This window comes from Rhinolophus sinicus, chromosome 1 (genome assembly GCF_057876585.1).
Source record: "Rhinolophus sinicus isolate RSI-liver-muscle chromosome 1, RSI-T2T, whole genome shotgun sequence".
Lineage (NCBI taxonomy): Eukaryota > Metazoa > Chordata > Mammalia > Chiroptera > Rhinolophidae > Rhinolophus > Rhinolophus sinicus.
Window position 1 is genome coordinate 131,014,777 of NC_142501.1, and position 265,919 is coordinate 131,280,695.

The 265,919-nt window shown below is 34.9% G+C and overlaps 1 protein-coding gene across 1 annotated transcript; it reads left to right on the forward strand.

Moving 5' to 3' along the window:
- Positions 1-33,882: 33,882 nt before the first annotated feature.
- On the forward strand, positions 33,883-186,235 carry CCDC7 (coiled-coil domain containing 7). Its single transcript, XM_088794113.1, has 24 exons — positions 33,883-34,161; positions 35,317-35,409; positions 41,651-41,734; positions 53,201-53,221; positions 53,550-53,582; positions 58,154-58,320; positions 61,480-61,541; positions 62,798-62,854; positions 65,793-65,868; positions 75,590-75,620; positions 76,030-76,119; positions 104,572-104,657; positions 106,411-106,465; positions 110,006-110,227; positions 117,830-117,867; positions 133,118-133,412; positions 142,000-142,093; positions 150,409-150,555; positions 150,998-151,126; positions 155,997-156,126; positions 159,934-160,058; positions 160,790-160,900; positions 162,884-162,991; positions 186,132-186,235. The coding sequence occupies exons 1-24, from the start codon at positions 33,883-33,885 to the stop codon at positions 186,233-186,235; spliced, it is 2,637 nt and encodes an 878-aa protein (XP_088650239.1).
- The last annotated feature ends 79,684 nt before the right edge of the window (positions 186,236-265,919 follow it).

Genomic DNA, 265,919 nt, shown 5'->3' on the forward strand with positions numbered 1-265,919 from the left:
TACCATGTTCATCACGCGCCACTGTCGGTGAGGAAAAGAGGATAGGTTTCCTGTGCCAATTGCAGGAAGTAACTGGAGAATCTAAGGCATTAGGTTATGGAATGAAGGTACTAATAGAGGTTAGAAACTACAAATAAAGAGAGTCAGCAATGATATTGCGCTGAAACCAGAGGGTACCAAATTCAGCAAGATTCTGTCCCTTGGTTACACCTAGAAAGTTCGATGAGCCCTACTTGCGGGTTTTGAGTAGTATGATGAGTAAAGGAAAGCAAAAAGCATGGTAAATCTTAGAATAAAGGGCTTCGAATGAGGGAGAATATCACGACACTGGAGTTGAAGAAAAAAGGATAATAAGTGTTTTCAGTGGTAAAAATTGTAAGTCCTGACTTCTAAACAAAATTCTGCTTCTGATGATCATTCCAAATTAATCTATTGACTTTGGAAATATACATACTGCACATCCTGAAACGTTCCTTTATATTTTACGGGCTTATAAAATAATGCGTAAGTTGCTTAGGTGGTAGCGACACTCAGGGATATTGCTGGTCACTGAATGAGCAAGGGAAGGCCTAGAGGAAGTCTCTTAGGAAAAGAACACAGATCACGGAGCCGTTCTAAATATAATGCATCATTCAAGAAAATTCAAATAAATCATCTATTGACCAAATATAGGGATTATTTTGTGAGAGTCCTGATTAAAATGCCATTGGGAACAATTATCAGATACAATTTTTTCAATGATTCAGCTGCCAAGAATGAACATATATAACTTGCCTAAGCCTTGGATGAGAGGCACACTTTGATTTATTCTGGAAGAAACATATGGAGAAAAAATGAGAATTGCTAGATATTGTAACAAATCTATGAGTTGGGCTGAGAATAAGGAATGATTACATGTAAATATAAAAAGAAAAAAGCTGCAAATATTACATTGGAGCAATAAAAAAATTAGAAAGTTTCTTTAAATCAGTTGAGCAAGATTTGTGGTGTGAGTGTGGTGACAACAATGGTAGGAATACGTGGAACAAGCCATCAACCTTGAACTCTGTATTACAGGAAAATGCTGTTGTGAATATATTCAGTAGCCCAGTACCTCCATTAAGTGTAGCTCTAGAGACTAGTTAAGTATACGTTACCTGAAGCTTAAATTGCTTTCTAGAAAGCCAAATGAGAATGTAAAAACTTTTACGTGATTAACAGTTTTTGAGTCCTGTGGAAAAGGAAGAGATAAATTTCATTTCTCTTTCTCTTCGTCAAAGCAGCAAAAAGCCAAGTTTCCTTACTGATTTAGGTCTCATAGCAATAAATGTGGTTGTAGGCTCACATCATTTTGAAGGGGCAAAGTATCTCTTGGGGTGTGCAGGGCTTTCAAAAATATCTGCTACTTAAGACTGAAAGATGGGATATGAACTCAAGATTTATATAGAACTGAATTTAATCTTAAATTTAATCTTGATAGTTGAATTTTCCTATCTTCTGGAAGTGTTCACCTGTCATGGTTGGATTTTACCACCTCCAAAGGAGGAGTAGTCTCCAGATCTTGAAGGTGCCTTGATGTTGAGTAGGCTCTGAAACATATATTAGCAAGTTTGACTTGGGTAGAGTCAGTTTTCTAAAAAATATAGGTATAAACATGGAGGGTCCCTCACTTCCAAAAGTCCTCTAGCTACAGAAGGGTACCCACATAATCTTAGAGATATCTGATTCAAACATATAGGGCTCAGACTAGTCAGAGTAAGCTGGTCTTGGGACAGAGGAAAAGACCACTGCCATAGCCAGGGGACATGAAGAATCCTGCCCTTTCTTGGATATGTTAGACAGTGACCTATGAATGTTCTTTTGTCCCTGAAAACTTCTAAATGTCCTTAAGGATCAATGGTATTTCACTGAAGGAGTCTTTTGAGGCATACCTACTTTATTGAATTTAACATACATACTAAAAAATATACAAATTGTAAGTATATAGCTTGATGAAATTTTAAAAAATGAATAGGACCCAGAACAAGAAACAGAATAATATTAGAACCCTGGAAACCCCCTTTATACCCTCTTCCTATTACTACGCTCCAAATAACTACTATCCTTACTTCCAACACTATAGACTATTTTTGTCTATGTTTGAACCTTATATAAACAGACTCATATGACATATACTTTCCTGTTTGGCTATGTTTGTGAGATTCATTCTTTTTGTTGTGTAGTTATAATGCACTCATTGCTGTATAATATTCCACTTTTGAATATACCTTCCTTACTACTTCCTTTCCTTCCTTACAAGTATTGGCCATCTGTATGTCCTCTCCATATAGTTTTTTTAAAAAATTGATATTTATGTTACCATACAGATGTCTCCAAACCTCACAAGCCTGTGACCACAAAATGAGGTCTCATTCTTTTCTATATTTAAAATATAATGACTTAGAGCCTCCATACAACTAGTGTAGTGAAGTCCAATCTTTCACTCATATCACATAGGTAATGTTGTTTTTTAGTGTTCTTTTTCTGTTTCCATTTTTACCTGCCTTCCCTGTTTTTGCTTTTCTCCTTACCACAAGAATACCTCATGTTCAAAATCTGGTGTATAGCCTAATGTAATTTTTCTATATTCAAATAGTCATTTATAAGCATATTTATACACATATTTTTATTTTTTTAATACACAATGGGATAATATTATACACACTTCTGTGCATCTTACATTTTTCATTCAATAATACCACCTGGAAATCTCTTAGCACTGACTAATTTCACCCATTCCTCCCTTGAAAGCAAACAAAAACAAAATAAAACAAAACTCTTGTCCATGCTGCCACAGAACAAGCCACAAAACAATTGGGAGAAATATAACTAACGGGTTCCTTCTTGTAATTTTCCCATAACAAAGGAAATCTGTTCCAGGGAATAATTGATGTTGCTACTGGTTATGACAACTTTTAAATGAAAATTTTCAGATTCAAACCAAAACACAAAACAAGAAAGCAAAAATGGGGCCCTGCTTTCACCAGGCATCCTGTACCCATTTGATATATTGATTAGTTTTGGGGAAAAGACCCAAGAGAGATAGTGTTAATGTAGGATATTGGAAGTGCTAGGATGCACCTGAATGTTTGCAATCCTCATACGTGGGCAATGTCTGCCATAGGAAGCCAGAAATTTACCAGAAGAAAAGTCATCTTTACCACCAATAAACGAAAATCAAGAGGACAACAATTACAAATATGTAGTAAATGTTGGGTGGTGCACTTATGTCAGTAGTCAATTTCACAAGTTTTATTAGCATAGAAATGGGAGAACTGGTGGTAGAAGTTGATATAAAAGATGGCTGGGCAGTTTTAGCAAATTTCAGGTTTAATATGAGCAAACAGTGTTAAGTAGTTATTAAAGAAGCCATGGTATCTTAGGCTCTATTAATAAAACTGTACTGTCCAGGTCCCAGTGAGTCATAAATTCTCTATATTTACTCATGGTCAGTCCTTATTTGGAGTTCAGCTGTAGGAGCCATATTTTGAGAAGCATATTTTGAAAAACCTCCTCCAAGGAGGATAATTATAGGGGATTGTAATTTTATTTATAAAGTGGTAATTCTTTTTAAAAAAGGGAAATAAAACTGAAGTAAATTCCATAATGCTAACATTTATTCATTTTTGGAAGTTTAATAATATATTATAATTTATACTTTATAATAACCCCAAATACTTTCCAAAATTGGTTACCACTGCTAATTTCTCATTGGTCTTTTTTTAAATTTAATTTATTTTATTTTTCAGAAGATTTTAATTAAAATATAGCTAACATACAACATTATATTAGTTTCAGGTATATACAATAGTTATTCAATATTTATATACCAAAACAAGTAATCACTATGATAAGTCCAGCAACCATCTGACACTGTACCACGCTATCACAATATTATTGACTATATTCCCTATGCTGTGTATTACAAGCCTATGACTTGTTTTATACCTGGAGTTTGGAACCTCTTATTCTCCTTCACCTTACCCCCTTTTTAATTTTTCAATTACAGTTGAAATTCAGTATTATTTTATATTAATTTCAGATGTACAGCATAGTGGTTAGACAGTTGTATAATTTAAGATGTGATCCCCCTGTCTAGTTTAGTACCCACCTGGCACTATACATAATAGTTATTACTGTGTTATTGACTATATTCCCTATGCTTTACTTTACATCCCCATGACTATTTTGTAACTATCAATTTGTACTTCTTACTCCCTTCACTTTTTATACCCTGCCTCCCAGCACCCTGTCATCTATCACCCCAAAAATTCTAGTACCCATCTGACACCATACATAGTTATTACAATACTGTTGACTATATATTCTTAATGAAATACCCTACATCCACATGACTACTGTGTAACAACAAATTTGTACTTCTTAATCCCTTCACCATTTTTCACCCTGTTCCCAACCCCTTCCCATCTATCAAATCCAGTACCAATATAACACCTTACGTAGTTATTGAAATAGTATTGACTATATTCCTTATGCTATAAACTACATCCCCATGATTACTGTGTAACAACCAATTTGTACTTCTTAATCCCTTTCCCCTATTCACTCATTCCCAAACCTGTTCCCAATGGCAACCACTAAAATGTTCTCTGTATCTATAAGTTTGTTTCTGTTTTGTTTGTTTATTTTGTCCTTTAGATTCCACATATAAGTGAAATCACATTGCATCTGTCTTTCTCTGTCTGACATACTCCACTCAGCACAATACCCTCCTGGTCCATTCATGTCGCCGCAAATGGCAAGAACCCATTCTCTTCCCTGGCCAAGCAATAGTCCATTGTATATATGTACCACCTCCTCTTTATCCAGTCTTCCATCAACAGCCACCCAGGCTGCCTCATCTTGGCTGTTGTAAACAATGCAGCAATGAACATATGGATGCATTTGTCCCCTCAAAGTAGTGTTTTGGGTTTCTTCAGATAAATACCCAGAATTGGGATTACTGGGTCCTTCTTTGTGTCTCATTATAGCCTTTGTTTTAAAGTCTGTTTTGTCTGGTATATGCATTGTTACACCAGCTTTTTTTGTTTCCATTTTCATGAAATATCTTTTTCCATCCCTTTACTTTTAGTTTGTGCGTGTCTTTGATCTAAAGTGCATCTCTTGTAGCAGCATATATAAGGGTCTTGTTTTCTTGTTCATTCAGCCCTCCTATGTCTTTTGAATGGAGCATTTAATTCATTTACATTGAAAGTAATTGTTGGATGATATGTAGCTATTGCCATTTTATTTTCATAATTTTGATTTTTTTCCATCTTAAAGAAGTCCCTTTAAGATTCCTTGTAATACTGGTTTGGTGGTGATGAACTCCTTTAGCTATTTCTGGCCTGGGAAGCTCTTTATCTGTCCTCCAATTCTAAATGACAGCTTTGCTGGGTAGAGTAATCTTGGTTGTAGGTCCTTGCTTTTCATCACTTCGAATATTTCCTGCCAGTCCCTTATGGCCTGCAAAGTTTCAGTTGAGATATCAGCTGACACTCTTATGGGGGCTCCCTTATAAGTTACTTGTTGCCTTTCTCTTGCTGCTTTTAGGATTTTCTCATTGTCTTTAACCTTTGACATTCTAATTACAATGTTTCTTTGTGTGGGCCTGGTTAGATTCATCTTATTGGGGATTCTCTGCACTTCCTGGACTTACATGTCTATAGGTTAGGGAAGTTTTCAGTCATTATTTCTTCAAATAGATTCTCAATCCTTTGCTTTCTCTCTTCTTCTGGTACCCCTATGATGCAGATGTTGTTATGCTTGATGTTGTTTCAGAGGTCTCTTTACTATCCTCATTTTTTTGGATTCTTTTTTCTTTTTGCTGTTTCAATTGGGTGTTTTCTGCTACCTTAGTCTCCTAATTGCTGATTTGATTCTCTGCTTCATCTAGTCCACTGGGATTCCATCTCATGCATTCTTCTTTTCAGTTATTGCATTCTTCACTTCTGACTGATTCTTTTTTATGGTTTATATTTCTTTTTTTATGCTTGCTATCTCTTTGTTGAAATTCTCACTAAGTTCCTTGAGCATCCATTGTTTTGAACTCTGTCTCTAGTAGGTTGCTTGCCTCCATTTTGTTTAGTTCTTTTTTTGGTGTTTTTCCTGTTTTTTCATTTGGGATATATTTCTTTGTTTTGTCATTTTGGCTGCCTTTCTGTGTTTGTTTATATATTAGGTAGATCTACTATGTCTTCTAGTCTTGGCCATGTGGCTTTATGTAGTAGGTGTCATGTGGGGCCCAGTGGCACACTCTGCCTGGTCACCTGCACCAGGTGCTCCAGGAGTGTCCCTGTGTGTGCCCTCCTATTATAATTGAGCCTTGGTTGCTATTGGCATATCATTGGATGGAACTGACCCTCAGGCTGATTGGCTGTGGGGTTTGGCCATGTCCACAGCTTACAGGCTGCTGTGCAGGGGGCTTACCCTCCTGAGTTGGATTTACCCCAATGGGATCTAGTACTTGTTGAGACTGCCCTGTAGGTGTGCCACTTGTGGGGCTATTTGGACAGTGCTCTGCTGTGATCTGAAGCCAACCTCCAAGTATGTTGGTTCTGGTGCAGTCCCAGGTCACCCACTGCCTGTGAGTAGCTGGGGACTACCTGGTAATAGCTACAACGCGATCCATGGTTGTTCACTGCCTGTGCTAACCCTGGAGGTGTGTGGGAGAGGCCATGTATGAACCGGGGATACCTGCCACCAATACCAGGACTGGGGTAGCCCCGCATAATGGCAGGACACCCCAAGGCCTGCTGCCACCTGCCAGCTCCTTTAAGGATTAGCCACGATAAAACCTTTTGTGGCATGCAAGTTGGGTGAGGAAGAGTCTCAGGGACTAACTAGAGTGGGAGGAGTTGTAGTTACCAGGTTAATGTAAATTCTGGTTTGGTGTCATTGCTGAGACTTAAGTTTCTCAGCAAAAGTTCAGAGCACACTGAGGCCAGTCCCCCACTGCCTGGGGTCTGTGGGACTCTGATAGTTTTCCAAGAAAAGGGTGCAGTAAGGGCATGGCTGATTCCTCTTGGAGAAAGTGCCTCTTGCACTGGGGGAGTTGGGGGTAGGGGTGGTGTCCCCGTGAGTTAGCAGGGAGGAGCTGTGAAGCTCACCAGACCAATCAGATTCAGATTTGGCTCCACCACAAGTGGAGGTATAGGTCACTTGTAGCCTTACTGTTATCTGCATTGTTGAGCCTGGATCACTATGCTATCTGGGGTCTACTCAGTGGGAAAAGAGAAAAGGGCAAGGAAGAAATACAACCACTATCCCCACTCTCTTTTGGTTTCCACTTGCATAGAATATCTTTTTCTACCCTTTCACTTTGAGCCTATACATTTCCTTAAAGCTGAAATGAAGTCTCTTGTAAGCAAAATATAGTTGGGTCTTTAAAAAAAATCCATCCAGCCACTCTGTGCCTTTTAATTGAAGAATCCAATTGATTACATTTAGAATAATTATCGATATGTAAGGACTTACTAATGCCATCTTATTAATTATTTTCTTTTTTTTTTTGGTCGTTTTCTTGTTCCCTTTTCCCTATGTTGCTGCCTTCCTTTGTGAACTGGTGATCTTCTGTGGTAGTATGCTCTGAGTCACTTCTCTTTATCTTTTGGGAATAATCTAACTTTATACCTCAAGGAAATAGAAAAAAGAATAAACTAAGCCCAAAGTTTCAGATGGAAGGAAATATTAGGTTGGTGCAAAAGTAATTGCAGCTTAAAAGGTAAAAAACAATCGCAAAAACCACAATCACTTTTGCACTAACCTAAAAACAAACATTAGAGCAGAAATAAATGAAGCACAGACCAGAAAATCAATAGAAAAGATTTACAATAAAACCTGCTTTTTCTGAAAAGATAAACAAAACTGAAAACCTTTAGCTAGGCTAACTAAAAAAAAAAAAAAAAAGATAGAAGACTCAAATTCATAAAATAAAAAAATGAAAGAGGATATGTTACAACTGAAATACATAAAAATCATAAGAAAAATAGTATGAAATACATAGGATCATCAGGGACTACTATAAAGAATGATATTCCAACAAATTAGATAACCTATAAAATGAGTAAATTCAAAACATAAAATTTATCAAGACTAAATCATGAAGAAGAAGAACATATGAACAGACCAATAATGAGTAAGGAGATTGAATCAGTAATCAAAAACCTCCTAAGAAAGAAAAGCCCAGGACCAGATGGCTTCACTGATGAATTCTACCAAACATTTAAAGAATTAACAATCTTTCTCAAACTCTTCCAAAATATTGAAGAGGGGGAACACTTCCAAAATCATTTTATGAGGCCAGCATTATTCTATACCAAAACCAGATAAGGGCACTATAAGAAAAGAATAGTACAGATCAATATCACTGATGAAATATAGATGCAAAAATTCTCAACAAAACATTAGCAAACAATTCAACAGCACACTGAAAGGATCGATCATACACCATGATCAAGTGGGATTTATCCTTAGGACACAAAGAAATGTGAGGAAAACCCCCAATCAGAACAACAAAAAGAAAAAAGAACCCCCCAAAATGAGGATAGTTTAAAGGGTCTCTGGGACAACACCAAGCATAGCAAAATTCCCATCATAGGGGTACCGGAAGGAGAAGAGAAAGAGCAAGGAATTGAAAACCTATTTGAAGAAAGAATGACTGAAAACTTCCCTAACGTAGGAAGGAAAGTAGACATGCAAGCCCAGGAAGCACGGAGAGTTTCAAACAAGATGAACCCAAAGAGGTCCACACCAAGACACATTATAATTAAAATGCCAAAGTTTAAGGACAAAGAGGGAATCTTAAAAACAGCAAGAGAAAAGTGGTTAATTACCTATAAGGGAGTTCCCATAGGACTATCAGCTAATGGCACCAAAAACTTTGCAGGCAGAAGGGATTGGTACAACATATTCAGAGTGATGAAGAGCAAGTACGTACAACCAAGACTACTCAACCCAGCAAGGCTGTCATTTAAAATTGAAGGAGAGATAAAGAGCTTCCCAGAGAAGAAAAAGTTAAAGGAGTTCATCATGATCAAACCAGTATTACAAGAAAAATTAAAGGGACTTCTTTAAAAAGAAGGAAAAGAAAAAGATTAAAAATATGAATAATGAAATGGCAATACTATGTATCTATCAATAATCACTTTAAATGTAAATGGATTAAACGCTCCAATCAAGATATAGGGTGGCTGAAAGGATAAGAAAACAAGACTTTTACATATGCTGCTTACAAGAGACTCATTTCAGATCAAATGACACACAGACTGAAAGTAAAGGGGTGAAAAAAACATTTCATGAAAATGGGAATGAAAAATAAAGCTGAGGTAGCAATATGTATACCAGACAAAACAGACTGTAAAACAAAGGCTATAACAACAGACAAAGAAGGACCCAGTAATCCCACTTCGGGTATTTATCTGCAGAAACCCAAACCACTACTTCGAATGGACATGTGCATCCATATGTTCATTGCAGCTTTATTTACAACAGCCAAGATATGGAAGCAACCTAAGTGTCTATCAATAGATGAATGGATAAAGAAGAAGTGGCACATATATACATTGGAATATTACTCAGCCATAAAAAAGAATGAAATCTTGCCATCTGCAACAACATGGATGGACCTAGAGGGTATTATGCTAAGTGAAATAAATCAGGCAGAGAAAGACAAATACTATAAGATTTTACTTATTATGGAGTCTAAATAACAAAATAAATGAACAAACAGAAACAGACTCACAGATACAGAGAACATTTTGATGGTTGCCGAATGGAAGGGGTTTTGGGGGGTGGGTGAAAATAGGGAAGGGATTGAGAAGCACAAATTACAAAATAATTATGGGGATGTAAACTATAACATAGGGAATATAGTCAATAATATTGTAATAACTATGTATGGTGTCATATGGGTAGTAGACTTGTTGGGGTGATCACTTCATGAGTTATATAAATGTCTAATGTTTAGTATATAAATGTGCTATGTTGTACACCTGAAACTAATACAATATATGTCAACTGTAATTGAAAAATAAAAAATATTTTAGAAAATGAAAGAGGTTAGATAAAAATTTTTTAAATTATGGGAAAATATACATAACATAAAATTTACCATCTTAACCATTTGTATATGTACGGTTCAATACTGTAAAGTATATTCGCATTGTTGTGCAATGAATCTCCAGAACTTTTTCTTCTTTGAAGACCAAAACTCTATATCCATTAAACAACTATTCCCCATTTCCCGTCTCTCCACCTCCTGGCAACCACCATTCTACTTTCCATTTCTATAAATTTGACAACTCTAGGTACCTTATATAAGTGGAATCATAGAGTGTTTCTCTTTTTGTGACTGGTTTATTTCACTTAGCATACTGTCCTTAAGGTTCACCTATGTTGTAGCATGTGTTAGAATTTCTTTTGGTAGACTTACTTTTAAAAATAAGTTTTCTAAGATGTACTTGCCAAAATTCCTAGATTTCATTTAAAATCACATTTTTCCATGTGTTGAAAGATAAAGATGACTCTAACACTGCAGATTATTATTGTGGAATTATAAACAGTGAGCTTCATGCTTAGAAAGCATCCTGTAATCACCAGTATGCGCCTCATGAATATCCCACTTTGTTTGGTATAGGTACACATGGGAATATTTATTACCCTGAATCAGCCAGTGTTCTCTTCAACAGGCTATTCTCTGTCATCACTCTTGTTCAGAGTTCTGTTAAGAAGTTAAATGAACAAAAAGGAATGCTGTAAAAGAGCATATTTAAAACCTTAAGTATATGGACTACCGTGTTTCCCGGAAAATAAGACCTAGCCGGACCATCAACTCTAATGCGTCTTTTGGAGCAAAAGTTAATATAAGACCCAGTCTTATATTAAAATAAGACCAATCCTTATATTATTTTTTGCTGCAAAAGATGCATTAGAGCTGATGGTCGGGCTAGGTCTTATTTTCCGGGAAACACGGTTTCTATTGATGGTGAGAATTTCTGAGCAACTTTAATTTAAATGCTAATTTTCCACACTCACGTCTCTTACTAGATACCCTTTTGAGCTCCACTAGGCTTTGCTTTCTGTATTCTTTCTCTCTGCTTGGAACATACAGTCTCCCAGAGTTCCTGGAACTCTTCTGAATGTGTTGAATTGGGTCTCCTCCAAGCCCTTCACTGAAGCACTGCTAATTTACCCAGAGTTGGCCCCTTGATAACAGGCAGAAGGCAGTCTTGATTGTTAGTAGAAAATACTCGCTCAGATTCATCCCATTGTAACTATTATTCACCCTTGGTAGCTGTTGGAACTCTTTCTTTTCTCCCTCTGTTTCATAAGGAAATGCTGCTGGGGTGTGCTTGGAGAAGGACAGTCCAGCTGTGGAGAATTCCCCAAATGGGGGTCAACATTTGTTTTTCCTCCAGTTTTGAGATTTAATTGACTTATAACATTGTATTAGTTTCAGGTGTTCAACATAAAGATTTGAAATACCGTGTTTCCCTGAAAATAAGACCAGGTCTTATACCGTATTGCCACGAAAATAAGACCAGGTCTTGTATTAATTTTTGCTCCAAAAGATAAATTAGGGAGTATTTTCAGGGGCTATGTTATTTTTCATGTAGAACAATCTACATTTATTCAAATACCGTCATGTCATCTTCTTCTGGAACATCGTCATACAGTACCTAAATGCATCGTCTGGCTGATTTAACTGGGGCTTATTTTTGGAGTAAATCTTATTTTTGGGGAGACACACTATGTATATGTATATTGTGAAATGATTACCACAGTAGGTTTAGTTAATATTCATCATCTGACATAGTTACATTTCTCCCGCTTAGGATTAGAAGTTTTAAGATCTCCTCTCTTAGCAACTTTCAAATATGCAATACAGTATTGTTAATTATAGTCACCATGCTGTGCATTAGAATAGAACTTATTTATCCTATAACTGGAAGTTTGTACCTTTTGACTACCTTCACTCAGCCCGACCCACCCCTGTGGCTCTAATCACCTCTGTTTTGTTTCTGAGTTTGTTTTTTTTTTTTTAGATTTCACATATAAGTGAGCTCATACAGTATTTGTCTTTCTATGACTTATTTCACTTGTCACAGTGCCTTCAAGGTCCATCCATGTTATTGCAAATGGCAGGATTTCCTTCTTTTTATGGATAAATAATATTGCATTTTGTGTGAATGTGTGTGTGTGTGTATGTGTGTATATAACATTTTCCTATCCATTCATCTGTCATTGGACACCTAGGTTGTTTTCATATCTTGGCTATTGTGAATTATGCTGCACTAATGTGGGGGTGCATGTATCTCTTCAATATAGTGACTTTTATTTTCTTCAGATATATGCCAAGAAGCAAGATTGCTGGATCATATTGTAGTTCTATTTATAATTTTTTAATGAACCCTCATACTATTTTTCATAGTGGATGAACCAATTACAGTCCCACAAACAGTACACAAGTCTTTTTTTTCTCCACATCCTCACTAACACTTGTTATCTTTTATCTTTTTTATGATAGCCATTCTAAAAGGTGGAACTGACATAGAACATTATATGAATTTCATGTGTGCAACGTAATAATTTGATGTTTGTATATATTGCAAAATAATCATCACCATGCAATAACTCTAGTTAACATACATCACCACACATACTTACAAAATTTAAAAAAATTGAAATAATATAAAAAATTTTGAGATTTCTTTAAGGTACATAATATGGCCTATTTTGGTAAATGTTACATGTGGAGGGATATGATTATGTATTCCAGTCCTTTTCTTTTTTCCAGTGTTCTATAAATATCAATCACTTCAAGTTGGTGGATAAGGCTGTTAGTGTTGAAAGTGTTACTTAAGTTTCTATATTATAATGGGTTTTCTGTATTTATTTTATCAATTATGGAGGGAGAAGCAATGAAATCTCTGACTCTAATTGTGAATTTGTCTGTTTCTGCTTGGAATCCTACTTGTTTTTGCTTTATGTATTTTGAATCTCTCTTGTTAGTTTCTTAAGTGTTTAGGATTGTTATGTCTTCTTAGTGAATGACTTCTTTATCATTATGAAATAACCCACTTTATGCCTGGTAGTAGTCTTTATTCAAAAACTACTTTTTCTGTAATATAAGAACTATAATTTTCTTTTCATTAGTGTTAGCATGAAATCTCTTTTTCCGTCTATTGGGAGGCAATTTTCTATGGATCTCTTACTTTTTTTTGTACTTCTGTTTCAGCTTTTGTCCTGTACTATTTTTAAAGGATATTCATATAACAAACAGCCTTGAAAGATAGGGATGGTGTCTCCAACCTGGTCTGAAGGCATATTTTGTTTCCGACCAGAATAATAAAGAGAATTTCTCCTTTTAGGGCAATAATTGGGTAGGTTTGATTATTGATATGGTTGAACTTCATGCAATTATTTTGCTATCTATTTTCTATTTGTCTCATCTGTCCTTTGTTCCTTTGTTCTCTTTTTCTGCCACCTTTTAGACTGGGTATTTTTAAAATTCTATTTTATCTTCTTTTAATTTTTGAGTAATTAGCTATAACTTTTCTGTGTTATTTTATTGCTTGCTTTAGGTTTTATAGTATACATCTTTAACTTATCACGTGTATTAGTTTCCTATGGCTGCTATTACAAATTACTACAAACTTGGTGGCTTAGATAAAAGAAAACTATTCTGTCATGAAATCTGAAATAAATTTAATTGGGCTAAAGTCAAGGTGTTGGCAGGGTCACACTCCCTTCAGAAGCTCTACCTGGGAATTTGTTACTTGCCTTTTCCAGTTTTTGGTGGATGCTGGCATTCTTTGACTTGTGACCACATCACTCCAATCTTTCCCCTCATGGTTACATTGCATTCTCCTCTTTTTGTCGGTGTCAAGTCTCCTTCTACCTCTCTCTTATAAGGACACTTGTGATTACATTTAGGGATTAATAATATCCAGGATAATCTCCCTATATCAAAATCCTTAAATTAATTTCATCTACAAAGTCTTTGCCATATAAGTTAACATTCACAGACTCCAGAAGTTAGGACCTAATATTTTTGGGGCCATTATCCAGAATACATCCTAGTCTACTTTCAAATGGTATTATAACACTCCACATATAAAATAAGGACCTTACAGCAATATATTTCCACTTCTTTCAATTGGCTTTTGTGCTATTATTTCATGCATTTTACTTTAACATATGTTCTGAATTCTTCACTACATTGTTACTGATTTTCTTTAAACAGTCAATTATCTTGGAAGATTTAAATTAGAAAAATAGTTTTATATATTCCCCTGTAGTTACCATTTTTGGTGCTCTTTAATCCTTTGACAGATCTGGATTTCCAACTGGTATCATTTTCCTTCTGGTTGAAAGACTACCTTCAAAATTTATTGTAGTGTAGGAATGCTTTTGATTAATTATTTCAGCTTTTGTGTGTCGAAAATTTTATATTTCACCTTGTTTTTAAAAAGATAATTATTGTATGTAAAGAATTCTGGATTGACCATTTTTTTCTTTCAGTACTTTAATTATGTTGCTTTACTATCTCCAGTCTTGCATTGTTTTTGACAAAATATCTGTTGTCACCCTTACCTTTGTTACTCTGTATATAATGTGCGTTGTTTTTTTTTCTGATTTATTTTAAGATTTTCTCTTTTTCACTGCTTTTAAGCAGTTTCATTACAATTTGTCTCATTTCCATCATGTTCCTCACACATGGTGTTCATTGTACTTCTTGGATCTTTGAGGTTATACTTTTCATAAAACTTAGGGAAATATTTAGGATTCCACATACATGTATATTAAGTCATTTGAAGTTTTCCCACAGAAATCCAGATAATTTTCCCCCAGAAATCTTTTCTGTAGCTTTCTTTCTGGATATTTTATCCTGCTATGACATCAAGTTCATGGATCTTTTCTTCTATAATTTCTAATTTACTGTTTCTCTTATCCAGTGCATTTTTTATCTCAGACATTGTAATTTTCATTTCTGGAAAGTTGATTTGAGTGCTTTCATGTCTTCTATATCTCTGCTTAACATGTTCAGTATTTCCTTTAAATTATTGACTATATGGAATACAGTTGTCATCACTTTTATTGTCCTTGTCTGCTAAGACTATCATCTGCTTTATCTGGGACCATTTTAGCTAATTACATGTTATATAACTTTTGACTGGATACTGGACATTGTGATTCTTACCTTCTTGGGTTCTAGATTTTTTTGTATGCCTATAAATGTTTTTGAGATTTTGTTCAGGATCTCAGTCAAATTATTGGAAACATTTGCTCTTTCCAGGTCCTATTTTAAAGATATGTTTGGCAGGTCCAGAGGAGTGTGTAGTACAAGACTAGTTTTGACTCCCTCTTGATTTGGGTCTGGTTGGTGGGAACATAAAATATTCCCAGCTTTTTGTGAGATCTGAGTATTATACTCCATGATTCTTTCAGGTGGTTCTTTCCGTAGCCTTGGGTAGTTTCCATACATGTGTACAGTGACCATTAATCAGTGAGTCCCTCTAAAGATTTATGGAGCTCGCTCTGTTCTTCAATATCTTCTCCAGTATCCTCTTCTCTTAACTTTAGCTTCCTTGGCCTTCCTGGACAGATTCTCCTCAACTTAGGCTGATTTCTGGGATCTGCCTGTTTTCTTTTCTCTTTGTATTATGACTTGGAAACGCTTCTCATTAGGAAGTAAGCTTAGGAAATCATAGGGCTCATCCTGTTTTTTTCCTGTTACACAGGGATCACTGTCATTCATTGCCTGGTAGCCATCTTGAAATTCATTGTTTCATACATTTTATCTAATTTTTCAGTTTTTTCAGCTGGGAGCATAAACCCAGTTCCTTGTTACTCTGTCTTGGCTAGAAGCAGACCTCTTCATGTTATCTTTTGAAGAATGATAAAATAGTACATGTCTATGGTACAAAGTCTATTATCCAATTCTGAATAATTTTCAGGTATGGCATTAGCCAGGACTCATGGGAAAATTATTTTCCATAATGATATCACCTGTTCTGTTTCTATTTGTTGGGGTTTTCTGTCCCCATTGAAGTTGGCATTGTTGAACATCAATTGAAGGTATAGATGTATCTTGTCTCATGTTGGGCTTATATTTCATGAATCCATCATAAACAGAAAATATTATAAGCTGAAAATGCATTTAATACACCTAACCTATTGAACATCATAGCTTAGCCTAGCCTTAAATGTGCTCAGAATACTTACACTAGCCTACAGTTGGGCACAGTCATCTAGCACAATAAATACACTGTAGAGTATCTTTTGTTTGTCCTTGTGATCACATGGCGAACTGGGAGCTGTGGCTTGCTGCTCCTGCCCAGCATCGTGAGAGACTATTGTGCTGCATATCATTAGCTCAGGAAAGGATTAAAATTCAAAATTTAAAGTACTATTTCTATTTATGCCTATCACTTCCACATGATCGTAAAGTTGAAACATCATAAGTCAAATAATCATAACTTGGGACTGTCTGTATGAGTGGGTGTATTTCTGAACTCTTAATTTTGTTCCATTAATCTATTTGTCTATCTTTGTGCAATACTGTACTGACTTTCTTACTATAGCTTTATTATAACTCTTGAAACCACATCGAATAAGTTATTTAAATATTTGCTCATTTTAAAAGATCATTGTGGCTATTGTAGATATTTGCATTTCCATATAAATTGAAAAAATATTTTGTAAATTTTTACCGAATAGTCTGCTTGGATTTTGATTTCATTTAGTTTATAAATGTAATATTAATAAACATAGATTAATTTAAAGACTGCTGACATTTTATCAATGTTGAATTTTCCAATCCATGGAACATGGTGTCCATTTCCATTTATTTAGGTCTTTTAAAACTTCTCTCAGTAATGTTTTATAGTTTTATTTGTATATGTTTTGCATATTTCATATTAAAATTGTTCCTAAATATTTGATTTTTTGGGTCATAGTATAAATGATTTTTAATAAATCTTATATTCTGTCGGTGAAGGAATTCAATTGTTTGTTGCTGGTATGTAGGAATACAATTGATTTTTGTATCTTGACCTTCAACTCATGACCTTGATACTTTTAATTATTAGTTTTAGTAGTTTGTTTATATATTACTTTGGATTTTCTTTGAACACAATCGTGTTGTCTAGGGATTAAGACAGTTATATTTCTTTCATTACTTTCCTTATTGCACTGGCTAAGACCTCCAGAACATGTAATAGACATGGTAAGGGCAAATATCCTTGCCTTGTTTCCAATCTTAAGGGAAAATTACTCAATTTTTCACCATTAAATATGATATTAGCTATAGAATTTTCATAGATGTTCTTCATCAGATGATAACGTTTCTATTCCTAGATATTGCTTGTCTGTTTGCTAAGAATAAAGGACTCATTCATGTCATAGATTTGAACAACTGCCAAGTTTGACATTCTATGATTAAATTTATTCATCTTGCAGGCTTCTTCATTTTTACTTTATCAGCATTGATACTTGTCTTTATTTCCCAGCTATGTTGAATATTAAAGACATAGAGAGATAACGATGCTAGATTTTTGAGTTGACTAATGCTGAGTGGTTTGCTCATGTAATTTGACAGCTTGACCATTCAGATTTTGCCAGTAAAATTAAAAAGAACTAGATATTATCAATTTTAAGATTCTGGAAAATAGTAGAAATCTGCTGTCAAATCTAGAAAGTTTGAGGATCTCTTTTAATTTTAATGTCTCTTTTCTGATTTTTGGTTCCATCTTTCCTATCCCTTCCATTTATAATGGTTTTCAGAGATTTTGAATTTAGCGATTCAATTATTTGTAAACAATTTCTTCAGATTAAATTTATTGCCAACATTTTTTATGTTAGTGTAGTTTTTAATGTGTTTGATCACTATATGCATATTTTCTCTTTATTATTGACATAATACATACTGAAAAATGCACAAATAATAATTGTAAACCTTCATGATATTTTGAACACACCCAGAAAGTCAGAGAAGGAAACATTTCACTGCAGAAGACTTCTTGGTGTCCCTTTCCAATCCCAACACTACCAATATTACACTGGAGGTTGAAATTTTCAGGAATTTGGTGAGGCAGTTATTAAACATAGCCATTGTTAACAATTAAATTATATCAAGTTAATATTTTTTTATATAAAGCATTTTACTCTGGTCAACAAAGCTTTATTTAGAGAGAGTTTTTAATTAAATGAATAATCTTCAATTTCTTACAGACAAAATATTATTTTCCTAAAATCAAACTATGGAAAAAAACTCTGCCTTGGAAAAATGCATATGAAAATGCATGGAAACTTATGGCAAAAGAGACAATACATCTGTCTAGTCCACTTTATTTTTAAAACCTCAAAAATGCGACACAATTCCGTGGGAGTATAGAGTCGGATAAACGGACTCCACAGAAGGTCTCACTGAAAAGAGCTTTATTTTGGACAATGGCAGATGAGGGCCCGTGGCTCAGGTTTTGCTGGTGACGCCCAAGTTCTCAATGGGCCCGTATTTTATTTCTTTACGTCAGATGCCTGAAAAAATCTGTACTTGTGAAGTGTCCTGGAAAGAGTTATATAGTAGAGAGAGCAAGAAAGAAAGAGTCTGGACGTTATTCTTGAGGACTCCATAGTTGCCGAAATTCCTCAACGTCTTCTGCGCCAGGAAAGCCGCAGATCCGCCCCTCTCCATATGCAGCTCGCGCCCATGCGCGGCAGGCGTTGGACATCCGCAACGTGTCAACGGCTCAGCCCAGCTGCTGGCACCCTGAGGTCGTTGCTGCCACCCAGGGGGCCGCAAAGGCTGGGCCTTTCCTTTCAGCACAAATGTCAGTTTGTAAAATAGCAAGGCTGGAGTCCGGAGAGTTTGCAGACTTCCATCTTGAAGGAAGTCTGGGAGGCTCAGAATTTCCATCTTGGTCACCTCAGAGCCAGCCTGGTCAAGGCAGAACCACCCTGTGACCTGACTTCGAACAGCCACAGCAGGTATACTCCTGGGAGGGGAGACCAGTGCGCTACCACCCTCACCAAGTTGTGAGAATTTTCATTAGATTCTCTAACAAACGCGTGCTTATTTTTCTCTTAATTTTTCTGCTGTATGACCTCAGTAGTATGCGTGCTTCTTTTGATGCATAATCTCAGGCAAATCATACTTTTCTACCCCAACACCTCCCCAATTTTGCATACTGTATCATTACAGGTTTGAAATTGATATCACGTTAATCCTTGAAGGAAAACCAGAAAACATTTGTCTTTGTGGTGAAAAGTGACTGATCAACGTGGGCCAATTTATGGTGATATAATATCAATCTCCTAGGATTCTTAGGAGGGTTTTAAATGAAGTAAATATGTAAATATAAGTATTCACTGCATGTAACTTTTATTTTTGTATTTATGTGAACTTCATGGTTGCTTTCTAGCACGTGGGGAGTGTCCCATTTTTTTCTTACTGGTTTCTTGAAGTTGCCCACATCTCTGCCTTCCTGTTTGTTACTATAGGTAAACATTCCCTGTGCTTCATCTAAAGTTCATTGGCCCATTTGTGCATTAAAACCCATTTCTTCTTGTTTACTCAAGGATATCAGCCCAGCAGTTTTCCTCTCTACCACTGATACATTTTTACTTTTTATTGAATCATTTCCATCAGACTATGTATTAGTTTCCTAGGCCTGCTGTGACAAAGTACCACAAACTGAGTGGCTTAAAACAATAGAAATTTCTTCTCTCACAGTTCTGGAGTCTAGGAGTCTGAAATCAAGGTATTAACAGTGCTGTGCTCCCCCTGATGGTTCTAGGGAAGAATCTCCTCTTGCTTCTTCCTAGCTTCTGGTGGATGCTGGCAATCCTTCACATTGCTTGGCTTGCAGCTGCCTCCAATCTCTACCTCTGTCATCACAGGGCCTTCTTCCCTGTATGTCTATGCACATGTGTCTTCACATGCCTTCCTTACAATTACAGCAGTCATTGGATTTAGGGCCCACCCTAATCCAGTATGACCTCATCTTAACTTGATTACATCTGCAAAGAGTATTTTCAAATACGGCCATAGTCATAGGTGATAAGGGTTAGGACTTGAACATATCTTTTTGGGGTACACAGTTCAACCCACAACAGGACTAGTTTAGGTGTGAAGAGTTTCAGACTACAGAGAACCAATGCTGTTCTATCTTAATTTTGCCAGTCCATCCAATAACTCCTATGGTCAGGTAGCTACTTTAAAACTCTTTGGGAGGAGGCATTGTCTTGAATCTTAATCAATCAGCTTTGGAGAGAGAGAGAGACAGAGAGAGAGAGACAGAGAGAGAGAGACAGAGAAAGACTTAAGTCCTGTCCAGTTAATACTTCCTTATCCCAGCATGATTTTGGTGCTGCCTTGATATTACTCTGCACATACCCTGAGCCTAGGATATTATTTCTATGGTAATAAACATATATATATATATACATATATATATATATATATATATATATATATATATATATGTGTGTGTGTGTGTGTGTGTGTGTGTGTGTATATACACACACACATATATATATATATATATATATATATATATATATATATATAGCCCCCCAAAAAGTATACACATTTTAAGAAAGGAAAAAACTGTATTAAAATTGTAATACTCAATATATACCGATAACAAAAGATGAACATATTTGACTTCTGCACTTATGGGAAGTGCTCAAAGTGGTTACCATCAGTGTCCAGACACTTCTTTTTTATTTTTCATAATTAAAGATTCAATTTTACTAATGTAGTAAAATTACATTACTAAAAATTTGTTTCATTTTATCTAGCTCTCTTTTTTATTGAAGTATAATTAACATAACATTATATTAGTTTCAGATGTACAACATAACAATTCAATATTTGTATACATTGCAAAATGATCACCACAATAAGTCTAGTTACCATCCATCACCTTCCAAATTTACTAAAATATTCTTTCTTATGCTGAGCACCTTCAAAAGCCACTCTCCTAGCAACTCTCAAATATGGAATACAATGTTACTGACCATAATCACCATGCTATGTATTATATCCCCATGGTTATTTCCTTTATAACTGGAAATTTGCACGTTTTGATCCCCTTTACCCATTTTACCCACCCCCCAACCCTATTCCTTTCCTTTCCTTTTTTAAATTTTTTTAATTAAAGTTTGTTGGGGTGACAATTGTTAGTAAAGTTACATAGATTTCAGGTGTACAATTTTGTATTACATCATCTATAAATCCTGTTGTGTGTTCACCAACCAGAGTCCATCACCATATATTTGATCCCCTTTACCCTCCTCTACCACCCTCCTCCCCCCTTACCCTCTGGTAACCACTAAACTATTGTCTGTGTCTATGAGATTTTGTTTCTCATTTGTTTGTCTTCTTCTTTTGTTGTTTTTGGTTCATATATCACATATCAGTGAAATCAGATGGTTCTCTGCTTTTTCTGTTTGACTTATTTCACTTAGTATTATAATCTCAAGATCCATCCATGTTGACACAAATGGTCCTATTTCATCTATTCTTACTGCCTAATAGTATTCCATTGTGTATATATACCACAACTTCCTTATCCATTCATCTATTGGACACTTTGGTTGTATCCATGTCTTGGCCACCGTAAATAAAGCTGCAATGAACACTGTAGCACACTTGTCTTTTTGTATAAATGTTTTCAGATTTTTTGGGTAGATACCCAGGAGAGGGATTGCTGGGTCATATGGTAATTCTATTCATAAATTTTTGAGGAACCTCCATAGCAGCTGCACCAATCTGCATTCCCACCAACAGTGGATGAGGGTTCCTTTTTCTCCACAGCCTCTCTAACACTTGCTACTATTTGTCTTGTTGATGATAGCCATTCTAACTGGGGTGAGGTGATATCTCATTGTGGTTTTTGTTTGCATTTCTCTGATTATTAGTGATGTAGAGCATTTTTTCATATGTCTATTTGCCATTTGTATGTCCTTTTTGGAGAAATGTCTCTTCAGGTCCTCTGCCCATTTTTCAATTTGTTTGTTTGTTTTTTTTGTTGTTGAGTTCCATGAGTTCCTTGAATATTTTGCATATTAACCCTTATTGGAGGCACTGTTTGCAAAAATCTTCTCCCATTCAGTTGGTTGTCTCTTTATTTTGTCGATGGTTTCTTTTGCTGTGCAAAAGCTTTTAAGTTTAATATAGTCCCATTCATTTATTTTAGCTTTTACTTCCCTTGCCTTTGGAGTCAAATTCATCAAATGCTCTTTGAACCCAAGGTCCATAAGTTTAGTACTTATGTTTTCTTCTATGCAGTTTATTGCTTCAGGTCTTATGCTTAAGTCTTTGATCCATTTTAAATTAATTTTGGTGCATGATGACAGACAGCAGTCCAGTTTCATTCTTTTGCATGGGGCCATCCAGTTCTTCCAGCACCATTTATTGAAGAGGCTGTCTTTTCTCCATTGTATGTTTTTTGCTTCTTTGTCAAAAATTATCTGTCCATATTTATGTGGTTTTATTTCTGGGTTCTCAATTCTATTCCATTGGTCTACGTGTCTGTTTTTCTGCCAATACCATGCTGTTTGATTATTGTTGCCCTGTAGTACAATCTAAAGTCGGGGAGTGTGATACCTCCAGTATTGTTCTTTTTTCTTAAGATTGCTTTGGCTACTCGGGGTCTTTTGTGGTCCCAAACAAATCTGATGTTCTATTTCTTTAAAAAAATGCCAGTGGGATTTTGATGGGACCATCAAAATCTGTATATTGCTTTGGGTAATATGGCCATTTTAACTATGTTGATTCTTCCAATCCATGAGCACAGAATGTCTTTCCATTTCTTTGTGTCTTCTTCAATTTCTTTTAAAAATGTTTTATAGTTTTCAGCATATAGATATTTCACATCCTTGGTTAAGTTTATTCCTAGGTATTTTATTCTTTTTGCTGCAATTGCAAAAGGAATTGTTTTTTTATTTCTTTTTCTGAGATTTCATTGTTAGTGTATAGGAATGCAGTGGACTTCTGTATGTTGATTTTGTAGCGGCAACTTTACTGTATTCGTTGATTGTTTCCAATAGCTTTTTGGTGGAGTCTTTAGGGTTTTCTATATATAGCATCATGTATACCATTGGCTTGGAGTGTCAATTTCCACCCTTTCACTTTGAGTCTATGCTTGTCCTTGTAGCTGAGATGTGTCTCTTGGAGACAGCATACGGTTGGGTTTAGTTTTTTGATTCAATCTGCTACTCTGTGCCTTTTTATTGGTGAGTTCAGTCCATTTACATTTAGGGTGATTATTGATATGTGAGGATTTCCTATCATTCTATCTTTAGTTTTCTGGTAAGACTGTGTCTCCATTGTTTCTTTGCCTTTTTGTTGTTGTCTATTATTTCTGTGTGGTGGTATTCTCTGATGTTTCCCTCTGTTTCTTTTTTTATTACAGTATATATTTCAGTTCTGGATTGTTTTTGAGTGGTTACCCTTAAGTTTATGTAAAAGAAAGATTGATATTTAGAGTATTCCATTTTTTTCAGCATGCTTGCTTTTTCCTTCCCATATTCCGGGTTAGGCCTTTACTCTCCCCCTTTTTATGTTTTGGTTGCCACAAATTGTCCCTGTTGATGGTGGTCGAACAGCCTCTGTTAGTATTTCTTATAGTGCAGGTCGTGTATTAGAAAATTCCCTCAGCTTCTGTATGTCTGGAAAGGTCTTTATTCCTCCTTCATATCTAAAGGATATCTTTGCTGGATATATTATTCTTGGCTCATAATTTCTCTCTTTCAATAGTTTGAATATTTGGTTCCACTCCCTCCTGGCTTGTAGAGTTTCTGCTGAAAAATCTGATGATAATCTAATGGGCTTTCCTTTGTAGGTTACCGTCTTCTTTTCCCTGGCTGCCTTGAGGAGTCTTTCTTTGTCATTGATTTTAGACAGCTTCAATACAGTGTGCCTTGGAGAAGGCCTGTTGGGGGTTGAGGTAATTAGGTATTCTATTTGCTTCTTGGATTCGAGGATCCATTTTTTTCCACAAGTTTGGGAAGTTCTCATTGACTATTTGTTTGAATATACTCTCTGTTCCCTTCTCTCTTTTTTCTCCTTCTGGTATGCCCATTCTTCTTCTTCTTCTTTTTTTTTTAAGAAATATTAATTTTTAATGAACTGTTCCTTTTTTTCAATTAGCCTGCTTCTCTTTGCTTCTGTATGCATCATAATTTATAGAATATAAAGAAGAGGGTAAGGAGTTAGCAACCATGTCTAAAAAACTCCAAAATGATGGATAAATTTCTAATTATGAAAGAAGCCAACATATCCTCAGTAAAAGAAGCAACAGTAATTTTTAAAAATGCTTTATTAATCTCCATTTCCAAATTCCCCTTCTAGAGGCAGCCACAGTTAAACTTGTTAGGTATGCTTTCAAATGTTTTTGTGTTTATATCCAAATGCACTTTTTTATACAAATAAAATAACATTATAATGTATAATTTTTTAAAACCTATTATATAGTAGATATTTTCCCAAGTCAGTACTTATTAGCCAGATCCATTTGATGAATGTTTAGGCTACTTCCAATTTTCTAGTAAAATTAATGCTTCATTGAACATTTTTATTGATATATCTTTGCATTCTTGTGTAAATACTTTTTTGGGGGAGGGTTTACTGTTTTTTTAATTGTCATTATTTTTATTAGTTTCAGGTGTGCAAGACAAAGCAATACTTAGACGTTTATCATTTATATCCCTCACACTGTGTGAACCCACCTCCCCCCATCCACTATCCCTCTGACATCGCACAGAGCCATTACATTTCCACTGTCTCTATTCCTAATGCTGTACTCCGCTTCCTGTAACCATATACATACAAATATATACGTATACATATATATATGTATAAAATTATAGTTGGCATTCAGTATTGTTCAGCTTCAGGTGTACCGTGCAGAGATCAGGCATCTACATCATCCCTGAGGTGGTCTCCCAAATGGGACACATGTCCATCGGATACCCTACAAAATTTTTACATTATTGATTACGTTCCCCAAATTAATTTTCAAAACCCTGTGGCCATCTTGTGGTTACCGACTATTTTCTAATCCCCTCACCTTCACCCTTATCCCCACCCCCCGCCCTTCTGGCAACCCTCAGTTTTTCCTCTATGTCTCCAAAACTGTTTCTGATTAGTTCATTCACTTATTCTTTTCTTTAGATTCCATATATAAGTGAGATCATATGGTATTTGTCTTTCTCTGTCTGACTTATTTCACTTAACATAATGTTCTCTAGGTCTATCCATGTTGTTGCAAATGGTAAGATTTCTTTCTTCTTTATGGCTGCGTAATACTCCATTGTATAAATGTACCACAATTTCTTAATCCAGTCATCTACTGATGGGCATTTTGGTTGTTTCCATGTCTTGGCTATTGTGTATAGTGCTGCAATAAACATAGGAGTGCATAAAGATTTTTGAATTGGAGTTTTGGATTTCTCCAGATAGATACCTAGGAGTGGAATTGCTGGATCATAAGGTAGTTCCATTTACAGAGTTTTGAGATACCTCCATACTGTTTTCCATAGTGGCTGCACCAATCTGTAATCCCACAAACAGTGCATAAGCGTTCCCTTTTCTCCACATCCGCAGCAGCACTTGTTGTTTGTTGATTTATTGATGATGGCCATTTTGACTGGGGTGAGGTGGTATCTCATTGTGGTTTTTATTTGCATTTCTCTGATGGTTAGTGAGGTTGAGCATTTCTTCATATGTCTGTTTGCCATCTGTATTTCCTTTTTAGAAAAATGTCTCTTCATGTCCTCTGCCCATTTTTTAGTTGGGTTGTTTGTTTTTTGCAGTTGAGTTGAGTGAGTTTTAATAAATTTGTGATAGTAACCCCTTATCAGATATATCATTAGCAAATATCTTTTCCCATTCAGTAGGATCCCTTTTTGTTTTATTGATGGTTTCCTTTGCTGTGAAAAAACTTTTTAGTTTGATGTAATCCCACATGTTTATGTTTTCTCTTCCCTCACGTGAGGGGATGTATCAGTAAAAATCTTACTCCAGGTAATGTCTGTGAAGTTTCTTCCTATATTTTCTTCTAGGAATTTTATGGTGTCAGATCTTACATTTAAGTCTTTAAGCCATTTTGAATTTATTTTTGTGTATGGTGTAAGGAGGTGGTCCAGCTTCATTTTTTTGCATGTGTTTGTCCAGGTTTCCCAGCACCATTTATTGAATAGACTGTCTTTACCCCAGCGTGCATTCTTGCCTCCATTATCGTAGATTAAATGGCCATATAGGCATGGATTTATTTCTGGACTCTCTATTCTGTTCCATTGATCTATGTGTCTGTTTTTATGCCAGTACCATAATGTTTTGATTACTGTAGCCTTGTAGTATAATTTGATGTCGGGTATTGTTATACCTCCCACTTTGTTCTTATTTCTCAAGATTGCTGAGGCTATCCAGGGTCTTTTATGGTCCCATATAAATTTTAGCATTATATGTTCTAGTTCTGTGAAAAACATTGTTGGTAGTTTGATAGGAATTGCATTGAATATGTATATTGCCTTAGGCAGTATGGACATTTTAACTATATTAATTCTTCCTATCCATGAACATGGTATGTGTTTCCATCTATTTGTATCTTCTTTCATTTCTTTCTTCAGTGTCTTATAATTTTCTGAGTACAGATCTTTTACTTCTTTGGTTAAATTTATTCCCAGGTATTTTATAGCCTTTGGAGCAATTGTAAATGGGATTGCTTTTTAAATTTCTCCTTCTGATGTTTTACTATTGGTATATACAAATGCAACTGACTTCTGAATACTAATTTTGTATCCTGCTACTTTACTAAATTCATCTATCAGCTCTAATAGTTTCTTGGTGGAGTCTTTAGGGTTCTCTATATATAGTATCATATCATCTGCATATAATGACAATTTTACTTCCTCCTTACCAATTTGGATGCTTTTTGTTTCTTTTTCTTGTCTGATTGCTGTGGCTAGAACTTCCAGCACTATGTTGAATAGAAGTGGAAAAAGTGGGCAAGCTTGCCTTGTTCCTGATCTTAAGGGGAATGGTTTTAGCTTTTCCCCATTGAGTATGATGTTAGCTGTGGGTTTATCATATATGGCCTTTATTATGTTGAGATATGATCCCTCTATTCCCACTTTCTTAACGGTTTTTATCATAAATGGCTGCTGGATTTTAGCAAATGCTTTTTCTGCATCTATTGATATGATCATGTGATGTTTATTTTTCATTTTATTAATGTGGTGTATCACATTAATTGATTTGCAGATGTTGAACCACCCTTGCATACCAGAGATGAATCCCACTTGATCATGGTGTATGATCTTTTTAATGTAGTGCTGAATTCTCTTTGCTAATATTTTGTTGAGGATTTTTGCATCTATGTTCATTAGCGATATCGGCCTGTAGTTTTCTTTTTTTTGTGGTGTCTTTGTCTGATTTTGGGATCAGGGTGATAGTGGCTTCGTAAAAAGTGTTTGGGAGTCTTCCCTCCCTCTGGATTTTTTGGAAGAGCTTGAGGAGAATAGGTGATAATTCTTTTTTGAACGTTGTAAAATTCACCTGTAAAGCCATCTGGTCCAGGGCTTTTGTTTGTTGGTAGATTGTTGATTACTGATTCAATTTCCCTGGTGGTAATCAGTCTATTCAGGTTTTCTGTTTCTCCTTGAGTTAGCTTTGGAATGTTGTACGCCTCTAGAAAATAGTCCATTTCTTCCAGATTGTCAAATTTGTTGGCATACAGTTGTTCATAGTAATTTCTTAAAATTTTTTGTATTTCTGCGGTGTCTGTTGTCACTTCTCCTTTTTCATTACTGATTTTATTAATTTGGGTCCTCTCTCTCTCTCTTTTTTAATGAGTCTGGCTAAAGGTTTGTCAATTTTGTTTATCTTCTCTAAGAACCAACACTTGGATTCATTGATCTTTTGTATTTTTTTCTGGTTTCTATTTCATTTATTTCTGCTCTGATCTTTATTATCTCCTTCCTTGTACTCCCTTTGGGCTTATTTTGTTGTTCTTTTTCCAGATCCCTTAAGTGTGAAGATAAACTTGATTACTGATGTTTCTTGTTTCTTTAGGTAGGCCTGCAATGCTATGAACTTCCCTCTTAGGGACTGCCTTCGTGGCATCCCGTAGATTTTGGGTCGTCATGTTTTCATTTTCGTTTGTCTCGAGATATCTTTTGATTTCTTCCTTGATCTCCTGCTTGATTATTTAGTAACATGTTATTCAGCCTCCATGAATTGGTGTGTCTTCCAGTTTTTTTCCTGTAGTTCATTTCTAATTTCATAGCACTGTGGTCAGAGAAGACAATCGGTATGATTTCAATTTTCTTAAATTTATCAAGACTTGTTTTTTGGCCTTACATATGGTCTATCTTGGAAAATGTTCCATGTGCGCTTGAGAAGAACGTGTATTCTGCAGCATTGGGGTGGAATGCTCTAAAAATATCGGTTAAATCCAAGTGGTCCAATGTGTCATTTAAGGCTGTTGTTTCCGTATTGATTTTCTGTCTGGAAGACCTGTCCCTTGTTGTCAGAGGTGTGTTGAAGTCCCCTACTATGATAGTGTTACTGTTGATCTCTGTCTTTATGTCAGTCAATATCTGTTTTATATATTTAGGTGCTCCTATGTTGGGTGCATAGATGTTTACTAGGGTTATGTCCTCTTGTCGGATCAATCCCTTTATTATTATATAGTGCCCATCTTTGTCTTTTAATATTTTCTTTATTTTAAAGTCTATTTTGTCAGAAATAAATATTGCAACTCCAGCTTTTTTATCATTTCCATTTGCATGAAATATCTTACTCCAACCCTTCACTTTCAGCCTGTGTGTGTCTTTTGATCTGAGGTGAGTCTCTTGTATACAGCATATACAAGGGTCTTGCTTTCTTATCCACTCAGCCACCCTGTGTCTCTTGATTGGAGCATTTAATCCGTTTACATTTAAAGTGATTATTGATAGGTACATAGTTATTGCCGTTTTTAAATTTGTAGTTAGATTGTTTTCATCTTTCTTCTATTTACAGAAGTCCTTTCAGTATTTCTTGCAATGCTGGCTTGGTAGTAATAAATTCCTTTAGCTTATTCTTTTCTGGGAAGCTCTTTATCTCTCCATCAACTTTAAATGATAGCCTTGCTGGATAAAGCAACCTAGGTTGTAGGCCTTTGTTTTCCATCACTTTGAGCATCTTCTGACACTCCCTCCTGGCCTTCAATGTTTCTGCAGAAAAGTCATTTGATAGTCTTATGGGAGTTCCCTGTGTGTAACCCGCTGTCTTTCTCTTGCTGCTTTTAGGATTCTCTCTTTGTCTTTGACCTTTGCCATTTTAACTATAATGTGTCTTGGTGTGGACCTGTTTGGGTTTATCCTGGTTGGAACTCTCTGCACTTCCTGGGCTTGTATGTTGGTTTCCTTCATCAGGTTAGGGAAGTTTTTGGACATTATTACTTCAAATATGTTCTCAATCCCTTGCTTCCTCTCTTCACCTTCTGGTATTCCTATGATACACATGTTGTTGCGCTTGATGTTATCCCAGAGGTCTCTTAAACCATCTTCATTGTTTTTAATTCTTTTTTCTTTCTGTTGTCCTGTTTGGGTGATCTCTGCTAACTTGTCTTCTAAGTCGCTGATTCGATCCTCTGCTTCATGTAACCTGCTGTTAATTCCTTCAAGTGAGTTCTTTATTTCAGTAATTGTGTTCTTTAATTCTAATTGGTTGTTCGTTATGATTTCTACATCCTTCTTTATGTCGTCTCTAAGCTCCTTAAACATTCTTAACATCAGTTTTCTGAACTCTGTCTCTGATAGGTTGGTTGCCTCTGTTTCATTTGGTTCCATCTCTGGAGATTTCTTCTGTTCTTTTATTTGGGACATGTTTCTTTGTTTCCCCATTCTGGCTGACTCTCTGTGTTTGCTTTGATGTATTAGGTAGATCCCCTAGAGTTCTTAGTTCTTGCTGGGTTATCTTATGTAGTATGTGTCCTTTATATTTGACTTGCACTACTTCATTCTTCTCCTCTGCATGTGCTCCAAAGGTGACTCTTGTGTTGTGTATATTGTCCTGTTAAAGAAGATCTTTAATTGCTTTTCGCTTTTGAGTAAGTGGGGTTAACTCCTAGGCTGACTAGTTGTGATACTTGGCTCTGCCCACTGCAGGGTGTTCTGCTGCGTGAGGGTTGACCGCTTAAATGTGGTTTGGCCTCTATGGGCTCTTGTGCCTGTAGAGAATTCCCTCTGGGTGTGTCACTTGTGGGTCAAACCCCAGTAGTAATCTGGTTTGGTCTGGAGTTGGCCTCCGGGTATGTTGAATCTTGTGCCTCTTAAGCTGGGCCCTGGTAGGGCAATTTCAGAACAAAGCAAATCACCAAGCACAATAACAACAACAACATCAAAGAAAAAATCAAATACATTCACATGTAAAAACAACCGACAACCCCCACTCAACACAGGCAAAGATATCAAAGATATAAAGACAAAACAAAACAAAACAAAACAAAAAAGCAGCACCAGTCTTGGCTTAAGCCCACCAAGTAATCTCCAGGTTGTCCTCTGCTGTACCAAAGAGTCCCCTGCCTATTGTGCAGGCAGAGCCGGTCATCTGGTGCCCAGAGTGACGTTGGGACTGCAGATTTAGATGCGTGGGGCTGAGGGTCTGGATGGTAGTTTTTATAAAGCCAGTGCAGTTTCTGCCTTGCCTGCACATATGCACACTGAGGGTAGCACCACCAGCCCTGTGTCCAGTTCTCCTGAGTTTTAGGGCACTTCTTCCATGTGCGTGTGTGTGGTCGGCGGGAGATTTCTGAGCTGCTGAAAGCTGGGAGCTGCAACTGTCACTTACTGCTGATCCCTGGGAGTGCCTCCGCAGTTATAAGTGTCCCGCCCTAGGCAGGCCAGAAAGGGTGGGGGCTGGGGATGGAGGGGTCTTCTCTTTCCCAGCCCAGCCGTGTCACACTCTTCCCACAGGCCAGAAAAGGTGGTGGCTGGGGGTGGAGGAGTCTCTTCTCTCCTAGCCCAGCAAAAATCACACTCTTCCCAGCCTCTTCCCTGGGTCAGAGCAGCCCACCAGTGTTTCCAGAGCCTGACCACTAAGACTCCTCTGTAATCTGACACTACTCCTCAGTTCAGGGGCCAGTTTAAGTCTCTGGAATGGCGGGGGTAGGATTGGAAGAGCGGGGGGAGGGGCCCCGGTATGGAGTTTGTGTCCTTTGTCCAGCCTAGGGCCCAACTGGAGGTATCAGCTGAGGTTATTGCCTCAAATGCTGGATATGTTCCCCCTCAGCGGGAGAGATCAGCTGTGGGATGCAGGGAAAGAGCCCACCTCCTGGCTTTTGTGTTCTCTGTTCCATCCTGGGATCCCCTGCGTCTCTGCAGCTGTGGATGTCGGCCTTGTTTCCACCACCGCAGATGTAGGCCACGTCTCCACTCCGCTCCCTTCCCTCTTCCCCTGCTCGCTCACTTTGCCCACCTGCAAGTAATCCTTGCACGAGTCTCTTAGCTGTTCTGCGTGATGAGCAGAGAGTCCTTTGATGGGTTATAAATAAGGTTATATCCTTCTGATAAGATCCGGAGGAGAACTCAGAAAGTGCTCCCCGCTGCCGCCATTCCTATGATGTCACTCCATTATTCTTATATCACTCTTTCTGATGGAGTCAGAAAGTTCTTGTAGAGTTCTTTCATTTCTTTTAAGTCTCAAGTGTCTTTATTCTTCCAGCCGTGTCATTTCCAGGTTTCAGTCTTCGATGTCACTGATTCTTTCCGCCATCTGGTCAACTCTACTAACCTAAGCTGGCTATTTCATTCTTCATTTCTTCTATTGAGTTCTTAGTCTTCAGAAATTCTATTTTGTTCTTTGTTAAAATTTCAGTCTTTTTGGTAAAATGTTCATGTTGTTCTTTGATTGTGTTTCTGAGTTCATTGAACTGCCTTTCTGTGTTTTCTTGCATCTCATTGAGTTTTTTCAGAACTGCAATCTTGAATTCTCTGTTATCTAAGTCACATATTTCCATATATTTAAGTTCATTTTCTGGAGACTTTTCACTTTCTTTCTGAGCTGTCTTGTTGCCTGGGTTATTCATAGCAATTAATGATTTATATTTCTCTTCCTAGACATCTACAAGAGTGGGTTCTGCAACAGGTTGATAGGAAGAGGTCTTTCTTTTGTTTTCCAGTACTTTTTGGTAGAATGTTTTATTTTCTCTCCGACTGCAGCCTATTTTTTCTCTCTCACATTTAGTGCTATGTTTTCTCTGCACTATTCCGGCTTCTCACACAATGGGGGGATTCCCTGTAAGCTGGGCTTCTCCTCTGTTAACAGTTCACCTGGGTCATAGGGCGCCACCTCTGTGGGGGGATGCGGAGAGCTTTTGAAGTTACAAAGTTCTTCCTGCACCAGATTCAGAGCCCATGTGTTTCAGCAATTCTGTTTACTCCTGCAGGGATCACCCAGATAGGTGGGGACAGGGGCGGGGTGAGTTGTGAGAGGTGGCCCAGAGCAATGGCGGTGACCACCACCACAGCCAGTCCTGCTTCCGCAGCTCCCTCCCCTTTGCCAGAACTAGTTGGGTTGCGAATCTGTGTCTGCGGACCACAGTTCTCAGTATTGCAAATATTCTGTTCTTTTGATCTGACACTGCTACTGTTCTGTTTCTAGCACTGGGCAGGTGGGGTGGGACGAGCTCTGGGAGGGTAGGGAGGGGTCAGCTAATCTCAGTACCTAAGGCTTCCATTCTCTGCGACAGTGAGGGCTTAAACCACCGTTTTCAGCCTCTGTCCCTCAGTCTTTGCTTCGAGGTCTCTGCCATGACCATTGAGTTCAGCTGTTATATGCTGTCCCCTCAGCCCTGTGGGCCATAAATGGAGCCCTAGGTCTGAGTTCTTCCCTCTCCCGCAGCTGCGGTAGTTCCGGGATGCAGCGAGCTCGGAGGACTGAGCTAGGTCTGCGTCCTGCGCCCGGGCAGCTCCGTCTCCGCACTTCTCTCTTCCCTCCTCCCCTGCTCACGCGTTTGGTACACCTTTAGGTGAATTCAATAGTGGGCCTCTTCATCTTGCCTGTCTGCTGTGCAGGGAGTCCTTTGTGGAGTTATAGTTCTATTTATTGTAAATTCCAGGGAAGATTTCCAGAGGCTCACCTCACACTGCCATTTTGATGACATCTCCCTCAGACACTTCTGATTACGGTGTACTACTGCTTGAGCAACGTTGACCAGTCCACTTGTATACATTTTTTTTGGCACTCCTGGTATATATATCGTGTGTGTGTGTGTGTGTGTGTGTGTGTGTATAGAGCGAGAGCGAGCCCAAAAAATGTGTACACATTTTAAGGAAAAAACTGTATTAAAATATGCTGATGGTAACCACTTTGAGTACCTCTTATAATTGCAGAAGTCAAATGTGACTTGTGTTCATCTTTTGTTATTGGTATATATTGAGTATTTCAATTTTACTATATATATATATATATATATATATATATATATATATATATATATATATTACATATTAGCTTAAAAATGGCAGAAAGCTAAGAATAAAATTTTAAAGTTTTCTAAATATATTCTCTTACTGTTGCCACTCTCTTCTTCTCTCCTGTCAGCTCCCATCCTAAATGCCCTTATATAAATCAGTCTTCAGCCACCTCTAGGGGTTTCTTACAGTTCTTAAGAATTTGTTGTTATTATGTTGTTAGGAATGTTTCTTTTTTCATTTTGTAATTTCTCTAGACTTGATTTTGGGATTCACTATCTTTATGTCAACTGATAATCCTGCTATCATATAAAATCTGAAATCTTAATGTTTTATTCACAGGGAGAAGTAAAATTTTTTCACCTGTAATTTGGAAGCTAAGTAAATAACAAAATGAAGCCAGTAAAGCATCTGTCAGCCTATAGTAATAAATTGACAAGTGTTCCAGAACTAAGTTACAAAAAAAGATTGTTTAATTCACCATTGTCACCTAAGCCAAAGGAAAAACATAGTGTAAAAGTAGTACGTGATAAACTTGAACCCATGGTCTTAAGATCTCCACCAACAGGAGAATCCGTTGTGAGGTTTGCTTTGCCCATTCCATCAAGTAAGACAAAGGAGTTAATAGCAGAAGATGAATTGCTCAGGAAGATTACCAAACATCTGAAGATGGTAAGACACTTGTTGGTCCCTGTGTTTGGGGGTCCCCATCCAATTCCCCGGGTTTAGTGATTTGCTAGGAGGAATCACTAGATTCAGCATATAGTCGTAGTAATGAGTAATATTTATTGTAATGAAAGGATACAAAACAAAATCAGCAAAAGGAAAAGGCTCATGGGTGAAATCTAGAGGAAACCAGGTCCAAGCTTCAAAGATTTCTCTTCCTGTGGAGTCACACTGGATATGCTTGATTCTTCCAACAACAAATTGTGACAACACATGTCAAATGTCTACCAGGGAAGTTTATTAGAGACGCAGTTCCCTGGGTTTTATTGGAGATTGGTCACATACTTGGTCTATCATATATCAAAATTCCAGACTCCCTGAAGGAGAGTAGGTGTTTGGCATAAATCATTGTTTGTACAAACAGTTTAGGGGCAGTGAATCACTGTAATTAGTTACTGATTAGTGGGGACTCTTAAAATTTTAAGTTCTGAGATGCACACAGATCTTTCTAAGGATAGGCTTTTCTAAGTCTCATGCCTGCTCTGTTAACGCTTCACTACAGTTTAGAAAGTTTAGCTCTTAGTTTTGGGAAAGAAATATCCCTTTCTGTGGGTTTCTTTTTGCACAGTGATCCAGAATTGAATTGTAAAGGTACCAAATGCCAAGTGAAAACAATGAGGAATAGCATAAATATAAAAAGAATATAGTTTGTCAAACTTCCAAAATAAAGGGTTTCTCAAAGTTTGAGGGGTTCAGAGAATTTTCTTTAAAAATGTATTACTTTCTGGTCTCCATCTCTCTAGTTTCCCCACTCTCTTCAAAGAACAAAGTCGGGTCAGTTAGATTTTGAGGAATACTTTGGTGGTAAGTCGAGACGATGCTTCAGTTATTCATAGGCAGACCCTCTCCTTGTCAACACAGAAATGGACGTGTTATAGGGCCTCTCTTCACGATTAGGAAGTAGGTTCAAGGACTGCTGCTCATCACTTCTTCATGATGATATGAGATGCAGAGTAAGATGGAAAACTTAAGTTTATGGCACTGGCAGAAATAAGTCTTACTGCCAAAAAAGTCCTGACGTGGTTTATTTGACATCTTTTTACATTTAATATAATAATTTTAAACTATCAAAGTATTGAATTTGCTTTGATTTTCTCTTAGGTGGTTTCTTCTTTGGAAGAAACCTATGGAGTTAGTACTGAAAATGCGGAAAAACCAGTTGTGAAACCTGAACATGAAAAGTTATCTTTCTCTGTAAGTATATATAACCCTAATGCAGAGACATCAACAGTGAAAAGAGCTAAGATTTCCTTTTGGAGTCCACATATGTTCACTGAATGAATTCCCCATCCAGGAGAATGATCCTCTTAGGAAACTTGAAAATAGTGTACTGATTTTTCCATCCTCTGCCAACACTTAAAGTTTAATTAAGGTGCATGTGTGTTTGTGTGCGTGTGTGTGTATGTGTAAATATACATGTATATCTTGAGCCTATTTGTAATGCTAATGTTTCTCCTGTTTAATTTTTAAACATGTAGTTGATTGTTAGTTTTAGATGTATATGAGTATTCTTTATCACGTTAACAAAGTTTTCTTCGATTTCTAGTTTTCTGAATAAAAAAACAATAAAGAGGTTATTGAATTTTAACAAATGTCTTTGTTGTATATAATTGAAATAACTATTAAAGTCATTATTTGGTTCTCCTTTAATCCATTAATGAATTATTTTACATACTTTAAAAATATTCAACTGTACTTTAATACACTTACTCATAGAGTATTTTTTGTCTATTTTATAATTAGTTTTGTTAGTTAGGGATTGAGTTTGACTCCTGGTAATAAAACACCTATATTGAGTCTTTCAATCCATGAACATGGTGTGTCTTTCTCCATTTATTTAGGTCTTATTTGATTTCTTTTATCAGCATTTTATAATTTTCAGCGTACAAATCCTGCGTGTGATTTGTTAGATTTATACATTAATATTTCATTTTTTGGGGAATGATTTTCAATGGCATTATGTTTTAAATTTTAGTTTCCACATGTTTGTTACTGGTATATAGAAATATGATTAATTTTTGTTTGTTGATCTTATATCTTGCAACCTTGCTCAGTGTACTTTTTAGCTCTAGGAGTTTTTCTGTAGATTCCTTGGGATTTTCTACATAGGCAATTATGTCACCTTCAAATAGGGACAATTTTACTTCTCCTGTCCAATAGGAATGTTTTTTATTTTCTTTCTGTTGACTTGTGCTGCCTCTGGCTCCCAGTATTATATTTAATAATAGTGATGAGTATGGACATCCTTGACTCATTCTGATTGTTACTTCCAGACAAGGGTGGAAGTTCAGTTCTCTGCTTGGCTCCACCAACACTATTGTGGTAGGTGAGTTGGAGTGCTACCTACTACTGCTATTTGGTGGAAATTCACTCTCCAGCCCCACTGACACCACCCTGGTGGGGAATAAGGAAAGCCAACTTTCACGGCCACATTATTTTGCAGTCCTAGTCACACAGGTGGGGCGGTGGTACAGTTGTTTTCTTGGTGTTTGGCTCAAGTAGGATAAGTATTGTCAAAAAATTTTGTTTTATGACAGAGATCCCCTTTCACCGTTCTCTGGCTTTTCTTAGGGTTTTTGTTTGTTTGTTTGTTTTTTGGTCTGTGCTTACTGGCAGTTCCAGGTTGCAGTTTTTTCCAGGGCTCCATTCATTTTGTGTATGTAAAATGAAAACCTAAGGAACTCACTATTCCTAAGGTCCTGAGAGCCCTGCTTTCTCTTTTCACCTTTCAGAATTTTCCAGTGTTTGTTTGTTGTGTTACGTCTAGGGTATTTTAGTTGTAGGAGGGAAGATTAGAGGAACGGGCCTAGTCTATCATAGCCAGAACTGGAAATCCAAAATTGTTTTTTATCTTTGATATAGTTCCATGTTCTGATGTCTGCTTTGTCTGATACCAGCTTTCTGATGATTAGTCATTGCATATTATACCTTCTTTCAAATTGTTACTTGCAAACTATCTATGACTGAGTATTTACTGTGTCTCTTTGAAACATATAGTTGAGTCTTGCTTTTTTATAACAGTGTCAATCTCTGTCTTTTAATTGGTGTGTTTAGTTCATTTACAGTTAATTATACAATTAAATATCATATAATTAATTTATTATAATGAAATGTTAATGACATAATGTGAAGTCAGTTTACTATCCTGCTATTTGCTTTCTTTTTGTCCCGTATGTTCTTTGTTCCTTTACTCTTTGTCCCATATGTTCTTTGTTCTATGTGGGTAAATTATGTATTTTTTAGTATTTCATTGTATTTCTTTTCTCGGCTTTTTAGCTATGTCTTTTTTGTGCTTTCTCTAGGGAATTCAGTATGTATCTGAAACGTTACAAGCTATCTTGAATAAATAGTATACAGCTTCATTTCTAATGTGAAAAGTGTATAGCAGTATAATTCTATTTATCTTACTTCTGTTTTTGTGCTATTGTTGTTATATTATTGTTTCCCCTTTTTTCTGACTGCTTTAGATTTTCTATTTTTTGGGTTTCAGCAGTTTAAGTATGCCTAAGTGAGGTCTTCAGTGTATTTGTTCTGTTGGAGTCCATCAAGCTTTGAGTTGATGTTTTTTATCAGATTTGGAAAATTTTGTTCATTATTTCTTCAGATATATTACTGCCTCCCTTCCCTATTTTTATGACATTTCAATTACACATATATTAGACTGCTTGATACTGTGTAAAAAGTCACACACTATTCACTTATTTCAACGTTTCCTCTTTCCGTGCTGCAGTTTGAACAATATATATTACCCTGTCTTCAAGTTCACCAATACCTTCTGTGATGTCTGATGTGTTGTTAAGCTGTATCCAATGAACATGTTATTTCAAATATTGTAATTTTCACCTTTAGGATTATCTTTTGGTTTCTTTTTAGGGGTTTTCATATCTTGCCTTCTGTTATCCACCTCTTCACCTAGTCTGTCTTTTCCTGTAAGTTCTTTTATTAAAAATTGAGTTTTAAATATTTCTTATCTGCTAATTACAATGTCAGGGTCATCGGTGTGTTTGCTTCTGCTATTTTTCTTTTGATTATGGCTCATATTTTTTGTTATTCATTTTATAATTTTTTTTAGTGGATCCCAAGCATTGTATTTAGTAGAACATTGGAAATTGTGGTACAATATTTTGTTTTCTTGAGAATGCTTGCCCTTTCCCATCAGGCATTTAGGGTGAAGGCCTAATCATTCTCATTTCTCTAAGAACTGAGTTGAGCAGGAACTGATCCATATGTTCAATTAGGTTGCGTTCTTGTTTGATTTGTCTAATCCATAGTATCTCCTATTGCTGCTTCCCCTGAAGGGCTGATTTCTTTGATCTTGTCAGTATTTTAGCTGGCAGGAGTTTGGGCTTCAAATTTAAATAGTTTTGGTTCACAATTTCGTTCAATCCTGGCAGAGTTTCAAAATACAATTACTACAAGAACACGCAGAATGAGATTTTTCTGCTTTTTAGCTCCTCCTTTTATGTAGTCGTGTAATTGCCACCACAGTGAAACAGTAAAACATTTTTATTATCCCAAAAATCTCCTTTGCAGTCAATTTTCTTCTACCCTGGCTCCAGATAACCACTGATCTGTCACTATAGTATTGCCTTTTTTAGAATTTCATATAAATAAAATCACACAGTATGTAGCCTTATTTATCTAGCTTCCCCTTTCACCATAATGGTTTTGAGATTCACGTTGTTCTAGATGTCAGTGTTTTATTCCTTTTATTGTGAAGAGTATTCCATTTCATGGCTAAAGCACAATTTGTTTATCCTTTCACCAGTTAATAAACATTTGGGTTGTTGGATCCAGTAGGTAATTTGGCTATTATAAATGAAGATTTTATGAACATTTGTGCACAAGTCTTTGTGAAGACATATGTGCTCATTAATCTTGGATAATTATTTAGGAGTAGAGCTGGTGGGTTATATTTTAAGTATGTGTTTAACTTTATGAGAAATTGCCAACCTGTTTCCCAACATGGCAGTACCCTACCAGCTCTGTATAAAAGTTCCAGTGGCCCCACATCCTTACCAAAATTAGTGTGGTCAGTCTTTCTAATTGTGACCTTTCCTAATGGGTATGCAGTCTTCATTTTCTGCCACTTTCTTAGCAAAATTCAGATGAGGGGTGTTTGGTGAGAGAAACAACTAACTTTTTCATAATTAAAATTTTAAATATCCTTATCTCTGGCTACTACCTCCTCTTATACTTCCCGTTTAGTCTACCTAATATTCTGACTCCCAAATCCTTTGATTCTACTGGGTACTATAATCCAGTGGTTCTGCTACTTTTTACTGTCCCAAATCCTCCTTGTGTTTTTATTTACCTAGATCAGACTCCATGGTCCATTGTTATTGCTCCCTTGCATATGTAGTTAATGCTTTTGCCCTGTCCTTTATTGACCTTATTTTGTTAAACTGCAACCCTGATCTAATTAATCTCTCTCTATCATCTCTATATTTGTGACATGTGAATGTGGGTGAAAGAAAATCCCCAAGTATGCTAATGGTCTCATTTTACCTTTGTGGTTAGTAACTCTAGTTTATTCATCTTCCCACTCTCTTAAATGCCTATTGTGATTTCCCCCCTCTGGTATAGGTCTTTACTGTGATAAAAAAATATATGAACCTATGACTATGTTTAAAATGCAGCATTGAGGGAACATATTCCTCAGGGAGAACATTATATGAGAACCCTAACTGTATATAAGCATCTGAGATTTGTTTATCATGGGTCAATTCTATGATTTACAAATCACTGGTCTTCTAGAAGAGCTTCAATTATTGTGACACTTTAATTTGTAGCTATTTTTTCCTTAAAGTTTTCTCTTAACTATTAAGTGGCAAGTATAATCAGAAGTCATAATTAGCATTCACTTTTTTAACACAGAGATATTTGTAAAGTATACACACAGTGGTTACCTTTTTTTGGCCACCCATTATATTTCAGGAGTCTAAGGCTGAGATGCTTGATTTTTTTCAACTGTGTAGAGGACAATAAAAGACATAACTGGACCTATGTCATTAATGGGCCATTCCTCAGAATATACTTTCTTTCACACTTTCAGGAAGAATTTGCTAGTATAGCATTTGGAGCATGGTTTCTTTTCTTATATGTTTGAAGGAACATAATTTACATGCATAAAATTATTTTCAAAGGTAGTTAAGTATGCTAAAATATATGAGGTCAGACAATTAAGTTCGTGAACTCATCCTAGAAAAAGTGCTACATACCTCATTGCTGAATATCACTAAGGTCACCCCTGAAATACTCCCCTTGGGAAGCTATGCACCAATGCCAGCACTTAATCCACCCTTCAAAGCAATTTTGGAACTCTTTTTCTGGAATGACCACCAGAACTGTCATCGTTTTACCCTTGATTTCCTGAAAGTTATCAAAATGTCTTTCTTTCAATATTTCCTTTATCTTCAGGTAAAGAAAGAAGTCACTGGGGGCCAGATCAGGTGAGTAGGGAGGGTGTTCCAATACAGTTATTTGTTTACTGGCTAAAAATTCCCTCACAGACAGTGCCGTGTGAGCTGGTGCATTGTCGTGATGCAAGAGCCATGAATTTTTGCAGACAAGTTCAGGTCATTTTCGTCTAACTTTTTCATGCAGCCTTTTTAGCACTTCCAAATAGTAAACTTGATTAACTGTTCATCTAGTTGGTACAAATTCATAATGAATAATCTGATATCAAATAATCTGATACACCCATGTGTCATCACCAGTGGTAATAATACAGTTCAGAACATCGTCTTGCCTCTCCAAAAGTTCTTGGCAAACTTTGATTCTCCTTTGCTTTTGTTCATCAGTGAGCTCCTTTGGAACCATTTTTGCACATACCTTTCTCACGCCAAGATTTTTAGTTAAGATTTTCCTGTTTCTCTATTGATGTTTACTTGGTCTGCTATGCTTCTCACAGTCAGCCGATGATTTTGATGCACAATTCGATGAATTTTTGCAATGTTTTTGTCAGTTCTGCTCGTTACGGGCCGCCCTGAACTCTCTTCATCAGTGATGCATTCTCTCCCCCTCAGAAAAATGTTTAATCCATTTGTATACTGCCATTTTCTTCATGGTATTATCCCCATAAACCTGGACTAACGTGTTCCTGATTTCACTTCCACCCTTGCCAAGTTTACAAGGTATTTAATGGTTGTTCGTTGCTCTAATTCAAGCTTAGACATTTTTACCATGGAACACAAAAACACCCAACAACAGTAATGAACGCCACTCGGCAAGATAACCACCACACGTCAACAGGAACACAGCTGTGAGACACTGATATACCAAGGTTATGAAACCTTATTGAGCTGTTTGTACAGTGCTGCCAATGAAAGCGCATGGTGGCAAATTCGCGAACTTAATTGTCAGAACTTGTAGATGACTGTGCATATAAATTCTGAAATAAAAGTAACTTTTTATTTTGTTATTCTTTTCAAAGGTTGGGGATGATCTGCATTCATTTTTGTTATGTTGTTCACAATTTGCTGCTCAATTAGAAGAAGCAGTTGAGGAGGAACATCATGTATGTATTTTGTGTAAACTGCCCAGTATAAAATGTTACTTAATATTTTAATAATTTTAATTATTAGTAATCAATATTAATCAATAAAACAACAATATTAATTATATATAGTAAAATTAAATGTTATTAACAATAATTTTAATAATAAAATATTTAAAGTTATATTGGTTTTTTGACTTGAATGTGATAATAGTCAGTATTATTAGTCTAGATACAATGCCTTAAGTAATTATAAAGGACATTAGAAAGCATTATTTATTTTTCTTTCTTTTTTTGTAGTTGTTATTTTATTTTATTTTATTTTTAACACTTTATTTTGACATTCAATATTATTTTAATTTCAGTTGTACAGCATAGTAGTTAGACATTTATATAATTTAAGAAGTGAACCCCCTGACTAGTCTAGTATACACATGACACTATGCATAGTTATTACCATATTATTAAGTATATTCTTAATGCTTTACTTTATATCCCCATGACTATTTTGTAACTACCAATTAGTACTTCTTAATCTCTTCTTTTTTCATTCTGCCACCCAACCCCCTTTCCATCTGTTAACCCAATAAATCTAATACCCATTTGACACCATACATAGTTATTACAATATTATTGACTATATTCCTTGTGCTATATCCTATATCCCCATGACTACTGTGTAACAACCAATTTGTACTTCTTAATCTCTTCCCCTTTTTCACTCACTCCCAAACCCCCTCCTATCTGGGAATCATCAAAATGTTCTCTGTATCTATGAGTTTCTTTGTTTTGTTTGTTTGTTTCTTAGATTCCACATATAAGTGAAATCACATTGTATGTTTCTTTCTCTGTCTGACATACTTCACTCAGCAAAACCCCTCCAGATCCAGCCATTCAGATGCAAAAACCCATTCCCTTCTATGGTTGAGCAATATTCCATTCTATATATGTACCACCTCCTCTTTATCTACTCATCCATCAATGGATACCCAGGCTGCCTCATCTTGGCCATTGTAAACAATGCAGCAATGAACATATGCGTGCATTTGTCCCCTTGAAGTAGCATTTTGGGTTTCTATGGGTGAATAACCAGAAGTGGGATTACTGGGTCCTTCTTTGTCTCTTGTTATAGGCTTTGTTTTGAAGTCTATTTTATCTGGTATACGTGTTGCTACCCCAGCTTTTTTTTTTTTTTTTTTTTCTATTTTCATGAAATACCTTTTTCCATCCCTTTACTTTCAGTCTCTCTGTGTCTTTTGATCTGAATTGAATCTCTTGTAGGCAGCATATGTAAGGTCTTGTTTTCTTATCCATTCAGCCACCTTGTTTTTTGATTGGAGTTTTTCATCCATTTACATTGAAAGTAATCGTTGATAGATATGCATTTACTGCCATTTTATTATTTATATTTTTGATCTTTTTTTTCTTTTCTTTTCTTTTTATCTTAAGTCCCTCTAAGATTCCTTGTAATACTGGTTTGGTAATGATTAAACTCCTTCAGCTTTTTCTTGTCTGGGAAGCTCTTTACCTGTCCTTTGATTTTAAATCATAGGTTTGCTGGGTAGAACAATCTTGGTTGTAGATTCTTACTTTTCATCACTTTGAATATTTCCTGCCAGTCCCTACTGGCAAAGTTTCTGTTGAAAATCAGCTGACCATCTTTTGGGGGCTCCCTTATAGGTAACTAACTGGTTTTCTCTTGCTGTTTTTAATATTTTCTCTGTTTTTAACTTTTGGCTTTTCTCTTGCTGCTTTTAAGATTCTCTCTTTGTCTTTAACCTTTGGCATTTTAGTTATGATGTGTCTGGGTGTGGGCGTCTTTGGATTCATCTTGTTTGGGACTCTCTGTGCTTCCTGGGCTTGTATATCTATTTCCTTTGCTATGTTAGGGAAGTTTTCAGTCATTATTTTTTCAAATAGGTTTTCAATTCCTAATTCTGTCTCTTCTCTTTCTGGTACCCCTATGATACAGATGTTGTTATGCTTGATGTTGTCCCAGAGGCCCCTTAAATTATCCTCATATTTTTGGATTCTTTTACTTTTTGCTGTTTTGATTGGGTGTTTTCTGCTACCTTATCTTCTAAATTGCCGAGTTGATCCTCTGCTTCACCTAATCTACTGTTGAGTCCCTCTAATGTAGTCTTCATTTCAGTTATTGTATTCTTTATTTCTGATTGGTTCTTTTTTATGTTTTCTATCTCTGTTTTTATGTTACTTGTTTCTTTGTTGAAGTTCTCTGTGAGATCATTGAGCATCCTTATAACCAGTGTTTGGAACTATGCACTTCTGATAGATTGCATGTCTCTTTTGTTTAGTTCTTTTTCTGGAGCTTTGTTCTGTTTTTATGTTTGGGACATGTTTCTTTTTCTCTTCATTTTGGCCTCCCTGTGTTTGTTTCTATGTATTAGGTAGGGCTGCTGTGTCTCCCCATCTTAGTAGAGTGGCTTTATGTAGTAAGTGTCCTGTGGGACCCAGTGGTGCCATCTATCTGGTCACCAGGGCTGGGTACATCTGGTGTTTCCCTTGTGTGGGTTGTATGTACCCTCCTGTTGTAGTTGAGCCTTGGTTGCTGTTTGCATGTCAATAGGAGGGATTGACCCTCAAACTGATTAGTTGTGAGAACTGCCCATGTCTACAGTGGGGGAGTTGTGGTGCAAGGGCTGACCTTAAAGTGTAGCATTCACTTTAGCAGGGTTCTGGTGCCTGGCCAGTCTGCCCTTTGGGTGTGTCATCTGTGGAGGTGGCCTAGTGATGCTCCTGCTTGGTCCAAAGCTGGCCACCAGGCATGCCAAACCTGGGGCCTCCTGGGAGGGGATCTGTTGCACTCCAAATTTAGTTGCAGCCTGCTCCTTACCTGGGGCCACCTGGTATGAGCCACAAAGCAATTCACATATGGCTGCAACTCACACTGGGCTTGGAAGTGCCTTAAGAGGGCAGTCTGCAAACTGAGGTTGGCTGTTGTAAGTGCTGGGCTTATGGCTGCTCAGCCAGAGGTATGGGACACGCTGAAGCCAGATGCTGCTTGTTTGGGTTTTGTGAACATTTGAGAGATTTTATGAAAGTTCGAAGCATGAGCAAAGACAAATTGTTTGTCCAGAAAAGCCACTGGAAGGGGCTTGGGTGTGCCTGAATGTTGGGTGGGTGGGGTCTCAGGGAATCACTAGGGTGGGGCAGATGAAAAGTGATAGCCAGTTTGATGGAGACTCAGATATGTGTCTGCCTGCATCTGCATGTAGGGCTGGGGAGGGCTCAACATAGAATCAATGGCTTCTGGCCCTACCTCCTGGAGAAAGCTGCCCCTCTAGCCCTCACCTTGAAACTAGTCAATTCAGTTCTTCCCTGTATGTCTCTGGTGCCTTTTGAGCTGCTGCCTCCGTGCTGGATCTCAAAGTGAGTGAGTACATCAGTAAGTCTGTGCGCCCACCAGTGAGTAAGTCTGTGCACCTAGCCCTGCAGCAGCCCTCCGTTTCATTCACTCACTTTCTCTGCTGGTTTTCACAGCCAGAAGTTATGGGAACTTCTCTTCCTGGCACCGGAACCCTGGGCTTGGGATCCTGGTGTGAGGCTGGGAACCCTCATTCCTCTGGGGTGTGGGGGAATCTCTACAGATGAGATACCTCTCCTGATTTTTAATGTTCACATACGGGTGTGGGACCAGCCCATTCTGTGTCTCTGTTCCTCCTACCAGTCTCGAGGTGGCTTCTTCTGTATGTCCTTAATTGTATGGCTTTGGTTAAGCTAGACTTCAGCTGATTCTCAATGATGATTGTTCTGTAGTTTAGCTGTAATTGATGTGGTTCTGAGAGGAGATGAGCACACCATTTACTTACTCCACCATCTTGTCCGGAAATCTCTATTTTCTTTATTCTTAACATAGTCATTTAGATCAGTGAATTTTCCTTTAAGTGTAGCATTTATTGGGTCATAAGTATTTACATATGTAGTGTTTTATATTTTATATGCTTTAATAAGTAAATTTGTATTATAAAAGTAATATGTCACAATGAAAATTAAAAATATAAACACATGCAAAAAGAAGAAAATAAAATTATTATAATTATATTTCCCCAAGAACCAACTATTGTAAACATTTTTGTTTACCTTCCTGTTCTTCCAGTTATATATCTATATATATCTATATCTATATCTATATATATCTTTAAAAATGAAATTACATTTTACATACTCTTTAGTAATGCAGTTTACTATTTTTTGAGTTTTGAAAAGTAATGTGTGTTGTGTTTTATTTGATTATAAAGGTATTCTTGTGGAACATTTGAAAAAATGAGAAAAATGTATAGGAAAATAAGTTATGTGTAATCTAATTTTAATAGATAAGCATCATTAACATTTTAGAATATTTTGGGTGATTCTCAATGATGGTTCTGTAGTTTATTTGTAGTTTTTATGTGGTTGTGAGAGCAGGTAAACACAGCATTTACCTACTACACCGTCGTTGCCAGAAATGGTCTGAGTTAGTTTTGTTTTTTATTGATTTTACAGTGTTCTGCAGGTATATCAATGTATCCTTATAAATTTAATGCAATCCCAATAGATAGCTTTTATCTTCTTTTCCAAGTTTCATGGGAAGCTAAGTGTTTTCTCTAGCCTGATTGGATTGTGTAATACCTCCAGAACAATGTTAAATATATTGAAAATAGGCAGGAGTGAAATCAGCATCTTGGCAGTATAAGATATTCATCATTTGTCTGCTCCCCCAACAACAAAAATTCAGTATCCATCCACAGACAAAAGTGCTTTGGAGGAGCTGTGGGATTCAGCACCGTATGGCAAGGGACCAGGGAGAAGCTCATCTACCTGGGAATTGGGTGATAGGCAGACAGTGATCAGTCCCAGCTGTGGACTGTGCAGTGATCCATGAAGTGGCTCCATGCCCTTTATCATGGTTCAAGGGCTCCTGGGAAACACTGACTTAGGTAATTACTCACAAGAGAGAACATTTGTGGAAATCCAAAGAAGGTCATTATATAATGATAAAGGTCTCAATTCATCAAGTAGATAGAACAGTGATAAGTATATATGCACGCAATATCAGAGCACCTAAATATATTTAGCACTTACTAACAGAAATGAACAAAGAAATGAACAATACCATAGTAGTAGGGACTTTAACACTGCACTTTCTACAATGGATAGGTCATCCAGACAAAATAAACAAGAAAATGTTGAAATTGAACCAAATTTTAGACCAATAGTACTAGCAGACTTGTACAGAACAATTGATCCAACAGCAGCAGAATAAATTTTCTTCTCAAGCTTACACAGAATATTTTCCAGGATAGATCATAGGATAAGTAATAAAATAAGTGTGGCAAATTTAAGAAGACTGAAATCATACCAAGTATTTTTTTATAACCACAATGGTGTGAAACTAGAAATCTATAACAGCAGAAAGCTGAAAAATATAAGAATATGTAGAACTTAATGCACTCCTGCATAACCTGGTCAAAAAAGAAAGAAAAGATTATCTTCAAGCAAACAGAAATGGAAGCACTATAGACCAAAACCTGGCAGTTCTAAGAGGGAAATTTATAGAAATAACACCTACATTAAGACAAAAGAATGATCTTAAATAAACAACTCAACTTTATACCTCAAAGAGTTACAAAAAGAAGACCAACTAAACCCATAGTTAGCAGAAGGAAGGAAATAACACAAATTAGATTAGAAATAAGTGAAATAGACACAGAAAAATAGAAAAGATCAATAAAACTAAGCCTGCTTTTTTGAAAAGATAAAAAAAATTTTTTTTTGCTAGTTTAGGAAAAAGAGAGAGAAGACTCAAAATCAGGAATGAATGAGGAAACTCTACAACTGATACCACAGAATATGAAGGATCACAAGAGACTATTATGAACTATTACATGCCAAACCTAGATAACCTAGAAGACATGGATAAATTTCTAGAAATGTACTACTTAGAAAGACTGAATCATGAAATAGAAATTGTAAACTAATAATGAGTAAGGAAATTGAGTCATTAATGAAAAATCACACCTCACCTGCCCCCTGACATAATACCAGATGCTTTCATGGGTGAAGTCTACCAAACATTTAAAGAAAAATTAGTGCCAGTTCTTCTCAAACTCTTCCAAAAAAATTGAAGAGGAAAAAACACTTCCAAACTCATTTTATGAGGCCAGCAATACCCTATACCAAAGTCAGATGAGGACACTAAAAGAAACACTACAGACCAATATCATTGATTGATATAGGTGCAAAAATTCTCATGAATATATTAGCAAACAAAATTCAACAGCACATTGAAAGGATCATATACTATGATCAAGCAAGACTTACCTCTGTGATGCAGGATGGTTTAACATATGGAAATCAATAAATGTGATACACCACACAAATAGTATGAAAGATAAAAATCATATAATCATTTCAATAGATGCAGAAAAAGCATTTGACAAATGCAACACTCTTTAAAAACTCTCAACAAATTGGGTTTAGAAGGAACATACCTCAAATAATAAATGCCATATATGACAAACCTACAGCTAGCATCATACTCAGTGGTGAAAGGTTGAATACTTTTCCTCTAAGATCAGGAACAAAACAAGGGTATCCACTCACATCACTGTTCTGAACATAGTACTGGAAGTCTTAGTCAAGTGGAGCATTTAACAGGAACACCAATGTTATCTAAGTTTTGGGCTGCTGATATTGCACCCAGCACATGAGTGTCTTCACGTTGGGTCTAGAAACGAAAATGATTTGTACCTCTGGGTATGCAGCCAAACAGGATCTTGAAGAAATATCTGCACTCTCATGTTCTTTGCAGCATTATTCACAATAGCCAAGATATGGAAACAAGCTAAGTGCACAGAAGAAGGTAAGGAAATTGTACACACATACACAATGGGATACAATTCAACCATGAAAAAGAAGGAAATTTGCCATATGACAAATGGACGGACATTGAGGTCATTATGCTAAGTGAAATAAGTGAGACACAGTAAGATCAGTAATGTACAATATCACTTATATGTGGAATCTAAAAAAAGCCAAATTCATAGAAACAGAGTAGAATAATGATTACAAGGACTGGGGTGGGGGAAATGGGGAGTTGTTAGTCAAAGGGTACGAACTTCCAGTTAGAAGATGAGTAAGTTCTGAGGATCAAATGTGCATCATGGTGCTTATGCAGTCAGCCCTCCATTTCCATAGGTTTCACATCTGCAGATTCAACTAACTGTGGATCAAAAATGTTCAAAAAAATAAAAATCTCAGAAAATTCCAAAAGGCAAAACTTGAATTTGCCATGTGCCGCGCACTATGCTGAATCCATGTGAATAAAGTGACATGTAGGCATACCCTGCTGTACTATGCAAATATGATGACATTTTATATAAGGGACTTGAGCATCTGCAGATTTTCGTATCTGAGGGGGTCCTGGAACCAATCCCTGGTGGATATGATGGGATGAGAGATGACTGTAGTTAATGAACTGTATTATGTATTTGGAGTTGCTAAAAGAGTAGATCTTAAATGTTCTCACCAAAAAAAGAAATGGTAATTACGGGACATGATGGAGTTGTTAGCTATTGCTATGGTGGTAATCATTTTACAATATATAAGTATCAAATCAATACATTGTACACCTGAAAGTTACACAATATTCTATGTCAATTTATCTCAATAAAGCTAGAAAAAAATAATGGTGGAAGTAGACATTTTTGTCTTGTTTCTTTCTAGTAAAAGTGCTTATAGTGATTCTCCATTAAGTAAAATCCTATGGAGTTTGATCATCTATCTATCTAATCCTCACACAAATATATTATCATGTTAAAAACTTTACCCTTCTTATTTTCTCATGTTTTTATTAGACTTGGTGTTAAATTCTGTCAGACTTTTTCAACATTTATGGAGATAATCATACTGGTTTTTTCTCTGGACTTAATACTATGGTGAATTATACTAATAGTTTTTCTAGTATTCAGTCATTCTTGCATTTCTTGTTACCAACTTCTCTTGGTCATTCTGTATTATTTTCTTAATATGTTGGAGTTAGCTAATATTTCATTTATGATTTTTGTATTGATATTCATAAGTAACATCAGGTTATGATATTTTTTTGTGCTATCATTATCAGTATTAAGTATCAGTATTTTCAGTTTTCCATGAAATAAATTTAGAAGTGTTCCTTTAATTTCTAGACTCTGAAACAATTACAGCATTTTGATTAGGTTCTAAAGATTTGCTAGAGTTTTCCATGAACCCATCTGGGCCTGGTGGTTTTTTGATGGAGTAGTTTATACATAATTTTCTGTAATAATTTTCTTATTTTATGGAAACTTGTCAGTTTAAGCTTTCGCTCTCTGTTAAGGTCAATTTTGGTAAATTGTTTTTCTTAGAAGTTACTCATTTTATTGAGGTTTTGAAGCTTATTTGCATGGTGGTATACAACGTAGTGTCTTATTAACATTTTTTTTCTTCTACCAATAGTTACATTTTCCTTTTCCATTTATTCTTTTAATGTATTTGTGCTTTTATTAATTTCTTGATTAACTAGCTAGTCATTTTTTGTTCATTTTTTCAAGGAACATGATTTTGTTTTATTAATATCATTTAATTTTTTTCATTTCCTCATTAATTTCTGCCCTTTTTCTTTAGTATTTCCTTTCTTATATTATCTTTTGGTTTACTTTTTTTTAAAATTAAAGTTTATTAGGGTGACAATGGTTAGTAAAATTACATAGATTTCAAGTGTACAATTCTGTAATATATCATCTATATATCACATTGTGTGTTCACCATCCAGAATCAGTTCTCCTTCCATCCATCACCATATATTTAACCCCATTTACACCTCATTTACCAGCCCCTTTCCCTCTTCCCCTCTGGTAACCACTAAACTATTGTCTGTGTCTATGAGTTTTTCTTTCTTTGTTTGTCTTGTTCCTTTGTTGCTTTCATTTTTATATACCACATATCAGTGAAACCATATGGTTCTTGAATTTTTCTGTGTGACTTCTTTCGCATAGCATAGTAATAATCTCAAGATCCATCTATGTTGCCGCAAATGGCACTATTTCATCTTTTCTTATGACTGAATAGTATTCCACTGTGTATACATACCACATCTTCTTTATCCAGTCATTTATCGAAGGGAAGTTTGGTTGTTTCCATGTCTTGGTCACTGTAAATAAAGCTGCAGTGAACATTGGAGCACATATATCTTTACAGATAAATGTTTTCACTTTTTTTTTTTTTTTTTTTTGGTATATACACAGGAGAGTGATTGCTGGGTCATATGGTAATTCTATTCTTAATTTTTTGAGGAATCTCCACACTGCCTTCCATAGCGGCTGCACCAATCTGCATTCCCACCAACAGTGTATGAGGGTTCCTTTTTCTCCACAGCCTCTCCAACACTTGTTATTATTTGTCTTGTTGATGACAACCATTCTAACTGGTGTGAGGTGGTATCTTTTTGTGGTTTTTATTTGCATTTCTCTGATGATCTGATGATTAGTGATGTTGAGCATCTTTTCATATGTCTATTGGCCATCTGTATATCCTCTTTGGAGAAATGTCTATTCAGGTCCTCTGCCCATTTTTAAATTGGATTGTTTGTTTTTTTGTTGTGAGTTGTATGATTATATATATGTAATATATATGTGCTTGGTTTACTTTTTTTCCTAGTGTTTTGAGTTAGAATTTATTTGTGTTTCTTAGGGCTGTGAGTTTTCCACTGATCAGTGCTATAAATGTCTCCTATACATTATGATATACATTGTTCTCATTATCATTACTTTTTAGAAATTCTGTAATTTCTTTTGGTTCTCTATTCACTCAAGAATTATTGAGTAATATCGCAATGAAAGATGCTTTTTGGATTTTGCTTTTACAGTCCAATTTGGCATTGTGATCAAAGAGTGTTGTTTGTTTGTAATATTTCCACTTTTGCAAGCTACTGGTTTTCTCTATGTCTTAATATATAATCTATTTTTTCCACGTGCACTTGAAAAGTAAGTATGTTTTCTATTGTGTGAGTGTAATCAGTGTTAGTCAGGGTGTATTTCATATATAACCAAAGGTTCTACTTTATTAAGTTATTTGATTTTATTAATGTCATCATTTATTTTTGGTTCACTTGACTTGTCAAACTGTTTTATATCAGTGATTATTATGTTACTTGTTACATAGATATTCCTAAATATTATATCTTCATTGTGGAATGTATGTTTTAACATTATAAAGTGTACTTCTTTGTCTAGTTTAGTGGTGTTGTGGCTCAATATTTATTTTGGTTTTAGGGTTGCAACTTCTACTTTTTTATTGTTTCTATTTTTACAGTAAATATCCATCATTTTATTTTTAACCTTTTTGAATCACTACATTACGATGTGTCTGTTGTATATAGCATCATGTTCATTGCTTTACCAGTCAATTTGAAAATTTATTTATTTTAATATGCAAGTGATGCCTATTTTGATATGCTTGATTCTCAAACTTTAGCGTACAAAGGAATCAACTGGAGGGCTAGTTAAAACACATATTGCTGGCCCTACTCCCAAAGTTTTTGATTCAGTAGGCTGGAGTGGGACCTGAGAATTTGCATTACTAACAAATCTGATTGTTTAGGTAGTTCTGATGCTGTTGGTCCTGGGACCACACTTTTTGAACCATTGATCTAGAGTTAGTGTTGCCAAAGACAAAATTTGGACTAGCTTGAATTTTTTGCTAATTAACTCTTTTCTGATGGAATACATATAGTAATATTTTTCTTTAATAATGCAATTCAAAACTTTTATCCATATGTGACAGTTTTTTTTTTTTTTTGGTGGCAGGTGTAATCATATTAACATTAAATTTTCTAAGTGGTAAATATTAGTACCTTTTGGACTTAGTGATTGGTTTTGTATATTTAGTTTCTCACAATTTTCCATACCAGATATTTGCATTTTCTATTTAAAATATCAAGTCGTAGTATAATACTTTATTTCTTGATTTTTAGGCCTATTAGCAGAGCAAAGTTATATTGAAAAGGTAATATCGGGTAAAATAATGCTTTTCATTATTTTACTCTTTCTGTATGAAAATAAAATAATACTCTTCTGAGAGTAATTTGAATTTTATCCCTTTACTATATTAAGAAAATATACGAAATCATTTATGTGAATTATTTTGGGGTCTTCTAGTATAAAGATGTAAAATTCTTTTTTTCTGGAACTTTAGGTTGGTGCAAAAGTATTTGCAATTTTTGCAATTTTTAACCCTTTAAACCGCAGTTATTTTTGCACCAACCTAATAAGTTGTCTGTGCAAGATGTACTAAAACTTATCTGCAAATATAAAAATACTTTGAGTTTTGGATTATAGATTTATAATTTCATTTTAGTAATTTGTACATTTTTGTGATTGAAAATTGTAAGAGACTTGAATTCAATATTTTATCATATGCATTGTGAATAATTTTATTTTAAAACATATTAATTAAAACTTTATTTTATAGATTTTGGAATCTCTTTTTAAGGTATGTTCAATATATTTCACTTTAAGCCTACTAAAATTTAATACAGAAATACATTTAAGTTTTGAGAAAGTAAAAAAGTAGTCACAAACTTGCTACTATATGTATTTTAAAAATTTATGTTCCAGTTGTATGTTACATTAGCCCTATTATGAACCCTAGGATAAATGATATTTGATTCAGTACTAATAGTTGATATGTGAAAGTTCTCTCTCTCTCTCTCTCTCTCTCTCTCTCTCACAAACACACATATGCATACCCATTTATTTCACTGTAGAAATTTAACTTGTCAATAACTATTTCTTTTTTGTTCCTGTTTTTTTTTTTAAAGTGGTTTCAGCAGCAAGTCAATCAGGTGGAAGAGGTAAATATAACATTTCGTAAATGTTAATTAGATTAATATTTTGTCTCATTTGCAAACCAATTTGAAGTATAATTTAAAAAATTTTGAATAGCCATGGTTATAATCTTGATTTAGATAGAAAAGAATGAGTGGGTAGAATAAAAGTGTCTCAGTGATTTACATACTACATTCCTGAAGATATCTGGCATGCTCTGAATTTGGCACATTCTTTCTCCTAGAATTGAACAATAGAAATTGAATTGTTATTTCCCTAATTTACATACAAGAGCAAGTGACAAGATAAAACTTATCAACTTAAAAATTCCCCTATATTTAAAAAAATCTTGTGTCATATTATATATGCTTACTCATAAAATTATATACTGGTATTCTTCAAAATTAATGTTATTTCAATGATTTTGTTTTGCGCTTTTTTATTTTCATGTGCTTTACAACCAGTTTGAAAAACTACTGGTCTCTATCCTTATGGGCTTTTAATTTTATTTTGGAAAAGTCTTTATGGATGGTGTTAATATAGCAGAATGATTTTCAGGGTAGCTTCTGTGAGTCATAGAATTATTTAATTTTCCTTTGGCTGTGTTTGTGGTTTTGTTCAATTAAACACTCTGGAAGCCCAGACACTTTAAATTAAGTAGGTTTATTTATTTCGGATATAAATTAAAGAGTAAAGATAGAAATGGTAACTGTATCCTAGCACCTTCTTATTATTTTACCTCTGGCCCCAGAATAGACTTTCATGGTCTTACACCATGAGAGAAAAACCTTGCAGATAGTTTAGGAATGATGGAAGTAGTTGAATTTTTCTTAAAAACTGTTAACTGATAAACTGGCACCTAGTGTAGAGGTTAATCTGGGCATTCTCTCCTTGAAAGAGCCAACTAGGGGTATCAAATAAAATTGGAGTTGTTTTGATTGTCTACAAAACCTTAACAGTTTAGGTGAGGACCATACTTTACAGGTTCAGAGCTTTTTTAAAAAAAATAAATTTATTATATACTACTGAAGCATTTCTCAGCCTACCCAGACTGGATTCTGTCCCTATAACAAAGAAAACATTCTGTATGGCTTTCTGCGATTTATATGTTGTTAAATTCAACAGGCATTTTTTTTTTAACTTTAGCCATAGTTAACATTTATTAATAACTTCCTTATTTTTAAAACACTATTTCTTTGTTTTTTGTGAATTACCCTCTCCTGGCTATTGTTTTTCCTCTTTGGCGGTCTCCTGTTTGGAGTTACCTTCTTTGTATAACAGTTAAATATGTTGGATTGCCTCAAGATTTCATCCTATGTCTTCCTTTTTTTTCTTTTTTTTTTTACTTCAAACTTTTCCCCTAAGCAGTCTCATCCAGTTTTTTCACTCAAGTATTACCTTTATACTGGTGATTTAGAGATAAACACCTCTTGCTCAAAACCATACCTCTGAACTCCAGACATGTGTATAATTACCTACTAGATTATTCTGTCTCAAACACAGTGGGTCCAAATCAATTTTTTACTGCTAAACTCATACCTCTTCCAGGGTTCCCTCTCTCAGTGAGTGGTAATGCTAGCATCTATCCTTTTGGGTAAACCAGAAATGTGGTAATTTACCTTGACAACTCGATTCCATCTATCCCTGGTATCCAATCCATCCCTGAATCCTTTTGATTTTATTTCCTAAATAGCTGCCAAATGTGTCTACTATACTCTGTATCTACTGCTTATACCTTGGTGCCAGTATTATCTCTAATATAAATCCTGATTTTCATATTCACCAGGAGTAATCTTGCATATACCACTAAACTTCTGATCTGAAATTCCAAGTTTTTCAGTGTTTAAACCCATAATTGATATTTTCTTAATTTGGTGTACCTGGTACATTGTCCAAGTGTTATATTATCTCCTGCCTTTCAGGGAGTGTTTCTTAAAGCATAATTGATAGAACGTGTTTACATATCACCTAAGATATCTGTTACAGATGCACATTTCAGACCTCCAAATCAGATGTACTGAATTAAAGTTGTTTGTGTGTGTGTGTGTGTGGGGGGGGGGGATAAGGAATCTTCCGCTTTAAGCGGCTCCCTTAGAGGATTATTATGCACTCTAACATTTGAGAATCTTGGAATACTACTGTGTTTATTGCTGACATATTTTATTGTCACTACATGCTGATGAGGTAAACGCCTGTGGTCCTGTTGCATTAACAGAGTTGAGGCCTTCAGAATATACAGTGACTGGCACTAGATAAATGCAGGATAAGCAAGCAGCCTAAATGCTTCAGAGTTGTGCTGAAACCTGTACTAGTAGGTCTCTTTAATGAAATCTTACAGCTGATAATCCCACTGTTTTGCCCGTATTTCCTTAGTTCTATGACATTACCTCTTCTCCTAGAAAGGACTTATGTTCACATTGAATCCATACTGGGAAATATAATGTATCAGTTGGGGTCTAATAGAAAGGCAAAAATGACAGTAATCTGACTAGGGAAAGTTTAACATAGAGAATTATTATAATAGAAGAATACCTACTACAGAAGTGGAGATATGCAAGGATAGAAGATACAGGGAGCAGCCTCTACCTCTATGATTGAAGTAGAGCACTGAAGGAGGGACCAAATCTGAATACCCACATCTTTCCCCTCCCCCTAACCAATGGCTAAGATTCAGATCTTGTGAAGAAGAAACAGCTGTCATCCTCAGATGGCAAAAAGTTTGCTGGAGTGCCATGATGATGGCATTAGAACTCACTGGGCAGCTGCCCATGGGGGTGGTACACTGGGAAGCCATCCTCTGTGGTGCTGGGAAAAGCTATCTTCCAGGGATGTGCCGGACTTCTTGCTGGGAAGCTGTCCACAAGGGTGATTTGCTGGTAATCTTCCCAAAGAGAGGTTTTACACTGGTAGATTTTGGTAAGAAGTTCTGCGAGAAGCTGCCCTTAGGAATGAGCCATGCCGGGGACCTTGCTAGGAAGCCATCATGGGGTTGGTGCTGTTGAAACTTGCTGGAGGTGAACACTACTAGGTATATACTGTGCACTCCCCTAGGATTACACACACACACACACACACACACACACACACACACACCACACACACACACAACAGAGCTAGGAAGAGAAGCTCCTTTTTCTTCTAGTGTCTAGGACCCTCCACTGACAAAGGTTAACATCATGCCACCTGTCAAGAGAGAAATGTTCCATTATTATAAGCAGGACTTCGAAGAATGGATTTTGGATGAGAGACAATAAATTGATAACTGTAGCTGATTGCTACACCACTTTTTAGACTCAATTTATGATTGGTGTCCTCTTCTTTGGGCTCATATCTTTGTCCATAGAGTTTCCATACATTTCCTTCGACCCTTCCACCTGTTCTGCATCTCCTAATCTCAGGCTTGTAGTACATTGCCCAGTATTTACTTGTGCTGTTATATCCTAATCCCAGTCCAAATGCCCATTGCTAAAATGAAAACTCTGTTCTAATGCAATGGGATTTATAGATGATGTAATACAGAATTGTACACCTGAAATCTATGTAATTTTACTAACAATTGTCACCCCAATAAATTTAATAAAATTAAAAAAAAAAGATAAGGTAGCAGAAAACAATCAGAACAGCAAAAAGTATATAAAAAAAATGAGGACAGTTTAAGGGACCTCTGGGACAACATCAAAAACAAAACAAAATAAAACAAAACAAACAAACAAAAAAAACTCTGTTCTAAATTCCCAGGGCTAGAATTTCTCTTTGCTGGGTCTGGGGACTATGCCTTGACTACTACTTCCCTCTCCGCCCCCTCCCACGGCTATCCCTCCTATCATAAGGATTAAAGATATCTGTATGGATAGATTTCTATTATTCTCCTGTTAAAATTTTCTTACCTCAGTTGTTATTCTGTTTGCTTGTGTATCCATGTATTGGCTGTTTCTGGGTTTCCTTTATTGTGTTTTTTTGGGCACTCATTCTTGCTGAACTTTGTTTAAATAGTCTTATTGCCTAAAGTACCAATTATTGTCTGTTATCTTATTCAGTGGCTCTTACTTATTCTTCCGGCAGCTCATTACTCTGTAGCTTGATATATTCCAAAAGGCTTGAGACACCCAAATGGATTTCAGTCTTCCCCATACAGACTGAGGGATACCAGCTCCATAGACCTTTATATATTGACTTTTGGGAGTTAGTAGTAGAAGATATTAGTCTTTGAGGGCAAATTACTGTCTTTCCATAATTTATCACAATAAGAGTATTCTTGTAAAGGATTTTGGGAACAGTTTAAATTCTCTTGTAAATATTTTGAATTTCCTTTAATTGGTTCTGCTACAATTGTTACTGCACTTGCTTAAAATTGTTATATATTAAAATAGAGGATTGGATTTGAGTTTTGACATGTAAAGGTCAACACTTGGCTATAATTCTGTTGCAAAGTAATTGCTCATATCAATGTATTTGTAAAATATTAGTACTTGATTATAGCTATGGATAAAAATAATATAAAATTATTTAGATAAGATAAATGAAACAATGAAATTGCTTTGAGGTAAAGAAACGAAATGGGTATTTCCTAAGTAACTGGCTAATTTTATTATTTTAGCTAAGTAAAGGTCAAAGTTTTTTAGAAGTAGAGTATCCAACATCTGATAAAGAAGTCACTTTAAACATTGCACAAGTAGGAAAGCATGCTAAAAAGCTTGAAGAACTGAAAGATCGCCTTAGAGAAGGATCCAGATTCTCCTTGAAATCCCTGATGTCTAGCTCCATGTAAGTTAAATATGAGTTAGTAGAATTAAAACAGTACGAGTAAGTATATAATTAGTAATGAATGTAAGATAGTGGTTCAAATATTATACTACATACATAGAGCTTCTAAATCAAATCAGAAGGTCTAGTCAGCTTGTTCTTATTTGAAATTTTAAATAGCTTGAAATGGCGCTGTCAATACAGTAGACACCATATGTGGTATTAAAATTAAAATTCAATTAATTTAAAAAAACAATTTCTTTGTCATACTATCCACATTTCAAGTGCTTTGTAACCACCTGTGGCTATTGTTACAAAGTTTTATTGGACATTGCTAACTTTGAAATATCTGGCTTATAAAATCTTCTCTCAGTATGATTAGGTAGTGTTCATAATAAAAAGGAAACTAAGGTATGATTAAATATTTCGTTGTTCATGAATATCATTATTTAAAGTTGCATAGGGTTATATTCCAAAGAATAAATTCCTACTTTTTAGTTGAGAAAAGCCTTCTTTTCTTTTTGTGGATGGGAGGAGGATTCAAATGAATGATTATGGTTATACTCCCATTATCTGTTGATGTTCATTTTTAATATTTGTGGTTTATCTGTCTTGAAATTAAGTAGATGAATAAATCATCATCATAGAATATCTTTAGTGATTTTTTTCCACTTCACATAGTTACTTTTTTGTGTGTGTTGAGAACACTTCAGATTCACTCTCTTAGCAAATTTCAAGTCTACAATAGTATTATTAACTGTAAATACCATGATGTATATAAGATCTCCAGAACTTATTCAACTTATAACTGAGAGTTTGTACCCTTTGACCAACATCTCCCCATTTCCCCAACTCCCCAGCCCTGGAAACCACTATTCTACTCCCTGGTTATAAGTTTTGACTTTTTCAGATTGCACATATAAGTGAGGTTGTACAGTATTTGTCTTTCTCTTTCACTTAGCATAATGTCCTCAAGGTTCATCAATGTTGTCACAAATGGCAATATTTACTATTTATTTATGGCTGAATAATATTCCGTTGTATATATTTACCATGATTTCTTTATCCATTCATCCATTGACTGAAAGTTAGATTGTTTCCATATCTTGGCAGTTGTGAATAATATTGCCATATACATGGGAGTGCAGATATCCTTTCAAAGATACAGATTTTATTTTCTTTGGATACAGACCCAGAAGTGGGATTGGTGGTCATATGGTAGTTTTATTTTTAATTTTTTGAGGACTCTTCATATGGTTATCCATAAAGGTTGTATCAATTTATATTGCTAACAGCAGTATACAAGTGTTCCCTCTCTCCATATCCTTGCCAGCACTTACCTCTTGTCTTTTTTGATAATAGCCATTTTACCAGTGTGAGATGATATCTCATTGTGGTTTTGATTTATGTTTCTCTGATGATTGTGACATTAAGCACCTTTTTCATGTACCAGTTGGCCATTTGTATGTCTTTTTTAGAAAAAAATGTCTATTCATTTGTCTGTTTCTTTGTCCATTTTTGATTGGGTTATTTTTCTTTTTGCTATTGATTTGTATAAGTTCTTTATAAATTTTGGATATTAACCCCTAATCAGATATTTCCTTCCATTTTGTAGGTTGCCTTTTCATTTTGTTGATATTTCTTTCACTGTACAGAAACTTTACATTTGATGCAATCCCATTTGTTTATTTTTGCTTTTGTTGGCTGTGCTTTTGGTGTAATATCCAAAATATAAGTGCCAAGACCAATGTCAAGGAGTTTTTCCCCATGTTTTCTTTTAGGAGTTTTATGGGTTCAGGTCTTTACTTAAGTCCTTAACCGTTTTTGAGTTTTTTTTGTGTACGGTATAAGATAATGGTCCTATTTCATCCTTTTACATGTAGACATCCTGTTTTCCCAGCTCTGTTTATTGAAGAGGCTATCCTTTCCTCATTGTGTATTCTTGGCATCATTGTCAAAGATTAGTTGACCACATGTATGAGTTTATTTCTGGGCTCTCTGTTCTGTTCCACTGGTCTATGTGTCTATTTTTATGCCAGTACCTTACTGTTTAGATTACTATAGTTTGAAATCAGGAACTATGATTCATCCAGCTTTTTGCTTTTTTCTCAAGATTTCATTGGCTAGTTAATATCTTTTCTGGTTCCATATGAATTTTAGGATTGTTTTTCTATTTCTCTGAAAAGTGTCATTGGAATTTTGATAGGGACTTCCTTGAATCTGTAGATCACTTGGGGTAGTATAATTATTCCAATCCGTGAACACAGAATATCTTTTTGTTTGTTCCTCTATTATTCTGTTATCTTCAATCATATCTGGTATGGTAACTTATCTAAATAAAAATTTATATTCATAAACAACCTTTTATTTGCATTAAACTTAAACTAGCCCTTTTTATTTTATAGTGTTAAAATAGAAAGTACCCATAATTGGGATAGATTACTATTTATTATGCAATTATTTTATTGATCTCTCCATCTGTCAATGACCAGATTTAGAGGAATGAAGGGAGTGGTACTTGAGTTGGCTCCAATGGGGGTTGCATAATAGATGCTTAGTTCAGTGGTTCAGATATATTCCCTTGAGCTATCTATTGTGAGGAATGAAATTAGTTTCTAATCACATATTAATATTGATACTTGAAATTCAAGTGTCTGATGTTTGCTGGGTATTTTCCTAGTAAGTTTATACATATTCTTTGATCCTTACAAGTGCTTTATGAGATAGGTACTCTAATACCTCAGTTTTAAAAGATGAAACTGAAGCTCAGAGAGGTTAAGTAACTTAAGTACACAAGGTCAAATAATTAGTAAGTGGGGAAAAAAGGTTTTGAGCCAAATAGTTTGACTCTAAAACTTGTGCTCTTTATAATTATACCATTAATAATACATTAGTAAAAAGAAATCTCATGCTTCTACCTAATTTACTCTTGCTATTTTTGTTGTTAATGTTGTTGGTATATCTAATTATAGTTATGGAATACATAGAATTACATGGTTTGACTTTTATGCTTATTTGCTTGCTAATAATTAATTTACTGTGTTATTTGTGAATAAAGAGTAAAGAATATGTTAAATTTTATTTTACAAACTATATAGGTCTAGAGCATACATTCTAGTTCTTATTTAAGAATCTTATTCTTTGACAATAAATATGTTTTATGTTTTGACATTTGAACAGGGATAGTAAAAATGCACCAGAAGCAATGCAAGGTTGTGAAAATATACAGCAGAAAATTGAAGGTGATATTTTATATCTGTTTAGCTTTTATAAAGTTTCCTAAATACATTAACATTTTGGGACTGATAGTTAAAATGTTTATAGCCATAAAATTATACATTTGTAAATTTAAAAAGATATTCAATAGTGAATTTGATATCTTCAGTAAAGGTTCTTATTATATTCCAGATTCTGGGAATACACAAAATGAATAAAATTTGCTTGTTACCCCCATAAAACCCACAACTTACTAAGGACACAAGCACATTTTCATTTTATTATATATCATTTTATTATAGTGTAATGCATGATAAATATTTGTGTAATTTGAAAATAGTCTACAGAAATGAGCCAATTTGTTCAACTTGAGAGAGTTAGGAAGATTTTATGCAGCCTTAAAACATGAATAGAACTTAGATAAGTGAGGAAGGGAGATATTTGGTATATTTAAAATATAATATATGGTGATGAAAGGAAAACTGACTCTGGGTGGTGAACACACAGTGTGATATATAGATGATGTATTGCCGAATTGTACACCTGAAACTTTACTAACAATTGTCAGCCCAATAAAATTTAACTAAAAAAAAGAAGAAGATATAGTATGAACAAACAGCATGAATTGGGAATTATAACCAGAATGGTACTAGAGTGTAAAGCAATAAGTAGGGATAAGGTAGGAGAGAGCCTCGTCAGAGGGATTGGATGCTGTGCTAAGGAGCTTTTAATTAATTAATTAATTCTACATATAATAGGGAATCACTGAAGATTCTTTTTGTAGAGAAGTGACGTTGTTGGATTTTAATTTTAGAGAGATTATTCTAGCCATACTGTAGAAGCTAGATTTGGGGACTGGGAGTAGAAAAGGGAAGTTATTGCTGTATCTTAGATGTGTAATAAGTGCCTATGTTAGAGCACAAGTTAAAAACAAAGGGGGGCAGATTTGAGAAATGGTTATCTGGTAAAATTGGCAAAACTTGGTGACTGGGTATGAAAGGAAGGGAGATTAAATGATGATAATATTAACCAAGAGTATATCAGAGGAAAAACAAGTTTCGTTGACAATATGATGAGTTCACATCACTCAGACACATTCTTTCAGATATTACCATTTGTTGCCTGGTTGGGAGGACGTGTAGTGTTGGCAGCTCCTTAGCATTTTCCTTAGCATTTTCTTTCTCTTGAATGAGTTATTAAAATAAATATGAAATTCATGAAATTTAAACTCAATACATAGAATTTATATTTGAAACTTATGACAAATTGACTATCATTTCAGAATTCATAAAAACCCACTCAACTGAAGAATTTAGAGATGTTTTTGCACCTGAGCCACGTAAGTTTCCACTCATGTAAGCATCCTTGTGTTAATAACCTCTGTTGAATGCATTAATTTCTATAATTTTCTATAATTTAAATTATTAAGTTACAACATTGATTCCCTGAAGTTTGGAGTCAACGAGCTGGCTATCAAGCAAGTCTTGAAATTCCTAGTTAAGGCTACATGTTACCAAAAACAGACTCATTTTTGAGGAGGGCCATGTTATTACTTGGAATGGAGGAATTGTAGTTGTGATTAGAATATGCTACTGAACTGTTGCAGGGGTAGCAGACCTTTAAGGTAGAGCAGTGATTAATTTAAGAAATCGTTTGTACATTTTGTTACGAATTGCAGATTATCTTCCATACACTAATGCTGCTGATAGGTATGTAGGTACTCGGCTGCATCAAAGCTACTAGAATTAATATGTTAAACTTCTGACTACTTGTCAATAAAAAGGAGAAATTACCTTGCTTAAGTCTTAATACTGGAGAGAATTTTGTAACAGTCACGTAATGTATGCTGTGGAATACAGTTTTGATGTGAAAAATAAGATTTAGTTTGAAAAAAATTGAAGGGAATCTGGTCCTCTTTCAACATCAGCTTTAAACCCTAATGTTACCATGTTTAAACCAAGGACAGCAAGGACAGCTACAGTACTCCCAAGTTCTATAGAGAATTCTGATCCAAGACAGCCCAGACAAGGTAGGGTAGAAAGGTATCCAGAGCTTTGGCATGGATAGTGAAAGCCTTCCCTCTACATGAAACCCTCTGCACATCTATGGAGCTCGCTGTCTCTCAGTCTGTGCTGCTATCTTCTCTCTAGTCCTGTGTCCTGTGAATTCTAGCTGCTTTGGCCTCCCCAAACTCTAAACTTGGTCTCTGAACTCAGGGAGACCAGTAAAGTCTGTTTGGCTTCCTCTTCCTATGCCCTGGCCTGGAAACTCCAGGCAATAAACTGCGGTCACCACAGGGTTTTGCTCCTTTGTTTTCCTTCTGTCAGGGATTACTGCCTTGCACTATCTGTTGTGCAGTTAGTGCAAAATTGCAGTTTCTGAATATTGCAGTTTCATTTATTTTTGTCCAGTTTTTAATTAGTTTAAGGTGAAAAGGTAATTCTGGTCTCAGTGTTCCATCTTGGACAAAAGCAGAAGTCTCTGTGTCTACTTATAGGCCAGTGGAACACATCCTCCAAACACGAAACTAAGTTCTAAATAAATAAAATTTAATAGTAGAAATTTTATGCATGATTTTTACAGCTACATTGTACAATATGGAGTAAAATCTTTTGCAAATTCCTAAGTATCTTTTCCCATGTCAGCTACTTCAGTCCCTGAGCTCCACTGGTATAGATCTACTTTCAACATCACTCTGTTTCACTTGTATACTCCCTTTGTCTCTTAACAGTACCCACTTTCATCTTCTCCAGCAAAACTTCATTCTGTTCTTCTTTTCCCATTCTCTGAATTGTATTAGATTCCATAGCCGAGTCAAAAAGACAAAAGCTACTGTTGTATTTCATTCTGTTTTCTTTGTTTTTTAGACTATCACTTAATGTCGAGGTTGCTTCATTTCATCATTAATGGACTTTGTTTTTTAGAGCAGTTTTAGGTTTATAGAAAAATTGAGCAGAAAGTACAGAGTTCCCATATACTGTTCTGCCTCCAATACCCCAGAACAAAGTTTCCTCTATTATTAACATTTTGCATTGGTATAGTAAGCACATTGTTAAAATTGATAAATCAATATTGCTACATTATTATTAACTATTTGTTTATTCTTTTGCCAATATATACTGTTTTTATTATTATAACTCTATAGTAAGTCTTAAATTTGGTTAGTGTCAGTCCTCCAACTTTATTCTGCTTCAATATTATATTGCCTTTCCATATGAAGTTTAGAATCAGATTGTTGATGTCCAGAGAATAACTTACTGGGATTTTGATTGGGATCACATTGAATCTAAAGATTAAATTGGCAAGAACTGACATCTTAACAATATTGAGTTTTCCTATTGCAATTGCTTCCCTATGTACAAGCAGTGAACAAGTAGGATTTGAAATTACAAACACACCATTTAGATTAGCACCAACACATTCAATACTTAGGTATTAATCTAAATATGTGCAGGATCTTTATGAGGACAAGTACATTCTGGTGAAATAAATCAAAGGAGATATAAATAAATGGAGAGGTATTTCATGTCAGTGGATAAGAAGGAACTGTGGTACGCTTCCATGTTATTTAACATTTTCTCTGTGCTTGTCATGTTTTGTTTATCTAGGAGCAAACATAGTGCAGGGACTGTCTTATGTCATATAATTCTTGTGTTATAAGATTGAAGAGTCTTGTGTTACTGCCCTAAGAGTTAACTGACTATTATGGATCCTCATTACATTGATTCCCTTTTAAGTATCATCTTGAGTAACCTCTTGAGTTATTTGACTCAGTTGAAAATTTAAACAGGGTTGTTAGATTCTTCCCATAGACCTTATTGACTTTAGCAGCAACAACCAAAGCAGTTTTCTCTCTTAGCATCCTATAGTCCTCTTATATGTAGTATCATAAGGAGGTTACAGACACTGGACCTCAGTCCAGTTTTGTCACTTACTAGATGCATAATTTTGATCATATAGATAACCCCTCTGAGCCTCAATTTCTTTATTTGAAAATGGTGATAGTATCTTTTTTTGGGGTTTATTTTGAGGATTAAGAGAATGTAAAGTAGCATAGGGTCATGCACGTAGTAGACATTTAATAAAATGGCAACTGTTTTTATCCTAAGCATTTTGTTCCTTGAGTACTTACATGGTCCTGCTCTCCCCTGGTTATGCTTGTCTAGTTCTCACACACAGAGCAGTGAATTATATCAGCATAGAGGTATAACTTCAGCCATTTGTAATACCTTAAATGTTTTCTTTCTTTCCTTTTTTTTTTTTTTTTTTTACAATAGAAACTGCTTATTCAGTATCTAATCAGTTGACTGCCATGTTAAAAATATTTGAAAAACAGTCAAATATGTTAAACAGGTAAGCTGTTAAAATGATTCCTTTTCTTAATTATAAAACTGAGTACATATTTATTTTAGAAAAATTGGAAATATAAAGAAGAAAATAAGACCATTGTTAAAAATATTTCTGTTCTTACATCAATTTTTATGATATATATATATATATATATATATATATATATACTTTTAAAACTTAAAACTATAATCATATAAAATATAAAACTTGATAGTCCCAATGGAAAAACCGTATGTCAATTCTTCAAAAAAATATAATTACTATATGATTCAGCAATTCCATTTCTGGGGATATTCCCCCCAAATTTAAATAATCTCAAAGAAATATTTGTACACCCATGTTCAGTGTAGCATTATTCACAATAGCAAAAAGGTGGAAGTAACACAAATGTCTAACAATGAATGAATGGATAAAGAAAATATAATATATACATACAATGGAATATTATTCAGTCTTAAAAAGAAAAGAAATTTTAAGACATGGTACAGCATGAATGAACCATGAGAACATTATGTTAAGTAAAATAAGCCAGTCACAAAAAGACAAAAAAATTATTATTTCACTTACATGAGGTAACTTGTAGTCAAATTCACAGACAGGGAAAGTAGAATGGTGGTTTTCAGGGGCTGTGGGGAGTGGGGTTAGGGAGTTGTTGTTTAATGAGTACAGGATTTCAGTTTTGCAAGATGAAAAGAATTCTGGAGATTGGTTGCACAACAGTGTGAATATACTTTATTGAATTGTACACTTAAAAACGGTTAAAATGGTAAATTTTATGTTATGTATGTTTTACCACAATTTTAGAAAACTAAAAAAATTGCAATCATAAAAAATGTCATTTGTGTATATATTTTTCACTTAGTGATATTTCTTTGCAAACTTATATAATTATTTTTTAAGTAAATGTTTTAAAGTAAAACATATTCAGAAAATTCACATCATACAGTTTTCAAAAAAATTTCTTTAGATTTAACATTGAAAAATTGGAAAATTTTACATGATCAGATTTTCTAGTTATCAAATCCAATGATCAAGACTTAATAGGAAAAAAAATGACTTAAAAGTATAACAGCTCAAATGTAAAGAAAATGATATTTAGGACAGCTGCTAAAAATGAAACTAAAGTACTTATGACTCATATTGATTGATGTTCAAGAATTTGGTGTTGTAATTCAGTTAGGCCCTATTTCGCATTTCCCCTTTTTCTCTTTAGCATCCTCCCTATCAGAAAGGTAGAGTCAGAACTTTCACAGCTTTGTCAGATGAAAGCTATCAGCTGTTCTAGGGATGTTCTTAAAGGTGGAGGTTGTTTCCATGAATATTCTTTTCATTGAACCAGGATATTAAAGCAGATATCTATACTGTTATTTATTTTAGCTCCTCATGTTAGGCTATTGGTGCTAGTTATAATTGTTTTTAGACTTGCTGGGCATAACAGAAAGCAGTGGGAAGGACTAGCTGAGTGGGTTACTATAAAGGAAAGGATTTACAACTTGAATTATCTTATACCCAGAATAAGTTTGTACAACTGTCTGGTCAGAATATGTTTTGTACGTTTCTTTGCATGTCAAGCAGTATCTTGAAAGTCACTGTAGATGACCTACAGTTCTTTCAGGTGTCTAAGGTTATATTAGTTACACAACTGGTATATTGAAAAAGCATGTCTTATAGAATGAAATAAAAAAAACAACTGGTTATGGACTGTTTGTGCTCACTTATATTTGCTAATTGGGTCTAATTTTCCTCTTGCCCCTGGATAAAAATTAGGGCAGTACCATGAGTTTTCTGATTACTCTTAGATAATAATTAATTTAAAATTTTTATAAGCACTGCCCTAAATTGGTAATTAATATTCCCTGTCAAATATTTTAATTTTTTATTAAAAGTTAAGACTGCTATCAGTATCCCAGCTGGAGCCTGCTGAGGGGTTGGCTTTTCTCTTTCATTACCCCCTTTCCCACTAACTAGTTGTAGTTTCTGTTCCCCATGTGTTTGGGAAAGGAAGAAAGAAAGGTAAGGTATACAAGAAAGGTCTTATTTGACTGTCACTACTTTCCTTTATCCATAATTGCAGATAACATGCAACAAATTTTATGGATATTCTCCTTCAAGTGCCTCTCACTAGGCTTGAGATAAGGGCAACCATATCCATCTCTCTCTTAAGAGTTTTGATAGGGCTCAAGACACCTCTAACAGCTCTCTACAAAGAAATAACTCTTTCTAAATTTTCTTTCATGACCCTTTTATGTGGTTCATTTTGGTGAAAGATTTTAGTGCTCTTTCTTGACTGCCTAATTTATTTTTCAGGTGCTAAAAATAATAAATTTTTTGTCTTTTTGTGAGGTCATCTGCCTCACCTCTTACTTTGATATGTGATACTGTGAGCTTCAGGCCTCAGTTGACGCCTTCATTTAACAACTTGTTGCATTTATATACTTTAACATTTTGTTAAAATAAATACAGTGTGTGGCAAACATGTTAGCACGGTTTTAAGCATTAGTAACTTCAGAAGACCTATAATAATACAACCATTCAAAAAACATTATTTTGAAATTTGATTATGTACATTTCTTTTGCAGTTATTTAAAATTTTTCAATAATAATTTTAAAAGATTTTTCAGTTAAAATTTTTTGTTTGTGTCAGCATTTTCCATATTCAATCAGAGAGACTGAAAATTAAATTATTGTTCAAAATTCACAAAATTAAATACCTTAAAGAAATGGAAATAAACCATCAAATGCTTAATTTTTGTAAGTTTGTAGCATTTAGATCTCTGAAGTCACTGAAGCTTAAAACTACACTAAAAGTTTTAGAACATACTATATTAATTGAACATCTACTATTTGGCTAAGTGCTTGGGACAGAATCCCAACTCAAATTAGTCTGAGCAAAAGACATTTTATTGTTCATATTCTGGCCTTATCATTGAACCTAATGATAGCAATGTGGCTCAGTCTGAGAAATAAGTATAAACGAGAACTTTTGAACATTATCAGGATACTTTTTATTTTTCTCTGCACATGAGCTTTATTTTCTTCTCTCATTGCAGACCTCTTCTTTCCTTCTGTTTTCTTTTTTTGGTAATTTTTTGCCATAAGTGGGAAGTCATGACTACTGACAATTCCTAAGATTTAGTCTTTCAGTTTTAGTCACTCCGAGAGATAGTATTTGAATTTTTTGGGGCATTTATGGATGATTTATTTATTTACTTATTTATTTATATTTTATAATTTTTTTATTCATTAAATTTATTGGGGTGACATTGGTTAGTAAAATTATATAGATTTCAAGTGTACATTTCTATAATACATCAGCTATATATTGTATGTTTATCACCTAGAGTCAGTTCTCCTTCCATTGCTGTATATTTGATCACTTTTCCCTCTTCTACCACCCTTATCTTCTGGTAACCACTAAACTGTTGTCTGTCTGTGAGTTTTTGTTTTTTTGTTTGTCTTGTTCCTTTGTTGCTTTCAGTTTTATATCCACATATGAGTGAAGTCATATGGTTCTTGACTTTTTCTGTCTGATTTATTTTGTTTAGCATAATAATCTCAAGATCCATCCATATTGTCACAAATGGCAGTGTTTCATCTTTTCTTATGTATATATAACACATCTTTATCCAATCGGCTATCAAAGGACGTTTTGGTTGTTTCCATGTCTTGGCCACCATAAATAATGCTATAATGAACATCAGAGTACATATATCTTTACAGACAAATGTTTTCAGATTTTTCTGGTAGATATCCAGAAGAAGGATTGCTGGGTCATATGGTAATTTTAATTTTTGAATTTTCTAAGTCTAAATGTCCTTGGTGAGAAGATAATTTGTGTAACTGGAGACAGGTACCCATTTCTGGACCAGTCAACTCTAGTCAAAGTCTCATGATCACGTAAGCTCTCTCAGTAATTACACCGATTCAGAGGGGTGGGAGAGGAAGAGTTCCCTCAAAAAGGTGGGGTCTATTTCTGAGGTACTTAATAGTGAGCAGAAGTAATGGGATGAAAGCAATATTAACATAGGAAAACAGATGAAAGGATTGTATTTTGTTATTATGCATGTCAGGGCAATCACGCTGGTCTTTGGGGGGAACTTATAGACCTATTCATCAGGATCTGGTCATGCTGTTGATCTAGCTGTTGTTCTGTGGGTAGTGGAAAATGGAAAAGTAAGCATAGACCCAGAAGACCTTGAAAAGTTGTTTTTTTTTCAATTATGGGACAAATTGGAATTCCAAATACAGATTGGATTATAGGATGGTTTATGAAGGCATACAACTTCTTTGATGAACATGCTGAGAGCCCGTGTCCAGTGTTGGGGATGAAATTGTCAACGTTGATGAGAACATTACCCATCACCAGAATCATGTGTGGTCCTGATAGGAAAGCAGGCCTATTAAGAAACCCATCATGTTTTATTCTAAGAAGGCCCAGGGTCAAAAGTAGGGTTAATAGGCTGTCTTGCCTTTCCAATTCTTTTTAGCTCAGGTACATGTATCACAGGTAGTTATGTTATATCAAAGATGGTGTCACATTAACTTCAATATAGCAAATTCAAAGTCTTGAATGAATTTCAGTGGCCAACTAGAGTACTGTCAAGACAAAGACATCCATTTGGCCAAAAAATAATGACAGAGTCTTCACACCATTGAAAAAACTAAATTTAATGTTGATTATAGACCTCAATGTAAGAAAACAAAATCATAAATATAGGGAAATGCATTTGACTCTATCAAAATTTGAAACATCTTGTTCAAAAAATGAATCAAAGTTAAAAGATAAACCATGGGCTGAGAGATAATAGTGCACATACAAGAGAAAGGAGTGATAATAAGAATATATAATTCCATAAAAAGGCAAATAACCCTCAAAAACTAAGCAAAATATTTATGTACATGTAATTTAAAGAAGAGACAAAAATGGGCAATAAACATTTTAGGAGGCGCTCAATCTGACTTGTGATCAGGGGAGTGCAAAGCAAAATAGCAAAAATACATTTTTTGTCCTATCAGTTTAACAAAAAGTAACAGTTTTCTAATATCAAGTTTGACAGAGATGTAGTATAATGAATATTTTAAAATGCCAATACATTGGGAATTACCTACTTTCGAGGATAATTTAGCATGGTTTATTTAACAATAACAACAATGATGTATAACTTATTATACAGCATGCCTCTTTTAATCTAACCCAGATGAAGGAATATGGTCAATGAGGCATATATGAAAAAAATTTATCACATCATTGTGATAACAGCAAAAAACTAGAAAGAATTTCAATTTTTGTTAGTAGGAGTATGGCTCAATTATGTATAGTAATAAGGAATATCAACAATATAGTAATATCAACAACTGTATGACAACAAATTAGATACCTTACATGATATGGACAAATTCCTAGAAAGACACAAACTAAACTGGCTCAAAATGAACTGGAAAGTGTGAATGGAACTATAACAAAAAAGATTTAGTTAGTAATTAAAATATTTCCCACCAAGAAATGCTCAGGCCAGATAGTTTTCCTGGTGAATTCTATCAGATATTTAAAAAGGAATTAATACTGTCCCTTCACAAACTCTTTCAAAAAGTAGGAGTTAATACTTCTCAACTCATTCTATGATACTGGTATTACTCTGATACCAAAATCAGACAATAGTTTAAAAAAATAAGAAACCTCAGACCCATATGTTATGAATATGAACCCCAAATCCCCAGCAAAATACTAGCAAATTGAGTCTAGCAACACATAAAAAGGGTTATAAACCACAAGGAAGTGCAGATTGTCCTAGTAATGCAAGGTTGGTTCAAAATGCAAATATCAATTAATGTACCATGTTTCCCTGAAAATAAGACCTAGCTAGACAATCAGCTCTAATGCATCTTTTGGAGCAAAAATTAATATAAGACCTGGTGTTCTGTTCTGTTCTGTTCTGTTCTGTTCTGTTCTGTTCTGTTCTGTTCTGTTCTGTTCTGTTCTGTTCTGTTCTGTTATATAGACCCGGTCTTGTAGTAAAATAAGACCAGATCTTACATTAATTTTTGCTGCAAAAGATGCATTAGAGCTGATTGTCTGGCGAGGACTTATTTTCGGGGAAACACAGTATTACATGATACTAATTGAAGGAGAAAAATATCACGTGATTGATTTACTAGAGAAAGTAAAAGCATTTGATAAAATCCAATACCCTTTCTTTTTTAACTTTTATTTATTTATATTTAATTTTTTAAAATTAAAATTTATTGGGGTGACAATGGTCAATAAAACTACATAGGTTTCAAGTGTGCAATTCTATAATATATCATGTATATACTGCATTATGTGTTCACCACCCAGAGTCAGTTCTCCGTCTATCACCATATATGTACCCTCTTCTACCATCCCCTTTCCCCCCTTATCCTCTGGTAGCCACTAAACTGTTGTCTGTGTCTGAGTTTTTTGTTTCTTTATTTGTTTGTCTTGTTCAATATCCTTTCATGATAAAAATGTTCCACAAACCAGGAATAGAAGGGAACTTCTTTTATCTGATAAAGGCTATCTATGAAAACTCATAGCTACCATCATACATACTTAATGGTGAAAGACTTAATACAGTCTAAGATAGGAACAAAATAGGACATTCTTACCACGTCTACTCATCATTGTAGTAGAGGTTATAGCTAGGGCAATTACAGAAGAAAAGGAAATGAAAAGTGTTCAGACTGTAAAGGAAGAAGTAAAACTACCTCGTTTGCAGATCTCATGATCTTGTATATAGAAAACCCTAAGGGATCCATTAAAAAGTATTAGAAGAAATAAATTAATCTATCAAGATTGTAATATACAAAATTCATAAATAAAAATCAATTGTATTTCTATACACTAGGTGCCTAGGGTTGAACTGTGTCCCCCATAAAGGTATGCTGAAGCTCTAACCCCTTGTACCTCAAAATGAACTTATTTGGAAATAGGGTCATTGTAGATAGAATTAGTTAAGATGAAGTCATACTGGAGTGCAACGGCCTCTTAATCCAATAGGACTGGTATCCTTATAATAATTGAAGAAGATAGATACACACAGAGGGAAGATAGTCATGGAGGAAGAGATTGGTAGTTATACTGCAACTACCCAAAGGATTCCATGGACTATTAGAAGCTGGAAGAGGTAAGGAAACATCCTCCCTTAGAGATTTCAGAGGGAGCATGGTCCTATCAACACCTTAATTTTAGTTACAGTCTCTAGAACTGTGAAAAATATAAAGTCTTATTATTTAAGTCACCCAGATTGTGATACTTTGTTACAGCAGCCCTAAGAAACTCATACACTAACAATGAACATTCCAAAAATGAAATAAAACAATTTCATTTACAATAGTACCAAAGAAAATGAGAATGAATTTAACAAAAGAAATACAAGACATGTGCATTGAAAACTACAAAACATCATTGAAAGTGCTTAAATAAGACCTAAATAAACGGATAGACATCCCATCTTCATGGACTGTTAGACTTAATCTTAAAATGAAAACACTCCCCAAATTGATCTACAGATTCAATTGCAATCTTTATCAAAATACCAACTTTCTTGCATGAATTGACAAGCTGATTCTAAAATTCATGTGGAAATACAAGGAACCCAAAATAGCCAAATAAATCTTAAGAAGAAGAACAAAGTTGGAGGACTCACAGATAACTGATTTTAAAACTTAATAAATATAAAGTGATAGTAATCAAGACAGTATGGTACTACCATAAAGATAGACCTATATAGGTCAATGGAATAGAATTGAGTGTCCAGAAAGAAACCCTTACATTTATGGCCAACTGATTTTCAAAAGGGATGCTAAGATAATTCAGTGGGGAAAAGAATAATCTATTTTAATAACTGGTACTTGGACAATTGGATATTCATATGCAAAAGAATGAAGTTGGATCCAATTTCCCTGCCAGGCATTAAAATGATCTCAAAATTATCTAAGACCAAAATTTAAGAGCTAAAACTATAAACATCGTAGAGGAAACAGGAGTAAATCTTTGTGACCTTGAGTTAAGTAATGATTTCTTAAATACGACACCAAAAGCACACCAACAAAAGAAAAAAAACCATAAATTGAACTTCATAATGATATTATCAAGAACATGAAAAGTCAACTCATAGAATGTGAAAACCATTCACAAAGCATGTATGTGATAAGGGACTTGCATCCAGCATATATGAAGAATAACCCCTCAATAATAAGAAGATAAATAATCCCATTTAAAAATGGGTATATTCTTTGAATAGACATTTTCCCAAACAAAATATACAGATAAAATAAGCACATGAAAAGATGCTCAACATCATTATTTACTAGGGAATCGCAAATCAAAACTATAATGATATACCACTTCACAACCACTGGGATGACTATAATAAAAAAGATGAACTATAACAGTTGTTGGCAAAGATGTACAGAAATTGGGACTCTAATACATTGCTGGTAGAAATTTAAGTGGGACATCTGTTATGGGAAATGGTTTGTTAGTTCCTCAAAATGTTAAATATAGAGTTAACATATGACCCAGAAATTCTGTTTATACCCGAGAAAAATGAAAACATATGTTCACATAAGAACTTGTACATGGGTGTTCATAATAACATTATTCACAATAGCCAAATAGCAGAAACACCCCATATGTCCTTAAATTGATGAATGGGTAAATAAAATGTATATATCCATAAATAGAATATTGTTTGTCAATAGAAAGGAAAATATTACTGATAAATGCTACAACATGGATGAACCTGAAAACATTATGCTATGTATAAGAAACCAGTCTCAAAATGCTGCATATTGTATAATTCTATTTGTACGAAATATCTAGAATTGGCAAATCTATAGAGACAGAAGGTAGATTTGTGACTGCCAGAGCTGGGGCAGTGCTGAGAGGAATGGGGAGTGACTACTAATGGGCATGGAGGTTTTTTTTGAAGTAATTAAGTTATTCTAAAATTAGATCATGGTAATAATTTGATGAACATATTAAAAGCCATTAAATTCCACATTTTAAATGAGTGACTTGTATGGTATGTTAATTATATCTTAATAAAGCTTTAAAAATTCTGATTATAATAACTCATTTGTCAAAGAAAGTTATAGTTTATCTGTATTATGGAACAATTGTCATCAAACTGCAGTCTGTGGGTCAATTCTAGCCTGCAGCTTATTTTTATAAATAAAGTTTTATTGAAACATTCATTTACGTGTTATCTATAGCTGCTTTTGCAGAATTGGGTGGTAGTGACAGAGATCATCTGGCCTGCAAAGTCTCAAATATTCACTATCTGGCTCTTTATAGACAAAATTTACCAAATCCTTCTATGGAATAGGAAGCGGTATTTAAGAGGAGTGAGATAGATCAGTGTCTACTAGTATAAATAGCTCTCAGAAATTGTGATACGTGAAAAAAATAAGTTGAGAACAATATATACAGTGAAAAATAAAACAGACATCCAACCAACTAACAAAAATTGTAGAATCTAATAGGTACATGCAGTCTTGTATAAATGCATGGAACAAGTTCTGGAAAGATGCACAGCAATCTCATATTATCTCTGGGGAGAGCATTGCATTTTTGAAATGGTAGTCAAAGTATACTCTAACCTTATTTGTATTATTTAAAATTTTTTTTTTACAAAAAATGTATAAGTATGTTACGTAAATAAAAATATAAATGACAAATTATAGATTTTTTCTTTTTCAGAACTAGGAATGATCAAGTTTTGTTAGAGACTGTAAGTATAGCACTCTCAGTTTGAAATTCCACTTTGCCTTTGTTAATAGATTCTAGAAATTGTCAGAATACCCAATCTACTAGGTTTATTCAAGAAATTTCTATGCTTAGGTGAGCTGGAAAGCTTTGTTTATTCTTTTGATTTTACTAGATATAATCACTCAGAAATACTTCACTTCTGAAATAGTAAACTGTAACATCCCATAGTATTCCAAACTTCTATTCATTATCATAGTCCCTTTGCCTCTTCCCCTCAATAATAGCTTCACTATACAGATTAGTACCAGCAGTTCATTACTTTCATGAGCTAATAAAGACTTTCTTACTTTAATAATTAAGTCCCCAAATAAGTTCTCTATATTGAGATGTTTGCTTTTTAGTAATACTAAAATTGTAATATATGTTTTTAGAAATACAAACAGATGGAAAGTGATTTCCAAATGTTATCAGAGGAGAAATTGATGCTGGAAAATGAACTACAAAAGTTGAAGAATACAGAGGTTAGTTAAATTTTAGTGTATGAAAATGGTATACATTACCCAAAAAGCCTTATTATATTAGGATATGAATCAAATATGTGTTTAAATGTTTTGTAATATATTTTCAATATTAGTAATTGGTAACAGCTATGTCTTAAAAATGTAAAATAATCCTGTATTTAAATTGCCATAGTAGCTATGAAAACCGAAAGGATGCTATGAAAAACAGACATAAAATTTAAGCATTCTGAAAGACATTTCTAAGACAAATACTGAACTTTATTAAAATATCAATAAATTAGGGTTTTCAAATATCCTTTAAATGTATTTTATTGTATTCTTTGCAATTATATAATGTGTGTTTAAGTTCACTATACCAAGTGGAGTGAATAGAAAAATTTCTTTCTTTTTCACCATTTTCATATAGCTTATAAATAAAGTCAAATGAATTAGAAGCAAATTTATATTAACTATGTAAAACCGTAAGATGTATGTTTTAACATAAAATCAATATAAAATGAGGGAAAATACTCTCAAATCCATTAATGTTGGGCACCTGATATTTCTTTCTTACTAGAGAAGGAAGCAGTAGAAATACCAGGAGATTTGCTACTTAATCAACTTGAGAAGCACTGATCCTACACACTTGTCAAATATAAGACCAGGGCTGTCACACATTCAATTAGGAATAGTTCCATTTAGGAATAGAAAATAAAAAAAATAAAATAAAATAAAATAGAAAATTGTCATAGTAAATAATTCAGTAGTCTGGCCAAGTGTAAGAATTTTGCAATGCTTAATCACGCACTATTAAATTCACATTCAAAAAACTTTGGAGCTTGTTAGATAACTTGAAGATGCTGCAGTAGTTTCTGGTTTTGCTTTCTTGTATTGTTCCTTAAGGTTTTGTGTGTAGAAACCTACAAAGTGTGGAAGTGTGAAGGAGAAATAGGGAAGGAGCATTACTACATATATAGTAGTAGTAATATTGTATCCACATGAGGATAATGATCAAGAGATCTGAGAGATAGTCTGTTCAGAGAAAGGAACTAGTTGGTGTAATAGGAAGAGAATAATAGCTGATGAATTATGTCAAGCTCAGGATTTCTAATAACAAATACATAAGTTTTCTTCCAAAGTAGGCTTCCTTTCCTAACTAAATTAATTCTTTTAATAATTTTGTTTTTGTAGACAACCGTTTTTAATAATCAAAAGCCACATTTGATTACTATTCTTGTCTGGCAAATGTTAATCAGTAGTTTCCTGTGTTGATTAGGGTTTTATTTACTTATTTTTCTTGTAAGTAGGAGACACTGCCCCTGACTATCTAAAGTAAGAAATTTATTGGATGGGTAACTCAAAGAATTGAAGGAAAATTGAACAACGTGTTTGGTAGGAATAGACTTGACCGTAATTCTTGGCGTCAAAAATAACCGAAGTTCATGAACTGCTACTGCATTTGTCTTTCGAGGGACTTTTTAGAGAGTGAGCGCATGGTTATTTTTTCCCCACCCGTTCATTTACTGGCTCTTGAATTACTCAGCTCATACTGCTTCCATTTCATAATAGTTAATTCTTAGGTGATTGGATCTTATTGGCCTTGCTTGGGTCAAATGTTACCAGGACAAGTGACATAAGAAACATGGCAGAATGAGGGGTCCCCCTTGATCTCTCCCTTTGAAGTTACAAGTTGAACAGCTATAATTCAATGAAGAATTCCTTGTGCAACACACAAACATACCTGAGAGACCCATGAATCGAAACATCTGAAGGTGGGCGAATCAGAGCAAATGGGAGGAGGGAAGGGAGAAGTGCAGCGATGGGTGCACAGACGCAGCCTGGAGCTCACTGAGGTCCCAGGAGAGGGCAGGATTCAGACTGTAGGTGCAACTCTCTTTGGCCCTGAGCAACCCTGCCTGAGTGATCAGCATGTAATAAGGGCGAACCCAGGGGCCAGAGATCTTTGGGCAAAGACTGAATACAGAAGTGTGACAGTTGTGGTCTAACAGCTCTCACTGCCAGGCAGAAAACAAAGCCACAGAGTCGCCTCCCCCTACCCTCCCAGAGCTCACCACCACCACACACTCCCAGTGCTAGCAGCAGGCCCCAGAAGAAACTGTAGCAGTGTTGGGTTAAAAAGCAGAATATCTACAATCCTGAGAACTGGAGAAACTGTTCCTGAGTGGCAGACGCATACTGTGGCTAATTCCAGTGATAAGGGAGGAGATATAGGGGCAAGGCAGCTGTGGTCTGGCAATCGCCATTACTCAGAGGAGTGAAGATAAAAATGTATCAGCCGACCCCACGCCTACCTTTCACAGCTGATCCCAGTGGGGGCACCCGGGGCTGCTAAGGCCCACAGCTCTGCATCTGGCTGCAGGGGCAACAGTGGGATTATAGAGATGCAGAACCTCATCTCCCACCACATCTTCCTATGGTGGTGGTGTCCTGAGACCAAGGTGACCTGATCAGAGAAGAGACGCCCTCCTCCCAGGGAAACCTTCCAATGCGAGAAGCTGGAACAGGGCAAGAGAATATAAAACGCTCCAGTGCCACCTACTGGAAAATAAAAGAAAGACTTCTTAGTATTAGCTTGCTGCAGAATTCATTCCCATTGATGCCTAGGAAGAGAAATAATCCATCAATTGTCATGAATAACCAAGGTAACAAGGCAGCTCAGGAAAAAGAAAAAAGAAAAAAAAATCCAGAAAATAAACTTAAAGACAGGGAAATATGTGACTTAAATGACAGATAATTCAAGACTGCAGTTCTGAAAAAACTCAATGAGATGCAAGAAAACAGAGATAGGTAGCTTAATGAACTCAGAAGAAAAGAGACTGAAATTTTACAAAAGAACCACCAAATAGAAATTTTGGACCTGAAGAACTAAATAAAAGAGATGAAGAATGACATAGCCAGTTTAGGAAATACAGCTGAGCAGATGCCTTAGTGATATCAAAGACAGAAATCTGGAAATGACACAGATGGAAGAAGAGTGAGACTTGAGAGTCAAAAGAAATGAAAGAACTCTACAAGAACTATCTGACTCCATCAGAAAGATCAATATAGGAATAATGGGTATACCAGAAGGAGGAGAGACAGCAAAGGAACAGAGAGCCTATTCAAACAAATAACCGATGAGAACATCCCAAACCAGTGGAAAGACCTGGATTCTCAAATACATGAAGCAAACAGAACACCTGAGTACCTCATCTTAAAGGCACATTGTATTGAAACTGTCAAAAAGGAATGACAAAGAGTTCTCAAGGTAGCTAGGGAAAGAAAGACAGTAACCTGCAAAGGAAAGCCCATTATATTATCATCTGATTTTAAAGCAAAAACTCTACAATCTAGGGGGGAGTGGAACCAAGTACTCAAACTGTTGAGAGAAATTATCAGCCAAGAATAATATATACAGCAAAGTTATCCTTTAGATATGAAGGAATAATAAAGACCTTTCTAGATATACAGAAGCTGAGGGAACTTTCCACCACAAGGCCTGAATTCCAGAAAATACTAAAGGAGGTTATTCTACCTGAAGCAGAAAGATAAAAGCGTACAAAACTATGAGTAAGATTACTAACAGACAGAAACAGGAAATGGCAAAGCCTACACAGAATAGGGCACTGTACACTTAAACATAACATAAAGGGTAAAGGAGATATATAAAAGAGAAGACAATTTGGTACTGCAACCGGGAAATAAACTCACAGCATAAATAGGGATATTTTGTGACAGCAAAAACATAAAAGGAGGGGGGGTAAAGGTCTAAGTTTGCAAAGGGGAGTGAAGATGCATGCTGAAGAAAAAGGTAGTGTATGTGTGAAACTTTCTTTTACATAAACTTAATGGTGTACACTCAAAAAAATCCAGAACTGAGAAACAACGTAAAAAAAGAGGAAACAGGAAAATGTCATGGAATACTACCAAACTAAAATAACAGACAGAAACACAAAGGCAAAGAAACAATGGAGACACCGAGCTACTAGAAAACAAAAGCTAAAACGGCTATGAAAAAGCCTCATATATATAATAAACTTAAATGTAAATGGACTGAACAAATAAAAAGGCTCAGAGTAGCAGATTGGATCAAAAACAAAACCCAACCATATGCTGCCTTCAAGAGATACAACTCACATTATGCTAAGTGGAATAAGTCAGTTGGAGAAAGACAAATACCATATGATCTCACTTACATGTGGAATCTAAAGAACTGAATAAAGGAGCAAAGTAAACAGAAATAGTCTCAGAGCTATAGAGGGAAAACTGATGGTTGCCTAAACAGAGGGGTGTAGAGATGAGGGAGAAGGGGAAGGGATTAGACAGCATAAATTAGTAACTATAATATTGCCATGGGATATGAAAGACAGTTTGGGGAATATAATCAATAATGTAATTTGTAGGGTGTCAGATGGGCACGTCTTATTAGGGAGACCACTTCATGGATGGTGTAGATGCTTGACCACTGCACTGTACACCTGAAGCTGAAGCTGAATAATATTGTATGTCAACTATAATTATAATTATATATATGTATTGAAATATATATATATATATATATATATATATATATTCATGGGATATGGAGTAAAGCATAGGGAATAGAGTCAATGGAATTGTAATAGATATATACAATCTCAGAGGGGCAATAGATTGGGGGTGGGGGGTTATCACTTTGTGAGGGGTGAAATGACTATTGCATTGTTTTGTACACCTGAAACTAATAAAAAAAAAGACACAACTGAGCTTCGAGGACAAATATAGACACCAAGTGAAAGCGTGGAATATGATACTCCAAGCAAATGGCATTCAGAAAAAAGTGGGTGTAGCCATACTTATATCTGACGAAACAGACTTTAGGATAAAAAAGATAACAAGAGACAGAGATGGACATTTCATAATGATAAAGGTGATAATACATCAAGAAGACAACACATCAATATAAATGCTCTCGATCAGGGAGCACCAAAATATATAAAACAACTACTAACAGAACTAAAGGGAGAAACTGACAAAAACTCAACTATATAGGGACCTAAATATGCCATGGACAGCTATGGATAGCTCATCCAAACAGAAAATAAGGAAATATCAGCTTAAAGGACACATTAGACCAAATGGATATAATTGACATTTATAGGCCTTTCATCGTGGAACACTGGGCTATACAGTCTTTTCTAGTGCACATGGAACATTCTCAAGGATAGACCATATGTTGGGACACAAATCTAGCCTCAGCAAATGTAAGAGGATTGAAATCATATCAAGCATGCTCTTTGAACACAATGCTTTGAAATTGGAGATGAACTACAAAAAGAAAGTGGGAAAAATAGGTGGGGATTAAACAACATGCCACTAAAGAATGACTAGGTCAAAGAAGAAATCAAAGGCAATATCAAAATATACATAGAAACAAATGAGAATGAAAATACATCCTATCAAAATTATTGCTGTACAGAAAGCAGTGTTATAGGGGTTTTTGTATCATTACAGGCCTATAAGAAACAAGAAAAATACCCCCCCACATAACCTAACATAATATCTTAAAGAACTAGAAAAAGAAGAACAAATGAAGCCCTCAAACAGAATAAGGAAGGAAATAATACAAATTAGAGCAGAATTAAATGAAATAGAGAACAAAAAAGACAATTGAAAAAGTTAATGTAACAAAGAGCTGGTTCTTTGAAAATATTTATAAAATTGACAAACCTCTGGTCAGACTCACAAGGAAAAAAGAGAAAAGACACAAATAGACAAAATAAGAAATGAAGAAATTACGATGGATACCACAGATTGTAAAAGAATTCTACGAAGGACTAAATGCCCGCAAATTTAATAACCTAGAAGAAATAACCTAGAAGTTCAACAACCTAGAAGTTCTTAGAAATATATAACCTTCCTAAACTGAATCAAGAACTGGAAAATCTAAATAGACCAATTAACAGTAAGGAATTGAAACAATCATCCAAAACCTCCCCCAAAACAAAAGTCCAGGACCAGGTGGCTTCACTAGTGAATTGTACCAAACATTCAAAGATGATTTGATACCTGTCCTCCTTAAACTTTTCCAAAAAATTGAAGAAAAGGCAATACTTTCTACATCATTTTAAGAGGCCAACATTACCCTGATACCAAAACTTGGTAAGGATAACATACAAAAAGAAAACTACAGACCAATATCTCTGATGAATACATATGTAAAAATCCTAAACAAAATATTAGCAAATCTAATACAACAATATATTAAAAAGATTATACATCACTATCAAGTGGGGTTCATTCCAGAGGTACAAGGATGGTTCAACATACAGAAATTGATCAATGTGATATACCACTTAAACAAAACAGAAGATAAAAATCACATGATCGTATCAATAGATGCAGAAAAAAGCATTTGACAAGTATAATATCCATTTATGATTAAAAGACTTAATAAATAAAATGGGTATAGAAGGAAAGTACCTCAACATAATAGCCATATATATGAGAAACCCTCAGCTAATATACTTAATGGTGAAAGCTAAAAGCTTTTCGTCTAAGATCAAGAACAAGACTGGGATGCCTCCTGTAAACACTGTTATTCAACACAGTACTGGAAGTCCTAGCCAGAGCAATTGGACAGGAGGAAGAAATAAAAATCATCCAAATTTGGAATAAAGAAGTTAAATGGTCACTTTTTGCAGAAGACATGATTCTTTATTTAGAAAACCCTAAAGTCCAAAAAAAAGTATTCGAAACAATAAATAAATATACCATGTTCCCCCCCAAATAAGACCTAGCCAGACCCTCAGCTCTAATGCGTCATTTGGAACAAAAAGTAATGTAAGACCTGGTCTTATTTTACTATAATATAAGACTGGGTCTTTAATATAATATAATATAATATAATATAATATAATATAATATAATACTGGTCTTATATTAATTTTTGCTCTAAAAGATGCATTAGAGCTGATTGTCCGGCTAGGTCTTATTTTAAGGGAAATATAGTAGTAAAGTTGCAGGATACAAAATCAATATACAAAAATCCTTTGTGTTCCTATATACTAACAATAAAATGTCAGAAAAAGGTAATTTTACTAACAATTGTCACCCCAATAAATTTAAAAAATAAGTAAAAAAAAAAAATTTCAGAAAAAGAAATGAAATAATCAATTCCTTTTGCAAATTGCAACACAAAGGATGACATACCTAGGAATAATCTTAACAAACAATGTGAAGGACCTCGACCTATGTGCATTGAAAACTATAAGACATTAAAAGAAATTGAAGAAGACACAAAGAAATGGAAAGATATCCTGTGTTCATGGATTGGAAGAATTAACTTAGTTAAAGTGGCCATATTACCCAAAGCAATATACAGATTTAATACAAGCCCCATAAAAATTGCAATGGCATTTAAAAAAAAGTAGAACAAAAAAATCATTAGATCTGTATGGAATCACAAAACACCCTAAATAGCTAAAGCAATCCTGAGAAAAAAGAACAAGGTTGAAGGTATCACACTCCCTGATTTCAATTTATACTACCAAAGGACAATAATTAAAACATCATGGTATTGGCAGAAAAACAGACACAGAGACCAATGGAATAGAGTTGAAAACCCAGAAATAAACATATATATATATTTAAAATTATATATTTAAAAATAATATATATTTAAAATAATATATATTATTAAACATATATATATAAAAATTATCTGCATATATATATATATATATATATATATATATATATATATATATGCAGATAATTTTTTGACAACCGAGTCAAAAACATACAGTGGAGAAAAGAGAGCCTCTTTAATAAATGGTGCTGGGAAATTTGGAAAGCCACATGCAAAATAATAAAATTAGAGTGCTATCTGTCACCATATTCCACAATTAACTGAAAATGGATCAAGCACTAAATTCCATAGAAGAAAGCATAGGTACTTAACTTATGGACCTCGGGTTCAGAGAGGATTTTATGAATTTGACCTCAAAGTAAGGGACATACGAGCAAAAATAAATGAACGGGACTATATCAAACTAAAAACCTTCTGCACAGCAAAAGAAGCCATCAACAAAATGAACAGGTAACCAACTGAATGGGAGAAGATTTTTGCAAACAACACCTTGGATAAGCGGCTAATATCCAAAATATATAAGAAACTCATACAACTCAACATCAGAAAAACAAACAATCCAATTAAAAAATGGGCAAAGGACCTGAACAGACACTTCTCCCAAGAAGACAGCCAACAGATATATGAAAAAATGCTCAGCTTCACTAGTTATTAGGGAAATACAAATCAAAACCACAGTAAGATACCACATTACACCTCTTAGATTGGCTATCGTCAACAAGACAAATAGTAACAAGTTTTGGAGAGGTTGTGGGGAAAAAGGAACCCTTATACACTGTTGGTGGGAGTGTAAACTGGTACACCCACTATGGAAAACAATATGGAGTTTCCTTAAAAAATTAAGAATAAAATTAGCTATGACCAAGTAATCCCTCTTCTGGGTATCTACCCCAAAAACCTGAAAACATTTATCCATAAAGATATATGTACCCCTATATTCAATGCAGCATTATTCACTGAGGCAAGACATGGAAACAACCTAGTATACTTCAATAGATGATTGGATAAAGAAGATGTACTACATATATAAAATGGAATAGTACTCAAGCATAAGAAAAGGTGAAATCCTGCCATTTGTGACAACATGGATGGATCATGAGATTATTACGCTAAGTGGATAAGTCAGACAGAAAAAGTCGAGAACGATATGATTTCATGTGTGGGATATAAAACTGAAAGTAACAAATGTACAATATAAACAAAAATTCATAGACACAGACAACAGTGTAGTGATTACCAGAGGGGAAGGGAGAGGGGAAGGGTAAAAAGGGTGAAATATATGGTGATGGAAGGAGAACTGACTCTGGGTGATGAACATACACTGTAATATATAGCTGATGTATTGTAGAAATATACACTTGAGATCTATATAATTTTACTAACCAATGTCACCTCAATAAATTTAATTAAAATTTAAAAATATATGTAAAAAGTAAAATGGCATTAACTACAAAAAGAATGTCACCAGGACAATTTAAAATGAGGGAGGTTCAAAACCCTCCTACAATGTGGTGCCGTTCCTTAACAGAAGGGAAAAAGGACACTGGCCACAAATACATGGTGTCCAATGTATTTGGTAATGTTTTCCACATTACTGTCTTTTCTATTTACTTATTCCTGGTATCACCAAACTTTTACTCTAAAGGGCTAGATAAGTATTTTTAGGTTTTGCAGGCCATACCGTCTTTGTTGCAACTACTCAGATCTGCTTCTGTATATGAAAATAGCCATAGACAATACATAAATGAATGAGCAGGGTTGTGTTGCCTTAAAAATTTATTTACAAAAACAGGCAGCAGGGCAGATTTGACCTATGGTTTGTTGATTCCTTATTTACTCCATTTTGCTATCACCTGGCTTTCTATTCTAGCTTCCTAAATAGGATCCCCTCATTGTATATATTTTGGTATGGTATTGTTGGAAAATACTGCTTCAAGATTTGTTTCTGCTCTTTGTATTCTTTTCCATTGGCCTTGTCTATTCCTACACCAATACCTGAGATCCTTAATGATTAAAGATTTAGAATAAACCCTGATATTTTTGTAAGGAAAGTCAAGCCACCTTATTATTTATAAGAATTTATTTATTTTTGGCCTTTGCACTTCCATAGAAATTTTAGAGTTAAGCTGTCAAGTTCTGCAATTGCACTGAATCTGTACATCAAATTGGAGAGACTTACAGCTAGGATATCAAGACACATCTTTTTTTTTTTTTAATATATTAAATTTATTGAGGTGACAATTGTTAGTAAAATTACATAGATTTCAGGTGTACAATTCTGTATTACATCATCTATAAATCCCATTGTGTGTTCATCACCCAGAGTCAGTTCTCCTTCCATCACCATATATTCGATCCCCCTTACCCTCATCTCCCACCCCCCACCCCCCACCCCCCTTACCCTCTGGCAACCACCAAACCATTATCTGTAAGACACATCTTTTTGTTTATTATTAAATATCTCCATTTTAGGTTTTCTTTAACTTAATGATAAATGTTTATGATTTTATTCTTAAAACTTTATTAATTTTTGTTAATCTTAGGTATTTCATATTTTTATGCTATTTTAATTGCAATATTTTATAGATATTTTAACTATTACTAGAGAGGTATAATAAATTTTTATGTATTGAATTTGCATGTAGAAATCTACCTATACTGTCATAGTAATTAGATTTTTATTTCTTACTTGCATAACTAAAGTATCTACTCATGAATAATAGCCTAAATTTTCTTGCTTTTCATCTTGTAATACTTTCTGTTTCTTTTTCATACATTGCTGCACTGGCAAAGACCTCTAGAATGATACTGAATAGACTTGATGAGAGTGAGCATATTTTATTTGTTCCAGATTAAGGGATTTTTCTTTATAGTATATTTGCTAAATATTTGTTTTCATCCTCCATAATATACTTACAGCCTCTGCCCACTGCTCAATTCCAAATCCACTTCCAAATTTTTAGTTGTATGTTATGATAGCACTCCAATAACAAGTATATTAGTCCCCTTAAAGTTGTCCCATGGCATACTGAATCTGTTCATTATCTCTATTGTCTTTCTTTTCATAATTTTAGTACTTTTTAATTGCCAATATAGAGTAGATTTTTCTGAATAGTATTTTCGTATTTAAACAAGAAAAAATTATTTGGGGATCTTAATGATTCTCATTAGAAATTCATTATTATATTTACTTTCCATATTTTATGAGATATGTTAACTTCATGTTTAACTTAATGGAGAGTTTTACCACTATAGGGAATTGGTGTCTGATGTAACTTGTGGTTTGAAACAGAAAATAACCACCTAATACTTTAATAGGTCTCTATTATTGAGCTCATCTAAAATTTTTAACAAGCTAATTGTTAATTTTTTCTCTTTTTTTTTGAATAAAATAATCCAGTACTACATCGTAGTTCAATAGTACTTTAAAGCATGTGGTCAGTAGTGCTATAATATTTGTTTTGAAATGAAAATTTGTTTTAAACAATTGAACAATTTGAACATACTGTGAATTTTTATATTTGCTTATGGACAATTTCATCTGCAAAAAGTATAGGTGTAGGTAGAAAATAGCTTCTACATGTTACCTTGGTTCACCATGTATGTAGTGTACCACACCAGTCCATATCTGGTGTTACAATTTTTCATTCAGTTTCAGATAACCAACCTTCTAACACTGCACAATAACTCACAAATTGCTACCTACTCAGTGCTCACTTCCATGAATAAGCTTCATGTCTCTTGCAAGATAAAGAGCTATATTTCTCATAGTATGCATTTCTTAATCATTTAACTGTATAAAATGGGACTGATGTTTTTATTAGTTTTCTATTTTTTAATATGTATTACTAAAAACATTTTTCGTGTGCTATGTACCTAATATATTTTTCCCATATATCCTGCAGTTTGTATTGCATGATTTTTTTCATAGTGAGGTGATTTTCAGGAAGGCATATGCCATGTTATAGCAGAACTGACTATAATTTGTCAAGGAAATTTTATTGTTTTCATATACATGAACTTACTCGTAATACAATGTACATTCAGTAAAAGAACATAGTAAATAGTCTGACCTTATCATTAATTTTGTTTTGTTTCTATTCAAATAATCTTTCTTGAAAAATAGTATAGCAATTCTCAAAATAAAATGGAAATCTTAATAATGTATATTATCATTTATTTCCCTATAATTTATTGTCTTTATTTTTGGCTTATATAACTTACACAGAAAACAAAGCCTACACGTGATCAAACAAAGAAAACTATGAAAACAGACAAGAAATATACCAAAGAAAAATCTGAGGATTCAGAAGAGTAAGACATAAAGATGCATTCTAATATTTTCTGTTCTTGTTGATTTATTTTATACCAACAATTTGAGGTCACATAAAAATAACTTATTAATAGGTTTCTAAAAACCATAGCATTGTTCATGAGCCAGTAGCAACATTTTGGTGAACAATGGACTGCATATATGACAGTGTTCCTGTAAGATTATAATGGAGCTGAAAAATTCCTATCACCTAGTGACATTGTAGCCACTGTAAGATCACAGCAAAGTGCATTACTAAGTGTTTGTGGTGATGCTGTTGTGAACAAACCTACTGTGCTGCGAGTTGTATGAAAGTATAGCACATAGTATTGTGTGATACATATTACTTGATAATGATAATTAATGATTATGTTACTGGTTTGTGTATTTACTATCCTATACTTGTTATTGTTATTTAAGAGTGTACTCTTTCTACTTATAAAAAAAGTATGCTGTGTTATGCCAGCAGCAACCTCATATATCTCATGTTTACCATGTCTCTTAAATTGCATCATTTTTCTCTTGTGCTTGATTTAATGTCGTTATTTTATAAGTTCTTGTAGCCTAAGTGTATAGTGTTTATAAAGTCTACAGTGGTATACAGTAATGTCCTAGGCTTTTTCACACTCACTCACACTCACTCACTGACTCACAAAGAGCACTTCCAGTCCTGTAAACTCCATTTATGATAAGTACCTTATGCAGGTATGCCATTTTTAATACTATATTTTTGCTGTACATTTTCTATATTTAGATATATTTAGATACAGCATTATTTAGTACAGTAACATGCTGTACAAGTTTGTAACCTATGAGCAACAGGCTATACCATATAGCCTAGGAGTATAGCAGGCTATACCGTCTATGTTTGTGCATGTGCACTATGTGATGTTCACAAAATCATGAAATCGTCTAACGATGGATTTCTCAGAATGTATTATGGTTGTTAAGCAGCACATAACTGTATATAGTTTTATAAGCAAGCTAGGATATGATTGTGGGAGAAAGCTGAGAAGGGAAGAACAAAGAACTAAAGAGGAGGAGAATGAACCACTACATATTTAGGAATGGTAAATAGAATTAAATCTATAAACAATTTCAGGGAAAATAGTTTACATTGTGTCCTTGGTGGTCTAGCTAATGATTTGTAATTTGTATGTTAAGTCCTTCTTCTGGGACTTTTTTTTTTTTAACTGAAATTCTTCATTGTATTTATTTTATAAAACCAATTATCTATTTATTATGTATGTGGATTTTTGTAAAGTGGCCTTGTTAAATGAATATTTTCTTCAGTAATATAAAATAATTTTGCATTTTGAATTGCCTTGGTCAAACCGTAATATAAATATATAGCTTAAAAAGATCTAATGAATTCAATCTTTGTAGAGCTCAACAAATTCTGAAAAGAAATTTATTGGAGAAATGGCCTTGACCATTGACTTACAGAAGAAAAGATGACCAGAGAAGAAAAAATGAACCAATGTACTTTGAAAATCATTGCCCCATTTCATCTTTTCATATTTTAATCATACCAGTGAGAAGTTACTTTGAGAAATGTTGTTCAATTATTCGTTATTTAACCTACATGGATTTTATGGCTTTCAAAAATATTAATTTCTTTAGAAAAAAATTGTTTTTGTAAAGGGTTTAGGTAGCCGTCAAGAAAGCAAAATAGTCTTGCGATTTAAAAAAATCTCATGATGTGTTTTAAAACATTTTTAATTACAGGAAGAAGTCTCTAGTCAAAGAGGTTAATACACAAGAAGATTTCCTTAAAGCCCAGGTAACACATTCTCTCTGTGCATCACAATTTGAGAAGTGCTCTGATAATTGTATGTGTAGACAACGTTAGTATGTATGTGACTATAGGTGTGTGTGTGTATTAAAGTTCTTCCTAAGATATTTCTTTTTTGTTGGTTGAGTGTTCTCAGTAAGTTTTAGAAAATAAACTGGTAAATCCAGGTATGTTTACTGTCAAGGTTATGAAAATTATGATTTACTCAACTACAGGTAATATCATGGAGGAAAGAACATCATACTAGTAGTCAGAACAGGGACTTACTAGTTAAGTGACATTGGACAAGTCCCTTTAACCTACTGGATCTTCATATTTTTTATTATTAAAGTTGCTAAAACTATAGCTGCCCTATCTATCTCAAGAAGGTATAAGAGGAGTAAGAAGCAAATAACAAAAAGTTCTTTAGAAATTGTAAATTATGTAGCCCAATCTTCTTTGTATGATCCAATTAAAAAATGCAAGTAATCCTTTATTTCATCTTTACTTTGGAATACTTTATTTTGCTACAGTTAACTTTTCAATAACCATCAGAGCTTCATACCACCCATTTCAGTGAGTGGCTGGAGTTAAGTTTTCCACAATATGCACGTGAAATATTAAAAAGTCAGATAACATAAATTTGGGAGAAAATGAGAGTGCTGCTTGTGATATTGAATGTAACATGTACAGCTTTATGGTATTAGTCTTCTATTCCTGCATAACAAGTTACCACAAATTTTGCAACTTAAGACAACTTATGTTGTCCCATAGTTTGAGTGAATTGGGGGGTCTAAGCATGGCTTAACTGTGTCCTATGCTCAAGGACTCACCAAGCTGCAATCCAGGTATTAGCTAGGCTCTGTTCTGTTACGCAACTTGGGGTCCTCTTCCAAGCTCAAGTGGCTGTGGCACACTTCAGTTCCTTGTAATTGTAGGACTTAGGCACTCAGCCATGTTGTAGGACTTCTCTGTAGGTGGTTTACACCACGGCAGCTTGCCAAGAATCTATTATGTTTGTTAAGACAGTGTCTTATGTAATGTAATACAATCATGGGAGTGACATCTGGTCACTTTAGCTACATAATGCAATCTAATAGAGGGAATGGCATCTCATCACTGCTACATTCTATTGGCTAGGAGCAAATCGCAGGCCACACTCAAAAGAATGGATCACACAGACCACAGCACCAGGGATGGGGAACATGGAGGCCATGTTAGAATTCTTCTGCCACATTTACTTATGAGCTTATTTTATATAAAACAACATTTTGTATATTTAAAAAGTTATTATAATCCCAGTATATTATTAATGGTAGAAGTCTTTAAGCTAGTGTTTTAGTTAATTTGGGCTTTGTCTTTGTCCATTGAGACTACTCTAACAAAATATCAGGTACTGGCCAGTTTATAAACAGCAGAAATCTATTTCTAACAGTTCTAGGTGCTGGAAGTTTGAGATCAGCGTATCAGCATGGTGGCGTGAGGGCCTTGTTCTGGTTGCAGACTTCTTGTTGTATTCTCACTGGTAGAAAGGGCAAGAGAACCCTCTCATGCCTCTTTTATAAAGGCGTTAATGTCATTTATGAGGGCTCTGCTCTCATGACCTAATCACCTCCCCAGGCCCCCACCTCACAATACCATCCCATTCGGCATTAAGATTTCAGCATTTGAATTTTTTGGGGGTGGGGGCACCAACTTTCAGACCATAGCAGGCTTCCATAACAAAATACCATAGACTGGGTGGCTTAAATAACAAATATTTATTTCTTACAGTTCTGGAGGCTGAGAAGTCTAAGATCAAGGTGCCTGATTCCTGATACACACATGTGTACATATGGCAGAAAGGGCCAGGGAGCTCTCTGGAGTCTCTCCATTAAGGGTATTCATCACATTCATGAGGGTACTACCCTCCTGACCTAATCACCCCCCCAAGGTCCCACCTCCAAATAATATCACATTAGGGATTAGGCTTCAATATATTAATTTTGGGGGGGACACAAACATTCAGTTTGCAGCAGCTAGTGTCATTTTAAATTATTATTTTTAAACGAATGTGAAGTCAATATTTTCTGTGTAGGTATAATTTTTTTCTGGGCAAGGCCTATGAGATTTAATGATAATTTTAAGGGAATCTCTCTCCCTTCTCCAAAATTCCATTATAAATCATCACTGGTGGGCCATATTACAGAGATTAATAGAAGTTAAAAAGTAACTTGTTTAGGGATAGAGAACAAATTAGTTGTAAATCCGAACTGCAAACACGGCTCTCTGAATCCTGCTCAGCAGTTTCAATTTGTGAAAATATATTCAGTTTTGCTTCCTCAAGCAGGCATGGATAATAGAATCAGTTGGTATTGTTATCTGTCTTCCCAAGTATTATACTTATACAGTGCTTAATAAGACATATAAAACTGTATGTCAGTTTTTATAAAGAATCATGTCACCTGCAAAAAGTGACAATTTAATTTCTTTATTCCCACTTTGGATGATTTTAAATTTTTTCTCTTGCCTGATTGCTCTGGCTAGCACTTCCAATATTATGCTAAATAACAGTAGTGAGGGAGCATCCTTATCTTGTTCCTGATCTTAGAGAAAAAGCTTTCAGTTTTTCCCCATTAAGTATGATATTAGCTGAGGGTTTGTCATATATGGCCTTTATTATGTTGAGGTACTTTCCTTCTATACCCGTTTTATTGTTTAAATCATAAGTAGATGTTGTACTTGTCAAATGCTTTTTTCTTCATCTGTTGATAAGGTCATATGATTTTATCCTTTATTTTGTTTGTCTGGTGTATCACATTGATCAATTTATGTATGTTGAGCCATCTTTGCATCCCTGTAGTGAACCCCACCTGATTGTGATGAATAGAATCTTTTCAATGTGTTGTATTCAATTTGCTAGTATTTGTCTTATGATTTTTGCATTTGTATTCATCAGGGAAATTGGTCTGTAGATTTGTTGGGTTCTTTTTTTTTTGTATTGTCCTTACAAGTTTTGTTTCAGGGTAATGTTAGCCTCCTAAAATGAGTTAGGAAGTATTGTCTCTTCTTCAATTTTTTGGAAGAGTTAGAGGAGGACAGGTATTAAATCATCAAATGTTTGGTAGAATTCACTAGTGAAGCCATCTGGTCCTGGACATTTACTGTTTCAGAGGTTTTGGATGGTTGTTTCAATATTTTTGCTGTTGATCTGTCTGTTTAGATTTTCCAGTTCTGCATGATTCAATATAGGGAGGTTATATACTTCTAAGAACTTGTCCATTTCTTCTAGGTTATTGAATTTGGTGGCATATAGTCTTCTTTAGTATTGTTGTATGATCCTTTGTATTTCTGTGGTATCTCTTGTGACATCTCTTTCACTTCTGAATTTTTGTGTCTTTTCCCTTTTTCCTTAGTGAATCTAGTGGGGGGTTTGTCAAATTTATTAACTTTTTCAAAGAACCAGTTCTTTGTTGCATTAATTTTTTCTATTGTCTTTTTGTTCTCAATTTAATTCTGCTCTAATTTTTATTATTTCCTTTCTTCTGTTGACTTTGGGTTTCACTTGTTCTTGTTTTCCTAGTTGTTTAAGATATACAGTTAGGTTATTTATTTGGGATTTTTCTTGTTTCTTGAGATAGGCCTGTACTGGCTTAAGGTTTACTCTTGTTTCTTCTTTGACCCAGTCGTTCTTTAGTAGCATGTTGTGAAATCTCCACATATTTGTGGTTTTTCCTCCTTTAATTTTCAGTAGATCGCCAGTTTCAAAGCATTGTATGAGAATATGCTTTGTTTGATTTTAGTTCTTAAATTTCTTGAGGCTAGTTTTGTGTCCCAACATATGGTCTATTCTTGAGAATGTTTATGTGCACTAGAGAAGAATGTGTAATCCTGTAATGATACTATATATATATATATAATAATTCTTGACTGGTAATTTCTCTCTTTCAATAGTTTTAGTATTTGGTTCCACTCCCTCCTGGCTTATAGAATTCCTGCTGAAAAATTTGATGATAATCCAATGGGCTTCCCTTTTTAGGTTACTTTCTTCTTTTCTCTGGATGTCCTGAGAATTCTTTCATTGTCACTAATTTTTGACAACTTTAATATAAAGTGCATTGGAGGAGGCTTGTTTGGATTGAGATAATTGGGTGTTCTTTTTTGGATTCGAGGGTCCAGTTCTTTCCATAGGTTGGGAAGTTCTTGTTGAATATTTATTTGATTAGGCTGTGTTCCCTACTCCCACTCTTGTCTTTGTAGTATACCCATTATTCTTTTACTGCTCTTTCTGATGAAGTCAGATAGTTCTTGTAGAGTTCTTTCATTTCTTTTTACTCTCAAGTCTGTCTCTTCTTCCATTTGTATCATTTCCAGATTTCTATCTTTGATATCACTAATTCTTTCCTCTATCTGGCCAGCTGTGTTTCCTAAGCTCATTATTTAATTCTTCATCTCTTTTATTTAGTTCTTAAGCTCTAGAATTACTATTTGGTGCTTTTTAAATTTTCAATCTCTTTGATAAAGTATTCATTTTGTTTGTTGATTTTATTTCTGAGTGTATTAAACTGCCTTTGTGTTTTCTTGCACCTTGTTGAGTTTTTCAGAACTGCCATCTTGAATTCTGTGTCATTTAAATCACACATTTCGCTGTTTCTAAGTTTATTTTCTGGAGATTTTTTATTTTCTTTCTGAGCTGCCTATTACCTTGGTTGTTCGTGATTTTTACTGGATTCTTTCTCTGCTTAGGCATTTATGGGAGTGAACTCTGCCCCAAGTTGATACAAAGAAGTCTCTGTTTTGTTTTCCAGTCGGTGGCAATGGATCATTTTATTTTCTCTTTCAGTACTCTAGGTCTTGGATCTCTGCTGGGTGGTGAAAAATGCCTTACTTCCCTGGGGAGGTTGGTATTTCCTCTATGACCATTCACGTTTGTCTCAGGGCATCACTCCTAAGGGAGAATGTGCTGCGTGATGGGCTTCTGAGCCCCTGAAATCCCAGTGATGCCCCTGCAGTCAGATGCTGAAGTTACTCTCCCTGAACGTTGTTGTGCTGCCTGAGTTGTCCCAGGTATGTCTGCTTTATTAGCCGTGAAGAGTGGGGATGGGGTGGGCTGGGAGAGGCCACTGGTATGTTTGTGGCTTTGTACTCTTCCCAGTAATGGTGAGTGCCACACCTCAGCTGCCTTGCCTTTGTATCTCCACCCTTGTCACTGGGATTAGCCACAGTGGGTATCTGCCTCTCAAGAACTGTCTCTCCACATCTCAGTGCTATACATATTCTATTTGTAACCAGACACTCACTGCTACAGTTTCTTCTGGGGCCTGCTGCTACCGTGTTTTCCCCAAAGACTGGGTCTTATAATAATTTATGCTCCAAAAGACGCATTAGGACTTATGTTCAGGGGATGTCATCCTGAAGAGTCATACTAGGGCTTATTTTCCGGTTAGGTCTTATTTTCAGGGAAACACGGTAGCTATAGGAGGGTGCAGGGAAACGAGTTCTTGGTGGGTTGGGGGAAGCATCCTGGTCCGTGGCTTTGTTTTCTGCCTGGCAATGGTGGCTGGTAAAATACTGCTGTCACTCTTCTGTATTTGATCTCTGCCCTGAGGTCTTTGCCCCAATTGCTGGATTCAGCTGTATTACATACTGCTTACTTAGGCAAGAATGTTTGAGGTCACAGAAAGTGCACGTGCAGCCTGAATCCTCCCCTTTTCTGAGGCCCACAGTGAGTTCTGGGTTGTGTCCGTGGCACTTGTCTCTGCTCTTCACACTTCCCTCCTTCCTTGTCCTGCCTGATTCACCCAACTTCAGATGTTTCTGTGCATGGTTCTTTGAGATATGTTTGTATCTTGTGCGGGGAATTCTTTGTTGAATTATAGCTGTTCAACTTGTTGTAACTTCAAGGGGAGAGTTCAAGGGGTCCCCTCTTGCTGCCATGCTTCTGATGTGACTCCCTGTATTTTAGTTTTCAAATGAACTAGTTTGATTTCAGTTTACCCATTAGAGGATTATTATTCCAGTAATTATTCTAATATTTATTTAAAGTATGTACTAAAATAATCCTTTTGGACCCAAGGCTGTCTTTATGTTGTACAAGTTGTATCTTGAAAAAGGGGGTGGGCTAAGGCAAAAGTGGGTGATGCCAACTGTACATCCTGGCATAGGCTGCCTTTGCCTGAAAGAAGGGTCCTGCTTCTTAATAATCAAAGATACCATATTGACTAGAAGCCAGAGTTGTACTTAACAAAATCATACTTAGATAAAATGATATAAAATATTTTTTTATTCTATTAACTTCAGATTGTTAGAAAAATAAAGTATATTTACTTCAGGCATGTATTTACTAAGTGGGTGATTTGCAGCTTAATCATATGTATATGAGAAAGGACAAATATAGTTTTGGATGCTAAATATTTCCATTTAGCAAATGGAAATATTTTGCCTATTTTAGTGTTTTCATGCACACTATATTTTTTTGTGTGCTAGTAGTAATTACTATTATTCCATTTTTTGGAAAAATAAACTTAGATGTTAAATAACTTGGCAAGATTTGCAAAGTTATCAGTGCACTCTGGTTGGGACTGGATAGCCCACCGACCCTCTCTATTTGTAGGTAGGCCTAAAATAACTAAGAGCATAAATCCAAATGTGACCTCCACATTTACTCTTTTTTTTCAAGAACCACTGTCTTTCTCAATTTACAGAAACTTCACTTAGTTTCTTCTATGTGTAGTGCCAAGAACTCTTTGCCTTTCTGTTAAAACTACTTATTATTTATTCCCAGAAATGAAGTTGCTAATACAAATATGAACAGTGACTGTAATTACATCTCTATGTACTTGAATAAATTGAATATATTTGTTCCATATAACATAATGTAATATAGGAGGTATAGAATTGATATGGAAATATTGAAATTGTTTTTTTCTATATTTAAAGCCTCTAAAGACTTTTTCGTTTTTTAAAATTGAGATGCAATTGACCGATAACATTATATTAATTTTGAAGCTGAAATCTATGTTAACATATACTGGAGACATAATGTCCTTAGTTAATTCCAACATAATAAATGTACATATAAGAAGGGAATTTTGATATAGTAATTGAGAATATAGAGTTTGAAAATGGGAAGGATTTCTATTTAGAAGTAACAACATGTAGAAAGAGAAAGACTTGAAAGAACAAAGGCTGTTGAGAGAAATTCAAGTGCTTGAGTATAATAGGAATTTTGGATTAAGGAGAGGAGTAGTAGGAAGCCTGGCATGGGCTATATGTGAATGGTATAAGTAGTTTGAATTTTCAGTAATAAATGGGGGCTTAGGGAAGAATATGATGAATGATCCACATGATTTTTTTTTTTTAATATTCTGATGCATTTTATTTTAAATTTTAAATTACACGGTGGTGGAGGAAAAAACTGGCTTTTCAATTCTACCAGGGGTATTACCTGCAATCGCTCCACTCTCATTATCCAACAACAAGAATGTGGTAGCACAATTTCATCAGGAGACATTGCGACCAAGTGAACAGTAGAAAAAAGACTGACATATTGCATATTTAAACCTTGCGTATCGGACTTACAAAACAACCAGGCTTCTCTTATGAAGCAGACACATAAACCGAGGTTAACAGATCTCACAGTATTTTTACAGGTTTAATTAGGACCTCTAATTAAGCAGGGTCTCTTGAAGTCCTCTTGTACAAGAGTACAATGGCTTCAGCAAAACCTTCTGTTTATAATACATATCACTGTATTTTTATTTCTTCAGAGTTTATTTTTGACACATGATATTTTTTATTAAGATCATCCTGCCAGCTGTATGAAAGATGAATTTTGGGATAGAGATTGGATTTTGTAGTTGGGGAGAACAATTAGACAGTTTTGTTTTGTTTTTTACAATACTTTAACTCAGTGATAATCAACCTAATTATAAATCATATGAGTTTATTAATATAGAATTGCAAATAGTATTTCTTGTAATCTAAATTTTACCACTGCCAAATGGTATGATTTAATTTTATAAAAGTATTGATTCTTTCAAATATAATAAACACATTTCTAATCAGAATTCAAAAATGGCTTTTTAAAGAAGGAGAAATAATTTGAAGATTATGTAGAACTTACCTGTAAAATCACCTAGGAGCCTTTTTAAAAAAAAAATGCTGGTTCTGACCACTTTTCCAATTCCTTTTGAGATTATTGTTGCATGTATTTTGGTAGTTTATATTTTGATATAAATTTATCCATTTCTAGTGGCTTTTTATTGCTTGGAATTTTACATTATGTTATCTTTTGGTCCTTTTTGATTGTTTTCTTTTTCTGTATCTTCGTTTCTACCTCTTTTCCATTTCTTATCCATTTACAAAGTTATGGGGGTTTTCTTTTGTTTGTTTATTTTCCTTTTAATCATGTTTGTTGGGGTATTATTATAGGCTTTTTAAACTACCTGGTTTTGGGTTTCATTTAGCTATTGTACTGTTTTATTTTTTGTTGCTGTTATTTTTTTTTATTTAATTACTTTAACTTTTATCTTTATTAATTTCTTCTATCTCTTTTTCTTTAGTTTATTTTTAGTTCCTTTCAAATATGCATTAGTTGTATATGTAATTTATTTATTTTCACTTTTGTTTAATAACAATAAACACTGTCCAGGCTATATAATTTTCATTGAATACAACTTTATTTGTATTTCATAGGCATTTGAGTTTTTCCTTGTAAAAAAATGCTTTTAGCTCACCTTTTCATTGTTGGTCTACTTTTTGTAGAACAAACATGAGAAAATATGACATAAAAAGTCTACATTTTGGAAATTTGAAAAGGTTTTCTTTGTCGTCAGTGCATATTTTTGTTTCAGTTTTACTCTATAACTACACAAATGTTTAGAGGTTTAATACATCAGTAATTATTTCTCATTGATTTAGGGGTTGGCTAGGCTCAGAGGGATGATTCTTTTTCTGCTCTATGTTGTATCAGCGGTGGTCACTTAAGTAGCTTCATTTAGCTGTGGAATGTTCAAGATGTCTTCCTGGAATATCTGGTGGTGGGTGGAATGGCTAAGGACTGAGTCATTCTCTCTCATATAGTTGCTCATCATTCAGTGGTCAAACCCAAGTATCCTTACATGACAGCTGGAATCCAGTAGATAAAAGCAGAAGCTGCAAGACCTTTTAAGACCTGAGCTCTGAAGCTTTAGAACATAATTTCCACATCTTACTGGTTAGGGGTAGCCCAGGCCCAAAGGGAAGAAAAATATGCCACATATCAGTGAAATCATATGGTACTTGACTTTTTCTGTCTGACTTACTTCTCTTAGCATAATAATCTCAAGATCCATCCATGTTGTTGCAAATAGCGCTATTTCATCTTTTCTTATCACAGAATAGTATTTCATTGTGTATATATACCACATCTTCTTTATCCAATCATCTATAGAAGGACACTTTGGTTGTTTCCATGTCTTAGCCACTGTAAATAAAGCTTCAGTGAACATCAGAGCACATATATCTTTATGGATAAATATTTTCACAAATTTTGGGTAGATACCCAGAAAAGGGATTGCTGGGTCTATTCTAGTCTTAATTTTTTGAGGAAACACCTTCATTTCTAATGCGTTTTTTGGAGCAAAAATTAATATAAGACCCAGTCTTATTTTAATGTAATATAAGGCCAGGTCTAATATAATATAATATAATATAATATAATATAATATAATATATAATACCAGGTCTTATATAATGTAAGACTGGGTCTAATATAATATAATATAATATAAGACTGGGTCTTATATTAATTTTTGCTCTAAAAAATGCATTACAGCTGATGGTCTGGCTAGGTCTTATTTTCGGGGAAATACGGTAGGTATGTTTTTAACCTTCCAAGTTACTCCAGGCCTCAGTTTTGTTAATTGTTCTGTCACCACATAACAGAGCCCCTCCCCCCTTTTGTAGCTTTCAGTATTTTCCACCCTTCAATATTTCAGCCTCACCTCCTTCTATAGCCGTTAATAGACTATTTGCTATTCCTCCAGTCTTCACCTATAGCCTTCTTTCTACTTTTCTGGTCTTCACCAGTAGTCTCTTTACCACCCATCTAGCTTCTGCTCACTTGTTGGACCCAAAGACAATGACACATGTTTTAAGTTTTTATTGTTGCACCACCATGCTTCTAGGTATTTCTATTGCTTCCTATCAAACTACCCCAAAACTTAGTTACTTAAAATAATGATGACATTATTTCTCACAATTCATGGGTTTGCTGCACTCAGCTGGGCAGTGTCTTTGTTTCATGTCATATTGACTAATGTCACTTATGTGGATATATTCAGCTGGGAGCTCACCTGAAGCTCAATGGGAGCTGGCAGTGTCCAAGATAGTTTCTCTCACATGTCTGGTTTCTCATCATTTATTAGTTTAGCCCAAGCTTCTTTACATAGTGGCTGGGACCCACGCAGGCAAAAGCAAAAACAATAAAGCTGTTACAGACTGATGTTGAAAGTCCTTGAAGATTTTTCTTTTTCTTTCCTTTTTCTTTCCCTCCCTCCCTTCCTTCCTTCCTTCCTTCCTTCCTTCCTTCCTTCCTTCCTTCCTTCCTTCCCTCCCTCCCTCCCTCCCTCCCTCCCTCCCTCCCTCTCTCTCTTTCTTTTTTATTTATTTATTTTTTTTACCACACTTCGTAAGGAAGTAATAAGGCTAGCCCATATTCAGGGGGAGGAGAGAGGGTATTAAATGGAAGAAATTGTCGGTAGCCATTTATGGAAATAATCCAACACAATATTCAATTTTTATAAGTGTTCTAATAACAAAGTAATGTAAATTATCTATTGCTAGGTATACCAGTTAACTTTTCCTAAATAGCAAATTACTCCTAAACGTAGTGATTTAAAACAGCAGATCTTGATTATTTCTTTTAGTGTCTGGATCAGTGTTCTCACTGGGCAGGTTTGGGTTGGGTTGGATGGTGTAAGATAACTTGATTCACATGTGTGAGGTCCTAGCTAAGACATCTAGGCCACATAGGACTTCTTTCTAGTCACTAGTCATCCCTTATTCCTAGGTAGTTTATAGAAGGATTCTTAGTAGCAGCAAAGCAAATAAAGCTGGAAGACTTCCTGAGGCTTAATATAGTGCCATTTTCATTGTATCCTACTGGCCAAAGCAAGTCACAAGCTAGCCCAGTTTCAAGTAGTGAGGAAATAAACTCCACTTTTTAATGGGAGCTACTACAAAGAATTTATGGCCATTTGTAGTCTACCACAGTGGGGTACATTCCCTTTTTCTTCCCCCTCTCTTTATAAAATTCAATTAAATTTAGATTTGTTCCAGTGTTTTAATTCTCTACCTTTATTAGTTAGAAAATAGGCTAGGCTGCTATATAGAGACCTCATATAATTCAACAGTTTAAACAAGATAGACTATTACTTTTCTCTCAAGGAAAGCTTGAATAGGTGTGGGTATAGTAGTTTGATGTTTTCTGGGACTCCATCCTCTTAATTCTTGCTCTCATTTTTCATTGGAGTTTAGAAATTTTACTAGGCCTTAAATTTACTCAGCTCAGGGAGGTATTGTTTTCCTATTTAATTATTTCTTTTTCTTTTTCTTTTATACCTCTGTAACTAATATTTAATTTTATGATTCCTAGACTAATTCTTAAATCTCTCTGTTTAATCGTGGCTTCTATTTGTATGTTTGTTTTGTGTGATGAGATATTTTTTCCATTTACTTTACAATATTTCTAAATCTATTCTTATAAGTAGCATTTATCCTTTTCACTTTTTCTTCAACTTTTAAGTTAAAAAATCATGTTTTTATAAATAAAATCTCAGGAGACCCTAATTCGGGGCTCTAAATGCATCCATCAGAGATCTCTATCACAGTTCTAAAGTTTTCTTCCTAATAATTTTCTGTCCCTTTAGTTTTGCTTCAATAGGGATACCTCTTTGGATTGTTCAACTTGGCCTTCCTGTCTGAAGTTACTTAGTCCCAGCAGATGATTTATTGTATTTCTCTGCCTGTTTGTGGATATGAGTTTCCTTAGCACATCATAGGCCATATATAGCAATGTCTTGAGCAGTGGCTAGAAGGTTTATTTTCCCCCATTATCAACAGATTCTGTTTTTATAGATGCCGTGTTCTCTAAAATTTCAATGAGAATAAAAATGGAGACTTAAAGCTTTATTTTGTTTCTTAAAATAACTCTGTTTCTGAAGTGGGATATTTGCTCTATACTTTAAGATAGTTTTCCATTTTCATTTGACCTTCATTTTTTTCTGATGAGAAGCAGTCATTCATATCATCATTTCTCTGTGTGTAATTTGTCAATTTTCTTTGTCTACCCTCAAGATTGTTTTCTTTCTACGTGGTTTTCAACAGTTTGACTCTTATGTGTGTGGGCATGATTTTCTTTATATACATCAACATGGTGTTTGCCGAGCATCTTGAGTATGTAGATTTCACTAAGTTTGGGAAATTCTTAACTTCTTTTTCAAACACTTTTTCTACCATTTCTCTCTCTCTTTTTTTATGGAAATGCAGTTACATTTTAAATATTTGATATTATTCCAAATGTTTTTCAGTCTCTATTCATTTTTTCAATCATTGTTTTTTTAGATAGATATTTTCTATTGATGTATCTACAAATGGTCTGACTCTTTACATTGCCATATCCAATCTGCTCCCTTGTTCATCCATTTAAATTCATATGTTGTATATTTCTGTACTAGGATTTTTATTTGTCTGTTTTTTATAATTTTTATTTGTATGCTAAGATTTCTATACTTTCATTTATTATGAGCATATTTTCCTTTACTTTGGTTATTGTTATAGCAGTGGCTTTAAAATTCTTGTATGCTGGTTCTAAAATCTGGACTATACAGGAATCGCTCTCTGTAGATGGTTTTTCTTTTTATTTTGTCCGGACTAGTTGTTTTAAATAATTAAAAATAATTTTTTTCAATTACAGTTGACATACAATATTAGTTTCAGGTGTACAACATCATGATTAGACATTTATATAACTTACAAAGTGATCACCCTGATAAATCTAGTACCCATCTGAGACCACACATAGTTATTACAATATTATTGACTATATTCCCTATGCTGTACTTTGCATCCCCATGACTATTTTGTAACTACCAATTTGTACTTCTTAACCCCTTCCCCATTTTTATCCATTCCCCCCAAAGTGCCTCCCCCCTGGCAGCCATCAAAATGCTCTCTGTATCTATGAGTTTGTTTCTGTCTTGTTTGTTTATTTTGTTTTTTAGATTCCACATATAAGTGAAATCATATGGCATTTGTCTTTTCTGTATGACTTACTCCACTCTACATAATACCCTGTAGGTCCATCAATATTGTTGCAGATGGCAAGATTTCATTCTTTTTTATGGCTGAGTAATATTCCTTTGTATAGGTATTAGTCCCCTTAAAGTCCCACAGCTCACTGAATTTGTTCATTATTTCTTAGTCTTTTTCCTTTCATTATTTTAGTACTTTTTGATTACCAGTATATATTTGATTTTTCTGAATAGTATTTTCATATTTAAACTAAAAAAATTATTTGTGAACCTTAACAATTCTCATTAAAAATTCATTACTGTATTTATTAATAATTTCCATATTTTGGAGAAATGTTACACTTTGTTTTTAACTTAAGTGAGAAGTTTGCCACTGTAGTGAATTGTAACTTGTGGTTTGAAACAGGAAATAACCACCTAATACTTTAATAGGTCTCTATTATTGAGCTCATCTAAAATTTTTAGCAAGCTAATTGTTAATTTTTTCTCTACTTTTTTGAATAAAATAATCTAGTACTACATAGTAGTTCAAGAATACTTTAAAGTATGTGATCAGTAGTGCTATATTTGTCTTGAAATGAAAATTTGTTTTAAACAATTGAACAATTTGAACACAATGTGAATTTTTCATTTGCTTATGCACAATTTCATTTGCAAAAAAGTATAGGTGAAGGCAGAAAAGAGCTTCTACATCCTACCTCTGTTCACCATGTATACAGTGTACCACACCAGTCCACATCTGGTGTTACAATTTTTCGTTCAGTTTCAGATAACCAACTTTCCATCGATGCACAGTAACTTCTAAATTGCAATCTATTCATTTCTCACTTCCACGACGAATATGCTTCATGTCTTTTGCAAGATAAAGAGCTGTATTTCTCATAGTATGTGTTTCTTAATCATTTAACTGTGTAAAATGGGACTAACATTTTTATTAGATTTCTATTTTTTAAAATGTATCACTACGGGTGGCCGGTTAGCACAGTTGGTTTGAGTGTGGTGCTGGTAGCACCAAGGTTGCCATTTCGATCCCTGCATGAGCCAGTGTGAGCTGCGCCCGCCATAAAAAAAAAAAAAAAAAAGTATCACTAACAACGTTTTTTTGTGTGCTGTGTACCTAACCCCAGTTTCCCCATATATCTTGCAGTTTGTATTGCATGATTTTTCATATATCATGCAGTTTGTGTTGCATGATTGTAGTGAGGTGATTTTCAGGAAGGCATATGCTATACTATAGCAGAATTGACTATAATTTGTCAGGGGAATTTAATTATTTTGATATACATTAACTTATATACAGTGTATTTTTAGTATAGCACTATAATAAACATTCTGACCTTATCATCAATTTTATTTTGTTTCTATTCAGATAATTTTTCTTGAAAAATAGTATAGTGATTCTCAAAATAAAATGGAGATTTTAGTAATGTATATTATCATTTAATTCCCTATAATGTATTGTCTTTATTTTTGGCTTACACAGAAAACAAAACCTACACATGATCAAACAAAGAAAACTATGAAAACAGAGAAGAAATACACCAAAGGAAAATCTGAGGATTCAGAAGAGTAAGACATAAAGATACATGCTAATACTTTCTTTTTTTGTTGATTTATATTTTCAGTTTATACCAACAATTTGAGGTCACATAACTTATTAATAGGTTTCTGAAAACCATAGCATTAGCAAATATGGTCATGAGCCACATAACAACATTTTGGTCAACAATGGACTACATATATGACAGTGTTTCCATAAGATTATAATGGAGCTGGAAAATTCCTATCACCTAGTGACATTGTAGCCACTGTAAGATCACAGCACAGTGCATTACTAAGTGTTTGTGGTGATGCTGTTGTAAACAAACCCACTGTGCTGCGAGTTCTATGAAAGTATAGCACATACTATTGTGTGATACGTATTACTTGATAATGATAATAAACAATTATGTTACTGGTTTATGTATTTACTATCCTATACTTTTTATTGTTATTTAAGAGTGTACTCTTTCTACTTATAAAAAATGTATATTGTTAAACAGTATGCTGTTATGCCAGCAGCAGCCTCATGTATCTCACGTTTACCATGTCTCTTAATTGCATCATTTTCTCTTGTGCTTGATTAATCTCCTTATTTTTATAAATTAATGTAGCCTAAGTGTATAGTGTTTATAAAGTCTACAGTGGTATACAGTAATGTCCTAGGCTTTTTCACACTCACTCACACTCACTCACTGACTCACCCAGAGCAGCTTCAAGTCCTGCAAGCTCCATTTATAAGTGCCCTATGCAGGTGTACCAATATTTAATACTATATTTTTGCTGTACATTTTCTATGTTTAGATATATTTAGATATACCATTGTGTTACAGTTGCCTACAGTATTGAGTACAGTAACATGCTGCACAGGCTTGTAACCTATGAGCAACAGGCTATACCATATAGCTTAGGTGTGTAGCAGGCTATACCGTCTATGTTTGTGTAAGTGCTCTCTGTGATGTTCACAAAACCATGAAATCATCTGATGATCGACTTTTCAGAATGTATTATTGTTGTTAAGCAGCACATAACTGTATATAGTTTTATAAGCAAACTAGGATATGATTGTGGGAGAAAGCAGAAAAGGGAAGAACAAAGAACTAAAGAGGAGGAGATTGAACCACTACATATTTAGGAATGGTAAATAGAATTACATCTGTAAATAATTTCAGGGAAAATAGTTTACATTGTGTCTAGCTAATGATTTGTAATTTGTATGTTACGTCCCTAGTCTGAGCTGTTCCCCCCCTTTTTTTACTGAAATTCTTCATTGTACTTATTTTATAAAACCAATTATCTATTTATTATGTATATTGATTTTTGTAAAGTGGCCTTGTTAAATGAATATTTTCTTCAGTAACATAAAATAATTTTGCATTTTGAATTGGCCTGTCAAACCCTAATGTAAATATATAAATTAAAAAGACATAATGAATTCAATCTTTGTAGAGCTCAAGAAATTCTGAAAAGAAATTCATTAGACAAGTGGCCATGACATTTGACAAAGAAAAGATGATCAGAGAAGAAACAATGAACCAATATACTTTGGAAATCCTTGCCCCATCTCATCTTTTCATATTTTAATCATACCAGTGAGAAGTTAGTTTGAGAAATGTTATTCACTTATTTATTATTTAACCTATGTGGATTTTATGGCTTTCAAAGTATGAATTTCTTTAGGGGAAAAAAATTTTTATAAAGCGTTTAAGCAGTCCTTAAGAAAGCAAAATAGTGTTGCGATTTAAAAATCTCATGATACGTTTTAAAACAATCTTAATTACAGGAAGAAGTCTCCAGTCAAAGAGCTTAAAATACAAGAAGATTTCCTTAAAGCCCAGGTAACACATTCTCTCTGTGCATCACAATTTGAGAAGTGCTCTGATAATTGTATGTGTAGACAACGTTACTATGTATGTGACTATAGGTGTGTGTGTGTATTAAAGTTCTTCCTAAGATATTTCTTTTTTGTTGGTTGAGTGTTCTCAGTAAGTTTTAGAAAATAAAATGGTAAATCCAGGCATGTTTACTGTCAAGGTTATGAAAATTATGATTTACTCAACTACAGGTAATATCATGGAGGAAAGAACATCATACTAGTAGTCAGAACAGGGACTTACTAGTTAAGTGACATTGGACAAGTCTCTTTAACCTACAGGAACTTCATATTTTCCATTAATAAAGTTGCTAAAACAATAGCTGCCCTATCTATCTTAAGAAGGTATAAGAGGAGTAAGAAACAAATAACAAAAAGTTCTTTAGAAATTGTAAAGTATGTAGCCCAATCTTTTTTATGTAATCTAATACAAAAATACCAGTAATCCTTTATTTCATCTTCATTTTGGAATACTGTCTTTTGCTATTTTGTGAAAATGTATTCAGTTTTGCTTCCTCAAGCAAACATGGATAATAGAATCAGTTGGTATTAGAATCAATTGATAATAGAATCAGTTGGTTATCTATCTTCCCAAGTAATTATAGTGCTTATACAATGCTTAATAAGGCATATAAAACTGTATATTAGTTTTTATAAAGAATCATGTCATCTGCTAACAGTGATAGTTTAACTCCTTTATTCACACTTTGGATGATTTTAAATTTTTTCTCTTGTCTGGTTGCTCTGGCTAGGACTTCCAATACTATGGTAAATAACAGTAGTGGAGAGGAAATTCTTGTCTTGTTACTGATCTTAGAGGAAAAGCTTTCATTTTCCCCCTGTTAAGTATGATATTAGCTGAGGATTTGTCATATATGGCCTTTAGTATGTGTTTATACCCATTTTATTAAGTGTTTATACCCATTTTATTAAGTGTTTAAATCATAAACTGATGATGTACTTGTCAAATGCTTTTTTTTGCATCTACTGATATGGTCATATGACTTTTATCCTTTATTTTGTATTCTTTATTTTGTTATTTTGTATTCTTTATTTTGTATCACATTGATCGATTTATGTATATTGAACCATCGTGCATCCCTGGAATGAACCTACTTGATTATGATGTACATAATCTTTTTAATGTTGTATTATATTTGCTAGTATTTTTCTTAGGATTTTTGCATCTGTATGAATATTCATCAGAGATATTGGTTGTTTTATTTTTATTTTTTTGCATTATCCTTACCAAGTTTTGGTTTTAGAGTAATGTTAGCCTCATCAAATGAGTTAGGAAGTATTGTCTCTTTTTCAGTTTTTTGGAAGTGTTAGAGGAGGACATGTATGAAATCATCTTCGAATGTTTGGTAAAATTCAGTAGTGAAGCCATCTGGTCTTGGACATTTGCTTTTCCAGAGGTTTTGCATGATTGTTTCAATTTCCTTGCTATTGATCTGTTTAGATTTTCCAGTTCTTCATAATTCAGTCTATGAAGGTTGTATATTTTGAAGTACTTGTCCATTTCTTCTAGGTTATTGAATTTGGTGGAATATAGTCTTTCATAGTATTGTTGTATGATCTTTTGTATTTCTGTGGTCTCTGTCATAATATGTCTTTCACTTCTGATTTTATTTGTGTCTTTTCCCTTTTTTCTTAGTGGCTATTGCCAGGGGCTTGTCAAATTTATTAATTTTTTCGAAGAACCAACTCTTTGTTGCGTTAATTTTTTCTAACGTCTCTTTGCTTCTCTATTTTATATAATTCTGCTCTAGTTTTTAGTATTTTCTTTCTTTTGCTGACTTTGGGCTTCACTTGTTCTTCTTTATCTAGTTCTTTAAGATGTAATATTAGGTTGTTTATTTGGAATTTTTCTTGTTTCTTGAAATAGGTCTGTAATGGTATAAAGTTTGCTCTTATTACAGCTTTGCAGCATCCCAAAAGTTTTGATATGTTGTATTTTCATTCTAATCTTTTTCTATGTATCTTTTGATCTTTCCTTTTATATCTTTTTTGACTCAGTCATTTTTTAATAGCATGTTGTGTATTCTTTACATATTTGTGGTTTTTCTCACTTTCTTTTTCAGTAGATCTTCAATTTTAAAGCATTGTGTTTGGAGACCATGCTTTGTTTGATTTCAGTTCTTAAATTTGTTGAGGCTAGTTTTGTGTCCCAACATATGGTCTATCCTTGAGAATGTTCTATGTACACTAGATAAAAATGTAGAATCCAGTGTTCTGTGATGAGAAAGCTTCTGTAATGTAGATTGTGTTCATTGTGTCATTTAAGGCTGAGGTTTCCTTATTGATTTTCTGTTGGGATGATCTATCTATGGCTGTCAATGGGATATTTAGGCCCCCTACTATAATTGTGTTTTTGTTAGTTTCTCCCTCTTGTTCTGTTAGTAGCTGCTTTATATATTTTGGTTCTCCCTGATTGGGAACATTTACATTAATAAGTGTTGTATCTTCTTGATGTATTGTCACCTTTAGCATTATGAAATGTTTGTCTTTGTCTCTAACAAAGTGTTGGAAAGACATATACTTTTCATTGAACAGTTTCAGTTGTGAAAAATTAGTGTAAAGAAGAAAAAAGTGTACAGAGATTTTGTTCAACTATGTATAATATAAAATTTTTTATACTGACTGGGTGGTGAATACACAATGTGACATATAGATAATGCATTACAGAATTGTACACTTGAAACCTTGTAACTTTACTAACCATTGTCACCCCAATAAACTTTAATTTATAATAAAACCAAAAAAAAAAAAAGTTCAATTACCAATATGGCCATTGATAAGAAATTTGCTAAATAAATTAAGGTATGTTATTAAATGTACTTCTGTTAGCTATTCTCATTTAGATGTTTATTTATTGTCATGGACACATATCTATGACATTACATAATGAAAAGTCATATTGTGTATGTATAGTATGATTCAATAGGTAAAAATTAAAAATATATATGTACAGTAGTTATATTTAGAAATATTTAAAAAAGATATACATCAAAATGTTAACAGTGAGTTTTTTGTTTATAGTGAGGTTATTTGTGAATTTTATTTTGTTGATCTATATATTCTTTCATAGAAAATAATATTTTAAAGAAAAATTTTATTCTAGAAGGAGTAAATTATTTACACATTTTCTTTTATTATTTGTTATGATAGATGCCATTCTGGTTACAATCCAGCACTTTGTATAATGTATACCTTTTACTGTGGTTGTATACAAATTACATCCTTTAAAAAAATAACAGCAGGAGAACCTCTTGGGTATAAAAATAGTCCTTTCAGTGGAACAGATTCCATCATATTTTTTAATTTTGAGGATCTATTAAACTATGGATTATATCAGTGGTTTAACTTAGGTTCTTCTAACTCAGTAAAAATGAAGTTGAGAAGTAATATAGGAATGAATATTTGCAGATTCCTGAATGTTGTAATATTAGCAGGGAAATGTCACAGAAATAATGCTTGATAATGGTTACTTTCTAAAACACAGGAAGCTGAAACAGCTAAGCTTCAATTAAAGCATTTCCTAAATCAAGGAGAGTTACTTAAAAGTGAGGAGATGACCCACACCACAATGGAAAGGACTGTTAGTAAAATAGAAACTAAAGGTGAAGATTTAAAATATATACCATTGGAAAAAGAAACAAAAAAAGCACAAGTTGTAGATTCAAGTGGACAAGATACAAAGGGTAATATCCAAGAACATCCGCAGGTAAGGAAATAACCAAAATAAAGATAGTAATATGTGCTGTAACAGCTTAATCTTTTATATTATTATTTATTTTAGATATTATTTAAAAAATCTCTATGCCCCTTTTTTGCTTGGATTATTGCCTTTTATCTTCTGGGTATATTCGTTTTATTTTGAATACAAATCTACACATTAAATATGCATTGATTTTGTTGCTGATTTTTTTTAGGCATCCAAATTTTGAATTTTATTTTCAGGATAGTTGTGCCAATACAGACTTGTCAGATATAAAATAATGTTTTCTTATTTATTTATTTATTTATTTATTTATTTATTTATTTATTTATTTTTGCTGTATACATATTGAGATAGATTTGACATACATTATATTAGTTTCGGGTGTACAACATAATGGTATGACATTTGTATATTTTGCAAAATTTTCAACACAATATGCCTGGTTAACATCTGTCACGATACCTAGTTATAGAATTGTTTTTCTTATAATGAGAACTTTGAAGATTTTACTTTCCTAGAAGCTTTCAAATGCACAATACAGTATTATTAACTATAATAACCATGTTGTACATTACTTCCCCTGGACTTATTGACTTTATAACTGGAATTTTGTACATTTTTACTTCCTTCACCCATTTTGCCCATCCTTAACCCCCATCAGTGGCAACCACCGATCTGTTTTCTGTATCTATGAGTTTAATTTTTTTTAGATTCCACATGTACCTGAGATCATACAGTATTTGTCTTTCTCTGTGTGACTTATTTCATATAACATAATACCATCAAAGTCCATTTATGTTGCTGCAAGAAAAAAATTGTAACTTTGTATGGTGGTGGATGGCGATTAGACTTATTGTGGTGATTATTACATCGGTATATACAAATGTCAAATCATTACGTTATATACCTGAAACTAATATTACTTTGTATGGCAATTGTAATTCAATTAAAAAAACACTCACAATGAGGTTGTTACTTCAGACCTGTTAGAATGGCTGTTATCAAAAGGACAAAAGAGAACAAATGCTGCTGAAGATGTGGTGGAAAAGGAACCCAAGTGAAATTTCAGTGAGAATGTAAATTGGTGCAGCCACCATGGAAAACAGTAATGAGGTTTCAGAAAAAATTAGAAACTGAACTACTGTATATTCCAATATTCACAAATCTGGGAATAAGCAAATGAAATGAAAACTAGATCTCAAAGTGATGTCTGTACTTTTATATTCATTGCAGCATGATGCATAATAGCCAAGACATGAAAACAACTTAAGTGTCTATCAGTGGATGAATGGGTGAAAATGTGATGTGATGCACACACACACACAATGGAATTTTATTCAACCATTAAAATGTAGGAAATCCTGCCGTGCTACAACATGGATGAACCTTGAGGGCCATCCCTCATTTATAATTAAAATAAATCAGCGGAGAAAGACAAATGTTGTATGATCTCACTTGTATATGGAATTTAAAAATGTTCTACTCATAGAAACAGAGAGTAGAATGGTGGTTGATAGGGGCTGAGGGTTGGAAAAAAATGGGGAGATGCTTCTCAAAGGGTACAAATTTCAGTTACAAGATGATTAAGTTCTGGAGACCTAAGGTATGGCATGACCACTACAATTAACAATATTGTAGTGTATATTCAAAAGTTACTATGAGAATACAGCTTTAATTTTCTCATCATACAAAAACAAAATAGTAATTATGTGAGACAATTACAAGTTAACTAACCTTATTGTGGTAAAAATTTCACTATATATGTATATCCAATCATCACATTGTATACCTGAAACTTATACAATGTTAATATGTCAATATAAAGGTGGAAAAATATAAACAAGAAAAAAAGTAGTTATATTTTGTTTTTGTACCTGTTTTGGTTTGTATGATTTTTCATTTCTTTGTATATAGTGCTCCTTCCTTTTATTTTACTACTTTTAATTTTTTTTTAATTGGGAATATTGGGGGAACAGTGTGTTTTTCCAGGACCCATCAACTCCATGTCAAGTCGTTTTTTCAATCTGGTTGTGGGGGCACAACTCAGCTCTAAGTCAAGTCCTTGTTTTTCTTCAATTTAGTTGTGGAGGGTGCAGCTCACGGGCCCATGTGGGAATCGATCTGGTGACCTTGGTGTTATGAGCACTGCACTCTAACTACTGAGCCAACCGGCTGCCCTGGGAATTTGTGCTTCTTAATCTCTTCCTCCTTTCACCCATCCTCCCAACCCCACTCCCATCTGGCAACCGTCAAAATGTTCTCTGTATCTATGAGTTTATTTTTTTTTCGTTTGTTCATTTATTTTGTTTTTAAGATTCCACATATAAGTGAAAGTATGTGGTATTTGTCTTTTTCTGTCAGAGTTATTACACTTAGCATAATACCCTCTAGGTCCATCCATGTTGTTCCAAATGGCAAGATTTCATCCTTTTATGACTAAGTAATATTCCATTGTACATGTATATATGCCACATCATTATCCATTCATCTATCAATGAACACTTAGATTCTTTCCATATTTTTGGCTATTGTAAATAGTGCTGCAGTGAACATAGGGGTGGAAATGTCTTTTTCGAGTTTTGTTTTGGGTTTCTTCAGATAAATGCCTAGAAGTTAAATTTCTGGGTCATATAGTAGTTCTATTTTTAACTTTTTTGAGGAACCTCCATACTGTTTTCAATAGGGGCTGCACCAACTTACAATCCTACCAACAATGCACAAGGGTTCCCTTTTCTCCACCCTTTGCCAGCACTAGTTGTTTGTTGATTTATTGGTGATAGCCAATCTGACAGGCGTGAGGTGGTATATCATTGTAGCTGTGATTTGCATTTGCCTCATGATTAGTGATGTTGAGCATCTTTTTATATGTCTGTTGGCCATCTCTATGTCCTCTTTGGGGAAATGTCTGCTCAGGTTCTCTTCCAGTTTTTAATCGAACTGTTTGCTTTTTTGGTGTTATGTTGTCTGAGTTTCTTGTATATTTTGGATATTAACCCCTTATCAGGTGTATCATTGGTGAATACATTATCCCATTCAATAAGCTGTTTTGTTCGATGGTTTCCTTTGCTGTGCAAAAACTGTTTAATTTTACGTAGTCCAATTTGTTCATTTTTTCTTTGTTTCCCTTGCCCAAAGAGATATAGTAAAAAAAAAAATATTACTATGAGTTATGTAAAAGAATACTGCCTATATTTTCTACTAAGAATTTTATGGTTTGGGGATTTACATTTAAGTCTTTAATCCATTTTCAGTTTATTCTCATATATGGTGTAAGAAAATGATCCAGATTCTGTCCATTTCCCCAAACCACTAATGTAGGGACTGTCTTTAGCCCACTGTATAGTCTTGCCTCCTTTTTCATAGATTAATTGACCATATAGGTGTGGGTTTATTTCTGAGTTCTATATTCTATTCTATTGTTTGCATTTATGCTAATGCCATGCTGTATTGATTATTATAGCCTTGTAGAATAGTTTGATATCAAGTAGTGTGGTATCTCCAACTTTTTTCTTCTTTCTCAATATTGCTTTGGCTTTTCGGGATCTTTTGTAGTTCCATATAAATTTTAGGATTATTGGTTCTAGTTCTGTGAAAAATGCCATTGGTATTTTGATAGGGATTGCATTTGATAGGGATTGTTTTGAAGTATGGACAATTTAATGATTCTTTCTATCCATATCCATATGCTTCCATTTATTATATTTGTATCTTCTTCAATTTCTTTTTTTGCTGTCTGTAGTTTTCCAAGTACAGGCTTTTCACTTCCTAGGTAAAATTTATTTCTAGGTATTTTTTGATGCATTATAAATGGAAATGTTTTCTAAATTTCTCTTTCTGATAATTTATTTTTTGTGTATAAAAATGCAACTGATTTCTGCGTATTAACTGGTATCCTACTACTTTATTGAATTCATTTATTAGTTCTAATAGCTTTTTGGTGGAGTCTTTAGAGTTCTCTCTATATAGTGTCATGTTATCTACAAATAATGACAGGTTTACTCGTTCCTTTTTAATTTGGATGCCTTTTTTTAAATTTTTCTTGCCTGAATACTGTGACTAGGACTTCCAGTACTATGTTGATTAATTCCCACTTTGCTGAGAGTTTTTATCGTAAGTCCAAGTTGGATTTTGTTAAGTGCTTTTTCTACATCTATTGATAGGATCATATGATTTTTATGTTTTATTTTGTTTACATGGTGTATCACCTTAATTGTTTTGTGGATATTGAACCAACCTTGTATCCTAGGAATAAATCCCCCTTGGTCATAGAGTATGATCTTTTTATTGTATTTCTGAATTCGGTTTGCTAAGATTTTGTTGAGGATTTTTGCATTTATGTTCATCAGCGGTATTGCCTATACTTTTCTCTTTTTTTGTCATGTCTTTGTCTGGTTTTGGAATCAGGGTGATTCTGGCCTTGTAAAATGAGCTTGGGAGCCTTCCCTGTTGAAATTTTTGGAATAGTTTGAAAAGGATAGGTATTATATATTCTTTGAATGTTTGGTAAAATTCACCTATGAAGCCATCAGGTCCAGTACTTTGGTTTGTAAGGAATTTTTTATTAATGATTCACTTTTGTTAGTAGTTGTTGTTCTATTCATATTTTCTCTTTCTTCTTGATTAAACCTTGGAAGATTGCATGTTTCTAGGCATTTATCCATCTCTTGCTGGTTGTCCAATATGTTGGCATATAATTGTTCATAGTATTTTCTTATATTCCTTTGTATTTCTATGCTGTCTGTTGTCACTTCTCTTTCATTTCTGATTTTATTTATTTGGGTCCTGTCTCTTTTTTCCTGATTAGTCTGGTTAAAGTTTATCAATTCTGTTTATCTTTTCAAAGAACTAACTCATGGTTTCATTGACCTTTTGTATTTTTTTTAAAGACTGTTTCATTTATTTCTGCTCTGATCTTTATTATTTTCTTCTACTCACTTTGGGGTTTGATTGTTGTTCTTTTTTAATTCCTTAAGTATAAGGTTAGCTTCTTTGAGATTTTTCTTCTTGCTTGAGATAGGCCTGTAATGCTATGAATTTACCTCTTAGGACTGCTTTCACTGTGTCCAATAGATTTAGGGTTGTTGTGTTTTCATTTTCATTTTTCTCAAGGTAGCTTTTTATTTCTTCCTTTATCTTGCTGTTGACCCATTCATTATTTAGTACTATGTTATTTAGCTTTCATGTATTTGTATGTTTTTCACTTTTTTTCTTGTACTTGATTTCTAGTTTTATACCATTGTGTTTGGAGTATATGCTTGATATTTCAATCTTAAATTTGTTGAGACTTGTTTAGTGGCCCAACATGTATTCTTTCCTGGAAAATGTTCCATGTGTACTTGAAAAGAATGTACATTCTGCTGCTTTGGCATAAAATATTCTAAAAATATTAGTTAAATTAATCTCACCTAATGTTATATAAGGCCACTGTTTCCTTGTTGATTTACTGTCTGGAAAATTTATTGATGTCAATGGGGTGTTAAAATCCCGTACTATGACAGTATTATTGTAGATCTCTCCTTTTATGTCTGTCAACATTTGCTTTATATATTTAGGTCCTTCTATGTTGGGTGCCTAAATGTTTGCACTGGTTATATCCTCCTGTTGGATTGACCCCTTTATGATTATTTAGTGTCTTTCTTTGTCTTTTTATTTTTTTAATTGAGGAAGGGGAACAGGACTTTATTGGGGAACAGTGTGTACTTTCAGGACATTTTTTTCCAAGTTAAGTTGTTGTCCTTTCAATCTTAGTTGTGGAGGGTGCCGTTCAGCTTCAAGTTGTTGTACTTTCAGTCTTAGTTGTGGAGGGTGCCACTCAGCTCCAGGTCCAGTTGCCGTTGCTAGTTGCAGGGGACGCAGCCCACCATCCCTGGCAGGAGTTGAACCCACAACCTTGTGGTTGAGAGGACGCGCTCCAACCAACTGAGCCATCCAGGAGGTCAGCAGCAGCTCAGCTCAAGGTGCCGTGTTCAATCTTAGTTGCAGGGGGCACTGCCCACCATCCGTTGTGAAACTCGAGGAGTTGAACCGGCAACCTTGTGGTTGAGAGCCCACTGGCCCATGTGGGAATCGAACCGGCAGCCTTTGGAATTAGGAGCACGGAGCTCCAACTTCCTGAGCCACCGGGCTGGCCCTTTCTTTGTCTTTTTTCAATAGTCTTTGTTTTAAAGTCTATTTTGTATGACATAAATATTGCTACTCCAGATTTTCTTTGTTCCCATTTTGCATGATATATCTTTTTCTATCCCTTTACTTTCAGTCTGTCTGTGTCTTTTGATCTGAAGTGGGTCTCTTATAGGCAGCATGTTTTTGTATCTGTTTTTAAAGTTGTTTACTGGAGTAAATACTATTTTAAAATAGAGGGAAGGGTAAGACCTATTTCTATGTGTGAGGAACTAAACATCATTTTCTATAAAACCATTAATTGAGGATGATAATATTTTATAAAAATACCGTTAGGGTAAAATGAGACAATGTTAATGAACTGCTTCTGTATATTGTGAAGCACTGTGTGAATGTTAGGTTGTATCATCATTTAGTTCTGTCCTAGTGATTTACATAAGTCATATGAATAATGTGGTGTTATATTTGTTACTATGTTGGCTAACTCTTGTGACATATAGGTCCAAAGTGTATAATGGCTCACACACAGCAGAAACTTATTTCTCATATGTATGGTCCCAGGTAGTCTAGGGTCATTATTTGTGTTAGGGATTATGCTCTACAGGGTCATTTATGTATCCTGGCATGTGGAAGCTTTGCCATCTTACAGTTGGCTTCCTGGACCATGCTGGGCATAGACATCTTTCTACCAGAAAAGAACATGGAAGACCAAACATCAGTCATTTTCATGGACCAGGCTGGAAGTGGTGCTTGTCATTATCTCTTATTTCATTTGCCACATTTAAGTGCAGGAAGTGCTTAGAAAGGTGGACTAGTGATGTGACTAAGAAGAAAAGAAAATTAATCTTGTGAACATCTAGAAATCTTTGCCACAGGTGGGTAAGGATAAAGCCAGCTAATCGCTGTATAAAAGAAACTGAGTTAAGTAAAAGTCAGACCTGAGATAAAAATCTAGAATCAACATTTATGCTATAGGAAATAGCTATCTTTCCAAGGGTAAGTTATTGAATAAAATTATACTCTCTCTGGTTTCCTGACACTTTTGATCACACATCAAATAAATGCATTTTGAGAATGCATTCTCAATACACTTTAAAAATTTGTAAATTAAAAAGAAGTACTACTGTATTAGTATACAATATGTTAGTACTACCATACTAGTATACTATTGGCATTTGAAGTATAAATGCTTCAAAAATAATATAAAAAGATTAAATATTACGTAATAGATAAGTTTAAAATAATTTTTATTTACTACATATAAAACCCTCTTTACTCTCATTTAGAAATATAGTATTGGTAGCAATTCGTTTTCTACAATGTCTCATAATGCCAAATATAGTAATTTCTTAATTTTTTTGAGTCCTTGATCTTACAAAATTGACATTTAAGAAAGTGCTTTGAATAATATTTTTGAAATGATTTAATGTAAACACATTATGTGCATATTTGGTATATTTAAATTTAGTATTATCTTTATCACAGATCTCAGTTGTCCACAATGGAAGCCCCATTGAAAACAGGTAAAATGTTTAAATTGATTATTCTTTTTCTAATCTTTATCAGTTTACATAACTAAATGGTAAAAATAGCCATTCTAAAATCAGTATCACAAAAGTTCTTGATTCACATCTTTGCTTACAATATTAACTCTTATCTTTGAAACTAATTTTAAATAGAATGAAACTTTAGATACTGTTAAAGATTGATGGTTTTGGATGCTGTCAAAATAAAAAATTTTAAAAGAAAAATTTAAGTTAAGGACCAATCTAGCGTACAAACCCATATTTCCCCCGCCCCACAACAGCAATTGAATTCGTAGATAATGAGAAACCAACCCTTATTTTGAAGGTAATTACCATCCTTCAGAAGCATGACCTCAGTACATAAAACAAGTCATTTAAAAGTTTTTCTGCCTTTCATTTTTGCTGAATCGCACATAAATACATATGCATGCATATAAGTAATTGAATTGATTCATCCAATTAAATCCCATAGTTTTCACTAGTGAGACTGTTTGATTAACATATTATGATTGATTCATAGAGCTATTCTCAAACCAGTCAAGAAATTGAAAGCCTGAGCCAGATATATTAGTGGAACAGTAAATTAAATTCTGTCTGTAAGAGGTTGTTTATTCTCCAATGAGAATAAACTGTGTGTTTCCTTTTAGTCATTGACTTTAATTATTGAAAATTCAAATTCAATGTACATGAGGCACTTATTCCTTAATTATACACAGCTTGACATGTAAAATTTTGGCTTGATTGCTGCACAGAAAAGAGGAAAGAATTACCTAGCAGTATGCATTTCTTGGCTCCATTACTATTTTTAATATATTTGGATTGCAGACCCAGATGAATTAGCAAGAATTAGGTAATAAATGTAATGATTAATAACCAGAAGTTTTGAAAACATCCATTTTTAATGTCTGTTGTGATTATATTGTTAAAAGCATATGTTTTTAATATCTTGAGAAAATTAAATATTGGCTTATTTACTTGTTGCTTTGTAAACTTATCATGGGTAGATTTCTCATCCTTCATTCCTTTACATTATAAATATGAATTGTTAGTATTATGAATATTTGAGAAGGTATAAGAAAAACTATTAATATTTATCTTTGTTAATGGAACTTAACCAGCTTACGAAATGTGTAGAAATAGAAACAAATAAAGCATGATAGCCTTATATTTATGTGAAATTATGGTACAGCATGGCATATTACTATAGGTTTTCCATGAAATATGGGGAAATACAGGTTTGAAAGTGCTAAAAAGCTAATAATTTATCACCATGAAGAACATGAAATGATAACTCTTCATATAAGTTTTTTTTTTTTTTTTTTTTTTAATAATTTTTTCCCCCCAAGGTGTTTTTATTAGGGAAGGAGAACAGGACTTTATTGGAGAACAATGTGTACTTCCAGGACTTTTTTCCAAGTCAAGTTGTTGTTCTTTCAGTCTTAGTTGTGGAGGGCGCAGCTCAGCTCCAGGTCCAGTTGCCGTTGCCGTTGCTAGTTGCAGGGGGCACAGCCCACCATCCCTTGCGGGAGTTGAATCGGCAACCTTGTGGTTGAGAGGGCAAGCTCCAACCAACTGAGCCATCTGGGAGCTCAGCGGCAGCTCAGCTCAAGGTGCTGTGTTCAATCTTCGTTGCAGGGGGCGGAGCCCACCATCCCTTGCAGGACTCGAGGAATTGAACTGGCAACCTTGTGGTTGAGAGCCCACTGGCCCATGTGGGAATCGAACTGGCAGTCTTCGGAGTTAGGAGCATGGAGCTCTAACTGCCTGAGCCACTGCCTGAGCCAGCCCCATATAAGTTGTTTTAATATGGAACATTTAGTTGCTGCTAATGAATTTGATAGACCCTTTATATATTTGGTGAACCTCAGAAAGTAGAAACATTGGCTTAAACAAAAGTGTTTTAAAAAGAATCTTTAGTCTCTATGAAGACATAGTAAGGCAGTCTCAATTACTTTCCATGAGCTTCTGGAAAAATCTTGAAGAGTGGTTGTGATAGTGTTACTGTGAGTTAGTGCTCCTGACAGTCCCTATTCTACTTGGCTGATAAGTTACAGTTAAGAGTGATAATGGGAAGTGGAAGAAAGGAAGAAGGGTTGGATGGGAAACAGCAGACTAAGAATGATAAGGAATATAGGATATCAAATGCGGAAAAAGGATTGTAGAATGGGTATCAAATAATTCCTCTTAAATGGCTCCTTTTCTAGAAATGTTATTTGTATAATGTTGCCTAATTTCAGGAGGAAAATTATTTCAATTAATTTCAATTCAATTTAGTTCAGATAAAAAATATGGCCTGAGTATTCATGCTGGGCAATGCACGGTGCTAGATATTATGGGGAGTTTAAAGATGACAACTATATGGTTCTTGCCCTCAACACAGTAACATTTGGGTAAGGTAGACGAGACGTGCAAAAATAAATATAACATAATGCAGAAGATGCATTCTATACAAAGTCACCAAAAAGCTGCTTCAAAAAGGAGGAAAAGTTGTTTCTGGCTGGATTGAGAATAACATAGCATTTAATTTAAGAAAGACAGTTGGGTTGGATTTTAACAGGGGAATATGAGGGAAAGGTGTTACATGTGGACTAAAGAGTTGATGTAAAAAAGAAGTGTGTTTAGAATCTACACAATGTGTCAGGGAAAGGCCAGTAGTTATTGTTTTGGAATCTAGACTGAGGAGAATAATGGAGGATATGATATGAAATAGGTTGTTTCAGCTTGACTTGATGGGTTTTATATAATTGCCCTTAAGAGCTTTAGGTTGAATATTGCTAAATATAATAAAAAATTCAAAGTGTTAAGCACATGGCACAATATTATTTCATCAAACTTCATTTTGGGTTACTTCTTAGATCCTAATAGAATTTCTGAAATACTTTGGAAAAGTCTCCCAAACCTTCAGAGAGTGGATGGGAACGAAGTAAGGAGATCCCACCTGAGCAGACACGTGGTATTGCTTACAATAAAGTACACATTTTTGAATTTTACAACATTTGGCAATTTATTTTGGCTTAGGGAATCAGTTAGTTGCAAATTTTTAGTCAAGCACAATTGATATTAATAATTTAGTGTTTCACATCATACGTGTTGTTAGCTGTTCTTAATGATTTACAGTATTGAAATTCACACCTTTTAGATATGAAAATGTAAAACTATTTCATGGTGTTTTATTTTTAAGAGTTACACATCCAACCTACTTCTTTCTAAACCCCCATTTTCAAGACTTTTTCTTCCAATACTAGTTAAGTTTGTTATAAAGCAAAACATCAGTACAAAAGAAGTATATTAATATGTGTCCATTTCTTCTCCATAGATTAGATGATTATCTGTTACATTTACTCATTCATTTATTCACTAAAATCATTCATTCAACAAATATTTTTGTCACCTTCATATGCCAGGTAATCTTCTGGGCATTGGGTTTTACCGATAAATAATACAAATTAGGTCTGTTCTCTTGTGGTGTTTACATTACAGTGGGAAATAGGGGAATTGACAAGTGAAAATAAATGAACAAGATAATTTTAGAGAGTAATGAAGTAAATGAAGACAAGAAAACTCCCTTTCTGATAGAGTCACAGGAAAGGATATCTTAGATTGGGTGGTCAAGAAAGGTATTATCTATCATGGAAAAGGATTATATAACTGTGAAACAAAAAACTATTATTTTCTCTTTCCAATTTTTACCAGAATAAACTTCTACAAATGGAAATTTACCCTATTATTAAAAACTCTAGAGGAAATTTCATAATTTTCTCAGTTAACTGTTATACAAGGAACATATTACTAGTGACCCAAATTGTAGGCATAAGGTATATTTCATAAAGGAAATCTTACAAACTAAGGAATAATAGAGGGCACAATATCCCCCGAGCTATCATTCATTATTCTGTAGAGAGATGTGCTTGGACTGAGCATAGCTGGATTCACAAGGAGGAAGTACTCCTCAGAGAGACTTCCTCCTCACATAACACTTTACAAAATTGCATGGGAATTGAGTAAAGATAGGGAACACCTACTCAACCATGTAAGAGTGAGAGATTCCTGGTTGGGGCAAGGGCCTTGTTAGAAAAAGAGAGCAACTGGGGGAGTAGGTACTTGGTACAGTGACATACCTGCTATGAGTGAGAACTATTTTTTTCCACTGAACATCCTGGTGAGCCAGCTTTTCCAAACTACCAAAAGTGGGAAGGATGATGGCCACTAGGGCCATCTAAAAACAAAGATTGTGTCTCCTCAGTCCACCTCTTAGTCTTGGAGTCCCATTAATATAAGTCTATTAGCTCTGGCTAGCACCTCGTCCTGAACATAACAGTTTCCACAGTATTGCCGGGAGAAGGATGTCAGTAAGGTGCCCAGTTGGGTTAGGTGAGGGTGTAGAGCATGCATCCTAATAAATTCACATTGCAAGCTCGACTTCCTGGACAGCAAAGAAGGCTGTTTGGGAATGTCTGTTCAATATCTGCAATCAAAAAAGAGAAATTTATTTGTCATTGCCCTTATGACATTCCACTTCCAACCATTTCCCAGGGTCAGGCGTGTTCCTACCTGACAAACTGAGATCTGTTGTTCCTCCCTGGAGATGCGCCAGATTATCATTTTTCTGAGGAGATAAGTTCAGAGACCTCAAAGTTATTATTTTGCCATCATAAGTCACCTGCAGGATCAGAAGAGGATGTCTGCAGACCATCTGATGCAAAGACAATGCTCATCTTTTAAATGAGCAATAGGTTGTGTCTTCCCATGTACTGAGGTCAAATAATCTTTTCACTTATTCCCTAATTTCATAGTGCTTTGGAGTTCAGTCAGTGCAGAGGGGCCCTTGGTGAGTATGGCAGGCTATCACTGATAAATAACCAGGGAAAGCTGGACCAAGAAGCACTGTGGAAGTTGTTTTAAATTGTCTGGCCTAGGTGGCAACTAGACTAGGCTTGATGGGCAACAGTAGTTTATGTATGTTTTAAATGAAGTCCTTATTAGATATCCCATGCCTTCATGGTGGATGGATTTGAACAGGGACCCAAGGCTATAGTAGAGATGATGGTCACACATTCTTGCCTGGCTTTTTCATACCAGATGTTTTCCTTTGGATTTAGTGTTTTCTTATAGGCATATTCATATGAAAAATAAGGATAGAATTTGTTACTAAGTTGGATCTATTTCCTTGGGCAGAGGTGTCTCAGAAAAGTGTGTGTATTTAATTTTTGTCCTGGGTGGCCCAATGGCCTGACCATATAACTAAGCCATTAGCAATGGCTCATGAGTGTTTGTAAAACTACACTTCAGTCTAAGGGGAGTGTACCCTATGGCCATGAACAATGCCTGAAATTCACCCAATTTTGAAAAATGTTCAATTCCATGGGATCTTAACACCTTACCATCATTCTGGTGGGCGAATGCAGCACTCCATTAAATTTTATGACCTTCAAGAGGGGCTGTTCCATCAGTGATTCATGTTTTCTTGGGAGGTGGCAAATCTAGCAGACAAGGACCTTACTAAGTCAATGGTTTGGTTAAAACTGCAGGGGTGTATCTCTGCCCAGTGAATGTGCGACCATGAATTTGGCTAAGGTCTTAAGGACCAGTATTGGCTCTTGATTAGATGTGCTCTCTCCCCTTTTCAATAGAATTTTCCTGAGGTTGTATCACCTTATGGATTTTCGTTTAGAGAAGACCCATTATGGGACAAGATTGTTGGGTTGAAAAGTGAAAAAATCTGTCCCATTAGGGCCCAGTAATAGGCTAGTAGTCACTGCTCAAAGGGCATGTGTCATTCAGTAGTAGGAAGAAATCATTGAGTTCAAAGATCCAGGAACTGAGAAATAACTTCAAGTATTGTTGCCAAAGGATCCAATCGGCAAAACTTTCCTTATAAATACCTATAATCCCACTTGTTTGAAGAATATGGCAGATATAAAGTTCAAACTCATTTTTGTGATGCCTGGAACTCTTTTCAATGTAGGAGCTTCCATTTAAAGTTAGTTACATTGATAACAGATACTTTGAGGAATCACCAGGTGTACCTAAAGAAGAAAGTCCTCTGTAGTTGGGGGCTGCAAGGAATTTTTTGGATGCTCTCCAAATGATGACCGTCTCCTTCAAATTCATTTGACAGACAGGGTGCTGGATTATGTTTTCATTTAAAGTTATTTTTAATCAGATGTGCCTAGAAAACAAGCAGTACTTTTTCAGTATTGACCACTGTCCTCAATATAATAGAATATCTGGATATTTCTAGCAGTTTACATTGTGTTAGGTTTTGTCCCATCTGTTGAAAACGTATGACAGGAATTCAAATGTTCCCAAGAAAGATTAGTAAAGGTATGTAGCACATCTTGCTAAGACCTTGGCTGCTGCCTACATGTATCAGTGTTGATAGCAATTTATTTAGGAGCTGGTATAATGGCAGAGCCTGAGGAGGGGGGATACGGTTGTTTTTTTCCTTAAGTTTCAGTAGCCCATTTTGGTGCCCAGTGGTTTTTAGCTAGACATTGCATAGCATTCCTGCATGTATCCCATTGGTTTTTAGAGTAATTTATCTTTACCCTCCCTGAAGGCAATAGTATTGAATTGTTGTGGCAGTTCAGACAGTTCTTCACACAGTCATGTACTTGGCCAACAAGGTGGTTATCCAACCAGCATGGCTGTGTACCTGTTCTGGGTTTAATAATTCAGAACTTCCATATCAATTATGGAATCTAAGAAAGAAACAACAAATTCAGTTGTAGTATAAAGTACAATAATAGTAGTTCCATGTGTCAGGCATTTCTAAGACATCTACCATCACTAGGAAAACTCACAGGACTCAGTGTATAGTCATTATCATAGCTATGATTTGTTGTAGCAAAAGGATACAAACCAAAATCATCAAAAGGGAAAGACACATGGGGAAAAGTTCACAAGAAACCACATACAAGCTTCCCAGAGTCCTCTTCCAGTGGAGTCACGCAGAGTGCTCTTAATTCTTCCAGCAATAAATTGTAAAAACATATGTGAAATGTCAAGCTCTTTAGAGACTTGGTGTTGAGAGTTTTTGTTATAGCTGGTCATGTGGCACCCTCTGCTTACCATGTACCAAAATTCCGGACTCCCAGGAGGAAAACAGGTATTTTGCATAAACCACATTATTTGTCTTAACAGTTTGGGTACAGTGTGCCACTTTTATTAGTTAGGAATTGTAGCAACCCTCCCCAAATCCAAGTTCCCAAATGCCAGCCAAGACTCAGCCTTGCAGTCAGGTGTTTCTAAGGACAGCAGTCTGTCCTGCTATGCTCTTTTCTGAGCAGTACACCCCCTTCAGCCTTGGCCAAGGCATTTTAACTCTAAGGTTATCATCAATGAGGGCCCATGTTCCAGGGTCAGACCAACCTATAGTATTGTTCTCAGTAATGCCCTTTAGGAGTCCTAGACTTAGCTAATTAAAAGAAATCCCATTAACTGTATCTTAGAAAGCCAAGTGGCTTCCTCATTAATTTATATATATATATATATATATATATATATATATATATATATATTTTACTTTGCCCAAGGCACCAATTTAGGTCCTGCACATACTCCACAACTCTGGCCAATAAGATGAAGATGACCTGAAGGCCTTCCAGGGCAGAAACAATGTCATGACCATCAGGGCACATAAATAAGAAGTATAATCCCAGACAGCACCTGTGGTACCTTGGAAACAAAGACTTGACAACTGTTAGGGCAGGCCGAGAAGACACACCGAGGCGGTACATGTTAACAAGGACCCCACATGCTCTCCTACCATTTGGCCCCCCACCTTAGGGTTCCCAGTCCGGTCCAATTGATCCAATTGATTTAGTTGCATCCTTTGAGTAGGAAGGACTGCTTGAAGGCTGTCATTTCCAAACAGTTTTTCTTTTGAGTGACACCAGTTAATCTACCTGGAAAGTACAGATGACATCTGAAGCTGTTGTGTGTGAAAAGTGCAGGATCTGGGCTATGCTGTGTGCACTTAGGCTCAGTAGTCAGTTTGAATTCAAAGGGCTTTCAGCAGCGTGGAAAAGCAGCAAAGGGAGTTTTCCTTCAGGAAGAGGGGAAAACTTCCTGAAACAGTCTGACAAACAGATTGTTAGTGCTCTCCCCCCTCCCCAGTGCCTCCCACGGTGCTGATGTTTTGTTTTTTGTCAGGTACTGCAAAATCAGTGTTCCCACTCAGTAATCAGAACTTTACTTTTTTCTCCCAAATCACGTTCTATTTTCCAGATATTTTGACTGGAAGCATTGTTGTATGGAAGAAGGAAAAAGGCATTTTTGCAGAAAAGCATTTTTTTTTTTTACAACGTAACAAGAAAGATACATCATGTTAAAAATTGATCAGAACAAATACTGAATTTTCATTAATTTCAAAATAGGTTTATTTCTTCTTTTGTTCTGATCATTTAGCCAGTGAGCAGCCTAGAAAAAAAAGAAATAAATTCCTTTCTGGGAACAGCTATATTTAATAGTCAAACTGCCTTACTAAGTTGTGTGTACAAGGACAGAGGTGAGAGAAATAAAGTCAGGCTATCAGTCAATTGTTGCAAACTGCAAGTAATCCAGATAGTCAAACACAATAATAAACATCCAGAGAAGGAGGTGACAATCTGATCTGTTCAGAGCCGGCAGAATGGGCCAGTCTCTGAGATGTACCTTTTCCCAATTTGTAACGTTCAGCAGGGATAACAAGTTAGGAATGTAATCAGTCTCTGTATACAGAGTAGATCAGCAGCTGGTTTTAAGATGGTTCCATTAGAGAACATGTCCTTTTTATGTGGATGTTTGTATGTGACCCAAATGGTCCAGCCTACATTCATGATGTTTTTACAGTTTAGGGCCACAAAGAAAGGTGTCCTGAAACTGGAACTGTCCCAGAGTCTAACTGAGCCTATATCTCCTCTGTGTTCTACAGAACAACCCACGCTGAGGCTGAAACAGCCCATAGCAGACAGTATCAGGTTTCAGCTGAGAGTCAGGTCCAGGCAATTAGGACCTGTGAATTAGCTTTTGTTAATTGTTTAATTAGTTAATTATTTATTATTTTTTATTAGTAGCAAAACTGAGATGCTATAGAGACACACAGCCCTGTTCCAAGTCCAGTGACAATCAATGCTTTCCCAAGCCCTTTGGTTTTGTCAGTCTCCGAGCCTAGATTGACCCACTCATAAATGTGCATATCAAGCCAGAAAATCATCCTCCTCTAAGAGTGAAACATCTGATTTTACAAGAGCCTATTAGCAACTAAAACCTACTTTTTAAAACTCCAAAAGTATATTGTCATTTAGGGATTGGCTCTCTCATTCCTTTGGCTTTTCTTTTTCCAGAGGCTCCAATAGGCAAAATCACAATTATGGACTCTTGTCCTATTTTCAATATTCAAAGAATTTAAGTTCCAAGCTATCCTTGGTGGCAAAATGCCGGGAAGTTGTGTCCCATAACACCTTTTCTTTGTAGCTTTCCCTGATCAGCATGATACTGCTAGCATTTATGAAATTAAGACATAACTTTCACGTCAATGTATTTTCATATACCCAGATGCGGTAGCTACAAAATACAAAGTCATTAAAAAAATTCCCCCATTAAATGTTGAAGGGAAATCAGAGGGTCAAATTTCCAGGTATAAAACAAACAAGTCATGGGGATGTAATGTACAGCATAGGGAATCTAGTCAGTAATATTGTGATAGAACAATACGGTGTCAGATGGTTGCTGGACTTACCATGGTGATCACTTCTTTAGGTTTATAAATGTTGAATAACTATGGTGTGAACCTAAAATCAATATAATGTATGTTGGCCATATTTTAATAAAAATTAAAAAAAGAATTATCAATTAGGATTTTAAAAACACCCAAATATCTGCAGTTTAAAAATAAAAGAGTTAATTACAATTAAATTAATTAGAGTGGTTAAAAATAGAAGAATGAGAAAACTCACATAAGATAAATTTAAAAGCAAGAAAACCAGGGTTTCTTGTATTAATATGAAATCATGTTGAATTAAAGGGAAAATAAAAGCATTTACTAAAAAAGAAAAATAGTCCCCCTTTTTTCCTCATTGCAAATTTATACTAGCAGTAAATTCAGCATTTACAGGGTTAACATTACAGCTGCAGGGAGATCCCACCTGGCATGCAAGTGGAAATGGGTGACAGTAGCAGGGCTCCACCAAAGAAAAGGCTGGAGTCCCCCACTCCTTAACCCCAACCTTCACTTTTTTTTCTCTCTGGTTTATTTGAAGCATTGTATCAGCCTTAGGAGCTGATTTAACTTTTTTCTCTTTCACCGGGAAGAGAGAGTAACTACAAACTAATTATTATTGCCTTTGGTCCATCCCAAACGCACCTTTGGGAGTTTTTAGGCGGTCTCTCCTCCTGCTTGGTGGAGAGAACAAAAACCAATGACATTAACCGGGCTGCGTCTTTTTCCCTTACTTTACCCAGCACCATAAAAGTAGGCAGGGGATCCAGCAACCAATTCTGGAGTTGAATGCATCATTTTCAAATTTCATAGTTAATTTTTACCTTTCACAACAGACAGCTCAGCTGCTATTTCATACCATAGATGACTCCACAGCCACCCAAAATGAATCATATCCCATCCCAACCTTTCATAATTTATTTTCCCAAACAATGCTTTCTTCATAGTTTGATGTGTTAGGGGTCATTCTAGTGAATCCCACTTCCAACGCCAACTACATTGGGGCTCCCCAAGACCATCCCTAGGTACCATGATTTGCTAGGAGGACTCACAGGACTCAACACAGTACTTATTAAGATATTATAGCAAATGGATACAAAGCACAATCAGTAAAGGGAAAAGGCATGTGGGGCAAAGTTTGGAAGAAACTAGGTATAAGCCTCCAAGTCCTCTCTCGGTGGAGTCACACAGGACATACTTAATTACTCCAGCAATGAATTGTGAAAACACGTGAAATGTTTTCTACCAGTGAAGCTCATTGGAGACTCAGTACCCAGGGTTTTTACGGGTGGCTGGTCATATAGATACTCTGTACCTACCATACACCAAAAATCCATACTCCCAAAAGGTAAGCAGGTGTTCAGCACAAACCACATTGTTTGCACAGTTTGGGCACAGTGAGCCTCTTTTGTTGGTTCTGGGAATAGTGGGAACCCTGGCAAGTTCCCAGAAGCCAGCCAAGCGTCAACCTTGTAAACAGGTCTTTCTAAGGATAGAGGTCTCAGCGCTGCTAGTATGTCAACTCCTTTCTGCACACCATGTACCATTAGGTACATAGTAAGTAAGTTTAGGAATGCTTGTGGTCTCACCCTCTGGGGCACTGAAGAAGACAGGGCTCTAGCTCAAGCCTTCGCCTCAGTCTGTCCTATTTATATTAACTATGTTAAGATTATTCCAAATTTTGTATCGGCCCAATGGTTTTCCTCCCTTCTGTTGCAAGAGAGGCCACAGAGCAACTCATCCATGCAATTTTCTTAAGTCCTTTTCAGGCCTTAGTACTGTTGGCCTGTTAACTTTCAGTCATGCTTATGCCAATTTTTCTAGGCTTTGCTGAGCCTGGCTTCTTTGATTAAATAGAGTACTGTAGCCACCTACTTACGACTTTATTGCTCCAAATTTTTCTTTCTTATTTCCCCAGATTTTTCTTTAATAGCAAATCTGCTCCAGAATTTCTAAGAAATGTTACCATTTTTGGACTTCAGTGGTCTATGAACTGTGTGTCCATCCCACCCACATGGGGGTTATGGTGTCCCATACCTCTGTGGCTACCTGGCTCCGGTCGTTCTGGTTTGGCAAAGTAGTCTGCCCTCTTTGGAGCTTTTGTGACTATGTACAATGTAGTCACTGAGTTATTGGCCATTCCAACTCAGTAGTTTGCTGGTGTAGGGCTTCCAGTGGGTTTATTTCCCACCTCAGTGGTGCCCAATCGAACTCTTTCTGTTTTCAAAAGCTGTAAGATCCGACGAGTCACATACAATTAGCTACACATAACAAGGTTAAGAAAAACTTAAAAGCAGAGTAGAAGCAGAACACATGTAATATTCTAAGCTCTCATCTTGCACAAGGAACATTTGGGTTAGGGAGAACTCTATGGATGCTGCAAAGTACTCTAGGGGAAGGATCCTATCCACACACTAGTTTATATACATACGTGTATTTATAGAGAAGTTGGGAGGGGTGCAGACAAAAACAGATTATTCTGGAGCTATGAACCTCCCTGATCAAGGGGAAATAGATGTGTTGGAAAAAGAGCATCTGGAGGGAGTTCCCATTCCAATATTACAGGTATCAGGGAAAGATTTTGAGAGTTTCTGCCAAGCTACCAAGAGGGGAAGGGAGATAACCACTGAGGCCAATTAAGAGAAAACATATTTATCATCCTGATTCACCAATGATTTGGTTTTTCTCCTGTTAGAATAATTTTCTTTTTATTCCATACAATTTTCTTAAGTCGTGTTTCTAGATATTTCTGTAATGACAATAGCTGTTATCTGCTGCTAGTCAACATTTTCAGTGTAAGAATTAGAATGGTTTACACACTTACAAACTATTTTTAAGTAATCTGCCAGCCTTATTTTCTCTAGATAGAATAATTCCAAGTATTTTAACATTTTACATTTCTAGGCTCTTCATCATCTTATATTTCTACTAAACCTTTTCAATTTTTTTGAGTTTCTTTTTAGTTGAGGAGCCTAAAACTGGTTACTATGGAGAATTTGACCAATGCTAATTATAATTTTTAATACTGCAAACATATTTTATAATTTTTGACTTTTATTTTTACATTCTCTATATTGAAAATTTCCTAGAAAGTTAACTTTAAAATCATTTTAGATTGTATTATATTGCACACTTTGAATCCTAGATCTTTTTGTGTTTTGTATATAGAATGTGTTCTACATGTTACATTATTGCAGATAAGAATATTAAATCCATTCTCTTCTATATTTTCATTGATAATTAAAAATTCAGTATATACATCAATACTTGCAAGAGTTTTTTTTCCTAAGTGGTAGGGGAATGGGTTGGGGATTGTGTTGACACTTTAGAAAACGGATGGAATTAATAAGGAAAGCTCCTGAAAAAGAGGTCTTGGAACAGAAAACAAACAGACAAACAAGCGAACACAAAAAACAGCATAGTTTGGGCAGTAATGCAATGGCAAGCTTCCATTTTGCCTTGGCGACAATGCGTTAAGAGGGATTATGAGGTGTTTATGATGATATGCATAACAGATTCTACCCCTATACATCTATTTACTTGGCGAGAAAAGGATGCAATGGTCAGATCTTCAGCATTAACAAATGCTTTTGCAAGCAGGAAATTTATTCTTTAAACCACTTCAGTGATGTGGAAGACTGTCATATAGAATGCTATCAATATGCTTATGATATCAGAGCTGTTAAAATACATGCTCATAATTATACGATTGTAGTGTTTTAAAATGGAGTGATGACTAGAAAGAATGTTAAAGTGGAGAACAAATGACAGAAATTAGGCAAGACTTATAAAATATATTTAGGTTGTTTTTTTGATAATTTACCAAAGAATGGGGAAGGGGAAAAATCACTTGCTTTATTATTATTTTCTGTGTGAATACATGCTGCCTTCTATAGCGTTTCTATCCTCTTCCTCTCTCCACCTCCTTCCGCCCTCCCTCCCTCCCTCCCTTCCTCCTTCCCTCCCTCCCTCCCTTCCTCCTCCCCCTTCTCCTCTTTTATCATCCAAACAAACATCAGGGCTTTCAGATATGCCTATCTGCACTTAGAGACATCACTTTGGTGGATGGGAGCTTGAATACAGTACTGCTTGCATGCCTTCCCAGTATATTTTATTCTTGCTCCCTCTCAGCACAAGTATCGTGGTGTTATGCAGTGATCCTTTATGGTTTCCGGAGACAACAGCAGTGGGGAATACTTGCATGTGGGAGTATGAATATAAATGAACTTTGTATTAGTATTTAAATTGTTCTTGAGATTGCCACACATTTCCTTTATTGTTCAATTAGGATCATTTTCTTATGTAGAATCAGATCTTTAATGATATCCCCTAACAAACACTTTAAAATCCTTAAAAGTATTTTGCTTTCTACTTAAAGCTATGTGGTAATATTAGTGGCAAGAGTCGTGGTTTTTTTATAGCTATGGGCATGTTTGTAAAGAAAACAATTTATATCATGCACTTGAGCTATTTTTTATGCTTCCATGGCTTAGTGAGAATAGGTCCTCTAGGATGTATCTTCAAAAATGGTCTCCAGAAGAGTGTTAGGTTATTTCATAACTAGTCACCTTAAATTCAAATACCTAATATAACTATTAAATCATGTTTGACGATGATACGCCCGCCTTAATTTAGGGCAGGCAGCCACCTAGTCTCTTTACTTTAATATTAGAATCCTTTTTATAATGCCACTACAATAGTCTGTCATAAATTATATGTTTTTAACTGTCAACCATCTTATACTTTTATTCTCAGAATTGTCCTCTCTACCCACCCCCTTTTTAATAATCCAAACTCTGATGTTTGGGGTGGGTAGGAATTATTTTAAACATTTTATAATAAACCTTATGCAAAGTATATTAACTGGAGTAATAGCTGTTTGAAATGAAGGACCATCAAACTCTGTTGCATTTGACAGAGCTAGGAAAGCTTTGTTAAATTCTATAGACCATAGGTAGCTTGACCATTTAAATTGTCAAACTAGAATGCCAAGACAATCATAAACTTGAGACTGTGTAGGCAAACCATGGCATATGGTCACCCTAGTTCTGGAACCCTAAAAGCTGATTCTGTGTCAACTGATGGAGAATAAGTACCTCTTACCTTGAAGAACATTAACTCAGAAACTGGGAACTGACTCTTGTGGAATACAGTAACCTTTTAATGTCAAAACTGTTATAGAGAGATTTTTATTCTGAAATGAAATTGTGGAAAAATAACTTGGGAATAAACGTGACTAAAGGGCAACCTCCAAACCACCTTGTACCCTACTTTGGCTGACCAGATCATTCTTGTTCTATGGCCTGGTATGACCTTGAATAACTATTATGTTAAATGTTAATTCTGTGTATCTATTTTAACTCCCAGAAAACACATTATTATCTTCAACATGTTATCTATCTTCAGTGTCATATTTGTATTACCATTCATTAATGGATAATTATAATTGCTTATTTGATATTCCTATAGTTTATGATAATAATTCTTCAGTTACAAATAAAAATGTTCTTCACATTATCTAATACCTGATGTTTTATAATTCTAAAGATCAGAGAAGAAAAGAGCTAGCCCTGCTATTTCAGATCTTTCACAGTTCCGTAAGTCTCAAGATGGATCAGTTTTTGTAGAGCGTTCACATGAAGTTTCAGCTCACAAAGACCTATCACCTATCCCTCCATCAAAGTCTCCTGATAAATCATTTGCAAGAGTATTATCGAGCAAAGAAATTCAAGATTTACTGTCTGTTGGAACATTACTTCCAGGGAATGAATCAGTAACCACATCATTTGTTTCACCGCCTGTTGCTATTGAAAGAAAGTCAATGGATAGTGGTATCTCAAAGGTAAGATGTAGTACAGTAACATGAAAGCCATTTACTTTGAATTGCTAGACTCCTTCAATATTTTGAATAAATATTAGTTAAAAACATCAATATTTTCTTATTTAAAGGAAATTAAAAGTTTGCCTCTTAGTGCAATCTGCTTTATATTTAGGATATTTAAAGCAATATTTGGGAATCAAAGTAATATTTTAACATAAAAAATTCTAATCTGTATTGACAAAGAAGTTGTGGCTTGATTAGTGTTATTGATAAATTAAAAGACACACAATTCCTGAGACAGAAATTTTCATTTTAGGTTCATCTATAAAAAAGAATATTATACGTTAAGGTAGTTGTAAAAGCATAGGTCATTTCTGAAGTAATCTTATATACCTTAAGTGAGACCTAGAAAATCATCAGAATCGCTATTGTTAAAATGATATTAATTAGGAAATTCTTAGGGCAAAAATGCTGGGAAAATGGAAATGATAGAAAGGCTGAATATATTTGACATACATTCACAATGTATTTGTATCATAGGAGTTATTGAAGTGGCCTTATAAAAATAATTTTGTAAGCCATTTGAGTTTGTCTAAAGACTCATTCAGACTAAAATGTAAATCTAAACTAGATTTATAATCAATAATTATTAACATGATTTATTTGAAATTATTTATGAGGGAGAATTACAATACTGCTTTGGTTCCCTCTTCACTATTAAGTGTTCCCAAATTCTTCTCGGATCTATGAATTGTTCTCATTTTTTAACTTGAGACATTCAGGAAATAATGAAAAATAAAATGTTTCTGCAATGATATTGTAGATATAAATAAAAAATTGTTCTCTCTCTAAAAGAAGGAAATCAGAGTTCCAAGATACATCATTTGTAATTACTTACTATAACTTTTGTCATTAAGGCTGGTATTTTAGAACAGATGTTACCAAGTAAGACTGAAAAACAAACTAATCAAGAAGAAAGAGAATTTGAAGGTAAAAAGATTTTCTGTTTTGTAAGACAAAAAGATAACATAGAAGTATATTGACCAATATGTAAAATTAATTTGTGGAGTTAATATTGTATTACCCAAAGAGTCTATTTCAACTAAGATCTGTGCAAAAGGGAAGTGATAGCTTTGCACCAACTAAATAACAGCATTATGAACTCTTCATTAGGGTATAGCAGGAAAAAAGGTGATTTGTGGTATAAATAATTAATATATTAGCTAGATTCTTTAAGTGTTTGATATAAAATATATTTAAAAACAATGGTAAATTTATTCTTCCTTTCCAACATATATAGCTTTGATAACCAACCCATATCTTACTGCTTTGGCCTCAACTTTCAAAATAAAATTAAATGGTTGTGAGGTAGAGTGTAGAGGCATCACTCTTCTGTTGTGCTTTGAATTTGAAATGAGAGTGCCTGTACTGTTTCAGCTATGATGATTGGTTATCCAAGATAGTTATTATTTTTTAAAGAATATTTTCCTTAATTTCACAAAGGATAGCTGCATTTTATGGGATACTTCATTAAGATCAATAAATACCATTTCCGAAAATATGAGGCTCGAGTCAAAGATCATATTCTAACAGACATTCTAAGGTGATATATTTTTCCTGTCTACATTGGATATCCTTTGTTTTTAAAAATTTTTCAATTACAGTTGACATGCAATATTATATTAGTTTCAGGTGTAGACATTTATGTAACTTACAAAATGATCCCCCTGATAAGTCTAGTATCCACCTGGTACTAGACTTAGGTATGGGACTATATTTCGTATGCTGTACTTTACATTCCCACAATTATTTTGTAACTGCCAATTTGTGCTTCTTAATCCTGTCCCCTTTTTCACCTATCCCTGTAAATCCCCTCCCATCTGGCAACCATCAGTTTGTTCTTTGCATCATCTATGACTTTGTTTCTGTTTTGTTTGTTCAGTTATTATATTTTTCAGATTTCACATGTAAGTGAAATCATATGGCATCTGTCTTTCTTTGTCTGACATTTCACTTAGCACAATACCCTCTAGGTCCATCCATGTTGCCACAAACGGTAAGATTTCATTCTTTTTTAATATGGCTGAGTAATATTCTTTATTATGGTCAGGATGCTTTTTTTTGTTCAAAGTTTATTATGAATTTTTACTGAGCAGTTGAACTGAATTTTATCAATTGATAAAAATGTTTTATTGTGGTAAAATATGCATAATGTGAAATTTGCCATTTTAATAATCTTTTAAATATACAATTCATTGGCATTAATTACATTTACAATGTTGTGATTCACAAACATCGCTACATCTATTTCCACAACTTTTCATCAACCCAAAAAGAAACTTATTAAGCATATAACTTCCATTCCTGCCTTTATCCTGCTCCTGGTAACCTCAAATTTGCTTTCTGTTTCTATGAACGTGCTTATTATTATATATTTCATATAAGTGGAATCATACAATATTTGACTTTTTTTCTGGACTATTAACTTAGCGTAGTGTTTTCAAGGTTCATCCACATTGTAGCATGTGTGAGAATTTTATTCCTTTTTATGCTGAATATTATTTCATTGCATATGTATACCACAGTAGTGTATGGTGATTTTAAATCTGTTTTTTAGTTGTTTTGGGTAGAAGTGTAATTGCTGGATCATGTGATAATTCTAAGTTTAGCTTCATGAGGAACTGTTTCCCACAGTGGCTGCACCATTTTATATTCCCACCAAAAATATACAAGCATGCACATCCTTGCCAACACATGCTTTCATTTTTTCTTTAAATTATAGTCAATCAATAGATATGAATTGTATGTCATGATTTTGATTTGTGTTTCTTCAATTGCTGAAGCTGTTAAGCATCTTTTTGTGTGCTGATTGATCATTTGTATATCTTCTTTGGAAAAATGTCTATTCAATTCTTTCACCCACTTTTAAATTGGGCAGTTTGTCTTATTGCTGAGTTGTAGGAGGGTCTTTATATATTCTTGATATTAAATATTTATGAGATATATAGTTTATAAATATTTTCTTTCATTCTATCCGTTGTCTTTTCACTTCTTGATAATGTCCTTTGATGCATGAAAGTTTTTAATTTTGTGAAGCTCAATTTATCTATTTATTTTTTTGCTTATGCTTTTGGTGTCATATCTGAGAGTTCATTGCCAAATCCAAAATAATATTTGTCCTTATGTTTTCTTCTATGATCTTTATGGTTTTAACTCTCATATGTAGGTCGTTGATCCATTTTGAGTTAATTTTTCTTTATGTTATGAAGTAGTGGTACAAGTTAATTCTTTTCCTGAGGAAATTGTGCACCATTTGTGGAAGAGCATCTTCTTTTCCCACTGAATTGTATTGACAACCTGGTTGAAAGTCAGTTGACCATATGTACAGGTTTATTTCTGTGCTTTCAATTGTATTCCATTTGTGTATATGTCAATTCATATGTCAGCACCACACTGTTTCTATCTACTGTAGCTTGTATATAGTAAGTTTTGAAATGGGGAAGTGTGAGTTCTCAAACTTTGTTCTTTTCAACAATGTTTTGCTATTTGGGACCCTTTGTAATTATACACAAATTTTAGGATAAACTTTTTCTATGTTTTGCAAATAGGCCTTTGGATTTTGACAGCGAATAAGCTGAATCTATAGATTGCCTTGGAAATATTGCCATCTTAAAAATATTAAATTTTCCAATCCATAAAACTGGGATGTCTTTCCATTTATTTCAGTCTTATTTAATTTATTTTAGCAATATTTGGTGTTTTTCATTGTTCAATTCTTGTAACTCCTTTATTAATATTATTTGTAAGTATGTTATTCTTTTTTATATTATTATAAATGCAAATTTTTTTCTTAATTTCATTTTCATTTTAGGTATTTAGATATATAATTGGTATTGCATACTGATCTTGTATCCTGAACTTTGATGAATTTGTCAACTTTAATATTTTTGTGCGGAATCTGCTATTTTCTATATACATACAGGATCATGTCATCTGTGAATAGAGATAGTTTTACTTCTTCCTTTCCAACTGGAAGTCTTTTATTATTTTTGTTTCTCTAATTGCTCTGGCTAGAACTTCTCGTACAATGTTGAATAGGAGTAGTAAAAGGAGGCATCTTTGTCTTGTCTCTAATCTCAGTGGGGAAAGCTTTCACTCTTTCACCACTGAGTAAAATGTCAGCTGTGTGTTTTCATAAATGCCATTTATCATGTTTAGAAAGTTCTATTTATAGGCTCCAGAGAGTTTTTTTTTAAATCATGAAAGGTGTTAAATTTTGTCAGATGAGTTTTCTGCATCAAGATAGCCATGTTTCTCCCCCCTTTTGTTTTATTAATGTGGCATATTACATTTCTTAGGTTGTAGCACATTTTCATTCTTAGGACAAATCCCATTTGGTATATAATCCATTTTAATATATTATTGGACTTGGTTTTCTAGTATTTTGTTGAGAATTGTTACATCTATATTCATAAGGGATATTTTTTATAATTTTATTTTTTTATAATGTCTTTAGCTTAGTTATCAAGGCAATATTGGTCTCATTGAATGACTTAGGAAGCTTTTTTTTTTAACTATTCTTTTTTGGGAAGAATTGATAGTAATTCTTTAAATTTTTGATAGAATTAATCAAAAAAGCCATTTGGTCCTAAAATTTTTTTTTGTTGGAAGGTTATTGATTGCTTATTTAATCTCCTTGCTAGTTAAAGGTCGGTTAAGATTTTCTTTTTCTTCACGATGCAGTCTTGGTTCGGTCTAATGTTTCTAGGAATTTGTTCATTTCATCTAGGTTATCCAATTTGTTGGTGTACAATTATTCATATTATTCTCTTATAATCCTTTTTATTTTGTAAAATCAATTGTAATATCCCCTTTCATTTCTTAAATAGTTATTTGAATTTTCTCTTCTAAGGTAATGTAGCTAAACAATAATTATCAATTGTTTATTTTTTCAAAGCGCCTACTCTTGGCTTCATTGATTTTCTCTATTGTTTTTCTAGTCTCTATTTTGTTTATCTCTGCTCTAATCTTTATTATTTCCTTCTTTATGCTAGATTAGGGTTTAATTTATTCTTATTTTGTCTAGTTCCTTCCTTAAGATGTAAAGTTAAGTTGTTGATTTCAGATCTTTCATCTTTTTCAATGTAATTTTTTAAAGCTATAGATTTTTTTCTTATAACTGCTTTCACAACATCTCGTAAATTTTTGTACCTTGTATTTTTATTTTTGTCAAGATATTTTCTGGCTTGCCTTGTGATTTCTTATTTGACCTGTTGGCTAATTAAAAGTGTGTTGTTTAAATTCCACATACTTATGGATTTTTCAGTTTTTCTTCTGGTACTGATTTCTAGTTTGATTCCATTAAGACTTGTTTTGTGGCCTAATACATGGTCTATCTAGGAGACTGTTCCACATGCACTAGAGAAAAATATGTATTTTGCTATTGTTGAGTGGAGTGTTATATATATGTCTGTTAGGTATAATTGGTCTATACTGTTCAGGTTCTATATGTACTTATTGATCTTATGTATGGTTCTATGAATATTTGAGAGAAGAGTATTGAAGTTTCCAGCTATTGTAGAACTATTTCTCCCTTCAATCTGTCAATATTTGCTTCATATATTTTGGAGTTCTGTTTTTTTTGTGCATATGTGCATATTTTTTGTGCATATGTTTATAGTTATATGTTCTTAACTATTCTTTTATCATATATAATGTCATTCTTTGTCTCATGAAGCAGTTTATGACTTAAAGTTTATCTTTTTTGATATTAATAAAGCCACCTGTATTAGTCCTGCTGTATGACCCTTTAAATGAGTTTTTGATCCGGTTTGCTAATATTTTATTGTCAATTTTTGTAACTATATTCATCAAGGAAATTGGTCTATAGTTTTCTTTTCTTGTGGTGTCCATATCTGGCATTGGTATCAGAGTAAAACTGGACTCATACAATGAGTTTGAAAGTGTTCCTTCTTCTTCAATTTTTTTAAAGAGTTTAAGAAGGATTGACATGAATTCTTTTTAGAATTATTGGCAGAATTCACCAGTTAAGCCATCTGGTTCTGGGGTTTTCTGTGTTGGGAGGTCTTTGATTCCTGTTTTCAAATTCTTACTCATTATTAATTAGTCAGATTTTCTGTTTCTTCTTGGTTCAGTCTTGGTACATTATATAATACTAGAAACTTATCCATTTCTTACATGTCATCTAATTTGTTGATGTATAATTGTTCATAGAAGTCTTGTACGATCCTGTGGATTGCTGTAGTATCGATTCTAATTTCTCCTCTTTCATTTTTGATTTTATTTGATTTCACTCTTTTTTTTCTTAATTAGTCTTGCTAAAGGTTTGTCAATTTTGTTTATCTTTTTGAAAAAAGTGCCCTTAAATTCATTGATCTTTTCTATTGTTTTTCTGGTCTTTATTTAACCTATTTCCATTCTGATCTTCATCATTTCCATATTTCTGCTATTTTCGGACTTAATTTATTCTTCTCTTCCTAGCTCATGAGGTGCAAAGTTAGATGGTTTATTTGCCATCTTTTTAACTTTTTTTTTTCCCACCCCTCACCCCCCACCCCCCTTACCCTCTGGCAACTAACTTCTTAATATATGATTTATTGCTTTAAACTTTCCTGTCAGAACTGCTATTGCAGTGTCCCATAGGTTTTGTGTCCCATAGGATATGTTGTATTTACATTTCATTTTTTCTAAATATTTATTTTTCTAAGTAATTAATTCTCTATTAATTGATTTCCCTTTTGATTTCTTCTTTGACTATTGATTATTCAGGACTTTGTTGTTTAATTTCTACATAGTTGTGTAGCCTTCTGCTATTGGATGGAATATTTTAGTGTCTGTTAGGTCCATTTGGTCTAAAGTTTGGTTCAAGTCCATTGTTTTCTTGTTGCTATTTCTGTCTGATCTATCCATTGTTGAAAGTGGGTATTGAAATCCCCAAAGTTACTCTACTGTTGTTACTCTATTGTTGTCTATTTGTCTCTTCATAATTGTAGTTACTTAGTACATTTAGGTACTTTGATATGGTGTGCATGTATATTCACTATTATTATATCTTGATGGATTGTTACTGTGAAGGCATTTATTTAATACATAGCACTTTTTAAACTTAGGTATGATTCTTCAAATTTTTGTTTTATTTGGATCTCTATCTCCATCTACTTCTTTGTTTTCCTTCACCATTTAAGCTGGTTTGGTATAATTCTATCTTAGAATATGCCTGCCGAAGACTACCACCTTTGGTTCCTTGTGCACTCTAAGCCTTTCTTTTGAGCACCCTAGGTAACACTTCCTTAATGCTCTGACATTCCAGTTTTTGAACCTCATAATGGAGCCCTCTCTTTGTAGAGAGAAGCACCTTAATTGGGTTCTATCACTAGACATCAAGATATGAGGTCTGACAATTATGTTCGCAAACTCATCCTAGAAAAAGTGCTACATACCTCATGCTGAATATCACTATGGTCACCTTCAAAATACTCCCCTTGGGAAGCTATGTACCAATGCCAGCACCTAGTCCACCCTTCAAAGCAATTTTGGAACTCTTTTTCTGGAATGGCCATCACAGCTGTCATCATATTACCCTTGATGTCATGAATATCATCCAAATGTCTTCCTTTCAATATTTCCTTTCTCTTTGGGTAAAGAAAGAAGTCATTGGGGGCCAGATCAGGTGAGTAAGGAGGGTGTTCCAATACAGTTATTTGTTTACTGGTTAAAAAATCCCCCACAGACGGTGCTGTGTGAACTGGTGCATTGTTGTGATGCAAGAGCCATGAATTGTTGACAAAAAGTTCAGGTAGTCTAACTTTTTCTTTTCTTTTTTAAATTTAATTTAATTTTATTAAATTTATTGGGGTGACAATTGTTAGTAAAATTACATAGATTTCAGGTGTACAATTCTGTATTACATCATCTATAAGTCTAACTTTTTCATATAGCCTTTTCTGCACTTCCAAATAGTAAACTCAGTTAACTGTTTGTACAGTTTGTACAAATTCATAATGAATAATCCCTCTGATATCAAAAAAGGTTAGCAACATCATTTGCACTCTTGATTTGGGCTGATGGAACATTTTTGGTCGTGGAGAATTGGCTGACTTCCATTGTGCACTTTGACACTTTGTTTTAGGGTCGTATTGGTACACCCATGTTTCAACACCAGTGATAACATGGCCCAAAACATCGTCTTTCTTCTCCAAAAGGTTTTGGCAAACTTCAACTCACCTTTGCTTTTGTTCATTGGTGAGCTCCTTCGGGACCATTTTTGCACACTCCTTTGTCAGCTAAGATTTTCAGTTAAGATTTTCCTAACTGTTTCTCTAATGATGTTTACTTGGTCTGCTGTGCTTCTCACAGCCGATGATTTTGATGCAAAATTCAACAAAGTTTTGCAATGTTTTCCTCAGTTCTGCTCGTTCCTGGCCAGTGATACATTCTTTCCCCTCAGAAAAACGTTTAATCCATTTGTACACTGCCGTTTCTTCATGGCATTATCCCCATAAACTTGGACTAACATGTCCCTGATTTCACTTGCACTCTTGCCAAGTTTAACAAGATATTTAATGTTTGTTCATTGCTCTAATTCAAGCTCAGACACTCTCACGACAGCACCCAAAAACATGCAATAGCAATAATGAACGGCACTCAGCAAGACATCGCCACACATCAACACAAACACAGCTGTGAGACACTGATTTACCAAGGTTATGAAACCTTACTTAGGTCTTTGACCAGTGCTGCCATTGTAAGCTCATGATGGCAACATCGCGAATGTAATTGTCAGACCTCGTATATCAAATATATATTGCCATTTTTTATCCCCTTGTATCCATACTTATCTCCTTACCAACACTTGTTGTTTGTTGATTTATTAATGATAGCCATTCTGACAGTAGTGAGGTGGTATCTCATTGTGGTTTTTATTTGCATTTCTCTGATGATCAGTGGCTTTGAGCATCTTTTCATATGTCTACTGTCCATCTGTATGTTCTTTAGAGAAATATCTCTTCATGTCTTTTGTCCATTTAAAAAAATTTTGTTGTTGTTTTGTATTTTTTTGGTGTTGAGTTCTATGAGTTTGTTTTTTTTAAAAATAAATTTTGGATATTAACCCCTTATCAGATGTATCATTGGCAAATATCTTCTCCCATTCAATAGGATGTCTTTTTGTTTTGTTGATGGTTTTCTTTGCTGTGAGAAAACGTTTTAGTTTGATGTTATCTGTTTGTTTATTTTTTCTTTTGCTTCCCTTGCCTGAGGGGATATATCAGTAAAAATATTACTAAGGGTCATGTTTGTAAGTTTATTTCCTATATTTTCTTCTAGGACTTTTATAGTGTCGGGTCTTACATTTAAGTCTTTAATCCATTTTGAGTTCATTCTTGTATATGGTGTAAGAAGATTGTCCAGTTTCATTTTTTTTTGCATGCCTCTGTCCAATTTCCACAGCATCATATGTTAAATAAACTGTTTTTACCCCAGGTTAAATTCTTGCTTCCTTTGTCATAGATTACATGACCGTATAGGCATGAATTTATTTCTGGGATCTCTATTCTGTTCCATTAATCTACATGTCTGTTTTTATGCCAATACCATGCTGTTTTTATTACTATAGCCTTGTAGTACAGTTTGATATCAGGTAGCATGATACCTCCCGCTTTGTTATTTTTTCTCGGGATTGCCATGGCTATTCAGGATCTTTTGTGATTCCATATGAATTTTATGATTACTTGTTCTAATTCTGTGGAAATGTCTTTGGTATTTTGGTAGGGATTGCATTGAATCTGTGTATTGCTTTGGGTATTATAGACATTTTAACTGTATTAATTCTTCCTATCCATGAGCATGGTATATGTTTCCATTTATTTGGATCTTCTTTAATTTCTCTCTTCAATGTCTTATACTTTTCTGAGTAGAGGTCTTTTACTTCCTTGGTTAAATTTATTCCTAAGTATTTTTTGTTGTTGTTGTTGATGTAATTATAAATGGAATTGTTTCCTTAATTTCTCTTTCTGGTACTTTGTTATTGGTATATAAAAGTGCAACTGATTTCTGAATATTAATTTTATATCTTGCTACTTTACTAAATTTATTTATCAGTTCTAATAATTGTTTGTTGGAATTTTTGGGGTTCTCTATTTCGTGTCATCAAGGTATCTTCTGATTTCTTCCTTAATCTCATTGTTGACCCATTCATTATGTAGTAGCATGTTATTCAGTCTCCAAGTGTTTGTGTGTTTTTTAGTTTTTTTCTTGTAATTTCTAGTTTCATAGCACTGTGGTCATAGAATATAGTTGATATGATTTCAATCTTCTTAAATTTATTTAGACTTGTTTTGTGGGCTAACGCGGTCTACCTTGGAAAATGTTCCATGTTCCTTTGAAAAGAATGTATACTCTGTTGCTTTGGGGAGAAATGCTCTAAAAATATCAATTAAATCCATATGGTCTAATGTGTCATTTAAGACTTCTATTTCTGTGTTGATTTTCTGTTTGGAGGATCTGTCCATTGGTGTCAGTGGGGTGTTAAAATCCCTGCTGTGATTGTGTTACTATTGATGTCTGTCCACATTTGTTTTATATATTTAGGTGCTACTCATAATTATTTTCATGCTAGACCTCTCTCTAGACTTAATTAGCATACTTCAGGCATATATATTTTTTGTGATGATGCCTTTGTTATTTTTCCTGTGAGACTTTTTTCCAGTAGCTTGAAGATTCTTCTAGGAGTCCCTAAAGTCTTAGAATTCTTAACAAATGATGTAAAATAAGAAATCAAATCAGTGATTGGTTCTTCTTTATTTTATTTATTATTGTTTTTTAAATTAAAGCTTATTGGGGTAACAATGGTTAATAAAGTTACATTTGTTCTTTTTTAAAATATTAAATTTATTGGGGGGGACAATGGCTAGTAAAATTACATAAGTTTCAACTGTACAATTCTATAATATATCATCTATATATCACATTGTGTGCTCACCACCCAGAGTCAGTTCTCCTTCCATCATCATATATTTCACCCACTTTAACCTCTTCTACCATCTTCCCTCCCCACTAACCCTCTGGTAACCACTAAACTGTTGTCTGTGTCTATGAGTTTTTGTTTCTTTGTTTGTCTTGCTCCTTTTTTGCTTTCAGTTTTATATCCCACATATAAGTGAAGTAATATGATTCTCAATGTTTTCTGTCTGCGCTATTCTGCTTAGCATAATAATCTCAAGATCCATCCATGTTGTGGCAAAGGGAAGTATTTAATCTTTTCTTATGGCAGAGTAATATTCCATTGTGTATGTATGCCACATCTTCTTTACCAATCATCTATTGAAGGATACTTTGGTTGTTTTCATGTCTTAGCCACCATAAATAATGCTGCAATGAACATCAGAGTACATACATCTTTACAGATAAACATTTTCATATTTTTTGGATAGATAGCCAGGAGAGAGATTATTTGGTCGAGTGGTAGTTCTATTCTTAATTTTTTGAGAAAACTCCATATGTTTTCCATAGCAGCTGTACCCATTTTTGTACAGTCCCTATTGATTTATTCTTAAACCTAGAGTAGTTTTCTTTGTGGTCACTTCTGGATTTAGTGTTTGTCTTGAAGTATGTGTTAATGTTCACTTATTTGATCTGGAAATAAACAGTCTCATTTTCAACCTTAGAAAGCCTGGAACATCTGGATTCTTTATGCTTCTTTTTACATCTGATTGCAAACTAGCCAGTACTTTGCTAAACAATTTTAATTGTTGAATTTCTTTTTATTTTTTATATTTAATTGTGATAAAAGACATAACATAATTTACCAGTTAATCATTTATATATGTACAGTTCAATAGTGTTATGTTTATATACCTTGTTGTGCAATAGATCTTCAAAATGTTTTCATTTTGCAAAATTGAAACTCTAAACCCATTAAAGAACAACTCCTCATTTCCTCTCCCCAAAGCTCATAATAATAGCCATTCTACTTTTTGTTTCTATGAATTTGATTAAGTTAGATATATCATATAAATGGAACCATACAGTATTTATCCTTCTGTGGCTGTCTTATTTCACTTAGCATAATGTTCTTAAGTTTCATTTATGTTGTAGCATGTGGTAGTATTTCCTTCCTTTATAAGGCTGAGTAATATTCCATTTCGTGTGTGTGTGTGTGTGTGTGTGTGTGTGTGTGTGTATCATATATTGTTTATCCACTTATCCATGATGGACATTTGATTTCCTCCGAACTGTTGGTATTTGTGAATAATAGTTGCAATGGACATTAATGTGCAAATATCTCTGTGTGACCCTGCTTTCAAATCTTTTGGATATATACACAGAAGTGGAATTGCTGTATCACAAGATAGTTCTGTTTTTAATACATTGAGCAACATTCGTACTATTTTCCAGCAGTTGCATCAGATTACATTTCCACCAACTGTGCACAAGTGTTCCAATTTCTCTACATCCTGTTATTTTTTGTTTTTGTTTTTTTTTTATATTAATAGTAATCGTCTTAAAGGGTATGAAGTGATATCCCATTGTGGTATTGATTTGCATTTCTCTAATCATTACTGATGTGAGGATATTTTCATATGCTTGTTGTATATCTGTATATCATCTTTGGAGAAATATGCAATGATAAGTAACAGCACTTATGGGAACATCTTTTATTTGTTCCTGAATTTAATGGAAATGTTTCTACTGTTTTATATTAAATGTAATATTTGCTTTAGGTTGCCTTTTTCAAGTTTCTTTTTTTAGTTTTCAATTACAGTTGACATTCAATATTATTTTACATTAGTTTCAGGTGGATAGCATTGTACACCACTGTTAGACATTTATATCATTTATGAAGTGATGCACCTGATTAGTCTAGTACTCATCTGGCACCATACATATGTATTAAAATATCACTGACTATATTCCCTATGCCATACTTTATATCCTCATGACTTGTTTGCAATTACCAATTTGTGCTTAATACCTTCACCGTTTTCAACCAGCTCCCTAACCTCACTTTTATCTGGCAACAATCAGTTTGTTCTCTGTATCTATGAGCCTGTTTCTGTTGTGTTTGTTCATTTATTTTGTTCTTTAGATTCCACATATAAGTGAGATTATATGGTATTTGTCTTTTTCTGTCTGACTTATTTCACTTTAGGTCCATCACAAACGGCAAGACTGCATTCTTTTTTATGGCCTAGTAGTATTCCATTGCATATTTTAACCACATCTTCTTTATCTAATGGCCCATTAACGGACACTTAGGTTGCTTTCATATCTTGGCTAAGGTAAATAATGCAGCAATGAACATAGAGGTGCATATATCTTTTAGAATTAGTGTTTTGGATTTCTGTGGATAAATACCTAGAAGTAGAATTGCTAGGTCATAAGGTAGTTTTATTTTTAAATTTTTTAGGAACTTCCATACTTTTTTCCATAGTGGTTGCACCAATTTGCAATCTCACCAACAGTACACAAGGGTTCCCTTTTCTCTACATACTTGCCGATATTGTTGTTTATGGATTTATTGATGATAGCCATCCTGACAGGTGTGTGGTAATATCTCATTATGGTTTTCATTTATATTTCTCTGATGATTAGTGAAGTTGATCATCTTTGCATACATAAGTTTGTTGGCCATCTGTATGTCCTCTTTGGAGAAATGTCTATTCAGGTCTTATGCACATTTTTAATTGGATTGTTTGTTTTTGTGGTATTGAGTTCTATGAGTTCTTCATAAATTTTGCATATTAACCCCATATCAGATATATTATTGGTGAATATCTTCTCCCATTCAGTAGGCTGTCCTTTTGTTTTGTTGATGGTTTCCTTTGCTGTGTAAAACCTTTTTAGTTTAATGTAATCCTGTTTGTTTATTTTTCTTTTGTTTCCCTTGCCAGGGGAGGTATATCTGAAAAAATATCACTAAAAGCAATGTCAGAGAGTTTACTGCCTATATTTATTTCTAGGAGTTTTATGGTTTTGGTTCTTACATTTAAGTCTTTAATTCATTTGGAGACGATTCTTGAATATGGTGTTAGAAGGTGGTCCAGTTTCACATATATCTGTCCAGTTTTCCCAACATCATTTATTGAATAGACTGTCTTTACTCCATTGTATATTCTTGTCTTCTTTGTCATAAATTAATTGGCCATATAGTGTGGATTTATTTCTGAGCTCTCTATTTGGTTCCACTGATCTATGTGTCTATTGTTATGCTAGTATCATGCTGTATTGATTACTATAGCCTTGTAGTACGGTTTGATATCAGGTAATGTAATACCTCCAACTTTGTTCTTATTTCTAAAGATTGCTGTGGTCATTCGTGGTCTTCTGTGGTTCTAAAACATTTTAAGTTTATTTGTTTTAGTTTTGTGAAAAATGCCCTTGGTATTTTCATAAGGATTGCATTGACTCTATTGATTGCTTTGGATAGTATGGACATTTTAACGATGTTAATTCTTTCTATCCATGAGCATGGTATAGCCTTCCATTTATTTGTATTTTCTTCAGTTTTTTTCTTCAATGTCTTATAATTTTCTGAGTACAAGTCTTTCATCTCCTTGGTTCAATTTATTCCTAGGTAGTTTTTTATCATTTTTGTCCAATTGCAAATGGGATTGTTTTCTTGATTTCTCTTTCTGACAGTTCATTATTGGTGTAAAAAATTCTGAATATTAATTTTGTGTCCTGCTACTTTACTCAATTCATTTATCAGTTCTAGTAGTTTTTTTGTATAATCTTTGGAGTTCTTTCTATATAGTATCATGTCATCTGCAAATAATGACAATTTTACTTATTCCATTTCATTTTGGATGGCTTTATTTCTTGTCTTGTCTGATTGTATGATTAGGACTTTCAATAGTATGTTGAATAAAAGTGGTGAAAGTGGGCATCTGTGTCTTGTTCCTGATCTTAAGGAGAACCGTTTAGTTGTGGGGACAGAGTATGATGTTAGCTGTGGATTTGTTGTATATGGCCTTTATTATGTTGAGTTATTTTCCCTCTATTCCCACTTTGCTGAGAGTTTTTATCATAAATGGATGCTGGATTTTGTCATACACCTTTTCTGCATCTTTTGATATGATGATATAATTTTTATTTTGCATTTTGTTTTAGTGGCATATCACATTATTTGATTTCTGGATATTGAACCAACTTTGCATTCCAGGAATAAATCCCACTTGATCATTTATGTATTGCTGTATTTGCTTTGCTAGTATTTTGTTCAGGATTTTTGAGATTTGTACATCAGGGATATCAGCCTATAATTTTCTTTCTTTCTTTTTTTTTTTTGTAATACCTTTGTCTGGTTTTGGAATCAGGGTAATGGTGGACTCATAAAATCAACTTGGGAGCCTTCCCTCCTCTTGAATTTTTTGGAATAGTTTGAGAAGGCTAGGTATTAAGTCTTCTTTGAATGTTTGGTGAAATTTACCTGTGAGGCTGTCCTGTCCAGGACATTTGTTTGTTGGGAATTTTTTGATTATCGATTCGATTTTGTTTATAATCAGTTTAGATTTTCTGTTTCTTCTTGATTAAGTCTTGGAAGGTTTTTCCCTAGGAATTTATCCATTTTATCCATATTGTCCATTTTGTTGACATACATTTGTTCATAGTATTTTCTTACCTTCCTTTGTATTTCTTTGTTTTCATTTGTCACTTTGCCTCTTTTATTTCTCATTTTATTTATGTGGGTCTTCTCTTTTTTTTTCCTTGTGGAGTCTGGTTAAAGGTTTGTCAACTTTGTTTGTCTTTTAACAGAACACGTTCTCGGTTTAATTGATTTTTTTATTGTTGCTTTTCAAGATTCTATTTCATTTATTTCTACATTATTCTGATCTTCACCATTTCCTTCCTTCTACTCACTTTGGGCTTTGTTTGCTGTTCTTTACATAGTTCCTTTACATGTAAGGTTAGATTGTTTGAGATTTTTCTTGTTTCTTGAGGTAGGCCTATATTACTTTGAATTTACCTCTTAGGACAGCTTTGGTTATGTCCTGTTGATTTTGGGTCATTGTATCTTCATTTATTTCTATTTGCCTCGAGGTATCTTTCGATATCTTTCTTGATGTTGTTGTTAACACATTCATTGTTTAGTAGTATGTTATTTAGCCTTCCTGTGTTTGTGTGTTTCTCTTTTTTTCCCCTTGTAATTGACTTCTAGTTTCATACCATTGTGTTCAGAAAAGACACTTGATATTCCACTCCGTGTATATATTTGTTGGTCATCTGTATGTCTTCTGCTCATGTCCTTTGCTCATTTTAAACTCAGATTATTTGTTTGCTTTTTCTATTGAATTGTACAAGTTCCTTAGATACTTCTCAGATGTATGGTTTGCAAATATTTTCTCCCATTGTGAAGGTTATGCTTTCACTCTGTGTTGAAATTTGTTTCAGAATTGCTTAGCACATAGCACTAGAAAAACCTACTAAAAAGATATAGTGATTTTATTTGCATCTCACTTTCCTAAGACTGAGGATATATACCAGATATGTATTGTTGTGTTACTTGGATTAGTGATTTGTTCCTTCCAAAGGGTCATTTGTTTCTTTATTTGTCAGTATTACTTCCCTTTTCTTGTTCTGCTGATTTATTTTAATTTTTTTGGAATATGTACGGCATTGACCTATTTCCCAAAGTATACATATACAAAAGGTATACTTAGAGAGGTGTCATTCCTCCTGTAACCCTTCTGTTTGCACTCCCAGTCCTCCTGCCACCCTCTTGAAGGTAACTAAGTGGATTGTTTTCTGATTTACCTTTCCCATGTTTTATTTTGTGTGTCTCTTTTTTTTTTTTTTTTAACTTTTTTCACATCATTGTATCCTGGGAAGAAAGAAAGAGTTTAAAACACAGCCCCATTAAAACTCTTCTCACAATTTTCATGTCAGAACTTACATTATGATAATTTATTTGTACCTTTATAAAAATGAGGGAAAATGCTCCTGTATACTTGTTTTAAATTTGAAATTTAGGTATTTTACAATATATCCATTTTTCTAGTTAGTAGACTAAATGCATCTCTTTATGTAGCTCTTGATAAAGTACCATATGAAAACCATGAAAATCTTACTCTTGAGGATGAAATGCTGTTAACCCTCCCCAAGCAAATGTTGGAACAAAAATCTTTTAGCTTGATGAGACGTAAAGGTAAGTATAATAATTATCTTTATTATTTTAATGATTTATGTTTATAATAATTATCTTTAAATTATTTTAAATTAAGCTTATCAAAATATATTTTTCAAGGGGCTTATGTATATATGTTTGAGCATATATTTTGTAGAAATTTTACACTTTGATGTAAGTGTGAATACCCTCAGATAACTATAGAACTAAAAAGCTTTTTGATACCTTTGCCTGATATTTGCCTGGTCAGTGACTACTGTGTAACAAGACTGCCTCTATACACACTCAAGAAAACTATTCACACAAATTTTTCACTTCACTTTTATGGTTTATTTAAATAAATAGCTCACTCACTGCTGTAGCTTTGCAGTCCCCTTTCTTTAATTTTGTACAAATGAGAAAACAATTTGCTGACTACTTGGCACATGCAGAAGTTTTATAATAGATTTGTTTTTCCATTCAGCAATTTTTGTAGATCGGCAAAATGATATGATATCTGATGAAAATCAATTGTCTGAGGACATGGATTTATTTTTAAGAAGTCAATCTCAAACTAAGAATCTTGAAGCTACCAGAAATGAAACTTTTAGCAGTAAGTAATTAATTAAATATCTGGTAAAATTATTTTTATTTAAATTTAGGAGATCTTTGTTCCATAGTTCATAGGTCGACAACTATTTTGTTTATAGTTCTAGATCTTTATTGGTGATTTATCTCTGTGTTTTATAATTCCTGACTTAGATGTATTAAATTTCCCACTATGACTATTGATTTCTCTATTTCTTCTTATATTGTATCAGGGTATGCTTTATACCTTATGACACTTTATAATTAACATACATATAAATTTAAAATTAGTAATTTTTCTAGAAGACAGATCTTTTTTTCCTAATGAAAGGACCCACTTTATCTTTTTTATAGTTTCTGTTTGCCTTAAAAACTATCATGCCTGCTATTAATGTGTAGCTCCACCAACTTCTTATTGGTATTAACATGATACTTTTTTCTATCTTGTTGGTTTAAGCTTTCTGTATCTTTATGATTTTTCTCTAGCTTTTGTATGAAGCTTATAGTTGTATATTTGTCATATTCTATATGATATCTTTATCTTTTAATTAGCACTCATAGTGACACTTGATCCAATTTTGATATTTTGAGGTTTGGTACTCTATTGTCTGTGCTTCTTGTTTTTCCTACCTGATAAGTTTCTTTTACTGTCTTCTCTGTTCTATACGTTTATATCATTACATATCTTTTTCTTAGACATATCTGATACCTAAAATTTTAACTTTATTTTAAAAATGTGGCTATGCCAAGAAAACTAGAAAATATTTTAAATTATTAGTATTAGCCAACATTAAATTATTAATTTTAAATTATTGATGTCTCTCAGTATCTAAAAAGTATCAAGACTGACTCTATTTGTAAAAGTGAAAAAGGTAGTAAAGTGTCTTTTTTTTTTTTAGATATATTTATTGGCATGACATTGGTTAGTAAAATTGTATGGAACTCAAGTGTAGATTTCTATAATATATCATCTATATATTGCATTGTGTGTTCATTACCCGAGTCAATTTTCCTTCCATCACCATATATTTGATCCCCTTTTCTCTCTTCAACCACTTCCCCCCCTTCCTTACCCTCTGCTAACCACTAAACTGTTGTCTGTGTCTATGAGTTTTTGTTTCTTTGTTTGTTTGTTGCTCTCAGTTTTATATCCCACATAACAGTGAAGTCATATGGTTCTCAACTTTTGCTGTCTGACTAATTTCACCTAGCATGAAAATCTCAAGATCCATCCATGTTGTTGAAAATGGCAGTTTCATTTTTTCTTATGGCTGAGTAATATTCCATTGTGCGTATGTATCACATCTTCTATATTCAGTCATCTATCGAAGGACACTTTGGTTGTTTCCATGTCTTGGCCACCATGAATAATGCTGCAATGAACATAGACATACGTATATCTTTACAGGCAAATGTTTTCAGATTTTTTGGTTAGACACTTAGAAGAGGGATTGCTGAGTCATGTGGTAATACTAGTCTTAATTTTTGAGGACCCTCCATACTGTTTTCCATACTGGCTGTACCAATTTGCATGCCCACCAGCAGCGTGTGAGGGTTTCTTTTTCTCCATAGCCTCTCCAACTCTTCTTATTTGGGATTTTTTGTGTTTATGGACATAGGCCTGTAATAATACAAGTTTTCCTCTTCATGCTTCTTTGGTAACATCACAAAAATTTTGATACAATGTATTTTTATTCTCATTTGTTTCTCTGTATCCTTTGATCTCTCCTTTATTATTTTCTTTAACCCACTTGTTCTTTAATAGCATGTTGCTTACTCTCCATGTATTTGTGGAGTTTTTTGCTTTATTTTTATAGTTGATTTCCAATTTCAAAGCATTGTGGCTGGAGAATATGCTTGGTATGATTTCAGTCTTCTTAAATTTGCTGAGGTTAGACTTGTGTTCCAACATATGGTCCATGTGCACTAGAAAAGAATGTACAGTCTGGTGTTCTAGGATGAAAAACTCTGTCAATGTCAATTACTGTGTTTCCGGAAAATAAGACCTAGCAGGACCATCAGCTCTAATGCATATTGTAGAGCAAAAATTAACGTGAGACCTGGTATTATATTATATTATATTATATTATATTATATTATATTATATTATACCCGGTATTATATTATATTATTATATTATATTATATCCAGTCTTATAGTAAAATAACACCAGGTCTTATATTAATTTTTGCTCCAAAAGATGCATTAGAGGTGATAGTCAAATCTGGGTCAGAGTCCTATTGATGGTGACCTCTTACAGCAAATCATACAGGATTATCTGTTTTTCCCTCATTCTGGTATATAAGTTGAGTGGATCATAGATGCCAAAAGACCCCATAATACATCATCTATATATTGCATTGTATGTTCACCACCCAGAGTCAATTCTCTTTTCATCACCATGTATTTGACCCCCTTTCCTCTTCCTATCACCCCCTCTCCCCTTATCCGCTGGTAACTACTAAACTGTTGTCTGTGTCTATGAGTTTTTTTCTTTGTTTGTTGTATTGTTCATTTGTTGCTTTCAGTTTTATAACCACATATGAGTGAAATCATATGGTTCTTGACTTTTTTGGTCTGACTCATTTCACTTAGCATGAAAATTTCAAGATCCATCCATGTTATTGCAAATGGCGATATTTTTTATGGCTGAGAAATATTCCACTGTATATATGTACCACATCTTTATCCAATCATATATCAAAGGACACTTTGGTTGTTTCCTTGTCTTGGCCACTGTGAATAATCCTGCAATGAAGAGAAGAGTACATGTATCTTTATAGATAAATATTTTCAGATTTTTGGGGGTAGATACCCAAAAGAAGGATTGCTGGGTCCTATGGTAGCTCTAAGTTTTTTGAGGAACCTTCAATGCTGTTTTCCCTAGTGGTTATACCAATTTACATTCCTACCAGCAGTGTATGTGGGTGTCTATTTCATCACAGCTTCTCCAACACTTATTATTACTTGTCTTGTTGATAATAGCCAGGCTAACAGGTGTGAGGTTGTAGCTCATTGTGGTTTTGATTTGCATTTCCCTAATAGCTAGTGAAGTTGAGCATTTTTTTCATATATCTGTTGGCCATTTGTTTGTCTTCTTGGGGAAGTGTCTGTTGAGGTCTTCTGACCATTTTTAAATTGGACTGTTTGTTTTTTTATGGTTCAGTTGTAAGAGTTCTGTATATATTTTGGATATTATTAATAGCCTCTTATCTGAGGTGTTGTTTGCAAATATCTTCTCCCATTTTGTTGGTTGCATCTTTGTTTTGTTGATGGTTTCTTTTACTGTGAAGAAGCTTTTTAGTTAGACATTTTTGTCATCATTTTTCAAATAAACTTTGTGTTCCTTTTTTTCTTTCCTTCTGGGAGTTCCATAATGTGTGTCTCTTGGTCCATTTGATTTTGCCTCATAATTCCTTATGTTCTCTTCACTTTTCTTAATTAGTTTTTCTCCACAGACTCAATAATTTCAAATTACTTGTCTTCCAGTTGGCTGATTGTTTTTCTGCTTGACCAAGGCTGTTGTTAAACCCCTCTAGTGAATTTTTCAGTTCAATTATTGTATTGCTCAGTTCCAGAATTTGTTTTTTTAAATAGTTTCTATAACTGTTGATATTCTAATTTTCTTCATACATCATTTCTTGACTTCATTTAGTTGTCTGTCGTGTTGTCTTTCAGCTCACTGAGAAGCTTTAAGACAGTTTTTAAAATTCCAAATTCCTTGTCAGTAATTCAGAGACCTGTGGTGTTTGTTTGGTTTCTAAAGCTTTATGTTGTTCTTTAGATTGGGGCATATTTTACTATTTCTTTATATGCCTTGTCATCTTTTGTTGAGATTTAGGAATTTGAAAACACAGTCGCCATTCTCAGGCTTTACAAACTGGGTTTATGCAGGGAAATACCTTGACTAATCACCCTGACAGAAAGGTTTTGAGACTTCTCAAACCTTCCTGGGAGACGTGCCTTTTCTGGGCTTGTGTGTGCTCTTTTATTCCAATATATATAGCTGCTTTTAACTCTCCTCATTTTCCTAAGAGGCTCTACTCTGTTTCTTTTCAGGAGCTTTTGTTTTTGGTTTCCATTGAATTCCTCTGCCTGTAATCTCTTGCTCTTCCATCATTTGCAGAACTATATACTCCCTGCAGCTCTAATGTACCATGACACTCACCTTTCATTTCAGCAGCCTCCAACCTGGTATCCAATTATGCAACATTCCCATCAGCATTCCAAATCAGGCAAGACAGAAACCAGTCACTTAGGTGGCTCCCAGGCATGCTAGAAAGTTGGATGCATGTTCCACTCTTTTCTTTTCATTCCAAGGGAGGAGCTGAAAATTGGGAGGGTTTCTTGTGATTCTGGCACACTGTGCCAGGGAGATGCTGGGGCTAAGGTGGGCAATATGCCGTAATCTTTCCTACCCTTTTTGGTGCAGTTTTGTTTCTTTGTAAGAAATTTGCTCGGGTGCTGCAGTGTCTTAACTGGTTTCTAGTGTTCTCATAAAGGTTTTTGGTCTGTACAAGTATATTGTCATTAACTCAGTGTCTCCGTGGGGGAATGAGGGCCTGGAGCTTCCTAGTCCTCCATCTTGCTGATGTCTTATTCTAGGGTTACATTTTCACTTAAGTATAAAAAGCCTAGGAAAATAGAGAATAATATAAAATATATTTGATGCCTAGAATTATTAATGAAATAATGAAATAGTTTCAACACAAACCCATTACAACTTTCATTTTATATCAGATCTAACATTGTAGTAGTTTACTTATGACTTTATAAAAATGAGAAGAAATTCTTCTGTATACTGGTTATAAATTTGAAAGTTAGAAGTTTTACAGTATGTGAAAACAGTTTTCACAATCTGTTTTTCTATTGACTTAATTATTAACTTTATGTAGCTCAGGATGACGTAACAGATAAAAAGCTTCTGCTTGAGCAACAAGACTCAACATTAAAAACACAAATGCAAGTAAAGAAACAAAGAACATCTGAAAAGGAAAGATACATTAGTAAGTATAATAATTACAGGTAACTTTAAATTATTTTAATTAAATTCAGTAAAAGACATGTTTACTTCAGTTCATGAATTAGTCCTGAGATTATATTTTATGGAATATTTGTAGTTCCTTTGACCTTAGTTGTGAATATCCTAAGATAATTAGAGAGCAAACGTCAAAGTATTCATAACTTTCATTGGTATTCCAGGTTGTTATATTTCTTTACAGCCATAGGTCATACTCAAGAGACGAAACCCCAATGACAGGCCAATAATTTTCTCACAAAAGATGTATACCTTTCAGCAGACTCTGGCAGATTATAGATCCAAAACCCCAGTTGGTGTCTCTCAGCTGTGGTAATGGCCTTCTGCTAAAGGCCTTCCGTAATTGGTAAACAGAGATGTTGCTGAGAACTATAACTCAAAAAGCAAATGAGGATGTGAGACGCTCAGGGGAAGGGTAGCCTGAGAGGCCTGTTGGAGGGCTGCAAGAGCATCCTCTTGACTGTGGCTCCACTAAAAGGAATGACTTTTCAGGTAGCCTAATAGATGGATGCTCAAGAACCTCACATTGGGAATGTTAGAGTGCAAGTAGCCAAAGAGTCCCACCAATAGCTGGGCTTTGTTTTCATTGCTGAAGCAGAGTCAGCCCAATCTGGCAGTCTTCTGCTCTTGAATGAGCCATTGTGCCCCATACAGATCATGCACAGGAATTTTAATTAAGTACTGGGTAATTGTGCCTTGTCTGTAATAATGGTTCAGCCATGTTGCCACCACATGTGGGTCAATAGGATGTCTAGTCCTTAAGTGGTGCCCTTAGCTGGGCCCACTTGGAGAATGCCATCAATAGAGCATTTGCTCTGGGTGTAGAATGTTTCTAGGTCATGACTATGCACTGGTGACAGATAGTTGGAGAATTTATGTAGCCTGTGGAAGGACATTAGTGATGCATTGCAATCCATTTCACATATGGCAAACTGATCCTGGTCATCCATGTGGACAGATATGTTTCATAGGGTATTTGCATTGTCTATTATGGAATTCCAAATTCCCTCATTATGGACAGTTGCTTCCATGGTGGTCACAATATTTGATACAACGAGTACCTCAGTACTACATTACTGGAGTCTTTATACAAAGAAGGACCTATGCCTGGGTCCACTGAATTATTGAAAGGAGAAATAGTCTCAGGGAGAATTTTTCTTCACTAAGCTCATCAATATGTTCAGTTATTTTTTTTCTTCCCATGGCAGTTGTTTTTGAGAAACCAGGCACTAGATACTGATAGTTGGGTCGTTTCACAGTCTTTCACATACCTTCCGAAAGTGACCGTTTTCATCAGGGTTTATGAGTGAATGCAAGTTGGGTTTCATGTAGACAATACACCTATAACAATAATGCATTCAGTAGTGGTAGTCATAACAATGGAGTACTGAGGTGGCCTGAGTGGGCACACCATTGTGGGGTCTGGGTAAGTTCCCGTTGGTGGTGGATTTGGACCCAAATCCAAAGATCACTATCCATTTCCCTCTTATCCTGGTGTTAGAGGTTGTGGAGATCACAGTCACTTATGTACCAATGTCCCGAAGGCCCAGATATGCAATTCTCCTGCACATCTTTATTGAACTCTGACTTTAGCATAAGTTCTACTATCGCCACTGGGTCCATGAGGCCAGGCCTAACCCATAGTCTTGTTTATTTTTGAAAGCCATAAGGTCTTGGTAAAAGTTGGGGAAGTACTCTGATTCATGGCAAGGATCACTGGGAAAAGCAGAGGCATAGTATTTTTATTAGTCATAGGAACCATCAACATATGTAGTGGCCTATCGAGCCTTCCTTAGTGCAATACCTGGCCATAAGATCCTCGGTTAATAGCTCATCGGTCTACTCCTTTGAGATGCATTTTTTGATAAATGCACCCTCGATCTCTTCAATGCCTTTTCCCAGATGGTCTAGGAGTGATTACTCGATTGCCATTTTTACATTGCTCACTCTGCTGGTCAATCAGTGCTATCTTGGCAGCATCCAGAAATTTGTCAGTTAAGATCCAGATATACTCACTTCCAGCTAGACCCTCTCTTTTGCCCCCATGGGAGCGATTGTAACCCAAACACAAGCGTGGATTGAGAGGCCAAAGGGATGAACAGAGTGGGAGGCCTGTTGGATGGGCCTCCGGAGCATCCTAGTGTTCTGTCCAACTCAAAGGCAAAGATCTTTTTGGTATCCTGATCGATGATAAACGGTGACCACATGGTGAATGTCAAAGCACTAGTAGCTGAAAAGTCCCACTAGTTTGTTGGGCCTGCTTTGTATTTGTTGGGACTTAGAGGAACTAAAGATTGTCAGTTGTCTACTATGGAATGAGGCATACTGCCCCTTCCCAGTTTACTCCCAGATATTTCACATGGGTACTAGGTCCTTTTACTTTCTCTATATTAATGACCAAGCCTTGTTCCATATGTGAATGCCCATAAGTTCTCTCTTGTTGGTTAACGACCTTGTCCAGGCCCAATGGAGGATATCATTAATATGTGCTAGTGCTCCAAGCAGGAGTGGGGCTTTTTCTTGTGGAACAATATTGAAGGTGTATTGCAATCCAGTACACGTATGGTAAATTGATCCTGATAATTCATGTGGACAGTGATGCTAAAAGGAATATTTTCATTGTCAGTTGCTTCATACCTACTTCCCTCACCTTGGGCAATAGTCTCTATGGCAGTCACAATTTCAGGGAACACCAGTGCCCAGGACTGCATGGCTATATTGAGCCTCCTGTAGTCAATTGAATTACCGTGTACCTGAGGCTTAATCCACATGCCAGATGGGGCTACTGAATGGAGAAATAGTCTCATGGAGAACTTTTGCTTCATTAACTCAGTAATGAGGAAGCTGTATTTTTTTCTCCTTCAGGTAGTTGATTTGGTAGTCAAAGACATTAGGCACTGGTAATCTGTTAGGTTCAGAATTTTTTACATGGGGCCACTGAAATGTCCTCAGTTGCAGGATTTCCTGCCATGGCTTGGGGATGAGGAGTTCGGGATTTACACACAGACAAGATACCAACAACACATTCAGTAGTGGAGACCATAGTAATGGAGTTTTCTAGTGGCTTGAAGGGAAGCACCTATAGTTGGGTCTGTGTAAGTGTCCTGTTTGTGGCTATCTCAGACCCAATACCAGACAGTATTATCTGTTTCCCTCTAATCTTGGTCCAAAAAGCCCAAGAAATGCAATTCTTCATTACCTCTCTATTGAATTGTGACTGGCAAATGTCTTCATGTTTCCACTGATGACATATGGACTTTGGCCTCACACATAGTCTTGTTTATTTTTAAAGTTTAGAGGCCTGAATGAAATGAGGGGGTGCTCTCTAATTCATCTCAAGATTCACTAAGAGGACTGGATGAAATAGTACTTAATTAGTCAATGACTTATCATTATGTGGACTCTCATGGAACTCTGTGTGGTGCCCCAGTGGACATTATCTGGTCACAAATATCTGATGGAGAGCCTATTAGTCTCTTCCTTGAGGCCCATTGTTTTGTAACAAGACCCATTAGATATCTTTTGAAAAGACCTTAACCAGATGATCCAGGAATAAGTACCTCGTTGCCATTCTTGCATGGTAGTGAAAAGTTGGTATCTTTCCAGTAGCTGCTTTTTCTTTGCTTGGAAAATTTTTAGTTAAGATCTGGATTGTGCCATGAATCAACTGACATCACCTTATAAGGAAGTTTAATTGCTCTAGGTAACGAGTGAAAGTGGCAAGAATGAACTTAGGTCTGAGTGTAGTAAACAATATCATCATTTACTGTTCTCATGCCTCATTGTTGAACCAGGGACTATCAGGTGGCTGCACAGTACCTTGCAGGTTGCTATAAGTGTGGTCCAAAAAGGGTTCTCAGTGGCAGGAACTCACGATTATTGGACCAAACCAGTCCAAGGCCAAATAGTAGCAAGCTAAGTAAGTAGAGAGTCTCAGGTATATATGACATTGCCTCTACCTGCCCCCTTCTTTTTCCTCCTTGGGCAAAGTGGCCACTGAAAGACAGTCTGAATGAGGGGATTTGTAGTGACACACCTCACAAGGGACCGCTGTCACTAGCTAAGTTTAATAAAATCTCTATGGTTTCTTTGGGTCCCTGGGCAAAACAATCCTGAGGGCTCTGCATACTTTTTCATTAAACATGAGAAGAATTTGCTGCATCATAATACGAGAGACATGCTTAGATTTAACAGTAGTCATCGTGTGCAATTCCATGTTCAGGGTCTACACAACTTTTGATGATCAACTACTTTGTTTTTTGGGGTGACAGACTACTTGGTTTTTTGGTTTATCTTTCCTGTGTTTCTTTTTCTAAGGGTAAGTATCTGTCTATTTTATTTTCCCCTAAAAGATTTTTGCTTGGAAAGTTTTCAGTTAAGATCTGGATTGTGCCATGAATCAACTGACATCACCTTATAACGACTAATATAAAATATATTTGATGCCAAAAATATTTATGAAATGAGACTGTTTCATGCACACATTAAAATTCTTCTCACCATTTTTATGTCAGATTTAGTGAAATTGTAATTTATTTATATTTTATATTTATAAAAATGAGAGAAAATCCTGCTATATACTTGATATTTAAGGATTTCACAATAGACCTGTTTTCCTGTTCATTGCACTAAATGCATATCTTTTTGTAGTTCATGATGGTGTACCAGATGAAAATCTAATGCTTATGCATGAAGATTCAATGTCAGAAAAAGAAATGCAAGTAGAAAAACAAATGACTTCCCAAGATGCAGGACTCATTAGTAAGTATAATAATTATAGATAACATTTAATTATTCTTTTAATTAAATTATACTCATCAGAAGATATTTTGTATTTGGTTAATAAATATGTATTTGGGCATATTTTTTATAAAAATTTTACACTTTGACCTAAAGTGTGAATACCCTAAGATAATTAGATAATTTTTCATTGGAATTTCTTGTGTTGAGACTATTTCATAGTCATGGGTCATGTGCTTGCTCAGTATCCACTGAAACCCAGTAATAGGACAATAATTGTCTCTTAAAGGTACCTTACAGCTAACTATTCCTGGAGATTATAGATTCAAAAGTCCAACAGATGCCTCTGACCTGGAGCAGTGTCCTTCTGCCTTAAGGTCCAGTTGGTGAACAGAGAGTTTGCTGAGATCTGTAACTCAAAAGGCAAAAAGGAGCAGAGCCTCCTACCCTGCCCAAGGCCTGAGCCCAGCCTCTGTTCCGCTCTGCAGAGCCCCAGCAAGCATCCAGGGAAGCCTTGCTGCCATGGCCATAGTGGCTCCTGGTCCAGCCGTGTCAGCACCTGCACATGAGGCCCTGGCCTGACTTCTGGGCGCCGCGTCCATCCTCCCATCCTAAATTATTTTAAATCAGTCATATCAGAATACCGTTGTTCTTTGGTTCATGTATTTGAGCACATATTTTACAGAAAATTTATACTTTGACTTAAAGTGTGAATATTCTAAGATAATTGGAGAACAAAGTCAAAGTATTCATAATTTTTGTTGGTTTCTGGTTGTAAGATTATTTTACAGCCATGGGTCACGTGCTCAGACCAAGACCCAATAAAAGACCAATAGTATCTCAAAGGGTGTAAGTGCCTTTCAGGGGACTCTAACAGATTTGGCATCCAATAGCCCTATGGTCACTTCTGACTTGTGGCATTGTCCTATGTCATAGACTCAAATTGGCAGAGAAGTTGTTGAGAACTGTAATTCAAAAGGCAAATGTGGATCAGAGGAACAAAGCAGATGAGTGGCCTGAGAGGCTCATTGGAGGACCTGTAAGGCATTCCTTTGGTTGGGACCCATTCAAAGGTAGAGGCTGTTTGGTAACCAGTAGCTGGATAGTCTCACCTATTACTGGGCATCTTTTGTATTTGTTGGGGTCATTATCTCCATTTTTTTTTTCTTATTTCCGTTTCTTACCTACTTAAAAGATAGCATACTAGATATCCTGTCTTTCAGGTTTTTTCCCACTAAACATAATTTCATAGAAATACCTCCAAGTCAGTTTGTAGGGGTCTTTTTCATTCCTTTTACACCTATATGTATAGCTTCATATCCCATAGTTTATATTATCATAATATACATACCTTAGTTTAGAATACTTACCTCCTATACTTGTACATTTTGGTGGTTTTAAGTATTTTGAAATTGCAATTAGGCTGTAATGATTAATCTTGTGCATATGTATTTTTGTTGTGTGCTCTATGAATGTGTATTAACTGAAAATATAAAAAAAATGTGAAAACTAGAGTCGAATAAAAAACATTTGAAGCCTATGGATATTAATGATATAATAAGATACTTTCCACACACCCTCCATTAAAATTCTCACAGTTTTCATATCAGATCTTGCATTATGGTAACTTTTAATATTATTATTATTTATTTACTTTTCTGAGAATGTTCTCTCTGATAAGTTTTTGTATTTATTTTCTTATTTTTTAATTTATTATTAAAATTTATTGGGGTGACAATCATCAACAAAACTATATAGTTTCAAGTGTACATTTCTATTATACATCATCTATATATTGCATTATGTGTTTACCACCCAGAGTCAGTTCTCTGTCCAGGGTAAGAAGTGAGAGGGGATGGTAGAAGAGGGCATTGTGATAGCTTACTTATAACTTTATAAAAATGAGAGAAAAATCTGCTGTATGCTTGTTATAAATTTGAAACGTAGGGATTTTATACCATATTTCTGTTTAATTTAGTGGATTAAATGCTTTTCTTTATGTAGCACAGGATCAAGTACCAGATGAAAACCGTATGCTTGAGCATCAAGGCTCACTATCAAAATCAGAAATTCAAATGAATCAAAGAACTTACAAAGGGGAAGGACTTAATGGTAAGTATAAAATTTATAGATGACTTTAAAATATTTTATATTAAGCTCAGAAGATCTCTCTATTTTGGATCAAGAATATGTATTTGAGCATATGTTATAGAAGTTTTACACTTTGACTGGAGTGTGACTACCCTAAGATAACTAGAGAAAAAAAAAAAGCAAAAAAGCGTTGATATCCTTTGGTTGAAATTTCTGGTCTTAAGATAGTTTCATGACCATAGGACATGCACTCAGTATCCTCCAAGGCCCAATAGTCGGTGAATAATTATTTCTCCAAAGTCATGTGCCTTTCATCTGACTCCAGATAATTATGGGTACAAAAGCTGAATGTAAGCCTCTGACTATGGCAGTAGTCTTCTGCCATAGGCTCCAATTGGCAAACATGTTTCTGAAATATGTAGTTCAAACATCAAATGGTGATCGGTAGAGCCAGGGGAAAGAGCAGCCAGGGAGACTTGTTAGAGAGCCTTCAGGGCATCCACTGAAAGGAAGCAGCCTTTCTCGTAACCCCATAAATGGGTATTATCAAGGACCCCACATGGTGTAAGTAGTGAAGAGTTCCACTAATTGCTGTGCCTCTTTTTATTTGTTGGAATTGATTTGTTGGGTCAAAGCTTGCCATTCTTCTCCTCTGCAATGAGATGTCATGTCCCTTAGAGATCATGCCCAGAAATTTCACTAGGGAATCAGGTAACTACTTTGTCTGTACTAAGGGCATAGCCAAGAACTACTGGTGGGTCAACAGGACATCTACTTCTGAACAAGGTAGTGTCCCTATCTGGGCACACTTGGGTGAAGACTAGTCCTCCCTCTGGGAGCCGGCCATTTACAGGTCATGGCCTATGCACTGATGACAGATAATTGAGCAATTCAGTATTCATGTGAAGGACATGACTAGTATACTGCAACTCATTCCATATAAAGATAAAAAGACCCTGATCATTTGTGTGGCAAGGGATGCAGCAAAGGGCATTTGAGATGCCAGTTTTTGCATATCAAGTTCCTTCAGTTTGGAAAATAGTCTGTATGACAGTTACAATGTCAGGTACCAATAGAGCCCAGGCCTATACTCTAGCATTGACCTACCAAAATCAATCAAGTCACTATGCACACTGTGTGTAAAGGCCAACTTATTTATTAAAATGGGAAATAGTCTCATGGAGAATTTTCACTTCATTAAGCCCAGCAATGAGAACTCTTATTTCATTTCCTCCTCAGGAATTTGTTTTGGGACACACATGTGATAGGCACTGTTAATTTAGAAGTTTGCAGTCTTCCACATGCCCCACTAAAAGGGCTCACTGACTTACAAACACTTGTTCTAAGCTCCAGTGAAGGAACAGAGACTTGAAAAGTGCCAAGGGCATATGGAGAGAAAATAAGTTGTCTGGCAGCTCTCTAGAGGACTAAAGTGCAGTCAGGTGCCATTGTTCCTTTGTTAAGCCCTCCCCCACACAGCCTACAAGTGAAGGGAGGCACCAAATCTGAGTCTCTCACAACCTGGCTAACACCACTTTCACCCCACCCTAGTGATTCACTGAGACCCCGCCATACCCAACTTGTGCTCCAGCCCAAACCTCTTTCAGTGGCTGTTGCTCACAAGTGGCCATCTTCAGTCCATGCTGTGGATTTTCCTAAAATCTCTCACAGGTCTGTAAGCCCCAAATAAGCAGTGGCTTGCTTTGGTGTGCCATGTACCTCTTTTGAAGTGGCCCCAAGCCTGGCACTAGGGCTATCTGATCTTGGTTCATAGCATAGCCTCTCCCAAGCACCTTCAAGCCTGGCACAGGCAGCTACCAACCACAGATCTCTTTGTAGCTCTAACCAGATGGTCCCAGGCTGGACACAGGCATTATCTGACCTTATCCTACACCTGAGCCCCTCACAAGAGGCCCCAGAACCAACACTCCTGATGGCCAGCTTCAGACCACACCAGAGTACCACCCAATTTGTGCCACAAACAACATGCCCAAATAGTGGATACAGCAGCTACTGGAGCCCTGCTAAGAGGAATCCCACACCATAGAGTCAGTCCCCACACAACAGTTTATCTGCTGCAGTCATGGCTAATCCTCATAGCCAGTCAGTCTGAGGGTCAATCCCACCCAATAATGTGCAATCAAGCCTCAACTACAATAGGAGGGCACACAAACCCATACAAGAGACACACCTGGAACATTCGGTGCAATTAAACAGGGAGACTGTGATACTGGGCCCTATGGGAAACCTACTACATAAGGCCACTCTGCCTAGACTGGGAGATTTAGCAGATCTACCTAATATGTAGAAACAAACATAAGAAGGCAGCCAAAATGAGATAAAGAAACATTTTTCAAAAGGAACAAGAGGAAAAAAAATCCAAAAAAAGAGCTAAACAAAATGGAGGCAAGCCATCTACGAGATACAGACTTCGAAACAAAGTTATATGGATGTTCAATCAACTTAGGGGAAGAATAGATGATCTCAGTGAGAACATCAACAAAGAAATAAGAAACATAAACAAGGAGATAGAAAAAAAACCTCTCAGAAATGAAGACTACAATAACTTAAACAAGGAATACATTAGATGGAATCATCAGCAGATTAGACAAAGCAGAGAATTGAATCAACGATTTGGAAGACAAGGTAGTGAAAAACAACCAATCAGAACAGCAAAAAGAAAAATAATTAAAAAAAATGAGGATAGTTTAAGGGACCTCTGGGTCTACATCAAGCATACCAACATTTGTGTCATAGGGGTACCAAAAGGGGAAGAGATAGAGCAAGGAATTGAAAACCTGTTTGAAGAAGTAATGACAGATAACTTCCCTAACCTGGTGAAGGAAATAAACATACAAGTCCAGAAAGTGCAGAGGTTCCCAAACAAGATGAAACGAAAGAGGCCCACACCAAGACACATCAATTAAAATGCCAAAGATTAAAGACAGAGAATTTGAAAATCAGCAAGAGAAAAGCAGTTACCTACAAGGAGCTCCCATAAGACTGTCAGATAATTTCTCAACAGAAACCTTGCAGGCCAGAGGGATTGGCACAAAATAGTTAAAGTGATGAAAAGCAAGGACCTATAACCAAGACTGCTCTACCCAGCAAGGCTATCATTTAGACTCAAAGGAGAGAATAAGAGCTTCCCAGACAAGAAAATGCTGAGCAAGCATTTCTTGTAAACCACCAAACCAGGCTTACAAGAAGGTTGAAGGGACTTCTTAAAGAAGAAGAAAAAAATAAAAAAATATGAATAATAAAATATCATGAAGTAAATATTTCTCTGACAATGGCAAACACATACCAGCAGCAGTGGATTAACCAGTACTAAAGCTAGTATAAAGGTTGAAAGCAAAAGTAGGAAGATTACATGCAATTATAGTAAATTAAAGAATACACACAAAAGAAGTAAAAAAGAGTGACAAACCATAAACGTAGAGGGGGTGAGTAAAAATGGTAATGATTTTAGAATGTGTTCAGACTTAAGCGACTGTCAAATTAAAATAAACTGCTATAAACACATCTTGGTATATATGAAGCACATAGTAACCACAAACCAAAAATCTACAAGAGATATAAAAGAAATAAAGAGAAGGGAATCCAGATACAACACTACAGAAAGTCCTCAGCATACAAGGGAAGAGAGCAAGAAAATAAGAAAGGAACAGAGAAGAATTACAAAAGCAATCAGAAAACAACAAAATGGTAATAACTACATACCTATCAATAATTACTTTAAATGTAAATGGATTAAAAGCTCCAATAAAAAAATGAATGAATAAAGAAGAGGGGGTACATATATACAATGGAATATTACTTGGCCATAAAAAAGAATGAAATCTTACCATTTGCGACATTATTATGCTAAGTGAAATAAGTCAGACACAGAAAGACAAATACCACATCATTGCATTTATATGTGGAATCTAATAAGCAAACAAACAAAACAGAAACAAACTCAGATACAAAGAACAAATTTATGTGGGGATTGGGGGCTGGGTGAAAAAGGTGAAGGGATTAAGAAGTACAAATTGGCAGTTACAAAATAATCATGGGCATGTAAAACACAGCTTAGGGTATATAGTCAATAATACTGTCATTATTATGTATGGTGTCAGGTGGGTGAAGACTTACTGGGGGGATCATTTTGTAAGTTACATAAATGTCTAACAACTATGTTTTACACCTGAAACAAATATATATAGGTTGGTGCAAAAGTTATTGCAGTTTTTGTAATTATTTTTAACCTTTAAACTGCAATTACTTTTGCACCAACCTAATAATATTGAATGCCAACTGTAATTGAAAAATAAAAGTAAATAAAATACATCTATATCAATGTACACTTAATAGAGGAGTTATAAAAATGGAGTTTTGTGGTGGCCTGAAAGGATACACTCATAGCAGTGTTTGGTAAAGGGTTTCCGTGGTGATGGCCTCAGATGAGACACAAGAGAGCCTTATCTCTTTCCCCCAGTACCTGGTGTCAGCGGTTATAGAGATCACAGTCACATGTGCACCAGTGTCCTAACAGACCTAGAATGTAATTTTCACACCCCCTCCCTTTGAATTCTTACTTTGGCATACATGCTCAAGTCACCAGTTTTAATGTAGGAATCTTGACCTAGCTCTTAATTTTGTTTATTTTTGAATGCTGAGAGGTCTGGGTAAAAGTAGTGGAGATTTCTCTGATTCATCTCAATATCACTTGGAAGAACAGAGGGAAGAGCACTTGTATCAGTCATAGGGGTCATCGCAGTTTGAACTTTAATGGGCACGTGTATTAGGACCCAGGCCCCACTACCTGGCCAGGAGGTCTTTGGTGGAGAGTCCATCAAAGTCCTGTGTGAGACCCCATTGTTGAGCAATTACAGCTAGAGATTTCTTTGGCAAACCCTTAACCAGATTGTCCAGGAGGAGGGCCTGATTACCCTTTTCAGGTTGCTCTGTTTACTAGTTGAAGAGTACTATCTTGTTGGCAGGTACTTTTTCCATGCCTGGAAATTTGTCATTTAAGATATGGATTGTGCTGCAAACTAAGTGACATCACTTTATAAGGAGGCTTAATTGAGCTAGGTAACTGGCAAAGGTGGCCCGAATGAAACTAGAAATCTGAGTCTGGTTAAAAATCTTATTACTGTCCTCACTCCATGTGACACTAGAGACCACCAGGTGGCTCTCAGAGCCATTAAAGCCTCCAGGAGAGATGATCCAAACATGTTTTCCAGTGGCAGGGAACTCATAATGGGTGGGCCGTCCTGTTGGAGCCAAAATAATACACAGCTAAGGCAGGAGAAGGGTCTCACATGTTCATGTCTTTCATCCCCCTTTTCCTCTACCTTCTTGGGAAATATGGGAACTGTCAAGTTCTACAGTGGGGTTCTACAATGACAAGCCCTACAAAGTACCGCTCTTTATCACTAAGTTTAGCAAGATTACCTCATTCTGCATGGAGGTAAAGTACCAATACAGTAGCCCTGTAGAGAGCCCCATGGCATCCTCTGATACTTGATGAGACTCATTTGCCTGACTGGCAAAGTACCCTGTGGTCTCTTGCAAATAATTCAGTAGTACCCCACTCCCTACCATGTCCTGCACACTCATTAGCACTTCCCAAAGTGTCCCTTCCAGAAAGGCATTGTGCTTCATTGACCCCACTGCTCTTTGTGCTAATTTGCTAGAGATGCTGGTCTATTAAGATAACAAGCCACACTCAAAGTAACAATTAACCTTTATTCGTTTACTACCACAGTATTATAGTCTAGATTATAGTCTAGAGGAGGGGTGTCCTAACTACGGCCCGCGGGCCAACTGCGGCCCACAATCCATTTTTTTATTGGCCCTCAACAAATTCCAAAAATATATTTAGTTTACTTAAATAAACCAGGTGAAGCAATATATACTTCACCTCGAGTGAGTGGCCCGGTTGTTTGTGTATTTTACTGCATATGGCCCTTGGTAAAAAACGTTGAAAAAAGTTTGGACACCCCTGGTCTAGAGAGACACAGGACACTAGTTCCACTAATATTCCATTTTACCCCATGAAACAGCACCTGACTAGGGTCAGATACATCAGTGCAGACTGAGGCAGGGGATGGCCTCGCAGCTGAAGGAACTCCAGAGAACAGGCTCTTGCCATTTTATGGACCCTGGGCTGAGGTAGCTAGAGCTCTGAACAACATCAACACATTTATTCATTTGCTCAAACCTATAATACTTCTCAAATAGTTTCAGAATTGCTTACCATATACCATTAACAAAACCAACCAACTAAAAAGATTTCATGATTTGTTTGTGGTTCACCTACCTCCCCCTATTTAACTCTCATGTCCAAGAGTGAGGATTTATGTTAAATACCATATTGAAATGTTACTGCTTTTATTTTTCCCTCAGCAGTTTCATTTTGTTAAGTTTACTTTCCACCTTCTTATTTTTCATTAAGTTTACTTTCTACCTTCTTATCCTTTGATTCCACCTTCTTATCCTTACAGATTGAATTACATTTTGATATATGTAGAACATAAGCTGTATCATTAACATTTCTAGGCATTATATATATATTCTCTATTGGGTCATTTATACTTTAAGTTAATACATTTCATAGAACGAGAAATGAAAATGCATATGGACAAGATTATTCACTATAGCATATTTTTAATTGTGAAATATTCAAAACCACATACATTTTCAAGCAAAGGAGACTGGTTAAATAACTAAGGTGTATAGTGTACACTGTAGTATAATACAAATTTATGGTAAATAATGTGTTACAAACAGCAATTTCATAGCATTTCACAGCAATGATGGCAGTTATTACTTTTTATCCCTGAGATAATTAATATTTTCTTTTGAGTGATGAAAGTGCTAGGTGTTGGAGGTCTGATAGGTTTATAGTCTTCTACATGCCCCATTAAAATGGTCCTACTTGCAGTAATTCCCTTCAGGGTTTTGGGCGAATGCAATCAAGGAGGCACATAGACAATACATCTATAACAATAATCCATTCAGTAGCGGGAGCCTTAACAATGGTAACACGTTACACCCATAGTCGGGCCTGAGTGAGGGTTTTGGTGGTGGTGCCTTCAGACAGATAAACAGAGAGCATTACCAATTTCCCCATTCTCATGCCAAGGGTTTGGGGCGGGGGGTCACAGTCACTTGTGCACCGTTATCCAAACAGTCCCCAAAATGCAATTGTTCCTCATATCTACTTTGAACTTTGACTTTGGCATAGGGCCTCCATTCCTCACTGTGGGCATAGAGGTGTTAGCCATTTAAAAATAGTATTGTTTTTTTAAAAGCCAAAAAGTTTGGGTAAAAGTTGGTATGGCTCTCTGAATCATTCCAGAAATCACTGGGAGAAGGAGAAAGAACAGCACTCATGTTAGTCATACGGATCACCACACGACACACCCTAAGGGGGCTGCCATTTGGCCCCTAATGGCCGTGAGTTCCTTAGTGGAGAAACCATTAACCTCCCCTAATGGCCATGAGTTCCTTAGTGGAGAGAACATTAACCTCTGCTTTTGAGCTCCTATTGTTTAGTAACCAGACCCAGAGATCTCTTAAGAAAAGCCCTTACCAAATTCTTCCAGGAGTGTCTGCCAGATTACCATTTTTATGTCACTAACTGTGTTGGGCTCTTTTTGTTATTTTGGCAGTAGTTGCTTTATTCCTGCCCAGGATTTGTCAGTTATGATCTAGATTATGTCATGGACAAATTGACCTGACCTTATGAGAAGGTTTAATAAAGCTTGATAACCAGCAGGAATAGCATTAATGAATGCAGAATCTTGTTAGAAATCTTATCATCTACCAATCTCATTCTCTCATCGTAGAACCAAAGGATCACCAGTGTAGTTCGCGGAGCTGCTGTCATCTCTGAAAGCTTGGTCCAGACATGTATTTTAGTCATCCCTCTTATGGGTGGGCCAAAACTGTCAGAGCCCAAATAGTACGAGTTGAGGGAGAAGGAAGACTTGGGTGTTCCCCTCTGCTTCCTTTGACAAACTTTGTGTTGTCAGGACACTCTTAATGAGGGGTTCTATAGTGACACACCCCACTAAGTGCCACTGTCCCTCACTAAGTTTAAGAAGATTACTTCTTTCATCATATAAGCATACAGGCCAAGTCTCTAGGATCTCTTTAGGTAACTGGGCAAAGCAATCCCAAAGAATTCTATTCAATCCATTAAACCACAAGTCTCAATAGCTTGCTTTGTTGTAGGCTATCCATTGTTGTCTGGGACCTTATCTGGGCTAAAAACAATCATTGGGTGCAACTTAACTTGCAGAGTATGCAACTATTTTTAGTCCTACCATCAAAGCAGTAGCCAAAGAATTGCTTCCTTAGATTACCCAGAGACCCTGTGTTGGATCTCTAATTTGACTCACCAGGCATTTTGGCCAGGGTGTCTGGGGATAAAGAGAAGTACCCCTCAAACTTAAAAAAGCTTACATAAATAATGTGCTAAAACTCTCAAGAGTGCCTCACGGCGTTCCTCAGATAGCATCATTTGTACTATGCTATTTTTTCCTGTTTATTTATTTATTTATTTATTTATTTATTTATTTATTTATTTTTCTTTTAAAACATATTTTAATTTCTTAAGGTTTCTGTATAAAAGTTCCCTTAATTGTTTATCACTTAAAAGGGTTATTATTTTCCTTTTTTCTAAAAAAACTTAGTACTTTTCCTGTTTTATTGAAATATAATTGACATACATCACTGTATAAGTTTAAGGTGTACAGTATAATTGTCTGACTTACTTATATTATGGAAAATATTATACTGTTGTTTGTGTTTTATAGGTATATATCAGTTTATTCAACCACTTCTCTATTCTTGAACATTAAGATGATTTTGAATATTTTGCAATTGCAGATACTGCTGTAATGACCAACCTATGAATATGCATTTTCACTGGTTGGTCTATAACTGGGTATTAACCTAAAGCATAAATGATATAAGAAAATTAGAATCTAAAGTAAACATGTTGATGCCTGGGAATATTTGTAAAATGAAGAGACGGCTTCAACATGCACCCACTACAAATGTTTTTAGAATGTTTGTATCAGATCAAATATTATGATAATTTACTTATAATTTTATAAAAGTGAGAGAAAATAGTGGTAATAACTTGTTATAAATTTGAAATCTAGAGATTTTACAGTAGATCTATGTTTCTATTAAGGGACTTATTTTATCTTTTTATGTAGCTCTTCGTGAAATACCAGATAAAAGTCTTATGCTCAGACATCAAGATTCAGTGTCAAAAACCCAAGTACAATCAAAGAAACAAAAACCTTCAGAAGGAGAAAGACTCAATAGTAAGTATAATAATCATAGATAATTTTACATTGTTTTAAGTTAAAAACATCAGAAGAACTTTCTTTTGTTTGTGACTACGTATTTGAGCATATATTTTATAAAAATTTAATATCTGACCTAACGTGTGAATATCCTAACATAACTAGAGAACAAAAGCAAATAATATGTTTTGATTGGAATTTCTTGTCATAAAATTATATGACCAAGGTCATGCTCTCAGTATTCACCAAGGCCAATAACAGACCAATAATTGTCTCATAAAGGATATGTACTTTCTAGCCAACTCTGACAGATTGTGGACTCAAAACCATAGACTTCGCCTATGGTTGTGGCCTTCTACCGTAGACTCCAGTAGGTGAAGAGAGATGTTGCTGAAGAGATCTGTAACTGAAACAGCAAATAGAAATCAGAGGGACCAGGAAAAAGAGCAGCTAGAGTGCTCAGTTGAAGAGCCTGCAGGGGATCCTGTTCCTCAGGGCCCCAGTTAGCAGTCTTTATGATAACCTGATAGATGGGTGCTATCTGATCCCTGTGAGAGTGTGGCATTATCTGAATAGTGCCATGAGTTGCTCGGATTAGTTTTATTTTTGGGGGGTAATGAAGGCCCAAAGCATGACAATCATCATCTCTGAAATGATACACTGTACCTCTTTACAGATGATGCCCGGAATCTTACTTCAGTTTTAGGTCCTTGTAATGGTCCTTACTTGATAATATTAGTCCAGTTACATGCTGCATGTAGGTGAACAGGGCATCCACTTCTTTTTGGGGAGTGCCCTTGTCTGAGCCCACTAGGATGATTTTATCAATAGAGTGGAAGGCTAGTGCTCCCTCCAGAAGCGAGACTTTTTCCAGTTCTTGACTTATGTATTGATTATAGATAGAGATTTTAGGGAGTCTGTGGAAGGACACTAGTAATGCAACCCATTCTATATTCAGCTAACTAATCCTGACCATCTGCATGGAGAAAGATACTGAGAAGGGCATTTGTGACGTCAACTGCAGCATACCAAATTCCTTGATCTTGGGCAATAACCTCTATAACTGTCACAATGTTATGTATCACTGGTGCCTAAGGCAGCATTAACTCTCTGTGCAGCCCTAATCAATTTAGAGTCTAGGCATCAAAGGTCTTACGCACAGGCCAGATGGAGCTATTGAATGGAGAAATAGTTTACAGATATTGTGGGCTTTTAAAAGCTCAACAATGAGGGCAGTTGTTCCTTTGTATCCCCTGGGCTGTTGACATTGCTTTTGGTAAACAGTTGTGCTTGGTGCCAATAATTTGGTAGGTCATGAACGTTCACATACCCCACTAAAATACCTAACATCAGCAATCTCATCAGCGGTTAGGGGTAAATGCAAGTTCTGGTTGATATAGAAAGTACATTTCTACCAATAATATATTCAGTAGGAGAACCTATAATAATGGAGGTTTGTAGTGCCCCAAAGAGATATAGCTGGGTCTGGAAAAAATTCCTGGTGGTAGAGACCTCAGACTTAAAATTAAAGTCTGAGAATTATCTGTTTCCCTTTCATCCTCATGTCAGGGATATCAGAGAAATGTGTTCACCAGTATTCAAAAGGACTAAGAAATGCAATTTTTCCCCACTTCCACTTTGAACTCTGACCTTAGCATAGGTGCTTAGGGACCCACTGGAGAAATAAGGATCTTGGCTAATCTCTAGTCATGCACATTTATAAAAGTTTAAAGGTCTGGGTAAACATAGGAAGGGTTTGTATTGATGGACCCCACTCTCACTAAATTTAACAAGATTACCTCCTTCATCAAGGAATCAAACTACCCAAGTCTCAAGATTCACTGAGATAGGTGAAGGAAATAGCACTTGAATTAGTCATAGTCGCCATCATTATATGGACCCCAGTGCCTGCTGGGACCCTCATAGGTCACACACTGGTCATGAATCCTCGGTGGAGATTCCATCAATTTATTCTTTTTCGACTCCTTTGTTCTGTAATCAGATTGGTCTATCTCTTCTGTAAGGCTCTTGAGTAGATGGTCCAGCAGAGGGTACATGATTGCGATTTTTATATCACTCCATCTTAAAAATTTTGTTCATTTTTATTAATACAGAAATACTAACTGAAAGTTACCTTTTAATATAATCAAGGTTACAAATGAACTTACTAGCCAATAAACAAATAATATTCACTTGACTCTCCTCTTGGATGAATAATTCTCTATTCCATAATACAGTTATTTTTACCAATTTATTTTTAAACTGCCTTATTATTTCAAAGAAATTTATTAGTTTTAGTTATTAAATAATTCCTTCAATTGAGAAACTTAGTATATCAAAATACTTCCTGCAAGTCAATACATTCTTCAATGCCTTCTACTTAGTTGTCTTAAAATGCAATATAGAAGAAATGTTTTCTCTCTTACCATGCAAACTGCCATATGCAAGAGGGTTAATTATTAGAATAAATAACAGTATTCTGAAGGACAAAACAAAGAATATTTTTAGACAAAGAATACCCTATGTACTCAGAAATTTCAGGATAATCATACATTATGTATGTACATTTAAGTACCTCATGCAAGTACTATCATACTGGTTGAATGTTATTATGAACTACAAATTCTTTTAATTGAATTTCACATTATACAAAACTTAAGTGTGACACATTTCTATTATTAACCATTACAATATTTTTTGTTTTTTTAAACATAGTATGAATCAAAATTGATACATTACCCAGAACTTTTGATTTAAAATATAGCTGAAAGAAACCATTACAAACTCTGAATAAACAGGCATTTTTTCTATACAAACGTATGAGTAAATAAAAATTGCAATTTCAATGCAATTAAGCTCTCTGATTAAGACATACATTTTCATGTATATAAAAAAATAAGTAGTTTACCTTCAAAAATACGTTCCATAGAAAACAATTTATAACATTTTTTCAATAAGGAACATTAAAATAATTCCAGTTAATAGAAAATAAAACAGCTTCAACCATATATATTATAATTTATCATGCACATACTCCAAAATCTCCAGAATTTAATTAGGAAATTTAAAGAACTTCTTTTTAAAGTATGTCTTAGGAAAACCAACCAAAACAATTGGTGCCTTAACTAAAGAGAACATGCATACGCAGCCATATTTGACCTATTTGCAAAAATTGAATGAAATATAGAGGAGATTACTGTTTTCCAAAATTTCTGCAATGTAATATTACCATGTTTCCCCGAAAATAAGACCTAACTAGACAACTCTAATGCATCTTTTGGAGCAAAAATTAATATAAGACCTGGTCTTATTTTACTATTATATAAGACTGGGTCTTATATTAATTTTTGCTCCAAAAGACGCATTAGAGCTGATAGTCTGGCTAGGTCTTATTTTCGGGGAAACAGGGTAGAAATTAAGTCAAAACACTTGCCTGCAAAATAGAAACAGCTTGAGATGTTTCCAATGCTAAAGCAAATTTCTGAGTGTTAAATACCACAAGAATGAAAACAGTCTCCTTTGAACATTTACATCTGGTTTACAGTTAAGGCACAGATTGAAGGTCTGACAAGAAGTTTTTCATCTCACCTGTATTCTTTTGTCCCTTATGAAATGTAAACTTCAAGGGGAATGATCACATATAAAAACATATCAAGTGAGTTAGGGGTCCTGACTGCAACATCTTAATCAAATAGAAAGAGGAATTTTAAACTCTCTTACCTCTTCAGACATGAGCATTAATTCCTATGCTAGACAAGGTAAGCAAGTCCTTTGAAATCAAAACTAAACTTTTGACAAAGAACAGTACTGGAGAAACTGAATGCATGAACCACCTCACCAAAGATGGTACTTTAAGCCTTTACGCATGACACATGGAAATGATGAACTGTTTTTTTTAGATTTGGTCTTTCTTCATCTTTTCATAACTGTGAATCCTGAAAGGTTAGCAAGTCATTACACTCATACATCTTGCAATCCCTTTCTTTATACAATAGGGACACATATACAGCACATATGTCCATGTAATATTATCAACACAGCATAAACATTCACACATTTCACATGAAAGAGGCTCTATGCATCGTATGGTATATCCCAATAAAAAGAAAACATTAGCAAGCCATTTCAGCAGTTACAGGGCTGATATGATCAATATAGGTCATTTGTTTTATACTTGTCATATATTTTCATAACTCATCCACAGGAAGAAGCATAGGACAAAGGCTTTTTTAAAAATAAAAAGTTATGTGCCACCTTCAAAAATGACATATTAACCAGACATCGACATTCAAAAGCTAGGTTGAATAGGACCTTTACAAGGGAGATTTTTTTTACTTTCATATGTTTCCTTGTTATTAATTAGTGCCATTTCTTTTCAGGTTAAAGAAGTTCCTTTAATATTTCTTATAAGGCTGTTTTGGTGATGATGAATTCCTTTAGCTTTTGCTTGTCTGGAAAACTTTATCTCTCCTTCAGTTCTGAATGATAACCTTGCCTGGTAGAGTATTCTTGGTTGGAATCTTTTTCCTTTCAGTATATCTTTGAATATATCATGTCACTCCCTTCTGACCTGCAAATTTTGTTACAAAATATGCTGATAGCCTTGTCAGGTTTCCCTTGTACATAACAAGTTGTTTTCTCCTACTACTCTTCAGAATTTCCCTTTATCTTTAACTTTTGATGTATTAATTATAATATGTTTTGGTGTAGGTCTCTTTGGCATTATCATGTTGGAACTCGGGGTTTCCTGGACCTGGGTGTCTGTTTCCTTTCCCAAGTTAAGAATGTTTCAGCCATTATTTCTTCAAATAAATTTTCTGCCCTTTTCTCTCTATCTTCTCCTTTTGAGGCTTCTGTAATGTGAATGTTACTCTATTTGATGTTGTCCCATAGGTCCTTTAAGGCATCTTTACTTTAAAAACATATTTTATCATTTTGCTCTTCTGTTTGTCTGAGTTCCAATGCTTTGTCTTCAGCGCACTGATGTGTTCATTTGCTGCATCCTGTCTGTTGTTGAACCCCTCTAGTGTATTTTTCAGTTCAATTGTATTCTTTAGCTCTTTGAATTCTCTTTGGTACTCCTTTTATTTTCTGTCTCTTTGTTGAAGTTCTCACTTTGTTCAATCATTTTCCCTTCAAGTTTGGTGAGCATATTTATGACCATTACTTTGAATTTCTTATCAGGTAGATTATTTCCACATCGTTAGGGTCTTTTTCTGAGGTTTTGGTCTTGTTCTTTCATTTTGAACATATTTCATTGTTTTCTCATTTTGCTTGACTCTCTCTGTTTGTTTATATTTATTGGGCAAAAGAGTTATCTATCTTAGTCTTGAAGGAGTGGCCTTTGTGTAGGTGATGAACCCTATCATTCAACCATGTTCTAACTCTTAGTTGTCTCTCAAATCTTTGTGATTGTCTACAAAGCCTGATTTATTCTTAATAGGGCCACCATTGTTGAGTTTATGCCGAGACCTCTCAGTATTCCAAGGGGAGGAATCCTTTTTAGCGTCTAGTTTCAGGCTCATTGGAAGCCAGAACCTGAGGCAGCAGCTTTTAAAGTATGCAAATATAAACAGCCCTGTGGGGCTGAAATTATAAACCCTACTGCACTCCAGACTAGATCTGGAAGTGACAGTTGCAAAAATCCTGGCTCCAGCAATGTGTATGAGGTGTGATCAAATACAGTGAATGTTTAAATTTAAAAAGAAATCTATTACATTAAAAGACACATGACCATTAATCCCCCTCAAAATATTCCTGCCTCACTTATCCCATCATTCTTGCCACTTTCTGAAGCAGTTCTGGAAGTTCTCTTTTGTGAGTGTCTTTAATTGCACTGTTGTGGCTGCCTTGATGTCCTGAATCATTTGACTTTGGGAAAGAGCCAGAAGTCAGTTGCATGGTGCCAGATCTGATGAATAATGTTTTATTTGACAGAAATTGCCATAAATCAGTAGTGTGTGACAGAGTGCTGTCATGATGGAGTATGATTTACAGCACACTTTAAAACACACCTTCTCTCAACCGTAGCGCACACCGAACTGACTTCACTGAACAAGTTGAAACTTGGCACACACTGTTTCTAAGGTTATTCACACTGCTTCCTGTGTTGAAGATCCCTGCCTTTCCGTTGAATGGCACTTGGCAGCAACACTCACCATATTCTGTGATCACAATGGAAAGGCTCCATGTCACACATCGCTACCGGTATGGCAATTTCTCTGTCAAATAAAAACATTACCGTGTGTCCTCATGCACCTTATTCACCGGATCTGGCACCGTGAGACTTCTGGCTCTTCCCCAAAGTCAAAATGACCATGAAAGGCAAACATTTTGAATCGATTCAGGACATCGAGGCAGCCACGACAGCACAAATAAAGACACTTACGAAACAGAACTTCCAGAACTGCTTCAAAAAGTGGCAAGAACATGGGATAAGTATATTCAAAGTGAGGGGGAGTCAATGTGTCTTTTACTGTAATAAATTTTTTTTTCACTTAAACATTCACCATATTTTTTAATCACACCTGGTTTAAGCATGTTTCTGGGAAGTATTGTTGAGCTCTAGTAAGGCCAAGGGGGTGTGCAAGGATGGTGTCACTTTGTTTACATACACCAGGGGTACTTCAGTGTCCTCTAGATGTACTAGAAAACCTGAAGCCTATATCTCAGGCTGAAGTTCTAGGATAAGTAAATAGGCCTTTTTTCACAGGGAGACTGGGGATGTGATTTAGTCTGCTCTTTGTTCATGCCTTGAGAGTGGTAGCTTGCTAAGAACTGTTTTTATTATTATTATATTCCTCTTGAGCCCAGGAGAATACCCCCCCCCCCCAAGGGATGCCCCAGGTAATCAAGGGGCATTCCTTGTGTGGATTGTGCATACCTGCTGGCTTTAATGAGGCATTTGGGGAGAATAGGGGTAGGGAACACTTGCTATCTTCAGCAAGGCAGCAGGAAAATATGTTGACTGCATGAGACCATGGGCTTTGGTGATGCAGCAGGAGAGTGTCTTGTCTTTGTGCACATGCCAGCTTTGGGCAGGCAGTGGGACAGTGTTGTGACCGCGCTCACCTGCCCCAGCCACAGAGTGGGGTAGTAATTTTTTCATAATTATCATAAATCACAATGAACCCCAACAATTTATTTATTAATTAGTTTTGTCCAACCAACTTAGCACCTATTGGGTACTGCATAACTTTTGTGGAAATATAAATTTTTTTTTAATTTATTGAGGTGACAATTGTTAGTAAAATTACATAGATTTCAGGTGTACAATTCTGTATTACATCATCTATAAATCCCATTGTGTGTTCATCACCCAGAGTCAATTCTCCTTCCATCACCATATATTCGATCCCCCTTACCCTCATCTCCCACCCCCACCCCCCACCCCCCTTACCCTCTGGCAACCACTAAACTATTGTCTGTGTCTATGAGTTTCTGTTTCTCATTTGTTTGTCTTGTTCTTTTGTTGTTTTTGGTTTATATACCACATATCAGTGAAATCACATGGTTCTCTGCTTTTTCTGTCTGACTTGTTTCGCTCAGCATTACTCTCTCAAGATCCATCCATGTTGTCACAAATGTTCCTATATCATCTTTTCTTACTGCCGAATAGTATTCCATTGTGTATATATACCACAACTTCTTTATCCATTCATCTATCAAAGGACATTTTGGTTGTTTCCATGTCTTGGCCACTGTAAACAAAGCTGCAATGAACATTGGAGCACACGTGTCTTTATCTCTAAATGTTTTCAGATTTTTTGGGTAGATACCCAGGAGAGGGATTGCTGGGTCATATGGCAATTCTATTCGTAATTCTTTGAGGAACCTCCACACTGCCTTCCATAACAGCTGCACCAGTCTGCATTCCCACCAACAGTGTATGAGGGTTCCTTTTTCTCCACAGCCTCTCCAACATTTGTTATTATTTGTCTTGTTGATGATAGCCATTCTGACTGGGGTGAGGTGATATCTCATTGTGGTTTTGATTTGCATTTCTCTGATGATTAGTGATGTTGAGCATTTTTTCATATGTCTATTTGCCATTTGTATGTCCTCTTTGGAGAAATGTCTCTTCAAGTCCTCTGCCCATTTTTCAATTGGGTTGTTTGTTAAAATATAAATTTTTAAAACAGTTAAGTGAACACATAGGAGCACAATTGCTGGATCATATAAGACTGTATTTAACTTTGTAATAAACTGGCAAACCATCTTCAAAGTATCTATAGCATTTTATATTCGCATCAGCAATGAACCAGAGTCCCCATTGCTCCATATCCCTGACAGAATTTACTGTGAAGGTAAATATACCATCACTTGTATTTTCTGTCTTTCCTGATCTGTTTTTGAATCTCTTTTTCAATTTATTTTAAATGTACTCTTTATAGTTTTTTTATTTGCCCATATCTGTTATAAAAATAACAGCATCAGTTCTTTGATCATGTTTTTCTTCAATATTGTGTTGGCTGATCTGGGTATTTTGCCTTTCCGTATAACTTTAGAATCAGTTTGTCAATATCCATAAAATAGCTTTTTGGAATTTTTATTGGATTGCATTGAATCAAGTTGGAAAGAACTGACATCTTAGCAGTATTAAATCTTCTTATCCATAAACATCAAATATCTCTCCCTAAGATCTTAATCAATTTAGATTTTTGATTTCTTTCATCAGTGTTTATTTTTCTCATATAGCTCTTGTATTTATTTTGTTAGAATTATACTTAAGTATTTCATTTTTTTGGTGCGAATATAATGATTTTGTGTTATTATTCAAATCCCTCTTATTTATTGCTGACATATATGAAAGCAATTAACTTTTGTATATAAACCTGTATCTGGCAACCTTGCTATCTTAGTTCCAGGACTTTGTTTTGGTTGTTGTTGTTCAACAAAAATAGTTTTATTTATTTTTGTCCGTCAGTGTATCTTTTATTTCCTTTTTTTGTCTTATTACATCAGCTAGAACTTCCATTATGATGTTGGATGTTGGATAGGAGTGGTGAGAAGGGACATCCATGACTTATTCCTGATCTTAGGGAGAAACCATTTAGTTTCTGAGTATTAAATATCTTGTTATCTGCTGGGTTTTTTGTAGGTTGACATTAATGTGATTTACTTATTTTTTAGCATTGTCCTGGAAATTATTTTAATATTATTTTTATTAAAGTATAGTTAGCATACAATGTTATTAGTTTCATGTGTACAACATAATGATTTTACATTTATGTCTTTTTTTCACAGTAGAAAATACAGTTTCATTTATTATAAAACATTTCACAAAAATAATGTTCAAGATACAGTGTTTAAAGGTTTTAATGAGCTAAAATCTAATATGTCATTCATCTTTCTTATTTTGTATTAGTATGTAGTGAGGTAATTGTAATTGATTCTTAAATTGTTAGAAGGTCACTTTGATTTGTATATCTTATGATGTATCACACCAAGTCTAGTAACCATCTGTCACTGTACAAAGTTGTCACACTATTATTAAATATATTCTGCCTCACCTTTTTTACCCATCCCTCCACTCTCCTCCCTTCTGGCAACTGTCAGTTTGTTCTTCATTCCTATGAGTCTGTTTTTGTTTTGTTTATTCATTTTTTTTCATTTTTAAAAAAATTCTACATATAAGTGGAAGCACACAGTATTTGTCTTTGTCTGACTTATTTCACTTAGCATAATACCCTCTAGGTTGTCACAAAATGGCAGGATTTGTGACCAAAAAAAAGTGGCTCTTTTTATTGCTGAGTAATATTCCATTATAAATGTACTGAACATTTCCTTTATCCATTCATCTATTGATGGACACCTAGGTTACTTCCATATTTTGACTATTGTAAACAATGCTACAGTGAACAAAGGGGTGAATGTATCTTTTCAAATTATATTTTTGTTTTCTTTGGATAAATACCAGAAGTGGAATTACCTAGTCTTATGGTACATCTATTTTTAAAATTTTGAGGAATCTCCATACTGTTTTCCTTAGTGTCTACACCAATTTGCAATCCTATCAGCAGTGCACAAGCATTCCATTTTTTCCCACATCCTTGCCAACACATGTTATTTGTTGAATTTTTGATAATAGCCATTCTGAGTGGTATGAGGTGGTATCTCATTGTGGTTTTTATTTGCATTTCCCTGATGATTAATGATGTCAAGCATCTTTCCATGTACCTGCTGTCCATCTGTACATCTTCATTGAAGAAATGCCTATTCATGTCCTCTGCCCATTTTTTTTGTTCAGATTGTTTATTTTTGTTGTAATTGAGTTATGTGAGTTCCTTATGTATTTTTGATATCAACCCTTTATTGGATATATCATTTGCAAACATTTTCTCCCATTTAGTAGGTTGTCTTTTCATTTTGTTGCTGGTTTCCTTAACTGTGAAGAAGCTTTTTAGTTTGATGAAGTCCTATTTGTATATTTTTGTTTTTGTTTTGTTTTTGTTTTTGAGGGGACATATCCATAAAGATATTGCTAAGACTGATGTCAAATAGTTTACTACCTGTGTTTTCTTGTAGGAGTTTTATGATTTCAGGTCTTACATTTGTCTTTAATCCATTTTGAGTTTATTTTTATATGTTGTATAAGAATGTGGTCCTGTTTAATTTTCCTGTGTGTATTTATTTAGTTTTCCCAGCACTACTTATTGAAGAGAGTATCATTTCTCTATTGTATATTTTTGTTTTCTTTGTCATAGATTAATTGACCACATAAGCGAGGGTATATCACTAGGCTCTATATTCTGTTCCACTGACTGACCTACGTGTCTGTTTTTGTGCCAGTACCATACTGTTTGGATGATCATAACTCTGTAGTAGAGTTTGAAATCAGGGAGTGTGATACCTCCAACTTCGTTCTTGTCTCTCAATATTGCTTTGGCTATATGTGTTGTTTTGTGATTCCATATAAATTTTAGGATTATTTGTTCAAGTTTGCATTCTTTTCCTGCCTTCTCTAGCTTTAATTACATATTTAGTATCCTATGTTGGTTGGTTGTTTTCTTTTAACACCTTAAATATTTTTTTCCATTTTCTTCTTGCTTGCATGATTTGATAAGAACCATGATGTAATTCTTATCCTTGTCCCTCTATATATAAGGTATTGTTTTTTTTGTTGTTTGTTTTTTTTCCCCCTGTTCTGAGGTCTTTCATGATTTTCTCTTTGTCTTTGATTTTTTGTAGTTTGAGTATGATATGATGATTAGGTGTAGATTTTTTGGCATTGATCTTTTTTTATGTTCTCAGTTACTGTGATCTGTGTTTAGATGTCTGTAATTAATTTTAGAAAGCTCTGAGCCATTACTTCAAATATTTGACCTGTTTTATTGTTTCTTCTTCCGGTATTCCCATATGTATATGTACACCTGATATATGTATTTACAACTTTTGTTGTAAATTGTCCCAAAAACTCATATATTATGTTCCTCTTATTCCATCTATTTTCTCTCTTTAATTTCAGAGTTTCTAATGACATATCTTCAAGCTCACTGATTATTTTCTTGACTGTGTTCAATCTACTCATGAGCACATCAAAGGCCTCCTTCATTTCTTTTGCTGTGTTTTTTATTTCTAATATTTCATTTTATTTTTTTCTTAGAGATTACAGACCTCTGCTTACATTGCCCATCTATTCTTGCATGTTGTCTTCTTTTTCTATGAGATCTTTTAGCATATTAGTCATACTTATTTTAAATACCCAATATGATAATGCCGAAAGCTCTGTCATATTGAGCCTGGTACTCATACACTCATATTTAAACTCTGTCTCGGGGCCGGCCCGGTGGCTCAGGTGGTTAGAGCTCCAGGCTCCTAACTCCAAAGGCTGCCGGTTCGATTCCCACATGGGCCAGTGGGCTCTCAACCGCAAGGTTGCCAGTTCAATTCCTCAAATCCCACAAGGGATGGTGGGCAGCGCCCCCTGCAACTAAAATTGAACACGACACCTTGAGCTGAGCTGCCGCTGAGCTCCCGGATGGCTCAGTTGGTTGGAGCGCATCCTCTCAACCACAAGGTTTCCAGTTCGATTCCTCGACTCCCACAAGGGATGGTGGGCTGCGCCCCCTTCAAGTAGCAATGGCTACTGGACCTGGAGCTGAGCTGCGCCCTCCACCACTAAGACTGAAAGGACAACAACTTGAAGTTAAACAGCACCCTCCACAACTAAGATTGAAAAGATAGCAATTTGACTTGGAAAAAAAAAAAGTCCTGGAAGTACACACTGTTCCCCAATAAAGTCCTGTTCCCCTTCCCCAATAAAATCTTAAATAAATAAATAAATAAATAAATAAATAAATAAATAAATAAACTGTCTCTTCAGACTTTTTTCTTTTTTTACTTTTAGCACACCATGTGTTGTTGTTGTTGTTGAATTACAGACAGGATGTGTTGGGTAAAAGGTACTGAGGTACACAGGTCTTTAATGGGAGGCTTTATATTTATCTGGCTATAGGTTAGGCTGAGGGTGTGGTTATTTTTTTCCTGATCTATAATTGTCAGTTGCTAAATTTTTCTATTTTGTTCTTTTTTTTTTTTGTCTCCCCTGATATCTTTGGGTTTGCCCTCGAGACTCCTTCTTAAATAGGGTTAAAGGTCGTTGGTTTTTTTGTTTGTTTGTTTTGGTTTTCTTTAGCTGTAATCTGTTATTTTTATATAGGAGTCCTATTAATGTGGTTGTAAGGTGTCAGGACAGGGGAAACATTCTATTATTCTCTAATTAGTTCTCTGTTTGTTAGTAATGCTGTGCCTCTGGGCTCCAACTTTCTCAAGTGTTTCTCACTTCTCTCCCAACCCTTTGATAAGACAGGAAGGCTAGACAGGGATGAAATTGTGTATCTGTGTACCCCCATGTTAAATAGTTTTCTTCTGCAAGGTATGTTAGGTTCTGGTAAACCCTGTGTTGGTTAAGCTCTGGTAAAACAGTTTCTCTCGAGAAGTCTTTTGTTAAGGAGAACAGAAACCTTGGGCGTCTTTAAAAGTAATTGCTTTCCCCTCCCCTTGTTGGAAGCGTGTGGGGATTTTTCTCAGAGCTTCACCTTGAAAGTTTGGTTGAATTCCTAGAGGTAAAATACATGATTATGTGGGAATACTACTAAGACTCAAGTTAGTACACAATGAACTTTCAGCAATTCATCAGTAACAGTTTAAGTGTTCTTCCACTGGCTTCAGCACTGTGTTTCTGCTGCCAGGGTTCTGCTGCCAAAAACTGTGCTCCTTGTATCTACCTTTTTCTCTGCTTTTCGGGACAGCATTTTGCCTTGTAACCTCAATTCTCTCATTGAGTGTAAGAAAAATTTTGATTTAGAAAGTTTGGTTCTCCTTTATCTTAGTGCAAGAATGGGAACAATTACATCAATAGAAGAGGAACAATTACATCAATCTATTGGTGCAGATAACATAGTGATGTTAATTCTAAACAATATTTAAAATTTTCCATCCTGTAGTCATCAGTCCAATAGTCATAATAACTGCATCTTTTTATTTTGCAAACAGTTCTTTGGCAAGGCACAAGGTTGCTTAGGCCCAGTCCAAAGGTTATTTTGCCCTGTTTTAACATTCCAAAGATTTGAGGCATAAGACCTGCAAGGCAGTTCCTCTGGCATGGCAACTCCAGGTCTGTTTTAAAGTGGCTCTGTTTATATTACTGTTTACATTAGGAACAGATGTTAAAATTTGTGAAACGAACTTCTGGCATTTATTATTTTTCTCTTACTTGATGTAATATGTAAGAATATTCGCCTAACCTTTCGACGTTATAATCTGATACGTTACAATAGTGTTTCTATATTTATTGATTAGAAGGTTTTGTATCTAATTTACTGTTTTTATTTGTTTGTTTGTAGATCAGGATATGAATAAGCTCTCAGATGAGAGTTTTACATTTGAAGATCTAGAACTAGCTAGCCAAAGATTGAGCGGTATGTATGATACTGATAAACGCATTTAAAAATAGTAGTCATAAAACACTTGACAATTTAAAAATACAGTTTAAATGTGAATCAGCTGTATTTATGGTTTATAGTTGAATTTTTAGATTGGATATTTTAGAACATAATTTACCAAAAAATTGGAATTCTGCAGAGTTAGTAAATGTTGTAATACTATTAGTACCACTTGGTAGTACTTCTCCTGGTCTTTACTATTCTAATTATTATATGTCTTAAATTTATTCACTAAGAAACCATGCCTTTTTCATACTCTGGGAATAGATTTTCATGCAGCACCAATTTAGGGAACACTTTTATGTTAATTTTATATTATAATTATTTCATTTTTAAAAGTATGACATTTACCCATTATTCACATATCAATTCTAATCAAATACCATCACTGCTAAAACATGTTGGTTATATAGTTATATCGTTTCAAAAAGGGAAAAGGAACATTTGTTTTTTTAATCTACTGGCACTTAATATTGATGTTCTTATATATTTTCTATTACAATTCACAATATTGGTGTTTATTTATCTATTTATTCCCCCTGCTTCAAAAATGGATTTGAGGAAAAATTGAACATTGTTAGAAGGATTTGAACAAATTTTATTTGGATTTTGACTTAGTGTAATAGATTTCATTTATGTTTGATCTTTTTATGAACCAAATAAGACTCAGGTATTTTAGGTTATTTCTAGTACTTTTTCTTATTTTGAACTATAGAAAGGTGTAAGAAGTAATATAACGAGCACTGCTGTGTTTGTGTCCCAGTTTAATAAATGTATCTTAAATATTGAAGTTCCCTCTTTTCCTTTTCAGAGTACTGTCTCCTTCTATTCTGAACTTGATGCTTATCATTTCCTTATATTTCTCTATACTCTTGCTAGAGATGTTTTGTATCTGTAAATATTTTATTGTTTTGTATGATTAAATGGTAGTGTGATATATGCTTTCTTTAGCAATTTGCTTAATTCATTCAAAATTTTTGAGATTTTTTCACTATTCACAATTTTAACACTTTGTCGTTTATTTTTATTGTTGTATAATGATCTGATTTATGTATATATCACAATTAATTTGCCTATTATCCTGTGGATGGCTATTTGGGTTGTTTCCATTAGGAGATGCCTATCTTTTTATGAGATGCAATGTAGGGGTAGTGTTTAAAAGAACAGATGCTAGAGATACACTGCCTGTCTTTAATGTCTACCTCTGTTTCTTACTAACTTAGTTTATCTCTCCATGCCTGTTTCTTCATCTGAATTCTAGGGCTATGGATAGACTCCACCTTATAAGGTTATCTTGGAAATTATATGAAGTGCTTCAAATAGTGCCTGGATAATAGTGAGCTCTGTAAAACTATTTACTGTTAGTATTATTTGCTATATATTAACTATGTTGTATTATATAAACAATTTTTTAAAAAAAGAAGGCTAGATACTAATCATATACTGTGTTATAATTTTGATATGGCACAAAGATTGGACCTTTTAAAAGAAACTATAATATCCCAGAGTCTAACAGCAGAAAATTTATAAAATGTCAAAAACATGATAGATCAGGCCGGCCCGGTGGCTCCAGCAGTTAGAGCTCCGTGCTCCTAACTCCGAAGGCTGCTGGTTCGATTCCCACATGGGCCAGTGGGCTCTCACCCACAAGGTTGCCAGTTCAATTCCTCGAGTCCCGCAAGGGATGGTGGGCAGCGCCCCCTGCAACTAAAACTGAACACGGCACTTTGAGCTGAGCAGCTGCTGAGCTCCCAGATGGCTCAGTTTGTTGGAGTGCGTCCTCTCAACCACAGTGTTGCTGGTTCGACTCCTGCAAGGAATGGTGGGCTGTGCCCCCTGCAACTAGCAATGGCAACTGGACCTGGAGCTGAGCTGCGCCCTCCACAACTAAGATTGAAAGGACAACTTGACTTGGAAAAAGTACTGGAAGTACACACTGTTCCCCAATAAAGTCCTGTTCCCTTTCCCCAATAAAATCTTTAAAAACAAACAAAAAAAAAATGATAGATCATAAAACATAATAGTACATAAGTAGGCTAAATAATGATCTATGTCATTATTCTCATGGTTTAATTACAGATAGGCTTACCAACATACAACTGAAAAATAAAAATTCAGTTTATGTCATCTCAATGGCTTATTCCCTTTTGCTTTTACTGTAGAACTCAGTTTATTTCATTTTATTTTAGTCCTATCTAGCCTTATATTTTTTAATCTGGCTACCCCCTTTATAAAAGTAGCAATGATGCACACACACACACACACACACACAATTAAAATACCCAGGAATAAACTTAACAAAGGATGTGAAGGACTTATATACTGAAAACTACAAGACATTATTAAAAGAAATTGAAGAAGATGCAAATAATGGAAAGATGTTCCATGTTCATAGATTAGAAGAATCAACATAGTTTCAAAGCAATATACAAATTTAATGAAATCCCCATCAAAATTCCAATGGCGTTAAAAAAAAAAAAAAAAAAAAAAAAGACAAAAAATCATCAGATTTGTCTGGACTCACAAAAGATCCCAAATAGCCAAAGAAATCCTGAGAAAGAAGAACAAGGCCAGAGGTATCACACTCCCTGACTTCAATTTTTACTATAAAGGGACAATAATCAAAGTAGCATGGTATTGGCAGAAAAATAGACACACAGGCCAATGGAATAGAGTTGAGAACCCAGAAATAACCCCATATATACAGAGGGTGCCAAAAAAATGTATACACATTTTAAGAAAGGAGAAAACTGTATTAAAATACAATAAATGACACCAACATTCATTTGATTAATGCCATCTTTTGAGGAAACGTCATACTACACATTGCTACCGTAATTCAATTCAACTTCAAAAAGTAATACATAGACAACACCTCTTACAATGTGTACTTTTTTGGCACCCCTGGTATATGGGCAGATAATTTTCAACACAGGAATCAAAAATATACAATGGAGAAAAAAAAAAGCCTCTTCAATAAATGGTGCTGGGAAAACTGGAAAGCCACATGCAAAAGAATGAACCTAGACTGCTCTCTGTCACCATATACCAAAATTAGCTCAAAGTAGATAAAAACCTGAAACATAACTGAAACAATAGATTGCATAGAAGAAAGCATAGATACTAAACTTTTGGACATTGGGTTTAGAGAGTATTTATGAATTTGACCTCAAAGGGAAGTAAACGCAAAAATTAATGTTATATATTTTTAAGAACTTGTCCATTTCTTCTAGGTTATTGAATTTGGTGGCATATAGTCCTTCATAGTATTCCTGTATGATCCTTTGTATATCTGGGTGTCTGTCATAACTTCGCTTCTCTCATTTCTGATTTTGTTTATTTGTGTCTTTTCTCTTTAGCCTTAGTGAGTCTAGCCAGGGGTTTGTCAATTTTATTAATCTTTTCATAGAACCAGCTTTTGTTGTATTAAATTTTCCTATTGTCTTTTTCTCTATTTCATTTAATTCTGCCCTAATTTTAATTATTTCCTTCTGCTAACTTTAGGTTTCATTTGCTCTTTAAGATGTAATGTTAGGTTGTTTATCTGAGATTTTTCTTGTTTCTTGAGATAGGCCTATACTTATATAAATTTCCCTCTTATTAATGCATTAGTAGTCTCCCAATAATTTCGATATGTTGTATTTTCATTCTCATTTGTTTTTATGAATCTCTTAAATTCTCCTTTATTTCTTCTTTGTCCCAGTCATACTTGTTTAGCATGTTGTTTAATATCCAAATATTTGTGGATTTTTCCACTTTCTTTTTGCAGTTGATTTCCAATTTCAAAGCATTATGGTCAAAGAATATGCTTGGTATCATTTCAATCTTCTTAAATTTATTGAGGCTGGATTTGTGTCCCAATATATGCTCTATCCTTGAGAATGTTACATGTGCATTAGAAAAGAACATATAGTCTGGTGTTCTGGGATGAAAGACTCTGTAAATGTTGATTATGTCTTTTTGGTCTAATGAGTTATTTAAGGCTATAACAAACAATAAACAAATACAGTAAAGTTGCAGGATACAAAATCAATGTACAAATATCCATTGCAATGCTGTATACTAATAATGAAATTTTAGAAAAATAAATGCAAAAAGAAATTCTTTTTGTGATTACAATAAAAAAAATAAAATACCGAGGAATAAACTTAAAGGATGTGAAGTACCTATACACTGAAAATTATAAGACATTATTAAAAGAAATTGAAGAAGATACAAATAATGGAAAGATATTCCATGTTCCTGGATTGGAAGGATCAACATAGTTAAAATGGCCATTTTACCCAAAGCAATATACAGATTTAATGCAATCTCCATCAAAATCCCAACGGCATTTTTCAAAGAAATAAAACAAGAAATTATCAGATTTGTATGAAATCACAAAAGACCCCAAATAGCCAAAGCAATCCTGAGAAAAAAGAACAAGGCCAGAAGTATCATACTCCCTGATTTCAATTTATACTACAAAGTGACAGTAATCAAAACAGCATGGTATTGGCAGAAAAACAGACACACAGACCAATGGAATAGAATTCAGAATTGAGAAATAAACCCACATGTATATGGGAAGACAATTTTTGAAAAGGAGTCAGAAATATACAATGGAGACAAGAAAACCACTTCAATAAATGGTGCTGGGGAAATTGGAAACCTACATGCAAAAAAATGAAACTAGACTGCTCTCTGTCACCATGTACCAAAATTAAGTCAAAATGGATCCCAGACATACATATAAAACCTGAAACAATAAATTGTATAGAAGAAAGCATGGGTACTAAACTTATGAACTTTGGGTTCTGAGAGGATTTTGTGAATTTGACCTCAAAGTCAAGGGAAATAAATGAATGGGACTATTTCAAACTAGAAAGCTTTTTCACAGCAAAAGAAACCATCAACAAAACAAGGCAACCCACCAAATAGAAGAAAATATTTGCAAACAACACCTGCAATAAAAGGTTAATATCCAAAATATGTAAAGAACTCATACAACACCCCCCCACATACACATACACAATCCAATTAAAAAATGGGCAGAGGACCTGAACAGTCACTTCTCCCAAGAAGACGTACAAAACAGCCAACAGATATATGAAAAAATGCTCAACTACACTAGCTATTAGGGAGATGCAAATCAAAACTACAATGAGATACCACCTCACACCTGTTAAAATGGCTATTATCAATAAGACAAGTAATAAGCATTGGAGATGCTGTGGAGAAAAGGGAACCCTCATATACTGCTGGTGTGAATCTAAATTGGCATAGTCACTATGGAAAGCAGTACAGAGATTCTTCAAAAAATTAAGACTGGAATTACCATATATGACCCAACAATTCCTCTTCTGGGTATCTACCCAAAAAATCTGAAAGCATTTATCCGTAAAGATATATGTATCCTATGTTCATTGTAGCATATTCATATTGGCCAAGACATGGAAACAACCAAATTGTTCTTCAATAGATGATTGGGTAAAGAAGATGTGGTGCATATATACAATTGAATATTACTCAGGCATAAGAAAAGATGAAATACTGCTATTGGCGACAACATGGATGAATATTAAAATTATCATGCTAAACTAAATAAGTGATTGAGAACTATATGATTTTACTCATATGTGGAATATAAAACTGAAAGGAACAAACAAACAAGACAAACAAACAGAAATCATATACACAGATAACAGTTTAGTGGTTACCAGAGGGTAAGGGGGGAAGAAGTATGGTGGTACAAGAGAGTAAAGGGAGTGAAAGATATGGTGATGGAAGGAGAACTGACTCTGGGTGGTGAACACACAATGCAATGTATAGATGATGTATTATAGAATTGTACACTTGAAACCTATATAATTTTGCTAACCAATGTCACCCCAATAAATTTAATAAAAATTTTAAAAATTAAAAAAAAAATCAGTGGGGATTCTGTCTAAGTGAGACAGAGGGCTTCTGGATTTCCTAGTATCCTCTTAAATGGCCTGCACACATAATTCCTTATACACACTTGCTCTAATCTGTAGAGAAAGGGCAATAACTCTAAAAGCACTGTGGACATATGGAGAGGAACTGAATTGTCTGGCCTCAGTGCAAGGGCTGGAGAGGCAGCTCTCTCAGGGACTAAAATGCAGTCAGGAGCCATTGTTCCCTTGTTGAGCCCTATTCCCACACAGCCTGCAGGTGCATGTGGGCACCAAATCTGAGTCTCAACATGGCTAATACTGCTATCACCTTACCATGGTGATTCTCTGAGATCCTGCCCCATCCAATTTATTTGCCTGGCCAGAACCTCCTTAAAGGTTAGTCTACAGAAGTAGCAGTCCTGAGCCTTCACTGCAGAATTTCCTGAAATATTTAAAAGGTCCACAAACCCCAAATAAGCAATGACTGGCCTCGACATGCCCTGCACCTCTTGTTAAGCAGCCCCAATTCCAGTAGCAGTGGCAAGCAGCCTCAGTTCACAACATAACCACTCCTAGGTGCTTCTAAGCTCAGCACAGACAGTTACTAACTGCAGATCACTTTGTACCCTTTACCAGGTAGACCTGGGCTGAACACAGGCAGAGGCTGACTTTGGCCTGCACCTGAGTACCTCCCAAGATGCCCCAGAACCAACACACTGGTGACTGGCTTCAGACCACACCAGAACATTACCCAAGTAGTGCCATAAATGACGTACCCAAAAGGTGTATTCAGAAGTCACCAGCACCCTACTAAAGCAAGTCCCACTCCATGGTGTCAACCCCTGCATATAACTTTGTCCACTATATTCATTTTAGTCCTCATTCCCCATTTAGTCTGACAGTCAGTTCCACCCACTGATGTGCCAATAGCAATCCAGGCTCAATTACAACAGGAGAGCACACTCAACCCTCCCACAAGGGACACCCTTGTAGTGCCTGGTGCAGGGGACCTGGGAGACTCTGCTACTGGACCCCACAGCACACCTACTATGTAAGGCCACACAGCCAAGACTGGGAAACATAGCAGATCTACCTAATACAGAGAAACAAACACAGGGAAGCAGCCAAAATAAGGATACAAAGAAATTTTCCCAAATGAAAGAACAGGAGAAAAATCCAAAGAACTAAACAAAATGGAGGCAAGCAATCTACCAGAGGCAAAAAATTAAAACTCTGGTTATTAATATGCTTAATGAACTTAGGGGAAGAGTAGATGATCTCAGTGAGAACTTCACCAAAGAGATAAAATATATTAAAAAAAAAAAAAAATAGATAGAAAGCATAACAGAGAATCAGTCGGTCATGAAGACTACAATAACTGAAACAAAGAATACATGCATTAGAGGGAATCAACAACAGATTAGATGAAGCAGAGGATTGAATCAGCGATTTGTAAGGCAAGGTAGCAGAAAACACCCAATCAGAACAACAAAAAGAATAAAGAATTTTTTAAAAATTAGGAAAGTTTATAGGGCCTCTGGAACATCAAGCATAACAACATTCACATCGTAGGGGTACTAGAAAAAGAAGAGATAGAACAAGGGATTGAGAACCTATTTGAAGAAATAATGACTGAAAACTTCCCTGACCAGGCAAAGGAAATGAATATGAAAGTCTAGGAAATGCAGAGACTCCCAAAAAGATGAACCCAAAGATGCCCACGCCAAGACACATCATAATTAAAATGCCAAAGGTTAAATACAAAGAGAGAATCTTAAAAGCAGCAAGAGAAAAGTAGTTGTTTACCTACAAGGGACTTCCCATAAGACTGTCTGCTGATTTCTAAACAGAAACTTTGCCGGCCAGAAGGGATTGGCACAAAACATTCAGACTGTGAAAAGCTAGGACCTACAACCAAGATTACCCTACCCAGCAAGGCTATCATTTAGAATCGAAGGAGAGAAAGCTTCCCAGGCAAGAAAATGCTAAAGGAATTCATCATTACCAAACCAGTATTACAAGACATGTAAAGGGACTTCTTTAAGAAGAAGAAGAAGAAAATAAAACATATGAATAAGAAACTATCACAAAGAAAAAAAGTCCTCACTGAGAAAGGCAAACAGATAATAAAAGCAGTGGATCAACCAACACTGAAGCTGTAAAGATTAAAAGGCAAAAGTAAGAAGATTATATGTAATTACAAGAGTAGATTAAGAGATACACACAAAGACATACACATAAATAAATTATGACGAAAACATAAACATGGAGAGGGTGAGTGAAAAGGTGATTTTAGAATGTTTTCTAACTCAAATAACCATCAACTTAAAATATACTGCTATAAACATAACTTTGTATATATAAAGCACGTGGTAATTACAAACCAAAAATCTACAAGAGATATGCAAGAAATAAAGAGAAAGGAATCCAAATGCAACACCACAGAACATTATCAACATATAAGAAAGAGAGCAAGAGAATAAGAAAAGAACAAGGAAGAACTACAAAAATAATCAGAAAACAACAAAATGACAATAACTACATATATATCAATAATTACTTTAAATGGAAATGAGTTAAATGCTCCAATCAGAGGAATGGATAAAGAAGCAGCACATACGCATATACATAATGGAATGTTACTCAGCCATATAAGAAAATAAAATCTTACCATTTGTGAAAACATGGATGAACCCAGAGGGTATTATGCTAAGTGAAATAAGGCAGACAGAGAAAGACAAATACCATATAATTTCACTTATATGTGGAATCTAATAAACAAAATAAAAGAACAAACAAACTCTGAACAAACTGATGGTTGTCAGAAAGGAGAGAGGTTAGGGTGAAAAATGTGAAGGGATTAAGAAGTACAAATTGGAAGTTACTGTATAGTCATGGGGATGTAAAGTACAGCTTAGGTAATATAGTTAATAATATTGTAATAATTATATATAGTGTCAGGTGGGTGTAAGACTTACTGGGGTCTGACAATTAAGTTCACGAACTTGCCACAGTGCGCTTACATTGGCAGCACTGTACAAAGAGCTCGGTAAGGTTTCATAACCTTGGTATATCAGTGTCTCACAGCTGTGTTCATGTCGATATGTGGCAGTGTCTTGCTGAGTGGTGTTCATTATTGTCATTGTGTGTTTTGTGTGCTATCACAAGAATGTCTGAGCTTGAGTAAGAGCAATGAACAAACATTAAATTTCATGTTAAACTTTGCAAGATTGGAAGTAAAATCAGGGACATGTTAGTCCAAGTTTATGAGGATAATACCATGAAGAAAACAGCAGTGTACAAATGGATTAAACATTTTTCTGAGGGAGAGAATGCATCACTGATGAAGAGAGGTCAGTGTAGCCAGTAACAAGCAGAACTGATGAAAACTGCAAAAATTCATTGAATTGTGCGTCAAAATCATTGGCTGACTGTTGGAAGCATAGCAGACCAAGTAAACATTGATAGAAAAACAGGAAAATCTTAACTGAAAATCTTGGCGTGAGAAAGGTGTGTGCAAACAATTGTCACCCCAATAAACTTTAATTAAAAAAAATGGTCCCAAAGGATTTCACCGATGAACAAAAGCGAAGGAGAGTTGAAGTTTGCCAAGACCTTTGAAGAGGCAAGGCAATGTTTTGGGCCATATTATCACTGGTGATGAAATGTGGGTGTACCAATATGACCCTGAAACAAAGCATCAAAGTGCACAATGGAAATCAGCCAATTCTCCAAGACCAAAAAAATTCCATCAGTCCAAATCAAGAGTCCAAATGATGTTGCTAACCTTTTTTGATATCAGAGGGATTATTCATTATGAATTTGTACAACTGGACAAACAGTTAACCAAGTTTACTATTTAGAAGTGCTAAAGAGGCTGCGTGAAAAAGTTAGACAAAAACAACCTGAACTTTTCGTCAACCATTCATGGCTCTTGCCTCAAGACAATGCATCAGCACACGCAGCACTGTCTGTGAGAGAGTTTTCAGCCAGTAAACAAATAACTATATTAGAACACCCTTCCCACTGACCTGATCTGGCCCCTAATGACTTCCTTTTTTACCCAAAGATAAAGGAAATATTGAAAGGAAGACATTTTGATGACATTCAGAACATCAAGGGTAAAACAATGACAGCTCTGATGGCCATTCCAGAAAGAGTTCCAAGATTGCTTTGAAGAGTGGACTAGGTGCTGGCATCAGTGCATAGCTTCCCAAGGGGAGTATTTCGAAGGTGACTATAGTGATATTCAGCAATGAGGTAAGTAGCACTTTTTTAGGATGAGTTCATGAATGTAATTGTCAGACCTCATATTACAGAATGCCATGCTCTGGTTATTAATCCCAAGGGAGTAGGGTAGCATTCACCAGTTACTAACCCCAGGGTAGAACTCTATACGTTCCCATTTTCTCTTGGTATCAGAGTCGCTACTTAACATACAATGCAGTTAAGCAGTGGATGGAACAACACTTTACATAAGAAGAGACAGAACAAAATTGGCTTTAGTAATGTGTCAGTCCCCCATGGTCAGTGAGTCTTCCCAGTGTGTGGTAACAGCCACTTTGCCTGTACACATTCCTTTTGTGCCACAGAGGGGACAGGAAGACCCTGTCACCTCAAGGTAAGGTAGTTTCACTGGTGAATTTTACCAAACATTTATAGAAGAATTAATTCAATTTTTTTTCAAACTCTTCCAAATAATTGAAAAGGAGTGACTACTCCCAAACTTATTTTTTGAGACCAACATTATCCTGATACCAAAGCCAGGGAAAAGCATACTGTAAGAAAAAATGAGAGGCCAATATCTTGGTGAATATAGATACAGAAATTCTCTACAAAATACTGTCAAACTAAATTCACCAGCACATTAAAAGAATCATACACTATGACCAAGCAGGATTTATGCCTGAAATGCAAATATATTTTAACATTCATATCAATAAATGTTATACACCACATTAATAGAATGAAGTATAAAAATCATGTTGACCCCCTCAGTACTTGCAGAAAAATCCAACAAGCTTTCATGATAAAAGCTCTCAACACATTGGGTATCAAAGGATCATATGCCAACCTCCCAAAGGCTATATGTGACAAACCCACATCTGATATCATATTCAATAGTGAAAAGCTGAAAGCTTTTCCTCTGAAATCAGGAACAAGAGAAGGTGCCCACTCTCATCCCTCCTATTCAACATAATAATGAAAGTTATAGCTAAAGCAATTAGGAACGGAAAAGAAAAGTCACACAAATTGGAAAGGAAGAAGTAAAACTGTCTCTGTTTGCAGATGACATGGCATTATATATAGGAAACACCAGAGACTTTGCCAAAATCCTTTTGGAACTAAAAAACCATTTCAGTAAGGTAGCAATATGCAAAATCAGTATACAAAAAAAAAACCAAGTTGTGTTTGTAAACACTAACAATGAGCTATCTGAAAAACAAACAAATAAAATCCCATTTACAATAGCATCTAAAAACAATAAAACACTTAGGAATTTACCTGAGAGATGAAAGATCTTTGCATCAAAAAATGTAAGACTTTGATGAAAGAAACTGAAGAAAATACAAATAAATGGACGGTTATTGTGTTCATGGATCGGAAGAATTAATATTGTTAAAATGATTATACTACCCAAAGACTAATAGATTTAATACAACCACTGTCAAAATTGCAATGGAATTTTCACAGAAATAGAAAAACTATCCTAAAATTTGTGTGAAACCCAAAAGGTCCTCAAATAGCCAAAGAAATCTTGAGAAAAGAGCAAATCTGGAGGCCTCACACTTTCTGATTTAAACCGTATACTACAAAGCTATTGTAATCAAAATTCTGTGGTACTGGAATAAAAACAGACACATATATGGATGGAACAGAATCTAGAGTCCAGAAATAAACCTTTACGTACATGGTCAACAAATATTACACAAAGGAGCCAAGAATACTCAATGAGGAAAGAATAGTCTCTTCAATGAATGGCATTGAGAAAATTGGATATCCACATGCAAAAGAATAAAATTGATCCCCTAATTTACACTATACATAAAAATCAATTTTAAATAGATTAAAGACTTAAATGTAGATCTGAAATAATAAATCTCCTAGAAGAAAACATAGGGAAAGAAACTCTTTGACATTGGGCTTAGCAACAAGTTTTTTGGATATGACACAAAAACACAGGAAACAAAACAAACATAAAAAAATAGGACTACATCACATTAAAATCTTTTTCACAGCAAGAGAAACAACCAGCAAAATGAAGAGGCAACCTACAGAATAAGAGAAAATGTTTGCAAAATATATATTGGATGAGAGGCCAATATCTGAGATATTTTTTAAAGTGTATATAATTCAGCAAAAACAACAATAATCCAAAGGAAAAATAGGAAGGGGACCTGAATAGACATTTTGCCAAAGAAAACATAGAAATTGACAGCAGGTTCATGAAAAGATTCTCAACATTACTAATCATCGGGAAAATGCAAATCAAAACCACAATAAGATATCATCTCACATCTGTTGGAATGGCTATTATAACAAAGACAGGAAATAAGTGTTGTTGAGGTTGTGATGAAAAGGGAACCCTTGTGCACTGTTGGAGGGAATGTGAATTGATAGAGCCAATGGAAAACAGTACAGAGGATCCTCAAAAAATTAAAAATGGAACTACCATGAGATTTAGCATTCTCACTTCTGGATATATATCTAAAGGAAATGAAATCAGGATCTTGAAGCCATATCTGCACTCCCGTGTTCACTGTAGCATTATTCACAGTATTCGAGATTTGGAAACAATTTAGGTGTCTTTTGACAGATTAATGGAATATGAAAATTTGCAATATATATGTGTATCAAATCATCATGTTGTAAACCTTAAACTTGTATAATGCGATTTTGCAATATATATGTGTATCAAATCATCACATTGTAATCCTTAAACTTAAATAATGCTATATATCAATTATATCTCAATAAAGCTGGAAAAATTTAAAAAGAATATATGCTTAAATTTTTTAAATGACTTGTTACCTTAAGATAATCCTACATCTTTTTTCTTTAGAACCATTAATATAGTAACATATTAATAGACGACTTACTTTGTATTCTGGGAATAAACGCTACTAGGTCATGCCATGTTATTATTTTAATACCTACTGAATTTCATTTCCTTACTTTTTATTTAGGATTTTTAGTTTTATAATCTAAAGCTGTGCTGTGTAATGTGGCAATCTCTAGCCACATATGGATATTGAGCATTGAAATGCAGCTAGTCTGAATTGAGATGTACTGTACGTTTATAATACACACATGAGTTTGAAGACATACTATGAAAAATTTATGTAAACCAGCTCATTAATTGTTTTAATTTTTATTGCATGTTGAAATGGTATTTTAGATATATTTGGTTAAATAAAACATTACTAAAATTGATTATATTGTTTCTTTTATTTTTAATGGTGCTATTATTACTTTTGATTACATATATGACTTGCATTGTATTTCAATTGCATTGTATTTTTATGTGTCAATTACGCCAACTATATTTACATCAATGTTAATGTCTTTGTAATGACTATTTTGACTTTATAAATTTTAAAATCCTCTTTTTATGTGCTATAGCATAGGATTTAACGCTTTAAGAATTATAAAAAATTCCACCTATGAAAATATCTTGGCCTGGCACTTTTCAAACGGTTATTATTTTAATTACATTTAAATTTTAAAAATTATTCTTTTCATTTTTTTCTGGCATATTTTGCTCATTGTTATTTTCTTTTAAATGTGCCAATTTCATTTAGATTTTAAATTTTATTTTTCTGTTCCTAGAAGATAGGAAGATATATTGGTAGATAAATGATGATGTTTTGCAAAGAAATATAACCTAGTAATTGGTTCTCAAATCCCATTTATGTGTTAGAATTAATCCTTTCCTAAAGTTAGATACTTCTCTTATGGCAGTCTGGTAATTTGTTTTATCCTCCAAACATTCTTAAAACTTTTAAATTACTTGCAATTATTTAAAAGTCTTGGAATTCCTTGTAAAAATCTACGTTTCTAGCTTCTCTTCAGAATTTAGATGACCCAGGAACATCAGCCCTGCATTTGTCACAATCAGTGCCAATAATACCTTTATTTAAAACATGTACTTTCCATTTCACTTGTGCTGTTCATGCCACTCCAAACACTACCAGTTTCATTTCACTCACATTACATGCGCAGCCCCAGTGTTTACTGATTGGAGAATAAGTTTTAGAGTTTAAAAGAACAAAATTCATTGTAAGATTGTGTACTTAATAACTATGTGAACTTCCAAAATATGTATAATCTCTCTAAGCTCTACTTACCTCATCTGTTAAATGGAAATATAATATCTACTTCCTTGAATTCTTATGATAATTAAATGAGATAATATTTGAAAAGTATTTAGTATATTATAGCATGTTGCAGCTATTTGGTAAAGTTTTAAAATTATCAGACAATTTGTATTTAATTGAATAATCAGTATCTTAAATTGTGAAGTAAATAGGTTAAATAATTATAAGGTAGAATATCTCTAATTAATTTTATGTAGTATAACATTACCTCAAAGAAAATTTTATTTTTAAATACACTAATATGGGAATCTGTTATGATTGCAGTTAAAAATGAAGCAGACTCAGAACTTCCACATACAGCAGAAAATCTTCCAGCAATGACTCCATCACTTAGTGACATAATATTTCAATTAGGTTTAAACAAAGTGGTAGGTAAGTAGACACGATGTTTGGGCACAGTAGAACACAGTCTAAGAGTGAAAATATTTCAGCTGTGTAGTTCTGGTGTTAAAAGAAAACAAGAAAGTCAAACATATAGCAGTACCAAACAACACAAACTACAATAAGTAATTATGGGATAGACAAAACAAAAAGATCTAAAATATGACTTTAGAAATATAAAGCATAGAGGGGGGAGTAAAAATGTAGTCCTTTTAGAATATATTCAAACTTAAACTCCTATCAGCTTAAAATAGACTGTTATAGACATAGAATGATAGACATAAACCTCATGGTATCCACAAAACTATAACCTACAAAAGATACACAAATGCAAACAAAACACTAAAGAAAACCAGCAAACCCCTAGGAAAGAGATCAAGAGAAGTAGAAAGGAATAGAGAAGAACTACAAAAACAATTAACAATATGGCAATAAGTACATATCACAATTACTTTAAATATAAATGGATTAAAACTCCAATAAAAAGACACAGGGGGCTGAATGGATTAAAAAAACATGAGCTATCTATAATGGTGCTTTCAGGAGACTCACTTCAAATTGGAAGGTATATATAGGCTGAAAGTGAAAGGATAGAAAAAGATATTCCATGCAAGTAAAAATGAAAACAAAGCTGAGGTAGCAATACTCATATAAGACAAAATAGAATTTAAAACAAAGGATGTAAAAAAAAAAAAGACAGATAAAAAAACATTCAGATATTGCAACATGATTACCACCCTAGCATTAGCTAATGCCTCCATCATGTCACATAATTATTATTTCTTTTTTTGTGGTAAGAACATTGTCTAATCTCTTCTAAAATTGACTGTAATGATGTTTATAAAATTCTGTAAACATATTAAAATAATTGAACTGAACACTTTTTTACATGGGCAAATTTTATGAAAAGTTATATATTTAAAAACAATAGCTCAGTGAATTCTAAGCAGAATAAGATAATGCTTTTTTTCAAAAGTGAGAGGATATGGTGAGGGAGAAAATTGTTACTCTTACTAGATTACAAGTTTCTGTAACACATATCTTTTAATTCCTACTCCTAACCCAAATCTTCCTCAAATGCTATTTTCATTGCCTCTTGCTTATTTAAGGATCCTTTGCTTCTTTAATTCAAATGACAAAATTCTTCTTACATATTCTACTTGGAGAAAGAATCAACTGGTTCTTTATCAGCTAATATTCTCCAGTTTTTTTGTTTCTGTAGATCTTATTACTTTCACAAATGTTATTTAATTATTGAAAATTTGTTCTACCCAAACTGACACACCTTTATTCATTTTAATAATGATGTCACAACAGGTTACCACCTGCATACAGATTGTAGTGTTGGTACAATTTGGTTGCCAAGGTCATAGCACAACATTTAATACTTATTCATTGACTCAGCCATTTCTCTAAAGAAAGATTTCCATCTGGGCATCTGAGCTATGACAGATTTCCAACTTCAGGTACAATCTCTGCTGGAAACAACTTCACCACAACATTTTAGACTCAGTAGTAGACCTTAGATGACTATTACTAATTATTCTTTTTTTCAGTATGAACTTTCCCTTAGTAATGTTTATGTATTTTTTCCTGTAATTGGGCCAATTTGCAGTTTTTAAATCAAGTTAAATTTTCAAATCACATAAAAACTCAAATGGAAAGAGATCCAGTCTTAATCCTGGTACTTCTGCAAATTTAACCATTTCCTCCTCCCAGTCTACAAGGTCTACATACTAAAAGTACCTGAGAAGGCACATTTTCTCAGTCCACGAAATATTGTTATTTTTTTCCACCACTGATGCCTATTTTGTTTACAGTTAAATAACATAAAAGGGCATTAAAATGTTCCTGGACAAATAAAAGTATTTCTGCTCCATGGTGATTTTCTGTGACAGTGGGTACCATGGTTTGCAATATAATCTGTGGGGAGGAATGTTATGTTTCATGTCACTAGGTATATTCCTACAGTATGATTATGATTTCAATGTAAACTTGAAAGTTATATTATTACCATCAACCCTCCAGGATATTTTAATTTGGCATAAGAAATAGCATTGTGTAGAAAACGCACTGGTTAAAACTTATGAGGTTTAAGTTTGCGTGTCAATTTTGTAAGATTCTGGATACAGAATCTTGGTCAAATCATTAACATTTGTAAGCCTTAGTATATGGAGGTTTAATGATTGTTAACAGCCTTTCCACATCTAAGGTGTAGTGGCTGTGCAATCCAGAAATTTCATTATGATGACTACCTATTAATAACAAACCTAATTAAGATGGTCCTGCACACATACATATACATACACACTTGTATGTTAGTGTTAACGTACAAAGTGTTTCAATATCTGTTTATTTTTATAGAGACTGATATAGAACACTTGAAAGGTGCTACTGAAAGACGTATGTTAATGGAAGAAGTGAAGGTACAATCGAAGAGGCTCCTTGGTAAGAACAAGAATTTTGCTAGTCTAATTCTTCTGGTTTATTTACCTTCTTTGGCATTTAATTAAATATGGATCTTTGATGGCAAGTACCTACATGTTATTATTATATGGATAAAATTTTCATGAATATCCTCATAATTAGTTATACTTTGGTATTTACAAGAAGTGAAAAATTATCCAGATGTGAGTTTTAGAATTTATCCATTTAGAAATTAAGCCATAAAAATTAAATACTATAGTGACCTTAGAATAAGCTTGGTGCAAGCATGTTCAATGCTACTGACTTTCTATTTCTGACTTAGATAGAATGTTGCTAGAAATTGGCAAAAGGAGAAAGACTACCTGAATAACATACTAATAAGAAAAAGAATGTAACAGTTAATTCATTTGTATTCTAGTCCATCAAATAGCGGGAAATTCAGTTATTTCCTGCTATTTGATGGAATGTCAGGCATATTTATAATACCTTAGCTGTGACAGTGTCCATTAGTTGTGTTATCTAGGTCAGAGATTATATTACTGCCTTTACTCTTGAAACAATAATAGACACACTGCCCTTTGTCTTCAGAGGTAATAACAAAATAGACAGATAACTTAGAGAAATAAGGGAAAGAAACTTTCAAAGACAGCCCTTCTAAAATCACTGTAAATCAAAGATGACTGTGCATGTTCAAGGCTTTACTCTTTGGGGAGCAACAGCAGCAGCTTCACACTGCAGAAACAAATGACCAGTAAAATAATTCAGTGAAGTATCTAAAAAATAAACATGAAAACAATAATAATAAGCCCCAAAAGAGGAAGAAGAAATCAGTTTGCAGAGGTACTAGATTATATATCTAAAATGTCCAATTCTTAGCATAAAATTGTGGGTCATGCAAAGGAGCAGTAAATTGTGACACGTAACAAGAAAAAAAAAGACAACAAATGCAACAAAAAATGCTTACGAGAATCCAAGATGTTGGACTTAAAGAATAAAACTAAAAATCAGTTCTTTAGTTCAAAGAACTAAAGATAAACATTCTTAAAAAGAAAAAAAGATATGATGAAAATGTCTCATCAAATAGGGAATAGCTATAAAGAAAAATATATTGTTTTGAAAAGGACTGCATGAAAACATGCAGGAGTTGAAAAGTACAATAATTGAAGTAAAAAAAAAGAATCATTAGAGGGGCTCAGTAGATTTATACTGTCAGAAGAAAAAAAATCAGCAAACTTAAAAGTACTGAAATACTACAAAGGAGAGCAGAGAAATTAAAGAGCAGAAAATATAATTAAAAATAAGGGCTCAAAAGAGAACCAGATATAAATACAATGGTTAATATTACAAAACTATATACACAGACTTGCTGTTCTCACTTTCTCTATACGGTGCAAAGTTATGTAAAAGAATTTTAAAAAGCTATTCTAATAAATAAATTCATGTTTATAAGTGTAATATGTATAACAAGAGTGAAAACTGGGGAAAGAGTATAGTAATTTAGAGTTATATATAGGATTATCTACATAGAATATGAAAGTCACATTTCTAAAACTGATTGTAATTTAATTAGTACAAATCTGAAGTGGTTTCTAAAATTGACTGTGCTGATTGTCACATAATTCTATGAAAAAATTATATTAATAAGAGATTAGACATTTAAAATGGGAAAATTGTATAGTATGTTATATGTTTATTTTAAAAAATTGCTCAATGGAAAGATATTGTGAGGGAGAAAAAAATGTGACTTTTAATTGATTATAAATTTCTCTCCAACACACCTTGTTTGCTAATAGTATTTAAGCCCATTTTTGTTTTCTCAATTCAAATAAATAATTTCTTCCAATTGCATCTATTGGAGAAAGAGCAAAGTCTAAAACATGTCTACAAATTTTCTTTAGTCATGTGTTGATATACCTAATATGTCTTGCCCAAGTATTATTACTTAATTATTGAAAACTTGTTATGCCCAATTCAATACGTCTTTAGTATTTGTAATGATGCTCCATCTGGACTTCAACACTGTTTTGATTATAGTGATAGTGTATCACATATACTGTCATGATGGTAGTGCAAACGTTAAATATTCATAGGCTCGGTCATTTCTCCAAAGGAAGAGTTCCAATCTGTGACGTGTTTTCAACTCAGTTAAATGCTATGTTGGAATGAATTTTTACATGCAAAACTTTACCCAGTAAGTGACCAAGAGTCACCAATTCTAATTACACCTTTTGAAATATGCAATTTCATAGATACAGACAACAGTTTAGTGCTTACCAGAGAGTAAAGCAGGTGGGGAGTTACAAGAGGGTAAAGAGGATCAAATATATGATGATGGAATGAGAACTGACTCTGGGTAGTGAACAGATAATGCAATATATAGATGATGTATTATAGAATTGTACACTCAATAGAGATAGGCATTATTTATATTTAAAATAAAATAAAATACAATCAGAATGGTAGCATGGAAACTCCAACAACTGCAAGGAAAAATTCACTGGACAGCCTCAAGGGTAGATTTGAATAGTTGGAAGAAAGAATCTCTCCACTTAAAGTCATGGGAACCATAGAAGTAGAGCAGAAGAATGGCAGAAAAACCATTGAAAGAAATAATGGCTGAAAAATGTCCAACATATTGGATGATATGTATGATTTTGCACATTCAAGCTCATTGAAATCTAAGTACAATAAGTACAAATAAATCCACAACCAGATGCATCACAGTAAAAGTTATGAAAGTAGAATAAGTAGAAATAAATCCAAACCAAGCCCATCACAATAAAAGTATGAAAGACAGAAAATCTTGTATGTAGCAAAGGGCAAACAACTCATCATGTAAAAGAGAATTTTGGTAAGATTAACAGCTGACTTTGCATCATAAACTGTGGAGGCCAGAAGGCATATTCAAAATGCTGAAAGAAATATTGCCACCGAGAATCATATCCAAAGAATATCAGAACACATATATCTTTACGGATAAATGTTTTTAGATTTTTTGGGTAGATACCCAGGAGAGGGATTGCTGGGTCATATGGTAATTCTATTCTTCATTTTTTTGAGGAACCTCCACGCTGCCTTATATAGCAGCTGTACCAATCTGCATTCCCACGAACAATGTATGAGGGTTCCGATGTGGTATATATACACAGTGGAATACTATTCTGCATAAGTAAATATGAAATAGTGCCTTTTGTGACACCATGGATAGATCTTGAGATGATTATGCTAAGCAAAATAAGTCAGACAGAAAGAGTCAAGAACCATATGATTTTACTGATATATGGTATATAAAACTGAAAACAACAAAGGAACAATTCAAACAAATGAAGAAACAAAAACTCATAGATACAGATAATAGTTTAGTGGTTACCAGATGGTAAATGGGGAGGTGGGTGGTAGATGAGAGTAAAAGTGATCAAATATATGGTGATGGAAGAACTGATTCTGGTTGGTGAACACACAATGTGATATATAGATGCTTGTATTACAGAATTGTGCACCTGAAATCTATGTAACTTTACTAATAATTGTCAACTCAACAAACTTTAATTGTAAAAAAAGGACCATATCCAAACAAACATTCTTTCAAAAGTGAAGGTATGCTTCCTCTAAATTTGTCTCACAGCTTCCCTAAAAGTTATGAAGTTTCAGTAAGAAGTAATTATAATCAATAATGTTGTAAAGATTTTATAGGGTATCTGATGGACACTTGTGTTAAAAGGGAGACCACTTCATGGACAGTGTAGGTGCCTGACCACTGTCCTGTACACCTGAAGATGAATAATAATGAATGTCAACTATAATTTAATATATAGACAGTCACAGGATGTGGAGTACAGCATAAGGAACAGAGTCAGCGAAACTGTAACAGCTACATACGATGATAGAGGGGTAGTAGATTGGGGAAGGGGGTTATCACTTTGAGTGGTGTAAATGTCTAACTATTACATTGATTTGTATACCTGAAACAATAATAAAAAAAGAAGTATTATAACAGCAATTTTTTTATTATTATTTTTTCTTGGGGTGACAATTGTTAGTAAAATTACATAGATTTCAGGTGTACAATTCTGTATTACATCATCTATAAATCCCATTGTGTGTTCACCACCCAGAGTCAGTTCTCCTTCCATCACCATATATTTGATCCCCCTTGCCCTCATCTCCCACCCCCCACCCTCCTTACCCTCTGGTAACCACTAAACTATTGTCTGTGTCGATGAGTTTTTGTTTCTCATTTGTTTGTCTTGTTCTTTTGTTGTTTTTGGTTTATATACCACATATCAGTGAAATCATATGGTTCTCTGCTTTTTCTGTCTGACTTATTTCACTTAGCATTATAATCTCAAGATCCATCCATGTTGTCACAAATGGTCTTGTTTCATCTTTTCTTACCACCAAATAGTATTCCATTGTGTATATATACCAAAACTTCTTTATCCATTCATCTATCGAAGGACATTTTGGTTGTTTCCATGTCTTGGTCACCGTAAACAAAGCTGCAATGAACATTGGAGCACACGTGTCTTTATCTCTAAATGTTTTCAGATTTTTTTGGTAGATACCCAGGAGAGGGATTGCTGGGTCATATGGCAATTCTATTAGTAATTTTTTGAGGAACCTCCACACTGCCTTCCATAACGGCTGCACCAATCTGCATTCCCACCAACAGTGTATGAGGGTTCCTTTTTCTCCACAGCCTCTCCAACACTTGTTACTATTTGTCTTGTTGATGATAGCCATTCTGACTGGGGTGAGGTGATATCTCATTGTGGTTTTATTTGCATTTCTCTGATGATTAGTGATGTTGAGCATTTTTTCATATGTCTATTTGCCATTTGTATGTTCTCTTTGGAGAAATGTCTCTTCAGGTCATCTGCCCATTTTTCAATTGGGTTGTTTGTTTTTTTGTTGTTGAGTTTCATGAGTTCCTTGTGTATTTTGGATATTAGCCCCTTATCGGAGGCACTGTTTGCAAAAATCTTCTCCCATTCAGTTGGTTGCCTCTTTCTTTTGTTGATGGTTTCTTTTGCTGTGCAGAAGTTTTTAAGTTTCACATAGTCCCTTTCGTTTATTTTAGCATTTACTTCCCTTGCCTTTGGAGTCAAATTCATAAAATGCTCTTTGAACCCAAGGTCCATAAGTTTAGTACCTATGTTTTCTTCTATGCAGTTTATTGTGTCAGGTCTTATGCTTAAGTCTTTGATCTATTTTGAATTAATTTTGGTACATGGTGACAGACAGTAGTCCAGTTTCATTCTTTTGCATGTGGCTTTCCAATTCTCTCAGCACCATTTATTGAAGAGGCTGTCTTTTCTCCATTGTATGTTTTTAGCTTCTCGTCAAAAATTGTCTGTCCATATTTATGTGGTTTTATTTCTGGGTTATCAATTCTATTCCATTGGTCTATGTGTCTGTTTTTCTGCCAATACCATGCTGTTTTGATGATTGTAGCCCTGTAGTACAAGCTAAAGTCAGGGAGTGTGATACCTCCAGTATTGTTCTTTTTTCTCAAGATTGCTTTGGCTATTCGGGGTCTTTTGTAGTTCCAAACAAATCTGATGATTTTTTGTTCTATTTCTTTAAAAAATGCCATTGGGATTTTCATGGGGATTGCATTAAATCTGTATATTGCTTTGGGTAATATGGCCATTTTAACTATGTTGATTCTTCCAATCCATGAGCATGGAATGTATTTCCATTTCTTTGTGTCTTCTTCAATTTCTTTTAAATATGTCTTATAGTTTTCAGCATATAGGTCCTTCACATCCTTGGTTAAGTTTATTCCTAGGTATTTTATTCTTTTTGCTGCAATTGCAAAAGGAATATTTTTTGCATTTTTTTTTCTGAGATTTCATTGTTAGTATATAGGAATGCAATGGACTTTTGTATGTTGATTTTGTAGCCAGCAACTTTACTGTATTTGTTGATTGTTTCTAATAGCTTTCTGGGGGAGTCTTTAGGGTTTTCTATATATAGCATCATGTCATCTGCAAAGAGTGACAATTTAACTTCTTCATTCCCAATTTGGATGCCTTTTATTTCTTTCTCTTGCCTGATTGCTCTGGCAAGGACTTCCAACACTATGTTGAAAAACAGAGGTGATAGGGACAGCCCTGTCGTGTTCCTGAACATAGAACAAAGGGCTTCAGTTTTTCACCATTAATTATGAGATTAGCTGAGGGTTTGTCATATATGGCCTTTATTATGTTAAGGCATTTTCCTTCTATACCTATTTTATTAAATGTTTTAATCATAAATGAATGTTGTATCTTGTCAAATGCTTTTTCTGCATCAATTGATATAATCATATGATTTTTGTTCTTTATTTTGTTTATGTGATGTATCACTTTGATGGATTTGCAGATGTTGAACCATCCTTGTGCCCTGGGGATGAACCCCACTTGGTCGTGACGAATAATCTTTTTAATGCATTGTTGAATTCGATTTGCTAGAATTTCATTTAGGATTTTTGCATCTATACTCATCAGAGATATTGGTCCATAGTTTTCTGTTTTTGTGTTGTCCTCACCAGGTTTTGGTATCATGGAAATGTTGGCCTAATAAAATGAGTTAGGGAGTACTGTCTCTTCTTCAATTTTTTGGAAGAGTTTGAGCAGGATTAGTATGAGATCCTCTTTGAAGGTTTGGTAGAATTCACTAGTGAAGCTATCTGGTCCCGGACTTTTGCTTTGGGGAAGGTTTTGGATGACTGATTCAATTTCGTTACTGGTGATCGGTCTGTTTAGATTTTCCAGTTCTTCATGGGTCAGCCTAGGAAGGCTATATGTTTCTAAGAACTTGTCCATTTCTTCTAGGTTATTGAATTTGGTGGCTTATAATTCTTCATAGTATTCTTGGATGATCCTTTGTGTTTCTGTGGCGTCCATGATAACTTCCATTTTTCATTTCTGATTTAGTTAGTTAGTGTCTTCTCTCTTTTTATCTTAGTGAAGAATAGAGAATTGACAGGGGTTTGTCAATTTTGTTAATCTTTTCAAAGAACCAGCTGTTTGTCACATTCATTTTTTCTGTTGTCTTATTGTTCTCTATTTCATTTAGTTCTGCTCTGATTTTTGTTATTTCCTTTCTTCTGCTGACCTTGGGTTTCATTTGTTCTTCTTTTTCTAGTTCTTTAAGGTGTAACATGAGGTTACTTATTTGGGATTTTTCTTGTTTCTTGAGATAGGCCTGTAATGAGATAAATTTCACTCTTAAAACTGCTTTCGCTGCATCCCAAAAATTTTGGTAGGATGTATTTTCATTGTCATTTGTTTCTATGTATCTTTTGATCTCTCCTCTAATTTCTTCTTTGACCCAGTAGTTCTTTAAAAGTATGTTGTTTAATCTCCATGTATTTGTGTTTTTTCCTGCTTTCTTTTTGCAGTTGATATCCAATTTCAAAGCCTTGTAATCAGAGAATATGCTTGGTATGATTTCAATCTTCTTAAATTTGCTGAGGCTGATTTTATGTCCCAAGATATGGTCTATCCTTGAGAATGTTCCATGTACACTAGAAAAAACTGTATAGTCTGATGTTTTAGGATGAAGTGCTCTATATATGTCAATTATGTCCATTTAACCTAATGTATCATTTAGGGCTGCTATTTCGTTATTTATTTTCTGTTTGGATGATCTATCCATACCTGTCAATGATGTATTTATCCCCTAGGATAATTGTGTTTTGGTCAATTTCTCCCTTTAGTTCTGTTAGTAGTTGCTTGGTATATTTCGGTGCTCCCTGATTGGGGGCATAAATATTGATGACTGTTATGTCTTCTTGTTGTATAGTCCCCTTTACCATTATGAAATGTCCATCTTTGTCTCTTACCTTTTTTACCCTGAAGTCTGTTTCATCTGATATCAGTACAGATGGCTACACCTGATTTTCTCTGGATACCATTTGTTTGGAGTGTCAATTTCCACCCTTTCACTTTGAGTCTATGCTTGTCCTTGTAGCTGAGATGTGTCTTTGGAGACAGCATATGGTTGGGTTTAGTGTTTTGATCCAATCTGCTGGTGAGTTCAGTCCATTTACACTTAGGGTGATTATTGATATGTGAGGATTTCCTATCATTCTATCTTTAGTTTTCTGGTAAGGCTGTGTCTCCATTGTTTCTTTGCCTTTTTGTATTTGTCTATTAATATTTGTGTGGTGGTATTCTATGATGTTTCCCTCTGTTTCTTGTTTTGTTATAGTATATATTTCAGTTCTGGAAATTTTTTTGAGTGGGTACCCTTAAGTTTATGTAAAAGAAAGTTTGATATTTAGAGTATTCCATTTCCTTCAGCACGCTTGCTTTCTCGATTCCCATATTTCGGTTCAGGCCTTTACTCTCCCCATTTTTACGTTTTGGTTACCACAAATTGTCCCTGTTGATGGTGGTCAAATAGCCTCCTTTAGTATTTCTTGTAGTGCAGGTCATGTATTAGAAAATTCCCTCAGCTTCTGTATGTCTGGAAAGGTCTTTATTCCTCCTTCATATCTAAAGGATATTTTTCCTGGATATATTATTCTTGGCTCATAATTTCTCTCTTTCAATAGTTTGAATATTTGGTTCCACTCCCTCCTGGCTTGTAGAATTTCTGCTGAAAAATCTGATGATAATCTAATGGGCTTTCCTTTGTAGGTTACCGTCTTCTTTTCCCTGGCTGCCTTGAGGAGTCTTTCTTTGTCGTTGATTTTAGACAGCTTCAATACAATGTGCCTTGGAGAGGCCTGTTGGGATTGAGGTAATTAGGTGTTCTATTTGCTTCTTGGATTTGAGGATCCAGTTCTGTCCACAAGTTTGGGAAATTCTCATCGACGATTTGTTTGAATATATTCTCTGTTCCCTTCTCTCTTTCTTCTCCTTCTGGTATGCCCATTATTCTTATATTGCTCTTTCTGAAGGAGTCAGAAAGTTCTTGTAGAGTTCTTTCATTTCTGTTAAGTCTCAAGTCTCTTTCTTCTTCCATCTGTGTAATTTCCAGGTTTCTATCTTTGATGTCACTGATTCTTTCCTCCATCTGGTCAACTCTACTACCTAAACTGGCTATTTCATTCTTAATTTCTTCTATTGCGTTCTTAATCTCCAGAGATTCTATTTGGTTCTTTTTTAAAATTTCAATCTCTTTCTTAAATTGCTCATGTTCTTTGATGTGTTTCTGAGTTCATTAAACTGCCTTTCTGTGTTTTCTTGCATCTCATTGAGTTTTTTCAGAACTGCAATCTTGAATTCTCTGTCATTTAAGTTACATAATTCCATATCTTTAAGTTCCTTTTCTGGAGACTTTTCATTTTCTTTCTGAGCTGTCTTGTTGCCTTGGTTATTCATGGCAATTGCTGATTTATTATTTCTCTTCCTAGACATCTACAGGAGTGGCTTCCGCAACAGGTTGATAGGAAGAAGTCTTTCTTTTGTTTTCCAGTACTTTTTGGTAGAATGTTTTATTTTCTCTCCAACTACAGCCTTTTATTCTCTCTCACATGGTAGAGCTATGTTTTCTTTGCATTATTCCAGCTTCTCACACAATGGGGTATTCCCTAGGAGATGGGCTTCTTCTCTGTTAATAGTTCGCCGGGGTCACATGGTGCAGTGTCCGTGTGGGTATGCGGAGGGCTTTTGAAGTTCCAAAGCTCTTCCTGCACCAGATTCAGAGCCCGTAGGTTTCAGCAGTTCTGTTTACTCCTGCAGGGATCCACCCAGGTAGATGGGGCCAGAGGCAGGGTGAGTTGTGAGAGGTGGCCCAGAGCAATCACGGTGACCACCACCACAGCCGATCCTGCTTCCACAGCTCCATCACCTTTGCCGTTACTAGTTGTGCTGGGAATCTGTATCTGTGGTCCACAGTTCTCAGAACAGCAAATATTCTGTTCTTTTTGTCTGACACTGCTACTGTTCCGCTTCTAGCACTGGGCAGGTGGGGGCGGGGTGAGCTCTGGGAGGGTAGGGAGGGGGCGGCTAGTCTCAGTGCCTAAGGTTTCCGTTCTCTCCTCGGCAGTGAGGGCTTAAACCACCATTTTCAAGAGAAGTAGAGCCCTTTAGTTTTGTTATGTACTAGTTTATAATTACATTACTGCGTATTATCCTGGTATAACAGTGTTTAACATACTTCTTGATCTTTGGTGTGATACCAAAGGAGGCAGTGAATTTAATAGAAATAAGGGAAGGAGACAGTCAAAGAGAGCCTTTTAAACCAACTGTCACCTAAAGGCCACTGTGTACATGTCCAAGTCTGTACGTTTAGAGGAGCAACATTAGAAGCTTGACGCTGCAGGGATGAACAATAGACAATAGTCCAACCTTCACTCAATAAATAACCAGGCAAACAACAAACCTCCAGAGGGGAGGTGAACCCAGAATCCAGATTTGCTCCAATATATTATCTAAAATGCCCAGTTTTTACTACAAAATCTGAGACAGGTAAAGAAACAGTGAAGTGCATACCATACACTATAAACTTCAAAAAGAGTGAAAAAGGTTTTAAAAAGAGTTAATGGAGTGATGGGATATTGTGAAGAAGGAAAATTGTGATTTTTACTAGATTATGTTTCTCTAGTACATGTCTTTTTTTTTCCTATTCCTTAATCCTATCTGCTGTCAAATGCCCTTCTTAATGCCTCCTTGTTTATTTAAGCATCTCTGCATGCTCTTTTCAAGTGGACAATTCATTTTACTTATGCCGGTTGGGGAAAGAACCAGAGAGCTTCAGATATATCTGCTAGTATCCCCTGTTTTGCACTGCTGTAACTTGTGTTTCTTTCACAAAATGTAGTTATGTACTTGTTGAAACTTGTTCTGTCCTATCTTATGTGTTTTGGTTCATTATGGTAATAATATGGTCCTACCTCTTTTTAGATTGCAGTGCATGTGTGTTTGAGTTCCAAATGTCATACTGCTATCTTTAACATTTATTCATGGTCTCAGCCATTACGACAAACACATTCAAGTTCATGATTGGTTTCCAACCTGTGGTACGTTTTCCTATAACCAAGTTTCATTCACAAAACATTAGGCTCATTGTTTGAGATCAGGCCAATCTAGTAATTCATTTTTCAATGTGATTCATCTTTAATAACTTTCATGTTTTTTCCTCTCATTTGACCTAGTTACTAGTTTCTAAATTCAGCAAAATGTCAAATCACATAAAAAATCAAATGGAATGAGATGCAATCCCAAAGCTGGTACTACTGCAAATTTTGCTAATTTCCTCTCTTCTCAGCTACTAGGTGAATATACTAAGGAAACTTGATAGGCACTTTTTCATAAACCACAGATTATCTTGTTATTCTTCTACATCATTAATGCCTACTTTATTTAAAATTACATAGTCTAAAAATATTTTCAAAAGAGTCAAAGAATTTCTGTCTCATAGTACCTTTCTGTGATGTTGGACCACGGTTTGTAACTTGACTTGTGAGCAAAGGGGTTATGCTTCACCTTAACAGCTATATTCCTACAGTATGAATGTCCTCTTAGTGTAAACTTGGAAGTTATACTATTAAAATATACTCCCCAAGATGATTTAAGTTTGTATAGGAGACAGCATTATGTAGAAAAAGTACTCGGTAAAAAATTATGGGGCATCATTTTATGTATCAATTTTGTCATTGTCTTGATATGTGTTCTTGATTAAATAACAAAACATCTCTAAGCCTCAGTGTAATGAGGTTTATATGATTGTTAAGAGCCCTTCCAATTCTAAGGTTTTATGATTGTACAATACAGACATTGTATTATATGTCTTCTTCTATAACAAATGCTAATTAAATAGCACCACACACACACATACACACACACACACACACACATAGGATAATGGTTACTTTAAAAAGCATTTTGAAATCTGTTTTATGTCTACAGAGACTGATATAGAACATTTTACAGATACTGTTGGAAGAGAAAATATAACTGGTGAAATCAAGACCCCATTTAAGAGTTACTCTGGTAAGAACAATAATTTTTCAAGTTTAATATTTATGGATTATCTTTTCTGGTGTTCAATCAAGTATGGATCTTTAATAACAACAGTGATTATGTGTTATTATTGCATGTGTAAATTTTTTTATGAATTCCCTCTTATAAACTCTAGTATTTATTATCAATAGAAAATTAGCTAGATATTATTGACTTTATAACTCATCCATTTAGAAAGTAATCTGTAAAATCCAATGCTCTAATGACATTAGAATATGCTTGGTATAAATATTTCTAATGCTATTCTAAGTTTGCTTTGAATTTTTTTATAATAATATGTTAAATTTTTATTTCTATGTTATATGTGGAATCTAAAGAACAGAATAAATGAGCAAACTAAACAGAAATAGTCTCAGTGATATAGAGGAAAAACTGATGGTTGCTTTGAATTTGAAAAAGCAAAAAGACTAGTTGATGAGTGTTATAAGAGGAGAAGTATAACAGAGTTATTGCATTGGATACCAATTTTCTTTACATAATTAAGTTGGCATGTTTCTATCTCTACTAGAATAGTGTTTTCTAGCTGTGTTATATGATTTACAAATTATACTACTGGCATTAGTCCTGGAGTAACAACATTAGGTATATTTCTCTTTCATGAAAGAAATACTGTAATTATGAGCTTTTTTTGCAGAATTAATGCTGAAAGCTAGAATTTGGAAGTTGCTGAATCCTCAGATATAAGCATCAAAATATGTGTTCTCACTGAAACTTAAGATTAAGGCAGGATTTCTGAAATTTGGCTTTTTAATGTTTTATTATTTTATTATATATACAGTTGTATTCCTGAAAAGAAATATTGTTAAAAATGAATCAAACAAAAATTATTTACTCAAACAGCTTATAACTGAGGAAAATCTGTTAGTAGTTGCTTGGTATATTTCGGTGCTCCCTGATTGGGGGCATAAATATTGATGACTGTTATGTCTTCTTGTTGTATAGTCCCCTTTACCATTATGAAATGTCCATCTTTGTCTCTTGTTACCTTTTTTACCCTGAAGTCTGTTTCATCTGATATCAGTATGGCTACACCTAATTTTCTCTGGATACCATTTGCTTGGAGTGTCAATTTCCACCCTTTCACTTTGAGTCTATGCTTGTCCTTGTAGCTGAGATGTGTCTCTTGGAGACAGCATATGGTTGGGTTTAGTTTTTTGATCCTGTCTGCTACTCTGTGCCTTTTTATTGGTGAGTTCAGTCCATTTACATTTAGGGTGATTATTGATATGTGAGGATTTCCTATCATTCTATCTTTAGTTTTCTGGTAAGGCTGTGTCTCCATTGTTTCTTTGCCTTTTTGTTGTTGTCTATTATTTCTGTGTGGTGGTAGAAAATCCGGTGGTATAAATATAAAATTGCTTGAACCAAGCAGTTTTGTGTTTTACTCTAACAAACTAGGTAAATTATGATAAGCCATTTTTCTTTATTTTTTAAAAAAAGATTTTTATTAAAAATATAGCTAACATACAGTATTATATTAGTTTCAAGGGTACACCATAGTTATTCAACATTTACATAGCTAAAGAAGTGATCACAATGATAAGTACAGCAGCCACCTGACACTGTACTGTGCTATCACAATATTATTGATTATATTCCCCATGCTGTACATTACATCCCCATAACCTATTTGTTTTATACTGGGAAATTTGGACCTCTTATTCCCCTTCACCTTTCCCCCTTTTTTAATTTTTCAATTACAGTTGAAAATCAGTATTATTTTATATTAATTTCAGATGTACAGCATAATGATTAGACATTTATATAATTTATGAAGTGATCCCCTGGCTAGTCTAGTACCCATGTGGCACTATATATAGTTATTATCATATCATCGACTATATTCCCTATACTTTACTTCATATCTTCATAACTATTTTGTAACTACCAATTTGTTCTTCTTAATCCTCTCACTCTGCCCCCTAACCCCCTCCCATTTATCATACCAACAAATTTAGTACCCATCTGACACCATACATAGCTCTTACAATATTATTGTCTATATTCCTTACATCCCCATAACTATACTCTACATCCCCATAACTACTTTTTAACAACCTATGTACTTAATCCCTTCCCCTTTTATCACCCACACCCAACACCCCTTCCATCTGGCAAACACCAAAATGTTTTCTGTATCTCTGAGTTTCTTTCTGTTTTGTTTGTTTATTTTGTTCTTTAGATTCCACATATAAGAAAAATCACATTGCCCCTTTCTTTTTCTGTCTGACACTCCACTCAGCTGGCTGCTCATTGAGAAAGTACCTCCGGCATTAGGAGAGTTGGGTGGGGTGAAGTCTCACCATGGCTCACCAGACCAATTCAGATTCAAGTTTGGTCTTTTTGGGGAGGGCTCAATACAGGAAAAATGGTGTCTACCTACTGGCTGCAGGGGAGAAGGATCCCACAAAGGGAAAATGGCAACTGTCCTCCAGCCTTCACTTCAAAGGCACATACCTCTGTCTGCTCCCCCCCTCCATGCCTATGACACCCCATAGTCATGTTTCCTTCACCAGAGCCCCAGGTCAGTGCCTGCTAGTTAGTGAGTCTATGCACTGGCCCTTCAAGGGGACATCTGGGTGTCCTGCAGCCTTCCATTCCACCCGGATGTTCAGAATTCCCACTTTTTTTCACAGCCAGATGTTGTGGGTGCTCCTCTTCTCGATACCAGTACTCAAGGTTGGTGAGTCTGGTGTGGGACTGGACTCCCTCATTCCTCAGGAGGGGTGAACTCCATGGTTGAAATATCCCTCTTAATTTTCAACCGCCACATGGAGATTTGGGGCCAGCCCATTTCACATCTCTGCCCCTCCTATCAGTCTCAAGATGATTTCATCTTTATATTCTTACTTATAAAACTTCTGTTCAGTCAGACTTCAGATGGTTCTCCAGGTTGATTGTTCTATAATTTAGTTGTAATTTTAATATATTCATAGAAGGAAGCATGCACAGTGTTTATCTACTCTGCCATCTTGTCGTTAATTCGTTGCAGTACTTCCAATTACTTTTTTTCCCTAATTCTAACTAAGAACTCAGATTGTGTATTTAGTTTCTTTAAAATATGTTTGTATCTTTTTTATCTTATGCATTAAGATTTCTAGTTGTTAATTGCAGAGGAAATGATAGCAATAATCCATTATTAGTCATTTGCTGGATCCCATGCTACGTACACAACACTTTTAGATTAATAATACTAATACAATCACTATTAATTATAATTGCTGAGAACATATTTTTTTTGTATATCCTGTATATCCTGTCCCATTCCCTCCCTAATTTTTAAGTTTACATAGTCAGATAACAAAGCCTTTAATACCATGTACTCTTCATTTCAGCCATTACCTAGTCTTAGTTCTACAAGGACATAGAGAGGATGCCAAAAAAAATGTATACACATTTTAAGAAAGGAAAAACCTGTATTAAAAATGTAATACTCAATATATATCGATAACAACAAAAAAAGAATGCCAGTCATGTATTTACATTTTTTTGGCACCCTCAGTATATATTAATGCTCACCAGTCTTTATTTTGACATCTCTCTATTCATTTTTGTTGTCTGAAACTCATTTTCTAGTAGATTCTTCAGAAAAGGCTCATGGAAACAGTATTCACTAAATTCCTGTATATTGATAACAGTTTGTGCCCTTTGTATTAGAAAGTCAGTTTTCGTGGGTCCAAAATCCTTGGTTATCATTTTGTTTCCTTGAGTATCTTAAATATGTGGCTCCATTTTCTTCTACCATAGGTGTTGCTTTGAAAAAATAATCTGGTGACAATCTAATGTTCTTTCTTTATGTAAGGACACTTTTGATCTAATTACCAAAATTCTTTTTATTTTCTTTAAAGTCTAGTAATTTTACTGAGATATGTCTTGGTCAATTAAGGTCAATAGTGTGAGGTATGTAGTGCTCTCTCCATATATAATTGCAAATTTGTTTTTTGCTTCAAGAATGTTTTCTTAAATTGTAGGTTTTAGTATTTATTCTGTTTGGTTTATTTTCCTTTGATTTCTTCTTTAGCTACATCATCCACATGATTTATCTTCTTAGCCTACCAATGTATTACTTTTTCTCTTTTTTCCATTTTTTTGTTAAATTTATTGAGATGACATTGGTTAGTAAAATTAGGTTTCAAGTGTACATTTATATAAGACATCATCTATATATTACATTGTGCATTCCCACTGAGAGTCAGTCCTCCTTTATTAGCATATATTTTACCCCTCTTTTCCTTCTTCTACTACCTACCCCCCCTTACCCTCTGGTAACACTAAACTGTTGTCTGTGTCTATGAGTTTTTGTTTGCTTGTTTGTTAGTTTGTTTGTCTTGTTGGTTTGTTGCTTTCATATATGAGTGAACTCATAGGTTCTTTACCTTTTCTGTCTGATTAATTTTGCTTAGCTTGACAATCTCGTGATCCACCCATGTTGTCAAAAATGACAGTATTTCATCTTTTCTTATGACTGAGTAGTATTCCATTGTGTACCGGTATATGTACCAAATCTTCTTACCCAATCATCTATCGAAGGACAATTTTGTTGTTTCCATGTCTTGGCCACTGTGAATAATGCTGTAATGAACATAATGATACATATGTCATTACAGAGAAATGCTTTCAGATTTTTGGGGTAGCTACCCAGAAGAGAGATTGCTGGGTTATGTGGTAATTCTAGTCTTAATTTTTTTAGGAACCTCCATACTGTTTTCCATAGTGGCTGTACCAATTTACATTCCTACCAGCAGTGTATGAGGGTTCCTTTTTCTTTACAACCTCTCCAACACTTGTTATTACTTGTCGTGTAGATGATAGCCATTCTAAAAGGTGTGAAGTGATATCTCATTGTGGTTTTGATTTGCATTTCCCTAATAGCTAGTGAAGTTTCATGTATCTGTTGGCCGTTTTTATGTCTTATTGGGAGAAGTGTCTGTTCAGGTCCTCTGCCCATTTTTTAATTGGATTGCTTGTTTTTTTGTTGAGTTGTATGAGTTATTTATGTATTTTGAATATTAGCCCCTTATTGGAGGCATTGTTGGCATATATGCTCTTCCAATTGGTTGGTTTCCTCTTTGTTTTATTGATGGTTTCTTTTGCTGTGCAGAAACTTTTTAGTTTTCATTTATTTATACTCTTACTTCTTTTGCCCTTGAAGTCAAATTCACAAAATCCTCTTTGAACCCAAGGTCCATAAGTTTAGTACCTATGCTTTCTTCTATGCAGTTTATTGTTTCAGGGCTTATGTTTAGGTCTTTATCCATTTTGAGTTAATTTTGGTATATGAGACAAATAGCAGTATAGTTTCATTCTTTTCATGTGGCTTTCTAATTTTCCCAGCACCATCCATTTATTGAATAAGGTTTCTTTTCTCCATTTTATGTTTTTGGCTCCTTTGTTGAAAATTATCTGCATATATATTTGTGGGTTAGAGAGCGAGCTCTGAACAACAGAGTTGCTGGTTCAATCCCCACGTTGGCCAGTGAGCTGCGCCCTCCACAACTAAAATGAAGACAATGAGGTGCCGCTGAGCTTCCGGAGGGGCGGCTGGATGGCTCCATTGGTTAGAGCACGAGCTCTCAACAACAAGGTTGCCGGTTCAATTCCCACATGGGATGGTGGGCTGCACCCTCTGCAACTAAAGATTGAAAATGGCAACTGGACTTGGAGCTGAGCTGTGCCCTCCACAACTAGATTGAAGGACAGCGACTTGGAGCTGATGGGGCCTGGAGAAACACACTGTTCCCCAGTATTCCCCCCCCCCCAAAAAAAAAAAAACTGAGTAAAGAGCTTCAAAATTAGACTCAACCATGCAGAAGAAAGAATCGGTGACCTAGAGAAGATAGGATATTTGAAATTATCCAATCAGAGGAGGAAAAAGAAGAGAGAATGAAAAGAGTGAAGAAAGCTGATGGGAATAGTGGGACACTATTAGAAGAAATAATATTCAAATATGGGAATGCCAAAAGGAAAAGAGAAAAGGAAGGAGAAAGTATATATATTTTTTGTTTTTTAAAATTTATTTTCCAGTTACAGTCAATATACAATATATTAGTTTCAGGTGTACAACATAGTGATTAGACATTTACATACATTATGAAACACAATGTAAATAAACAAAAGAGAGAGAAACTCATAGATACACACAGAAATTATATTTAAAGATGTAATGGCTTCCCAAACCTCGGGCAAGAAATGGACATCAAGACACATGAACTCAAAGGACCCCAAATATGTTGAACCTGAATAGGGCTACACACTATAATTAAATTATCAAAAGTCAAGTACAAAGAAAGAATTTTGAAAGCAGCAAGGGGAAAAAAGAAATTTACACACAAGGAAACCCCCATAAGACTATAGGCAGATTTCTCAACAAAAATATTTGAGGCCAGGAAAGAAGAGGATGATATATTCAAAATACTGAAAAAAAAAATCTGTCAGCCAGGAGCTCTTCACCCAGGAAAGCTGTCCTTCAGAAATATAGAAGAGATAAACACTTTCTCAAACAAACAAAAGCTGAGGGAGTACATCCCCACTAGACCTGCACTACAAGAAACACTAAATGGAGTTCTTTGATTGGATGTAAAAAAAATGCTAATGAACATTATAAAAACATAAGATGATAGAATAAATGTAACAAAGGATATGAACAACCTATACACTAAAAACTATAAGACATTATTTAAAGAAATTATACTCATAGAAGACACAAAGAAATGGAAAGATATTCTGTGTTCATTGATTGGAAGACTCAACGTACTTAAAATGGACTTATTATCCAAAGCACTTTACAGATTTAACATACTTCCGATCAAAATTGCAATGGCATTTTTTAAAAAAGAAAATAGAACGAAAAGTTATCAAATTTGTATGGAATCACAAAAGACCCATAATAGCCAAAGCAATCGGGAGAAAAAAGAACAAGGCTGGAGGTATAGCAATCCATGACTGCAATTTAAACTACAAAGCGATAATAATCAAAATAGCATGGTATTGACAAAAAAGCAAACACACGGACCAATGGAATAGAATTGAGAACCCAGAAATAAACCCACATATATCTGCGTAGACAATTTGTGACAAAGAAGCCAAAAACGTACCATGGAGAAAAGAAAGCCTCTTCAATAAATGGTGCTGGGAAAACTGGAAAGCTATGTGCAAAATAATTAAAGTGGACTGCTCTCTGTGACCATATACCAAATTTAACTCAAAATGAAACAAAGACCTAAATGTAAAACCTGGGACAATAAATTTCATAGACGAAAGCATAGGTACTAAACTTATGGCCCTTGGGTTTAAAGAGGATTTTACGAATTTGACTTCAAAGGCAAGGGAAGTAAAAGCAAAAATAAATGAATGGGACTATATCAAACTAAAAAGCTACACAGCAAAAGAAACCATTGACAAAACAAAGGGGAAACAAATTGAATGGGAGAAAATATTTGCAAACAACACCTCCAATAAGGGGCTAATATCCAAAATATATAAAGAACTTATACAACTCAACAACAACAAAAAGAAAACAAACAATCCAACTTAAAAATGGGCAGAGGACCTGAACAGATACTTCTTCCAAGAAGACATACAAACAGCCAACAGATGTATGAAAAGATGTTCAACATGAACATATATGAACATATATGAACATATATGAAAAATAGTTCAACATCATGAGCTATTAGGGAAATGCAAATCAAAACCACAATGAGATAGCACCTCACACCTGTCAGAATGGCTATCATCAACAGCACAAGCAAAAAAAAGTGTTGGAAAGGTTGTGGAGGAAAAGGAACCCTCATATACTGCTGGTGGGAATGTAAATTGGTACAGCCACTGTGGAAAATAGTATGGAGGTTCCTCAAAAAATTAACAGTATAATTACCATGTGACCCAGCAATCCCTCTTTTGGGTATCTACCCAAAAAATCTGAAAGCATTTATCTGTAAAGATATATGTACTCCTATGTTCTTTGCAGCATTATTCACAGTGGCGAAGACATGGAAACAACAAAAGTGTCCTTCGATAAATGATTGGGTAAAGAAGGTTTGGTACATATACACAATGGAATATTACTCAGACATAAGAAAAGATGAAATACTGCCATTTGAGACAACATGGATGGATCTTGAGATTATCATGCTAAGTGAAATAAGTCAGACAGAAAAAGTCGAGAACCATACGACTTCACTGATATGTGGGATATAAAACCGAAAGGAACAAATGAACAAGAGAAACCAACAAGCAAAAAATCATAGACACAGACAACAATTTAGTGGTTACTAGAGGGTAAAGGGGAAAAGGGGTGGTAGAAGAGAGAAAGAGGGTGAAATATATGTTGATGGAAGAACTGACTCTGGGTGGTGAACACACAATGCAATATACAAAGGGGGCCCAAAAAATGTATACACATTTTAAGAAAGGATAAAACTGTATTTAAAATTGTAATATTTAATATATACCAATAAAAAAAGATGAATACAAGTCATGTGTATACATTTTTTGGCACATCCCAGTATAGATGATGAGTTATAGAATATACACTTGAAAACTATATAATTTTACTAATCAATGTCACCCCAATAAATTTAATAATGATTAAAAAATAAATTAATAAAAATAAGGAAATATAGGGGAAAAAATCCTTAAAAAACAAAAAAGGAGTGTAAGAGTCATTGGTATAGTAAGTATATAGTCAATTAGATTCTGTAATATAGTAATAATGGTGCATAATTTACTTACAACTCTAGTTTAAAAGTTAAAAACAAATATAGTAAAAATAACCATAATTACAATAATCTTTTATTGGACACACAATATAAAAATTTGTACATGGTAACATCAATAACCTAATTTTTGAGGAGGAGGAGAAGGAGAAGTAAGAGTGTAAAGCTTAGCAATGCTATTATACTTAGTTGTTATCTGCTTAAAATAGGGTCTTGTAATTTTAAGATGTTTTATGTAAGTCTAATGGTAATCCCAAGGGAACAACCGGTAGTAATTATACAAAAGAACATGATAAAGAAGTCAAAGCATACTGATACCAAAAACACACAAAAAAAAGACAGATAAGAAATAAGGAAAATGAATCTATAAAACAGCCAGAAAACAATTTTAAAAATAGCAGTAGTAATACCTTATCTAATGATAATTACTTTAAAAGTAATTGAGTTAAATTTTGCAGTCAATAGCCATGGAATGGCTGAATAGATTTTTTCAAAAATGTAGTTGAATTTATGCTGCCTACAAGAGATCCACCATAGCCTTAAAGACCCACATAGACTGAGCAAAGGGAAGAAAAAGACATTTCAAGCAAATGGCAACCAAGAAAAATAGCAGGGGTAGCTATACTTGTATTAGACAAAATAGACATTAACAAAGAAATGGTTAAAAAATAAAGAAAAACTAGCAAAGGGGTAAATCTCTCAACAAGATATAATAATTGTAAATATTTATGTACAACATTGGTATACCTAAATATATAAAGCTAAACATATAACAGTACTAAAAGAAATAAACAATGCAGTAATAGCTGAGACCTTTATTAACCCACTCTCAACAATGGATAGATCATCCAGACAGAGAATCAATAAGAAAATAGTAGATTTGAACAACACTATAGATCAAATGAATGTAGCTGACATATACAGAACATTCTATTTGACAATGAGAGAATACACATTCTTCATAATAGCACATGGAACATTTTCTAAGATAGACCATACCTTAGGGCATAAAACAAGTCTCAGCAAATTTTAAAAGGATGGAAATTGTACCAAGTATCATCCATGACTACAATGTTAACAAAAAGAATTCAATTACAGGAGGAAAAATTGAGGAAGATATGTATATTAATCAACACTCTTCTGATCAACTAGTGGATCAAAGAAGAAATTAAAGGAGGAATGAAAAAGTATCTTGAGACAAATGAATATGGAAGTGAAACATACCAAAACTTAATGGGATACAGCAAAGTAGTTACAAAAGGAAAGTTCCTAACAACAAATTTGCCTTAGAAAGAAGACTGCAAAGAAACAACCTAACTCTATGCTTCAAGAAACTACAAAAAGCAGAATAAACAAAGCCCAAATTTAGCAGAAAGAAGTAAACAACAAAATTAGAGCAAAAATAAATGATACAGAGAACAGGAAAGCAATGAAAAAGATTTAACAAAATGAAGTTTTTTGAAAAGATAAACAAAGTTAACAAACCTTTAGCTAGACTAAAGAGAGGTAAAGAGAGGACCCAAATCAACAAAACTGTACACGAAAAAGAAACGTTACTACTGACACCACAGAAAAACAAGCAGAAAATCTGAACAAAACATTCACTAATAAAATGATTGATTCACTAATCAAAAATCTGAAAATGAAGAAAAGCCCAAGGCTATAGAGATTCAATGGTGAATTTTACCAAACATTCAAAGTACAAATAATGCCAACCTTTCTCAAACACTTCCAAAAAATCAGAGAAGGGAACACACCCAAACTCATTTTACGAAGCTAGCATTACCCTGATACTAATCCAGAAAAAGACAGTACAAAAAAAAAATTATAGGCCAATATCCATGATGAACATAGATGCAAAAATTCTCAACAAAATATTAGCAACTCAAATTCAACAATGTATTAAAATATTAAGAGGATTATATGCCTTCTATAGTGGAATTTATTCTGGGAATGCAAGAATGGTTCAATTTGTATAATCAATCAATGTCATATACTACATTGGCAAACAAAGGACAAAATCATATGATATCTCAACTGATTCAGCAAAAGCATTTGACAAAATTCAACATCTTTTCATAAAATCTATTAAATTAGGTATAGAAGGAACATACCTCAACAAATGAAAATGGAAACACATCACACTAAAACTTAGGGGGTGATGCAAAAGCAGTTCTAAGAGAAAAGTTTATAATGTTAAGCATCTGCATTATGAGAAAGAGAGAGAGAGAGAGAGAGAGAGAGAGAGAGAGAGAGAGAGAGAGCTATCAAATAAACAACCTAACTTTTCACCATAAGTAACTAGAAAAAGAAGTAAACTAAGCTCAAAGTTGGCACAAGTAAGGAAATAACAAAGATCAGAAGATCAGAGTAGAAATAAATGAAATCAAGACCAGAAAGAAATAGAAAGATCAATGATGATAAGAGGTCTTCTTTTTTTTTTTTTTTTTTTTTTTTTTTTTTTTTTTTTTTAAAGATAAACAAATCTTTAGCTAGACAGGGAAGAAAGAGTAGGGAAGAAAGAGAGAAGACTCAAAGTCAGAAATGAAAGAGGAGACATTACATCTGACACTACAGAGATACAAATATTATAAGAAATACTATGAATAATTATAAGCCAACAAATTGGATAACCTGGAAGAAATGGATAAATACCTAGAAACATACAAGACTGAATCATAAAGAAATAGAAAATATGATCACACCAATAACAATAAGGAGATTGAATCGGTAATGAAAAACCACCCATTAAAGAAAAGTCCACTGAGACAGTTTCACTGGTGAATTCTACCAAACATTTAAAGAAGAATTGACACCAATCCCTCTCAAACTCTTCCAAAAATTGAAGAGGAGGAAACTCTCTCAAGTTCATTTTACAAGACTAGCATTACTGATTCTAAAGCCAGATATGGACACGACAAGAAAAGAAAAACTTACAAGCCTGATGAATAATATCCCTGATGAAAACTGAAGCAAAAATTCTCCATAAAACAGTAGCAAACCAAATTCAACAACACATTTAAAAAAACTATACTCCATCCACTGGGATTTATCCATGGCATACAAGGATGGTTCTACATATATAAATCAATATATGTGATACACCCCACTAACAAAATGAATGATAACAATGATATAATCATCTCAATACACACAGAAAAGGTATTTGGCAAAGGTCAACACCTTTTCATGATAAAAACTGTCAACAAATTTGGTATAGAAGGTACATACCTCAACATAATAAAAGCCATATATGACAAGTCCACAGCTAACGTCACTCTCAATGGTGAACGTTTGAGAGGTTTTTCTCTAAGATCAGGAATAAGGAGCCTACTCTCACCTCTCCTATTCAACTTAGTGCTGGAATTCCTAGCAAGATTAATCGAAAGATAAAAAAATTAAAGGCATCCAATTGGAAAGGAAAAAGTAATATAGTCTATGTTTGCAGATGATATAATCTTACATAGAGAAAACCCTAAAGATCACCATAAAACTGTTAGAACTAAAAATGAATATAGGAAAGTTGACGTGTACAAAATTAACATACAGAAAAGTATGATAATTTGCATTTCTAAACACTAACAATGAAATATCCGAAAAAGAAATAAGGAAAACAATCCCAATTACAGCAGCATCAAAAACAGTAGAATACTAGGATGCATGCTTGGGAAGTGACAGCCCAGATGTCAGTTGGGCTGTGGATGAAATATCAGAATGTGGTGTTTGAAGAAGGGGAGCACTGTCAACATGAGAGGTCTGTTCTCAGGGACCCCCAGCCCTGTTGGCTCGAGTCCAGGGAGAGATTGCCCTGGAAAGTAGGGGTGGTGGGGTGAGAGGGCTGAGCACTGTTTGGCCCAGGCTGAGGGTGCCCAAGGGTGAGGTTTGATTTCAGTGGTGTATCCTTCAGAGGACTGTGGGCTGGTGGGATGCTTGCTCTGTGAGGGGCCCTTTCACACCCAACTGATAGTGGAGTTCACCTGGTCAGATGGGCCCAATGCATTTTATAATGAAGGTTGACTGTATCAACTTCATATGCAAAAGAAAATAATACTAAGGAATAAATTTAAACAAAGTTGAGAATGATCTAAATACTAAAAACTAGAACACTTTGATGGAAGATATTGAAACACCACAGGTAAATGGATTTATATAGTGGATTTATGGATTGGAAGAGTTAATGTTTTTATTTTTTATTAGTTTCAGGTGTACAAAACAATGTAGTGATTAGACATTTATATACCTCACAAAGTGATAACCCCAATAAGTCTATTACCCATCTGACACTGTACATAGTTATTACAATATCACTGACTGTATTCCCTATGGTGTACTTTATATACCTGTGACTTTTAAAATTATAGTTGACATTCAATATTATTTTATATTAATTTCAGGTAGACATTTATATAATTTATGAAGTGATTCCCCGATAAGTCCACTACCCATCTGACACCATACACAGTTTTTACAATATTATTGGCTATATTCCCCATACTGTATTTTACATTCCCGTGACTCTTTTGTAATTACCAATTTGTACTTCTTAATCCCTTCACCTTTCTCACCCAGCCCACCAACCCCCCTGCCCAGAGTTAATGTTTTCAAATGCCAATACCACCAAAAGCCATCTATAGATTCAATGGCTTTTCCCCCAAAATAGACAAAAACAATTCTGAAATTTGTTGCAACTACAAAAGACCCTGAATAACCAAGGCAGAACAAAGCTAGAGGCATCACACTTCCTGATTTCAAACTATATTACAAAGCTATTCTAATCAAAACAAGATGGTACTGACATAAAAACAGACCATAGACCAATGTAACAGAATTAAAAGCCCACATAAACCCTCATATTGACAACTAAAATTTGACATGGGAGCCAGTAATGCTTTATGGGAAAATGAACTCTCTTCAATAAATTGTGTTGGGAAATTGGATAGCCACAATGCAAGTATAAAATTGAACCCATATCTTATATCATTAACAACAACAGAAAAGCCTCGAAATGCATTAAAGATTTAAATGTGAGATCTGAAACCTTAATGCTTTTACAAGAAAACACATGGGAAAAGGTCCTTGACATTGGTCTTGGCAACAATATTTTGGACATTGCACCAAAACCACAAGCAACCAAAGGAAAAATTAACACGAACAGCATCAAACCAAAAAAGCTTCTGCACTGCATAAGAAACCCTCAACACAGTGAAAAGGCAACCTACCAAATGGGAGAAAGTATTTTCAAACCATCTATCTGATAGGGGTTAATATCCAAATTATATAGGGGACTCATACAACTCAATAGCAAAATAATCCCCAAACAATGTGATTATATAATAAATGGGCAGAGGACCTGAATAGACATTTTTCAAAGAAGATATACAAATAAGCAACAAGTATATGATAATGTGTTTAACATTCCTGTTTAATAAATGCAAATTAAAACCACAATGAGATATTGTCTCACACTTGTTAGGATGGCTATCATCAAAAAGATAAGAAATAAATGTGAGGATGTGGGAAAAATGGGACCCTTGTACACTGTTGGTAGGATTGTAAATTGATACAGCCACCATACAAAATAGTATTGATTTCAAGAGTTTAAAAGAGAACTATCATATAACTTAACAGTCTCACTTATGGATATATGTGTGAAATCAATGAAATCACTATTTTGAAGAGATATCTCATGTTCATTGCAACAATAGCCAAGGCATGGAAACAACCTATGTGTCTGTAGACAGATGAAGACATAAAGAAAATTTGGTCTAACGTGTACAATGGAATATTATTCAGCCATAAAAAGGATATCCTGCCATTTGTGACAACATGGATAAAACTTGAGGTCATCGAACAAGTGAAATGAGACGGAGAAAACGTTTGTATGATCTAACTCATACGTGGAATCTAAAAAAGCTGAACTCATTGAAACAGAACATAGAATGGTAGTTACCAAGAGATGGGGGGTGGACGAAATAGAGGAGATGTTGGTCAAAGAGTACAAACTTTCAGCTAAAAGATGACTAAGTTCTGGGATCTAATGTATGTTGTGATGACTATTGTTAACAATGTTGTGTCCTTGAAAGTTGCTGGGAAAGTAAATCTTAAATTTTGTTATCACAAATTTTAAAAAGGTAATTACATGAAGTGATGAAGGTTTTACTAGCTCTTTTGTAATAGTGTGTGAAGTCTGATAATTAAGTTCATGAACTTGCCACTGTGCACTTACATTGGCAGCACTGTATCAACAGCTCGGTAAGGTTTCATAACCTTGGTATATCAGTGTCTCACAGCTGTGTTTGTGTCAATGTGTGGCAGTGTCTTGCTGAGTGGCGTTCATTACTGTTGTTGGGTGTTTTTTGTGTGCCGTCGTGAGAATGTCTGAGCTTGAATTAGAGCAATGAACAAACATTAAATAAGAAAGTTAAACTTGGCAAGAGTGCAAGTGAAATCAGGGACATGTTAGTCCAAGTTCATGGGGATAATGCCATGAAGAAAACATCAGTGTACAAATGGATTAACCATATTTCTGAGGGGAGAGAACGCGTCACTGATGAAGAGAGGTCAGGGTGGCCAGTCACAAGCAGAACTGATGAAAACATTGCAAATGTCATCAAATTGTACGTCAAAATCATCGGCTGACTATGAGAAGCATAGCAGACCAAGTAAATATCAATAGAGAAGCAGTTAAAAAAATCTTAACTGAAAATCTTGGCATGAGAAAGGTGTGTGCACAAATGGTCCCAAAGAAATTCACCAATGAATAAAAGCAAAGGACAGTTGAAGTTTGCCAAGACTTTTTGGAGATTCAAGACAATGTTTTGGGCCATGTTATCACTGGTGACAAAACATGGGTGTACCAATATGACCCTGAAACAAAGCGTCAAAGTGCACAATGGAAGGCAGCCAATTTTCCACTACCAAAAAAGTCCCATCAGTCCAAATCAAGAGTCAAAATAATGTTGCTAACCTTTTTTGATATCAGAAGGATTATTTGTTACGAATTTGTACAAACAGTTAACCAAATTCACTATTTGGAAGTGCTGAAATGGCTGCATGAAAAAGTTAGACGAAAATGACTTGAACTTTTCGCCAACATTTCATGGCTCTTGCATCACGACAGTGCACCAGCTCCCACGGCACTGTCTGTGAGGGAGTTTTTAGCCAGTAAACAAATAACTGTATTGGAACACCCTCCCTATTCACCTGATCTGGCCCCCCAGTGGCTTCTTTCTTTACCTAAAGATAAAGAAAATACTGAAAGGAAGACATTTTGATGACATTCAGGACATCAAAGGTAATACAACGACAGCTCTGATGGCCATTCCAGAAAAAGAGTTCCGAAATTGCTTTGAAGGGTGGACTAGGTGCTGGCATTGGTGCATAGCTTCCCAAGGGGAGTATTTCGAAGGTGTAGCACTTCAGCAAAGAGGTATGTAGCACTTTTTCTAGGATGAGTTCATGAACTTAATTGGCAGACCTCGTATGTTCACACATCAAAAAATATATATTAAATATGTGCAATTTTTTGTACACTAAGTATATATGACTTAATAAATTTGAAAAAAGAAGCTATCAAGAAACACAGAATAAAAACAAAGAAGAGAAAATGATGAAATAGTTTATATAATAGAAACTGGAGTAATAGACAAGTGGTCACTCAGTAAAATGTTGGAAGAAAACATTATGTATCCATAAGTAAAGACTGATACATGGAGTTTGGGGAGTAGTGTGTGAATACTGACAGTCTTCATGTAATTTTTCTTTGTAAATTTTATTGTAGATATGACTATGTTTGAAAAAGAAAATAGATCCTCACCTCAAGATTTCTTTACCAAACGTGTCAGACAAAAGACATTCCCAACAAAAGTGATCAATTTATCACCCTTTGGCAGTCAAGGTAAAAAATTATATATAAGACATAAAATAAGTGTATAATTACTTAGAAGTGTTGTTGTAGTATGGTTTTTTATTTTACTTACTAATTTTGCATCTTGCTTTTCACTCAGAAATATTTTAGATAAATCCTTTCTAGCCTGAAAATGAAATGACTATCTTTTTTACTGAAAGTGTATTTCTTTTTTTTAAAGTTTATTGGGGTGACAATTGTTAATAAAGTTACATAGATTTCAGGTGTACAATTCTGTATTACATCATCTATAAATTCCATTGTGTGTTCACCACCCAGAGTCAGTTCTCCTTCCATCACCATATATTTGATCCCCTTTACCTTCATCTACCACCCCTTCCCCTCTTACCCTCTGGTAACCACTAAACTATTGTCTGTGTCTATGAGTTTCTGTTTCTCATTTGTTTGTCTTGTTCTTTTGTTGTTTTTGGTTTATATACCACATATCAGTGAAATCATATGGTTCTCTGCTTTTTCTGTCTGACTTATTTCACTTAGCATTATAATCTCAAGATCCATCCATGTTGTCACAAATGGTCCTGTTTCATCTTTTCTTACCGCCAAATAGTATTCAATTGTGTATATATCCCACAACTTCTTTATCCATTCATCTATCGAAGGACATTTTGGTCGTTTCCATGTCTTGGCCACCGTAAACAAAGCTGCAATGAACATTGGAGCACACGTGTCTTTATGGATAAATGTTTTCAGATTTTTGGGTAGATACCCAGGAGAGGGATTGCTGGGTCATATAGTAATTCCATTCATAATTTTTTGAGGAACCTCCACACTGCCTCCCATAACGGCTGCACCAATCTGCATTCCCACCAAAAGTGTATGAGGGTTCCTTTTTCTCCACAGGCTCTCCAACACTTGTTATTATTTGTCTTGTTGATCATAGCCATTCTGACTGGAGTGAGGTGATATCTCATTGTGGTTTTTATTTGCATTTCTCTGATGATTAGTGATGTTGAGCATTTTTTCATATGTCTATTTGCCATTTGTATGTCCTCTTTGGAGAAATGTCTCTTCAGGTCGTGTGCCCATTTTTCAATTGGGTTATTTGTTTTTTTGTTGTTGAGTTGCATGAGTTCCTTGTATATTTTGGATATTAGTCCCTTATCGGAGGCACTGTTTGCAAAAACCTTCTCTCATTCGGTTGGTTGCCTCTTTATTTTGTCGGTGGTTTCTTTTGCTGTGCAGAAGCTTTTAAGTTTGATGTAGTCCCATTCATTTATTTTAACTTTTATGGAAGTATATTTCATAGTATGGAATTATTTATTCAATTATTTTTCTATTAAAGGACATTGAGGTTTTTTTTAGTTCTTTGGGTGTTTTGTTTTGTTTGTTGCTTTCACCACTGCTAAATGTGTTCATGAACATATATTCTTACATATTTGTGCTTTTATCTTTGGGGTAGAGTTCCAGGATTGAGATTGTTAAAGCATATATGGATTAAAACATACTTTCAGATCACATTCCTAAAAGGCTATTAAAATTGGTATTTTCACCAGCAATCTTAAGGAAAAACTAATTTTCTCTGAACTGCCATCAACCATACAGATTGGTGGTTTTGTTTTGTTTTGTTTTGTGTGTGTGTGTGTGTGTGTGTGTGTGTGTGTTTCATTTATGCTCATCTGACAGTTATTAAATCATACCTCAGTCTTATTTTAATTTTTTTCCATATTTGTTATATTTGTTAGTGATCTTTTACTGCATAACTACCCCCAAAACTATTTAGCTTAAAACAGTAACTATATAGTTTACGATTTGGGAACTTAGCAATGTAGACTGGTTTGGGCTGGGCCAACTTACGCATCTTTGGTCAGCTGGTGGTCAGTGGCTTCATTCACATGTCTGGCAATTGGCTGGCTGTTGTTTGGGATGATGGGTGTATACACCTGGAGTCTATTAGTAGATAGAAACTTCACTTGTTGTATGAAAAGAGAGCAATAATTTAAAAAAAGCTAGTTAACTAAGTACAAATTTCTTAACTAGGTAGTTGAAAGTGTAAAAACATTCTAAGGTAACATGGAGGAAGCAGTTTCAGGAAAAAATTGCCAACACTACGGCTGCAGGAGACCTCTGAGTAGAGGATGTGGCTTGGCTGGTCCTGTTTCTGATTCTTCAGGAGAGGGCTCAACATATTTCTGGAGGGACACTGCCAGGGTCTCAGGTAGTGAGAGTTTAAATAAAACTGGTTCTGCAAATTTTGGAAAAAATACAAATCATTTATGTCATGGAAAGAGCTTCTGCTCCTAGGATAAAAGAAAAACAAAGAAAAACCATTTCTGAGATGACATTCATAGGAACTGAAAAGAGACATGAAGCTCTCAGAAAGCTCATTGGTAACCAAATGGGAGAACGAAATCTCGTGATTCTCCTCTGGCATGCCTTGTTTCACGCCTAATTTGGAGCTACCTGGCAAAGCAAGAATGTCGTTTTCAAGAGTCCCAGAATCAGTACCACAAAGCAGAGTAGCTTGGGAGTTAAGAGAAAATTAACTTTTCAAGTAGCACAAAAAGTAACCTGGCTACCTGTCTCATCATCCAGCTGATTAGCTTAGCAGTTTTCATAGTGTAACCTCAGGTTCTGACAGCAGCATATGGACAAGCAACAATGTACAAGCAATTTTGAAGTTTCTGCTTGCATTTGTTTGCTTTTGTTCCATTCACTAAAGTCAAGAGCCAAGACCAGAGTTGTGTGGGAGGACACGAATATAAGTAGTCCAGAACACATTGAGAACATTATTGAAACCAAGTCACCAGTGTTCCCTCTGGTTGCAAATATTCCTGACCTCTTCATATGCAAAATACATGTACTCTTCCCAGAACCACACACATTCTCATTTAATTATAGCATCAGGGCCGAAGACCACAAATCTTGTGATCTATAGTCATTTTCAGAGGCAGCTACTATGATGTGACTTCCCACAACACACACATACACACACACACACACACACACACACACTGCACAGTATAATAGCAAGACAGGGATAGGTTCTATAGTAGGCACTCCTCTACAAAAAGGCAGAAAAAAGCCAGGCACATAGCAGTCAATGATCCATATATTTAGGTCTTCTTTCCATCCTTCAATTATATTTAAATAGTATTATAATTGTTTCAATAAAAATATGCATGCAAAAGTGAATGAGCCAGGATGTTGGGAGATCCCAGAATGTAATGCTAACCGGGACATATGGAACTGGCTGTATTACAGATGTATGACAGGTGATGTCAGCATCAGAATGGCATAAGCCACCCCTTGTTTTTGTCCTTCTCTTTCAACAACAAAAATTTGGCATCCACCCATGAACAAAAGTACCTTGGTGGGAGTTGTGAGATCCAGCATCAAATGCCAAAGGGACCCAGAGGAGTTTTACCCACCTGTTCATCAGGTAATAGGCACCCAGACCTTCATCCTGACTGTGGGCCCTGCAAGTCGCTCATGAACCGGTTCCAGCCCCTCTCAGCTGTGAGCTGGGAGCGCCTGGAAAACACTGACATGGGCAGTCACCCACAAACGAGAGCCTTTGTGGAAGTCCGGGTTTCCAGAGGAGAAATTACAGCACTCTGCTGGATCATAAATATAAGCGTTTGGACAGTGGAGTAGATAAGAGGAACAGTTTGACTACATGCAGCACATATGCCACCACCCCAAAGGTGGCGTAGCTAGGACCAACTGAGACCTTCACATTCTATGATTTCTCCCCCATGGGGAAAGGGAGAGCACTCAGTGAGTACCAGGCTTCAACCACTGTGCAGGAAAGACACTGCCAAAGGGACTCATTTCTCTCTTGCAGCATGCAGGTACTAAATGGTGCGGTGAGAGGAGATCAGGAGAGTGGCAGATAAGATTCTCAGCATTAAAGGGATGCACTTCCTGCTGCCTGTGTTGAGGAAGCCCACCCATAAGTTACTGAAAAAGCCTCACCTGCAGATCCCCTCACCCATTGGCCCGTGGGCACCCCCCCCCCCCCCAAGACACATGTGCCTTATCCCCACCCCCCGACCCCGACTCTGCAGCAAGCTCCGTGTATATGCTTTTGAGAGCAAGCTTTGGTGGACAGCTAGGAAACACTTGCAGAAAGCAAGCTGGGGTCTGTGGGCCAGAGAAAAACCACAAATTTGAGTTGTAGTGCCACCATTGGGGGAAAAAAGGAGTCAGCAGCTGGCTTGCTGTGCTATAGGAGTTAAAGACATACAAGCTTAAGAATTCTGCCACAAGAGGGAGCAAGAAGCTTGGAGCAGGTGTAGCCACTGTAAGTCTGAGAAAGCCTGTCTCTAGCAGTGCTGATGGAAGGTTATTTGTCGCCTAAAAGCAGTTATAAAAACTACAGGAGGTGACTGCTACTTCACATGTGAAGACAGCAACACAAAATTTCAAAAACATGAAAAATCAAGGAAATATGACACTATCAAACATGACACTACAATAATCTTTCAGTAACCAAACCCAAAGACGTGGAGATCTACAATTTACCCAATAAAGAATTCAAAATAGTTGTTTTATTTTATATATATATATATTAATAATTAGATGACATTACCAGTATATAAAATTTAACAATATAATTGTTTTACCTATTTTCTATATTATATATAATGGAATACTATTCAGCTATAAAAATTAGGAATCCTGCTATTTGTGATAACATGGATGAAATTTGAAGGCATGCTAAGTGAAATAAGTAAGACAGAGAAAGACAAATACTATATCTCACTTATATGTGGAATCTACAAAAACCGAACTCATAGAAACAGAGTAGAATGGTTGTTGTCAGTGACTGAGGAGTGAGGGAAATGGGGGAAATGGGGGTCAAAGGGTGCGGACTTCCAATTAGAGGATGAATAAGTTCTGGGAACCTAATGAATTGCATGGTGATTATGGTTAACAATACTGTGCTATTTACTTGAAAGTTGCTAGGAGAGTATGTGTTAAATGTTTTCACTACAAAAATTATGTGGGAATTATGTGACCTGAAGGAGAAGTTAGCTAATGCTATGGTGTTAATCATCTTGCTATATGTAAGTATATCGTATCGACACACTGTTACATTTAAGCTTACACAATGTAATATGTCAAATATATTTCATTTAAGCTGTGAGGGGGGGACAAAGAATAAATATATGACATAACCTTACTGACAGATGGAGAAAAATGAGCTTCTCAAAGTAACTAGAAAAGACTGTTTTGATTAGATACTATCAGGCTAAAAATACAAACAACTTTACATACATGTTGTATGAGTATTCCTGCTGGTAAGTTTGTTATTCAAACAGGTACAGATTAGCAATTATTTTTATTTTATTTTTAAGATGTTTTATTAAAATATAGCTAACATACAATATTATATTAGTTTAGCTGTACCCTATGTTATTCAATGTTTGTATACCTAAAGAAGTGATCACCATGATAAGTCCAGCAGCCATGTGATATTGCACAATGCTATCACAATATTATTGACTATATTCCCTATGCTGTACATTACCTCTGCATGACATTTGTTTTATACCTGGGAATTTGAGTTTCATTCCCCTTCACCTTCCCTCCCCCATTTTAAACAATTTTCAGTTACAGTTGACATTCAATATTATTTTATATTAGTTTTAGGTGTACAGCATAGTGGTTAGACTATTACATAATTTATGATGTGATCCCCCTGAATAGTCTAGCACTCACCTGGCACTATATGTAGTTATTACCATATTATTGACTATATTCCTTACGCTTTACTTCCTATCCCCATGACTATTTCGTAACTACCAATTTGTACTCCTCAATCCCGTCACCTTTTTCACCCTGCCCTCTAACCCCCTGCCATCTTGTAACCATCAGCTTGTTCCCTGTATCTATGAGTCTGTGTTTTATTTGTTCATTTATTTTGTTCTTTAGATTGCACATATAAGTAAAATCATATAGTGCTTGTCTTTCTCTGTTTGACTTACTTCACTTAGCATAATACCTTCCAGGTATATGTTGTCACAAAGGGTAAGATTTCATTTTTATGGCCAAATAGTATTCCAATGTATATATGTACTACCTCTTCTTTATCCACTCATCTACTGATCGGCTCTTAGGTTGCTTCTACATCTTGGATATTGTAAATAATGCTGCAGTGAACATAGAGGTACATATGTCTTTTCAAAAAAGTGTTTTGGATTTAGTCAGGTAAATACCCAGAAGTGGCATTGCTGGGTCATAAGATAGTTCTATTTTTAATTTTTTGAGGAACCTCCATACTGTTTTCCATAGGGGCTGCACCAATTTGCAATCCCACAAACAGAGCACAAGGGTTCCCTTTCTCCACATCCTCACCAACACTTGTTTGTTGATTCATCAATGACGGCCATTCTGACAAGTCTGAGGAGATATCTCATTGAGGTTTTAATTCACATTTCTCTAATGATTAGAGATGTTGAGTATCTTTACATATGTCTATTGGCCATGTGTATGTCCTCTTTGGAGAAATGTCTATTCAGGTCCTCTGCTCATTTTTTAATTGGATTTTTAGGGTTTTTTGGTGTTAAATTGTGTGAGCTCTTTGTAAATTTTGGATATTAACCCCTTATCAGGTATATCATTGGCCATATATATATATATACACACACACACACACACACACACACACACACATACTCACAAACACACACATGCATGTCATATGCAAATGACAGTTTATTTCTTCCTTTCCAATTTGGATGTCTTTTATTTCTTTTTCTTATCTGATTGCTGCGGCTAGGACTTCCAATACTATGTTGAATAAAAGTGGTGAAAGTGGACATCCTTGTCTTGTTCCTGATCTTAAGGAGAATGCTTTTTAGCTTTTCCCCATTGAGTATGATGTTAGCTGTGGGTTTGTCATATATGGCCTTTATTATGTTGAGGTATAATCCCTCTATTCCCAGTTTGCTGAGAGGTTTTATCATAAATGGATGCTGGATTTTGTTAAACACTTTTTCTGCATCTATTGATATAATCATATGATTTTTATCTTTGGTTTTGTTTATGTGGTGTATCACATTAGTTGATTTGCAGATACTGAAACAACCTTGCACCCAGGAATAAAATCCCACTTGATCATGGAGTATGATCTTTTCAATGTATTGCTGAATTTGGTTTGCTAATATTTTGTTGAGAATTTTTGAATCAATGTCATCTGATACATCAGCCTATAGTTTTCATTTTTTGCAGTATTTTTGTCTGGCTTTGAGTCAAGATAATGGTGGCCTCATATAATGAGGTGGTCTTTCACTATCTCGAAATTTTGGAATAGCTTGAGAAGGATAGGTGTTAATTTTTCTTTGAATGTTTGGTAAAATTCTCCTGTGAAACTATCTAGTCCAATACTTTTTTTTTTCAAGCTTTTTTTTAAATTTTATTACTGATTCAATTTCATTAGTAGTAAAATGTTCCTTATCCACTTGAGAAGTATGTATATTTTGTCATTTGGGGGTACAATGCTCTAAAAATATCAATTAAATCCATCTGATCTAATGTATTATTTAAGGCCATTGTTTCCTTGTTGATTTTCTGTCTGGAAGATCTGTCCAGTGATGTCAATGGGGTGTTAAAGCCCCTATTATGCCTGTATTACTGTTGATCTCTTTTTTTTTATGTCAGCTAATTAATTGCTGTATGTATTTATGTGCTCCTATATTGGGTACATAAATATTAACAAGGGTTATATCCTCTTGTTGGATTGATTCCTTTATCATTATAAAATGTCCTTTGTCTCTTATTATAGCGTTTGTTTTAAAGTCTATTTTGTCTGATATGAGTATTGCTACCCCAATTTTTTTGTTTCCATTTGCATAAAATACATTTTTTCTTGTAAACAGCATATGTATGGGTCATGTTTTCTTATCCATTTAGATACCCTATGTCTTTTCATTGGAACATTTAATTGACTTACAATTAAAATGATTACTGATAGGTATGTAGTTATTGTCATTTTATTATTTATATTTATGTTCTTTCTGCTTCCCCCCGCCCCACCATTCTTCTTAAAGAAGTCCATTTAACATTTCTTGTAATACTGGTTTGGTGTTAATGAATTGCTTTATCTTTTCTTGTCTGGGAAGCTCTTTATTTCTCCTTCAATTTAAATGATAGATTTGCTGGGTACAGTAGTCTTGGTTTTAGGTCCTTGCTTTTCATTACTTTGAATATTTGATGCCAATCTCTTCTGACCTGCAAAGTTTCTGTTGAAAAGTCAGCTGATAGTCTTAAGGGAGATGTAGGTAACTAACCTCATTTCTCTTACTACTTTTAAGATTCTCTTTGTCTTTAACATTTGTTGTTTTAATTATGATGTGTCTTCATGTGGGCCTCTTTGGGTTCATTTTGTTTGGGACTGTAGTCCCAAAAGACTGTAGTGCAGGCCAACTCGAGCTGTCTGCCAGATGCAAAAAAGCCTCTGGTGCATTGCACAAGTTGGGTGGCAAAAGTCCCACAGCGTCACCAGGGTGGAATGAGCAGAGCACACCAGATCAATGAAAATTCAGATTTGGCCATGTGTGGGAAGGGCACAACACAGGAAAGATGGCATCTGCCCACTGGCTACATGGAGGAGGGCTCAACACAGAGACAGTGGCTGCTTTCCCTGCAGCTCTTGCCCTGAAGCCACATAAATCAATCTCTCCCTGTATGTTGTTGGCACCTCCTGAGCCGTTGTCCCTCTGCTGGAGCCCTGGGTGAGTTCCTGGGAGCAAGTGAGTCTGTGCACGGGCCCTTTCAGAGGGTGCCTTGGTTTCCAGCCACCTTCCATCTCACCCGGACAGACAGAATCCCTACTGATTTTCCCAGCCAGATGTTGTGGGGGCTCTTCTTCCCAGCACTGCTGCTCTGGGCTGTGATGCTGGGGCTCCTCGCTCTTCAGGGGGGAACCTCTGCAGCCCAGATACCCCTCCCAATTCTCAACTGCCACATGTGGGTGTGGAGTCAGCCTGTTTCTCGTCTCCAACCCACCTACCAGTCTCAAGGTGGCTTTTTATTTCTGTTCTTAGTTATAGATTCTGTTTAGCTAGTTTTCAGATGGTTTTTCCAGTTGATTGTTCTATAATTTTAATATGGTCATGGAAGGAGGCAAAGCAGTGTTTACCATCTTCTCCATCTTGACCAGAACTCTGATTTCCAATTATTTTTAAAAACACTTAATTGAGGTGAAAATTACATACCATAAAATTCACCCATCTTAATTGTATGAGTCAAGGAATTTAGTAAATTTATCTAGGTCTGCAATCATGATCTTAATTCAGTTTTAGAAGATTTTCGTCATTCCATTAAGATCCTTCATGACAGTTTAGTTCAGTTAGTTCCTGCTCCCAATTGCATGCAGCTACTAATTTGCCTTTTGTTTCTATAGATCTGCTTTTACTGGACATTTCACTTGAATGTATCCATACAATATGCAATGTTTAGTGTGTAGCTCCTTTCACTTAGCATGGTTTTTTTTTTGAGGTTCATCATATTTCATTCTTTTTTTGTTGCTAAGTAGTGTTTTCTTGTATAGCTGACTGTAGCACATATTCTTTCTCCATTCGCAGTTTGATGGATATTTGGGTTCATTCTATTTTTTGGCTATAATAGATAATGCTGCTCTGAACATTCAAATGTTGATCTTTATGAAGACATATATTTTCATTTCTCTCAGGTGGATACGTAGGAGTTACTGTGTTGTATGGTAAACTTACGTTTAACTATTTTTTAAAATGCCAAACTGTTTTCCAAAGTGGCTCTTCCATTTACATGCAAACTAGCAAGGAATGAAAGTTTCTGTTGCTCGCCATCCTTGCCAGTATTTTACTATTGTCTGTTCTTTTAATTCTAGACAGTCTGTTGGATGTGAAATGGCATTTCATTGTGGTTTTAATTTACATTTCCCTGATGTCAAATGATGTTGAGCATCTTTTCATGTGCTTAGTAACCATTTGTGTATTTTGTTGAACAAATGTCTTTAATTTTTTTTTTTTTTGCCCATTTGTAAAGTTGTGTTTTTGAAGTTCTTAAAATTTTAAGAGTTCTTTATATATTCTGGACACAACTCTTTTATTAGATACATAATTTCAAATAATTTCTCCCAGTCTATAGCTTATCTCAACTTTATTAATGGCCGTCAAACATTTAGAATTTTGAACAAGCCCAAATTATTAATTTTTCTTTTGTGGATCATTTTTAAAATATGTGTATCTAAGCAATCATTGCTTAATTCAAGATCTAGAGATAGTCTATTTTTTCTAAGTGTTTTATAGTATAACTATTACATTTAGATCTGTGATTTATTTTGAGCTGATGTTGTGTATAGTGGGGACTACAGTTTTAGCTTCATTTTTATTGCAAGTGTCTATCCAGTTGTCCCATTATTACCATGTGTGAAAAGAGAATCCTATTCCATTGAATTGCCTTGGCAAGTAGTTGAAAATCAGTTAGCTCTAATTATAAGGGTTTATTACTGGAATCTCAATGCTGTTCCTTAAATCTATTTGTATATCATTATGCCATTAGCACACTATTTTAATAATTGAAAGTCTATAGTTCATGTTATAATTACGAAGTGTATGCCCTACTGTTTTATTCTCCTTTTACAAGTGGTTTTGGCTATTCTACATCTTCTGCATTTCCATATAAATTTTAATTTCAGGTTGTTAATTTCTGGGGGGAAAAAACCTCCCATAACCTCCTGGAGTACTGATAGGGTGATACGGTTTATTTTGAATCTATATACCAATTTGAGGAGAATTGCCATCTTAAAAATAGGAGTGTTCTGAGAATTCCAGTTCAAGATGGTGACAGAGGTGACTCCTGAACTCACCTCCTCCCAGTGACACACCCAATCTACAGCTACATACAGAACATTTCCCTCTAAAAGAAATCTAGAAACTAGCTAGGTAACTCATATACATCAAGTCAAGAAGAAAAAAAAAAAAAAACACATTGAAATGAATGGGAAAGATTGAGACACTATTTTGCCATAAATCCCATCCCCAGCTCAGTGACATATAACGGGGAGGGAACTCACAACTCCCAGATGTTCCCTGGAACCCCACATCAGGCACCCCAACTTTTAAGACTTCCACCTGAGATATGGGCCCCCAAAACATTTAGCTTTGTGAGCCAAAGTCGCTTGGATCCACAAAACTCACAAGGAAATAGTGAACTAAGAAGTAGTTCTTAACTGGCTTTCGTGGACTCACTGTGGCTGTCCCCCCAGGAACCAGTACAGAGGCAGCAGACTGAAACCAGTCTTTCTATGAAAGAGGCCTATTTGCTTATTTTAAAAGCTATGGCCTGCTGGACAAGCTTCTAATAAACATCTAGAGGCTCACTGCAATACTCTCCAGAGACGGGGTAGGCCAGCCGGCACCATCTTTGCACTCTCCATCTGTCTCACCTCCAGGTTGCCAATAAGGAGCTTGTACACATGTCTGGTGTCCTGGCTTTCCTGGTTTCTACCCAGGAGATGCATCCCTTGATCATCTGGCTCTTGTGGCCAGTGGGGCCTATGTTTGTGAGTCCCTCAGTACTGTAGCAAACAAACAAAAACGGTAACCAGCTGTCTCCCCAAGACCCAGCTCAGAGGCATTAACTGAAACTAGTCTTTCAATGAAAAAGGTCTATTTTCAGATCTTGAAACAAACAGCCTGAGGCTTCTATTTTAACACATATCTAGGGGCCAACCACAATCCTCTCCAGAGGCTGGGGAGGCCAGCAGGGATGTAATTACAGCTGGGTGACTATAGTTAACAATGCTGTATTATATATTTTAAAGTTGCTAAGAGAGTAGATCTTAAAGTTCTCACCACACAAAAACATGTGTAACTATATGTGGTAATGGATGTTAACTAAACTTATTGTAGTAACCATTTTATAATATACGAGGTCAGACAGTTATGTTCACGAACTCAACCTAGAAAAAGTGCTACATACCTCATTGCTGAATATCACTATGGTCACCTATGAAGTACTCCCCTTGGGAAGCTATGCACCAACACCAGCACTTAGTCCACTCTTCAAAGCAATTTTGGAACTGTTTTTCTGGAATGGCCATCAGAGCTCTTGTCATATTATCCTTGATGTCCTGAATGTCATCAAAATGTCTTCCTTTCAATATTTCTTTCATCTTCGGTTTAAAAAGAAGTCATTGGGGGCCAGATCAGATGAGTAGAAAGGGTGTTCCAATACAGAAATTTGTTTACTGGCTAAAAACTCCCTCACAGACAGTGCCGTGTGAGCTGGTGCATTGTTGTCTTGCAAGAGCCATGAATTGTTGAAGAAAAGTTCGGGTCATCAAACTTTTTCACACAACCTTTTCAGCACTTCCAAATAGTAAACTTGGTTGACTGTTTGTCCAGTTGGTAGAAATTCAAAATGAATAATTCCTCTGATATCAAAAAAAGGTTAGCAACATCATTGCAACAAGTCCGTGAACTTAATTGTCAGACCTCATATACATAAATCATTAAGTTGTACACTAAAATTAATACAAAGTCATATGTCAATTGTATTTCAATAGATAATAAATAAGTAGTAATGTTCTAATTCATGAATATTGAATTTATTTATTTATTTACATATTCTTATATTTCCCTCAGCAATGCTTTGTAACTTGCACTACAAACCTTGCCCCTCTATTTATTACTATTTTATTTTTTGTGATGCTTTTGCAAATAAAATTGTTTTTCTAATTTAGTTTTTAAATTATACAGTTCTCATATATAGAAACAAAACTGATTTTTGTTTAATGTGCCTGGAAGTACAATTTTAGGCAGTTGTCTTTTAAACCAGTTAATTGAAGAAAAGAGTAAAAAAAATGTATATTGTCATTTATATTTATCTATATAATTACCGATAAGGTGCTTTTTCTGTAAATTTTTTTAATGTAGATTTAGGTTTCCAGCTAGTGTCATTTTGTTGCAGCCTGAAGTATTCCCTTTAGTATTTCCTTTAAGACATGTCTGCTAACATAACAATACAATTTCTTAGTTCTTTTTAAATCTAAGAATGTCTTTGATTCATCTTTATTTTTTGGTTTCAAATCTTTTTATTTATTCATTTAAAGTTTCTTGGGGTGACATTTCATAAAATTATATAGGTTTCAAGCGTACAATTCTAAAATTCGTCATCTATATATGGCATTGTATATTCACTACACAGTCAAATCTCCTCCCATCACCATATATTTGACCCCTTTTAACCTTTTCTACCTCCCACTAAACTGTTGTCTGTGTCAATGAGTTTTTGTTTGTTTGTCTAGTTTGTTTGTTGCTTTCAGTTTTACATTCCACATATGAGTGAAATCATATGGTTCTCTACTTTTTCTGACTTATTTCGCTTAGCATGATGATCTCGAGATCCATCCATGTCGCAAATGGCAGTATTTCATTTTTTCTTATGGCTGAGTAATTTTCCATTGTATATATAAACCATATCTTATTTATCCAATCATTTATAGAAGACATTTCAGTTGTTTCCATGTCTTGGCCACCATGAATAATGCTGCAATGAACATAGGGATACATATGAGTATATCTTTACAGACAAATGTATTCAAATTTTGGGGGTGGATAGAAGAGGAATTGCTGGGTCATATGGTAATTCTATTCTTAATTTTTGAAGAACCTCCGTACTGTTTTCCACAGTGGCTATAGCAATTTATATTCACACCAACAGTGTATGAAGGTTCCTTTCCCCCCCGCAATCTCTCTAAAACATGTTATTACTTGTTTTGTTGAAGATATCCATTCTAACAGGTGTGAGGTGGTATTTCATTGTGTTGTAGTACATTCCTTCTATAGACTTTTTAAGTGTTTTAATCATAAATGGATGCTGTATCTTGACAAATGCTTTTTCTGCATCTCTTTAGATGATAATTTTTATCTTTTATTTTGTTTATGTGGTGTCTCATTTTGATGGATTTGTGTATGTTGAACCATCCTGGCACCACTGGAATGAAACCAATTTGATCATGATGTATAATATTTTTAATGTATTGTTGTATTCAATTTTCTAGTATTTGTGTAGGATTTTTGCATTTCTATTCATCAGAGATATTAGTCTGTAATTTTCTTTTTTTGTGTTATCCTTACCAGGTTTTTGTATCAGGGTAATGTTGGCCTCATAAAATGAGTTAGGAAGCATTGCCTCTTCTTCAATTTTTTTGGAAGAGGTTAGGAAGGACAGGTATTAAATCATCTTTGAATGTTTGGAAGAACTCACTAGTGAAGCCATCTGGTTCTAGACTTTTACTTTTTGTGAGGTTTTTGATGATTGTTTCAATTTCCTTACTGTTGATCAGTTTAGTTATATTTCCCAGTTCTTTGTGATTCAGTCTAGGAAGAGTATTTATTTCTAAGAATTTGTATAAGTTATTCATTTTGGTGGCATATAGTAGTAGTATTTTCAAAGTATTCTTGTATGATCCTTTGTATTTCTGTGGTATCTGTCATAACTTCTCTTTCATGTCTGAGTTTGTTTATTTATGTCTTTTCTCTTTTTTCCTCAGTGAGTCTATCCAGGCTTTTGTCAATTATATTGATCTTTATATGGACCAGCTCTCTGTTACATTAATTTTTTCTATTCTCTTTTTGTTCTTGATTTAACTGTGCTCTAATTTTCATTATTTCCTTCCTTCTGTTGACTTTGGGCTTTATTCTTCTTTTCATAGTTCTTTAAGATGTAATGTTAAGTTGTTTATATGGGATTTTTCTTGTTACTTAAGATAGGTCTGTAATGATATAAACTTCCCTCTTCTTACCTCTTTGGCAGCATCCCAAAAGTTTTGATATGTTGTATTTTCATTCTTATTTGTTTCTATGTATCTTTTGATATCTTTTTTTTTTTATTTCTTCTTTCACCCAGTCATACTTTATTGTCGCGTCCTGACACTGTGGGAAGTGAGAAGGGCGGCGCAGGGTTAAGACAGACAGTAGCCAAGAGTAGAGTGCAAGCGGGGCCAAGGGACTCAAGCCTAAAGGACTGAGCCCCGAATCAGGCCAACGCATGGCTTTTATTAGTTAACCATTGAGGAGGTAAAGATTGTCAGTCTCAAGATTGACAAGATTGAGATACGTGCCTGCTGGCTGTCTTCCCGAAAGTCCCCGTTGTACTCCAGATTGTACTTTGCCTTCACACACACACACACACACACACACACACACACACACACACACACACAAACGTATGCCCAGGAGATCCATTGAAGGGGAGGGACCGATATGATTTCATCGGGCCTCAGTTTGCTGAGGCATTCCCTTGTGAAATCCTGAACAAATTTTTCATTTGTTCCCTCTTTCTTTTGTTGTGTGTCTCTTATAAACCCCAGGCTTGGTTAGCGCCATCAGGTGTTAAATCACAGTTTTTCCTTGTGACTGGACCATGGAACCGCAGATTAGGGCTCAGTTCTGGATTTTTTTGTGTGTGATTACCATTAAGTTTATGTAAATGCAAGTTTCATATATACAGTAGTCCCTTTTCTTCTGCATGCATCTTATCTCCATTCCCCTTTGCATATTCAGACCTCTTTTTTTATTTTCTTGTCACAAATTATCCCTTTTTATGTTGAGTTCATGTCCAAGCTCCAGTAGCTGTTATCGACTCTGGTTTTTGTTTGTTTTTTTTAATGTTTTTGCCTCATTTAATCTTGTTACATTTAAGTGTATAGTGTCCTATTTTTTATAAGGGTTATAATTTCCTGCTTCTGTCTGTCTGTTAGTCACCTTACTCATAGTGTTGTCTCCTTATGCCTTTTTTATTTAGGTAGAATTACTTATTTCAGTATTTCCCATAATGCAGGCCTTGTTATGGAAAATTCTCTCAGCTTCTGTATGTTTAGAAAGGTCTTTATTACTTCTTCATATCTAAAGCATTGCTCCTTCATATCCAAAGCACTTTGCTGGACATATTATTCTTTGCAGATAATTTCTTTCTTTCAATAGTTGGAATATTTGATTCCACTTCTTCCTAGTTTATAGAGTTTCTGTTTAAAAATCTGATGATAATCTACTGAGCTTTCCTTTGTAGGTTACTGTCTTCTTTCCCCTGGCTGCCTTGATAATTCTTTCTTTGTCATTAATTTTTGACAGTTTCAATATAATGTGCCTTGGAGAAAGCCTTTTTGGATTAGAATAATCAGGCATTGTGTTTGCTTCTTGGATTTGAAGATCCAGTTCTTTTTATAGGTTTGGGAAGTTCTCATCGACTATTTGTTTAAATAGGCCCCTTGTTCCCTTCTCCCTCTCTTCCAATTCTGGTATACCCATTATTCTTCTATTCCCTTTTTTAATGGAGTCAGATAGTTTTTGTAGAGTTCTCTCTCTCTCTCTCTCTTTTTTACTTTCAAGTCTCTTCTTCCATCTGCATCATTTCCAGATTTCTATCTTTGATATCACTAATATTTTCCTCCATCTGGTCAGGTCTATTTCCTAAGCTCACTGTTTCATTCTTCATCTCTTTTATTGAGTTCTTCAGCTCCAGAATTTCTATTTGGTTCTTTTTTAAAGTTTCAGTCTCTTTGATAAAGTATTCCTTTTATTCATTGATTTTATTTCTGAGTTCATTAAACTGACTGCCTGAGTATTCTTGCATCTTATTGAGTTTTTTCAGAAATGCAGTTTTGAATTCTGTGACATTTAAATCACATATTTCCATGTCTTTATCTTCTGGAGATTTTTCATTTTCTTTCTGAGCTGCCTTGCCACCTTGGTTGTTCATGGTATTTGATAGATTATTTCTCTGCCTAGGGATTTATGGGCGTGAACTCTGCATCAGGTAGATAAGAAGAGGTCTTTTGTTTTCCAGTAGGAAAAAACTTACATTAGAGCACAAATGTTTTCTTTTCTCTTGCACTTCTCTGGTTTCCCGGATCTCTGCTGGGTGGTGGAAAATTTGTTGTGTTCTCTGGGGAGGTGGGCATCTCCTCTATGACCAGGTCACCTCAGTCTCAGGGCATCACCCCCATGGGAAAATGTGATGGGTGACGGGGTTCAAAGCCCCTGAAATCCCAGTGCTGCCCCTACAGCCACATGCAGTGTTACGCTCCCTTTGATGTCCCAGTTGTCCCCATGGGATCAGCCTCAATGAGAGGAGGCAGCGCGGGCTGGGAGAGTCCGCTGGTGTATTTGTGTCTCTATTTTCCTCCCAGTAATGGCGACTGCCAGACCTCAGATGCCTCGCCTCTGTATCTCTACTTTTGTCACTTGGATTAGCTGTGTTGTTTGTCTGCTGCTCAGAAACTGTCTCTCCAGTTCTCAGGGCTATAGATATTCTTCCTGTAAGTGATATTCTGCCATCACTTACTGCTACAGCTTCTTCTGCGTCCTGCTGCTAGCTTTGGAAGGGTTCGCGGAGACAAATCATGGGAGGGTGGGGGTGGCAGCCAGGCTCTGTGGCTTTGTTTTCTGCTGGCAGTGGGGGCTGCTAGAACACAGCTCCCACTTTTCTATATTGAGTCCCCTTCTCCCCCTGCCTCCCCATTGATGGGCTCAACCACATTAGGCAGGAATGCTCAGGGCTACAGAGAGTGCCTCTGTAGCCTGATTCCTCCCCTCTCCCAAGACCCACAGTGAGCACCAGGCTGTATCCATGACACCCATCTCTCTCCTTCTCCCTTATCTCCCACTTGCCCCAATTCATCCACCTTCAGATGTTTTGATGCACAGATCTCTCAGACGTGTTTGTGTGTTGCACAAGGAATCCTTGGTTGAATGTAGCTGTTTAACTTGTAACTTCAAGGGGAGAGATCAAGAGGATCAAGGGGACCTCTCAGGCCACCATGCTTCTGATGTCACTTCATCTTTACTTTTTAATGATAGTTTTTCTGGGTATAACGTTTTTGGTTGTGAATTTTTGCTGTCAGTGCTTTGAATATGTCATCCTACTGCCTTCTGTTCTTCATTGTTTGTGACGAAAAGTTAGATATTAATCTTTTATATCTTTATTGAGATATAATTCATATACTATATAATTTACTCATTTAAAGTGTGCAACTCAATGGCTTTTAGGACATTACTTTCATCACCACATTAAACTTTGAAACATTTTCATTTTGTGAGAAAAACAAAACAAAACAAAACCTTTATACTTCTTAGTCGCAATCCTCCAGTCCTTTTATATACCCCCAGCTCTAGGCAACCAGTAATATAATTTTTATCTCTATAAAATTTGCCTATACTGAACATTTCACAGGAATGGAATATTACAATATGTGGCCTTTTATTACTTGCCTCTTTTATTTAGTTCTGATCTATAAATCTATCTTTCTAATTGTATATACAGAGCTTGACAAAAAAAATATGTACACATTTTAAGAAAGGAAAAAGCTGTGTGAAAATTGTAATACAATGAATGATGCTAGCACTCATTTGATTAATGCCGTCTTCTAAGTGAACCTCATACCACACATTGCTACCGTAATCCAATTCAACTTCAAAAAGTAATACATAGATAACATCTTTTAAAATGTGTACATTTTTTGGTACCTCTGGTATTTTATCTTAATTCAATTCATAATCAAAAACTTGAAGTTTTTAAACTTAAAAAAAATTATTGTTATTGGCAACTAACTCACTGTGTATTAAAAATAGTTATAAATGTAATCCATCTTATATCTAACATATTTTCTAAATATTTCTAGGGGGAACTTCTAAGTCCTTTTCACACTATGTGACTAAACCCCCAAAAGCACCTTATAGAACATTTAGGTCAGGCAAGTATAAAAGCCATTTGTCATCAGCAAATAAAAAGACCTCAGGTAATTTTTAATATTCTTCATGTACAATGTGATTTTTAAATTAATAGAGCTTTAATTATATGGAAATAATCAGACTGTACTAGCCTTAGTCATATAACCAGTTTAGCAAAGCATAAGTGAAAGTAAATGATGAATTAAGCCTGTGTAACATACATACATTCTTAGTGGATTACTAGTGTCCCTGGCAAGGCTCTTCCTTCCCGACTACCACTTGGAACTCTGCTTTTCCCCCTCAACCTTCCTTTCTTGCTCACTATGATAGCTCCAGCAGTTGACTGAGGTAAACTCATTTTATAATTCTCTTCCTTATATATGTCCTTTTGTTTAGTCCAAGACAGGGTGTGCAATAGAAAGACTTAACATGAAGATAGGTGGGAAGGAAAATAAACATTATGTTCATTTTTCCCTTTCCCTTCATTACTACCTCCCCAGACTTCTAATCCATTAATATCTACGATCCAATTTACAGACCCTATTTCTTATTCATTGCTCCAGATGCATTATATAGTCATTACTCTAGTACATTTTTTACCAATATAGAGTTAGAACTTTTATTAAAAATGCAGATTATTTTTCTTTGGTTTATTATGTTTTCTAAAACCATCAATAATTATATATGTTATCAATACTTTTGCCAGTTTTTTATTCTAACTTTGCATCTTTATCTCTTACCATCATATCTATTGGCTACATTTTACCATTCTGTTGATATGTAATTCAGAGAGAAGATAAATTTGACTGTTAACTGAAGTAAGACATATTAGACAAACAACCCTGAAATTTAAAAAATTAATTATAATATGCCCTTTCTGTTCAAATAGGCTATCCCCTTCTTCCTACTAACTGCCCGACAGTGAGATCAGAATCTTTCAATATATTTTAGGCAAATGTAATTGACTTTAGATTTACTAACCACTTTATATTACTTACATTACTGCTTTCTATTTATTAGCTCCTAGTTTTACTATAATTTCAGTTTCTTCTTCTAAGCTATAACACCTTTTCTTTGATGGGATTATTAATTAAACAATAATATTGCCTAAAGAAACAACAAAGAGGAGGAGAATAGGAATTAACAAGTAGCAGTCTGAATAATCCACTATTTAACATTTTATTCCATGATTAGAGAGCAATAATAATGGTCTTCTTTTGTGGATTGAATGACAATGATGTTACACAAATGTTTGTATTTTCCTTATTATTCCTTAAGGGATAAAAAATTATTCCTTAAGGAATAATTGTATTATTCCTTAAGTAATGAAAAAGTTGAATGTTTCATTTCTCTGCAAGATATATGTTGTGGAAATTGAACACATTAATGTACATTTTACCCCACTAATGTTGAGAAAGTACCATCTAAATGTCCATATTGTGATTTTTATTTTAGTGTATTTTTCTTGAACATGTTGGAGCTATTTTTATTATTGGTGTAGTTTTGTTTTTAGCAGTGCTCAAAATATGTATTTTTGCAATAGTATTTCTAAGCATCTCATCTTCCATTCTAGCACTAGATCTTTCACTGTGGAAATATAAACTTATTTTTAAGTAAATATGTACTGTTGCATATAGATCAAAATTTTATCTGATAATTTATTAATTTAATTGCTGAAGTTATTTTTACTGTCCTACTGTAAAAAAAGGCTCTTTCTCTAACATTTTTATATACAGCATTTCTATTATTTCTTTTTCTTGATTTGCAAGCTAACTGATTATGTTCATAAATATAAAATACCCAGCAAGGAAAAACCAGAGAGATAATATTTGTGTTATTGAAGCTGCTTTATCTAAATTATTGGAAAAAATATAAGGAAGTTGTGCTTTAGAAGTCGATTAACATTTATTTTAACTTTTTAAAAGATGAAATAAGGTCATTTTTAGGATAATTTAATAATAGTATTTTTATTTTTTAGGGCATCGAAGAAAATTAAGCAGAAAACGTGTTGGATTTACAATTATCCTGCCTAATGTGATGTCTAAAGCAAGAAAAACTACCCGTAAAGGTAAAAAAAAAATCACTGCTATAAAAAGATATGCGAAATAAAACCGTATACTATGCTTTCATTGTCTCTATTTACCAATCACCTCAGACCTATGGGCCCACTCCCCAGATGACCAATGTTATAAGCCAATATTTGTGTGTGTGTGTGTGTGTGTGTGTGTGTGTGTGTGTGTTTTCTGGTTGTACAATAATAGAATCATATGCATGGTTCCTCCTCACCTCTGATCCAGGTATGTTGATATAGATTTATTTTACTTTAATACTTTTAAGTTGTTGCATGTTTTATAACGTGAATGTGATATAATTTACTCAATTATTTCTCTATTGAATGCTATTTACATTATAAAATTATTTTTGTACTATGACAAGCAATGGTGCATATCATTGTGCATATATATGCGTATTTATACTGTGATGATTGTATTTCTAGAAATAGATCATGTAAACTGGGATTGTTGTATTAAAGGGTATGTATGTTCTTATTTTAATGGATGTTGACAAATTACTTTCCAAATTACCACAGTTAACAATTCTGCTAGTGAATTCATGAAGGGCTTGTTTCTCAGCATCTTAGCCAGCACTAGCCATTTTATAGACTGGTAAACAATATTGTTGAGATATCAATACCATCCAAAGTGATCTACAGATTCAGTGCAGTCCATATCAAAATCCCAAAGGTGTTTTTTGAAGAAATAGAAAAATCCATCCTAAAATTGATATGAAATCTTAAGGGCCCCTGAATAGTGAAAATAACCTTGAAAAAGAATAAAGGTGGAGGACTCACACGTCATAATGTCAAAGCTTACTACAAAGCTTCAGGAATCAAAAGAGTAAGGTACTGGCATAAAGACCGACATATAGACCAAAGCAATAGAATGGAGAACCCAGAAATAAACTCTCACATATATGGTCAAATAATTTTTACAAGAATGCCAAGACCATTCAATGGGAAAAGGAAAATTATGACAACATATGGTGTTGGGAAAAGTGGATATTCACATGCAAAAAGAATGTAAATGGACCCATACCTTACACCATAGGCAAAAATTAGCTTAAAATAGATCAAAGACCTAAAAGTGAATGCTAAACTATAAAACTCTTAGAAGAAAACATAGGGGAAATTTTTCATGACATTGGATTTGGCAATTATTTCTTGGATATGACATCAAAGGCACAGCAAAAAGAAGAAAAAGACATATTTTATCAAAACTTAAAAATTGTTCATCAAAGGACAATATTAATAAAGTAAAAAGGCAACCTAAAGGATGGGAGAAGATATTTAGAAATCATGTATCTGACCAGTTAATATCCAGAATATTTATAGAACTCCTAAAACTCAACAATGAAAACAAAATACTTTATTAAAAAATGAGCAGACTTGAATAGACATTTCTCCAAGGATGATAGACAATAGCTATAGGCACATGAAAATATGATACACATCACTATTCATTAAGGGAATGCAAATAAAAACAATGAGATACCACTTCACACGCAATAATATGGCTATTATTTTTTTAAAAAGAAAAAGAAAAAAAATAAGTGTTGGCAAAGATGTGGAGAAATTAGAACCCTTGTGCATTACTGGTGGGAATGTGAAATGGTGCAGCTGCAGTGGAAAACAGTATGGGGATTCCTGAAAATACGGATTATTTTTTTAAAGCTACTATGAAGGAATCAGTATTCTTATTTGTTTTTGGTATGTTTCAGATTTTCTGTTTCCTCAATTTCAGCTTTGTTGGGTTGTGTTTTTCTAGAAATGTATTCATTTCTCCTAATTTATCTAATTTGTTGGTATGTAATTTTTGATAGACTTATGATCCTTTGTATTTCTGTTGTAGTAGTAGTATTGTCTTCTTTCATTTATAATTTTATTAAGTCATCTTTTTTATAATTCTAGCTAACTGTTGGTTAATTTTATCTTTTCAAAACACCAACTCTTAGTTTTATTGATCTTTTATATTGTTTCTCTTGTCTTTATTTTTTTTTATTCTTCTCTAGTCTATTATTTACTTCCTTCTGCTAACTTTAGGCGTATTTTTCCTTTTCTAATTTCTTGAGGTGTAGGGTGGGTTGTTTGAGATCTTTCTTGTTTCTTAATATAGTCATTTATTGCTTTAACCTTAACTTTTAGGTGTGTTTTTTCTGTAGCCATAAGTTTTAGTATGTTTCCATTTTTATCACTAGACATTTTTCTTTTATTTCTCTTTTGATATTTTTCTTTGACCCATTGGTTGTTCAGAAGTGTGCTGTTTAATTTCCACATATTTATAAATTTTCAGGCTTTCCTCCTGTTAGTGATTTTTTTGGTTTAATGCAATTGTGCTCAGAAAAAAACATTTGATATTATTTCAATTTTAAATTCTTAAGGCTTCTTTTATGACCTAATAGATGATCTAATTTGTAGAATGTTCCATGTGCACTTGAGAACACTTTTCTGTTGTTGTATAGAATGTTCTGTGTATGTCTGTTAGATGTATTTGGTCTATGGTGTAATTCAAGTCCATTACTGCCTAATTGATTTTATTTCCGGATGATTTATCCATTGAGAGTGTGTTATTGAAGTCCCCCATTATTGTTGCATTGCTGTCTATTTTTGCCTCCATATCTGTTAACAATTGTTTAATATATTTAGGTGCTCCAAATTGGGTGTGCATATGTTTTATAATTGTTATATCCTCTTGATGAATTGACCCCTTTCTCATTATATGATGACTATGTCTCTTCTGACCATTTTTGGCTTAAAGTTTATTTTGTCTGATATAAATACAGCTACCCTTGCTGTCTTTTGGTTTTTATTTGCATTAATATCTTTTCCCACCCCTTCACCTTTATTCTATGAGTGTCTTGAAAGCTTAAGTGAGTCTCTTGTAGGCATACTCTTGTTTTGTTTTGTTTTGTTTATCCTTTCAACAACTATGTGTCTTTTTTTTTTTTTTTTTTTTCAAGTGTATTTTTCCAGGACCCATCAGCTCCAAGTCAAGTAGTTGTTTCAATCTAGTTGTGGTGGGCACAGCCCACCATCCCATGTGGGGATCAAACTGGCAACCTTGTTGTTAAGGGTACCGTGCTCTTAACTAACTGAGCTAACCGGCCCAACACCTCTATGTCTTTTAATTGGTGAATGTAAACCATTTACAAATTTAGAGTAATTATTGATATGTAAGGACTTACTTTACCATTTTGTTAATTGCTTTCTGAATGTTTTATAGTACCTTTTCCCTCTCTTGCTGCCTACAAAAACACTGATGGGTTTTTGTAGTGATATGCTTTATTTTCTCTTTATCCATTGTGATTCTATTATTTTTTTGTTTTGTGATTACCATAAGGCTTTAATAATACATCTTATAATTATAACAGCCTATTTAAAGCTGATAACAACTTCTTCAATTCCATAAAAAAAAAGTTTTACACACTTACTTGCCCCTCGATTTTGTCTCAATTTAAGTCTTTTGTATTATATTATGTTTTATATTATATTTTGTATAGTTTCCATTAGCAAAGTATTGTAGCTATAGTTATTTTAAACATTTTTGTCTTTTGTCCTATATGCTAGAGGTCAATGTGATTTGCACGTCACCACTGCAGTATTCACGTATTTTGAATTTGACTTTATGTTTATCTTTACCAATAGATTTTATACTTTCAATTTTTTTTCCATGTTGCTAATTAGCATCCTTTTGTTTCAGCTTGAAGAACTACCTTTTTGCCTTTCTTGTAAAGCAGTTCTAGTGGTAATAAATTTCCTCATTTGAAGGTGGCTGTTAGGTCACTGGCTGGTGGGTGCAGCATCTCTGGTTCCTAGGAAGGAACAGCAATATATTCTCCATACAGCTCCATCTGCTGAAGTCAATGTTGGGCGACACTGTGGGGGTCTCCTGCAGCCAAGACTGCAAAGGTCCTGTGGGAAGCAGTGGCAACTAGAGCAGTTAGGGTCCTTGGAGGTGAAGGCCGCTGTGGTCTCATTCTCCTTTTTTGCCTGTGGGAGGAAGTTCTAGCTGAGCAAAACCCTCTTGGTGCTAGGTCTGATGTGTTGGCACTCAGATCATCAGCAGAGCTATTCCTGGGATCAGGTGCATACAGAACTACCAGTGCTTGGATTCTGGGACACAGGTACATTCGTGGCAGTGGTGTTAGTGTCTGAGGTGTAGGCATGTGCAGATTTCCTGTGGAACTGAGGTCTAGGTCTCTGGGATTCACTGCAGTGACCTGAGGGAGGGAATTGGGGGCTATGCAGCAGCAACATGGGCTCTGGGATGACAGGGTGCAGTGGTGGCTTGGGCCCAGGGAGCAGGGTACAGTAGCATCATGGCCTGGGGATGGTGTGTCAAAGTCCCAACTCTGGCCCCAGGGGGCAGTCACAGAATACTACAGTATGTCCAGGCAATGGCTCATGAAAGCCAAGTGTCAAGACACAGAGGGTGGAGTTTCGAGCAGCAGCAACTCAGCCTGGTATAATGGCCTGTCAAAGCCTCTACGTAGGACCTGGGGCAGGGCTCAGAGCAGTGGCAGCTTCTCTGGTTCCATAGATGATGAGGCACTGTAGCTTCCCAACCTTGGAAAATGGGGTACAGCAGCTACTGGGGCCACTGGGGACAGGTCTCAGCCACAGCTGGAACTCTGGGGAACAGATGGGGTGGGGGGGGTGGCTCCGAGCAGCTCCGTCAGCTGCGATCAGCACTGGTGCACACTGCTGGAGACCTCAGTAGCAAAGGCTGCAAACGTCCATGACATGAGGCATGCTGAGTTTCTTCTGCTCTATTACCCCTGGGCTGAAATCCTTCCAGATTTTACCCCTGGGCTGGAGGATGAGGTGACTCAGGCAAAGAGCTTCCTATGCTTTTTTATGCAGCCATCTTGGGTTTTGACCTCAAGATTTCTGCTTTCTCTTTGTAGAGCGGAGCTTTCCTAGAACTATGTTAATTCGTTTGTAGTTGTTTATTGCTTTTGTAGGGGAGACAGCTTTGGGACTTCCTACCCCTCCACCTTGTTGATGTTGCCTCTATTATTCATTCAGAGAAATCATGCATCTTTTCTGCTTTTCTTTATTTATTTTAAAAAAAATGTTTTTAATTAAAGTTTATTGGGGTGACAATTATTAGTAAAATTACATAGATTTCAGGTGTACAATTCTGTATTACATCATCTATAAATCCCATTGTGTGTTCACCACCCAGAGTCAGTTCTCCTTCCATCACCATACATTTGATCCCTTTACCCTCATCTACCACCCGCCTCCCTCTTATCCTCTGGTAACCACTAAACTATTGTCTGTGTCTATGAGATTTTGTTTCTCATTTGTTTGTCTTGTTCTTTGGTTGTTTTGTGTTTATATACCACATATCAGTGAAATCATATGGTTCTCTGCTTTTTCTGACTTATTTCGCTTAGCATTATAATCTCAAGATCCATCCATATTGTCACAAACAGTCCTATTTCATCTTTTCTTACCGCTGAATAGTATTCCATGCTTCTTTATTTTTTAAAGCATAAAAATGTATCTTCAAAATCGTTCCATATCAGCATATCCAAATCAATCTAATTCTTTTTAAGTCCTTTATATTTGCACATACTGGGCCTGTGCATATTTGACTGGGCCTGTTAAATAGGTACTTAGGTTCTTCCCAGTTTTTTCTCTATAACAATGTTGCAATAAACATCATTGGAATCAATAGATATTTTATAACGCAGTCTTGGTTTCTATTAGCTCAAAGATAAGTCTTCTACGTAAAAGGAACTGCCAGTATTTCCTCCCTGACACTAATTTCTTTTGACCTTTTTCTTTCACAGTTTACAAATTGGCCTTTTAAAACTGATTTTTTTTTTAAAAAGAAACATAGATATATTAAGCATATAAATTTTATGTATTCCAAAGAACACTATTTCAGTGAACTTGAAATTTTTAAATTTCTGTATCAACGCTTCTCAAAGTGTGATTTCTGGACTAGCAGCCTGGGCATTAACTGGAAATTTATTAGAAATACAAATTCGTGGACCCCACCCCAGATCTACTGAATCAGAAGCCGTGGGGTTTGAGTCCAGCAATCTGTTCTAACAAGTCCTCTGGGTAATTCCGATGAAGGCTAAAACTGGAGAGCCATTGTACTCTATTTACACTAAGTTAAGGATGGCCTGGTATCATTTCTATAGAAACAGAGGTAGTTAGACTTACGTGCTGCTTTTCCATTTCCATTGTCACTATTATTCACATATCGTTTTCCATGTCATGTATAATAAAAATTATATCAACTGTAATGAAATTAAGTAAAACTATTTTTAAAATCACACAACTTTTCTTTAAAGTGCCACGTACCACTGCTCGAAAATCTCCCCGCCACCCATACTCTTGAAAACAAACGAATTCTGGGAAAGCTAAGCAACATGTGCAAATCCGTGGAGACAGAAATGAAAATTACAAGTGTGAAAGCCTTATGAAAATAATACTGACTTGAGTGGATGGTGCTTATTGAATAATCGTGGGAAATACCTTGAATAAACAAGGTAGGCTTAGATCATGGAGGTTCTTAATCTGCAGCAGGTGAGTCTGATGTTTAAATTGCTTTCCTTTTTTTCTTTAAAACAATTAGTTATCTTTTAAATCATTAGTGATGAAAATATTCACCATATTCACAATGTTAATGTTTGAACACTGCACAACAAATTTCAAAAAGGAAGTAAACACAAATTCCTCATGTCAATAACCTGATATGCATGTGTTAAAGCATATTCTATAAAATTTGTAACGGCACTAATACAAGTGATAAGAATTTTAGACATAATTCTTGTCAATCAATGTTAATATTAAAACATTGTTTTTAACCACATTTTTACTGTGCTCTGGAGAGTATGAATATTATTGGAAGAAACTGTCTTAAATCCAATCTGAATTATCACTAACTTCTAGGTATTTAAATTTATATAATATCCTTTGGTACCTTGAATGTTAGTATATTTTCTCCCCAAGGATTAAAGCAATGAACAGTAACAATAACCTAAGTACTTTAGAAATCTGTTTTGTGTCAAAAAATTAATAAGAAAAATCGGGTTTTTACAGAAACAATAAAAATGGAAATAAAATTAATGAAATAATGGCTATACTCTATAATCTCTAACTGTAAAGATATAATTTATATTTTATGTGTTAATAGTAGTAAAAATGTACAACTTATAAAGTAAGAAGAAATCATGAATTGAGCATAAAGTACCACTCAAGAGAAAATAAATGAATTCTTTACTGACAGTATCTAGTCTCTGAAACTGTGAAAAGATCCCAGGGGTACCATACAGGTGAAATATGTGAATAACTCTTGTAAGGATTTTGGAGAGAGTATTATGCAGAAATGAATAGGAGAATTGTTATTACAAGTTGCCAATAATTGGGTTGTGAGCAGAGTAGATTTCATACTTCTCTCTAGAATTATTTTTCCAACATAAGTTTTAGTTTAGCATAGCAGCCAGCCCACATGAATGGTGATTGCCAGGTATGTAAATTAGAGTATCATCTTCATAAACAAGCTCTGTCCAGAAGGTTGTGAAAGAATAATTTTTTGTTCATAAAAATTATGGGATCATTCATGCTGTTGAGGCTTATTCAGTTGGCAAGGTTGCCTTTAACATTCCATTTTCCATTTGTTGCTATTTCTCATTGAAATCAAATTAGTGGTGTCTAAACATCCAGTTCTAAAATATCTCAGAGTTGGTCCAGGATATTGGAGATCAATAGGAGCGGACAGTAATCTAGTTGTAATTATTTGATACCTTAGTACTTTGTGAGAGGCAGAAAAAAAAAAATCCTTATTTTTCTTTTTCAAGAACATGTGATTACTTGGGGAGGGGGTGTTAGAGTAACTTATTTCTCCCTCTAAATGTTGGTGGTTAACTTTTTGCACAGGGGCCAAGATTTTAGGTGCAGAGAAAGAGGAGAGAGAGAGAGAGAGAGAGAGAGGGAGAGAGAGAGAGAGAGAGAGAGAGAGAGAGAGAGAGAGAGAGAGAAAATGTTCACTTGGAGGTTCCTAGGTACCAGTTGATTAGTTATCTTCATGATGCAGGGGCAATATTCAATTCAATTGTTTTCTGATTTAGGAAACAATTCTTAGTACGCTGTGTTCTTATCTAGATTAATAAGCACTGGGGTGATAATTAATAGGGAATTTTTAACAGGTTGTGCGTGTTACTTATAGGATCTGAGTTTTCAACAGAAACGGCTGAGGAATAAGGGAAGTTGGTCGCTGAGTGAAATCCTGGTCCTTGCAGGTGCCTGGCACTTTGAAGTCTATCACTGCTGTAATCTAATGGCAGGAACACATAAGACGTACTTTCACTGAGACATAGACTGCTGCTTCTGAGTACGCAGACTGGGAAGGGTAAAGCACTGGAATCGTTCTGTCTCTTGTACCTTTTCCACTCTCCTATCACCTACCTGAACAGCCAGTCAGGTGCCTGAGTTGCAGATGGTAAGCTTACAGGCTGGGTGCCGGTGGCTAACACGCCCCAATACCCAAAAATATAATTCCTAACCTAGAAATACAGAGTTCCCAGGCCCTTCAGTTTGGTCATGGTTCACAGTAGTAGAAACTCTGTGTGGACAGGCTCTCACATGTGAATATATTCTCATGGTTAAGTCTATCAGTTCAGAGCATGTGTTAATCATCTGAAGATCAAGGACACAAGTTCATCTAAATTACTCAAGGATATGTAGCAGCAGATAAAGGATGGGAACCCATACAATTGGACTGTAAAGTCCAGGACTTTAATCTCTAATATATTTTCCACCACAAGACGAAAGCGTTAACAACTCATCTCACAATGGTGTTAAAAAGTTAATCTGACATTTGTTAAAAATGGTAATGAAGACTTTATTCAAATTGTTGTAATAGAGGAGGGAGGCTAAACTCAACTCCAAATACAGGAAAGAAAACTGGGGATTTATAGCCAATGGGCACAGTGAGGATGTAAAATTACTAAAAAGAAGCTCTCATTATTTTATAAACATTTCTAGGAATTAAATATATTTACATTAGTCTCTAATTTTCTTGGGTTATATATATATTTTTTAGGTTAATTCATAATCATAGAATGAAAATAAAAACACATATGCATAAGGTTAATCATTATAGCATATGTAATTGCATAATATTCAAAACCACCTAAATGTTCAAACATAAGTTGTTTGAATAACATAAGATATACGAGGTCTGACAATTACGTTTGTGAACTCACCCTAGAAAAAGTGCTACATACCTCATTGCTGAATATCACTATGTTCACCTTCGAAGTATACCCCTTTGGGAAGCTATGCACTGATGCCAGTGCCTAGTTCACCCTTCAAAGCAATTTGGGAACTCTTTTTCTGGAATGGCCATCAGAGCTGTCATCGTATTACTCTTGATGTCCTGAATGTCATCAAAATACCTTCCTTTCAATATTTCCTTTATCTTCAGGTAAAGAAAGAAGTCATTGGGGGCCAGATCAGGTGAGTAGGGAGGGTGTTCCAATGCAGTCATTTGTTTACTGGCTAAAAACTCCCTCACAGACAGTGCCGTGTGAGCTGGTGCATTGTCGTGATGCAAGAGCCATGAATTGTTGGAGAAAAGTTCAGATCATTTTTATCTAACTTTTTCATGCAGCCTTTTCAGCACTTCCAAATAGTAATCTTGGTTAACTGGTTGGTACCAATTCATAACGAATAATCCCTCTGATATATAAAAAAAAAAAGGTTAACATCGTTGAACAAGTTTATGAGCTTAATTGTCAGACCTCATACTCCATCAGCAAAGTAATTTATTTTAAGAAATGAGAGACCTATCACGTTTCCCTGAAAATAAGACCTAGCCGGACAATCAGCTCTAATGCATCTTTTGGACCAATAACTAATAGTAAAGGTCTTATAGTAAAATAAGACCCGGTCTTATATAATATTAATACCAGGTCTTACATTAATTTTTTGCTCCAAAAGACACATTAGAGCTGATTGTCTCACTAGATCTTCTATTTTCAGGGAGACACAGTAGGTGAAGGATAACGTTTTATCCCATGTTATCTACCTTCATTCTATAGAACAATTGGTGTAAAATATACTGTAGTAACAAGAAATAAACAAAACTGAAAGTTTCAGAAATGCTTGTATAGGTGTGTGTAAGGTTAAATTAAAGTTACAATTATTTGTTTATTTCAGAACACTTCTTTACTTTCTGGAACAGATTTGAAACACTAAGACCAAAGCCTCTTTGTTGCTGATAAGGAAAGGAGCTTTATGTTGAAGTTACAGCTTGCTTCTAGTCACTAATGTCCCTGTAATGCCTTCTGGTGTGGTGTAAAAGCAATTAAATGAAATTTGTGCTGTAGATTTTTGATAATGTCATGATTACTAGTGTCATATTATTTGCAAATCTATTCTGTATACTAGAGAAAAGACACTTCCATACATTTTTTACACTTCTAGATAATGAAACTGATATTAGCAAATATTTTGCTTCAGTTTTCATATTAAAACTGAAAATTCATTAGAGATGAGAACAAAGTCCTTATTTATATAAATAACATTTATTAAACTTAGTGAGACTATAATTCATACTACTAGCTCTTGCTGAACTATGAAAGATATTTATAAACTCAAATAACTTATCCTGTGTGAAAATGTTATTAATGTAAACTTTCATTGATACTAGGTTTAAAAGGGACATTGAAAAGAAAAAGAAGAAACATAAACATTGAATGAGTTAGTAGTTTGTATGTTATTTTTTTTAAGATTTTATTAGGGAAGGGAAACAGGACTTTATTGGGGAACAGTGTGTGCTTCCAGGACTTTTCCAAGTCAAGTTGTTGTCCTTTCAATCTTAGTTGTGGAGGGAGCAGCTCAGCTCCAGGTCCAGTTGCCGTTGTTGGTTGCAGGGGTAGTAGCCCACCATCCCTTACAGGAGTCGAGACATCGAACCGGCAACCTTGTGGTTGAGAGCCCGGCACTCCAACCAACTGAGCCATCTGGCCACCGGGGAGCTGAGCGGAAGCTCACTGACTTCAGTCTAGCTGCGGAGGGTACAGCTCATTGGCCCGTGTGGGAATCGAACTGGCAGCCCTGTTGCCTAGAGCTCGCACTCTAACCAACTGAGCCACCTGTTCACCCCAGTAGTCTGGTATTTTTATATTGTCATGTCTCTTTTGACCCTGAGATTGATGGATTTTCATTACCACTATAATCTAATCACAAGCCTCTTTTTATATGAAGATTTAAAAAAATTATTTTTAGGATATTTTATCAGGCTTTAATATTTATATTAAGTAATATTTTAGCTCCGTATCTACTTGAAAACCCAAATGAAAAGTGAAATAATGCTTTTATGTATTTAATTAGATTTTTCCCAATTCAAAATATTGCACTACTTCAAAATGTTTATATTGATAGTCTTTTGCTTTTGTGAAAAAATATCAAGTTATTGAAGTTTCTACATTTAAGAATTTAATCTTTCATATAGCTCAGCATATATGAGCTCAGCATATAATATACAGTCATTGTGGGTCCCAGAGGTAAATTCAAAGTGGTTTCTTTGACACATCCTTGGTGTCTCTCAGTAATACATGGACAAAGTTTAAATCCAAATCCATACATGTATATACTCCATCAGCAAAGTAATTTGTTTTTAAAAAATGTGAGACGTAGGTGAAGGATAACATTTTATCCCATGTTATCTACCTTCATTCTATGGAATATATTTCTTTCAACAACCCTAGAGTTCACAGCAAGAGTTGTAACAAATCACATACAACATAAAATTTTACTCCATGTAGAATTCCTTTTACTTGTTATTCAAAAGATGACCATTTGGCCTCTCCTTAAGTACATCTCATTCCAGTGATCTGACTCTCTCAATTGTATGAAATCTTTCACTGTCAGAAATTGTTCTTAATATTGAGTCAAATCCTACCTTTGCATATAAGTTATTTCTATTGATGAAGCTAGAATGAAACTGAAAAAAATTTTTTTCTAAAGGAGATTAAATGAAATAATAAAAGGAGAGTTCTGGGCCAGTGCCTGAAACCAAAAATGTTACCTAATAATTATCATCAGAACCATTGAAAATGCTTTGTAAGAATTGTCTCCGTGAGTGTGGAGATTAAATAAGATGATATATTTAATATATTTGAAAGTGACATTACTCACTGGGCTTATTAGGGAAAGTTTTAGACTTGAATGAAGAGACAGAACTCAATATGTATGGTATTATATAACACTCTTCTTAAGAATAATCCTTAAATGTTTTAAGAACATAATATTGATTGAAAAAAATCAAATCACACTGGAAACAGATTCAAGACAAAAATAATGTATATAAACCCTGAACTCTATCAATAAATTTGTTTCTTACAGAAGTACAGGTTAACAATTCTGAATATACTTTACATATATATTGGGATTAAACAAATAAATACAGGGATGATGGAGAGTGGGAGCTAGGTTTCTCTATTGGAGAGAGGAGTTATATATAAGCAAGAAGGAGAACCTAGAATGAACTCCATGGTAATGGGTATATGGGAAGACTGTTTTTTACTATTTTTGAATCTTGTCTGTAAGCCTAAAATTATTTAAAAATAAAACAATTTTTTAAGTAATCACCCAGAGAATATTTGTATAATCAAATGAGAAGAACAGGAAACCCTCAATTTAAGATTTGGACAGAAGAACAAGTTTTGTTTTAATAATATATGTTGGCTTTCATAATTTAACCATTATACTGCAAGGTTATGATTCCTATTTCCAAAGCGTGTCAAATGTATCATATTTGCCTCAGGGGAAAGGATAAAGTGATTGGCCTTAAACACTTTGAATAAAACTTTATAACCAATTATCGTAAGGATCAAGTAGGACAGTAGCAATGAAAGTACTACGGAGATATGAGGTGTGTAAGAAGGGAAATAAACAAGGATGGTCGAATAGAAGTCTGAAAACAAAATTGAATTTAATGCTTGGCTGGCAAAGGAAGAATCCACCACACAAGTGTGACTACAGAAACTTGTTGAAAGCAGAAATTGAAGGGTCTTATATTAATTTTTGCTCCAAAAGACTCATTAGAGCTGAAGGTCCGGCTAGGTCTTATTTTCGGGGAAACACAGTAGCACTTTTTCTAGGATGAGTTCATGAACTTAATTGTCAGACTTCGTATAATCCAGCAAACTCACTTCCAGGTACATACCCAAAATAATTAAAAGCAGAGCGTGGAGCAGATATTTGTACACCCATGTTTATAGCAACGTTTTTCACAATGACCAAAAGGTAGAA

Coding starts and splice junctions, on each gene's coding strand:
- CCDC7 (XM_088794113.1), top strand. CDS start 33,883: ATGAAGCCAGTAAAGCATCTGTCAGCCTATAGTAATAAATTGACAAGT. Junction 117,868..133,117: donor GGAAGCCCCATTGAAAACAG/GTAAAATGTTTA, acceptor ATAATTCTAAAG/ATCAGAGAAGAAAAGAGCTA. Junction 160,901..162,883: donor CCAAGATGCAGGACTCATTA/GTAAGTATAATA, acceptor TTCTTTATGTAG/CACAGGATCAAGTACCAGAT.